General features: G+C 41.6%; 6 protein-coding genes, 1 long non-coding RNA gene and 1 other non-coding gene across 36 annotated transcripts in view; 5 read left to right on the top strand and 3 right to left on the bottom strand.

Annotated features, from left to right (window-relative positions):
- The window catches only part of SND1 (staphylococcal nuclease and tudor domain containing 1), a 422,592-nt gene extending 365,114 nt beyond the window's left edge, over window positions 1–57,478 (bottom strand). Inside the window, exons 1-9 of the mRNA XM_007089922.2 lie at window positions 57,199–57,478; window positions 28,898–29,047; window positions 22,554–22,674; window positions 17,480–17,558; window positions 14,903–15,063; window positions 14,065–14,156; window positions 13,252–13,410; window positions 11,829–11,935; window positions 9,455–9,545 (exon numbers count right to left, since the gene is read on the bottom strand). Coding sequence (XP_007089984.2) covers window positions 9,455–9,545; window positions 11,829–11,935; window positions 13,252–13,410; window positions 14,065–14,156; window positions 14,903–15,063; window positions 17,480–17,558; window positions 22,554–22,674; window positions 28,898–29,047; window positions 57,199–57,276 — 1,038 coding nt within the window. The 5' untranslated portion in view covers window positions 57,277–57,478. The remainder of the gene's footprint in view (window positions 1–9,454; window positions 9,546–11,828; window positions 11,936–13,251; window positions 13,411–14,064; window positions 14,157–14,902; window positions 15,064–17,479; window positions 17,559–22,553; window positions 22,675–28,897; window positions 29,048–57,198) is intronic.
- LOC122236817 lies at window positions 38,145–38,257 on the top strand. The gene has a single exon (XR_006215064.1). It is a non-coding gene; the product is annotated as a small nucleolar RNA SNORA1 (small nucleolar RNA).
- Window positions 57,479–90,272: 32,794 nt separating the features above from the next.
- On the top strand, window positions 90,273–94,735 carry PAX4 (paired box 4). Its single transcript, XM_042977416.1, is given in 11 exon segments — window positions 90,273–90,324; window positions 90,724–90,854; window positions 91,145–91,360; window positions 91,638–91,713; window positions 92,320–92,445; window positions 92,669–92,751; window positions 93,112–93,181; window positions 93,642–93,697; window positions 93,949–94,087; window positions 94,417–94,430; window positions 94,432–94,735. Coding segments are annotated over 11 exon segments (1,146 nt in total). The 5' UTR covers window positions 90,273–90,311; the 3' UTR covers window positions 94,654–94,735.
- Window positions 94,736–98,179: 3,444 nt separating this feature from the next.
- Window positions 98,180–105,766, bottom strand: FSCN3 (fascin actin-bundling protein 3). 2 transcript variants are annotated; one of them, XM_042971508.1, is made up of 7 exons: window positions 105,472–105,766; window positions 103,722–104,418; window positions 103,286–103,404; window positions 101,570–101,729; window positions 100,928–101,098; window positions 100,395–100,595; window positions 98,180–98,560 (listed from the first exon to the last, which is right to left on the bottom strand). In XM_042971508.1, exons 1-7 carry the CDS (start codon window positions 105,610–105,612, stop codon window positions 98,328–98,330), a joined length of 1,722 nt encoding a protein of 573 aa, XP_042827442.1. In that variant the 5' UTR covers window positions 105,613–105,766; the 3' UTR covers window positions 98,180–98,327. The 2 variants fall into 2 exon arrangements, with proteins under 2 accessions (XP_042827442.1, XP_007089982.1); XM_007089920.3 differs by having other exon boundaries at window positions 98,387–98,560; window positions 100,395–100,600; window positions 105,472–105,763.
- A 1,482-nt stretch (window positions 105,767–107,248) lies between these two features.
- Window positions 107,249–110,616, bottom strand: ARF5 (ADP ribosylation factor 5). Its single transcript, XM_042971522.1, has 6 exons — window positions 110,430–110,616; window positions 109,811–109,891; window positions 109,348–109,457; window positions 108,506–108,577; window positions 107,838–107,963; window positions 107,249–107,735 (listed from the first exon to the last, which is right to left on the bottom strand). The coding sequence occupies exons 1-6, from the start codon at window positions 110,494–110,496 to the stop codon at window positions 107,649–107,651; spliced, it is 543 nt and encodes a 180-aa protein (XP_042827456.1). The 5' UTR covers window positions 110,497–110,616; the 3' UTR covers window positions 107,249–107,648.
- Window positions 110,617–111,833: 1,217 nt separating this feature from the next.
- GCC1 (GRIP and coiled-coil domain containing 1) lies at window positions 111,834–170,338 on the top strand. Of its 26 annotated transcripts, none has more exons than XR_006212380.1 (8): window positions 111,834–111,935; window positions 123,556–123,621; window positions 128,943–129,068; window positions 131,147–131,243; window positions 135,029–135,231; window positions 138,544–138,993; window positions 158,668–158,789; window positions 170,215–170,338. XR_006212380.1 is itself a non-coding variant. In XM_007089918.3 (2 exons), the coding sequence occupies exons 1-2, from the start codon at window positions 114,111–114,113 to the stop codon at window positions 117,414–117,416; spliced, it is 2,328 nt and encodes a 775-aa protein (XP_007089980.2). In that variant the 5' UTR covers window positions 113,463–114,110; the 3' UTR covers window positions 117,417–117,521. The 26 variants fall into 26 exon arrangements, 1 of the variants encoding a protein (XP_007089980.2); XR_006212382.1 differs by having other exon boundaries at window positions 158,668–158,967; XR_006212381.1 differs by lacking the exon at window positions 170,215–170,338 and adding an exon at window positions 164,651–164,906 and having other exon boundaries at window positions 158,668–158,967.
- Window positions 170,339–171,835: 1,497 nt separating this feature from the next.
- Window positions 171,836–209,186, top strand: LOC122234580. The gene is made up of 3 exons (XR_006212420.1): window positions 171,836–171,993; window positions 207,536–207,574; window positions 208,722–209,186. It is a non-coding gene; the product is annotated as an uncharacterized LOC122234580 (long non-coding RNA).
- Window positions 209,187–246,477: 37,291 nt separating this feature from the next.
- ZNF800 (zinc finger protein 800) lies at window positions 246,478–286,504 on the top strand. 3 transcript variants are annotated; one of them, XM_042971403.1, is made up of 6 exons: window positions 246,478–247,175; window positions 247,653–247,771; window positions 253,106–253,201; window positions 261,893–262,036; window positions 264,215–265,907; window positions 285,954–286,504. In XM_042971403.1, coding segments are annotated over exons 2-6 (1,995 nt in total). In that variant the 5' UTR covers window positions 246,478–247,175; window positions 247,653–247,710; the 3' UTR covers window positions 285,955–286,504. The 3 variants fall into 3 exon arrangements, with proteins under 3 accessions (XP_042827337.1, XP_042827326.1, XP_042827321.1); XM_042971392.1 differs by lacking the exon at window positions 285,954–286,504 and adding an exon at window positions 267,152–271,264; XM_042971387.1 differs by lacking the exon at window positions 285,954–286,504 and having other exon boundaries at window positions 264,215–266,422.
- The last annotated feature ends 1,854 nt before the right edge of the window (window positions 286,505–288,358 follow it).

The following is a 288,358-nucleotide window of genomic DNA, read 5'->3' as shown; positions in this document are numbered from 1 at the left end:
CCTATACACACCTACCATACCACACACTCCAGGAGATAACCTAAGGGACAGGTGCAGAAGTCTGCACAAAGTCTCTAGCTGGACTCGAAACACTAGACCTAAACCCAATGTCTCCATTTCTTGAAGTTCCAGCTGTAAAAGGAAAAAATGAGTGGCTTAATGATGATGAGTGTAGGCTAAGGGCTGCCACAAGTCAAGAGAACTGCGGAGTTCTGTCAGGGGCAAGCGACATCCATTCCCATCTCTGGCCTGCTGCCACACTCCCCATCTGCAGAGCCTGTCCACCGTGCTCACTGGGAGGCCAAGAAACTACTGTTCAGCTTCGTAAACCCCTGCAGCATATATAAAATGAGCAAAAAGAGCCAACAGTTTCCTGAGCTTCAGAGATCCTCAGAATAGCTCCCCAAACGCAACTACCAATACTCCCAAAGCTGCCTAAATTATCAGTGCTGGACAAAAATAAAAGGACCATCAGCGCACACTGGGGCTTCTATGGATGCCACCAAGGAATGGCTTTGACGGGGCCACTGAGAATGGGACACCAAATCTGAAATCATGACACTGGGCTGCTTCTCCTACTCCCTACGACTGTATGCTAGGTCTCATCTCCCCAAAGCTAATCATGGAAACACAACTGAAGCAGCACCGGAAGCAACTAAAAGGAAGCGACTAAAAGTACGCCACAACTGTTACAGCAGTGGCCTGGAGCCGTTCCCCAGAAGGGTACAGCTGCCAGCCTGTACCCTTGACAAAATACTAAGCATGACAATGTCTTGATACAAATAATTCCAGGCACCTGAGCATGAGCAAGCAGACTAGTCAATAGTAAATACTTAAAAGGAAACCAGGCATCAGACAGATTCCAACAGATGGGGCACTCTTCAACATGTCCGCCCAGCACTTCTCAAAACTGTCACGGTCATCAAAAGCAAAAGAAGTCCAGGGCACCTGGGTGGCTCAGTTAGTTAAGCATCAGACTTGGGCTCAGGTCATCATCTCACAATTTGGGAGTTTGAGCCCCACGTCGGGCTCTGTGCTTTCAGCACAGAAGCCTGCTTGAAGCTCTCTGCCCCTCCCTCGCTCGCTCTCTCTCTCAAAAATAAATAAACATTTAAAAAAAAAAAAAAAAAAAAAGGCAAGGGAAGTCCGAGAGACTGCCACATCCAAAAGGGGCCTAACAAGACATGACAACTAAATCGAGTGTGCCATGGTAGAGGAGATTCTGGAACAGAAAAACAGAGATTAGAGAAAAACTAAGGAAATCCGACTAAAGTATGGACCTCAGTTGATAATAACATACCAATACCGGTACGCTAACTATAATAACTGCACCATACTCCTGTCAGGGAGCAGAGCAAACTGGGATGAGGGCAGGGGTAATGTGGGAATTCTGCCCCATCTGCTCAATTTTTCTGTGAATCTAAAACTTGTTCTAAAAAATAAAATTTTTTATTTTATTGAATTGAAAAGGCCAGGTAAGTGTTTTTTACAAATCTTTTCTAATTCAATTTTTATTTTCTTATCAGCAAATCAGTTTACTAATGTAAGCTACAAACCAAGTCTTGATCTCTTTTTGGTGCAGAGGTCACCTTCCAAACCAAACCATCCCCAGAACTTCCTCTTCACCTGAAAGCCCTATGGCCGAAGCCCAGGAAATTCTCATCACGTTACCAAATGCAAACATAACAGAAGAGTCTAAATAATGCCAAAAATATTAAAAGGTGTCTTTGCTTAAAAACCATCTCCGAGAGACATGATAGTGAACTCCATTCAGAGCTAGGACCAGAAGCACAGCAAAAAGCTATCAGGGCCACACCAAGTAAGTCCTAGAGTCCACTGTGTGCATCCATGGATAGCTTCAACCTGACCTCCAAAACTGCACATGGCCACAAGTCCAGACAGTTAACTACTTAGAGTAATCTCCCAGATGGAGCCCTAGAGGGCAAGCTCCTTGAAAGCAGGAACCACTTCTCATTCTTCTGCTTCTTCCCAAAGCAGAAGGGCTCTAAGCAATCACTTGGTAAGAGAACTGAGCAAGAGTCCTCTAACCAGGCAGGGCAGTGAGAAGACTCCACCTCCTGAAGACATGCTGTCACTCCCCAGCCCTGCCACCACCCCTGAGTGTTATTCAGGTCTATAAAATCAGCAAGGCCCAAGAATCCAGCAGCAGGGACAGGGAAGCCAAGCCACGTGCTCAGGGGACCATATGGCTACAAACAGCACAGTTCAGCTAAAACGCCACAGGGAAGGCAGGCAGGAAACTGGCAAGCCACGACAGGCACAAAAGTCTCAAGCAGGCTCAGCTAATCGCTGTGAAGTGAACACGCTTCTCTGCTAACCTGGAGAGACAAGGAGAGCCCTCGCTTGCATTTCCTTCCTTAAAAAGTGACACAGTTTAAGCAGAGGATGGAACACATTCTTTCAGTAGACACCATGTATCAAGACAATACTTTGTTGAGTTTCAAGTTTCTCAGAAGTGAGACTCTTGGCCAGCACATCTCATCTACAGTATCAGTTTCCAAAATCACCTACAGGACCTGAGAGGCACCCAGTTCAAGAGTTCAGGTTACCTTTTGCAGGCTTTTCAGGCTATTTAGCTGCTCCCTATACAATTAACTTCTAGGGGACAGGGCAGGCGACTGCGAAAGAGAGAACCACGATTTGTTCAGGCCTTACAGTCACATGAGCCTCAGAGAAGTATCCTTTAGCAAAAACTTGTAGGACGGTCAGAGTGTTTGTGAAGTCCCAGGGCACCTTAGGACACCTCTAGGTTCTCTTGAAAAAGTAGCACAGTATTAACAGACATTTTAAATCAGGTATATGACTACAAAACCGCTGGATTCTAGGTTATGAAAAGAATTGCAGATCACTTTTTTTCCTACTGGCTATAAGGTAGTATCCCGTGCTCTACAACAGAGGATGGCAAACTATGGCCCAAGGGCCATCTAGCCCACTGCCTGCTGTTGAACATAAAGTTTTATTAGAACATAAACAGGCCCATTCACTTACATACTACTGTCTCTAGTCTCTTTTCTCGCTATGGTAGCAAAGTCGCATAGCTTCAACAGAGACTACATGGCCCACCAAATGTAAAATATTTACTATATGGTCCTTTAAGAAAAAACTGGTCAACCTATGTTCTACAACATATTAGAAAATGAACACACATAGGGAAATACATGGTTAACATTCCTGGAAAACTATTTGGCAAATATGCTGGAAAACATTCTTATGGAAATAATTGCCATTTACATAGAGATTTATTCCGTTTTCTAAATAATGGAAAAATTATACACTATATGAATATCGACCTATTGGGGACTGGTTACATAAATTATGCAGGCTCACAATGGAACATTATGAACAAACTAAAGCAAGCTCAAACATTTACTTTGGCGCCCTCCCTAAATACCTTTAAACAAAAATAAAGGGATTTTGTTGTTGTTGTTGGCCCTAAGTCCAATAGGACAAATATAATGGGAGAAAAGACTATGGCAACAAAACACTGGAAGCTAGAAAGCAGATGGATGAGTGGTAACAGACTTCACAGATTCACAAAAGCTAAATCCTGAGCCAGTGATAAGAAAACATAATAGCCAACCTGATTTATACTGCAGACTTCCCCCACCCACCAAGACAAAGAAACTGTCAAATCAGGAATCTCAAGTAGAGATGAAAATGGGACCAAAACCTAGACTTGGTTTATGTAAGAAGCACCTGGATTTTAAGATATATACCATAATTCCCATATATAGGTTCACTAATTTTAACCCAGTGTTTGAGACCTCATTCTTAAATAAGAAAGATAACCAAAGATCGCCAGGCATCTAAGGAAAGCCTCTAATATGAAAAATAAGAGACCAAAATAACCAAAGAGAATTAAAAACAACATGGAAAATATAGACTATGCAAGGAAATTTTTCAAAAAATTATGATTCTTCAGAAAGTTAATAGAAGATATTTTATCTCTGGAAGAAGTGATATTACTATTAAAAAATAACAAGATAGACACATAAATCAACAGAATGGAATAAAGAGCCCCAAAATAAATTCATGCTTATGTGATCAATTAATCTACAACAAAGGAAAAAAGAATATACAATAAAGATGGTCTCTTCAGTAAACAGTGTTGGAAAAACTGGTCAGCTACATGCAAAAAGAATGAAACTAAACCACTTCCTTACACTACACACAAAAATAAACTCAAAATAGATTAAAGACCTAAATGGAAGACCTGAAACCATAAAAGTCTAAAACACACACACACATACACACACACACACACACACACACACACACACACACACACACACACAGTAATCTCTTGGACATCAACCTTAGCAGTATTTTTCTCTGGATCTGTCTCCTCAGGCATGGGAAACAAAAGCAAAACAAACTATTAGGACTACATCAAGTTAAAAAGCTTTTTACATAGCAAAGGAAATCATCAAGAAAATGAAAAGGCAAACTACCAAATAAGAGAAGGTATCTGCAAATAAAATATCTGATAAGGGATTAATATCCAAAATATATAAAGAACTCCATAGAATTCAACACCAAAAAATAATACAATTTAAAAATGGGCAGAGGACTTGAACAACATTTCTCCAAAGAAGACATACAGATGGCCAACAGACACATGAAAAGATGCCCAACATCACTCATCACCAGGAAAATGCCAATCAGAACTACAATGAGATATTACCTCACACCTGTCAGAATGGCTAGTATCAAAAAGACAAGGGGGGTGGGGCGCCTGGATGGCTCAGTCGGTTGAGCGTCCGACTTCAGCTCAGGTCCTGATCTCACAGTCTGTGAGTTCGGCTCTGTGCTGACAGCTCAGAGCCTGGAGCCTGCTTCGGATTCTGTCTCCCTCTCTCTCTGCCCCTCCCCCGCTCATGCTCTGTCTGTCTCTCTCTCTCTCTTTCTCTCTCTGTCACAAATAAGTAAACATTAAAAAAAAAAGGCAAGAAATAACAAATGTTGGAGAGGATGCAGAGGAAAGGGAACCCTCGTGCATTAGTGGTGGGAATGTAAATTGGTGCCGCCACAGTGGAAAACAGTATGGCGGGTCCTCAAAAAAAAAAAAAATCAAAACTAGAAATACCATACAACCCAGTAATTCCATGTCTGGCTATTTACTCAAAGAAAATAAAAACACTAATTTGAAAAGATATATGCGCTCCTGCTTATTGCAGCTTTATAACAGCCAAGATATAGAAGCAACCTAAGTGCCCACTGATAGATGAATGGATAAACATGTGAGATATATATATATATACTATATATATGATGTGGAATATTACTGCACCATAAAAAGGAGTGAAATCTGGCCATTCACAACAACAGGAATGGATCTAGAGGGTATCATGCTAAATGAAACAGTTAGAAAAATACAAGTACAATATGATTTCGCTTTTTAGATTGAATCTAAAAAAACAAACAAACAAAAAAACACAAGTGAACAAGCAAACAATCAAGACAGAAACAGACTCATAAATACAGAGAACAAGTTGGTGGTTGCCAGAGGGTAATGTAAGGGAAAGTAAGGGAAATGGTAAAGGCAAAATAGGTGAAAAGGATTAAGAGGTACAAACTTGAGGTTATAAAAGAAATAAATAATGAGGATAGAAAGTACAGCATAGGAAATATAGTCAATAATGTTGTAATAACTTCATATGATGATGGATGGTAACTACTCTTATCACAGTAAGCACTGATGTATACAACTGTTGAATCACTATGTTATATACCTGATACTAATATAATACTGTATGCCAACTACATTTCAATAAAAATGAGAGCCATTCAGAGAAGCAAAGACCAGAAAGGTCTTAAAATACAGTATCATAAAGAAAACATTTGGTAGCAGGGCTAAAAGGTAAATACGAAGAAATTTAGGAAGAACAAAAGACAAAGATGAAAACAGGAGGCAAAAATTAGAAGACCAGTCAACAAAGTCAAAAATCCAAACAGGAGTACTAGAAAATAGCAGAGAAGCTAGTTGGAAATCAACAACAAAATAGTTAAAGTTCCCAGACCAGACACAAAGAGCTAAAACTAAAAAGAATACGCTCACACATGGATAAAACAGTGCACCACTGAGAAATTTGAGGATAAAAAAGCAAGTGCTAAGACCTTGCGGAAAGAAAAACCAAATCATCTGAGGAGGAGAAATCAGAATGGTTTCAGAGGCAAATGGTGAAGACATCCAAAGATGACAGCTCCAGAACAGTGAGAAGAAGAACAAAAGAACTAGTCTAGATTGGTATAGGTCACAAGGTTCCTGGAAAATATAATTGAAAAAGATAAAATTAACAGGCTGAATCAATGTCTTTAGAGAAGATTTAGGTAGAGTCTAGGGGTTGAATTAATAAGTTCATTAAAAAAATAAACTTTTAAAATTATTAAATCCAGGGCAAACAAAAAGTTCTGCAGAAAATGAAAAGTAGCCACAATATGCTATAGGGCTCAGTAGTTATTAGCATTTGCAAAGTAAACATTGAACCAGAATTAGAATATAGTCCTATTGCAAGGATTAAGGAAAAATACATGCACACCCATGTGAATCCTCATCTTCCACGGTATGAAGGAAAAGGGTTGTGCCTAAAACTGAAAAATTAAGAAGGCAACATAAACATTTTATTCAAAAATATGGACTAGCCAAGAACTGAAAATGGCTGCCTCAAGAAAAAGGAAAACAGACTAGTACATTTCTTAATAAGCCCACAGAGTTCTTTAAACTTTTATGCATTAAAAATAAAAGTATAAAAACTTAAAAATTATATACGAAAGAATATAGCTCAGTACTACTCAAAAGTGGTTGCCAGCCTGCAATGAGAGTAGGAGCTTGTACCAGAACATAAATCAACCACATCACTGAGAACATTGCTGGTATTTTTTCTGTAGCAAGCTTTTCTTGATGAAAGAAGCAATGCCTTGATTTACATTCTGGCTCAAGCGCCTTATATCCTATCAAGGCACTACGAATAGGACTGGGAAAGATCAAGGGTCAGCACACTTTTCTGTACAGGGCCAGATATCAAATATTTTTGGCGTTGCAGACGATTCTGGTCTCTGTCACAACTACTCACCTCTGCCACTGTATTACAAAAACAGCTACAGACAACATGGAAATGGACAGACATGGTATGTTCCAATGTATTCATGTCCCTGAAATTTAAATTTCATATAATTTTCATGTGCCACAAAACATTTTTTTCGACGTAAAATCCACCCATACTTCACAGACCATACAAAAACAAGTGGAGGGCCAGGCTTGGCCCATGGGCCATCATCTGTCAACCGCTGGGATAAACAGTATAATCAACTTAAAAAAAAAAGTCTGTGTGATAGTAGTTTCATCTAGTATGAGTGTTTTTCCTTCTCCTTTTCATGCTTTCTATTTAAAAAAATAATAATAATGCTGAAGAATTTCTAAAACTCAAGAAGTTTTGAAACCATTTACCTACCTACCTACCTACATTTCTCTCTACTCTAGAAGCAGGCCTATATCCAAATGACCTAAATTTATATTAAAGATACTTACAGGAGAATGGCTATTCCCCTTAACCCTCAGATGGTTTTTAGAGGCAATTTCCTCTACTCAGCATTTTAACAAATGAAACTTCATTGTAACGAAGAAAGCCTCACTCTGTTTTAAAACAAAACATATATACATATCCTGGGATCCTAGATTAAAACAAATAAACAAACAAACAAAAACAAAAAATAAAACAAAAAAAACAACCAGGAGAAAATGTGCCAGCTCTTCTCTAGTTACCAATAAAGTCATATTTAAGAAAAATACAAAGCTACTGACTCAATCATCTACTCTTTCAAATTTCTTTTTTCAGCAATGCATTAGTTCCTTGACCAGAAAAGGCCTAAAACCTTGCAAAATTTTCTGGGTTTCTCTTATAAACTCAGTTTCTTTTTTGTTTTTTAATGTCTATTTATTTTTGAGAGACAGAGAGACAGAACACGAGCAGGGGAGGGACAGAGAGACAAGGAGACACAGAATCCAAAGCAGGCTCCAGACTCTGAGCTGTCGGCACAGAGCCTGACGTGGGGCTCGAACTCACGAACCATGAGATCATGACCTGAGCCAAAGTCGGACGCTTAACCGACTGAGCCACCCAGGCACCCCTCTATAAACTCAGTTTCAACTGAAGACGGTCTAGCAGGGACAGTACAAGATACGGGGACCCTCCTAAGCCTCATCTATATCACAAATATCAGACCCTCTCAGAGTGATGATGGTGAAAAACAGAAGACATGCCTCCCTTGCTGAGTGAATGATCGCCCTTTCACCGTGTAGCTACAGTCTTAGAACAGATGACAGGAAACATAAGCAAAACCAAGTAAGTTCCAATTAGGTAGAACAGCCATGTCCAAGTTTCCAAGCTAGTGCGGTCCTCACACAGAAAGGAAGCAGGGGTTCATTCTGGTCTGTACCAAGACTTGGAAGATGCATGGGGGAGTATCCAACCAGGAACTTTTCCCTAAATAGGATAAAAGACCTAATTATGGTCAGGTCTCAAAGACCCAATTATGGTTAACCTGACAGCTGCCTGGAGACCACCTACGACAAGAAGGAAGGAAGCCACTTGAGCACTCTGTGACTTATTGCTTTGGGCATCATAAAAAAGAAAGTGAAGAAATTCAGCCAATTCCTCAGAGACTGTTAAAATTTGACCATTCGAAGAGAAACCAGTCCTGGATTTTTTAGGCTGACAGCGCCACCTAGTGGTATTCCATCTTCAACTCATTTGGGACAGCCACCTCTCAGCAGGTATAGATATGTTAATTAACTTCTTTTAGTTCAGGAAAACAAAGCTTAAAAGCATCTCTTGCCAAAAGTAAAAACAGATTGGAAAACATGACAGCACTTTGGTAAAGTGAGGAAAACAGGTCTACCGCTCACGGTACCAAAGCCAGCAATGAAGAAAACACTCAGCACTGCTGATGCACCCAAACAATCTACTGAGTAGCACTAGTTCCTGTCAAAGGAATCCATCCCAGGACACTTCAGGAGAGCTCTCTGGAAAAAAACATCACGTGAGAAAAAACTCAAAACCACGAGAGTCCCAAAACAGAAAGAAGAGAAACCTGAGGTCACACATACTTTGACATGGGAACTCTAAGAGAAAGCCATTTGCTAGGCAAATAGAAGCCCTACAATATGAGCGATCTTTCAAGGTGGCAACGTCCACAACTTTAACTCATGAACTCCTAATGAAGTTACGCAAATTTATGACAAGTTCTTATGGTTTCTAATTCCCCTGCAATAAACACATGGATGTACACAACCCTTACACACACAATCCACACACCACTGGCTTGCCTTAAAACAGAAATGCTTCCAGGCCTGGCTTGATGGTTCAGAGATCACTGTATTGTCACTAGCCTGACCATGTCCACTATGCATCTCAAGACGCTGAGAATGACTCACCTTGGCAACAAACTGCTTGTCCTTTTGGTCCAAATTAGCAGTAGGAGCCACATAGTCTCTCCATATTCTCAGCCTGCGTTCCTTGGCAAACCTGGCAACAAAAACAAGGATGCACATCATTCAGACAGAATAGGTCAGCAAATGGAACCCGCCATCACCATGGGAGCAAAGAGTACAGCATCCTTCTCTAACTCAGAGACACGACACCCAAGGGAAAGGCCACCGGTCAAACCAGAACAGAGTATGAAAGCAACAAGAAGTGTACCGCAACTGGCATCCAAGACATACACGCCCCTGGCTGGCTGACCGGGATCTAGGTGTGCAGCCTTTCTAGCCCGGACAGTGCAAGTCCACCTTGAATCAGCTCTTTAGCTTATCCAGCATCTCCTCAGTGACTAGTAAATGCCACGCACTGGAATGACAAACACAGAGCAACTGCTCTCAAGTGGGAAGAACACCCACATCCAAACAAACAAATGTATTTTTTTAAAAAGCATAGGCCTGCTCAATTTCCATTTGAATTTAAAAAAAGACTATCAGCTAACCAAATCACCTTTGTAGTACATCTGAAGAGTAAGAAAAGGGATAAAAAGCCACTAGGAGTTCACTGACAAAAGTGCAAAAACTTGTTGGCAAAAATCTGTTTCATGGTACTAAAACCATCAGGCATTTTTTTCAGTCAGGCTAAGAGAGGGAAATGGAATATGTGCAAAAATTTTTTAAAGCCAATGAGCAGCTAGATTTACAAATAAGCTTTTTGTGTTTTGTAATTACAAGTCTTTACAAATAAACGGATACAGGTCAAAGGGAAAGGAATGATTATTTCTGAAAACAGTACTGCCACTTTTTAAAAGAAGCACTAAAAGGAGAAAAAGACAAAGTAGCATGTAGTAGCTGTAAAATACATAAAATACTTTGATAGAGATTTAACAATGCAAGCAAGTCAAATACAGCATGCAAAACAGCAGGCAAGTAATCACATATTATTGAGATATGATTTGCATTCCTTAGTCTAAACCTGCTTTTTAATGATGTGCCCTCCTAAAAATCCATAAAATCTACAGATGTTATAAAACATGTAGATACTACTGCCATTGTACTCACTTTCTTCAAAGAGAGGCAGGAACTTAATGCAAAAAAAAATTATCAACGAAAATTATATTTAGAATAATGGATTTACAGGGTTTTCTGAAAACAAAAAAAAAATTCTGAGCATCACAGAATAATCAGAGGTATTTGGAAAGCTGTATTTGTAAGAGTATTTTATCTTTTGAATTTAGCTGTGGAACATAAAGACTAAAAAAATTTTATAGAACCATGGTGTTTTTAAATCAGATACGCCATATCTAATGGCCCAGATTATAATCTACTTTTATAAAAAGTTACAAGTATTTCTGCTTATAGGCAAAGAAGGATATGAAAGATCCAAGGGAAGAAAATTATGGTCATACAATTCATGTTCTTGTGTATCTCTGAGCGGTGTACCTCAAAGGCCAAAAATGTAAAGTCATCCAGACCATTATAATTCTGTGGTTCTGAAACAAGCCATACAACATACCTTGAGAGTGAATCATTGTCATCAGTGGTTGGTGGTGTTCTGCTTAAATGCACCCTGGGAGATGGTGGCCAGGACTTTCCCCAAATATCATCTCTATTCACCTACTCTTGCTACCTGCTTCATGGTCTTCCATTTACCCTGTCAAGTGAATGAAATTCACCTACTCCCAGAAATTCTTGACCTCAATACTTGAAACAGCCACCTAATCTTTGGAATATCGACTACTGTTTTCCTGGAAATAAGTTTCTTCTACATCTGCTTTAACCATGAGGCACCAAGCTGAAAACATGACAACAGTATCTCATGGTTGCATTAGCATTTTTAATTGACACGTGCTTCAATAAATGAGGGCATGAGGCTTCATAACAACACTGAACGGTCCTGTTTTAGGACCCACAGGCTCTATGTTTCCATCATACCCCTGGCTCCAGCCTGCCTGTTAGGTAGCAGCCAGTAAGTGACTGCATCATCTTCAAACGAGCCTCAAGCTATTTCATTCCAAATGCCTAAAATCCAGAATTTAAGTGAGATGCTTGGACAAAAAGTGACCCAAAAACATAAAAGCAGCAAATCTGGTGAAGAACAATTTCTAAGTGAAAATCTAGGCCCTCAATGTACAGCAGAGAATCAGACAACTAAAGACTTATAAGTAAACCACTCCTCTGTAAGATCCTACCCTTTTGTGGAATTTCCTTAATCCGTTACTGAAATGTAACAAATACTGACATAGATAGGGGAGAAAAGACCACTAGATTTCTTTCCCTAAAAATCCTAAATAAGATCCCTGGGCTAGAAGGCTTCCCTAACAGACCTTACCTCTCAGCTGCCCTCAGCTTTTCTGCTCCCCGAGTATAAACTGCAATCGACCAATCCACACAGCGTGCAAAACCTTCCTTCAGGAGGAGCTCTGTGATGTTGCCATTCTGAAAAACAAGGCACATGAGAAGGCAGGCATAAGAGAATCCATTTCTCTAGACTTCTGAAATTAACAGCCACAATTTATACTGCGGTTCACTGAAGAAGGAAGGAAGGAAGGAAGGAAGGAAGGAAGGAAGGAAGGAAGGAAGGAAAGGAGAGGGTAGAGTTTCTCTCATTAGGAAACCAGCCCCAAGATGAGACACCCCACTCTGCGGCTTCTCCTAACAGCCTTGGCTTCCCATCCCCACAACACCTAACACAGTAACTCTCACTTAACAGGAGTAAGATAAATGTTAATGGCATTGAATGGAATTGACGTTTCAATAGCTCTTCTTGTGGGCAGAGGAGGATGTTAATCTTTAGTAGAGATTACACCTCATTATTTCCTTCCCTAAGATCAGCACTTACTCCCCTTTTCATAAGGAGAGAGCTGAAGAACAGGCTGAGGAAAGGAGTAACTTCAGCTGCATTTTGCCCAATGAATTACAACTCCCATTCTACTGTGCCACAGAGCCATCTGGTAGGGCCCCGGCAGACAGCGAGTACTCCAGAAGAAACAGACATGACCCTGGCACACTCCAAACCAAGTGTCCCAGCCTTCCACAACGGCCATCATGAAAGAATTCTCCAGCCAAAGAATAAGAGTAACAGGAGTTTATTCTGTACTGGACATAGGGAACAATAATGAAAATGCATTTACACTTGGGTGTTATAAACCAAGGTCATTTCCTTTCCGGGAGAAATCTACCTACCAAAGTCTATGCCCAGGTAGAACGGATAATCACAACTAAAATAACATAAAGAACCTATTTCCGACTCAAAAGCAGAGTCAGGAGGTAACTGGATTAGGCCTGGGGTACACAAAGTAATTTTTCCATAGAAAGGATTCCTCATCATAGTTCTACCAATACTTTAAAAAGCTACCTTCTAGACCTACATATAAACCTCAGCAATCCTATTCCACACGTTTCAGTGCCACTTCTCACCTGTGTGGCAGCCTCGCAACTTTCTCTTCTCAACATCAAGGACCAACACTTGAGGAAATGTCAAGAGCTCCTCTTCTTACGAACTCAAAAGTTGAGATCCACTTTCTAAAAGTGAGTAGTAGTTCAGCAGATTTGTCCAACTCTATCAGCTAACTAATATCTCCCTAGAAAATGTCTCAAAAATCAGATGATGATCCTGCCAAGATCTTTAAATGGCTCTTAAATACAGAGAAAAAGAAGAGAAGCAAACCACAGGCCATCAAACACCAAATGCACACCCCACGCCCCCACCCCCATCCAACCCCACACAGCCCAGTCTGCATGGGCACACTCACTGGATGAAGGATGGTACCCAGGATGTTTTGGTTGTGGCAGCTCTCCAGAATGATCTGAACATCTCTCTGAAGTAGTCGAGACTCGGTGAAAAATTTGGCCTCTGCAGCAAAAGGCTCTGGTGTTTCACTGCCATCTGCCTCCCGTCGAAAAGTTGGGCACTAAAGCAAAGGTAAAGTAGGTGGGTAGTACAGCCTAAATGTGAGTGCCAGGCACTCTCACCCCACACCAAACCAGCCAAAGCCACAAACTCCACAAAGCTAAACCAGGTAAGGTCTCAAATCAGGCCTTGTAACCCCTTTTTTAAAACATATTGGTAAAAGTGACTAGAAATAGATCTTCTCAGACTTCTTGGTAAGGCAAATAAACTCAGGTCACTATCATGAGGAAATTTTAAATTATAGTTGAAAATGACCCCTTGCCAAGAAAAGATTCATCAATGCCTAGGTTTTAAATTCCTGATTTTTTAAAAATCAAAAATGGATACCCCACATTGAGACAAACCATTCTCAGCAAACATCAGAACCTCCCGTCTCTCTGGGTCTCAACAACCTCTCCACACAGCCCACTCCAAACAGACACTGAGTACTTTAAAATAGTTTTTTAAAAAATCTTTAAAATAATTTTCTAATCTTATTTGATCTAATGAGAACAGTCCCACTGCAAAGCTTACAGTATACAGTACTCTAGTCAATGTTAATGGCCCATACTAGGAAGAGTCAATAAGTCCAAAATCCCAGAGTAGAAGAATCCACCTGTCACTGAACGCTTCTACAAACCCTATATCCACCCCATAGCCCAGTGTATGGTCTGACCTTGATCCCTGACAGCATGACCGTAACCAGGTAGTAATCTGGGAGGAGCAGGGCCCTGACCACACTGCCGTCCCGCACATGCTCGATGATAGCTGTGTGACAGAAAAAATAGCTTAAGTCATTAGCAAAAGTCATGCCAGGAATGAACAATACCCAACCAAGCTGCATTTAACACGGTTCATCTCCCCAAAACCCTCAGAAAGCCTCCCTCTGAGGAGTGACAAAGCACTGGGAGATCACAAGTGTGCACACAACAGACTCTTCTACAAACTACTCCTGGGAATACAGATTAGACTGACTTCTCCATCTTCTGAACTTCCTGGGATCTCATGGCTCATCCCTGAGCTTTGTTATCCGTAAGCTAGAATGCTTATCTGAGTACCAGGTGCCAGCAAAAAAATAATGGGTCAGATCTGTTAATAATTTTACTCAGTCTGTAGTTAACCGGGTCTCAAACCTGGGCCAAGAACTATAGCGCGCGCGTGTGTGTGTGTGTGTGTGTGTGTGTGTGTGTGTGTGTGTGTGTTTACATCTTTACAGAATATACATTTCAGGGAAGTTATTTAAGCAGCATCTTTTAGAAAACAGGAAGATCCCCAATGTGGAAAATTACCAGCAATTTACTACCCTGCACCAGCAAAGGACTAACTTCTGTCAAAATATACCTGATGTAACCTATGTAAACTGCATTCCAGTTACCTTCCAATATACCATGGTGTTGTTGCACTCTTAACAATTCCTTTAGATACCAAGTAAAATAGTTTTGGTAAACCTCAAGAAACTTGAGAGCAAACAGAAATCACCCTGCATCATGTCGGTCTTTTCCCACTAGCCTCACCATTGACAGGCTTCTGATGGTGCGAGTCCACAAAGTGCCTTGGGTTCTCAATGGTGTACTTGAGGTCCCGAATAGTATGTGAACCGTTCCCCTCACTCCACATCCCTTTCTTAGCTGCCTTTGCTTGTTCCTCACATTCCGAAAGCCGGTTCTGCTCAGGACTAGGACGTGAAAAATAAACATGTGTGGGTTAGTGAGTTCACAACAAGAAGGAAAAAAAATCAGGCTCTTCTTTGAACTCTTTCTTCAGCATCTGCTCCCCTTGAAGATACCAAAGCACTCGTTTCAGATCTATGGCTGCAGACCCAAGCCTATAACCAGAAAATCACCATGAGTGCAATTTCCGGATTCCAGACTTGTTCCCTCAAACAACAGATTCGCTCGTAAGAGCATTTAATGAGAAGATACAAAGAACACACATCTCGGTACTGCCACCATCAGTGATTACAAGAGAACAAGTTGGTGGCTCACAGGGAAGCCACTCCAGGGGGTACAGCTTCATTTAACCATCCCAGAATCAGGAACTGGAATCCAGGCAGAGCTCAGCAGGACACAGCACAAAGAAAGGGACTAACAATCATCATCCTTACTGCTCTTGTCTACAGAACAGGGCTGGGGAATGCAGAGCAAATACTGTTATTATAGATGTCACCCCAAAACTACTTACACATTCAATAAGACCAGCTCAGCAAAAACAGTTTGAATAACCTCCATTTTGAAAATGGAAGACTCCTTCTTCATGAAGCAAGAAACCAAATATATAGGAGAACAGCCAGAAAGCCAAAAGATAGACCAAAAAATAAAGTGCATGCTCTCGCTAGCTCGGTTGCGCGTGTGCACGTGCGCGCTCTCTCTCTCTCTCTCTCTCTCTCTCTCTCTCTCTCACACACACACACACACACACGCACACACACACACACACACACACACGAGATAAAGGAAACTGTGAACTGCAGGGCCTTTCCACAATCTCAATACCTTAATGGTGACATTAATGGCTGTATGCATAAATTCAGTCTCCCACGATGAGCAGTAGGGATACCGGAACAGGGATCCCTGACCTACAATTTCTCAAGCCAGAAGTCTTCAGTACTGTTGTATACCCCTTCCCCCCAAAAAGGACAGTCACATCGTTGGGGACCCAAGATTGCAAACAGAATTCAATAAAAAATGTACTTCAGAGATAGAAAGAAGCAAACATAGAAACCGAGAAAAGGAGAATTTAAGTAAAGACAGCTTCAGAGAAAAAAAGATTGGGACTCCAGGGGAGATTTCTTTGTTGAGATGGTACAATATAGGTATGGGCTTCTGAAAAATTTTTCATTCTAGTTGCAAACTGGATTCCTAAAAACTACTGCCAACAATAATCATGCCAACAGTCCTTAAGATATAACTTCAGCATGCTTCCAAACACCACCTATGACAAATGTTTTTATTCATTAAATTCCCACATGCTCACTCCCCAAGTACAGGCTCCAGCAAATGTTTTTCTGCAGTTAAAAAGGACCCTCAGAAGTGTATGGTGAAAGGGCTGGCCCCAAAGTTTATGAAGGCAGGAAGAATGCAAAAAGTACATTCTTGCCTTTGCTCATTCCCATCACTGGTACAGTTCATGCAAATATTTACCTAAGGCCTTTTATGCACCAACAACAGTCACATATAATATATCAAGGACTTAACGATTTAAACAGCATCTTTAACCTCCAAATTACTGATGTAACATATCACTTTTCAGAGACTAAAGTGTTAATTAAAGCCAGCTGCAATCCATCCTACTGCAAGCCAATACTGGTGAACTTGAACACGATACATGTACTATAAAGCTTACATAACTAACACTCATTTCCATTAAGTTCACACTGCCATTAGCTAAACAAATACAGTTTTACCTATTACTTAACCATCTACAGATCTACGGACCAAAACAGACTTATAAGGCTTTGGAAAGAGACAGATTTTCCCTGATTTTAAAAACAGAACCATTGAGCCCTTATCAGTTACCCTCGCTTCTTCTACGCAGCAGCTTTTGCTCTGAATTCTATTTATTCACTTCACTTTATTTTTTATTGCACTTACTTCTTGTGCATGCTATATTGTATATTTATTTGTTTATTGGGTTATTGTCTGTCTCCCCATTAAAATGTTAGCAGAAGCTATCTCTGTTCATGGCTATACTCTCAGTGCCCAGAACACAGCCTGGCACATAGTAAGTGCTCAATAAATCTTTTGGGATGGATGGATAAATACTCTGTAACTGAAGGTCAGTGGTATAAGACATAGCCTATTGGCTCTTATGAATATAAAGAATGGAAGTCTCTTGTCTCAAAGCCTACTTTTAAAGGTGTTATACATGTCAAATGCCACTAATGAATACTGAGTTACTTCCTGGCTCAGAATAATCCACATTGGGGCAGGAATGTACCAAAAAGCAGGAGAGCACCAGAAGTTACCCACTGTATGCCAGGGGATAGGAAAGAAAATGCAGCAAGCCACTGTAGAGCTGACTACCCACCCCACTTGAGTAACCCCAGCTCTCACAATGGAATAGAAGGGGACAGAAGAGTAATGAACACTTACTTATTAGCTCTCATGCCTTCTCTCCGGGTGGCCAAACCCTCCGCAACCAGAGACTCTGCAATGTTTTCCCCATTGGTGTCTGAGGAAAAAGGGAATTAAACACAAGATTCAAATCTCCCTCCAGCAGCAGCAGAGCTCAAATGGAACCACTTTAACCCTTAGCTCTTCAAGGAGAATGATGTTGCCAGAGAATTGGACAAGGCAGCAATACAGTGTTGGGTTTTTCAGAAAACCTCTTCTCCTAAAATGTCTACTCTCAAAGACCCAAAGGTCTATAAATCTTCTTAGGACTTTGTTTCCAATTTTCCTGTGTATCTCCCAGGCAAAAGGCAATCTTGGGGACTGAAGGAAAACAAGGCATATACGGCAGCCCAGGAGAGTATAAAGAACGCTGACCTAAGCAGCAGAGGTCTGGGGCAGAATACAAATTCTGCCACTTACTAGCTTAGACAAGGTCTCTCGGTATCTTAATTTATTCATCTATAAATAGGGAAGAGTACCTGCCACGTGGCTTTTTGTGAGAATTAAACCACAATGTCTGTAAATCTCTTAGCACAGCACTCAGCACAACAGCAGGAATTAAAAACAAATCAAATGAGTCGTCACACCTGTACAATCATATGGCTTCGTTTAGGAATGTCTATCACGTTTTACACAGAAAGTCCAATTCCTCCCAGGATGTCCTATTATCTGCTCCAAGAGGACACCAAGACAAGCTACACCGTTTGTCAAAGACTTTCTCCTGCTCTGGGAGACACGGGGGCAGAGGTAACGTCTAGGTTTCTAATCTGTCATACAGCAGCAGGCAAGAAAAATGAAGTTAAACTTAAAACCCAATCTGATTAGGTTCTACCTGGGCACCTGAAACATTAATTGCATTTCCATGCTATTGAAAAAGGTTTCAGACTGTGTATTCCCTTAAATCTCTGCTTGTCAGACAAAGTGATAAAGGAACTGCCACATAAAAATCTTTAATATGGCAGAGAACAAAGGTCCCAGATAAACAAACACAGGAGTCTAGCTGATAGGTAATGTCAGCACAGAATAAAATTCTATTTAGATTTATATTCGATACACTATATATCAACTTCTGTAAGCACTAACAATATACACACCGCCCCCAAACCCAGCCTAAATGCCTTGCCATTAGCATTGCCCAAATTTCTACAGAATCAAATTAAACCTCTTTTCCTACCAAGGAAAGTTCAGATGAATGATATTTCTACAAGGAATTCTCAGGTTCTGGAGCGCTTAGGTGACTCAGGCAGTCAAGCATCTGATCTCACAATTGAGATCAAACCCTGCCATTAGGCTCTGTGATGCACCTGGACCCTGCTTAAGATTCTCTTTCTCCTTCTCCCTCTGCCCCTCCACCCGCCCCCCTCAAAAAAAAAAAGAATTCTCAGCTTCTGAGGCTGAGCACGGATCATAAGAACCTTTCCACTGAGGTTACTGTTGAAGCCAGACACAGACACACAGAACTATCTGACATTAGCAAGTATTACACTGGTTATTTCAAAGCAACAAGAATCCCAAAGAGCGAAAAGTCAAAAGGAAGGGTTTTTAAGGGTTTAACAATTAAAGGAAAAGTTGAGGGGTGCCTGGGTGGCTTAGTCAGTTAAGTGTCCAACTCTCAGTTTCCACACAGGCCACGATCTCATGGTTCATGAGATCAAGCACCACGTTGGGCTCCAGGCTGACGGCACGAACCTACTTGAGATTCTCTCTCCCTCTCTCTCTACCCTTCCCCCCAATCACGCACACACACTCTCTCTCAAAATAAATAAACTTTAAAAAAAAAAAAAAAAGAAAAAGTTGAGCAGTAAGGTGCCAAGAGGTCAGAGGGGTGGAAAGCATGAGAAAGCCCAGGTACAAACAAGATGTGTGGTCATAAAGCCAGCCAATTAGCTGCACACCCAACAGCTTTCAGTTTCCTGGCACAGAGCACGATGAAACGGCTGTTGGCTGACCCACTTCTAAAAAGTGAGTTCTGACTGCTCCTTCAAAAGAGAGAAAAATACATTTCCCTGGGCTGAACTCCCAAAGGAAGCAACAAAACATGGTGGATAGAATACTGAAATGGGGAATTTGTAGGCCAAGGATCTGACTTTTGCTTATTACTTATCAAATTATAAAACTGATCAAGTCACAATTGGGACGATATTCTGAGCAAGTGGACTGTATTTTCTCCAAATGTCAGAGGACTAATCTTTTTTTTTTCCCCAGTAAGTTCTAAATCAACCACAAATTCCCAAATTCTACCATTCTTCCACGACGTAAAAAGAAGTGAGTAGGGTGCCTGGCTGGCTCAGTTGGTTGAGGGTCCAACTCTGGATTTTGGCTCAGGTCATGAGCCCAGGGTTGTGGGATCGAGTCCTATGTTGGGCTGTGCACAAGCATGCAGCCTGCTTAAGATTCTCTCCCTCCCTCCCTCCCTTCCTCTGCCACTCCTTCAAGCATGCACAGCACAAACACACTCTTGAAATTAAAAATAAAAAGTAAAACTTAAAAAATTAAAAAGGAGGGGCGCCTGGGTGGCTCAGTTGGTTAAGCATCCAACTTTAGCTCAGGTCATGATCTCAAGGTTCATGGGTTCCAGCCCCGCATCAAGCTCTGGGTTGACAGCTCAGTCCCTGGATCCTGCTTCAGATTCTGGGTCTCCCTCTCTCTCTGCCCCTCCTCTGCTCACACACTCTCTCTTTCTCAAAAATAAATAAAAACATTTAAGAAAATCAAAATAAATAAATAAACATTAAAAAAATTTAAAGGGAGAAACCATGAAATAGGATACACATAAGGATACTAATTATCTAAGCCACTGTTCCTTTCATTACAAATGGCATTGAGATTTCATTACATTTCATTACAAATGGCATTGAGATAAAAGAGTTAAGTGAAAATATTAAACTTTAAGTCATTTAAACCTTTAAAACTGAAAGATGTAAGTAATTCCAAACATTCTTTCGGTATATATTTATTGATCACCTCCCATGTACCAGGTTTTATTTTAAAAACCCAGTTTATAATTTGGGTCAGTTTTAAAAATAAACTTTCTAAAAACAAAGACTTTAAATGTCAATTTCCCTCAACATAAATACTTAGGCCATTTTAGCTGAAGGCTGAGTTTACTTAAAAGAACTCTTAAAGGTGGTCCCTACAGAAATTACCTATGCCTGACATTTTCGGTAGTTTCAGTGAGGTCTCTGGCAGGGCGACAGAAGACTGACCAGCTGTTGTGGAATTGCAATTTTTTAGGTGATAAAATCCTTGAGTGATTGCATTTTGAAGACCGTGCACTTCTGTCTTCCGTTCTTTCTAACTGGTAGCCATCCAACAATAACGCTTAAGTGTTTTATATCCTACTATGTTATTTGAATTTTGGGTAAAAAGCAAATTTGTATCTTTCTGAAAAGATGACTAATTCTACAGTTTCCCATGCAATCGAGAAGCAGGTAGCCATCTGTCTGAGAGGGTGAAAAGGGGGTTTGTCTGCTGGGTAAATCAAACAAGACAACTCCATGGTCATCCCTAACTCACTTTTCTAAGACCTCTACGCTTAGAATCTTAAGAGGATGCTGTTAGCCATGCCACATACCCTGTTTACTTATTTCCAACTACTTGCTACCCAAGTCAAAAGATTATCTAAAGCAGCTCAGTAGGAAGGTTACTACATCAAGGAATCACAGAATTGGGGAGCCTCGGTGGCTCAGTTGGTTGGGCGTCCAACTTTGGCTCAGATCATGCTCTCACAGTTCATGGTTCGAGCCTTGTGTCGGGCTCTGTGCTGACAGCTCAGAGCCTGGAGCCTGCTTCCAATTCTGTGTCTCCCTCTCTCTGGCCCTCCCCCACTCACGGTCTGTGTCACTCTCTCTCTCAAACATAAATAAACAATAAAAAAAAATTAAAGAAAAAAAAAGAATCACAGAACTTAATCAAAGATTATAAAAAAACAAAACAAAACAAAACCCTATCTGCTCCCAAAGTAACTCCCAAAATGGCTGCTTTATGGAGAATATCCTACCAATCAATCCTTTCTATGTCCGATTTCTGTCCAAACTCCATTCCACAATCATACTCTCCTCTCCCTCTACCTAATCCAAAAAAGATCAGAACACCTAATGTCCAATGAGCCATCTGGCCCAGTGAAACAATAGGTATATGTGCGCCCACGCACATACGCTGAGTACATACTCTGCTGTTTTGCATATACTATCTGGTTTACAACTGTTTTACATATACTATCTCTTTCAACTCTCTCAATAGCTTACAGATGAAACGAGAACTTACAAAGGTTAAGATTTAAGTAAGGGTACACGGTAACTGAAGCCAGAATTCTTTTTTTTTTTTTTTAATGTTTATTTATTTTTTAGAGAGACAGAGTGTGAGCAGGGGAGGGGCAGAGAGAGAGGAACACACAGAATCCAAAGCAGGCTCCAGGCTCTGAACTGCCTGCCGGCAAAGAGCCCGACGTGGGGCTCGAACCCTCAAACTGCGATATCATGACCTGAGCTGAAGTCAGATGCTTAACCGACTGAGCCACCCAGGCACCCCAAAAGAAGCCAGAATTCTAACCCACATCTACAAAACTCCAAAGCCTGTGTTCTTTCCATTTCATTACAAACCAAGTGGCTTGCAAAATCCCACAAGCCCCAAACAACTCTTCCTTTCTTAAAAAGCCCCAGGAGAAGAAAAGCCACAAGACAGATAAAGGAAATAGAAGATGCAATAGGAAATCTATAGGAATTCAATTAGCACTATGACCTAGAAGCACAGAGCCACGGAGTTCCACAGGCTGATGGCTAATATAAGGAAGAATGCTATGGTGTAGTACACACATTTAAACCAGGCCAGGAAAGCAGACACAGGAGTAAACAAGGAGCAGGAATCGGGAGCGATCCCCTGCACCTTTGCACCATGACCTCTGGTACTCAAAGGACTTCAATTACACCTACAGCCAACTGTCCTAGAACTCCCGCCACCAGAACTCACACTGGCCTTCCACCAGATAAAATCAGATCTTTGGAGAAACTTTAGACACAGATAGAAAGGAGTCCTTTTCTCCTTGCTAACTCACCTTTTCCAAGGTAGATCATGCCATACTCTCGCCCCTGGGGAGTCTTGTTTTCTATTGTGAAACAGACTTCCTTCCCAATCAGCTTCTTCCGAAGGAACTCTCGGGCAGGAAATGCCCAGGGCTGAAAGACAAAACAAACGTGTCACGTAAGAACTGCCTAGTTCCCGACTATAATCAGCATTCAAGCAACTTCATTCCTTCAATACCCTGGCCCTATGCTAAGCCCTGAGGGGAATATAAAAATGAAATGCACACAACACAGATTGCACACTCAGGGGGCTCATAAAAAAGGAGAATCTAGCAGTTGACTTAACTAGCACAGGCCCTGAAAACAGGCCTCACAGCTTCCCAGATATTGACAGTAGTACTTTCTCCTCCACCACTTTCTATTCACATCTATAGTGTACTTCATGAATAATAATTGCCAATAATTTTACAGCACTTGCCATGAGCCAGCCACTACTCTAAATGCTTTATATTTATCAGCCCACTCCTGAATGGGAAGTCCAGGCTCCAGGAACTCACCTAGTCAAAGGGAAAACATAAAGAACAACTACCTCCATTTGTTTGTCTCTTTCCAGTTTGCGAAGTGCTTTCACAAATTATTAAACTAGCCTGAAAGCAGCTCAAGGCACTGTCAGAGTAAGTGCAAGGTTCTAGTGCTCCTATTTCCCAGAGTGAGTATCCTGCTCAAGAAACAGCTTTGCTGGCGCACCTGGGTGGTTCGGTCGGTTAAGCATCCGACTTCGGCTCAGATCATGATCCCACAGTACGTGGTTTCGGGCCCCATGTTGGGCTCTGTGCTGACGGCTCAGAGCCTGGAGCCTGCTTCAGATTCTGTGTCTCCCTCTCTTTCTGACCCTCCCCCGTTCATGCTCTGTCTCTATCTCTCTAAAATAAACATTAAAAAAACTTAAAAAAAAAAAAAAAAAAAAAAAAAGAAAGAGCCTTGCTTATACCCAATCCCCCTACCTTTTTTAAGAACAACAGAGTTGAGAAGGGCAAGATCTATTCTCCCCAAAATGTCTCCTTTTCCTGCTGTAGTCTGAGGCTGTGCCCATGGGACCCAGGTCCCACAACCTTAGGGAAGACACCAGTAACACGTCCTGGTAAGGGGTCATCTTGACAACTGTGGTTCTTTCCTGTCACCCATCTAAGGCTCTGACACAGGAGGTGAGCCACATATCCACATAATGCCAAGGAGTCTCCATGTGACCTCCAGATCCCCACCCCATCACTTCTAGGATGGTACAAAGGGAGATGTCTCCTCTGAAGCAGTCCTGTGTCAGCAGCCACCTGCACTTGAATTTACAGTCTAGACCTAGCTCAGTGCCCCCAAGTTCCCTCAGAACAGAAATGAGGAAGGAGGGCATATGAGTTCAAGGAATATATGATCTGCAGGAGCTCACGTGCAGGAAAAATGCAAAGTACAAAAAGGAAAAGTATATACAACATGCGTACGCTGCCTGTTACAATCACCTGGAGCCACAGGGCTGGGGCTACACATAGTAAAGGCAAACAGTACATCACTGGCCTGGGAAGGAAGCCTCTGCTAACCTTTTCAGGCCATTAAGATTATTCCATGGAGTTATCCAACAAGCTTTTCTAAAAGAAAACGCCCATATGACTTCCCAGAAACCAGAAGTCAATCAAAAGATGGCAGTTCACCAACCCGCCGGACTGGTGTTCACAAAACTAGTACTGTTGTATAACATCAGTTCTGAACGCTTCTAGGAAGAACTGATCCTGTGTAAGTGCTCTCAGAGACAGAAAAACAAGCTTATCCTCACTCATCTAACGCTCTCTCCTCAAAGCACCCAAGAGCAAAAGAGCCAATTACTCAATGGTCATAGTAAGTTCACCGCATTTTCATGTCCCATCTCTACCCCCTTAAAATGAAAACAGCCACCTGTCACCAAAAAGAGTCTAATAATTGAAAAATGAGCCCAATTATCAGCCACATCACAAAAACAGTACTGAATAAACTAGCACAGCGTCCTCCATTTTTATTACCTTAGTGATCCACTTAAAAAAACATCCTCAGCTACAGGTCTGATGTTCAGGATTCAGTTTTGAGTAGCACGCTAATAAATATCTAAAATTCAGTAATACATGTTTTGCCTAAAACTTGGATAAGCTCTGACAAAACAAGTAATCTTAAAGGAACTTGATTAAAAACTCATTTATCACGGGTCAGTTCACAAGGAACTATGTAGCACCTATGAGGAAACCTCCAATTTCTACCAACTAAACAAAATTACTAACAGATTTTAAGACTTGCTGAAGGAGCACCCTTTTCTTAGGACCTCATGTTTTACAGTTGGTCAGTCACTAGGCAATAAGAGAAAGCCATACTCTAGGTCTTGGAAAGGACATATACTTAATCCTATAGGAAAACGAATTTAATTTCTGTAATCTTGCTTTCTTAAACCAGCCTTCTCAAGTTGTGTTCCATCTAGGGTTGGGCAAATTCACTAACTGCACAAGACTAGCTATGAAGAGAGGCAACTGAGGGACCCATGAGAGCTACTGATCAAACCACTCCTCACAAGGGCAACAGAGCATTCCAGGACAAATCTTTGTGCAAGTGTCCATACGGAGGACAGCCTGCAGACGGCTGTCTGCTAGAGAGGGCTATCCCAACACAGCCTCCCAGAACAACTCTAGGAACAAGAATGGGAAAGTTGCCCAAAGCATTTATCAAGGAAGCTCCAGAATGGCCTAATAGGAAGAACAGCTGTGGTCCTTTCACGATGTCTCAGAGCTCAATCTAAGAAGCAAATGGCTAGTAAGTAGTTGAGACTCAAAATTCCCTGTTTCCTTTAGAATGCCCAACGGCTGGCAATCTAGCAGCTTGCACTCTGCTCCCTGCCTCAAGCAAGGTCTGAGGTCTACCACGATGAAATGAGTTTTTTAATTCCCATCTTTTCTTCGAACCAGATGGACTGCTGAATTACTGTGAGAGTGTAAATCCTTAAAACTAGCTACTTTTGGCCATGGCCCAGTGCTCAATACGTCTTGTCCCACCTTCTTATCACCCCACCCACTGTGCCACATGTGTATGTAACTAATCCCTCAAGGCCCCACGACCCTACCACCCTAATTCTCAAAAGGCCCACTGAAAGCAGGACTGTTAACACTCATTTCTGTATTTCTCCTGAAACCAACACAGAGCTTCACACATAACAGAACTCAATAAATCTGTGGGAAATAAGTATGTAATTCCCACAATGCCCATCAATGCAGTATCTAGGCTGCCTAGAGTAGCTAGGCAACACTGGAGATTAGCCTGCAACAGGGCAGAGAGGCCTGGGAACATACAGTGGAGCCGCTTTTACTGCCACACGGCTTGGGAGAGCTGAGCCTCTCTGAAAGAAGATACGATGAGGGAAGTATGATGTGGGAAGGCAGAGAATAAGCAACTAAATGATATTTGGGACAGTGATACAAAGGGAAGCAAATGAGCAATACCATCCTGGACTCTACCTGAATGTGAAAAAAATGGACAACCTGCTCCAAAACAGCAAAAAGCCAGAAAGAAAGGGTACTGCCACATTCCACAATCCACTGATCCCCCAAAGGAAACGCTCAGGTTTTTTACCCTCATTGTTCACATGTTGATTCACTGTGTATCAGTTTTGTGTTGGGCACTGACTGGGCACAAGAAGAGAGATGAGAGATAAGGTCCTTCCCCTAGACGAACTTACAGTGTTGCAGAGAAAGACATATAAGCAAGGAATGAATGTGAGAATAATATCTAGCAAGGGAATAAATGAAACTTTGTTTCAAAAAGATCTGGGAGCATATAGAGAAAGGGTTAGAGGGGAGGAGACTGAAGGCAGAAGCACCATTATTTCAGCATACCGAGCACACTATCAGAGTGAAACAAAGAACAATAGGAGTAGTAATGAAGTTTCAAGGATGGAGAAGAGAGATCTTAAAGGAGGCAGACTCTCTAGGTCTTGATAAAGGCCTGGATGTCACAAGGCAAGGGGACAGCAAGGGAAATCAGGTTTCTGATTTGGGTTATCAGTGGGCATCACTGGTCCCTTGAGCCGGAGCAGCTTCAAAAGCACAGTAAGGGGAGAAAACCAGATCACAGCAGGGAAAAGAGAGACTAGATTATCAGGACAGAGAAGAAGTGACTGTGGCTAAGAAAGGGTGAAATCTGTAGCCATCAAATACTTCATGTCTCAGGGACCTTTTAAGAGTTACCAGGAGAAACTTAGTGAGACAGGGTTGCTCTGAAAGAGGGGGAAGAAAAAAAAAAAAAAAAAGCACCACACTGTATAAATACATGAAGCTATAATAAGGGCTGGGATCAGATCACGGAGTATTCTCTCAGCTAGAAGAGTTCCTGTAAGATTTTATTGTACTGTTACATAGGATACAGTTAAAATATTTTAGAACAAGTTCCAACTGGCCTTGTGTTTCTCTGCCCTAGATTCCCATCCACGAAACAGGAAATTAAAACCCAACCCTTCTTTCTTAGAGACTACATTGCTTCTTTCTTCTGGGGCAATGAACTTGATCAGCCCTAGCCAGCCAGGGTCAACTCTTCTCCTCACAGGAGCACTCAAGCTGTTACACAACACACAACTGAAAGGTAAAGAACTATTGAAAATGCTGGTCAAGAAAAGCACTTATAGCATGCAAAATTTGAAAAGTGCTATGAGAGAATTAATCTTCAGGGATTAAGTCTAACAGTACTAGGAGTATTTATAACAAATTAACAAATAGCAGTAGAGAGTACAAGTAACATTCATCAAGTACATTATAGACATGTGCTAAGTGCTTCACATGATCTTGTTTAAGTCTCCCAAACAATGTCTACACTATCACTATTCCCAACAGTTGTGGTCACTGACGGAGGACCAATGAAAAAGAATTTCTTTGATCTACTTTGTCATTATCCCAAGAATCTAACTGGATTACTGTTGACAGCAGAACTATGGGCAAGTTGTCTCTATCACTATTTTCTATAATATTGCTTCACTATTGTAATTCAAACAAAATGCCCCTTTTATTATAGATTCTTTAAAACACATGTTTTCCTTAAACAGAAGATCCACCATGAACCGCCTTTTTTTCTTTACTTCCACGTCAGGAAACAGCAGAGGAAAGCTGAGCTACCAAACTTGCCCAACATCATCAAGTTGGGGAAAGGACAAGTAATTAGAACCCAGAAATTTCACTTCTAATGATAGCCAAAGCACTACTTAAGAAGAGACAAGAACTGAGGTTTCAAAGTATAGGAGCCAAGAAGACTAGACCATACCAAATTTGGACTCACAGCAGCTACTAGGAGATGGAAGAACTCAAGGAGTTCAAGGTAGACCACAGACAGAGGTAGAGTGATAGGGCAAAGGAGGGGAAGGCAGGACAAGCTCGTAAGTCTCTCAAATCGCCATAACACAATGGTTCTTGATTACTGAGCCCTAAGCTACCTTGAGAAACCAATTAAAAACTCCCTCCCTTGGGGCACCTGGGTGGCTCAGTGGGTTAAGCGTCCAACTTCAGCTCAGGTCATGATCTCACGGTTCATGGGTTTGAGCCCCACCTCGGGCTCTATGCTGACAGCTCAGAGCCTGGAGCCTGCTTCGGATTCTTTGTCTCCCCCTCTCTCTACTCCTCCCCCACTCACGCCCTGTCTCTCTCACTCAACAATGAATGTTAAAAAATAAAAAATAAATCAAAAAACTCCCTCAACAATGCATGTTTACACAAAACTTTGCAAACAATTTCAAGGGGTTCACAGATCGATCCAAGATTAGGAATCTGTAATAAAGCACAGGCATTCAATACACTCCCATTTATGGAAGTGAGAATGTCTGCTTGGACAGGCGATAATGTATCTCTGGAAGGAGACACAAGACACTAATGACATCAGTAGTCCCTGGAGAGAACTGGATTTTTCACTCCATATCCTTCTGAATTTTGAACGTGAATGAAGAATTCAAACACAAATTAATAAAAGAACGCTGCCATAACCAACGGCAGCCTCCAATGGCTGAGAGACTACCTAGGAAATAGTCCAACCTATGTCCCAAGAGAAGGAGTGACAATGCCGACAAGCGTGCAGAGGTGGGAAGCCTATGGGAAAAGGCGGAAAAGGCGGAAAAGGCAGAAAAGGCAGGAGAGACAGGCTGGGCCAGGGATTCACTGCTAGCGGTGTTGAGTGTGTGAACTCTGCCAGCCACACAGGTGCGTCCAGAGTCATCGTTCCTGTGACACAAAAATACTCAAAATACACAGGAAAACAAAGAGTACAAATGTGCATCAGTCAAAGACATTAGGCTAGAACCCGGGTCCACAGCCTCAGGGAAGCCTCTGGAAGCACCCACCTCATCCGGTGTATCTTTTGCATCAGGCTGTGTGGCAGCTGCCCGGCGGGCAAGATTTCCAGCTCGAATGTTGCTAAGGTTGATCTGCCTCTCAGGAGGAGGCCCTCCACGGGGCTGTCCGCGGACAATGATAGCACACCCTGAGAGGACCTACGGAGGGGGAGAAAAAGAGAAAATTAGTGGTCCAGAGGTAATCTCACCATAATGTAAGGTGTTCCCTCACCGTATCCCCAACATACTTGGCACCCTGGAGGCATTCAAATAAACGAATGGGATTGTTCTTAATTTCATTATGAGAAACACCCACAGGAAATGTTGGGCTACATACTGAAATGACAGACCCAGAAATAGTAGTAGGAATTAAACAAACAACAGAAAAGTCATAAAAGAAATAGACTGTTCAGGATAAAGGGCATGTGAGACATGGAGATGAAGGACCTCTGAAATTTCATGCCAGCAAGCACCACCACCCATGCTCTTTTCAATTATTAAGAAGTTAATGTCTCCACCCACACATCCCGTTTAGGAGGGAAGCAAGCAACGGAAGGCCTAAGAAAAGGGGAAGCTGAAGGAAGAAGCCCCTACACTCCACCCACAAGAGGCCAAGTACACCCAATGCTACACGTCCCTTGCGGACAGCACTCAGTCTAGGCCAAGAGAGACACACAAAGTGATCCAGAAAATCCACGCTCTCTAGGATTAAAACCTTCTAGCTCTGAGAGGCACCTTATAGCTCCCAAGCACAGTAGCTCCTTTTATCTCTCTAATCAAAGGCATCAGGCATAGAACCCACTTGCAAAAGAGCTCTGAAGCTCACTAGGATTTAACTTAAAATATCTGCAGGGGAGAAGGGAGGATCTCAAGTGGGAGAACAGAAGAAAAGGCGTATAGAAAAAAATGACAAACGTCACCCAAGCTATTCAAGTTGTCTTTGCTCAGCAAGGCACAATTTAATGAACAGATGGACTGGAGCACTGGCTTCACTAGATCTAAAAGACTCCCAATCTCACGCTTCAGAACAAGGAATAGGTGCTGAAAAATTAGTGATAGGCTGGCGAGATCTGCCAACATAGAGCCCTTCGGTACACAGCACCGCAGAGTTCTCCGTGAAGGAACGATGCTTGGAAAGGAAGCCACCCCTATGTACATTTGCTTAGCTGACATTTCTCCCTCACCTCTCCACTTTAATTAATTCTTTAAATTATGAAACATTAATATAAATACAGAAGCACATTTAAGCACCTATGTACACTTAAAAAAATGAGCAAACTGAATAACCACCACCCAAGTGAAGAACTAGAACATGCTAGAACCTAAGCTCCCTTCTGTGCCCCACTCTACTTGTAGCCCCTTCCCCGCCGCCATTATGACCACCCCTCCCTTACTTTCCTGTACAGTTTTACCATCTAGGTATACATCTCTACACAATGTAGCTTCATTTTTCCTATTTCCGAACTCTCTATAAAGTGAGTCTACTGCGTGTGCCCATATGTCACTTGCTTCTTTTGCCCTTTGTTTTTTGTTTCTGTTTTGGGTTTTTGTTGATGTTGTTTTGGTGAAACTCATACATGTTGATGTAAAACACCTGTTTATTCACTTTCATGGCTATATATTTCATTGTATGAATAGAACATATTTATCCAATCTACTACCTTCTTACAGAAACTCTGTCCAACAAATATACACATTCCAATTAAAAAAAAATAGCGTTCTGATGAATGCCTCAGTATCACCAATACCTGAAGCACATACCTTGGTCTAAATGGCTCTTCCTTGGCTATACCAGGACACATATAATAAATGATGGTCTTCTTTATATATGGCAAGTCCTGCTCTTCATTTATATCCTTTCTGATCAAGTGTCACCAGTCACCAGCAATTAAACTCTATAGCTTCCAACCAGACAGCCTTTCTAACTGCCTCTCCTGAGAACCCATGCCCTGGGCATCATCCCTGGGAACTGACACCCTAAAAAAGACAAGCTCTCAAAGTGAAGCCAGGAAAGAACAGGTATCCTAAAGCCCAGGATGTCTGGGGTTCCTGAAATGAGAAGCACCAAAGGAAGTAAAGGAAAAGAGTCTGCATCTGATTCATTTATAGTCAATTCGTCATAATCAGGAGAATAGCACACTGCAGAGTACCTGTACTTGAAATCACTGACGCACAAATTCCAAATGGGGCTGAGGAGAGCCAAACTACATCCAGCATACAAACCAGAGCATCTGTCCCCAATGCCTGCACCTCAGTTTTAGTCAACTTTTCACAAAAAGTAATAAAGTACTCCCAGGAGACCTAGTGCTTCTCAGTAAGCCCAGCTGGAAAAGCTAAGGCCCACGTATAAGAAAACCCACGTTGGTTGATCAAGGTTAAACCCTGATGAGTGAGCAATGACCCACGCCAGGAAAAAAAAAAAAAAGTCCTGATTTCTCAAGTCTGACCAAAAAGCAAACAAAATAAAAAAATAAAAAAAATAAACCAACAAAACAAAACACACACCACACTGAAAAGCTCAAGAACAGAATGATGAGAAGAACCCTCCTTTGTCCCCTAAATATCAGAAAGGAGCTATCTCTAATGCCTCTACTGAATAACCTAGGTCCCTGGGAGACAATAGGTCTATAACTATTACCCTGGCAAACAACTTGTGCATAGGAATTCTGCAAAACTTCCTTTGTACCTCTTCCCCTCTCCCTGAATGCTATTCTGAAGACTGCTGTCAGAACATCTCTGCATTATTGCACCAAATATGCCATTCAGACAACAGTCAATGCTTGGATTAATATTAGAGAGAGAAGACTTCTACTTTACAGGTTGCTTGACACCTTTTATACTACTGAGTATACAAATTCAAGCAGCAGGCACCAATTCAACCTCCTAAGCAACAAGAATAGATATTCATCGTGGGAGACACTGCCATTCCTATCCCCCCAGGAGGAAAAGGCTGACACGTGTACATCTCTCCAGTGAAACTTGCTCCCCCTCATTTAGGCATGGCCTTGGTAGAAAAGTAGGAAAAGACCATCTGCAGACCATTAAGAAAGAAGAGACCTATCTATAAGAGAGGAACTAGTTTCCTTCCTACTATTTATAGAACTGAAATAGTTCAACACACACTACACCTCCTTCTTGCTATCTCCATTTCTCCTTCTAAGAATTGTTAAACTCCTTTCACCTGCCTCATTTGCCAATAGTCTTTACTCAACTTCTTCCTCAATAAAAATATATTAATGGCCTTCTCTTATCCAACGTTCTTCACCAAATAAAGCCAAGGAGAAGTAGCTCCATTGGAAAAAAATTTAAAAAGACCAAGGTTTATACATCAAATTTAAACTGTATCTCCTATAGCACCAAAACAAGTCATTTTTTCCTCTGTGAAAGACCTGACATCTAAGCGGATTAATTTTTTAAATTTTATTCATTGACTGATTCATTTATTCATTGATTAATTCAATGCAAATATGAGTGCCTACTATGTGCCAGGTATCGTTCCAGGCTAGTGGCATACTCAGTGAAATATAACAGACCAAAAAATCTTCTCTTAGAGAGCGGACATCCTAGTAGGGGGAGACAAACAATAAACATAACAAGTAAATAAAATACATTGTTAGTTTATCAGAATTTTAATTTCAGAAGAATAAGGTTAAGATTGAGAGGAAACTGTCACGGATAATTGTTCTGCCAAAGCTGTACTGATTCACGTTGCAAACTTTCATGGATGCAGTAATTATCCTTAATTGCTAATTTATAGGGCATAGAAAGCAAGTCATATGGTAACTGCTTTATCCAATTATATTAATAAAATGACATATTCTAGAAAAATGATCTTAGCCCTACCTGATACAGCAGGAGGTTTGTGAAAACAGCTGTCACAATGAATCAGTTTGATTGAGATAATGGATTAGACATTTCTCGGCTCTGCCAATAAAGGCTGCAAAGGGACGTGGTGTGATTCAGAGGACCCGGCTTCAGGGCATAAGTTGGACGGTGACAAAGGCTGAGACAAGCCAGCTGAGAAGGAAAATGGGAACTCAAACTGTTCACACCCACATACAGGTTTATTGGGAGAGTTACCTAAAGTCAAACACTTTATGGGCAGCCACTAACATGTTGCCCAGCAACAGAACACATTAAATCTTCACTAGACCCTGACAATTTGGCGCACATAAGTCTTAAACCCCCAGACCACAGACATGAGGAAGACAGAAAACTTATAGAAAACCCTAGTCATGCTACACTTAGCATGTATACTTGTTAAGAAGGTGATGGTACAGAAATCCATTTAAGTATATCAGTAAAGCCAGTATTTTTTCCATAGTACCAAGAATAAAAATCATCTTGGCCTGAGAATGGAATCTTATTAGCTGAGAACATCTCATTAAGCTCTGCAAGAAGAACTAGCTTAACATATGTATCTGCCTGTTAAGATTCAAGAGAAATATCTTAGCAACACCTCCCAATATGAAGACCTAATATAAAGAATAAGGGCAGCCACCTGATGAACACTAACATGTTCCCAAAAGGCCTGAAATAAACCCTGATGTTTACAGCCAAATGACTTTCAAAAAGGGTGCCAAGATAATTCAGTGGGAAAAGAATCTTTTCAACAAAAATGGGCTAGAAAACTGAATATCCACATACAAAATAATGAAGTTGGACCTCTACTTCATACCACATACAAAACTTAGCTCAGAAAGTATCCAACTTTAAGAGTTAAACTATAAAACTCTTAGAAGAAAATGCAGGTATAAATCTTCATGACCTTGGATTTGGTAATGATTTCTAAGATAAGACACCATCTTACAAAGCACAAGTAACCAAAAACAAGATAAAATGGCCGTCAAAATTAAAACACAGTGACTCAGGGGTGCCTCGGTGGCTCAGTCCATTAAGCGCCCAGGGTCAAGATCCCAGGGTCATGGAATCAAGCCCCGCAATGAGCTCTGTGCAGAGCATGATGAACCTGCTTGAGATATTCTTTCTCTCTCTCTCTCTCTCCTGACTCACTCACTCACTCTCTCTTTCTCTCTCTCTCTCTCCCCCCCTCCCAATACCCCTCTCCACCGCTGGCATGCTCTTTAAAAAAAAAACACAAACAGTGACTCAGGGACACTATAGACAGTGAAAAGACAATATTTACAAAACATATCTGATAGGGGTCTAGTACCTAGAGTAAGGAAATACTGTAACTCAATTTAAAAAACGACGCAATTGGGGCGCCTGCCTGGGTGGCTCAGTCAGCTAAGCATCCAACTTCGGCTCAGGTCATGATCTCGCAGTCCGTGGGTTCGAGCCTCGCGTCGGGTTCTGTGCTGACAGCTCAGAGCCTGGAGCCTGTTTCAGATTCTGTGTCTCCCTCTTTCTCTGACCCTCCCCTGTTCATGCTCTCTCTCTCTCTCTGTCTCAAAAATAAATAAACATTAAAAAAAAATTGTTTTTAATAAATAAAAAAAATAAATAAATAACAACGCAATTAAAAATGGGAAAGGGGTGCCTGGGTGGCTCAGTCGGTTAAGTGTAGGACTCTAGATTTCAGCTCATGTCATGATCTCACAGTTCATGAGAGCCCCACATCAGGCTCCATGCAGAGCCTGCTTGGAGTTCTCTCTCTCCCTCTTTCTGCCCCTCCCCTGCTCACACTCTCTCAAACTTTAAAAAAAGTGGGGAAAAGATAGGAATACGTTTACCTAAAGAAGATTTACAAATGGCCAGTAAGTACATGGAAATGCAAATCTAAGCCACAATGACATATCACTTCACAGCCACTAGGAAAGCTATAAGCAATAAGTGAGACCATAGTAAGTGTTGGCAAGGATGTGGACAAATTAGATCCCTCATACATTGTTGGTGATGCAGTCATTTTGGAAAACAGCCTGGCAGTGCCTTAAAAGTTTAACAAAGCATTAGCACAGGACCCAGCAATTCCACTCCTAGGTATATACCCAAGAAAATAAAGTATGTCCACACAAAAACTTGTACACAAATGTTCATTACAATGTTATTCATAATAGCCAAGAAGAGTGGAAAATAACCCAAATGTTCATCACGTGATGAACGGATAAATAAAATGTGGCCTATCCATAAAATGGAATATTACTCAGAAATAAGAAGTGAAGTACTGATTGATACTGCAACATGAATGAACCTTGAAAATATTACAATAAGTGAAAGAAGCCCGACGGAAACAGCTACACCCTTAATGATTTCATTTCTAAGAAATGTCCAGAATAGGCAAACCCATAGGCAGAAAGTAGATTGGTGGTTCCCAAAGACTGGAGGGAGGGGAGCAGATGGGTTTAGGGTTTCTTTCTCTTTTCAGTACTGATGAAAATGTTCTAGAATTAGACAATGGTGAACGTTGTATAAATACAGGAAAAGCCACTGAATTGTATGCTTTAAAAGGGTGAATTTTATGGTATGTGAATTTATTTCTAAAGAAAAAACTTTTTTAACATCCAACATGGAAGTACAAAAACTTGAGGATATAAAACATATACTTTGCTACAGAGGATTGCCATATCTAGCAGGAAGGTTAGGTGCTCAGCTGAACAACCCTAACAAAAAAATGTTTTAAAAAAGGCAGTTGACTCAGTAGCAAAAGCCAGCCATGGTGACTCACCAAATGGAGGGCCACTGTAAACTTTCCAGTCCTCTAGAAATAACAAGGTAGAAGTGACAGGAAGGAAGCAGGACTTCAGCAAAATCTACAAAGCTCAAAAATGATGAAAATGGCTGAAAACAATAGAAGCTTTTTCTGAGAAACCACACAGCAATAAGAATGCACTCCTTTCCCTCTGTGGCACAGAAAGAAGAACGAGGAAAGTCACTGGGCTGAAAGATCCACAGTGCCATCTGGAAGCATGCAACTGCCACAACCCAGGTTGCACGTGCAGGGGCTATATGTCAGAGTGACAGAGAAGCAGGCCAGGGACCCTTCCCTGGACAAGAAATCTTCTTTACCTGAAAATACCATCAGGGGATCAAGAAGAAGCTGTTGTGGATGGGGTAGGAAAGCTTTTATTAAATACATTTTCATGAAGCAAAAAACTATTAAAAAAAAAAAAAAACAGGATTAAAGTAAGAGTAACTGAAGAGAAACTAAATTGTGGAAAATTTCGGAAAAAGTATATCAGGAAAAAACTTCTTGGCAGCCAGCACCATTGCCTCCACAAGAAGAATCATCTCTTGAAAATTAAAAAGTCATTGAGACAAAGAGCAAGCAATCCCAAAAGAACATAAGCTGTGTGGTCTGGGAGGTCTTTCCCAGAATACTCGCCAACACAGCCAGCTTCTTCTTTCTTTTTCTGGCAACAGCAAGAGGCAAACCTAAATTAGAGGGCCAGCAATCAAACACAATGAACTGGAAGCCCCTGGACTCATGGCAGGCCATTTCAGTTGCTGCAGGCGCACCAGCTCATCCAGCAGAGATGAGTGTAAGTGAGCAGCTGCTCCGGGGGCCAGCTATACCACAAGGTCCTCAGTTTGAAATCTGGGGACTTTACATCTCAGAGGGACCAGAAGGGTCATCTACAGAGAGAGGGCCACTAAGAGAAGATCTCATCCAGGCCCTTGTATTTTAGAGGTGAAAATCTGCAGCAAAACAAGTAAAATGACTTTTGCTTACAATAAAGTATTGACGGCCGAGCAAGGACTAGACATAAAGTCCCCCAATCCTGATGTTCCACCATGCTGCATGTAGAAACAAGCTTTTGGGCGGGGGGGGGGGGGGGGGGGGGGGGGGGGGGGGGGGGGCTGACGTGTATTAAAACAGTATCTGAAGTTACCTACTGGTTAGATCGTTTGCCCAAGTAAAATCTCCATTTTTATGTGTCAGCAGAGCAGGTGTCGAAGACTAAGCAAGTAAAGCTTCCATGAGCTTACTGCTCCAAATCAAACCAACACTTGTTAAATACCACCATATGCAACGCAAGCAGAGACTTAAGAGTCTAATATTACAAAAGAACACCCAAAAAAGAAGCACAAAGGAAGAAAACTCCAGAATGATAAAAACAGGATTGGCAAACTACAGCCCACTGGCCAAATCCATCCCACTGCCTGCTTTTGTACAACCCAAGAGCTAAAAATGGTTTTTACATTTTTAAATGGCTGGGGGAAAAAAAAATCAAAAGGGTATTATGTAACATATGAAAAGAGTATGAAATTCAAATTTCAGTGTCCATAAATAAAGTTTTATTGGAACATGGCCAAGATCATTTATTTACATAATTGTCTATGGCTGCTTTCACACTGGAACAGCAGAGTTGAGTAGCTTCAACAGAGACCGTATGGCCTGCAAAGCCTAAAATATTTACTACCTGGCCCTTTACAGAGTCACTTTGCCAACCTCTTATATATTATGACATGACAAGGAAAGGAGATAAAAACTAGTGTTATGGAAGTCTAAATAGCAAGTGCACAGCAAAAATAAATTCAGGACTACCACTTCAAGTTATACAAACTGCTCCTTTTTGAAATCGGAGAAGAACAGAGGTATATGACAATAAGAATTTAGTTTCAGAATCAAAGCAGTGTCAGTGGTTAATTGGCTCTATCAGCCTCAGTTTCCTCATTTACAAATGTTCACAAAACATGTAAGAATACCCACGAGAGTTGTTACGAAACCTAAACGAGAATAAAAGCACTTGAGCACAGAGGCTGGTCAAAAGACCCAATACATAACGCCAATATCGTTATAAGAAATGGCTCAAGGGGCACCTGAATGGCTCATTCAGTTAAGTGGCAGACTCTTGATTTCGGCTCAGGTCATGATCTTGTGGCTCGTGAGATGGAGCCCCATACTGGGCTCCACGCTGACAGCTGACAACACGCAGAGCGCCTGCTTCTGATTATCTCTCTCCCTCTCTCTCTCTCTGCTCTTCCCCCACTTGTGCCCACTCACTCTCAAAATAAACAAACAAAAAAGAGGGGAGCCTGGGTGGCTCAGTCAGTTAAGCATCAGACTCTTGATTTTGGCTCAGGTCATGATCTCACGGTTCATGGGTTGGGAGCCCACGTTGGGCTCTGCGCTGACAGTGAAGAGCCTGCTTGGGATTCTCTCTCTGCTCCTCCTGTGCATGCTCTCCCTCTCTCTCAAAATAAATAAACTTTTAAAAACATTTAAAAAAAAAAAAAGAAGAAGAAAACAGCTCAGACTGTAGTCACAAGTAAAGACTGTAAGAGTATGTACAATAGAAAAAGGTGGACATTTCCTCCAGGAGTATAAAAGAAGGTATCAAAATCATGGAAATTCTCCCACAACTGAATTCAGTCAAAAAGGATTAAATAGTGGCTACACTGAGACACAGGAGATGCTTCCATGACAGCAAGTTTATTGAAGTGGTGACAATGAGACCTGTAACACTTTCTGCTAGGCTCATGAAGCAGAGTGGAAGTAACAAAACTTTTCAATACCAGAAGGAACTAAAGAATAATAATTTTAGATCATTTGCCAAAATAGCAATCAATGTACTTCCTACAATTTTACTTCTAGGACCATAAGGTAAAGGAACTGGATCACAAAGATTACAGGTGGGGAATATCTGAAGAACGTCCATATGCAAGTGGAGATCAAAGAAGCCGAACTGAAAGAACCCTGGGCTGACAGTGACAACCATGGATTGATTCTTTTCAAAAGGGCTATTTTGAAGATTATGATTCTGACTTTGGAGGAACTGCAGGGGTTGGCACTGGAAGGAACCACATGTAAAATTCCTTAAGTAATAATTTATTGACTTAAAGAAGTGAACAAGTCTGTGCTCAAAAACTTCCAATGTTATTACTATTAAATTCGTATTATTTATATGTTAAAAAAAGGATTAAATAACCCATAATCTACCTTCCTCATTTGCCAGCTAAGATACCCCCTCCCTAGAGAGGTAAATGTTATGTGTTTGTCAGAACTTTTGTCCTCAAAGGTAATGTTAAGTATCATATCCTAAGTCTGCACTGAACTTCATCCCTGACAAAGAGTGGTGGCGATCAAAGCCTCAGGTGACCATGAACTCTGAAATCAGTCTTGAGTCTGAAAACAAATTCAAGTAAAAATCATTCCAAGCACTGTGATGTTCCCTTCTGTATAAATGAGGGCAATACTACGACCACCGTCTTCTCTGGATTGTGAGGATGACTAAGTGAGATGCCTCACGGCACCTGACTCCTAGCAGGTACTCAGTAACATTAAGGGCACATTGGTCTCCCTTCCCTTCCCTTTCCCTTCCCTTTCCCTTCCCTTTCCCTTCCCTTCCCTTCCCTTCCCTTCCTATCCTCCACCCCTCTGCATCCTCACAACCATGCTCTGAGGAAGCAGAGCAGGCACCATTCTCCTCACTTTCTGAGGAAACTGTGGCACTTATACGATGGCATCAGAGCTAGGACACACGTCTTCCCAGCACACTTCCAATAAACCCCAAATACTAAATATATGTGAAATGGGAGTCAAAAATTGGTGGCAGAGGGCAAAATAGGTGAAGAGAGTCAAAAGGTACAAACTTCTAATTATAAGACAAAGTAAGTCGTGGAGATGCAATGCACAGCATGGCAACTACTGTATTGCATATTTGAAAGGTGCAAAGAGAGCTTAAAAGATCTCATCACAAGAAAAAAAAATCTGTAACTATGTACGGTGACAGATTCTAACTAGCCTTATTGTGAACATTTTATATATCCAACTGTTATGCCGTACAACCGAAACTAATATATATACTAATATATAGCTTACATAAAACACCAAGGTTGTAACTTCTGCACAAATAAAGCCTCACCATCAAGGAACTGACTCAATCTCCAGGAAGCCTGTACCAGGATGTACCCAGGATGATGGTCCTCTGCAGAGCCAAGTTCTCACTACTCAATGCTGAGCCCCGCTGTTGTCAAGGATCCAGAGATCGAGACACAGTTATGCAGAAATAAGAGAACTCAGGAAGAACTGTATGTCAGGCAAATGTGTCATTTCAGAGAAATCCATTTCAGTTGTCAAAAGAAAATCTCAAAGTGGGCAACAGTCACGTGCGAAAATTACCAAAGAAAGAAGCAAAAATTGACTTCAGAACATAAAAGATTATCACTTAACGGATTTTGACCCCTCTACCAAATGCTTAAGGTCAAGTACTCACACTATATTAAAGATGAAAAATTACTGTAGTGAGCAGGGCTTTTTGTTGGAGATTTTGCTGTTTAAATTTATTTTTTCTTATTTTTATTTTGAGGGAGAGAAAGAGAGTGCGCAAGCACGGAAGGGGCAGAGGGAGAGAGAAACCCAAGCAGGCTGCACACTCAGCACACAGCCCAACATGGGGCTCGATCCCACAAACCGTGAGATCATGACCTGAGCTGAAATCAAGAGTCAGACGCTAAACCAACTGAGCCACCCAGGCACCCCTAAAATGCTTTGGAATCACAGAATTGAAACCTTCTCTAAGCACACAGTTCAAAAAGGCTATCACACCCAAAAAGGATCTTGGGTTTTAAAGAGAGTCCCTCTTTCTTCCTATGCTAGTTATCTGGTGGGAATTTTAAAAATTTACATATGTGGTCTAATTAGGTTTTATAGTCAGGAAAGCCAGAAGCTCCTCAACGTCTCTAAAGTTTTAAGGAAAAACTGATGGAAGTTCAGTTACAATAATTAAGAACATTCTGTAAGAGAGGAGAGCACCATCCACATTTTTGGTTTCAGTGAAGCCTTGGAATCTTGGTTGTAATCTCTTTACCTCTCGGAGTTGGCCTTATCATCATAGAGGAATGGGATTATCAAAAACAATGCCTGAGTCCCCCCTCTCTAATCTACAAGGAGTGGTTTTGGGAGATGCCAAAAGAAATTCTGTTAATTTGCAAGACACAGGATTTTCTTTTGTTCTTAACCAAATTCTGTAATTTCCTCCTCCCGTTCTCCATACCTTTGCCCTTCTCCACAATGTGGATTGTCCACATCAAAATGTAGAGTAGTATTTTCAGCCAGCATGTGGAGGGGACAGGAAGAAGAGTCTCTACTGCTAATCAACTATAGCTTGAAAGCACTGAACAGTTATGTCACTGCAGCCACCATGGCTACAGACTAGAGAGAAAAATGACTCAGTTGAGTCCCATCATCTTTCAATTGAAACAAAAGAATAAAAAAGGCAGAAGTGAGAAGGGTGCACAGAAAGCCTCTGAAAAAAATTACAGGCCAGAAATCACGGGAGAGCCTGTTAGAAATGCAGACACACCAATTCCACCCAGGACCTACAGAAGCAGAACCTGCATTTCAATAAGATCCTTGAGTGATGGGTATGCACAATAAAGTTATTAATTCCCTGCCTCTTTATCCCCACCCTAACTCCCTGGCTTAGAAACATGTTCTCTAGCAAATTCAGCTTAAACTATCTCCACAAAGAGGCCTTCCAAATCCCCGAACTGGGTCAGAAAGCCTTGCTACGTGTGCTCTCTGACTACACCATACTTCTACTCATGGAATTTATCTCAACACTAAATAGTATAGTTGTTTAGTACTGGCTTTCCTCTCTAAGCTACGAGATCTATAACGGCAAGGACCAGGTCTATGTTACTCACCCTGATAGCCCCGAGCCCAAAACAAGACCAGAGACAAAGTCAGCATTCAATAAGTATTTTTTGAACAAATGAATGGCCCTACTGTGTAAAAAGCACAGTGCCAGATTCTGGAGAGAAGGGACAAGAACAATCAAGACATGGTCCTTGTCCTTAAACAACTCCTAGCTTAGTGGATTTTTGCCAGAGCTAACGAGAGCCAGGATCTCAAGAGCACGTGCCACACGCACAGCTGTTTTCCTATTTCTCTGCCAAATGACAACAGGTAGCCCAAATGTTCTCCAAGGCCTTCCACCCACCCCCTTGGCATGATCCACAGGCAGGCATGGCCTCACCCAGTCCGCTTCATCCCGTATTCTCCACTGCCGGAGTTCAGTCCCTTGTCCAGCCTTCTCTCTGCCCTCTATAACGCAGCTCCAAGTCCTCAGCATCGTTCCATTCTCCCCTAGGAAGCCTGTGCTGCTGCTGAGAACATTTTCCTCAGCACCCCCTTCCCTCAGCAATCCTCTTATTACGTGATGTCGAATTTCCCTTGTTACCTCTTTCAAGAATGTCTTACCTGACTCCTTTCTAACCACTCAATTGATTGTTTCCTGTGAGCTGTCAAGTCTACTCGATTCAACAGAAACCACTCAAACCTATATCCCAGACCACACTGGAGAATCTCCCAATTAACTGTTCAATATTCAATTGCCTTCCCACTTTCCTCAGTCATTTCCCATATCCCCCAAAGGGACACTAAGCAAATGCAGTAATTTCATCTATGCTTATATTCTCCATGATTCTTATATTTATTCTTATTTAACAGACAAGCATCTCTCGGTAGATTTACACCCCAAAGTCTATATCCAAATACCTAAGGTAACAAAAACATATTTGAATTCCTTAACTGGTAGCAACGAAAGTAACACTATTTCCTTTTAATCATCAGAGAAGCAACTCACAGAGAAACGTAAGCAGACAGGAAAAGAACACACCATGACAGGGACGGAAGTGCTGAGAGAAGGCACCGGCAAGCTTAGGCCACCATCAAGCCAGCTCACAGCTGCTCACAGCTGTTGGCAACAGGCTCATAATCCACCCCCCCACCCTTTCCCACCCTCCCCCCACCACCACCAGATCCCAGTTGGAGTCCAACGCAGCCACTAAAAACATCAAATTCTAGACTCTAGGACTCTGATGAAGCACTGTATTATAGATGTGTTCCTGTGCGGGTCATGGGCAGGGTTAACAATTCCAAGGCCTGTGCCTTCTGAATGTTTTCCACATCCCAACCTGTAACAGTGACTACCAAACAATGATGGACAGGAGCCCTAATCCAAAGATTTGGTTGGGGACTATCAGAAATTTTAAAGCACTAAAAGCACTTTCAAAAGTTACTGATTTGTGGGGGCGCCTGGGTGGCTCAGTCGGCTGAGCATCCCAACTTCGGCTCAGGTCATGATCTCACGCTTCGTGGGTTTGAGCCCCGCGTCGGGCTCTGTGTTGACAGTTCAGAGCCTGGAACCTGCTTCAGATTCTGTGTCTCCCTCTCTCTGCCCTTCCTCCACTTGCGCTCTGTTTCTTTCTCTCTCAAAAATAAATAAACATTAAAAAAAAATTTTTTAAGTTACAGATTTGTACTTTTTCTTAAACATTTCAAAATATACACTTCTAGGGTATCTGGCCTCAGCCTATCTTACGGGTTTCAATAACTGATGCAGTTTTTCTGTTTCCATATATTTCATATACATGCCCACTCTGCATTTCAGAACTATTGCATACGGATAGTCATATAAGAGGAGGGTTGAAGATCATATGCCTCTTGAACTTCTGTGTGTTCACCACAGGTAGTGGAGGCAACTCCCCAAAGACACAGGCTTCTTCTCTTAAGGAAACCCAAGAAAAAGTTGTTCCTGATCGCAAACAAGACCTCCCCTCCTCTGCGCAGTAACTGAGAGGTGAACCAGCAGTGGCCAAGGTAGGGTGGAGAAGCCTGGGAGTGCATTCCAGGAGCTACTCGGTTACTGGATCCATCCAGCCCTCATCCCCACTCTGACTCCTTCCTCCTCAGGACCAATGCTCAGAGGAAGGAGGGAAGTACCCCCATGATTCCTGATCCAGGGAGGCAGCGGCCAGAGGGCAGCTCCCGTGGCTGCCATCCCTGACTTCTCACAGCACTGCTGGCATAGTGGCCCTGAGTACAATAGGTCACATCATAGTCCAATGATAAGGAGGGTTAAGAGGGCTGACACTAGAAACAGCTAAATGAAAGCACACCAGAGATCCCGAAATACCCAAGAGAAATGAAGATTAGTACCTTGAGTATTTCTCAGGCTTGTTTCCACGAAGTCCTATGCATTTTTCCTCAGAATGAACTTACAGCAATAGGGATGCCAGCTTATAAAGCAGAATACTCAGCACTATTCAGAGTGAATCATCTCTAAAGGACATCTAATACGTTTATTTTGATTTATATGCAGGACTGACTGCAGAACTTAGGATGCACTTCAATTTCTATGCTACCCATGAAAAACATTAATTTTCCCATTTTATTTTCCAGATTTGTTTGGAAACTTTTCCTATTTGAAACGTTCATGGTCAATTTTAGATGTCAAAATAAAGTACAAATCACAAATCTACCATAAACATTTCAGAGTCCTTTATTGCTAAATTAATGCACCATCCCAGGATTCTTATAATTAAAATCCTAGGAAAACTATGATGGGGGATTAAAAATGGAAGTCTCCTATCATCGAACACACCTGGAGATCACCCTACTACCTGCTGGTGGCCCAGCCTAGCCCCTCCATCCTCCAGCACAAGGCACAGATTTGCATACCTCCTCAAGAAGCTAAATAGAAGGTATCTAGCCTATCTGGAAGTTCCTTGCATTATCTTCACTGCAGGTACTGCCCTCCATTTTTATTAAAAACATCCAGAATATTCTACATATCCTATGCTAACCATAAAGTCCAGCTCTCTGATTCCCCTCACCTTTGGGGGAGCACACTCTCTAATGAATAACAAAATAAATACAGTTCTTTAACATATAAAGCATAGAAATTTCAAATCCAAGTTTACGGACAGCTCACAGACACAGAGCATCTTTACTTTCAGCAGTACCATCAACCACTTTCAAAAACCAATTTTCTAAGTTCTTGTCCCTCAGATAATCTAAGTCCCAAGCTTCTTATTGTCCCTACATTGGCTTTCAGCTTCTCCTGTTGACAATCAAAGAAACGCATTTTCTACCACACAAGAGACAGAAGAGATACTCTCATCAAGAGCACTGATAAGGGAACACTTAAGAATTAAATGGAAACCAAGCAGTCGAGCCAACAGCCCTATAGCTGCTTGGCCACGTAAAGGAAAGTTATTCCTCCAGAGCTAGAATCTGATGACTGACACTGGGGCAGGGCAGGGCTTACCCAGGCAGGAGCTGGGCCTGTGCCCCACAGAGAGCCTGCGGGAGGTCTCAGGAGATTCTAAAGCTCTCACAAGAGAGGAGTTTAACAAGATAACTGGGCTTTAAAGTAATAGAGGCAACCTCCTGGCCTCTGGGCTGTGAAAGGGCTCACCTGCCAGGAGTAATAACACAAGCAATTACTGCACACAGAATAATAGATCTCAGCAGGATTCCAGGACCCAGGCACTCCAGAGTCCCCCCTTCCACAGAGGGAAGGAAAGGGAGGGAGGGAAAGAATGCACCACTTTTCATGAAGACCTTGGAGAGTCCTATTAGGTAAGCAGATAAATTACACTTGGCATAGTAATTCACTGTTTTGGGTTGTTACCAAAAATAAAAATGCCCCTGGTATTAAAGGCTATAAAACAATGGATTTCCCCTCTCCTGGAACAGAATTCATAAAGTTTAAAAGTTCACTAACCTCCCATCCCAGAGACTAGGAACAAAGACTCAGAGCCTCGCTTCTTGTTCCTTTCTCTACTACAAACTTCCAGCAACGCTTAGTCACTTTAGGCAAGTTGCCTTAACCTTACACATTGCATCCAGATTACTCACAGCTGCTTTCAAGACCATCTGAGTATTCCCACCTGTACTTAGCCATTTCTCCTGCCTTTCATCTCACCCATTTTATTCCTCTGCCTCTGTCAAGACCTGTCACTTTCATCACCTTCCCAGAAAAGATTTTTAAAACAAATGGATATGAAAATATGACATTTGATTTTCCAATGTGTCCATTCTCCAAAAAACATCAATACTTAAATTCACAAGTTCCCCTTTCCACCATAAAACAAAGCTACCTACACCTCTATTTAACAGCAACATTTTAATAAGACTGACAACTAAAATTTCATCAGACCAAAGCTTTACCCGGACCAAAGCACATAACCTGAGGTCTCAAGCCTAGGCTGCCTACTCTCCATTAAAGGCTTTCCTTAGCCATGAGACCCTCCCCTCAGCCATCCTAGTTGCTAGATGTACAGAAACACCTACCTTCTGTTTATTTAGGTCTCTGTGAACTTTGTGACCCCACACTCTCCCAGATTTGACTGTTCTTACTAAGCCCAGTAAACATCCATTTCATCACTGGAATCACATACTCTGAAGTGAAAAGAGGCGTTACTGATAATTATGCCAAGACAACAGGTGTGAACAGCAAGAGCCCAGGCAGACTGGGATGGAAGCTGCCCTGTCATTACAAAGGTGCCAAGGCCAGGTAAAGGAGCTGTTCCTTGCAAATAACTAATTTATGTTCCTGCTGGGAGACTGGAGGTTTAGGGAACTGGCATAGAGAACCAAAAAACCCCCAAACAAATTTGGATTATTTGGTTCCCCTTGGGGATAAAGAAAATAGAAAATGTTTTACATCGCAGTGAAAAACTGCTATATATACCAGAATTTAATATTTACACACACATAAGAACTGTCCCCTTTCCAATTCTCCTTCAGTCATTCCTATTAAATGAAGAAGAAAGTTCCAGTCTGGTGGCAAGAAGCCTTTAGCACATCTTCATCACTTGTTAAACTTTCTTCATAGCCTTCTGCAAAACACCATACCAAGCTAGAATTTAATAACACTTTGTTTTCATTGTGCATTTTTTAAGGTACTTTCTAGTTATGGCAAGTAACACTGGTTTCCCATTGTCAACAGTGATATTAAGTTTGCTTTAAAAATAATATTTCAGGGGTGCCTGGGTGGCTCAGTGATTTGAGCATCCGACTTCAGCTCAGGTCCTGATCTCACGGTTTCTGAGTTCGAGCCCTGCATCACACTCTGCTGTCAGAGCAGAACCCACTTCAGATCCTCTGTCTCTGTCTCTCTCAATCTCTGCACCTCCCCGCCTTGTGCTCTCTCTCTCTCTCTCTCTCTCAAAAATAAACATTAAAAAGTTTCTTTAATAAAATAATACTCCACTTTTTAGAATAGTTGATTGCCAAAAGATTTTCAAACGAAATAGAAGCAGAGGCAGTGTTCCCATGCCAAAACCATGGTAGGAATACACACACATCTGAAGCCCAGCAAACCTGAGGTAACCCATAACACCAAGGTTGGGATCAGCACTTGACTGAGAGGCTGCCAACACTAACTCCCCTGGTTCAGTCTCTCCAAACAACTCTAAAAATGGCAGTTTCCCCATACAGGATGTGGTCATGCTTACCACCACCTCCCATCCCCACCTTCTCATCCGAGAAGAAAAAGGAGGAAAAGCTGTGTACCAGGCCATAGGAAAGTCAAACCTCCCACATGACCTTGCCTCTCACCTCCTCATGTCATCTGTAGCTCAGTAGCTGCACACTTCCTTAGTCATGGAGCTCTCTAGAACCCAGAGAAAGCAGATGAGGCCAAAGGTCAAAGAGCCTACTCTCCTTTAAATGCCAGGACCTTGGGATGCTTGCATAGCTCAGTCGGTTAAGCATCCGACTTCGGTTGAGGTCATGATCTCGTGGTTCATGAGTTTGAGCCCCGCATCAGGCTCTGTGCTGACAGCTCAGAGCCTGGAGCCTGCTTCCCATTCTGTGCCTCCCTCTCTCTCTGCCCCTCCCCCACTTACACTCTGTGTCTCTCTCTCTCTCAAAAATAAATAAACATTTAAATAAATAAATAAACACCAGGACCTTGAAACAATTGAAGGTCTTCAAGCAAGTAAAAAGGAGTTATTTAATGATCCCCAGGTGGTTAAGCCCTGCCCTCTGCCAAAGAGATAAAATGGTTTTCAAGGATACCCTGGAGAAACAGGACTACCAAACATGCAGTGATTAATGAATAATAAGATATTAAGCTGTATTTTGCCCTAAATTTTATCTAAGATGGTATTTGTAAGAAATAAACAGGTTAAGTTTAAGTAAAGCCCCCCTACAACTACCAAAACCATTAACTGATATTAAAGCGTACCAGCAACTGCACTTCCAGGAATGTATCTTACAGAAATGCCAATAACAAGAACACAAAGATGTAAAAACAACATTCAGTCAGTGTAGCAATGTTTAGAATCATGAAAAACTTAAAACATACATCAGCAAAAAAGTGGGTAAGTAAATACACCCAAATGATGGAATACTCTGCAACCATTAAAGAATGAGGTAGGATCTATAATGAGATATAATAGATAGCCATGACAATTTTTTTTTAAGTTGCAGGAAACATATATTATCACCCCATTTCTGTTTCTTAAAAAGAGGGAGCATGTATTACATTTCTGCATGAAAAGTTTGGAAACACATTTTCTTAGGGGAATGAGAATGAATGACAGAAAACCGAGAAGGTCAGAGGGAGATTTTTATATTTAATTTACATACTTCTACGCTATTTGAAATCTTATGAGCAGGTTTTAAGTCCAAAACTTAAATACTGGTAATTATTAAATAATTAATGCTAGTTGGCATTCACCTGAACATTCTGAAGGAATTCAGGGATGAACTAAGAAACTGCTGCTCAAAACAAGGAAAAGCCACAAAGGGAATTGTAGATGTAACCCTTAATCATAAGGACTTCAAAGACTTGAGAATTATAAAGAAAATTTTATTTCCATATTAGACAAACAAGTGGAATAAAAAGTAAAAACTGAGACCACCAAAGAGGTCATTTGGGGTTTTACTGATGTTGTTAACAATGGGGCTTATAAACAAGAAACAGGATAGAGACAAACCAGAAGGCCTAAGTGTGTGGCTCCCAAGGATTACAAAAGCAGAAAGTGAGCAGCACAGAATCATGTTTGTAGAGGACACTAAAGACTTCCAGAGTAATAATGTGCCAAGTTATTGGCGCCAAATTATAGGAAGATCCTAGGAACCTAAGCAAATAAAAGGAAAAGTGGCAGATGAGTGTTAAAATGAGCATATGGCCTAAATCAGGCATAGAAAACAACAACTTCTCAGCTGTCAGTTATGACCCAAGAATATGATCTCGGAGTCACTGTAAACGGACCCCTGAGGATATCAGCCTAATACTGAAGTACAGATTAAAAGCAATGCAAAGTGTCCTGGCAGCCATCAAGATAAGTGCTAAAAAGAAAGCGAAACTAGTATCCTCCCCTCATTAAATTCTGATGTACCCGCCCCCCACACACTATGTTCCTTCTGTCATTTGTGTCCTGCCCCTTCAACTACATACAGAAAAGGAGTTAAACAAGATCAGTGGGTCTCAAATGCCAGTCCCCAGATCCAACCAAAAAACGACTCTTTCAGAAACACTTAGGAGAGGCTTTTAAAAAAAACAGATTCCCAGGCCACACTCAGAGAGATTCTATTTCTGTGCCTCTGAAAGGCCCTTCTAGGTGGTCCTGAAGCATGGATCTGTTCAGGAAATCACTGGGAGGCTTCTCTCTAAATCTACTCTCAGAAAGGATTTAAGAAAGCGTACAATAAAAAATAAATTCAAAAGAAAAGAAACCATGTGAGGAACTACCAAGAACAGATTATGATTCCTATACTTGCACATTAAACAAAGTGGAAAAGATCTGCAAAAGACAATTAGGATCACCTCCAGGAAGAAGTTTCAGCCTTGAAGTGTGAAAAAGCTAAGAACCCTACCAAGCCCCCCGAGATTCCTCCAATTAAGAGCAGGGCCAGAATAAACTCTCCCCATGAGCTACAGGTTCCCAGGGTGCCCTCCTCATCTCTACCCTTCTCAATTCAAGACTTATAGCCCCAGGAGAATGTCAGGGTGTTCCAATGCAGAGGTGAGACTGTGTGATTAAAACCCACCGCTGGCATGTTTCTCTAGGTCCCCAACAAGCACTCCCACTAGTCTATCCTGATATCACTACTGAAGCCAGGAACCTCCCTAGCTCATTTCTATCCACCTTCAACCCGGTCCACTATCCAATCACTTAGTCTAATTCAAATTTTAACTCTCGTCTTCCACACTACAAAAACCACATTACCACATTTCATATTTCATAATCTACTGTCTCAAAAAAAAAGAAAAAAAAAAACAAGCAACAGGAACAGAAAACATGTTTCATGCAGAATAAGCAGCAACTCAGAGTGAAGCCTACCATAAGGTAGATTTCTCAGTTTGGGTTCATCATGCCTAAAAGACATGCATTGTAAGGTTTCTTATACAATCACAGCCTTTGGGACTGTTGGGAGCTTAGAGACAACAGGTTTACCACTTCGTTTAAAAAAGAAAGAGTCTGAGGGGCACCCAAGCGGCTCAGTCAGTTAAGCATCTGACTCTTGATTTCAGCTCAGGTAACGGATCTCAGTTTGTGGTTTGAGCCCTGCGCGAGGCTCTGCACTGACAGCACAGAGCCTACTTGGGATCCTCTCTCCCCCTCTCTGCCCCTTACCCGCTTGCTCGCTCTCGCTCTCTCTTTTGAAATAAATAAGCTAGGAAGGAAAGGAGGGAGGAAGGGAGGGAGACTGAGAGGTGAAATGTCTTACCCCACATCACCCAAGTGGAGAATAGCAGCATCTGGGCTAGAACTTGTATCCCCTGAATCCTAGGCCAACGATCTCTCTTCTCTGCCAGGTTGCTTCCCAGAGACAATGTTAAGAAATTAGTTAATAAATTAATGTTAATAAATTCATATTAATGTTAATAAATTAATAAAGTTTATTAACTTTAAGCACAGATTCTCCAGTCTCCTCAATTCCTCCCCTTACACAGGAGGTTGGTGTTACAAGCCCATCCCAAGGAGACTACTTCCCACACAGAGAGAACCCAAAGCACCTCAAAATGTGTTAAGGCATAAAGAGAGGAGATGATGCCTTAAATCACTCGTCATAAGCTTGTAAACGGAGACAATGTGCCAAGTCCAGTTTATATCACTGACTGAACATCTCAAAAATGACATGTGAAAATGTCACCTAAATTTTCATATGATGTTCACCTAGAAGTTGTTTTCCTTCCTAATTTTGAAAAAATGCCAACAGAAACCACTGTTTTTTTCCCCAAACATCAGAGCGAAGTGTAAAAAACATTAGTGTATCATATTGAGTCTCACTGAAAGTGAAATCCCACAACACTCCATCTGCATCAAATGTTCACAACCTGTGATTCTGCATTAATTTGTGCTGTAAAAACAAAAAGCATATGTCAGTCTCCCAAGAGAGGAATTAGCAACAGAAACTGGGTGTCTATCCATTTCCCAACAAGAAATAAGAGGAAAAGCTACATTAAGCCCCTTAAGAGTTGAATCCCTTCATTCCTTGTCCTGAATAAGACAAAGAATTTCCTACAATATTTACTAGCTATGCTGTTCCTGGGAGAAATGAAATAAAATAAATCCAAAGACCAGATTCCAAAGAATATCTACTGCACCCCCTGCTAGAACCACACCTGTCAGCTAGACCGCTAACCCACTGGAAAGTGGGTACACAGAAGGCCTTGGAACCTTCACTCATTTCCCAAATTTCACCCTCCAAGTAAACTGAGGCATAGACTCCACCAAATCATTTGCCCATTTAGGGGTGCCTGGGTGGCTCAGTCGGTTAAGCATCCGACTTCAGCTCAGGTCATGATCTCACAGTTCATGGGTTCAAGCCCCGCATCAGGCTCTGTGCTGACAGCTTGCTCAGAGCCTGGAGCCTGCTTCGGATTCTGTGTCTCCTTCTCTCTCTGCCCCCTCCCCTGCTCATGCTTTGTCTTACTCTGTTTCTCAAAAATAAATAAATGTAAAAAAAAAAATTTTTTTTAAATCATTTGCCCATTTATTACCAGCACCGATCACCACCAAACCTTAGGAGTCTTCCCTCATGATAATAAGCCACACTGTGCATGAGCTAGTTCCTTTCTGACCATTAGTTTGAGCTCTGAAGCACGCTACTCTGTGCTTCACCATCACTGTTCCTTACAGCTTGCTAGGTTAAAAGTGGTGCCAGAGGGGGGCAACTAGGTGGCTCAGTCGGTTAAATGTACGACTTCAGCTCGACTTCTTAGTTTGTGAGTTCGAGCCCTGCATTGGGCTCTGTGCTGACAGCTCAGAGCCTGCAGCCTGTTTCAGATTCTGTCTCTGATTCTCTCTGCCTCTCCCCCACTTGTGCTCTCTCTGTCTCTAAGATAAATAAACATTAAAAAAAAATTTTTTTAAAAAGTACTGCCGGAGGCCAGAGCAGACTATTCCATGTAGCAATAAAATGCTAACAGAAATATAAACAAGGACAAGTTCTGCATGCTATTTAACTCTCATTGAGCCTGCTCTTGGCATTTATCTTTTCAGCTAAGTACCTTTCGTTGAAAGATGGTAACCTTAGGAATACACAGGACTGGCTGACCGGAAGTCAAAAAAGCTTAGTCTTGGCCCCTTAAGAGACATGACTATGACCAACAGCAATTTTTTTTTTTTATCAGTTCTCCACTGTTTACATGTATTTAGTGAAGTTAATGTCAGATACTGATCTCACCAAGGTACCAGAACAACCACCTGCGCTGTTTTTGCCTTCTATCACCTTAAAACACAAATGAATAGCTCACGTTAAACCCATACCACTTATGTGGCACCCTGAACTTGAAGAAATTAAAGAGATACTACAAAAATACTGAAGATAAACATCCATGGGGACCCTACAGCTTTTGCACTTGCTGTTCTCTCTACCAAGAACACCCTTCTCCTACGGTTGATTCTTTGTTGTCCATCAGATCTCAGCACAAATGCTGACGAACAGCATTTTTTTAACCTTTCCTAAACACCTTATCTAACGGAGCCACTCCTTCTCTTAGTCCCAACCACCCCGTCCCATTCCCCTACCTGAAATCACTCTCTCATAATATCGTGCATTTCTTGTTTACTTGTTTATTGTCTGTCTCCTTCATAAACCATAAGGGCAGGAATCTGGTCTCCTTTTTACTACTGTTTCTCCAAAACCCACACAAAGCTAGATGCACAATTTGTTCAAGAAAGAAAGGAAGTATGATTGCTCATCATTCTGTACCATTAGTTAGTACATGGCAGCAGCCACTGTTAGCATGACTAGAGCCAGCTGGATGCTTCCTTTTCATACAGAAAAAAAATGACAGAAAACATTTAAGATACAGTAAAAACTTAGTACTCTTTTACTCGCAATCTTGATTGGAAGCCACCATGCTCACCTGCTGAGATGTGGGCAATTTTAAGACTATAGGGGGGCGCCTGGGTGGCGCAGTCGGTTAAGCGTCCGACTTCAGCCAGGTCACGATCTCGCGGTCCGTGAGTTCGAGCCCCGCGTCAGGCTCTGGGCTGATGGCTCGGAGCCTGGAGCCTGTTTCCGATTCTGTGTCTCCCTCTCTCTCTGCCCCTCCCCCGTTCATGCTCTGTCTCTCTCTGTCCCAAAAATAAATAAAAAACGTTGAAAAAAAAATTAAAAAAATAAAAAATAAAAAAGACTATAGGGAAAAGCCTGCCTTCCTATTCTACCTAGTTCTTTGCAAATGGCTCTACTAAAATATTATTCAGCCACCTTGTCCCTTTGAGTAGCAGAATAAGACTATTTTAAGTAGCTTAGGAAAGATGTGTTTTTTTTTTTCTTTCAGTCTGCATGAGCTAAGTGCACGTAGGAAGGAGCAGATCAACGGACTACTACTTTTGTCCCCACTACACTCTGGAAAGACACATACTTCTTAGTTCAGAAACCTAAGATCTAAATTACAGACAGCATTTCCTACAAGCTGTACACTGGAGAAATTTCCACTAAGCTACTCACCAGGAAGCCTACCTCCCACTTTAGAACAACCTGGCAGCACAATTCCCATTGAAGGAGGAAACTTGTGGCCATCTTCTCCTTTGGATGACCCTCTGCCTTAGTCGTCCAGTGAGAATCTTGGTTCTTAGCACAAAACCAAAGACTGGCAGAGGGATTCCTTTCTCCTTAGGCAATTACATGCGGTGGGGTGAAATGCACTGAGCTTTCGCACTGTCCTCTCTCTGGCCTTTTACACCATAAGCAGGTGCAGATATGCTGCTTCCATAGCCACTTCTGCTAAGCACACAGCTTCAAGAACCATGGCAGACTCACTCTGCTGTCCTGAAAGCAATCCATGTGCTCCTGCTTGGAAAGACACACAAACACAAGTTAGATGGGGAAATTAGGGTGAAAAGACATAGAAAAGGACTCTAACCTCAAAACAGAAAGGAAATCAGGTGCATAAAACCAGAGAAAACAGCCATCTCTAATAGCTGCTAAGTGTGGTGACCAAATTCTATACTAAGTACCCCAAGACTTCTCTCAACCTCATCCATTTAACATGTGCTGAAAATAATCTGCTGAGATAACAGAAAGTCTAGCATATCAAAGAAATCCAGAGTTAGAATCTTTCAGGATTTTGAGAAAACAGTATCTGACTTGACAAAGACATTTACTTTTCCAGGTTATATTTTGTCTGCCCACACACCTGCCAGTCTCATCCCAACTCAAGAAATATAAATCCACCTTCAGTTTTTCCATCATCCTGCCTTTTCAGTAACAGAACAGCTCCAAAATGCTTGTGTCAACTTACTGCCCACTTCCTCCTTAAACACATTCCAGAACCAACTCTGTTTCTGTCCCCTTGCTCCCACTCTCAGAGCAGACAGAGCCTCTACCTTCGCCATCGTTTTTAAAAACTGGTCAAATGCAAAGATTTTTTTTTACAACTTGATTCCCAAGTTCATTCTTCTTTAACCTTAAAAAAGTAACAAAGGACTTACTAGAAACTTGCACCTTCCGTGGCCCTATAATCCGAGTTTTGCCCCCTCAAACAGAGGAAGGACTTTTCCTCTTCACTGCAGCAAAGCTCATCCCTAGACCATTTCAGACCTGCAACTCGGCCCGAGTGCAGACACATGTGGAGGGCTCACCCTGAAAAGCACACCTCTGGTTAGTCAGTGTTCCGGTTTCCAGCCTTCTCCCAGTGGCAGTAACTACTATTTTCCAATTCTTCAAACTATTATTTCCTTCTCACTTTCCTGTCACAGAGCTCCATCTTCCTTTCTGGACTTCTTACAAAGCAGTTCCTAGTACCACTGGAAATGATGACTCTCCAGGAAAATAAAACTTTGCTTAGCAGAAGAGCTTCACACAGAGCAATTTTCCAGTGGTCGATTTTTCATTCCAGAGAAGGCTTCTACACCTGGCATAAATCGGCCAGTCACTCTGCAGTTCATCCAGCTTCCCTCCCCTAATCCCTACTTCAACTCACCCACCCATCCCTGCAGTTTGGTCACAGAAAAAAAAAACAAAAAAAAAACAGCAGTATAGACTACTCAATGGCTGAATTTTAAAAGCTTCCTCCCAAATAAATAAATAAACAAAAATAAAAGCTTCCTCCCAGATTCAAATGTGTCTTCCACACTACTCTCCTAAGCACATAATGAAGCCTCTGACCACAATAACAGCTCGAGGATAAGGCAAGGAGTAACATCTAATCTTTCCTTAACTTGATTACAGTCAGCTTCACTTTCCTGCAATTTTGTGGTCATACATCACTGGCCCCACCCTCCACATTATAAAGTCTTGCCCTGGAGGCAGAAGCAGCATAGCATGTCAAACAGTACATGCTTTGGTAGACAGGCCTGGGTTCAAGTCTCATCTCTGCCTCTTATTACCAATAAAAAGTGCCTGTCCTTGTGTGAACTAGTCTTTCTAAACCTCAGATTACACATCTGTAAAATGCAGCCAAAAATGCTATCTACTTGTTAGGTGTTACAAATGAAATAATATAAACACGACACTCAGCACAAGATGTGACCCTTAATAAACAAGTGATGTTGATATTCAGTATCCATGGGGGTAATCTGTCAGGCATGGTCACCTCATAGAATCCAGACACCCTGGAAGCCTCTAGCATTGGTAGAAACAAAAACGTGTTCAGCCTCATTCCCACGCCACAGATGAGAGGGACCTTTAAGAAAAGTTCAAGCCTTAGCAAAGGAAAACACTCAGATCCACTCAATGCTGCCAATCGCACCACCAGACAGCCAAGCAATGCTGTGTCCTTATGGTGAAGGGAAAGATCAGTGCAAATGAAAAAGCTAATTTAAAAGGATCTACTCATGGGTCAGATCAATATTTCAAAGAAGGGAAAATATGTGAACCTTGGAAATTCCCTTCTCAATCAGTTTCTAATAAATTCTGACTCTCCAATTATGTATAAAGGGGGAAACAATACTGAAAACCTTGGAAATTTCAACTGGTGGCAGAATATCACCCAGGAAATGAACACATGAGAATCAGGCTGGGGAGAAAAATCTCAAAATCTAATTTTTACACACACACACACACAACACGCAAGCTAAAGAACATTTTAACCCTGACAATGAGCCAAGAAAACAAAATGTTTTTTAAACTTCCTGCAACTACAAAAAACTGTGGAGCTTTGGGTGAAAATGTCACAAAGAATATCTGTTGTTCCAGAAGGAAGTCAGTATTGAAGTCTGAAATGAAATCTATTAGTCTGTGGTCATCACAAATGGAAAATCTGTTAACCAAGAAATGTCAAGTTCCTGGATTTAGGAGCATTTGGGAGAGAAAAGAGGAGACAAGTGATAATAAGAATTTATACTACAAAATTATCATGGAGTTGGCGGTAAATTTTTAAAAATGAGCCTTGCAGGGTTTTAAATTCAAAATTCAAGAATTTAGAGAGTGAGGGTATATAAAAATCAGGCAGAATCAAGTGTTACCGCGGTGGACTGGGAATCCGAACACTTGGGGCTCTGGTCCTGGCCCTAATCCAAGCCACCACCATGCGATGACCTTAGGCAAGTCACTGCCCTCTTCAAACCAGTCTCCTTAGGCGTAAGAGGTGGAGGAACAATAATGATCTCTAAGATTTCTACTGGCCTAACATTTAAGGGTCAAAGGGAGAGGGAACACAAATACTAAAAGCTCTTGGGACTGCACACTTGACACCAGAGGTGGAGAGAAAAAGACGGAATATGAGGGCCAAAGAGCCAGAAAACTTGGGAGTTAAGTGAGCGTCGGTGGAAACTGAAAATCTTCAAGATGGCCAAGCGCTTAGTTTCAGAGAAGAGCGGATGTCAGGATCTCGAAAAGCTGCAAACTGCTCAGCAGATGTCAAAACAAACAGAAGAACGGGGGGATGGGAGGGCAGATATCAATTTATTATCTCCGTTAATCAATTAAGTAATCGATCTGTCCTAGTAAACAGCAGATCTGAGTGCCGCGACCACGGAAATCACTGTGACCCCTGATGCCAGGGTGTCCGGGAAGCAAAGTACCAAGGGGAGACCGTGTCGGGTTCCGTCTAGGAAGGGAATTCCGAGAATGGGTGAAAAGTGAGAAAAGGGGTAGAGGAAGGGATCTAGGAGACCACGCAGACTGGCGGAAGGGGAAGAAGAGCCAGTGCCAAAACCCGCCCGGAGGCGGGCGGTGGGGTCAGTGTCCGGGTCCCCGCTCTCACCATCTTGACGATGCCCCGCTGCACGGTGGGGACCGCGGGTCCCCCGGAGGTGCCGCCGCTCTGCGCGGAGGAGGCCATGTGTAGAGACAGAAAGGCAGCAAGTAAGGCGGTGGGCCGGCTTGGAGGTGTCAATGTGGGTGTCGGTGTTGGTGGGAGGCCGCCGCGGCAGGGAGCTGGCAGGCGACGGGTTTCGGGCAATGGACGGCACGGACGCGGCAGGCGCTCACAAGAGCAGCAGCGGGACTGAGAGCGAAAGAGGGGACGCGTTCTCCGCCGCCGCCACACGTTCTACTCCCCGCGCAAGCGTGCCAGAGCGCCACCGCCCTCCAGCCAATTAGCACCCAGAGCCCGCCGGACCTCAAGCCAATAGGCACCCTGCTCCCGGAGCCCCGCCCCTTAGTCCCAAAACGGGTGGCAAGCTCCAGGAAGCGCTGAAAGAGCTGATTTGCGGTGACGGGTTATGTATGAGGCGGGACTTCCGGGGCAGCCGTAGTAGGTAGTGTCGGGAGGTGTAGTGGGAAGGAAAGGACACGTCAGCATCTGGCCGCGGGGCGCGGGGGGCCATGGGAGCACCGGGGGCGGGGACAGCCTCTCCTTCCAGTCTAGTCCCGCCCATTGCGCCCCGCCCCGCGGGCCAGCGGGGAGCCCACGTGTACTGCTGAGTTCCAGGAGGGCGCACCCGGATTGGGGACCGCGGTTTGGGGAATCCGGAGCCAAGGAGGCGACGATCTGAACAATCTCCGTACAGGCTGCACACCTAATTCCGACATTTTACGTCAGCTAAAAGTGTGGGGAGGACTTGGAAAAGTCTGAGCATCGTTAAATCTGCGGATGCTGGCGTTGACGGAACGCGGCCAGGCACCCTTCCTGTAGTTGGGAGTGTATCTCTCTCGTGTTTGTGTCGCAGGTGTCGGCACTTGCAAGGTTCTCGATTAATGTTGGGGGAGGGGGGGAGGATAGATCTCTCTTAGGCGGTGATGTGCCCTGTGCACGGGAGAGAATGGCCCTCGTTTTCGGGCTCTTCTCAGCTTCGCCAATGAAGGTTAGGGAAAGCCATGGTACAAGCTCTCCCTGGGCCTAGAGGAGGCAGTCCCCTCGATCGCTTGTGAAGATCCATGCCGGTTCCAACCACCTGATCCCATCCCTTAACCTGGCCCTAGTCTCTTCTGAATAAAGAGATTGGGGGAGAGGCGTGCGGAGCAAGGACATACAAATGTTTAAGTGAATGTTTAAAGGCAACTAATAATCCGTCAAGTGCTCACTACGTGGAGCCAAGGACCTTATGCTGTTTAATCTTAATCTTCAAACCTGGCTCCGCATTGAGGATACCACTTCACCTGTAGCTCTTTTGAGAAGAGGTTGTCTATACTTCCACACTTCACATATCCCAGTGGGGCCACCAATCTTCCTAGATCCTTAGTGCTGCCCTTTCCATACCATTAACTTGCTACCCTCTCCAGAAAAACAACAACTTTGTGAAGGCTCATTCCACCAGATTTATACCACTCTTACCTCATTAAGGTTCTTGTCTTCTCTGCCTTAACTGCCACCTTGTCATTCGTTGAAATCAACACCTGGCGCACGCTTCTCCACCCGGGGATCCTGAATGATTTCAACATTTATGAGCCTGACTTGTCCAATACCCTGGCCTCTCAGCTCCTTTACCTCATCATCAGTGAACTTCACCTCTGTACACCCCGTTTAGCCACCCTGTTCAGTACAGATAAAGTATGGCAATTGTTCCATAGCTGAAATTGTGAACTCCAAGATACCCCATTCTCTGATCATAATTGCTGTCCTTTCTACTTTCTCACTTACTTACTTCTCTTACACCTTGTCTTATCTATTGCTGCATAACAATTTACCCCAAAACTTAGGTATTAAACAATGATCATTTATAATCTCTGCGTGGCTTAGCTGAATACCTTTGCCTCGAGGTCTTTCACAAGGCGGTAATCAAGGTATCATCGGGAGTTGGGTTCTCATGCAGGTCTGTTAGCTGACAGAGGCTCTACTTCCAAATTCATTCACATGGTCATTGGCAGGATTCAGTTCCTCAAGAGCATTGGACTGAGGGCCTCAGTTCCTTGTTAGTGGGCCTCTCCATAGGGCAGCTCACCTGGTAGCTAGTTTCTATCAGAGCAGGCAAGTGAGAGAGCAAGAGAAGACAAGCAAGCCAGAGTCTTTTTGAACCTAATCTCAGAAGTAACATCCCATCGCTTTTGCTGCTTTTGCTGTATGCTGTTCCTTAGAAAAGTCATTTGGTTCAGCCTACTCTCAAGGGGAGAGGATTATCCAGGGGCATAAATACTAGGAGGCAGGATCACTGGGGATCATCTTAGAGGCTGCCGATCACACACTGTTACTTAATTTTACATAGAATTCAAAGTCCCTGAACCTGTCTATCTTTGTAATCTGTTCCCTTTTGCTTTCTCCTGGATCTTTGGTTAGACTCTTGTCATTTTGCTCTCTCTTCTCAGTGTCCTCATCTCTAATTCCCATTGTCTTCCATCCGACCTACCTGTCACAACTCCAATTCTAGATCCTTCTGCCTTCTCCAAACCTACCACTTAGCTACAGAAAACACACAAATGCGCACATTGGTGCCACAGTGAATTCAGGGGCCCTCCCACATTGCCTGGAGTTCTTCTGTTTCCTCAGTCACTTTGGTCGCTAGGTCTGGTTGCTGCGGTTGTTCAGTTTATTTTTTGAGAGCAGTTTTAGGTTTAAAGCAGTAGTAAGGGAAAGGTAGAGATTTCCCATATGCTCCCAGACCATACACATGCATAGCCTCCGCCATTATCAATACCCCTCACCGGAGTGGTGCACTTTCTATGGTTGATGAACCTATGCTGACACATAACAATCACCCAGAGGACATAATTTACATTAGGGTTCACTCTTGATGTACATTCTGTGGGTTTGGACAAATGTATAATGACATATGGACTTTTATGATGTCATGCAGAGTAGTTTCACTGCCCTAAAAATCAGTGAGTCTGGAGGGAGAGGGAGGTTGCAAATATATATATATTAAAAAATAAAGGGGCGCCTGGGTGGCTCAGTCGGTTGAGCGCCGACTTCGGCTCAGGTCACGATCTCGCGGTCCGTGAGTTCGAGCCCCGCATCGGGCCCCTGTGCTGACAGCTCAGAGCCCGGAGCCTGTTTCAATTCTGTGTCTCCCTCTCTCTGACCCTACCCCATTCATGCTCTGTCTCTCTCTGTCTCAAAAATAAATAAACGTTAAAAAAAAAAATTTTTTTTTAAAAAAAAAAATAAAATAAAATAAAATAAGGGGCACCTGGGTGGCTCAGTCAGTTAAGCGTCCGACTCTCGATTTTGGCTCAGGTCATGATCTCACAGTTCATGAGATTGAGCCCCACGTCGAGCTCTGTGCTGACAGTGCAGAGCCTGCTTGGGATTCTCTGAAAGTAAATAAATGAACTTAAAAATAAAATAAATAGCAGTGAGTCTGTTTTAAACCTTCTCTATTTCCCTCTTAACTCCAACTCCACTGGCTCCCGCACTCTCAGATAGTGATAGGCCTTCTACTTGAGAGAGAATAAAAGCCATCAAGAACTGCCTCCATTTCCCACACCAAATCTGAAACCTTACCTTTTTTCTCCTCCCTCTCCTTCTTCCTCATTACAAAGAAAAACGTCCCCCTACTGCTTAGGCTAACCCCTCTATCTATGTTCTGGATCCACCCCCCCTCCACCTTGTCAAGAACTCTCTTAATAGATAATTCTTTCTCCTGTTTTTACAGCTTCTCAGTTTATCTGGATTCTTCTTATTAGCATTTAAATATTCTCCCAATTTCTTGCATAGTGAAAATAATTAAATAAATCTTCCCTTTCTCCACGTCCCTCTTTCGATAGCTCTCCTCCTCCCTTCACAGACAAACCCTCTCTGTGAAATTCTTTGTTGCTTTCTATATCCTCACCCTGCATTCAATTGTCAGCACACTGGCACTCTGACTATTGCTCTTATCAATTTACTGAAACTGTTCTCTCCAAGGTCAATACTGACCTCCTCCTTCTCGCACCTCACACCTCCTCCGTAACATGTGACACTATTTGCTCCTCCAAATGCCTTTTTCCTTCCCACATTCCTTGTATTCCTCCCATCTATCTAGCTGCTCCTCCTCATCGCCATTGTGAATGATTTCTTTTGCTTCTACTTAATACTGATGTTCCTCTGGGTTCTTCTCAAAGCGTCTTCCTTTCTCATTTGAAACATTCCTGGGGCACCTGGGTGGCTTAGTTGGTTGAGCATCCAACTTCAGCTCAGGCCGTGACCTCATGGTTCGTGAGTTCAAGCCCTGCGTCAGGCTCTGGGCAGACAGCTCTGGACAGATTTATGTCTCCCTCTCCAACTGCCCGCCCCCCCCCTTTCAAAAATAAATAATCATTGAAACATTCTTCCTAAGACATCTTAGCCACTCCCCTGGCTGCATGCTAAGGATTCCTAAATATAGGTATATAGCTCCTGTCTAAATCTCTTTCTTCAGCTGCAGATCCTATGTTCAATAATAATAACCTAGCACCTTGGGAATTCAAATTCAACATGTCTCACAAGAAACTCATTATCTTTCCTCTCAAACCTGCTCTTCCCTAGTACGTGTCACAGCCCCAATAATGACACCAGAAGTTACCCAGTTGCAAACCAGAAATCTGGAGATCATCAGTGACACCTCCCCTTTCTCATTCCTCACTTCCTAGTCAACCTCTGAAATGTTAGATCCACAGCGGCACAGTCAAGCACACAGGCCCCAGAAACTGACCACCTGGGTTCACATCCCAACATTGTATAACCCTGAGTAAGTTATATGTATCTCTGTTCGATGGCTGTCTCCTCTGTCAAATAAAGATGATAATAGGACCTTCTTCCTAGGGTTGTTCTGGTCTTGAAGATTATATGAATTAGTAAATGTTAAACACATAGAACACTGTCTGGATCATCTCTGTGTTAAACTTTTATGATGATTATTTAATATATCCTATTGCTTAAACTTGGCTTATTTTTACCTGAACTACTACTGCACCAGGCTTATCCTAGAGATCCCCGATGCCAGTCTTCCCTACCTATACCCCATCCATTCTTGCTATGGTAGTCAAAGTGGCATTTCTAAAATGCAGATCTGCTCATTTCTCTTCTCCTTGATTCCCTCATGTGATTTATTCACCCCAGATCTCCTGTCACAGCTCTACCCTTCAAACAGCTAACAGACCAAGTGAACTTGGTTTTGGTCTTTCAAGGAAACACTTGTCTCCAGGCCTTTGCACATACTTTTGTGTCTGCCTGGATCGCTCTTTCCACCCCTTTGTCCTCCTCTCCACCCTTCTCACTCCACGTGACTACCACCTCCATATCCTTCAACTTCCTACTTGGAAACCATTCTCCCCTTTCTCCCCTGAAAGGCATTGAGAAGATGACAGGTTTAGTTCTCTTGCCTCCTATTTTTGGTTTATCAAAGCACTTATCAGATTGGAACGTAATTGTCTCTTTGCCCTCTAAAATGTCATCAGACTCAGTCTGATTTATTGACAGTGGAATCCCCAGCCCAATGTCTGGGAATTCAACATAGCTGGTCGGCCAATATTTGTTAATAAATGAATGAGACCAAAGTATTATCATGTTGATTTTACCTATAAGGAGCTAGAGCCTCATGGAGGATGTTTGTTGAAGGTCACAGAGCAAGTAAGTGGCAGAGAAGGGATTTGACACCAGTTCTTGTGACTCTAAAGCTCATGCTCACTTTGCCTTTACAGGAAGGAAAGAGACTTTGAACTTCCTTAGAAGTAGATTCTGGTCACTTCTGTGCCTGGGCAGCATTAGACCAGAGGCAGTGGGTGAACGCAGTACCGAGCAGGTGTAGAGGTGAGAAATCCTCACCTTCTCTCAAGAAAGTTGATAGAGCAGCATTTGCTGTTTTAGAAACATGGTAGAGATTGAATCTCTGGTTTCCCCTAGTGTCATATAGTGAGGCTCCTGGTCCTAATGGTGCACCCCAACCCCTTGCTTGGAACTAAGCCTGGGGCACCTGAGCCACCTCTCTCAGTCATGTAGCAGCTCCTTGAAAAAGGATCAAAAGTCAGATGCAAGCAGATGGGGTAAAAGGCCAGAGTACAAACTTCCTTCCGTCTAAAAGCCCCCATTTCCACCTCCCCGCAGAAACACCTGCTGTAAGATGTCTCTAGGTGGCCCTGGCCCCAGACAGGGGTCAGGCATTTTATATCATGGCTGCTCTGAATGTATTTTATTTTTTAAAGGATCTAGTATGTTTGTGAATTTTGTGTATACTGGCAAGATTTTGAAAAGGTATTTAATTTTGTAATGTTTACCAATGATTTATTTACAAGCTATTCACTCAAGTAAGTGGAGCCACTTGCAAAAAAGAGAGAAAGAGACTTTGAAATCCTTAAAGGTAACTCCTGTGTGGTGCACGCGGCACACACACACACACACACACACACACACACACACACAGAGTCTAGAGACAGACAAGACTCATTTAAACAAACAAACAAAACACCCTGCTTCCTGTATTCCTTCGAGAGCAAATTTAGGAAATATATCCTGGTAGTAATATTAGCCAAAATATATTAAGCACTAAACATAAGCACCAGACTTTATACTAGGGGAGGGGAAATAAATAAATAAATAAATAAATAAATAAATAAATGACAACAGACTTTGTGCTAAATGCTTTTATCTAGGACACCTAGTTGGCTCAGTCGGTTAAACATCCAACTTCGGCTCAGGTCACGATCTCTCAGTTCGTGGGTCCAAGCCCCGCATCAGGCTCTGTGCTGACAGATCAGAGCCTAGAGCCTGCATTGGACTCTGTGTCTCTCTCTCTGCCCCCACCCCTTCCTCTGTCTCTCTCTGTCTCTCAAAAATAAATAAACATTGAAAAAATTTTAAAAATAAATAAATGCTTTTATCTGCCTCACATGTTTTAATCTGTAGACCAGCCCTTTGAAATGGATATGATCAATCTCTTTCTACAAAGGACATAATGCTTAGAAAAGGTAAGCAGCCAACTTTAGGTCAATAACAAATAAGGGATGGATCAAAATTTGAACCCAGAACTTTCTGACCATAGTCTGCTGTTAACTATGTAACCAACCGACTTCTAAGGTGACCAAGCATGCCCTCCTCCTGCACTTGTAGGATCTGGAGGCTGGGCAAAGAAGGAGTTTTCAACTCTCCAGTAACCTTCCTTGAGGGAAACAGGAGAAATCTCAGCACTAGAGTAACCCTGCCTCCATTCTCCCTGATGCACCTCCAACTTCAACCCATCATCCACACTGTTACCTGGTATTCTTTCAAAACGCAAATCCCAGTGGCGCTTGGGTGGCTCAGTATCTGTGTTAAGTGTCCGACTTCAGGTCAGGTCATGATCTCGCAGTTCATGAGTTCAAACCTCAAGTTTGAGCCCCGTGTTGGGTTCTGTGCTGACAGCTCAGAGTCTGGAGCCTGCTTCAGATTCTTTGTCTCCCTCCCTCTCTGCCCCTCCCCTGCTTGTGCTCTCTCTCTCAAAAATAAACATTAAAAATGAAAAATAAATGAAATAAAATGCAAATCCCAGTGACACAGAAACCCTCCTCAACACTGCAGTGGCTCCCTTTCTGTTTCAGGGTACTTTCAACCCCACAGCATAGCACATGAGGCCCTTACAATCTGGCCCTGATCTGCTTTTCTTCCTTCTCTTCCTTCTCTTCCTTTTCTCCGCCTCTTTGTTTTGTATGTTTATTGTGGAAGGAATTGTGTCTCCCCCAGATTCATACGTTGAAGCCTAAACCCCTGGTGTGACTGAATTTGGAGACAGGGACTTTATGGAAGGAATTAATGTTAAGTGAAGTCGAAAGAATAAGGCCCTCATCTCATAGGATTCGTGTCCTTTTAAGAAGAAAAAGAGACTAGAGGCCCCGGGGTAGCCCAGTGGGTTAAGTGTCTGACTTTAGCCCAGGTCATGATCTCATGGTTTGTGAGTTCAAGCCCTGCGTCGGGCTTTGTGCTTGGAGCCCGGAGACTGCTTCAGATTCTGTGTCTCCCCCTCTCTCTCTGCCCCTCCCCCACTCATATGCACACGCTCTCTCTCTCAAAAATAAATAAACGTTAAAAAAAAAAAAGAGGAAGAAGAGGAAGAGACCAGATCTCTTTCTTTCTCCCTGCAGGCGCACAGAGGAAAGACCATTGGAGGGCACAGGGAGAAGATGGCCGTCTGCAAGCCAGAAGGAGACTTCTCACCAGACAACTCTGACACCTTAATCTTGGACTTCTAGCCTCCAGAGTTATGAGAACATGTATCTGGTTTTTAAGCCACCCATTTTGTAGTATGTTGTTATGGCAGTCCAAACTGACCGGTACAAAGTTTCACTGTATGTTTACTTAAAAGAAAAGCCTCCAAACCCAAGTTGTCCAGATCAGCCCTGATCAGAAGAACTTTCTGCGATGATGGAAATATTCTGTATATGCTCTGCCCAACACAGTAGTCACCAGCTACACGTGGCTAATGAGCACTTGAAATTCAGCCAGTGCAGGGGCACCTGGGTGGCTCAGTCGGTTGAGCGTCTGACTTCAGCTCAGGTCATGATCTCACAATTTGAGCTCAAGCCCCACATCGGGCTGCGTGCTGACAACTCAGAGCCTGGAGCCTGCTTCACATTCTGTGCCTCCCTCTCTCTGCCCCTCCCCCCGCTCACACTCCGTCTCTGTCTCTCTCTCAAAAATAAACATTAAAAAAAAAAGAAAGAAAGAGGGGCGCCTGGGTGGCGCAGTCGGTTAAGCGTCCGACTTCAGCCAGGTCACGATCTCGCGGTCCGTGAGTTCGAGCCCCGCGTCAGGCTCTGGGCTGATGGCTCGGAGCCTGGAGCCTGTTTCTGATTCTGTGTCTCCCTCTCTCTCTGCCCCTCCCCCGTTCATGCTCTGTCTCTCTCTGTCCCAAAAATAAATAAAAAACGTTGAAAAAAAAATTTAAAAAAAAAAAAAAAAAGAAAGAAAGAAAGAAATTCAGCTAACGCAACTGAGGAGCTGAGTTTTTATTGTTATTTAAGTTCAATTAATTTAAGTTTAAATAACTCCATGAGGCTAGTGACTAATGTATTATTACACTGCACTAGTGTAGGTGATTGACCTTGAATCTTGATTACACTTGAATATCTGATGCCATAATTTTCTATATAAGTTTTTAAATTAAGTGATTTCTATATTCCTTGTGTAGTCCAAACATGATTAAAATGCTTAAGGCACCCTTAAAAAAAAAAAACTTAAGAAACAACAAAATAAGTTTATAACATTAAAAGTAGAACTTAAATCCTGTTTGAAAAAAGGAAGAAAGAAAGAAAGAAAGAAAGAAAGAAAGAGAAATTATCCTGTGCTTGAGACTTAGACATTATTTCTCAAACTTTACAAACCTTAGGACAAAATTCCTATCAACTTAAGAAAGATCATGTGCGCTTCCCAATTTGCCCTGTCTATATAGTGAGTCAATGTCAAGGATTTCAAAAGATGTAATACACATTTATGCAACTATATTAATTCTTTGGGCAAAAGTTACAAAATTTCAGTTAGTGCATGAACTTTGTACCCTGTTTTGTTGTCATGTAATGGCAAGACCAACCTTAATTCCATTTTCCCAAATGCCATTAATCAACGCCTCTGGGTTCTCAGCAGCCTTAGATAATTGTATGTTGATTTTTCTCCTGCTACAGCCATCATTTTAACCACTGTTGAGTTTTGTCACCTTGGACCTCCCTGCCCTACTCAAACCTCTAAGAAAAAAAGCATAAGGACCGTCCCAGAGGGGCCATCTTTATCACAGAGCAGCTTGCTGCTCTGAATCTGTCTCCTCCCTGCAACCTGAGATGGTCAAGCAGGGATGGAACCCAAGGATTCCTCTTCTCTGTCCTCAAGTCCTGGAGTCTCTGGCTAGCCAACTCAAGAGTTAGGAACATTCGAGCAAGTCATAGCAAACTAGAGGAACCATAGATTAAGCGTATACTTTTTTCTTTCACAGATCAAGAGGTTGGAGGTTATTTGTTTAGAGGCTCAACCATCTCAGGGTGGTATCTTTGTAATCCTGTTAGCTTTCCCCTTGTGGTTGCAAAATAGCTGCTTCAGGTCCAGACACTGTGAGAAGAAGGCAAGAAAGAGGAAAAAGACCAGTACAAAAATACCTGCCCATTTTTATCAGGAAAGCAAAAGTCTTCCCAAAGTCTCTGGCCTAGGCTTCACGTTGCTCCAGGGGAGGCTGAGAAGGCCCTTAGATTGACAATGGAGAAGGATTCCAGAATGGATGCTGGGGCAGGCCCGAGCACTGGACATCTTCTTTGCTTCTGGCCCTGGTCTGCCCTCCCTAGAACTCTGGCCTATTTCTTTTTTTTTTTTTTTAATTTTTTAATTTTTATTAAGAGAGTGAGAGGCGGGGAGGGGCAGAGAGAGACACACACACAGAATCCGAAGCAGGCTGCAGGCTCTGAGCTGTCAGCACAGAGCCCGATGCAGGGCTCGAACTCACAAACCATGAGATCATGACCTGACCTGAGTCGGATGCTTAACTGACTGAACCACCCAGACGCCCCTGGCCTATTTCTAAGCCCCATTTCCTTCCTCAAGGAAGAATATTGTCCCTTCATGCTTTCCAGACTAAAAAAGCCAAAAGCAGAAAGCCTGTCTTTCATCTCTGCAGTCTCTGGACTGTAACCTCCTCTATGAAAGGCCCTGCCTCTGTGGAGGGGAGGGAATGCGGACTTCCTCCACTTGTCCACCTTCTCTGCCTATGGAAAAGCCTTCTAGTCACTAAGCCAGAACCACGTGTTGCACTGCCCTCTGTTGCTCACCGTGGCCACAGCGGCTCTAGCAGCACTAGAAAACTCAGTCTAAATATACCCAATTCCCTCCACTTGGATTGCCCTTCCATTCGGTGCAGACACAGCTTTTCCTATAAAATCTTCTGTGACACCTGCAATTAGAAATGACTTCTACCTCCCCTGTATCCCTAGACCCCTCGGGTCATACCTTTCCAATTTGTGTACTATACTCTTCCTGTGTCACAGTTATTTGTGCAACGGTTGTACTGGCCAGTGAGCCTTTTGATAACAGGCTCCTCTGCATCTTGTTAGTTTTTGTGTTCCCTACAGACCTGGCACAGCCTTGTAAAGAATAAGCACTCTTAGGGGCGCCTGGGTGGCTCAGTCGGTTGAGCGTCCGACTTCAGCTCAGGTCATGATCTCACGGTCCATGAGTTCAAGCCCTGCGTCAGGCTCTGTGCTGACCACTCAGAGCCTGGAGCCTATTTCAGATTCTGTGTCTCCCTCTCTCTCTGACCCTCCCCCATTTATGCTCTGTCTCTCTCTGTCTCAAAAATAAATAAATGTTAAAAAAAAAATTAAAAAAAAAAAGAATAAGCACTCTTATTTAGTGAGTGTAGTGAGTGTATTTTGAATTAAATGGAAGTATTCAGTCTGTATGAATGACTGAGATACCTTATTTACCTTCTCTTTTCTTCCCATATTTCATCACATAGTTTTTTGTGTTTTCTTTTTTTTTTAAGTTTGCATTATGCCACTTTGCTTTAAAAAAAAAACTTTTTTTGAAAGTTTTTTTAATTAATTAATTTATTTATTAAAAAAATTTTTTAATGTTTATTATTTTTGAAAGAGAGAGAGAGAGAGAGACAGAGAGCAAGCAGGGAAGAAGCAGAGAGAGTGGGAGACACAGAATTGGAAGCAGGCTCCAGGCTCTGAGCTGTCAGCACAGAGCCCGATGAGGGGCTTGAACTCACAGACCACAAGATCATGACCTGAGCTGCAGTCGGCCGCCCAACCAACTGAGCCACCCAGGCGCCCCTTTTTTTAAATTTATTTTTGAGATGGGGTGCCTGGGTGGCTCAGTCGGTTAAGCGTCCGACTTCAGCTCAGGTCATGATCTCGCGGTTCATGAGTTCGAGCCCCGCATCAGGCTCTGTGCTGACAGCTCGGAGCCTGGAGCCTGCTTTGGATTCTGTGTCTCCCTCTCTCTCTGCCCCTCCTCTGCTTTCTCTCTCTCTCTCTGTCTCTATCTCTGTCTCTCAAATATGAACATTTAAAATAAATAAATAAATAAAATTTATTTTTGAGAGACAGCACGAACAGGGGTGGGGCAGAGAGAGAGAGAGACAGAGGATCCAAAGCAGGCTTTGTGCTGACAGCAGCGAGCCCGGTGTGGGGCTCAAACCCACAAACCATGAGATCATGACCTGCACTGAAGTCGGAAGCTCAACCGACTGAGCCACCCAGGTGCCCCTTTTTGTGTTTGCTAGAAATCGAAATTGAGAATGTTGGGATGTTTAAGGTGGAAGTTGGGGACTATAGTGGGGGGTATTATCAGTGGACAAGTCCAGACACAAGGCAGTTCAACTGAGGTGTGAATCTGATTTAACTCCTGCCAGCAATCGTCTGTGTCTCCACCTCTTCTTGAACCCTGGCAACCACATATACCTTAACTTTAGTTTTCCCTCTGCTTAGGCAGGGTTGGCCAGCTGCAGAAGCAAAAGAAACAACAATTATTCAGTGACTTAAATAATACAGAGGTGTAATTCTCTCTCACATAGCAGCCCAGCCGCACAGTCACCCAAAGGCCCCGGCTGGTTGCAGCTCTTCTGTCCATTAACAGGGACTCTAACAGAACTGTCCTTTAAAGTCAAGAGCAAAGGAAGAGGGATTATGTAATGATGCAGAAACATTTTGTGGAAGAGAAGAAGGACAATGAGGTGGTCACGTTGGATGTTCTCAATCTTCTACACAAAGTCAGGAGAACTTGGGAGACAGCAGACAGGATGCGTTCCTGTGGAAGCAGTGACTCCGGGATTGATGAGGAGACCCTTTCCAGGGAGGTCTGTGGCCTGGAATAGCCAGCAGTCCCCACCAGGACAGCCAGTGTCAACGGCCAGAGCTGAGGGGCCAGAATGACAAAGAGGCCCCACTTGCAAGAGATTGGGATCTAGGGGAGAGATGATGGTGCGGAATGTAGGGGAAACATGAGGACTTGGGAACTGGGCACTGGGCTTGGGGAACAGAGACAGGGCAACTGGAATGTGGGGGGTTTGGAGCTGCCAGAGTTAAGTGACCAGAGTCCAGGCAGGCTTGTCATCTGATGAGGGTGAAAGAGCAGGGGTGGAGCTAAGGCAAGAGGCCAGGGTTCAGGTGGCAGCTTGAAGGGGCTCGAACTTCAGGACGATCCATGCATTTTTTTTTTTTTTTTCAGGTATTCTGTTCGGGATTTCTCCCAGCTTAATTCACTCGAAAGAAAGCTATTTCAAGTCAAATAGTACAGTCACATTCCACAAAATTCCACAGGGAGATTTTGATGTCAGAAAAATCACCTCACTTTCCTCTTCACCCAAGTCTTTGTTTCATGCATCCGAGAGTGGCATAAATTCCAATAAGAAATGATTTTATGAAAAGGCAAGATAATTCTAAAATTATACTACACCCTGTTGTTCAGTGGAGAGCAGTTAATAGAGTTTGCTCTCTTAAGAGTACTTCAGAGGACAGGATGTTGCTTTATGCTGCAATTGAGACAGGCTAAACAACCATAGAGTTATGTGATGTTTACATTCCTTTTTTTTTTTTCCCCTCTCTCTCTTTTTCAGTGCAAGCCCTTTGAGCAGTTTCCCTCTGCCTGGAGCTCTTTCCCTGCAACAAGGAAGAAAAGGGACAAAATCTCTGCCTTCTGGGAGCTTACATTCTAATATTAGAAAATTGGGATGGGATAATTATGATGGCTGAACTTTAAATTTGGATGAGAGGTATTTGCAACAAAGGCAAAAATTAAAAAAGACACATTAAGGTTATATGTGTCTCACTCTCTGACTAAAGGAAGCATATTATTTTGTGGGAAGAGACAAACTTTTCCCTTGACATTGCATTCTAGAAAGTTTTCATTACATGACTCGTATCTAAAGAGCAATCAATGAGTAATATAATGGGTGATGTTTTTAGCAGAGTTTTGAAAGAAATGCAGAAATGTGGCTCTTTCTTATAAAAAGTTCACATAAAACCTAAAGAAATACTATTGGTTAGTAATTCAGCAAGAGTTTGAAAGGAAGCTGCAATCATTATAAAGGAAAAAAAATATGCTTGAAAAAAGAGGGCAAAATATCCAACTCCAGGTACTGACAGTCAAGCAAAACATGTAAGAAAGGGAAAACAAGACCTATAATATTCTAAGTGGGTCGAGTGTGGAGAATAATGCTAAATCATTCACCGGCACGTACCATTTTGCTAGGGGAAGGTATATGGAGAGGCTGTATAATTGGATTCCCTAAACCTGACGTGACCCTGAACTTTCACTAAACTCTCCCAATGTCATTTTAAATGGGTTTGGAGTGTATGGAGAATAATCTGGAAGATGTATAAGAGCCTTCTAAAATTGCTTAAGACGTTTAACTTGGCAGTTCCACTTTGGGAAATCCCAAGGAAAAAAAATGTTCCAGGTCAGGGTGGGAGGAGTCCAAATCAAGTATTCTGACAAAGGGGTAGAGAGTAAGGGCGCTGGGATGTGATTGCCAGAGTATGAACTGTTTGCGAAACTTGTACTTTGCAAAATGTCTAAGTTGCTTAACCTCTTCAAGTCTCAGTTTCCTCATCTGTAAAATAGGAATAAAAATAGAACCTGTCTCATTAGGTTGTTGTGATGTTAAATGAGACAATGAATAAAAAGTTCTACTTACAGTGCCTGGGATCTAGGGAGCTCTTAATAAGTTTGGTAAAAGTGATGACGATGATGATGATCTTGAAAATTTTAAGTCACTACAGCCCCAAAGATATGAAAATAGTTAAGAAAATATGTGGTATGTAAACACAATGAAATACTAGGTAGCTATTAAAATGACATGCGTGTAAACTATCTGCATAGTGCCCAGGACATGAAAGAGTTCTACATATTGATTATAACGAGACAAGAAGACATACCTACATTAAAAATAACCCAACAGGGGCACCTGGGGGGGCTCAGTTGGTTAAGCATCTGACTTTGGCTTAGATCATGATCTCACTGTTTGTGAGTCCAGGTCCTGCATCCGGCTCTGTGCTGACAGCTCAGAGCTTGGAGGCTGCCTCGGATTCTGTGTCTCCCTCTCTCTGCCCCTCCCCCACTTGTTTTCTCTCTCTCTCTCTCTCTCTCTCTCTCTCTCTCTCTCTCAAAAATAAACATTAAAATATATATATATATTAAAATAACCCAAAATAATTTTTAAAAATTTTTTTAACATTTATTTTTATTTTTGAGAGAGACAGAACACGGACAAGGGAGGGGTGGAGAGAGGGAGAGACACAGAATCCAAAGCAGGCTCCAGGCTCTGAGCTGTCAGCACAGAGCCCGATGCAGTGCTTGAACCCACAAACCATGAGATCATGACTTAAGCTGAAGTTGGACGCTCAACCGACTGAGCCACCCAGGCACCCCCTCAACAGAATTTTTAATAGAGTTTAATGATGTGTCAGTTTTCTGGCTATTGTTTCTAATGTTCATAATGAATTCTTTTTCAAATAAACCTAGTTCTCAGTGCCAAGAGATTCATTTCTTATTTTGAAAGAATCACATATAATTATAGAAATCACTTTCTTATTTTATTGTGAAATGTAAGACACAGGGAAGTCCCCCAAACAAAAATGTACAACTTAATGATTTATCACAAAGTGAACGCCAGTGTAATTAATTACCTACCACCCAAGCTGAGAAAATGACAGCAGCATCCCCAGAACCCTCTCTCCTAATTATTGCTCTCTCTGAGCATGGATCGCAAAACACCGTAATTTTGCTCGTGTTTTTACAAATTTATAACTGAAATTAAACAATATGCATTCCTTTGTGTGGCTTTTTTCACTCAACATTACGTTTGTGGGATTCATCCCTGTCCTTTCATGTAGCTGGGGTTTGTTCATCTTCATTGTCATATGGTGTGCCATTGTAACAAATACACCACAATCTATCTATCCATTCTACTGTTGACGGACATTTGGCTTATGGCAGATTGTATTTTCCAAAGGATGGCCACAGACGTATCTCTCAACATACGCGGTCCTTTTACAGTGACCTTGACATTCCTCCCAGTAAGAGGTGGAATCTATGTCCCCTCCCTTGGAATCTGGGTGAGCCTTTACTCTGCCTCTGCTCATAGACTACAGCAAAACTGATTTCTTAAGTCACTTCATAAAATATGCCCTGTATGTCCTCCACCTTGCTCTTTTGGGATCCTTGTACTCAGAACATAGCTACCATGCTGTGAGAAAGCACAGAGAAGCTGCATTCAGGTGTTTTGGTCCCTAGCCCCAGCTGAATTCCTGTCAATAGCTGGCATCAACAGCCAGAACAGGGATGACTCAAGCCCCTCACCACTGAGTCACAGCCTCTGAGCCTCGCAGCAGAAGCCACGGACATTACAGAGCTGAGACAAGCAATCTTCTTTAGGTCCTTTCTTTCTGAACTCCGGACTTACAGAATCCATAAGTGTAACAAAATGGTGGGAGTTTTATGCCTCTAAGTTTGGATTGTTTGAAAACACAGAAACAGTGTCTAGAACAGTATTGTATATAATTCTTAGATATTATAAACAAAAATTCATGCACATGAATTTCTTTGGGGGAGTAAGAGGGGGCCATAGGTTGTGAATATCTTTAACCCTGGTGAATAATGCCAAACTTTTTCCAAAGTGGTTGTACCAAGTTAGACTTCCACGACAGTATCTCATTATTGTCTTAATTTGCATTTCCCTAATTTCTAATGGGGGCTGGCATTTTAAATTATGTATATTTGGCATTTGTCATGAAGATATTCTCCTGTATTCCAGGAGCTTTTTATTTTACCAATCACATCCATAGCAACAATTCTAGAGGTACTGTGAATCATTTCATTTGTCTCCCTTCAGTGCATCTTTTGGGATTGTAGCCATTTACATGCTATCCTAATCCAAAATGAGATAGGAGGGTGAGAGATTTAACCTTGGGAAAATTCTCCTGCTCCCAGAGCTTAGAAATTCATAATTGTAAACCAACAGATAAAATACAAATCTTAAAAGAGTAAACTCTTTATTCTTCGAGTACCCTAGTCCAACTTAATCATTTGGGACCCAAACTCTAACAAGAGGTTAGCAAATCACTCTGTTCTCCCCGTCTCAGACCTCTGCTCCAAACCAAGTTCTACTTGAACCTGTGGCTTTCAACCTTTCTCACTGTGATAGCCAAACAAACATAAATGTTTCCACTCCCATCTAGAGCTTATGGGCAGGACAAGGCCACTAACTCTCCTGAACTCTGGATTCTCAGATTTAGGGGCAAATGCGAGGATGTCAGTTCATTTTAACTGTAACTTTAGACACTTTACATCTGAATGTTTGAGTTCCCCTGGAAAGATTAAGGTGGCTTCTCTTCCCAGGAATTATTATCCATGGGATTCCAGTGAGGTTAGATCTCCAGGCTGCTCTTCTCTAAGATGTGGGACAAACTTCTTCTTCCTAGCTATGACAGACCAGTGGGAAAATCTTTCACTTACCCTAATGTTTACTGCTGCCCAGACACCCCTAATCATTCATTTCCCTTCCTTCCTCTCTTCCTCTCATTCCTCTTTCTTCTTGCTTATGATTCCTTCACCTTCCTAAATGACTTTGTCTTTTTCCCCAAACTAAAAACAAACACATTGTAATCAGACACCCCCAATACAAAAAGTCCACCCCCAAGCTTTTTTCTCTTAAGACTTTCAACCTAAAATATAAGAACTTTTTTAGGGCCAGGAAATGCAAGAGACAGAAAAAGAATCAAAACATAGTGGGAGCAGGGGCGCCTGGGTGGCTCAGTTGGTTAAGTGTCCTCCTCTTGGTTTCGGCTCAGATCATGATCTCACCGTTTCATGGGTTCAAGCCCCATGTCAGGCTCTGTGCTGACCGTGCAGAGTCTGCTTGAGATTCTCTCTCTCTCCCTCTCTCTCTCTGCCCCTCCTGCACTCCTGGTGTCTCTGTCTCTCTCAAAATAAATAAATAAACTAAAAAAAAAATTATAAAAAAAAGAAAAAACCATAGTGGGAGCATAATAAATGCTAAGAGAAAAGGGTTGTAATTGGTTAGGAGGTTAGGAAGCAGGTGGTACTGAAGAGTTTTTCTCCAACAAGGCAATGTTGAAGTGTTTGGGTGCTCACAGAGGACCTCACCTCCCTCCCACCCCCAGCCTCTGTTGGGAGAGCATTTTTAAAAGTCAGCACTCCTCTGGGGGGTGCCGGTTTATAATGCTATAGAAAAGCCCAGAAATTCAGCCCTGATCACTCATTCAGACAGTGTTGTGGCCACTCTGCAGGACTCAGTTGCACCAGCCCTGCCTACTGGCCAGCACAATCCAGAGTACACCATGGAAAAAGAGCAAATTGCTTCTCCCCAGTGGCAGAATGATTGATAGTTACACCTTTCTAGCTTTTAGCTCAGCATCCACCCAGATGAGGGAGAATGAATAGGAGTGAGCCCCATGTGATTGTAAACCATCAGCCTAGAAAAACCGTAGAAGACTCTTTCCCACTTGAGCTGTTTGTTTAGCCTGATTTTGTATGACATCACTTTAGTATGCCTGCGTAACCCACATGTTCATCATTTTTGGTAACAAAGAAGCTTCTTGTTGCCTTCTGTTGGTGCTTCTGTAAATTACAAACACTACCTTTTATTCAGTCTCTACAATGTAGGAGGCATAGTACTAGGTATTTTGAATATATTATATTATCTCCTGAAATTGCTAAAATAATCCCATGGGGGAATGTTTCCATTGTAAAGACAATAACATTGAGGCTCAGGACAGGTTTCCAAGTCAGCTCCGTTTGACTACTAAATTCAAGATCTTAATCCTTCTATCAGCTAATCTATTCACGAAGCATTGTTTTGGAAGCCTTAGGAGTCCATCCCACCCCACCCAAAGGTTGAAGTCTTTGTCAAAGACTTCCATTTAATAACATTCACCTTATTTATCTGCCCATTTGTTTCTTACTTCACAAGGCTTCCTGCTTATCTTTTATTTTCCCCATCAAATGATCCTTTTTATTTCAGTCCTAGAAAAAAAATGCTGGTGAGGTGAGTCATTGTTGCCAGCCGCTGTGGCAATTCTCTGTGCTCCTCCTACAGAAACTTATCTAGCTCCTTGGGAAATTTTTTTCCATTTTCTCCAACTTGATTGTCCTTTTTCTGCCAAAGAATTTTCTGTTCCTACACAGCGAGATTAGAGGGAATCTCCTCTAAATTCCCTCTTGGGTTCAGGCAGAGCTGACAATATCTGAGAAGGTTTGGAACTCCTGGGAATGATTTTTAAGGAGGAGATTTGCTTTAGTAGTCCTTGCTTGTTCCAGCTCTATCCCCACATCCAGGGCTTTTGCCCCCTCTTGATGGCCAAATACTCCCCTCTGGCTGCCCAGCAAAGCCTTGTTGGCAGGGCGTGCCCAGTGCTTAGCTCACGTCCTCTTTCTCCATCCCAAGTCACATATTCCAGATGTCATAGGATGGTCAAGGTGTTTGCAGGATGCAGTCAGTTAACTGGAGGACTTTTTATCAGATGGACCCTGGATGGCTCCTGATCTCCTCCTTACCTTAGGTCCTTCCTGGCCTAATTATCTCTCTCCAGGCCTCAGTGCTCAGAGGTTACCTTAGGAAAGGTTCTGATTGAAACAATGGAATCGGTCTTGCTATGGGTTGAACTGTGTCCCCCACAAAATTCATGTGATGAAGCCCTTGCCCCCAGTACCTTAGAATGTGACTGTACGTGGAGGCAGGGTCATTGTAGATGTAATTAGTTTCATTAAAATTAGGTCATCCCGGAGTATGGTAGGCCCCTAATCCAATATGACAGGTGTCCTAATGAAAAATGCCTTGCGAGGAGATAGATACACGGGAAGAACACCATGTGAACACGGGAGTTATGCAGCCACAAGCCAATGAACTACCAGAAGCTTGGAGAAAGACCTAAGACAGGTCCTGCCCCAGAGCCACAGAGGCAGCGTGGCCCTGCTGACACCTTGATGTCAGACTTCTAGCCTCCAGAACTATGAGACGATAAATTTATGTTGTTTAAGCCTCCCGGTTTGTGGTATTTTGTTACAGTCTCTGGCCTTGTCTTCTCTCTCAGCTGGGGTTCTCCCAGTACTCAAGATATATGAACTCAGACCTATAAGGGCATTGGCTCTTGTTTCATACACTGACATCTTTACAGACTTGCTTTGTTTTTACCCATTATCTTCATAAACTGACACCTCCATTCTTCCTCAAGCCTCCACCAACAATCCCCAAAACAGCTTTAAGTTTTTGACACCAAGGTAATGAGGAGGAGGGAACATGGAAGCACGTTCAAGAGCTTCCTTCTCAAAAACGTCACGCCAAACGAAATGAGCCAGACATAAAAGGACAAATATTGCATGATCCCACTTACACGTGGTGCCCAGAATAGGCAAATTCATGGAGAGAAAGTAGTGTGGAGCTCCAAGGCTTGGGGGAGGGAGGAATGCAGAATTACTATTTAATGGGTGCAGAATTTAGGATGATGAAAAGTTCTGGAAATGGAGAGTGATGATACGACATTGTGAATGGGCTTAATGCCACTGAACTGCACACTTACACACATTTAAGAAATGGTTAAAGTGGTAAGCTTTATGTCGTGTATATTTTCATGCGATGGAAAAAAAAAATCACCAGAGGTAAAATCAACATTTTTACTGATCCTACATAATTACAATTTTCTTTTCTGAGTTACCAAGATTAATACCTTTGGGCATTTATATTAGATAATTTGGCTGATATTTGTACTGGTTGTTTTAAAATAAATTCCCTGCTTTCTTTTGAAAAAAAAAAAATGAGGGGGGAATTCTATTCTCAAACCTGCTTCCTCTAACAGTGACGATAATACCCCAAAGATTTTACTCTGTTGGGTTCCAGAGTCTGTCTTTTCAATTCCATCCCTGGAGGCAGAAAGACACGTGATGCAAGATGCGGGGAGTAGATCTGGGAGAAAGTGGGGTTGGAGGGGACCTGGTGCTTCAGGGCGCTCGCAGCGGCCAAGTCTTTCCCAAGTGTGTATCTTCTTTGACCCTTCTGACCTACGGCTGACTCCCCTGACAGTCACTCTGCTCAGGCTTTCAGGTGAGATGGGATCTTTCTGGGTCACCCATAGCTACTGTCAGGCTGTCCGCACCAAACGCAGAGCGCTGGGCAGGCTGCAGGGGGAGCCCGCCTGCAGACACAGAGGGCCGCCTCCTCCATCTGCCAGGCTCCCAAGTGACTGATCTCAGCGGGTCAAGCAGCAATACCCAGCTTTCTCTCCAACCACCGTTTGGTTGGAACAATTATTATTATACATTGAATTATAAAAAAATATAATGAAAACTAAGAGACAGAAAGAACTCAAGGTGCCAGGTGACTGAAGAGAAAGCGGCATAGTGGGTGGAGTAAATCAGGGCTGCAGTGGGCGCTCTACATGCTGGGGAGTGGGAGAAGGAAAGCAAACTAGAGAATAAACAGAGGCTTCCCCTAAGCATTAGTGCTGCATGTCTTCCAGGAAAAAAAGAAGGTGGGGGGGGGGGGATGTGTTGCAATGCAGGGAAGGCTAAAATCATTGATTCCAGATAGTGGAGACTTGAAAGTGAGGGCAGTTTGATGTAGAACCAAGAGTGAGTGGACCCGAGGACCAGAAAGGAGGTACCAGGTGAGCTGAGGATGGTGGCAAAGGGGATGCCGGGTGGGCTGACAATGAAACCTGGGACCATGGACCATCCAGAGTCTGGTTATTGTGTCTGATGGTGCCAAGCCAGAGACAATAATGAGACTTTCTTTACAACCACCTGTCTTTACATAGCTTGATCTCTGGATAGGGTAGTGACTTCTGTTGGCCCGAGCAGGTGTTGCTTGGGAGGTCTTTGGAGGCACATTAAAGATTAAGAGCTCTTGGGGCGCCTGGGTGGCTCAGTCGGTTAAGCGTCCGACTTCGGCTCAGGTCATGATCTCACAGTTCGTGAGTTCGAGCCCCGCGTCGGGCTCTGTGCTGACGGCTCGGAGCCTGGAGCCTGTTTCGGATTCTGTATCTCCCTTTCTCTCTGCCCCTCCCCTGCTCATGTTCTGTCTCTCTCTGTCTCAAAAATAAATAAACATTAAAAAAAAAAAAAAAGATTAAGAGCTCTGGATTTCTGGGACAGAGGTAAGATCCTTATCCTTAGGGAGGGAGTTTTCTCCCCATTGCCTTTGGTCTTGCAAAGCAGTGGAAAGTTACCCAAGTGGGAGCACTGAGCTGTCTCACGTAGGACTTGTTACAGATCTAGTTTCAGTGATGGCTAGATTAAAGTAACACAGTCCCCTCTCACTCTGTCCTAGGCCCGACCAAGCACCCACAACCTTCAGAAAACATACAAGCAAAGACCTTGGATCACTGATGACTTTTGTTCCTCACCCCCTCCCTTTCAAAAATGCAAAACTTTTAGTGTATTTCAAAGGCAGCAGAAAGATAGCCACTCAACTACCTCCCAGTAAGGTAACTCTAGGTCAGAGAAGGAATTTCATACAATAGGCTTCATGCGCCCAGAGATCAGGAGGGTCAACTGAAGAAGCATATAGGCAGAAATGACAGGAATGCAGAGTAAGGGCAACAAGTGGGGGGCGGGGGGCACTAGGAATTTCCTAGACTAGAACTACTGAACTCAGTCAACAGATAATGGTATTACTTATTGGCATACAACAGTAGTGGTAATAACAGTAATAACAATAATAATATAATACTCATATAGAATGTTCTTTATGTATATTAACTTATATAATACAACAGTCCTACAAGGTAGGTACTACCATAATCCCATTTTAAAGATGTGGAAACTGAAGCACAGAGATTTTTAAGATGTAAGCCAAAAAAAAAGACACGTTCCAAGAGGGCTAGGATTAGTATTTTTCTTTTTTAATTTTTTTTTAAAGTTTATTTCTTTATTTTGAGAGAGAGAGCACGCGCGATTGAGGGAGGGGCAGAGAGAGGGGTAGCCAGAGAATCCCAAGCAGGCTCTGCACTGTCAGTGCAGAGCCCAACACAGGGCTCGATCCCACTACCCATGAGGTCAAGTCCTGAGCCGACATCAAGAGTCGGATAATAAACCTACTGAGCCACCCAGGCTCCCCTATATTCTTAATTTAATTTAATTTAATTTAATTTAATTTAAATTTTAATTCCAGTATAGTTAACATACAGTGTTTTATTAGTTTCAGAAGCACAATATAGTGATTCAATAATTCCATACATAACCCAGTGCTCATCACAAGTGTACTTCTTTTTTCTTTTATTTCATTTAAAGTGTGTTTACTTATTTTGAGAGAGAGAGCGTGTGGGGCAGCATGGGAGGGGAGGGGCAGAGAGAGAATCCGAAGCAGACTTGAACTGGGGGCTTGAACTAATCATGAACCATGAGATCATGATCTGAGCTGAAATCAAGAATCAAAAGCTTAACTGCTTAACCGACTGAGCCACCCAGGCACCCTGACAAGTACATTACTTAATCCCCCATCATCTGTTTCACCCACCCCCCTTTCTCTCTGGTAACCATAAGTTTGTTCTCTGTAGTCTGTTTCTTGGCTTGTTTCTCTCTCTCTCTCTTTCTCTTATTTTCTTTTCCCTTGCTCATTTGTTTTGTTTCTTAAATTCCACATATGAGTGAAATCACATGGTAAGCGTCTTTCTCTGACTATTCCCTGCCACTATCCCCAGTGTCTGGCACATAGTAGGTGTTCAATAATCATTTGTTAAATTAACAGTGAATTGGTCCAAGATCATGCCGTTAACATAGCAGGGATAGGATAGGAATTGAGGTTTGATGGATATAAAGGTCCCACTGTTAATTACTGAGTCGAACTGCCCTGGATGCACTTACAGGAGACGAGCTTTGTGTGTCTCTTTCAGCCTGAGTTACATCCGCTTGTTACAGACTATAGTTACTCTAACTACACAGACTATAGTTACTGTAACTATAGTTACAGACTATGCCTTCATTCTCAAAGTTGGCTATCTGAGGGAACACCTCCTAACTCAATGTAGGAGACCAACATTAATTACCCTAATACCCAAGGAGATAAAGACATAAAAGAAAGGAAAACTGAAGACCAATATGTCTTATTAACATATCCTCAACAAAATATCAGCAAACTGAACCCAGTAATGTATAAAAAGAATTGTACACCGTGACCAAGTGGATTTATTCCAGGTATGCAAAGCTGGTTCAACATTTTAAAGATTAATCAATATGATCCACCACATCAGTAGGCTAAAGAATAAAAAAAGTTGTACCAACTGACGTAGAAAAAGCATTTAACAAAATCCATTCATGATAAAAACTCTCAGGAAACTAGGATTACAGAGAAACTACTTCAACCTGATAAAGAATATCCACACAATCTACAGCTTAGGTTCATCAGTTGTAACAAATGGGGGATACTGAAAATAGGGGAGGCTATGCCTTGTGGAGGGTAGGGGGTCTGCAGGAAATTCCTGTGCCTTCCTCTTAATTTTGCTGTGAACTTAAAACTGCTCTAAAAAAAATGAAGTCTATAAGTATGGTGATATCTTTTTAGATACAACATCTAAAATACGATCCACAAAAGAAATAATTGATAAACTGGATTTTATTACAATTGAAAATAAAATTTTCAATTTTATTGTCAACAACATCGCAAATTTTGACAATGTCAAAAAATTAGAAGATAAGCCACAAACTGTTAGAAAATATTTGCCAAAGACACATCTGATAAGGGACCATTATCCAAAATATCCAAAGAACACTTAAAACTCAACGATAAGAGACAATCTGATGAAAAAATGGGCCAAAGACCTTAACAGACCCCCCCCCCCAACCAAAAAATATACACAGACGGCAAATAAGCATATGACAAGATAATGCACATCACAGGTCATCAGGGAAATGCAAATTAAAACAATAATGAGATACCACAACACAGAATTGCCAAACTCTGGACCACTGACAACACCAAACGTTAGAAAAGACGCAGAGCAACAAAAACTCGGTCATTGTTGGTGGGATGCAAAATGGTACAGCCACTTCGGAAGGTAGTTTGGCAGTTACTTACAAAACTACTCTTACTCTATGGTCCAGCAATTGTGCTCCTTGTTATTTACCAAAAGGAGCTAAAAGTTTACGTCCACAAAAAACCCTGCACATAGATGTTTGTAGCAGCTTCAGTCATAATTGCCAAATCTTGAAAGCAAGCAAGATGTCCTTCAATAGGTGAATGGAGAGAGAAACTGTGGTATATATAGACAGTGGAATATTATTCAGCACTAAAAAGAAATAAGCTATCAAGCGGTGAAAAGACATGGTGGAAACTTAAATGCATATTGCTAAGTTAAAGAAGCCAGTCTGAAAAGGCTATATACTGCATGGCTCCCTTACACGGCATTCTAGAAAAGGCAAAACTATAGTGATAGTAAAAAGATCAGTGGTTGCCAGGGGCTTGGGGGCAGGGAGGAGGGTTGAATAGGTGGAGCACTGAGGATTTCTCAGGGTGGTGAAACTACTCTGTACAATAACTATACTTGTGGATACATAACAGTATGCATTTATCACATACTATAGGACTTTCTAGCACAAAGAGTGAACCTTAATGTATGCAAACTTTTAAAAAATGATGTAGAAGTCAGGGGCTCCTAAGACGAAATCCAGAATGTGACAAAATAATCTAACTGTATTGCATATGTGTGGAACAGCTTCAGTGAAGGGAGTGGGGGAAAAGGTGCTGATTTAAGTATCTTTGGAAATGAGTGGAGTCTGTAAGACGAACAGAAAGTAAGTTGTACATCAATATTATGCAAGAGTTCACAGAAACTAGGAGGGGAGGATCCATGTAATAATGGATCAGAGCTGGAGACATCACATTTAGTTAAACGCGTGTAGTTTAATATAGATTCAAATGGTTACATATAGAACTATTTATAGACATGCCTATAGACACTGGTTAGTCCACGCACATCCATTTCTCTGCTCTGTCACCTGAGAGAACCTCGAAACACTGACACCCCAATAGCAGCAAACGTTATCTAGTACCAGATCTTTATTTCTCACACCATTCTTCAACAAAAGGTCCCAGGATTCCCGGAGAAATGGCTGAGTCTAGCCCTGGGGCAGGAAATATACAAGATAAGCCTGGGTCCTCTTCCAGCACCAAAAAGTAAGGAAACACACACACAGGCTCGAGATAAAAACCAAACTCCACAATAATGGGGCTATGCCAAAGGGATACAGGGGTCAAACTGAAAGAGCTCCTAATGGCCAAAGTGGGAACAATTTGAGCAACAAAATAAAGTAGTACGCTGGATTATAATGCAAAGAATAAAATAATTATCCACAAATCCATATTGATATAAAGAAATTATTGAATAAATAAATGAGAGGGAAGAGAGAAATCTCCTGGGCAGCAGAAATCCCAACGATTTATGTGGATACTCCACCCTTGAGCTGAAAACATAACTCCCCCCCTCACGTGTGAGGACTTTCTTCAGAAAAGCACTATACGGAAAGGAGGCACATGAGTAACTTCAGTGGAGACACCTGACAAACGCTACCTCAGCCAGGTGATCAAGGTCAACATCAAGAGAGATCCGTCATTTGACAGCATGTACCCTTTTTTAAAAAATTTATTTTGGGGGGGGGGGAGAGAGACAGAGCACAAGCAGAGGAGGGGGAGGAGGGGGAGGGGGGAGGGGCAGAGAGAGGAAGACACAGAATCTGAAGCATGCTCCAGGCTCTGAGCTGTCAGTACAGAGCCCGACGCGGGGCTTGAACCCACAAACTGCAAGATCATGACCTGAGCCAAAGTCGGAAGCTTAACCGACTGAGCCACCCGGGAGTCCCTGACAACATGTACCCTTACCATAATGTGATGAGAATGGCACTTACCTTTTCTGGTCTTCCTCAAAACTCATAACCCCAGTGTAACCATTAGGAAAACATTAGGGACTCCTGGGTAGTCCAGTTCAGCTCAGGTCATGATCCCAGAGTCCTGGGGTGGAGCCCGCAACAGGCTCTGCGCTGAACAAAGGCTGCTTGGGAATTTCGAGTGCGCGCGTGCGCGCTCTCTCTCGCTCTGCACTCCTGCCTCTCTCCCCCTCTCCCCAACTTGCACACACCCATGTGCACACCCTCTCTCTCTCTCAAAAAAAAAAAAAAAAAAAAAGAAAGAAATCAGACAAATCCCAATGGAAGGAAGTTGTACAAAATTTTCAAAGTTACCAAAAACAAGAAAAGAAACAGAAATTGTCACAGCCAAGAGAAGCCCAAGGATACATGGCAGGTAAATGTAAAGTGGGGTCCTGGATGGCTCCCGGAAAGGGGAAAACTTGAGGAAATCTGAATACAGAATAGGTTTTAGCTAATAATAACATATCAATGTTGGTTTATTAGTTACCACAAATATACAATATTAATGTAAGATATTAATAATCAGGGAACCTGGGTGTGAGGTATATGAGGACTCTCTGTATTATCTTTGAAAGCTCTCTGTAAATCTGGCACTGCTCTAAAAACATAAAGGTTATCAAGTGTACTTAAAACCCTGGACTGCTATTCTGCCTTCCCAGATCCCCTACCCCTTGCAACCTGGCGGGGGGAGGGGGGGGTGAGGAGGGAAGCTTTGGGGAGCATGGAGCTGCCGGTCTCCTGGGAACAGACTGGATTTCACGTTACTGGGTGGGTGTGAAGGCCCAGCCCGAGCGCAGCGCCTTCCCCAGGGCTAGTGCCCTTCCCCACTGGCAGGGCTGGTGCGCATGCGGACCCGAACACGCACTCCACAGGCTGCGCGCAGAGCATTGTCTGAGCGCCCCGGTCGGCTAGGGTCTGAGGCGCGCGCAGTGCTGGTCCCGGTGGCTCTGGGCTGGGCTCTTCCTCGCCTGCCTTTCACGTCCCCGTGGGTTTCCTTGCCTGGCCTCCCTAGGCACTTGGTTCTAACGTTTGAACTCTCCGGCTCTCTCCAGTGGAGTGCAGATTCCCCACCCTACCCAGCGAAGCCCAGTCCTGAGAGAAACATGGGGAAGGGTTGAGCTCAGAAGCTAGGGGCTCATGGTAAAAAGGAGGTTGGGCAAGGGGGGCATTTTCTGTGCCCCAGTTCAAAGTTGGGAGGACGGGCTTTTCACTGCCTCCCAGGCGCATTGGGAGGGAGGGAGCCAGATAGTCAGCGTTCTAGAAACTGAGCGAAAAAGAGCAGGGTCTGGGTGGGGAGAGCAGGATGACTACATCAAGTTTTGAGGGTGAGGAGGGGTTGCAAATTCAATGTCAAGCCTAGGAATATCCAGAGCACTTGAAGATTCCCCATGTTTTTGTAGCAAGGAAACTAGTGACCTTAAACCAGGAGGCAGGCGCTCCCAGAGAGGGATTTTGGAGAGGTGGCGGTTAACAGTGCGCTCTGGAAAGCTGAGGGTTGGTATGAGATGGTGCTTGCTGGAGAGAGGGAAGATGCGAGACAGAACCCCACAGCCTACTAACAGATGCCACAGAGAGGGGTGGAAACAGCCTGGAATTGGTGTTACCTCCCCCCGTGAGTGCCAGAAACCCCCGGTGAGGCGTCAGACCAAAGCCACCCGCCCCGGACTCCGCACTGGCTGCGCCCTGCCCTCTCCAGCTTTACGCACGAGCCTGTCTTGTCTTCTGGCCCCTTGAGGAGGGCAGGGGACTTCCTGCCACCTCTCCTGAGGACAGATCTTTTCCCACAGCCACTGGGCTTTATACTCGGAGGTCCTGAGGGCAGAAGAAGCCAGCAGTTGGGGCTCTGCATCAGGGTGAGGGACAGGCTGGAATGGCCACGGGTGGCCTGGAGAGGGGCGCACAGCCTGGCTGGCGGGTGGCAAGACCTCTGAGTTAATGTATAATTTCGAGCAGATGGCGGGGGCTGGTAGCAGCCTGGGCCTAGCTAATGAGGGACAATTAGCCCCAAACCTGGTGGGGGAGGTTGAGAGAGTCAGACGGTGAGGGCAGATATTTGCTCCTCAAACAGTCTGGTGCGCTGGGCAGAGGGCTGAGTGGCTGAGCCTTTGGGCAGGCTAGGCCCCCCTGCCAGGGCCCTTCCTCTCTTTTCCCTCCCCTCATCATCTCTGGGTCGAAAGACTCTGTTTGTTCAGACCCAAGAGCGTGTTGTAAAGGTGGGGGGGGGGGAGAGGGTAGTTTATGGGGGAAATCGCTGCCACCACCATCTGCCAGGGCTTGTCCCTTCTCCCCCTGATACCCCTATCTCCACCCTCATGCAGCTGTCTATGAGAATAGCGGGTCAGGACTTGCGCCCCCAGATCAGGGGCAGATGTGGGGGGAAGGGATGAGGCAGAAAAGGAGGACTAAGGGCAGGACTTCCATGGGACCCTCTCTCACCCAGGCATGGCTGAGTAGAGTGAGCAGCCGACCCAGCTGCCCAGAGATTGAATGGGCTCTATGGGCACTAGAGTATGTGCTGTCCTACCCACGATGCAAAAGCCACGTGCTACAGTCTCCCCCCATGGCCAGGGGCTCTAGGCCAGCCTGAGGGTGCTGAAGGAGGCTGGAAGAGGAGGGGAGTACAAATGGGGGTAAGACAGAAAATCCATTTCTGTGACACATTTGGCCCTGTTTTGAGAACAAGTGTTCTCAATCCAAGGATCAAGCTGAATGTACAACAACCCACCCCATTCCTCCCCCAAACCAGAGCACTGGCCAGCGAAATCCATTCTTCCACCCTCTGGGGCTACTCTTATTGCCCTACACCCTACTTACTTTCAGCCTGACTTCTGAGAGGGTTTCACAGAATCCAAGGTATGGAATGGACCCAAAGGACTTCCCATGTTGATTCCTTCATGAAGGATCTGCCCAAAACCATGGTGACCATGAAGCTTCCATCGCTAGGGCTGTGTTTCTTTCACCTGCAGCATCCCACTCCAGAAGAACCACCTAGCCAACTACTGGTTTCCCCCACCCCAACAGTGATCCAGATAACCTTTGGTGTCCTCTGTGGAAACAGGAGTGTCATTTATAACATAGAGTTTAATAGCACCAAATCCCTAGTAGAATGGAGCCTGCTAACATCTAGAGATGGAGAGAATAAAAACCAAGCTGCATTCCTCCTCGTAAACACCCCACCTACATCCTAACTACCCTTAGAGGCTCATTACCATCACCACTGTTGCCAGGGTTCTAGAGTCGAGGGTCCCCCTATTTCTAGGCAAAAATTCACCCTTGGTGTCACCTCAGTCAAGGAGCCAATTGGAGCATTGGTGAAGATGCTCTGTGGAGAGAGCTGGTGCTGTGTGACACGTGCTTTTCTACATGTACCATCGTTCTCTCGGAGAGTTAGAGGTCAACTTGGCCAGTATTCGGTATCAGTCTATATACCCATTTATCTTTGCTAGTAATACACACAAGACCCAGGAGTTGATCCCAAACCCCTGGCGTGTGCATTCTGGCTGGGAAGCTGTCTGTGGTTCTGGAAGTCCCCCTTGGGCTTCTGTGCATTCCAAGCCTTGAGGATATAGTCTGAAATTCCCCCATCTCCATATTCTCCATTCCCTTCAGGAGTACTGGCCCCTGAGTGGGTGCACTCTGGGTCCAGGGGGGCCTGCATGGAAGATGGCTCTGTACCTGCTTTATGGTGGCAGGTAGACACAAGGTGGGCTCTGAGGACTTCCCATGGAAGGACAGAATGGGTCAGTGGCTATGGTTTGCTCTGCCTCGGGGCCGGTGTCTGTCAGCCCCATGCACACCTCCCTCCTCCTCTCTCCTCTGCTCATGGCCTGTGACATCACTGGCTGCTCCCAGAAGGCCGCCCTCTGTTCCTGAGCACGGGCTCTCTGTAGCTCTGGACCCCCTGGCAGGACTGAAGCAGGAGCAGAGTGGAGGCTGTTACTAGGACCAGACCACCATCACCCCTGGAACCTGCAGGGGTCTCAGGAGGCCAGCATAGGAGACTGAGACCCTCCCACTGAAGCACCCACCTCATTGCCTCCACACAGGTAGCTCACCTACAGCTCATTGTCTGCTCTGCCTCCCATGCTGTCTCCATGTCTTTGTGTGACCAAGCCAACTTCTCTCCCCTTCTGTCTTTGCAGCCTAGCGCCTTCCTGCCTCTCCAACTCCTACCCTGCTTTTCCAACTTGCGAGTACCAGGTCTTTTACCAGACAAGTTATTATGAGTGCTGGGAAGGAGTGGGTGGCTGTTGGGAAAGGGGTTTCTGTTTGTGAATTTTACATTTGGAGATGATTTGTTTGGATGTGGAACCTGAGTCCCCACTCCTCCTCTGAGCTCTGGTCACTTAGAGGGCACACAGTCATTTCAAAGTCTTGGCTGATATCCTGAGCTCCCATATCCCACTGCCCCGACAGAGCCCTTTGCATTCTTGACTCTCCTCTCTGCATTGCTTAGCCGGCAATCGCACCTATGGGAAGCAGGGTTGGGGGCAGAGAAAGAGCCCCACGATGAGGAGTTGGAAATGTTGTCTTCTGGTGAGGGACTGGCTTCTAACTAACCCTCCTTGAGTTTTGTTCCCTGGGTGGTCCCTGATTTGTGGGAATGCCGATCCGTGCCTCGGCTTTCTTTTTGGAAAGATCTCTGCCTTCTTTCCTGACTTTCTGGAAAGATGAGAGCTCAAAGGGGAATGTGTCTGGAGAGGAGTGAGTAAAAGCCAATTCAGCCACCGAGTTGAAAAGCGGCTCCGGATGCCATAATCTGTGAGTTCCCTGTTTCCCCCCTGCGCTTCTCTCCTCTTCCCGGCTGCACTGTAATCTCTTGGAGGGCAAAACCCTTGTTCCTTTCTTTTCACTCCCTTCATCCTGAACAACCAGCAATGTGCTGATGGTTAATACTTTATTCAGCAAATAATTGCAGATTAGTTAACTGAGCCAAGATGGCATAGTTATTACAGGAAAGTTCTATGCACAAGCTATTTCCTGGGGTGACCTCTAGCCCTGCCAGGGTTCCAGGCATGAAAAGAGGTGGTTTCAACTCCTGTTACTTGCTGAGGAAAGCAAGAGAGACAAAGCGTCCCTTGCTGCTCAGAGACTCTCCTGTCCTCACAATGTATTGTGTCACCATGCAGCTCTCTCCTATTCCTCGCTCTCTGCCTTCAACATGCTTTCCATAAGTGTTAGTTCAACGAGTGAATGTCTGATCCCAAGGAATTTGTCTCTGAGAGTGAAGCTCCTTCTCTGTGAGATCTAGAACTCTCCAGAGTTAATGAGAACAACAACCTCAGCAGGTTAGAAGATGCCAAGAGATGTGTCTTCTGAGAGAAGCCAGGAGTTCATGCTTGTTCATCAATACTTCCAGTGGGTGGAACCAGAACCTCGATTCCCCAGGGCCGGGGGAGGGGTGGGGTGGGGGGTGGGGGGGAGGACGGAGCCCCTGTGTTTCCCCAGAGGTCCCTGGAGAGTACAAAAAAAGTCAGGAGCAAGACCTCCCAGGGGAAGTTTTCTGAGGAAAGCTTTCTGGTTGGTGGTTTGGAGAAACTAACCTTAATAGCTTCCTGATAGTGAAGGCAGAGTCTTGAACCTGGTCTCTAACCTCAGACCAAGGCAATGGGGATCTTTGGTCACTGATTGCCCTCTTCTGGCTGGGCAGAATATTCTAAGGTTTGGGTTTTGACCCTATTGAGACTGAACTTAGGAGGCCCAAGTGCTGAGAAGGCTTTTGAGGGATCAGAGACAACAGGTGTCCATTTGCAAAAGGGAAAGGCATGAGCGTTTGGGAGCATAATCCTTTTCCACCTCCCTGGATTCTTATAATGAATGTGTGAGAAGTGAGAACCCTCTCACCCTCCAGGCCCTTATCAGGTCATCCAGAAAGATCCAGTCCTCTGCTGGCCCTGTGATGTATTAGTTCATCACAGAAGGGCATAAGTAAAGAGAATTTGGATTTTCTCAGCCAACCTTCTGGCAAATTTTAGAAACATGGCCCTCTATCACAAAACACTACGACCCAAGACGGTTCTGAGCAAGAAATTTCACCCAAATAACCTCAATCATTGTAGACCGAGCTCCAAGACCAAAGAAGGAGCTCCCAGGAGGAACCCCTCTCCCCAGTCTTCCCAGTTCCTGCCCTTCTGTGAGAAGTGTCAGCCTGGAACATGCCACAGGATGGTAAGACACCTGGGAGAAGTGGGAAGAACAGGTTGGTGCAAGGAGGGAAGGTATATCTCAGGGCCCTGCTTTCATCCACATGGTTTCCATGCCCTTGGCCAGTGTTCTGGGGGAGTTTGGTTCAGTCACTCCCTCTCTGGCCCACCCTGCTTCCCTTAGATCAGTGGGGTCAGTGCAAATGGCCCCAAAGTAAAGACTCAACTATGAGCCACCTCCCAAAGAAAGTGAGAGCTGGGGGACCCTGGGAGCAGAAGGGGAGCAGTCCCCTGGGGAGAGGACTTTCTGTGTGGTGGGAAACCAGACTTGAGGGGCCTGAGTAACCCTCCCCAAGAGGGTCCTCCTTGCCACAGGTGGGCCAGGGAGAGGGGAGATGTGTGGATGCCTCCTTCTCATGCCCAGGGACCAGCAGTGTGAATCAGCTGGGGGGGCTTTTTGTGAATGGCCGGCCCCTGCCCCTGGACACCCGGCAGCAGATTGTGCGGCTGGCAGTCAGCGGGATGCGGCCCTGCGACATCTCACGGAGCCTTAAGGTAGTATGCTTTACCAGGTGATGGGGACAAGAAGCAGGAACAAAGCACCCTCTTAAGGCAAGTCTGAGGCTGTTGCAGACTCTGAGGGCTTTCGAGGCTTGGGCTACTTCCTAGAAGACCCTCTTGGGGCCTGGGATGGGGAGCTTCAGGCTCCCAAAGGTGAGGCTGAATTCTTAACTCTGCAGCCTGGTCCAGTAAGTCTCACTTTGCCTTGGAGCCTCCTGCTGCCCTAGGGACACTCACCCTCTGCCCATCATGCCTTACCTGTCCTTGCTTCTTATCTGACCCAGGTATCTAATGGCTGTGTGAGCAAGATCCTAGCGCGTTACTACCGCACAGGTGTCTTGGAGCCCAAGGGGATTGGGGGAAGCAAACCCCGACTGGCCACACCCCCTGTGGTGGCTCGAATTGCCCAGCTGAAGGGTGAGCGCCCTGCCCTCTTTGCCTGGGAGATCCAACGCCAGCTCTGTGCTGAAGGGCTTTGCACCCAGGACAAGACTCCCAGTGTAAGTGCCCTCCCCTCCCTGTACCAAGGCTGGTGAACAGGCCGTCTGGGGAGAAGATCCCTTCTTACTTGGCAATGAGGCCATTCCAGCCTGGCAGGACAGGGTTGCTGGGCCCCCTTCTGTAAAGTGGGAGTGGCGAGATAGGAGAGAAGAGAGGAGGCTTCCCTGGGAAAGATGTGTGGGCCAGGACGGAGGAGAGAAAGGCTACCGGGGAAACATCCTCAGGATATAACCCTGGGTCTGTGCACCCCCCCCCCCAACACCCTGACACCCCCAGGTCTCCTCCATCAACCGAGTCCTGCGGGCACTACAGGAGGACCACCGACTGCCCTGGGCACAGCTCAGGTCACCAGGTGAGTCTTGGAGCTGTAAACGTAAGCATTTTACAGGGATGATCAGAGCAAACATAAGCATCTTACAGTTGGCAAAGCCCTTTCTTGTTCTTTCTTGGATCACCCTCACTGACAACAAGACAATAAGGAGGGCCTGGCAAGGAGTATTGCTCTCTCCTGGCAGAAAATAACTGAAGCTTAGAGAAGAGAAATGGCTTACCCAAGGTTACCGGCTAGTTGTTGGCAGGTCCTGTGACAGAACTCAGGTCCTCTGGCCCCTAGGTTCACAGGATCTGCCAAGGAAGAGGCAGGGCTGGACCTCCCACACCCTCCCTATGCCTCATGCACAGCCTCTCAGAGTGCTCTTCACATTCTGTGGAATCATGCAAACCTGGGCCAACCTTGCTGCTGTTTCCCCAAACACGAAGCATGCACTCAACCATGGCATTGGGAGTGCCTCCCACTAAGTGCCCCTTTAGTAACCTCCAAGAAACTGTGAATGCCCTATGAGCATGGCTCTGCTCTTATATCCATGTTGTCCCTTATCCATAGCCCCAGGGCCTTGGGAACCCCATCTGATGAGAAGAAACATCACAAACCGCTACAAGCCACTGTCCCCCTTTACAGATGTTTTGACTCCAGTTCCTCACACTCCCCGCAGTGGCTGTGAGGTTCCTCGGGGTCCCCACCCAGGGACTGGCCACCGGAATCGGACCATCTTCTCCCCAGGCCAAGCTGAGGCTCTGGAGAAAGGTGCCAGGGCTGGGGCAGACAGCAGGTGAAAGGGTGCTTGGTGTGACACAGGCAACGGCCCTGTGGCCTGTGGGCAAAGGCTGAGAAGTGGAGGCTGTGGGTGGCCTTACCTTAAGGAGGAGGGTAGTTTAGGGTCATAGCAGGTGGGAATGGGGCCTGAGGGGGAGATCCATGCCTTGCTCCTCTCCCTGTGACCTTACTACTTGAGCCTCGATCTCTGCAGAGTTCCAGCGTGGGCAGTATCCTGATTCGGTGGCCCGTGGAAAGCTGGCCGCTGCCACCTCTCTGCCTGAGGACACGGTGAGGGTGAGTGAACTCTGCCACACAAGATGCACAAAACGCAAGAACAAAGACTCTGTGCTGAGGTGGTTTTGGGTTCTGGTGAGGGGCAGATGGTGGGGAAAAGGTGGAAAGAGATTCGTTTGTAGAAAAAAGTCAGACACAAGACCCTCCTTGTTCTCCTTCTGCCGATTCCTCTCTTCTCTTCCCCACTCCAAGCCTTTGAAGTGAGGAGGGGGACAGAGAACAAAGGCCAGAGCAGGGAGGAGGGACATCAGGTCTGAGGAAGGGTCTGTGCTCTGGGTCCAGACCAGAAACATGTGATGAGAGCAGTAGGTGCCAGGTAGCGAAGGGCACAGCCAGATACACCGTTCTGCTCTCCTTCAGGTCTGGTTTTCCAACCGAAGAGCCAAATGGCGCCGACAAGAGAAGCTCAAGTGGGAAATGCAGATTCCAGGTAAATTTCCTGCACATCCATCCTTCCATCCACTCATCTACCCACCCATCCTTCCATGAATCCATGCATGCATGGATCTATCCATGCATCCATCCACTCACCTATCCATCTATCCACCCACCCACCTGTCTGTCCCTCCACTATCCATCCATCCACCATCCATCCATCCATCCACTAAACATTTACTTGGCATCTTCCACGTGCCAGATTCTGTGTTAGATGCTCAGCATTCAGAGTCTCTGCTCTTTAGGTCTGCACTGCCCCGTTTACCATCCCTGACATTTAATCCTTCTTCCCCAGTCTCCCAAGGGCCTGCCTTGGGGAGGAAGGCAGTTTAGGGTTATAGCATCCATCTCCTCCCATCCCTGCCAGAAGTTGCCACCTTTCTTAGAACCTCCCCGCTACTCCCCGCTCCCCAAACCTATTCCTCCTTCTGAGTGGATCTACTCTCACCTTGTAGGTGCTTCCCATGTACCAGCTGTGCCCAATGCCTCCCCTGGGATCATCTCTGCACAGGTATCCAGGAAGAGAGGGGAGTTTGTGAACGGGGAAGACAAGGGCTCACTGCTTCTCCCAATTCCTGACTGCTCCTGGTTCCTACAATTCACATTTCAGAAAGCACCATGCTCACAGTCTACTATGTGAATGGTGCCCTCTAGAGTTGTGCAGGAGACAGTTGGAGGCATGGGAGCAGCCTTGGGGCCCCAGTTCTGCTAAATAGGAGGCATCACTGACAACTGAGGGTCTCCTCTTGCTTTTCATGGCAGCCCCCTGGGAGTGTGTCTTCAGCAGTCCTGCCTGCCCTGGAATCCTTGGGGCCCTCCTGCTATCAGCTGTGCTGGGGGACAGCACCAGACAGGTGTCTGAGTGACAACCCACCCCAAGCCTCTCTCAAACCCTGCTGGGGTAAGAATCCACAGGCCAGGCCTCACTCCTGCGGGGTGTGGGGAAGGCTTACTCCTTGACCCACAAGAGGGCATGGATCTCCAGTTGGGGTCACCAAGGGAACCTTGATACAGCTTTCTTCATTCCTTCCATGGCCTACAAGGTTGGATGCTAACACCCGCTGAGTCTATATTTCCACTGACAGATGTAGAAGGAAAAGGGGGTTGGATTGGGATGTGAGTGTATATATCCAGGGTAGAGAGCTGATATCTGTCCCTCTCCCCACCAGTGACTTTGAGGGGTGGGGTGACAGCAACAAACCCAAACTCACCCTCTCTTTGTCTCTGCAGGCCACCTGCCTCCTGCAGCTGAGCTCCCTGGATTCAGTAGTGCTTTGCCATTCCTACCCTTCCTTCCACTGCCTCCGTGGCCAGTGTTGGTGCCCCTGCAGCCTTGCTCTGATCCAGCTCCCCACCCCTGCAAGGCCTGGAATGAAGGAGGAGGGCCAGAGTGGAAAGGAGCTGGGGTGGAGAGGATCTAATATCATCCTGCCCAAGCAGATTACTGGTTCCTCTTCCTTCCTGTGACTCTTTCTCCTCATCTGTGGACCCGGTCTGGTCCTGTCTCGCTGCCCCTTCTATGCGGCACCTGTTTGGAGGGGCTGGGAAAGTCATGCCCACTCACACTGGCCTTAAATGGCCTCTAGTTGGCAGGAATAAAGCATTTTTTTAATTAGCAGTACTTCCTGTTTGTGTTTTTCCCGTGAACATTCTACTCCCACCCCTACTTTTAACAATGATATAGTTTGCTCTATATCTAGCTAGCTAGCTAGCTGTCTTGTATCTTCCTATCTTCCAATCTATCTATCTGTATGATCTCTTTATGTATGTAACTATGTATGTATCTAGCTGCCATCTATTTAATTTATCTATATGTTTATGGAACTATCTACCCAATCTGTCTAATCTATATATTCATCTACCTGGGTGTATATCTACATATGTATGTAGATATGTATCTATATTAGTGTGGACACTCATGCACTCATATTGTGCCCACACACACACTGATAGTACATCATGGCATGTCACTTTTAAGTCCCAACAGGTATCTCCAAAAATAAGGGACTTTTACATAACTACAATATACAGTAATTCCTTAATCTAAGGAAATAGACATTACTTCCTTAATTGCATGTGTATTTTTTGCAAAGCAGCAGAGTGGAAATGCCATTTTTCATACTCTGTCCCTTTATACACACCCCTGGGGCACGTTTGCTTGCAACTTCTTGGCAGTAAGTTTCACATCTTCTCAGTTTTGTCTCTCTGGAAAAAAAAAAAAAAATCTGGCTCCCCCTGGGAAGCCTTGGTATGTAGAGAAAGAGGGGGAATATGGGGAGAATGGGGTAAAGAATGGGATATTTTGAAGAATAATATCCAAATTCTTTCCCTTTTGAAGAGCAGGGGCATGGACTGATAATGGCTGATGGCACAAAGCGGGATAAAAGGAGTGGGGGCACATTTGTTTTCTCTCATCTGGGAGTGCTACTCATCCAGAAGTTATCTTCATCAAACACTCTAGGGCTGTGCTCTGCAATAAGTAGCCACCAACCACATGTGACTATTTTAATGTGACTAAAATTAAGTAAAATGCTGGGGCACCTGGGTGGCTCAGTTGGTTAAGCAACTGACTTCGGCTCAGGCCATGATCTCATGGTTTGCTAATCTGAAGCCCTGGGTTGGGCTCTGTGCTGACAGCTGAGAGCCTGCAGCCTGCTTCAGATTCTGTGTCTCCCTCTCTCTCTCTGCCTCTCCCCCGCTTGCTCTCTCTCTTTGTCTCTCTCTCTCAAAAACAAAACATTTCAAAAATTTGTGTAAAATGAACACCCCAACTCCTCATTCCCACTAGCTACATATCAAATGCCCAAAGGTCACATGCATCTCCTGGCTGCCATATCAGACAGTAAACATTACAGAACATTTCCATCAGCACAAAACGTTCTACGGGACGGCACAGCTCTAGAATGAAATTCCAAGGGTGACGGAGCATACCCTGCCTCTGCCCTGCTGACAGACGGCCTAGGTAAATGGGTAAGGTTTTGTGGGAAGACAATCTGCACGGCACAGTCTGCGAACAAGCTATTCATTCAACTACAGGACTGATGTCAGCAATGGAGGGAGCTGTCAGCTGAGGCCCCATGGCCAAGCACGATCAAGCGGAGGATGGATGGCCACCTGGGGGAATGGGGCCTAAGAGACTATGAGTGGGGGGGGTGTGTGCCTCCGTGCACATGCATACCCATGCATCCGAGTTTGTACATGCGTTTATGGAACGATGAGGAAGAGATCCTGCCTTAAATGACCCTCAAGGTCCTATCTCTCTGAAGAGTGTATTCCACTCCATATCTTTGGCCTGTTCTCTGGGAAAGAAATGCCCTAGTCTCTAGCGTTCTCAAGCTTCACTTATTATATTAAAATTTTTACAAAATTCTTTTATATCTCTTGAGGAGAAACATACTTACAAAACCTGAGGTCATTTTCCTCTGTGCAGATGGAACCTCTCTCATGTTGTGGTTTTAGCTTCTTTTCTCAACAGATTTAAAAACCAGGCACTCATTATAGTGTGGTGCACTTCCCCCAAAGTGGGGGTCAGGCATCACTGTTGGTATTTGAGAACATTTTAGGAGGCATGTAGACACTGCTTTAAATAAGAGTGAGTCAGATGGGGCGCCTGGGTGGCTCAGTCGGTTGGGCGTCCAACTTCAGCTCAGGTCACGATCTCGTGGTCCGTGAGTTCGAGCCCAGCGTCGGGCTCTGGGCTGATGGCTCAGAGCCTGGAGCCTGCTTCTGATTCTGTGTCTCCCTCTCTCTCTGCCCCTCCCCCGTTCATGCTCTGTCTCTGTCTGTCTCAAAAATAAATAAACGTTAAAAAAAATTTAAATAATAGTGAGTCAGAAATGAGAAAATTATTCACCTTTCAACTCCCTTTCAATTCAATTTGATTGCATCAAACAGAAGCTTTCATTTTGGTCCTAGTATTTAGTGCCTCTATAACAGTTGTTAATCTTTTTGTTTTTAATGTTTATCTTTGAGAGAGCGAGACAGACAGAGCATGAGCAGGGGAGGAGCAGAGAGAGAGGGAGACACAGAATCTGAAACAGGTTCCAGGCTCTGAGCTGTTGCACAGAGCCCGTGAGATCATGACCTGGGCCAAAGCCGGATGCTCAACTGACTGAGCCACCCAGGCGCCCTGCCCAGCCCCCCCCTTTTTTTTTTTTAACAGAGGGAAAGGGAAACACAGGTTCTGAGCCTTGGACAGGGGAGGGAAATCTAACTAGGATTTGATAATCATTTTGTTTGTATTTATTTATTTATTTATTTATTTATATTTGTGCGAGAGAGAGAAAGAGAGAGCATGAGCAGGGGAGGGGCAGAGATAGGAGGAGAGAGAGAGAGAGAGAGAGAGAGAGAGAGAGAGAATCCCAAGCAGGCTCTGTGCCCACAGCACAGAGCCCAATACAGGGTTTGATCTCACGAACTGTGAGACCATGACCTGAGCCAAAGAGTCAGATGCTTAACTGACTGAGCCACTCAGGTGGCCCTGATTGTATTTATTTTTAAGGTCACTTTCTATTTATGGCAAGTGATTCTGGTCTTCCATTTTATGACAGTGATTAAAATATTCCTTTCTAAATAAAAGTACTTAAGAGTCTATGTCAATAAAGATATTGATAGAGCATATGGTAGGCAGATGAAGGCCAAAGTTATACAGACAGTACAAGAATGATGGTCATTTTGGAAACTCTGTTTTGATGGAAAGAGTAGTGGACATTACAGGCCATTCTAGTTGAGGAAATTGAGTCAGAAACCCCAGTCGTGGGACCTTGGGCAAATCACTTCAGCTCCCTGTAAAAGGTGGGCAGTGATGGGGAAAGTACCTGTCTTGCCCAACTGATGAGATCAAAGGTAATGATAAGGTGGGATAATTGGTAAACCTCCCGGGTGGTGCTGAGGGAGTGTGCTATACCAGCCTAAGGTGTTATTACCATTGCCCTGTGCCCATAGGATTAGTAATCATTCTTTCAAAACCAAAAGGACAGCTAATCATATCTGGATTCTTAATCCTTCAGGGCAAAACTGGCTTCTTATGGAATCACTGGAAAAAGTCTAGCGATTCTGGTGGGAATGGGAAAGATCATTGTAAGAACTGGTTACCGTTTGGTGCCGCCTCTTCTGGATAGAACTTGGAGTGGTCTGGGGCCTCAGTCTCCACCCATATCCAGACCCCTATTCTGTACTGAGTCAGATGCACACCAGGGTCTTGGGGGTGGCCTTTTGTGATGTATTGTCACTCGAAACAGGTGTTTTGCTAAACTGGGTAGGGAAAGTTCTGTAACAGATATTCTCATGGATTTGGACTCTGGGGTTCCTCTTGTGTTTAGCGTAGTAGTTTTTCCTGGAGGATTTGGATTTCTGTAGGTAGCATCCCATTGACCTGGGAAGGGAAGAGGAAATAGAAAGCTTCAGTCAGTCATTTGCTGAGCTTAGGCTTTTAAGAAAAATCTGGTAAGACCATCTGTGAAAAGAGACAATAAAATGATTTGTTCCATTCTTGATGAGGGATCACATAGATGCATGTGAAGTTAATTGATAGGAAAAGACAGTAAAACTTATTTTTTAAATCATATTAATGGCATAAAAATAGCATCAGAGTTCAAAGGGATACTAAATTCAACAGAAAAGATTTACTAAGAATTCAACAGGATTGGGGAAGACTTCTGATAGAGTAGAATGCGCTAGGTGCCAGGCTGTTTACTGAGCATTTTATAATCATTATCTCACATAACACAACAATCCCAGGAGATAGATATTATATTCCCATTTTATCCACAAGGAATAGGCTTTGTGAGGTTCATTTTTCCAGGGTCAAACAACAAGTTAACTGATAAAAATCTAATTTTATCAGAACCCAGTTCTGAGTCCAAAAATGAGCTCTTAACCACTATGATACACTGTCTATTGGAATGTCAGGCTGGGAGGAGCCTGAGAAATTTAGTTAAATCAAAACCCTTCACGTAATAGGTAAGAAAACAAGCCCAGTGTGATTTCATCCAGTTTGGCCATAGTAAAGGGTTTGTGTAGAAAACTGGTAGAAAATGGAAGAAGGGAGTGAACATACATTAAGGGTCTATATCTAGATTCATATTGTCACTTGACCGTCATACCACCCTATGAAGTAGATATTATTCTCACTTTACAGATAAGGAAACCAAGGCCTAGAAATGTTAAAGCAATTTCCCTAAAGTTCCAGGTTTATATGATACCAAAACCAAAGTTCTTCTTCCTACAACATCCTCATAACTTTCCAAGTCGAGAAAGCGAGGTCAGCTGTGAAGAAACGGGGCTAAGGGCAGTGAGGCGTCCTGAAGAGGTGTGAACAGGGAAGGATGGATTGGAGGCAGCACCTTAGGAAAGCAAACTTGGTGTGGAGAGGAGATTGAATAGGATGGACCTGAGGCAGGGGAGTGCTGCTGGGGCGGGGGGTTACTGCGGTGAAGGCTTTTGGTGACAAGCCTGGAACCAAAGGTACCAAAGGTAGTTAAGAAAGAGTAAGCCCTCAAGAGGCATAGTTAAGGGAGTACCCAAGAATTTTCAGGGTTTGGTAAAGGGAATGAACGGGAGGAAGGAGACATGGTGCTGGGGTCTTGATCCAGAAGCATTGGAGAGGGCAGCCATGCCCTAGATGGCCATGGGGAGGGCAGGAAGGATCATCTTTGGAGGGGAGGGTGAGTCGGCTGATTTTGAGGGGATAGCAAGACAAAGTCAAGTCAAGTGCCCATCAGGAAGTTGGAAAGAGATGAAGTTAGAGTTCGGGAGGAGGGTCAAAGCTGCAGATGAATATTTGGGAGCCATTAGCACTCCAGGGATCCAAGGGTGTAGGGACAGAAAGTGCATGGGGTAGAAAGCATACCCTCAGAGTTACCTGTCTCCCCGAAACATGGGACAAAACTGCATCTTAACAAAGAAAGATAAACACACACGAGTACACCCAATTTTGTCCCCTGCAAGTTTGCTTGCACACTCGTGTCAGTGTGGCATAATAGTGAGAAATCTAGATCTGATTGCCCCTCCTTTCTCTAGCAAGGCTGGGTTTAGAAGCCCTAAGAGGAAAGGCACATATCTGGAACAAATGTCTGGCATTGATCAAGTTGTGGGACAGACGTCAGCCCAGAGGAGGTGTTTTGCTCTCCCTCTCACCCACCTCCCTTCCTTTCTTGCCCCTCAGTTCCTGCTCCCCCATCTCCAGGTCCTTGCCCATTTTGTCTTACCTAAAATTCCCAAATACACTCTTTGGTAATCTCCTCGCTGTCTGCCAACAGGGTGCCGCTTCGGTCGGATCGCATGTAGAAGCCATTGGGTGCCAGGACTGTGAGCAAGTTGCTCCCATGAAGCTCTATACAGAAGTTGAGCGCGAACTTTCCCCAAGGGCGAAAGGTGCCAAAGGACGTTATTGACCAGAAGGATCCACCCTGTGCTGAGGAGGGAAGAGCTCAGGTCAGTGCCCTATTCAGGACAAAGTTCTCCAACAGTACAGCCTCAGGAGGCTCCTGGGAAGCATGCCAACCCTCCCTGACTACCCTACCCTGCCTGTGTTGGCAGGTCCCCCTACGGAAACACAGGAGGGCTGGGTTTTGTTCTGCCGACCCATTCTCGGGGGGGGGGGGTCTTGAAGTGTGAAAACAAACAGAAACTCTGTTTCTCCTTTTATGGTGAGTAGGGTCTGAGCAGCAGGCCCTGAAGTCTGAGTTGGGGCCAAGGCAGGGCTAGACTCTGACCCCAGGGATGAAGAGGAGCTCCTCACCCTGGAAGTGGTAGATGCCTTGGCGGCAAGGCAGCAGGTGAATGCAGTCAGGCTGATCCATATTGCACTTCATCAGGTCGTGCTCTGATGAGGTGCCCACATACCCATAACGACCTCGCAATACGAGGAAGGGACGGTTAGCTAATCGAATCCCAAATTCCTCATTTGGGCCTAAAAGAAACAGAAAGGAGTTATCTGGATGAGCTGCTTCTAGATGCCTTCACCGATAGAAGCAGGAAGAGGGGCCCTAATTGTAAGGTGTTGTCAATACTTTAACAATTTTTGAACACCTACTATGTGCTGGGTTGTATGCTAGGTGCTTATGAAATGTTTGTGAAAGCACTTGTGGAACCTGAGAAATGTTGATGTTCTTCCTTCCTTTGAGATGTATGAGACTATTTAATCCTCACGATAATCCTGTGAGGCAGGCAGGTTGGATATCACTTCCATTGATAATGGAGCCAATGAAACTGAGGCTCCAAGAGGTGGTTTGCCCAAGCGATGACAAAAAATCAGTGACTCAGCAAATATACAGACCCAAATCTTCTGGCTCCAACTCCAGTGCTCTTTCTGTCATATCTCAGCTCCCTCTGAAAGCATCTCTGACTTGGAATAACCTGGCAGGAAGGCTGTTGTGCTTACCTGGAATGGTGGCTTTGGCCATCAGCAGGCCATTGTCTATGATGCCCAAGAAGCGTCCATTGGGAGCCTGCAGGATAATCCTGCCGCAGTTCCAGTGCATGTAGAAGAAGGTGCCAGGCTCCATTGGGTGCCCATTAGCTACCACTGTCCTGTGGTGCCTCTGGAGAGATGATAGGGAGCAGAGAGGGGAAACAAGGACTGAAAATCTCAGCTTTCTTCCCAGCGTTTCTATTCCTAGACCCTTTCCCACGTACCACCCACTAGCTTTCTTCATTCTCCCTACCCTGGGAGGGTATGCTTTATGCTTTCCCATCCTTTTTGGAAAACGTATTGTGGCCTTAGCTCTCCCACTTCCCCAGTTTGCTATTTCCCAGAGCCCATTATTAAAAAGGGACCTGGATATCCATATGGAGAGAAATAGTCCTCAGCCCAGACTCCAAAATCATTTCAAAATGGATCATAGACATAAAAATGAAAGCCAAACAATGAAATGTCTACAAGAAGACACGGGAAATTCTTTGCAACTTTGGGACAGGCAGTGATTTATTGGGATGAAAACTCACTAACCATTTATAAAATGGAGAAATTGGTACCTCATCAAAATTAAAAACTTGCTGCTCAAAAGACACTTGTAAGCAAATGAAAAGGCAAGCCACAGATTGGGAGGAAACACAACACATATATTTGGCAAAGAACTTGACTTCAGAACATAGAAAGAACTCTCAAAACTCAATAATAAGATAAACAACCCAGTGACAGATGGGCAAAAGATGTGAACAGACACCTCACAGAGAAGATCTACAAATGGCCAGTAAGCACATGAAAAGATACTCAACATTATTAATTATAAGGGAGATGCAAATTAAAGCCACAGTAAGATGTCACGACATACCTACTAGAGTGGCTAAAATTAAAAAGACAGACATCACGATGAGGATGTGGAGTGATTAGAACCCTCATACATTACTGGCAAGAATGTAAAATTGTATACTCACTTTCGAACACTAACATTTTCTTAAAAATATAAATGCACGTTGATCACGTGACCCAACATTTCGACTGCTAGGTACTTGCCTTAAGATAACTAAAAATACAGGCCCACAAAAAAACTTGTACACAGATGTTCATAGTAACTTTATTCATAATAGCCCACACTGGAAACAACTCAAGGGTTCATCGACAAGCAAATGGATAAGCAAATTACGTTTGTGTTTATGAGTACTAGTATGGAACACTACTCAGCAATAAAAAGGAACAAACCAGTGGTACACAGATCATGAATCTCACAAACGTTATGCTGATGGAAGAATACATACTGCAACCCCATGCGATTCCATTTATATGAAATTCTAGAATAGACAAATCTAATCTATAGTGACAGAATACATAAAAGGGAAAAGAGGGAATTTCTGTGGAGATAGAAATATTCTCTAACTTGTGATTGTGGCATACTTGCATAGGTATATATATATTTGTCAAAACTTATTGTATGCTTAAAAGTGGTACATTCTATTGTAAATAAATTCTGCCTCAAAAAAGTAAATTTTTTTTAAGAGGCCCTATTGGATAAAATTGGGCCCATTGGTTGAAAATTGATATGGGCCTCCATTGTTCACTTCAGCATCTAGTCACTTGCCTTGAAGAAGGAGAAAGTACGTCTAGAATGAGAGAACTCAGGGATCAAGGGTTCTCTTGCTCAGAAGGCCAAGGTCTTACCTGGGCTAGGTAGCAGCCATTTGCTGCACGAAGCTGCAGGGTGAGGCTCTCGTTGTCACATTCAAACTGGAACAAGGACATTGGGGTTACGTGCTCAGAGGCAGCATATACCTCAACATCTGCAGAGAAAGAATACGTCAGAGGGAGAGTCTGGTCTCACCCTCAGTGTCAGCCCCTCCTCCACGATTTATGGCTGGGGTTCCCTCTGTTTGCCCCCCTCAGCTTTCATCCCCTTCTGGACCATAGGAGCTTGGAAAGACCCAGGCTACTTTCCCCTAAAGCCCATGACCCTGGCCTTATCACCCTGCTCCATGGCACAAGAGATCTTCTTGGGATCCCAGCACATTCAAAAATCTTTGCTGATCCCAAACATATTTTTCTCTTTTCAGCAGCCAGCTCTCCCTCCCTCCACAGCAGTGTTGAACCCAGCACTTGCCATAGATGATGGAGAGGAACTTCCGAGTCTTTGACCTGAGGCTGACCCACGTCGGACAGCGCTGTAGGATGAACCACTCCTCACCCCTATGGGGACTGGAGCCCAGGCCCAGGAGCAGACGTGTGCCCTGTGGATACAATATGCCTCCTTCTCCATCGCTCAGTGCCACGAGCCCTCCAGGCCGCACTTGCATGTGAAAAGCTGTCTGTGATGAGGGTTGGGGGGCCAGCCGGTCTAAGTGGGACAAGAAGAAGTGTGTTGAGGTCTCCAGGTGGTAGCATCCATCTTGGAAATGCAACAGGAAGCCACATTCCTCCAGGCAGGGCACTGGCGCATCCACCCAGACGCGGCCCGTGGTAGTGTCAGCCCGGGCATAGCAGTGGTTAATGGGGCTGTAGAGGATCACGTGGACATGCAGAGCTGGCCGGGGGGTCCACATGTGGTAAGCCGAGAGGACCCTGGAGTTGCAGAACACATCTTCACCATCAGACTCCAGATAACGACCACTAATAATGCACTGGAGAGTCCACTTGCCATTGCGGTGGAAACGCAGTAGGAAGCATCCATGGTGGCTGGTCCTTGGCCGGCCATAGGATAGACTGCCATCTGCCTCGCATAGGAGGTAGAGGCCCTGAAAGCTCCTTAGTCGTACAACAGCCTGTGCGTCGTGTTGATTGCTCACCAAGATCTCCCAGGTCTAGAGGCATTGGGAGGAAGAAGGAAATCAGTACTGCCACATGACTAGGCCAGGGAGCCCTACCACCATCACCCCTGGCATCACTCCAGAACCTTCCTTGGGACCAACCACCTTCTCCTCCCCGTCAGCCTCCTTGTGGTCAGCTCTTACACCCTCTCATCCAACAGTAATCAAAAGATTTCAGGGGGCCTCTATTCCTGGAATCAGAGCGCTTCTCAAGATTCCAAGAGAAACTCTAAATGCTTACTTCTTCCAGGTACCAGAAGGTAAACTTCCCTCTCTCTTACTTGGTGACTTCCTTCAATACCTAATTTTCCAAGAAGTGTTTTGGTTTCAATGTTACTTTCCTCTTCCTCACTGTTGCCCCTGGAAAGCACACTAGCCACACTCCCATCCCCAAAGCCCACCTCGCCAGCATGGCAGGAGAAGAGCAAGACCTCTTACAGGTGGGTCCAGGCTCCAGGGATAAGGATGGGAACACACACAGTTGAGATGCAATTGTCTGGTTCAGCTGTGATCAACCCTGTTCTAAACAAGGACCTTGCTACCGCCTCACTCTGTTGTACTGTTGCAGGGCTGCCTATACCCCTTTCTAAAATGAGCTCTCCTAGGCTTGTAGAGTACCCCATCCCTGAACTACAACCAGAACAGAATCATAGGCCTTGCCGTCACTCCACTTGTCCAACTTCCCTTGGACGCCCACAATTTTGCCTTCCAGCCTGGGCTGTTATGTCGCCTCTTTGTGATGACACAACCACTCTGTATTGGGATGGAAGGAAGAGAGCAGCCAGGGAAGACTAGGAAGGAAGGGCTAACGCTTTGTCTCTCGGAACAGGTTTAGAGAGGGGGAGACGGAGCAGTGGAGACCTGTGACCAAAAGCCTGGGGTAGGAGGCTCTCAGCCTGACAATGTCAAAGGCTGGGAAGATGATTAGGCTGAGAGTGTACCCCTGCCACCACCGCGTGTGCGCACACAGACACATGGACACACGCACACGCTCACAAGAGCTTGGCCATTGGGAAAAATGGCTCCAGTACAGGTTTGCTTTGTTACCTGTCTCCGGCCCAAACCCCTCGCAGTAGCAGTGACTATATTCTTATACGTCTCATAAGTGAGGTAGGATCCTGCCCAGCTGATGAGCCCAACCCTTAGCTCCTCAGGCTTGGGGCTTTGCGTCCACTCCACGTCATCCATGGGGCCGGCACCACACGTGATGACTCTGTCCGGCCCAGCCTTCCCCCCAGTGGTGCAGTTCCACAGGCCATAGGGCCTAGAATCAGGCCTGTAGTACCCACCAGAAGACGTTCCCAGAGGGAACTTCTCAGGCAGAGGCTGGGCTAGGGCCCAGCGCCTCTGTGACCCGGGAGCATTGTGACTGTGAGGGCTGCCTCTTATCCATAGTGGGGAAAGGGCACTGGCACAGCAGTGTCAATCTACAGCCCAGAGGAAGTGGGTCTAGGGCCTTGGGCATTAACCTCCTCACATGACTCCAGGCACCGAGGTCGGCTGAACAAAGACTGGGCATCAGAACTTTGGCCTGTACCAGTGATAGCCCATGACTACAGGCAAGTCCTTCTCCTTCTTCATGTCTGTTCCCCATTTTAATGGCGGGGTAAAAACCAACCTCTTTCCACCCTCCGAAATGAGTTCTGCTTGGCTCCCTTGGGACTCAAGTGTTTTTAAAGTTCAAGATATCCAAGAAAAATCGATTAACTTTTACAGCCCTTGGGAGGATGAGGCCAAAATGTCCCAGAAGGTGCTTTTCAGGAAGTGTGAGGAAACCCTAGACAGATAACCAGCAAGGATCATATTACTCATATTAATCAGAAAGGGCTGGCTTAGAGCAGGGTAAGGAAAATGCCCTAGGTGGGGAGAGCACTGGGCATCTTCCTCATAATCCCCAGCCGCACTGCTGCTGGGCAGCCAGCGAGTGCTGGCCCTCAGGATATGAGCCCTTGCCCTCAAAGGGTCTCTGTTGGCCAACGGCCATTTCCTCTGTAGGAAAAGCCCCTACAGGGCTCATTTCCTACAAAGCTCACGGAGAAAATCAGTGAAGAACATGGAGGAATTGACAACATCAAAGGAGAAAGGCAAGAGGAAATAATGGTGGTGATGGTGGTTTTTGCTTAAGCTTTGCTGGGATTCAAAGAACGGGCAGAGTAAACCACACTTGGAAAATAGCCCACACTCCTGGTTCCATTCATATGCTTTCTTATTCCCCGTGGTGGGAGTAGGGGAGTAGAGGGCAGGGTTGTCTTCCCAGGTAGAAAGAGTTCCAGTGCAAGGTGAGGAACTGTAATTTGCAAGGCCCTACCAATGTTTTACAGAAGAAGGCTAATAGACTACGGGTGACAGAATCACCTGGGTAATCTTTAAGATGCATATTCTTGGGCTTCACACTGGTCCTGATGAATCATATTTTCTAAAGGTTATCTCGGGACCCTCTTTTTAATAAATATCCCCTCCCCCTGAATTTTAATGTGCACAGTAACCATGAAGAGCCACTGCTCTAAGTAGCTAGGAGATGGAGAGGAACAGGAAGTGTGTGATTTACAGAACCATGAGGTAGAGCCTGTTATCCTCAGCAAAGGCCCCCTGGAATTGGGGAGTGGAATTTCTTCCACTGGAACCCCCGAAGTACTGTATCCTCAAGAACAAGGAGGGAGAGGCTGAGCTAGGGGAAGGCAGCGATGTGTGTGTGCGCGCTGGGGGGAAGGGGTTGGCTGTGCAGCCTTAGCGTTGTGAGCCTCCCCCTGTCATATTGTCCCTTTGTACCCAACAACCCAGCCTCCCCCCAAACCCCGGCTTCTAGGCTACAGACAACACTGTGTACAAACCACAGCAAATTTATTACTCAATATCCAGTGCCACATCATAGCACCACCCGGAGCCCTCACCTTCCCTCCCCATCTGGCCCCAAGGGTACACCCAAAATGGAAAAAACAAAAGTAAACCCAGATCCCTGCTCCTCCTCTGGAAAAAGGGGCCTTAGCCCTGGAGGTCCCTTCCACAGGCTCCAGCAGGCAGGAGAGTGGACCCCTCCGTGCCCGGAGAGCGAGGCTCCAGGCTCCAACGACAGAGAGAACATGCAGGCAGGAGCAGGAGCAGAGGCCTGTGTCTGTGGGAGAGGAGGAGTGGGAGGGAAGGGCACTGCCTGAGGAGTCCGGGAATCTGGTCATCCCGGGATGCACGCGGGAGCTTCCGGGCAGCAGGGGCCGGCCCCTGGTTTGCTAGCGCTTCGACAGCTCATGGGACAGCCAGTCCAGCCCATCATACAGGCCTGTGCCTTGGGTGGCACAGGTGGCCTGGACGTACCACTGTGGGGAGAAGGAAAGAAAGGTCAGTAGCAGGGAAGACAAGGGGATGCCTTTCCTCCTGGCCCCAGCCTGTGGCTCCCCTGGGAGAGGCAGGACCCTCACCGTGCGGCTGCGCAAGTGCTGCAGCCCCAGCTTGTCGGTCAGCTCGCTCACGGGCATGGCATTAGGCATGTCCTGCTTGTTGGCAAACACCAGCAGCACCGCATCCCGCAGCTCGTCTTCCTGCAGCTGAGAGAGACGAAGGGGATGGAATCTGGAGCCCTAGCAGGGTCTCCAGGCTTCCTCCTCCCTGCTGTGGAGGGAGCCCCCCCTTCTACCTTCCAGCATATTTGTGGGGAAGAATGTAATATTGTGCAGTCTGCTGCTGAACACAAGACGCAGACTCATAAATCAGCTTGAGGCCATCTGGCCCGAAGTCCAGAGCCTTTTTCTAATGACTTGCCCTAGTCCAAGTGACAACATTTCCAAATGGAAAACCAAGAATGAAGAATGTAAGATGAAGTTTCTCTCCACGACATATAATCCTCCTTTCCCTGCCAACTTCTCAGAGGCGAAGCCATAAGAAATCAGTTTCCTGACAAGGAAAAAGTCAGTCCTATACTTTTCACCTGACTCAAATTCAAAACAGGGTGAGATACTCCTTGTGTCGGTGTCACAAAGAGAAACATGTTCAAGGCCTGTGAGGCATTTCCTGACTTTCACACTGGCACAGAGATGTCAGAGCTCTGCCTCCAAACCAGGGCTCAGTTCCCAGTGCTCTAGGGGCTCACCATCTTCTGGAGCTCATCAGCAGATTCCTGGACCCGCTCTCGGTCATTACTGTCCACTACGAAGATGAGGCCCTGGGTGGGAAGGAAGAAAGAAAGGGCGAGCAATTACTCCCACCTGGGACATACCCTAGTCTGGCTTTCTTCTTCCCATCTTTGTGTCCAAACCCTTCTCATCTAAACTTTCACAAGGCTCTGCAAACATCCTGGCACAAACTGGAGACACCCTGCCCGGGATACAGCCTCTGCCCTCAGGCAAGCAGTGTGGCTAGGAGAGGTGCAAGGGAACAGGGAAAGACTTGTTGAGACTTAAATGAGGCAGCATGAGGGCGCCTGGCTGTTTCGGTCGGTAGTATGTGTGACTCTTGATCCTGGAGTTGAGTTGAAGCCCCACACTGGGGGTAAAGCTTACTTAAAAAAATAAAATAAAATAAAATAAATAGGGGCACCAGGGTAGCTTAGTTAGTTAAATGTCCACTCTTGATTTCTGCTCAGGTCATGATCTCACCGCTCCTGAGTTTGAGCCCCTTGTCTGGCTCTGCACTGACAGCACGGGTCCTGCTTGGGATTCTCTCTCTCAAAATAAATAAATAAACTTAAAAAAAAAAAAAAAGTAAATAAGACAGGATGGACCCAGAACCCTGCTTGTCAGGAGAGTGTAGGGTGGCTAAGTCTCAGAAGACTAATAATGCCAGTTCTGAAGGACGAGTAGAGGCAAGCCTACAAACACAGATAGAAGGAGGTGAAGGGTTTTTTTCCTGGCTTGGGGGCCCAGCCTAGGCCAACATCTCAGTCTTTGCAGTCCTAACACCTTTTCTCGTGGGGTTGGAGAGCCCCATCCCCACCTGAGTGTTCTGGAAGTAGTGTCGCCACAGAGGCCGAATCTTGTCCTGGCCTCCCACGTCCCAGACTGTGAAACAAATGTTCTTGTATTCCACTGTTTCCACATTGAAGCCTGGAGATAATTGGAAAAAAAAAAAAAAAATGAAAACAAAGTCCTGAAAGAAAGGAACTCACTAAATCTATGTAGAGTCATCAGAGACCTAAAACCAGGAAACGATCAAGTCTGCTGGGAACAGAACCCCAGAGGACCTGCAGTCCACAGACCAGGCGGGGCTAGGTCGCATTCACCCAGCCTCCGCACTATCCAGCAAGTAAAGGTAACTGTGACCCACTTCTCAGGTAGCCGTGTCTAGTGTCAGGGTCAGCCCCTGCACAGAGATAAGGGCCTCAGGCAGAATCGCGAGCAGACCCAGAGAAGGCCTGCCGCCAGCCTCCCGCTCCTCCCGGCCTCGCCTCAGAACTCACCTATGGTGGGGATGGTGGTGACAATCTCCCCCAACTTCAGTTTGTAAAGGATTGTGGTCTTGCCAGCTGCATCCAAGCCAACTGCAAAGGAGAGGGGCAGAGGGCTGGAGACGGGAGCGAGGGAGCCCTCTAGAGACCAGGGAAGGGGAGAGGCCAGGACAGCCGATGGAGACGGGGGCGGAGAGCCCCTGCGCCTGCAGGTGCGCGCTGTTATCTGCCTTCGAGGCCTTGAGGGCGGTCTGATGGTGAACACCAACTCCAGCCCCAAAGCGGGCGAGGGGCTGAAGAGGGCTAGTGGGTAAAGGGCATAAGAGGAGGGCCACGCTCCTTTTAAAAGTCGTCTCCAAGGGCGGAATCCTCCCTTCTTACCAGCCGGGCTGGGGCGTAGGGAGCTTCACCCCACCCAGGCCCGCAGCTCCCAAGCTCAGGCCCCGGGGTCGGCGCTGCAGACCGCGAGCCGCCCGAGAACAGTGACCCCGGCGGGGGGTGGGGGTGGTTAGGAGGTGGGTGACTCAGGGTCAGAGACCAGGCTGAGCCGGGATCGGAGGGATGCGGGGGCGGGAGGACTCCGCGGGGGCCGACGCTCCGGTCCGGGCCGCGCGCGCTTGATCTGCCTCACCCATGAGGATCCGCATCTGCTTCTTCCCGAAGATCCGCGAAAAGAGCGCGGACACGGTGAGGCCCATGGCGGGGCCGGGGGAGGGGGTGCGGGCACGGACGCGGGGTGCGGGCTGGAACCGGCCGGCTGCTGGGGGATGGGGCGCAGCAGCAGAAGGAGGAGGCTCCGCCGCCGCCTCCGCGCGTCCCGGCCCGCCCTACGTCATCGCGGGCCCGCCCCCGCCAGGGCCCCGCCCCCTCCCCGCCCCTTCCCCACCCCCAGGCTACCTCTCCGGCAAATTCTGAAGCTAAGCGAGTCCCCGCATCCTTGCTGAATCCGGCGCCGGCTTTAAAGAGTGAAGGGTCTGGGTCTCTCCGTTTCAAGAGCGCTGGCAGGTCTATGGCTGCTTCACCGGCAGCCCGAGCGGGGTCGAGGAAAGTCTACAGTGCTCCACACGGCCCCCGACCCCTAGCTTAACTGGCCGGCCTTTCGGCTTTGGTTTGTCGCGTCCAGCCCACCCTGCGCTCCGGTGTAGCTTTTGCGAACTAGCATTATCGACTGTATGCACCACCCTCCGAGGGGAGCGGAAGGTCGATGCAAGTATCTTACTCCTCTATTTGGCCCTCTCAGCGCCCAGAGAGAGGCTTTGAGCGTGGCAGGTGGTTCAAGTGACCCTAGAATCTCGAGAGGAGTGCGCCGGAGGTGGAAAAAGAAGGTGCCCTAGTGCTAGCTGGACTTCTTGGTTTTCCAATCAGCAGAACCTTCTCCTACGTGCTGGAGAACTCCACCTTCGCCTCCATGGTTCCAGACACAACACCTTTCAGTTGATCCACGCAGCTTTTCTGAAGCTTCTTTACTTTCCCACAGACCTGAGAATCCGGATTTTTAATGCACACCTATCCAGGATTTTATGAGACTCTTGTGGCCCTAGACTCCAAGAGCTTCAGAAGTAATTTCCCCACTCAGCAACAGAGGGGAAATAGCAGGAAAGGAATTTAAGTTTCTTCTATGAGAGAGGCTGGGTCAGTGCCTGGCACATAATACATGCTTAGCAAATATGATACTTGCTGGTTTGAACGGACTAAAAGGATGCTCACTGGAGCAAGGACAAGCGATTTGAAACCGGATTGCCAGTTGGCTTCTGGAATCAATTGCTTATGAACTGGACATGGTGAGGTGAGCTGAGAATCAGAAAACCTTCATTAATTCACCTATTCAACAAATATTGAATGCCTACTATGTACCATTGTTCATGTCTCAGTTCAAATCTCACCCCCCCCCCGCCCCCCTTTTGAGGGTTTGGCTTCAACAATCCTCATAACTTGTTATTTTCTGTAAAAGGAGACCAATATCTGCCCTATCTCATGAGGTGATGGTGAATATTAAAATTATGAGACTATCTGAATGTTCTGTATGTTTCAGGTGGATGTTATCTGGGCCACTAAGAAATTGGGTCTGAAAATACCTCCAGGGTCTGTCCCAAACTGACCTGAAAAGTCTGTAAAGAGAATACACTTTGGGCACCAGGTAGGAGTGAGTCTAAGACTTTCCTTTACTCTTTAGCCATATACTTGCATTCCTAAGAAGGCTTTTTACAAGGTTGAAGAGTGCATTTAAAAGAGTTCCAATATAATAACACAACTAGAACTGACTGAGTCAGGTCAGTTTTACATCTTGAACTTACTTATTTATTTATGAGGGGGTAGGGGCAGAGAGAGAATCCCAAGAAGGCTCTGCATTGTCAGCACAGAGACTGATGCAGAGCTTGATCTCACCAATGGTGAGATCTCGACCGGAGCTGAAATCAGGAATCAGATGATTAGCCGACTGAGGCACCCCAATCTTTAGCTCTTTTAATTAGACTCTTTTTCTCCATCCCTGTTGTCATTGCCCTATTTCACTATCATCTCTTCCTCAGGACAGAAATAGCCTCCTTACCAGTCTCCTGCCCCTTGGTATCTTTACCCCGTCATACAAATCTTGATGATGCTACTCAATATTAAAATCCTTTAGTGTCTTAGCACTCAAGATAAAAATTGAAATGCCTTGGGGTACCTGGGTGGCTCAGTCGGTTGAGTGTCTGACTTCGGCTCAGGTAATGATCTCAGAGTTTGTGGGTGCGAGGCCCATGTGTGGCTCTGCTCTGACAGCTTAGAGCCTGGAGCCTGCTTCAGATTCTGTGTCTCCGTCTGCCTCTTTGTCCCTCCACTACTTGTTCTCTCTCTTTCTCTCAAAAAGTAAATAAACATTAAAAAAATTAAAACAAATTAAAAAATGCCTTAATTTAGGTACCTATCTATTGGGCCAGCCTCATCTATTGCCACCTCCTTCACCCTAAGCTACGGCCATGAAGTGATTCTCAATGCTTCCTGGGTGAGCCAGGCTCTCTGATGCCCTAGGAGTCCTTGCAATCATTTTCCTCTGCCTGGAATGCTTGTTTCCCTCATCTTTAGTTAGATCACTACACATGCTTCAACAACCCAAGTATTTTTCCTGAGAACCTTCTCTTCTTACTCTAGACAGGCCTCCCTCCTAACTCCCATACCACTTTGAATAAACCCAAACATAGTCATGAGAGCAGGACTTGTGTTTGCACCTCGGGTTTTTCATTAGATGGGGGATCCGTGAGGGCAGAACCTTGTCTCTCCATGGTAATCACCAGGAGCAGCGCTTGGCATGTTGAGAGTTGGACAGATATAGATAGAATTCCTAGCTGTGTGACCTTGGGCATGTTATTTAGCCTCTGTGTCTCATGTTTGCACCCACTGAGCAGAACAATTGTGAGGGCTAAATACTAAAACTCTTGCGAAGGTCCTGAAATATACTTGGCACATAGGACGGAGGTCTTGGCTATAGGGTGCCGTCTACATGCATTTGTTGAATCAACACAACAGAACTCAGGAAGGGTGCTAATAATTATACTAGATGCCTAGGAGTTGCCAAAACTGTCCCGTCAAGGGTTGAAGTTTTCATGTTCTAAAAGGGAGTCTTAATTGTTGATCTTTAGAGACAAAGGTGCTGAGCCGCAAATGCGGGGCCGCGTCGCTCATCCGGGTGTTTGGTAAGGACTTAGTGCCATGTTGCCCACTCTCTCTCGCTCATCGTAACCCTAGGGTACTCCACCAAACCATAATCACTCCCGAGTTTTTGACTTCGCGGGCCCTGCGTTCAAAGCGCAGCTACGCTCTGAACCGGCTCTCTCCCACTCCCCCGGCGAGATAGCCCCACCCACCTCGCGCCCGCTGGGGGCGGAACCTGATGCGTCGCGGTGTCGTCACTTCCAGCGGACCCGGAAGCGTCGTTCTCGGGCAGCTCTACTTAGGAAGTCTTGATGGGGTTACGTTCGGTTTAAACTCTTGGCCGATCGTGGGCTGAGGGCCGTCTGGGACTGCTGTGACCCGGGCAGGCAAGGAGCTCGGAGCAGCCTCTGAGACAGTACAGGCGAGCCCTCGCCGTGTGCTGCTCTCGTCCCGGCGTCGCCCCGCCTCTAAGGTAGGACCCGCCCCCGCCCTCGGTGCCTGGGACCTGGCGGGCGCTTCTGCTAGGCTGCACCGTACCCGGCATCCGGTCTCGGACAGCTAGGAGGAGCGGGCGTGCGGCTGTGGGGACAAGTCTCTTTTTGTAGTTTACTGTCCCCGCCAGGGTCTTCGCGACCCTCTTCTGAGCTGCCAGAACGCTGACGTCGAGTAACCCGTTCTGAGCATGGAGAAGTTTGGGATGAATTTCGGGGGCGGACCGAGCAAGAAGGACTTGTTGGAAACCATTGAGACGCAGAAGAAGCAGCTTCTCCAGTACCAGGCACGTCTCAAGGATGTGGTCCGTGCCTATAAAAGCTTACTGAAAGAGAAGGAGGCTCTAGAGGCCAGCATTAAGGTGCTGTCGGTATCCCATGAGGCAGATGTGGGCCTCACAGGTGTCCAGCCTCCAGGCCTCACTTTTCCTGACTCTGTAGATGACCGATGCTCCACTCACAGCGAGGATAGCACCGGGACCGCCACCAGCTTGGATACTGCGGCCAGTCTCACCAGCACCAAGGGTGAGTTTGGGGTAGAGGATGACAGACTGGCTCGTGGACCACCACCTCCAAAGTCTGAAGAGGCCAACGGGTCGGAGAGTGGCGTCAGCAGTAGCAGTGGGGATGGACCGTCTGGGGGTGGGGAAGTGGACAAACGACTGCACCAGCTGAAGACTCAGTTGGCTACTTTGACCAGCTCTTTGGCTACAGTCACCCAGGAGAAGTCTCGCATGGAAGCGTCTTACCTGGCAGACAAGAAGAAGATGAAACAGGACTTAGAGGATGCCAGTAAAAAGGCAGAGGAGGAGAGGGGCCGTCTGGAGGGAGAATTGAAGGGGCTGCAGGACCAGATCGCAGAAACCAAAGCGCGGCTTATCACCCAGCAGCATGATCGGGCCCAAGAGCAGAGTGATCATGCCTTGATGCTTCGTGAGCTCCAGAAACTGCTGCAGGAGGAGAGGACCCAGCGCCAGGACTTGGAGCTTCGGCTAGAAGAGACCCGAGAAGCCCTGGCGGGGCGGGCATATGCAGCTGGTCAGATGGAAGGGTTCGAACTGCAGACCAAGCAGCTGACCCGTGAGGTGGAGGACTTGAAAGGTGAGCTGCAGGCTCTTCGAGATGAGAAGAATCGGCCTGACCCTCGGCTGCAGGAGCTTCAGGAAGAGGCCGCCTTCCTGAAGAGCCATTTCCAGGCTCAGTTGCAGCAGGAAATGAGGAAGGTAATTATTGCTCCAAACATTAGTCAGTTAGCCTGGAGTGGAAAATATTAGGGTATTTTTCTCTTTGGTAATTAGAACCAAGGGGCTGTGCTGTCAGGTTTTGATGCCATTCAGAAGGTTCCACCTTGAGCCCTGGGACATCTGTTCTGTGTGGTGTTGACGGTGTCCACAGAATGTGCTTCCAACAGGATGTGGGGTTTCTCAGTGTAGGCTGGTTTGGAGCCAGACACCTCTGAACCTCTGGGCATTGGCGTCTTACCAGCCCTGCTCTGTGAAGCAGTGTCGTGGCAGCCACGCAGTGAAAGGTAGTGTGTATACCATAGGTATATGCCTATATTTAGATAGGCCGTGGTGTATGCCTATAGGGAGGGGGGCGGGGGGGGCGGGGCAAAAGGAATTTTTGCAGAAGTCACCTCTTGTAATTGCTTCCGGTCAATTTGCCTGTTCTGGAAAGGTGTGCCATTTTACAGTGCTCCTTTCAGTGTGGAGAGAGAGAGAGAGATCCAACTGCGTTTTGAACTGCGGGAATATTGGGACAGGAAAAGAATGTCCTGTGATTTCTTAGTGGGATCTGGGGAAGCAGATGATAAACAAAAGTCACACACTTCATGTGCGAGCTTGGTGTATGATGGGGGAAAGTGGAGGCGCTAAAGCAGAACAACAGCAGATACACAGAGGTTCTTAATACTGTTCGGTTTACTGTTGGGATGAGCACTGGGTGTTGTATGGAAACCAATTTGACAACAAATTATATTACAAAAATGCCGTTTGGTAGAATGTATCTCTGGCAGCAGAACCCAGGCAGGTTATAGGAACTTTGGTTAGCTTCTGCATCAACAGAAAAATCCCCGGTTCCCATTCTTGCCAGGCCATTCCCATCCTATGACCCTCTTGCTCCCTTCTCTTGCTTTCTCAAAGATTGCCGTAGGGCTTTGTGACTTTTCTGGATGCGTTTCCATCTGCTCCGTTGTTTTCCAGACAGCCCTTGCAGAAGATCAACTACGCCAGCAATCTCAGGTGGAAGAACAGAGGGTGGCGGCCCTGGAGAATCAAATATCCGAGGTGTCGGAACTGCTGGGCACCTATGAGAAAGCCAAGCAGAAGGACCAGCTGGCCATCCAGAAGCTAAAGGAGCGCATTCTGCAGCTGGACCTGGAGAACAAGACCCTGGCTCTGGCAGCCTCCAGCCGGTCCCCTCTCGACGGCCATGGAGAGGAGTCCAGTCTGGACGTCAATGTCCTGAAGGATAAGATGGAGAAGCTGAAGAGGCTGCTGCAGGTTGCAGCCAGGAAAAGCCAGGTGACCCTGGATGTGGAGAAGCTCTGTGACCTGGAGATAATGCCCAGCTCAGAGGCTGCCGACGGGGAGAAGGCCTCTGTGCTCTACTACCAACAGGAGCTGAAACAGCTGAAGGAGGAGTTCGAGAGGTACAAGATGAGGGCCCAGGTCGTCCTCAAGAGCAAGAACACCAAAGACGGTAATCTGGCCAAGGAGCTGGAGGAAGCCCAGGAACAGCTTGCGGAACTGAAGGAGAAGTATATCTCCCTGCGGCTGTCCTGCGAGGAGCTCGAGCGCCAGCACCAGCAGGAGGCTGAGGACTGGAAGCAGGAGCTGGCCCGGCTGCAGCACCTCCACCGGCAGGAGCTGGAGCGCAGCCAGCTGGACTTCCGGGACCGCACGCTGAAGCTGGAGGAGGAGCTGCACAAGCAGCGGGACCGGGCCCTGGCCGTGCTGGCCGAGAAGGACTTGGAGCTGGAGCAGCTGCGCTCTGTGGCCTTGTCCTGCGGGCTTCCAGGGCGCAGGAGCCCCGTGGGTGGCGGGGGGCCCGGGGACCCGGCTGACGCGTCTTCCCCAGACAGCCTGACCCAGGCGCTGCAGCTGGCTGCGGCCAGTGAGCCCACTTTCTTCCTGTATGCCGAGCAGTTGGCCCGCAAGGAGGTGGAGATCACATCGCTGAGGAAGCAGAGACACAGGCTGGAGGTCGAGGTGCATCAGCTGCAGGACCGGCTGCTGGAGGAGGGGGAGCGCCATCGCGAGGAGGTTGGAGCGCTGCAGAGCCACATCGAGAAGAATATCCGGGACCAGAGTAGGGAGGGAGCCAACCTGGAGTACCTCAAAAACATCATCTACCGCTTCCTGACCTTGCCTGACACCCTGGGCCGCCAGCAGACGCTCACGGCCATCCTGACTATCTTGCATTTCAGTCCAGAGGAGAAACAAGTGATAATGCGTCTCCCAACCAGTGGTAGCTGGTGGCCTTCTGGCAAGAGATGATGCCATTTTCACTGACTCCTCAAATTTCTGTGCCTCTTACGTGGGAAGGGACAGACTGGTTTCTACCGCCTCTTCTCTTACATTATCGTTTTTTTCTTCACTGTGTATTGAAATGGGAGAGTCTTAATTGTGGGACGGGATTTTTCTGCCAAATGCCATTAATGCCACATTATCCTGGGGCCCTAGAGATACTGGAAGAGTCCCAACATCTTGGGGTGGTGTGTTTGTGAGGGGAAGAGGGGGAGAGAGATGAAGGTTGAGAAGTGCCAAAGTTGGGGAAGTGGTGAGAATCTTTTAAAATAAGACTTTTTGTTTGAGTATTATGCTCCTAGCGCAGAACCAGGAGTAAATGTGACTCCAAAGGGAGTTCAGTTATTTCTAAACACTCTCGGGACCAGCCGTTTACTCCCCATCTCGTCACAATCTGAGTCTGGTCCACCACTGCCCCAATTTTCTGGGGACGTAAATCCAGGCTGGAGAGGGATCAAGAAGTTTCAGATAGTGGCAGATTGTCCACTATTATCCACACATTCTTCAGTCCTGGAACTGGGAGGCTTGGTCTACTTGGGACTGGATAACGACCTAATCTGGACAAAACACATCACTGTGACCATCCTGTAGGGGGCGCTGAGCACCACTTCGGTCTTCGGGATTTCCTGAGTAGCCTGCTTTTGGCCTGGGTAGGGATATGTTAGGTCTCTCACATTTGACCCTGCCTTAACCTGTCTGCCTAAGAGTGGGCTGAGATGAATGACTTTGCTGTCTTTTCCTCAGCGTTGAACTTTGATTAAGAAAAAAACCCGAGCTTCTTATGAGAGTGGTCAGATTGGGAAACTCTGACCCTGTCTGGATACAAAGAAATAGCTCAGAGATTTACAACCTCGCCCCTCCCCAGCTGTTTCTGCCCTTATAGGACAGGGAAGAGGAGGGGGATTTGCTGATTCCAGAAGATTGCTGTGACTCTCACAGGAAAGGGTGGAAATTCAGCCAAGGGCCTGGAGTAAATTCATTCTGGCTAAATCTCCATGTCCCTGCAGCCAGGGTGTTCATGGGTTATTGTCACCAGGGTATTTTGCCTTTAGGGGTTAATATAGTTACAGTACACAATCCTTGTCTTTCCTACATGCGTCACTATAATTTTCCCTCCTTCCTGCAATTTTTTATATTTGGTCTTGTGTAAGTAGGTTTATTCTGCACTTCAGGAAAGGGGGCTTCAGGCATCTGGAAAGGGGGAACTCAGAAAAGTTGGGTTCAAACAGTATCAGTTCCCCTATTTTTTCCTTTCCCCATCTTCTCTTGCTGGTTATAGAGATCTTTGGACCCCAAAGACCGGTGCTTTGCCACTGACTGGACTAATGTATATCCTTCTGTTATGTCATCATAGAGATCTGCTTTGTGAGGGTTTGGGATGCAGGAGACTTTGATGAAATGTTCTCATTGGGAGGCTGGGTGACCTGCACTATCTATAAATAGCAGACTTAATGAAACAGATGCGATGTGTCCAAGTGATAAACTGTGGAATCATTAAATCTGAACAGCCCGACCTGTGTGCTTTCTTAATGGTATACACACACACACACACACACACACACACACACAGAGTGAATGTAAATAGTGAATGAAAAGGATGGAAATAACATGTCTCCATGCTTTACCTCAATTACAAAACAAATTTTTTAGCCTGGAATTACGGGTATTTGTGTGTAAGCAGCCACACTGGAAAAAGCTTTCTCATGGGTTTAGTGGGCAGGCTTAAAACTTCCATAATTGCTGCTTGAAACTTTTTAGAGTTAATCCGTTTATTGAACGCTTTATTATGCTTCAAGTTAGGGTTCATGGTATCCTGGGAACGTTTCTCAGGATTGCAAGCTAAAGTAAATCATCATCGTCATCTTTTAACTGATCCCCTTAAATGTAGCTTATATTCTGATTCCTCTCTCTGGTGGTTTTGGACAGCATAGAAAGATCCATAGTCCCAGCTGCTTTCCCAGGACTAGTAATTCCGGGGCTTTTGACTTTTGAGTAGATACCACATGGGGAAAGAAGCAAGTCAAGTTTTGATTAATGATTAAAAAATAATTTTTTAATGTTTATTCATTTTTGAGAGACAGAGCACAGTAGTGTGGGTCAGAGAGAGAGGATCTGGAGATCCTCTGAAGAGAATCTGAAGCAAGGTCCAGGCTCTGAGCTGTCAGCACAGAGCCTGATGCAAGGCTCGAACTCACGAACCGTGAGATCAGGACCTGAGCTGAAGTCGGACGCTTAACCAACTGAGCCACCCAGGCGCCCCTCTGATTAATAATTTTTAAAGTATTAATATTCATAAGCCTGTGAATGCTCCCAACTGAAATGGATAAAGCTTGCTCCCTTCCTACCCTTAAGAAGTTCATTGTCTTCCCACATTTTCCTCCCAAATATGTTTTCCAATTACTTGACTGGTTTTCTGGTGCTAGATACTCTAAGGAAAGGGAGAGAGAAAAAGAACTGAGATCAGATACAGAGAAAAATGAGTTTTCTCTTGGTCTCAGTTCCAGAATATCAGTGCATGAGGTGTGTCAATAAAGTAAGGAGACAACCTTACTTTCATTTATTATCACACAAATCAGGAGGATTGCTGAGAATAGATGCAGGGAGAAGGGCAGGAAGGCAAGCTGATGATTCTAAGGCTTTCTGCTTTCCTTTTTTTTCCTCTTGTTCGGTACCTCCTCTCTGGGAAAAAAATCGCCATATAATCACGCCCTGGATGTAAGTCCCCCTCTCTTACCCAGTACTCTAAGGGTCTTGGCCTTGTCTTGAGAAGCTGCCACTATAGGGTTGTGTTTGCTCACTCTCGCCAACTGCCAGCACCACGTCGAGCCATTCACCCCTGTTACGCCACACACGTGTTGTTATCCTCCATTTTACAGATCAGGAGAGTGGCTGAGATGTTAAATTTGTCCAAGACAATGTAAATGGTGGATGCCTGAACCAGGTCAGGTTACCCAATGCCTATTTAATCTGGGTGTGTTCCTGTCTTCTCAGGACTTGGGAGGGTCAAGGCCTGTCTCCACAGATGACTACTAGGGATGGAGAGACTGACCTCTAGGTTGAACTGGGCTGGTTCAAATGGAGAGAGAATCTCCAGCTATAAATTGCAGCCAAGAAAATTTGCTATGCTGTAGAATTAAACAGGCAACATTGGTTCTTTATAAAAAGCCCTAAAAGCTTCCCTGTTCCCCAGGTTCTAGATGACAGATAATATTTAGGACCCAAAGCACTCTAACAAAGCAAAAGGAGGGCTGAGTACCAGCTGTTGCCCTGGTGGGTTCCAACTATAGCCTCTTGTAAAGCTGGGGACACAGCTTGGGTAATTAAAAATAGAGCCCTAACGAATGGGTCACTTTACCTCATCTTCAATCCCCTTTGCCTCCTCTCTGTTTTCGGGGGCCTTGCTAGGCAGCCTTACCTCAGGCTGATGGTTTTGGAGCAAAGAACTAGGTTCACACATTCTGGGTGGAAGTCTCAATCCAATCTCCTGCCGGTTCTGTGACCTTAATAAATTAATCTTCCTGAACTTAATTTTCTTAACATGGGGATAATAATACCTTTTCAGGGTTTTTTCCTCATCTTAGAGAAAAATTAAGTAAGTAACGAACCAGCATAGTACGTACCCAAAACAAAGTAGGTTCTAAACCGTGTTAGATTCTTTTTTCCCAAGAGTATTTAGGTGGCAGAATGGAAGTTAGACTGAGCTCTCTGGATTTGAGTCTAGTGATTCTTAGCCACAAATGTTGCTGTAAGCAAAAAGAAATAACAATGGCCTTTTGTGGAGTGCCTGCTATGAAGCAGACTGCTAGCATTTTCCTACATTACTTTACTTAATTATCACCACAATCTTGTGAAGCATATCTATTTTGCAAATGAGGGCATGGAGACTTGGCAAAATAAAATGAATTGCCAAAGGCCCAGGGCTAGTAATGACAGACTCAGGATTTAAACACGTGTGGCCCGGTCTCTATCTGTTCTGTGTCCCAGCAGAGGGCAACGGGGAAATACTGGAAATGTGTGGCTCGCTGAGAAATTTAGGGGGCTGTGTTTCTGGAGGCAGGGGAGAAGGGTCACCCTCTCTGCACTGGCAAGTGACTGTCTTCTAATTTCTTAGAAGCCTCATTCTAGCCCCGCAGCGGAGCCCTTTCACCCCGAAAATCATGAAATGGGCTCGTGTGTTACAACTCAGTTTTATGTGAGTTTGGGTAGTGACGGCCTGTTTTTCCTGGGACCCTGATCTCCTGGATAACCCAAATGTCGAAGGTTCTGACAACCCACAGTGCAGGGAGCCCCAAAAAGCAAAAGCCACCAAGAGGCTAATGACCCACCTAACGTGGCAAACTCTGTCTTTTCACTTAAAAAATTTTTTTATGTTTATTCATTTTTGAAAGACAGAGACAGAGCACAAGCAGGGGTGGGTCAGAGAGAGAGGGGGACACAGAATCCGAAGCAGGCTCTAGGCTCTGAGCTGTCAACACAAGTCCTGACGTGGGGCTTGAACTCACAAACGGTGAGATCATGACCTGAGCCGAAGCCGGATGCTCAACCGCTCAACCGACTGAGCCACCCAGGCGCCCCTCTGTCTTTTCACTTTAGCAGGTAGACCTTCTCTGGTTCCCTGTACATTTGTCTGTCTCTATAGGCTCTGGACAAGGGACCAAATGTTCCCTTTCATGTTTGAGAGTATGACTCTGAAGACTGACACCACTTCATACAAATGTTACTTTTTAAAAATGTTTTATTTGTTTTTGAGAGAGAATGAGAGAGAGCGAGGATGAGTGGGGGAGGGTCAGAGAGAGAAGGAGACAGAGGATCTAAAGTGGGCTCCACGCTGACAGCAGAGAGAGCGTTATGCGGGGCTCCAACTCACACCCTGAGATCATGACCTGAGCTGAAGTCAGACTTTCAACCGACTGAGCCACCCAGGAGCCCCTATACAAATACTACTTTTTATTAAAAACATTTTTTTAAAGTTTATTTATTTTTGAGAGAAAGACAGATTCAAAGTGCAAGCAGGGGAAGGGCAGAGAGAGAGGGAGACACAGAATCTGAAGCAGGCTCCAGGCTCTGAGCTGTCAGCACAAGAGCCCAACACAGGACTCAAACCCATGAATAGTGGGATCATGACCTGAGCCAAAGTCGGCTGCTTAACTGAGTGAGCCACCCAGATGCCCCTACAAACATTACTTTTCAAATGTAGATTACACATACATTTTTTTTATTAACCGGGGGTGTGCTGTCCACTCTCAAAATATTTTGGAGGTTAGTATTTAGAGTAAAGCCCATTGTCTTTCTAGCACCCTGGGACTCAAATTCTTTGAAAGAGTAAGCTAGGAAAGGCTGAGGACGACTCCTGAAAGAGATAAAAACAGCATGCCGATTCTGTGGTCACCTGTCTTTGGGACCCTGGGGCCTTTGCAACTCACTGTTTTTAATCTGTTAGAGAAGAAGCAATGCATTTACATAGTTTTTCAGTTATTCTAATGATCAAACCAAGCAATGCGTTGCAAGTTCTTGGAAAAGCATAAAGTACTATAAATTGCAGTTAATATTAATGTCTGACATTTTTTACACTAGATAACACAATGCAATGATAAATTAACTACATGTGGGTGAAGTGTCACCCACCCCCCAGCCTGGCTCCCCCATCCCACTGTCTCCCTAAGAAATATAGTCATATTCTCAAAAGGATGAAGTGGGGGAAAATATTAATATAAGTACTGATTTGCTACTGTTGCCATAACAAATTACTGCAAACTTAGGGACTTCAAAATAACACAAATTATTATTTACCAGTTCTGGAGGTCACAAGTCTGAGAGGTGTCTCCCTGAAGTAAAATCAAGGTGTCCACAGGCCTCCGTCCCATTCTGGAGGCTCAAGGGAGAATCTGTTTCCTTGCCTCTTCCAGCTTCTAGAGCCTGCCTGTATCCCTTTTCTCATGGTCCCCTTTTTCCATCTTCAAAGCCAGTGATGTTACATTTCTCTGTGCCTTTCTCCCATAGTCTCTTCTGCCTCTTCTACTCTTGATTGGTCTTGTGATTGCATTAGGCCCATTGGAATAACCAGGATGGTCTCCCTATTTTAATTCCCCTTTGCCATGTAACCTAACAGGCTCTGGAAATTAGAACATGAACATCTGTGGGGGGACAGTATTCTGCCGACCACAGTACATATTTGGTAAGTATTTTATCTGAAAATAATTTTAGCAAAAGCAAAAGTGGAAAATCCAAACTCTCTCTAACTTCTTGGTAATAAAGCCTTCCAGGACTACTGGATAATTCCTAGTGATATTCTTTTTCATGGGAAACCAGCAACACCTAGTGTCTCTCCGAATAAATTTCAACAGAAAACATAAAGCTTCCTGTAATTAAAAATAGACTAGAAGGTACAGCTCAGTGACTGGTGGTGGAGAAAGGAAATTCTCATGACTTCATAGAGGGGAAAAGCTGGTGATTCTCTTTTCTATCTGTTCTTTAGACCTAGTTGTGAGCCCCCACATCCATGCATACATCCAGAAGTATTTAAATTAATTCTGTTTGGGGCATGGCACAATATTGGGTTCTGTGATTGATGGAGGAAGATAAGAACACGATCCCCATCCTCAAATTGCTTCCAGTCTTATTGGGTAGACAAGCCACACGCTGGCAATAAAAGCATATATATGTACTCATTTACTCATAGATATGTACCCACTAGAGAATTAATGGCCAAGGGTACCAGTTATAATTAGGTTTAGTTGTACATATATCAAAACCCGAAAGAACACTGGCTTAAATCCCGGAGAAATTCACTTTCTGTTCTGGTGAAATAGTTGGTATAGTCACTGGCATCACCCTGAAAAGTTAAACATAGAGTCACCACAGGACCCAGCAGTTGCACAGCTAAATACACATCCAAGAGAATTGAAAACACACTTCCATACAAAAACTTTTACACTAATGCCTATTAACACATATAATAGCCAGAAAGTGGAAATGACACAAAGGTCCACCAACTGACAAATAGGTAAACAAAATGCGATCTCTCTATACAATGGAATATTATTCAAGCATAAAAAGGAATGAAGTACTGATACATGCCACAATGTGGAAGAACCTGGAAAACATTATGCTCACTGGAAGAATCCAAACACAGAAGGCCACATAGTGTATGATTCTATTTATATGAAATGTCCAGAACAGGTAAATCCATAGAGACAGAAAACAGATTAGTGGTTGCCAGCGGCTGGGGAGTAGGAAGGGAAGAAGGGAAGTGACCGCTAGTGAGCAAAGGGTTGATTTGGGGGGTGATGAAAATGTTCTGGAATTAGTGGTGATGGTCGAATAGCTTTCTGCATATGCTAAAAGCCCTAACCACCATTGAATTGTACACTTTAAGTGGGTGAATTGTTTGGTATGTGAATTATATCTCAATAAAGTTACTAAAAGCATGCTAGGAGGATCAAGGAGGCAAAAATGGGTGAGGAATAATTAGAGGACATGGAGAAGAGATTAGAAAATACCTCCTGTTGGCTGTTTGCTCCCCTCCCCCCAGCTCCTTCTCCAGGCCTTAGAGTGGTTGCCCTTTCTTTCCCATGTATTGGGCCTCCTTCCTCTCCTCCTACCCAACTACAAACAGCAGAATGTTCACTGGGTGAGGCTGACGTGGCCCCAGACAGGGAGAGAGATGGCATTTCTGATCCCTATGGATGGAGAATGTGTTGATGGAAACAGAATGGAATAGGGTTCATGCCCCCTGCTACTGATGGTGTCCCCACATGGGAGGCACTTCTGGTTCAAGAGAACAAGGGTCCTTGGGAGTCTCTGGCCCTGATGGGACAGGGGAGGGGCTCTGTGAGCTTGATACATCCCTGTGGCCCACTGTGCAGTTTGCTCATCTGTTTGGAGGATGAAGAATCTTAGGGCTGCCTGTGTCCCTAATCTCCATGGGGGATGTGAACTAGCAGTGCCCGTCCCCCGCTCCCCTGGCTGGCCTTGCTCTGGGCCCTCAGGCTATTCGTCCTCCCTCCAGTCCCCACTTATAGAGTAGAACATACGTTCTGACACCTCCTTCACAGACATGTGGCTTTATTATTGATCTGTCTCCTGTTAGTCTTGTGCTGTACAAACCAAGTACCCTCCCTTACTCTCTCCCTTCCTTCCTTCCTCTCTCTCTCCCTTCTTCTTTCTTTCTTTCTTTCTTTCTTTCTTTCTTTCTTTCTTTCTTTCTTTCTTTCTTTCTCTTTTTCTTTTTTTGGAGTTGTCACACAAATGAAACTTTATTTGTGGCAAATAAGGAGATCACAGAGAATAACTTCCAAAGCCATGACTCCTTAAGTACTGTTTCTGACACCACTCTAAGGGTTATTTCACTCTAATAGACATAGATTGGATTAAGTATAGATTGGATTAAGCTCCGTGCGTTAACCTCGAGTGACTCACGTCTGCCTCTGTGAACTTTGTCCCCATATTCATGGCTTCCGGGGGTCTAAGTAGGGTGGAGATGCATGAACTTTGAGTCTGAGGTGGAGAAACCACCTTAAAGGATAGAGTCCCAGGTGTCGCAGCCAGGAGAAGTGTAAAGAGACATGAGGACTAAATGTAACATGGTATCTAGGATGGGATCCTGCGATGGAAAAATGACCTTAGTTAAAAATTAAGAAAATATGAATAAAGTGTGGACTTTGGTTGATAATAATATATTGATATTGTGTATTAATTGAGACAAATGTGCCATACTAATGTAAGATGTTCATCACAGGGAAAACAAGTTTGAGGTATATGGAAACTCTCTGTATTATCTTTGAAAATTTTCTATAAATCTAAAATGATTCTAAAATTAAAACTTCATTAACCCCCCCCCCCCCCATACAGTGTCCTGATCTCCATCAGAGCATTTAGCTCTGGACTAGACAGACCATTTTATTTTATTTTGTTTTATTTTATTTTTTATTTATTTTTTAAATGTTTTTATTTATTTTTGAGAGAGAGAGACAGAGAGACAGAGCACAAGCGAGGGAGGGGCAGAGAGACAGACATAGAGAGGGAGACACAGAATCTGAAGCAAGTTCCAGGCCCTGAGCTGTCAGCACAGAACCCAATGTGGGGCTCGAACCCATGAATTGCGAGATCATGACCTGAGCCGAGGTCAGATGCTCGACTGACTGAGCCACCCAGGTGCCCCTAGCCAGACCATTTTAAAGGAAGCGTGCCATCCCATGTGCCTTCTTTTTTGAATCTATTTTTTAAGGATCTTTAAAATTATTTTTAAGTAATTGCTGCACCCAACATGGGGCTTGAACTCACAACCCCGAGATCAAGAGTCACAAGCTTCTTCAACTGAGCCAGCCAGACGCCCTCCATATGCCTTCTTTAAAGGGTAGTTCTCTATACTACTTGTATCATCAGTGCAGCCTGGAAAAGATCCATTTATCCACGTATAAAGGACAGGGTTTTAAAGTCCTGGGTGAGTGGATAGGAAGATGAGCAGAGGTGCACGTTCTGGTCCCAGGGTGAATGAGGCCTCAAAGGACAGTGAGTGACTGTGGTAACCCTGGGCCATGTCCAAATGGCTGTTAGGAAAGAACTGACCCATGAAGACACATCTCAGGGCACTGAGGTAAATTTTGCATCCATGGCAGGGCCAAAGGTCAGGAGCTGAAGTGCAGCCGGGCTCTGTGCCAAACTCATGAGCACAGTCTGAGAATGAGCAGGGGCTGAGGGGTATGTGTAAGCCACGTAACTGGGTCATTCAGAAGTGGGTTCAGAAGCTCTGGTTCCCAGGCTTCCGATTTGGGTGCACAATGGGCCAGCACACTTCTCATGACAAACCGTTAAAGATAGATAGCCTGGCTGACAAAATGCCTCTGTCCACTCCTCTAGGGGACACTGCTGAGAGAAAAGAGAGATTGAAGAGGTGGAGGGAGGGGAGAGAAACAACTTGGCAGCCTGTCCTACTCTTTAAGCAATGCCTGGTTTTCCTAGGGAGGTGCTTATATATTCAGTGTGATGGGCTGAATAGTGTCTCTCAAATTCACATCTACTTGGAACCTCAGAATGTGACCTTAGTTGGAAATAGGGTCTTTGCAGATATAATTATTTAAGATGAGGTCATTCTGGGTTCAAGTGGACCCTAACCCAATGACTTTTGTCCTTATAAGAGGAGACACACAGACACAGGGAAGAAGGCCATGTGAAATCGGAGGCAGAGTATGGAGTGATACGGCCGGAAGCCAGGGAACAGCATGGATTGCCAGGAGCCACCAGAAGGCAGGAAGAGGGAGTATGGCACTGTTGACACCTTGATTTGGGACTTGTAGGCTCCAGAATTGAGAGAGACTACATTTATGTTGTTTTAGGCTACCTAGTTTGTGGTTCTCTGTTATGGCGGCCTGAGGAAATCGGTACACCTGATGGGGATGATGATGGGAAGGTGTGCAGCACCAGCTATACTTGGAAGGCCTGAGGCTGTGGTGATGCCTGGTCCCTGGCAGATCCAAAGTCTGGAGCTGGAGCCTCATAATTGTGAGCCCCAACATGGTCCCCAAATTAATGAGAAATTCGTATGGGTGATAATGTGGGTTACCCTTGCCTTCTACCCACCCCTTCCCCCACAGCGAAGGCTTGCCCATGTGGGGTTTCCTTGTGAAATCTTTATGTAAATTCCTCCTGCAGAGTTTTCCCAGTGGTTCTATGGGATGTGACCACAATTTCTTCTCTAGGAGTTACCTGTCCTGCACCTTCAAGCAGAGATGCCTCTCTTTTAGGCTCCTTGGTCTGCTTGACCATTGTGGCCTCTGACCGCACTATGGTCATAGTGTGGCCACAGTCTCTGACACTATGAACCATCCCTTCCCAAAACTTCTCTCCTAGGTAGCAACACCTCTGTCTTCTTTCTCCTATGACTTCCTCTCTTCTTACCTCTGTGACTTAGTTGTCTTCCCCACTCACTAGAAAATGTTGCTGTTGACTTGAGTTCTGTATTTGAACTTCTCTCATTACTTCACAACTCTCTTGGGGAACCATCCAGTTTCCTAGCTTTAATTGCCACCACCATGTGACCCCTAACCCCGTGTTCTAGTTCTGGACCCTTCCTTGAGCTTCAACTTCATATACCCAATGCAGGGTTTCTGTCTGGTGGTACCAGTCACTTGTGACTCAGTGGGTTCTACAAGCCGTATTGATGTGTCTCTTCCCTCACCTAGAACCACAGACTCCCCTCTGGTGAGATGAAGAATTCATAAAGAGTTTTCAGTGAAGACTTAAAAGATAGATGTTGAACAGTTTTGAAGGAAGTGAACACACACACACACACACACACACACACACACACACACACACCACAGTTGGTACCAGGGTAAGAATTACCCAATCAATAGACTGTCAAAACTTGTCTATACTCACTTTTATTATGATGCAAGAGGATTTTAGGACACAAAATACACATTTAAGGAAACCATAGGCTAAAGTATAATACATTTAATAGCTCCTTCCAGCCACGTTGTTCTCTCCCCTTTCCAGATCTTAGCCCTAAGAGGCCACTCTTCCTGGTAACCTGGTATTGTCTTCAAGCCAGGCTGAGCCCTTTGAAGTCTCTTAAGTGGATGGAAAAGTACTTTTTCCCTGTCTCCATCCTCCTTTGTGCAGGTGAGTTCTGCCCTTCTTCTCTGAAATGATGTCTTTCTGGCCTTGTTCTGGTACACCCAGCAGGCTGATGAACCTAGACCTCCTGTGTGAGCCATGGTCCTGAGCCTTTAGACTGTCACACTTCTCTCTGTACCCTGTCACCGCTTGCATTAACTGCCTTTGGTCAGAGTCCAGGTCAGCTAATACCTCTATGAAATCATAAGAAATATCAAAATTCTGTAATGGTCCAAGGGCCATTAAAAAAAACTTTAAAGGGTTTGTGAATCCAGAAATGGCCTGGGGAGTTGTGAGATGGGATGAGAACCCACATAATAAGGTTTATTTCCAAAGGTGGTATAAAGTTATCCAAGTCCAGCATCCCATTGATAAAGATGATAAAATCCTGACTCTAGAGGCCGAGAAATATATAGGTGAAGATGTTTGAATGGATAATGCTGGCCATTCCCTTGGTATATGAATGCACAGTTTGTTTTTGAGACATCCGCAATGATTAGAAATGTGCCCCTGAGCTGCTCTGGGCTCAGCTATGGCACACATGTCTTAATTAGGTGGGTTTTGACTCATCATTATTTAGGTACCTATTTTTCCTTAACAGGGTGCTTTCCTTGTTTTATGCAATTAGAAGGAGGAAGCTCACAAAAGTCATCACATTACAGAAGAGATATGACAGAAAAGATCATTAATTCTATCTCACTGTACAAATCCCAGCAGTAATTAGGGACTTACATAAACAGCACCGCTTAAATTATTTAGTTGACAATTGCTAATAACAACTCCAGCTGTGTGGTGGTGCATTTTATTCTTCATAAAAGCAAAAGTGATTAGCTCGCTATATAATCTAATCATTGGAAAAATGTAATTCCCATAGCAACATCTGTTATTACTGCCTCGTAAAAGGGCAGGCAGAATTTTGACACATCCAATTGTACTGCAGCCTGAAAATCAAAGTAAATGCTTCCTCCACTAGAGGGCTGGTACCCATGCTGTCCTGGGGAGCCGCCCCCCCAACCCCGACCCCCTGCCCCAGGGGCGGCAGGCAGTGTGGACAGAGTGGGGCAGAACCTAATTTTCAGCAATTTCTTACTTTTTATTACCTGGATGAATTCTAAGAATAAATGCCTGCAGCAGCTAATTCTTTTGAGACAACAGTAGTTCTAGAAAGATGATTGAAGCTCACATGAGAGATTTGGGGGCGGATTTTTAAACTTACAATCACAAACAATTCAATTTAAATATTTATCGGGCTCCTTGGCTGTGTGAGGATGTGGGCCAGCTGCTAATTACCACGCAGGGAGACACCTGGTGTCAAGGAGCTTCTTTCTTACTTGGGCCATTAGTAACTGATGTTTCCAGATCTCCGGGGCAACTGGTCACCTGCTAGAAGCTGGGTGTGGTCATGTCCCTTCAATAGGTCAAAACCTATAGAAACTCTTGTATGATTCCTTCACTTCCCTATCTCCCGGCCAACAAGTGGCCAGCGAGTTTTCTTTTTAACTGGATCAAATCTAGCCCATCTTGTTACAGAAAGTGAGACTTCCTGCCACACCGGCTGGTGGACAATCAATGAGAGCACAGATACAAAGGCACAGCGGTTGGATTGTAATACGCCTTGGTGAAGGCGTTTTTCTTCCCCCCTCTTCCCTTTTAAAATCTCATGAAAAATGGGAATTCTTACTTCTCAAAAGAGAGCTGAATTCATGTGTATTTTTACTACAGCAATGTCTAGAAATGTTTATATGAGAGATTTCTTTTTTTTTTAATTTTTTTTTCAATGTTTATTCATTTTTGAGACAGAGAGAGACAGAGTATGAGTGGGGGAGGGGCAGAGAGAGAGGGAGACACAGGATTGGAAGCAGGCTCCAGGCTCTGAGCCATCAGCCCAGAGCCCGACACTCACGAACCGTGAGATCGTGACCTGAGCCAAAGTCAGACGCTCAACCGACTGAGCCACCCAGGCGCCCCCTATGAGAGATTTCTTCATTTGAGGTCTGGGTAATGGCTGGCATGATTTTACAGTTACAATATGTGGTAGAGTCTGCTGATTGTCTTCCAATATTTATTCTCTTCTTCTCCCTTAGCAATAGCACCTCAGTATCGAAGTGGGCATGTTGTGCCTCAAGATCAAAGACATTTGCTAAGGTCCATTGCAGCTATGCAAGACCATGTGACTACTACGTAAGGAAATGTTGAAATAAAGTACTGTTTGGGATTGCTGTGAAACTCTTTCTTTTTAATTTTGTTTTTGTTTTTGAGAAAGAGAGTCGAGTGGAAGAGGGGCAGAGAGATGGAGACACAGGATCTGAAGCAGGCTTCAGGCTCTGAGCTGTCAGCACAGAGCCCAATGCAGGGCTTGAACCCATGTACCATGAGATCATGACCAGAGCCAAAGTCGGACACTTAACTGACTGAGCCACTGAGCCACCCAGCCACCCCGAAGGCTCTTTTTAAAGGGAAGAAGTACCCCTGTCTTTTCCTTTGTTCTATTCTGCTGCCTGGAAAAGCTATTCAGTGGCTAAAGCTCTAGCAGCCCTCTTAGACCATGAGGAGGAGGGCCCCACACTAGGGATGGTGGAGAGTGAGCTGGAAAGCACCCTGGGTCTTTTGTTACTTACTGGAGTGTCATGTATGTAATGGATTGTCTACTTTTTTTTTTTTTTTTTTTTTTTTTTGTAGAGAGAGAGAGCATAAAAGAGAGGGATAGAGGGGGAGAGAGGTAATCTTAAGCAGGCTCCATGCTCATTGTGGAGCCCAGCATGGGACTCGATCCCACCGTCCTGGGATCATGATCTGAGCTGAAATCAAGAGTTGGATGCTCAACTGACTGAGCTACCCAGGTACCCCTGTAGTGTCTACCTCTAGATTTCTTCTAGATGGAAGAAAAATAAATTCCTAATTTGCGTAAGCTACTGTTTTTAAAATTTTAATTGATGCATTTGGTCATTTTAAAATTGTGGTCAAAAAGTGAAATATATTTCTCATCTTAACCATTTTTAAATGTATATTTCAGTAGTGTTCACTATCTGCACACAAACCACTGTTGTTTTGGCTTTTGTTTATATGAAGCCAAACCTAACCCTAACTAAAACACAATAGAAGTTCTTTAACTGATCTCCAATTAACTATCTTGTTAAATGAAGGGCTCTCTCTACTTGTCCATCATGTGAAGGCTCCTGGCTACTATATGCTCTAGGATAGTGCATCTCAATGTTTTTTTATTTTTGAAAGAGAGAGAGAGTGAGTGTGAGTGGGGGAGGAACAGAGAGAGAGGTGGACACAGGATCCGAAGCAGGCTCCAAGCTTTGAGCTGTCAGCACAGAGCTCGAACTCACGAACTATGAGATCATGACCTGAACCAAAGTCGACCGACTGAGCCACCCAGGCGCCCCTAGGACAGTGCTTCTCAAACCTGCCTGTACTCAGAACTGATTACCGAGCTCCACTCCCAGAGTTTCTGATTCAGTTGGTTTGGGATGGCCTGAGACTTTTGCATTTCTTAGTTTTTTTTTTTTTTTTAACATTTATTTATTTTTGAGAGACAGAGAGAGAGAGCAGGGGAGGAGCAGAAAGAGGGAGGCGCACAATCCAAAGTAGGCTCCAGGCTCTGAGCTGTTAGCACTGAGCCCAAAGCGGGGCTTAAACCCACGAACCTCGAGATCGTGACCTGAGCCGAAGTGGGATGCTTAACCAAATGAGCCACCCAGGCACCTGCGAGAATTTTGCATTTCTAACTGGTTCCCAGGTGACACTGATGCTATTGGTCTGGGGACACTACAGTCTTCTGTCCTTGTAGGGAGAGCTGAATGTTGCCAGGAATCACTTAGGTACATCCTGAAACCTGTGTATGTATTGTATTTTTGATTGTCTTTTCAATTGTAACGATGTCAATTTGTTTATACGGAATGTACTTGTGATTACAATTTAATTAAATATCACATCAACCTATGAAAAAGTAGTTGGAAAAAACGATTGTTACTATGAAGCCAAGCTGAATGTTTTTGGAGGGACTTAATATAGGTGCTCACTAAAATAATGTTTGGTTTGGTGGGGCAACTGTTGAGACGAGAAAAAAAAGTCTGTAAAAATTTAGAGGAATTATGCATTTAAGCTGCTTTAACAGGGTCTTTAAATTATTGTTTTACTTTAAATAAACTAGGGATGGTGGAGGCTATGAGTTGTAAATGATGTGCGTGGTTGTGATTTAGTCAATAAAAACAAAATAGAACTTCAGTCTCTGGTTCCAGTCTTTAAAGAGACAAAAACCTTTGGAGAAATTGCAAACGAATGCATGCTCAAACATTTTAAATTGAAATAACATTTTAAATTAAAACTGAATGTTTAAATTAAAATAAATATTTAAAGTATGTTCCCTCCTTGCTTTTTGAGTGAACCGATTGTCTTAGCCTGAGTTACCCAGAAGGCAGAGCTTGTGGAAATGGCTTATGTGCTATTACTTTAATCAGGAATGCAATCCAAGCAGGATGAAGAAAAGGGGAGTGAGGCAAGGAAAGAGGGAGAGCCAATATGAAAATGCTAAGCTGAAGTGGCCCACGCTTACAATCAAGTGTGACCGATTTCTTGATCTTATGGGACTATTTTCTGAGACACTATATACATGGCTGCTTTTTAGGACAGTATGTCTAGTGAAAAGAGGGAGAAGAATTTACTTGCTACTTCCCACCTCCCATTGGTTAAAAGTTTGCTCCATGGAGTATTAACTTTCTTATACTCCCATTTAGACATGTATGGGCACTAGGGCTGACTTCTTGGGCATGTGACCAATATACAGAGCCCCAAGCTCAGGAGGGGGCTGACTCCTGGGGTTTAATGTTCTGTATTACTGTCTTGAAATTCTTTTTTTTTTTTAATGTTTATTATTTTTTGAGAGAGAGTGAGAGCGAGCGTGAGTGGGGAAGGGGCAGAGAGAGAGAAGGAGACACAGAATCCGAAGCAGGCTCCAGGCTCTGAGCTGTCAGCACAGAGCCCTAAGTGGGGCCCGAACCCTCATACCATGAGACCATAACCTGAGCTGAAGTCGGAAGCTCAAATGACTGAGCCACCCAGGTGCCTCATTGAAATTCTGAATAATTTTATCTCTGAATGTGTGTTTTGTAAGAGAATTTGAGAGACAATGAAGCCTGTGCTTGGGGACTTGGGATTCCTGCTCACAAGATGTCCTGGCTCTCCTCTTTCCCTGATTCCCTGGGATGGGTTCTCAGCAACCTTCTTCCCACCCCTGCCGCTGCCCTCTGCCCCATGGCTTGACACTATCTATTAGCCTGAATGTGTCAGAGTGATGAGGCATATGGTGAGATAGTGGAGTCCATAGTCATGTGTCCCTTGTTATACTTTCTCTTTTATCAAGTGGGTCCCTTGGACCAAGGCAATGTTATATGTGATATAATGTCAATAGAATAGGCATTTGTAAACCCTGGATGGTGGTGTTCCTCATCTAACATAGAAGGTGATGTAAATGTAATTCCATGAGGAATAGTGGTACGTTAATAAATATTTCAGGGCCAGTCTCTGCTGTTGGCAGATTGAGCATTCAGCAGTGGTACGAGCTACATCAGCCTTGGTGAGAAGTAATTGCGAGTGACTCTTTCTCGGGGTTGTATGAACCCCACGTTGGGTGTAGAGATTACTTAAAATCTTTTTTTAATGTTTATTTATTTTTGACAGAGAGAGAGACAGAGTGCAAGCAGGGGAGGGTTGGAGAGAGAGGGAGACAGAGAGTCTGGAGCAGGCTCCAGGCTCTGAGCTAGCAGCACAGAGCCTGACGCGGGGCTTGAACTCATGAACCATGAGATCACGACCTGAGCCGAAGTCAGATGCTTAACCGACTGAGCCACCCAGGTGCCCCAAGATTACTTAAAATCTTTTTTTTCAAAAAAAATTAATGATTTCTCAACCTTGTGAGGTCATTTTCTGACAGGCTTTGCTTTGCTGTGTTTTGTTTTCAGGTCAGTTCATATAGAGTCTGATGGAAGGAAGAATTGATCTGTCAGCTGCCATTTTGCCTCAGTCAAAAACTTGCCCCATTGGGCATTAATTTCCTCGCACTTCCCAATTGTACATATGCGGGCAATGTATATACATGTGGGCAGATCTTTCCTCCAGGAAAACCTGGAGGCGGAAGTGAGAGAAGTGGGGCGTGGGCACAAAGGTAGGTACTGTCAGATTGCGGCAGCTGGGCCTGGAACAAGTGACCAAAATCCCTGGATTCGGGTAGACCAAGAGTGCCGAAGCAAAACACAAAAGGAGTGTTTGATTTATTAACCAACTACAAATCCCAGATGAAATTGGGTTGGGGAGCTTCTGCTACATTTATCTGTGAGATGAAGGGTCTTAATCAGAATAATTGACTATTGATGGTCATTTACCCTATCCCAGGGACTTGCAGATCTCACGGCAGCCGTGACCTTTCCCTGCACCTCCTAACTCATGTGTCCAACTGCCTAGTTGATCTTGGCCACATACACATTTAATACGGCATTTCAAACTTAAAGTTGCCACACCAGAACTCGTAATTCCTGCCACCCCACTAGACTTGCTTCTCCTTCAAGCAGTTGCTCAACACACTTGTTCCTCTCTTTCCGTCAGCGACCTCTCCCGTGACTCATCTCCATTTGCTCCGGCAACAGGTCTTCCAAGGCATATCTTGAATATGCTCACTTCACCACTACTTCCCAGTTGAAGCCGTTTTTACCTTTACTTGTATTATTGAAACAACCTCCCTTCTACACTTGCTCCGTCCGTTCTTCACAGAGCAGGAATACTTTCTAAAAATGGAACACAGATCATGTCAGTACCCTGCTTAAAACTCTCTGATTATGCTCCCTCCTATAATTAGCATAAAATCCAATCTTGTACGTGGTCTGGCTCCTGCCTCTCTCCCTGACTATCTCATACCACTCACTTCCTCCACCACTGCATTCCAGCCACCCTGGCTTTCTTTCTGCCCGTAGCTCTTCCCTCTGCCCAGAGGGCTTTCCTCCCTGAGCTGTGCATGGCTAGTTCTTCTGAAGAGTCCATCAACGCAGTGTGGCCTACCCGGTTCCTGTCCCACACCCTATGCTGATATAATTTTTGTTTATTTGCTCTCTCTTGCTGACCTCCATTAGAGTGTGAGGAGTGGAGAGCTTATTCTTTTTCACTCTTTTTTTTTGTTTGTTTTATTTTATTTAAAAAATTCTTTTTTTAGTGTTTATTTTTTTTGAGAGAGAGATAGAGTGTGAGTGGGAGAGGTGCAGAGAGAGAGAGGGAGACACAGAATCTGAAGCGGACTCTGGGCTCCGAGCTGTCAGCACAGAGCCCGACACGGGGCTCGAACCCACAAGCCATGAGATCATGGCCTGAGCCGAAGTCGGCTGCTCAACCGACTGAGCCACCCAGGCGCCCCTCACTCTTTTTTTTTTTTTTTTAATGTTTTGGGGTCCCTGGGTGGCTCAGTTGGTTAAGCGTCCGACTTTGGCTTGCGTCATGATCTCGTGGTTTGTGAGTTTGAGCCCCGCGTCGGGCTCTGTGCTGACAGCTCGGAGCCTGGAGTCCGCTTCAGGTTCTGTGTCTCCCTCTCTCTCTGCCCCTCCCCTGCTCATGCTCTTTCTCTGTCTCTCAATAATAAGTAAACATTAAAATTTTTTAAAATGTTTTAAGTTTATTTATTTAATTTGAGAGAGACAGAGACAACATGAGTGGGGGAGGCGGAGAGAGAGAGAGAGAGAGAGAGAGAGAGAGAGAGAGAGAATCCCAAGCAGGCACCATGCTCAGCGTGAAGGCCAATGCGGACTCAATCCCACAACTGCGAGACCACAACTTAGGCTGAAATGAAGAGCTACCCAGGCGTCCACCCCCCCCCCCCCCACTTTTTTTAAGTAGGCTTCATGCCCAGCACGGAGCCCAGTGCCAGGCTTGAACTCACAACCCTGAGATCAAGACCTGAGCTGAGATTGAGACTCAGAGGCTTAACCGACTGATCTGCCCAGGCACCTCAGTAATTTTTTTTAAGTGGCATCCTGTTTTTCATTTGACTGAAGAAAACCTAGAAACTGTTTCTAGAGGACTAACAGCTTGGGCCCCATGGCCAGATAGGTCAAATAGGCTTCCCTATGGACAATTCGAACTGGGGATCAGTTGTGCAGGCAACTGCCAGAAGCTCTGTGACTAATTTCAAATGGACCTCCCTGAAGTTAATTCTTATGCATAGCCTAGGGATGACCAGAGCCTTTAGGAGGCTGAGACGAAATCTTTCAAGCCCCAACCTATGCCAGTGAAGCTATTCTGTTACCTAGATAGCACATGAGAAACTCATTTTAGACCCATTGTAATTAGTGTTGTCTGCGTTTTCCATAGGAATGCGCTCATCACTCTTTGATATTATTTCTGGGATGGCCCTTGGAAATCATCTAGTTTAGCCTTATTTCATGGATGAGAAAAGTAAGATCTAGAGAGGGAAAGCAACTAAGCTAAGGTCATTTCGTTAGTCAGAGGCAGAGCCAGGACCAGAATTAGATCTCTTAACAGAGAGTGGAAGCTTTTACAATATACCCTGACACTTGTTCCTTTATTCTCCTGGCCTTCTAAAAAAATGGCCTCAAGGGATTTACCTTAAACAATGTCCTTGTGAGTCCTGATGGGATCACCTTGGGTCTCTGAACACTGGCAGTGGTGGTAATCTGGGAGGTGCTGATCTTCCTTTCTTATTTTGCTTGGACAATTCTTGACTCATTATCAAACACATCTTTACCACCAAGGGAAGTATGTATTGTGTATTCATTTAGGGCAGCGAGACCTACAAAAAGTCACAGAAACATTCCTATTCCAACTAGTTAACAGGCTACTGAAATTTACCAGAAAGAAATTACTGTGGGTGTATTTTTTCACAGTGATTCATTCAATTTGTCTCATCACGAATCAAATAGATACAGTGGTCCTTCCTCTGTTAAGTTTAGGTTGCAGAGTTTCAGAAAGTTTATCCAGATCTCAAAAATCCAGAACTGTTTTTTTTTTTTTTTTTTTTTTGGTACTGTATTGCTGTAGTTAAATTCCCCACCAGGGAGCTCATTCCCCACCAGGGAATGAGTTTGAATAATTTGTTTTGAAGATTTGGGAGGAAAATAGAAGGTTTTCCTTCACAGAAAACAACTCGATTCTATATTCTCTTTCCTGTATATGTATTCACCATTTACTTCTTTCTGTTTGCCTGATTTCAGGTATGGGAGGAGGAAAAACATCCAAATTTGCAGTTTTCTATCCATATTTGTTTCCTCCAGATAATTTTCAGGAGGATGAGGATTTGGTTGCTGGGGGTGGTGAACACCTCTGAGCAAACTGAGTAACTTAATAGCCCTGTGCATTTCTAGCTGAGCATGCGACCAGGAAGTTCAGGACTGCTGTTTTATGGTTGGAGCCTCTTGGTAAGCTTCCTAAACATTTTATGAGATGTGATTACAGCAGCACGATGTTCTTTTGTTTCCAGGGTGGGTTTGGGGAAACAGCAGACAACTCAGGACTTTTGAGTTTGTCCCTCCCGGAGCAAAAGCTTGAACCGACACAACCGGCTGAAATCCTCCCTGGTTCCTCCCTCCTGCAAACGACTTTGATATTTATTGCAGCTGCCTGTGTTTGCAGCGCTCTCCCGGCTCTGCTCCGTCCCAGAAGAGGCACCGGCACGTCTCGCTGCCCGCGTCCTGTAGCCCTACCTCTGTGCAGCCCTTCCCTCCCCAGTAAAATGTTCTCAGGGCACAAAAGCCGCCGCTGAAGGGAAGGAACAGCTTCGGGCCGAGAGGGAGGGAGCTGGCCGGCTGCACCATCTGCAGTGGAAAACGGACGCCGCTCACCCCGCCTAGGAAACTAATGGAGCGTCCCTAAGAGACCCAAACTCCAGCTTGGCTCACCCCAGCTTTCTCCCCCACCTCCAGACCCCCAGGTGAGACAGCCCCGTCAGCCTGCCTGTGGAAGGGCGCTTGCAGCCAGCTTCTGATCCCGGAATTCGACCGGAATCTTGAGCAGGTTTTGTTTTGTGAAAAGAAATGTTGTCATCACCGGTTTTTTTCCCCCTTTGTTTTCCAGCATTTTCTTTTCTTGTGGTAACTTAAAACATTTCCTCTGGGGATGGGGTGAGAAGAGTCGGACATAAATGTTTGCCAGTGCAAAGTCCTTTGGCTGAATGTGGTGTCTGCGACTTCAGAAAAGCCTCCTACTAACCGGGTTACCCAGGCAAGGCTTCGAACTGCCTCCGAAGAATGGTGGCCGAAAGCCAGGGGTACGAATGTGATGCTGCGGTTTGTGGGGGTCTGTTTCAGCATTTATATTTAAATATCTTTCCCTCTAAGAATTTTTAATTGGCGATTTCGCCTTGAGGTGCTCCAGTAAATCAGAGAAGGAGCCAAACCTAGTTATTTCGCTTCGTAACCAAGCTTTATTTTCAGGGCTTTCTTTCCCCTGCGGTTCTTGCCCCGAAGCGATCTGTAAAGCGAACCCACTCTGATACAGTTTGAAAAGTGCATTTTGTACTTGGCTCTTTCTTTGATCGAATTAATCTGGGCTTTTTTGTAGTTCTAAATGAGGCCTATGGGCTGACAATGTAGCTGTTTAAAGGGGATTTTAGGGGATAATAGCCAATGCAAATAGTGCCATGAGAATGGCAACTTGCTTTTGCACTTTCAATCACATAATAACAGCAAAGAAAGCTTTTAAAATGAATTGAAATTTTGTGGCATGCCATCTGGGATTATTTGGGGAAACAGTTCTGAATACTGCAGTTGGGCAAAAGAATGGTGGTTCGGTCTGCTCTTAAGCTGACATGTTTCAGATGGCAACCTTATGCTAACTGGTGCAAAGTTGGCTAGCATTTTTTTTTTTTATTTTATTATTTTCTTTCTCTCGGATTATCTGCAAAAATTCTCTTTGATTGCTGGTATTTGGGTCTGAAAAACTTTTCTATTGTTGAAGAATTCAATTCAACCCCTTGCAGCTGCTGATCCCCTCATTGTTCCACTCGTTATGTGTACGCGTCTCAGATGAATGTAGCCAAGCCTTTTAGCGCCTTAATAGGTGTCTACATAAAGGTCATTTATTCTGCCGTACTTGTTTTAACAAAAGTTTATACACAAACAACAACCACAGCTAAAACATTCACATTAATCAATTTCCTCCTGATGCAGAATGCAAAATCTGCCTCAGGCCACGGTGCGGGCATGAAAATTGTTTTCTGTGTATGATGTTGTAAAGCAGAAAGCAGTTTAAGCAATTTCATCGAGGGCAGAGCATAATTATTTCAACACAATCTCTGGCCGAGAGCACCCATTCTGTGCTTCTGTGTGTGTGTGTAGCTATGGTCAGGTGACACTGTAGGCAGAGAGGTGCTTCGCCTGGAATTGAGGCTTTAGCTTTTCCCTTGATGTTCACCCTGATTTGGGGGCTGTTCTCTGTGAGCTTCAGCTATCGTCTCCGCAGGGAAGGACACAGAGGTGATACTAGAATCTGGGGGAAATTGCACAAAGTTATCTAGAATTTGCAAAAAAAAAAAAAATTATGTCCTCACAGGTGTAAGTCCTCCTGCTACACAAAAGAAAAGACAGGCACCTCTTTCCATCTGCAAACCCCACAGCGGGCTGCTTTCAGGATGAAGCAAATGATGAAAATAATGGCTTCCCACCGTAAAACGCTGGTAGGATGCCCGTAGGCTGACCAACTTCTAGTTGGGGAATTATTAGAGAGGGTTTCTAAGGGATCTTGGTGAGTGTGTGTGTGTGTTTGGGGGGGGGGGATTGCCCAGCACAGTGGACGTCACGTGGGAATTATAAAACTCTGGCCACGTGGGGGAGGGAGTGAGGAGGCCCACCCACCCTGCCTCCCTGAGCAAACCTTAAAGAGCTTGCCTCTCTCTCAGCAGGGTAATTCATGGACAGGGCCACATTCTTTGATCCATCTCAGGATGGTACTTAGTAACTGATCACAGCCCTAAATTCACTCCGACCCATAAACAAGTACACTGTTCAGTATGTACAGATAGTTCTCTGCTGTGTCAGTTTACCTGGTCAAGGTTTAGACTTGGTGAGTTAAGGATTCAAGTCCTTAGATGCTTTGGGGGTTTTGTAAAAGTCAAAAAGCTCTGAGATTTGGCCTCCGGGTGTGACTCCACCCCTTCCCTCAGCCTCTCCTGAGGGTCTCTTCCCTTCATATGCTCTCCCAGCGGCTGGAGTGCAGCCAGCTGGTTCTCTCCCACAGGGACTTCTCAGCCTGGTGGGTGCTTCTCAGACTTTAAGGAGCTGCTGCGAATGACCTGGGGTCTTGTTAAAAAGCACATTGTGTTTCTGTTACTCTGAGATGGGGCCTGAAAATCTGCATTTCTAACAACTTCCTGGTGACACTGACACAGCCTAATTATCCATCTGTAAAAATGCCCATTGAGGCAGTCAGGGATTTCTTGACTTTTCAACTTTTTGGGAGATTGGGAAAGGCTTGGAGACAGTCTAGTTTTAGGGAGGCTTATCCTACAGTTTATCTTGCACCTCATTTGGTCCTTCAGTTACAAGCAGGAGAGACAAAGTAAATGATATTTGGGCCCAGTCTTTGATCACTTCTATATTATTTGCTCATTTAAAAAACTTACCGAATGTATATCGGATGCCTGCTATATGCAGGCATTGTGCTGGGTGCTGTGGGTGCTCTCATCCATGTCCACAAGCAGTTCACACCCCTGGAGCCTGCAGCAAAGGGTCTCACCCCAGCTGCACACTGGAATCACTTCGGGAGTTTTTGTGGCTAATATTGACTGAGCCCCACTCCCACTTGGAGAGAAGCACATTTAACTGGTCTGGGACGGGGCTCAGTCATCCGCATTTTTGAAGTGCTTTTCGGGGGAAATCTAGTGTGCCCAGGACTGGGCATCCTTGGCCCAAAGTGTTGAACGGGATGAACCAGAAGGATGTGGGTGGGAGCCACCTCAAGTACAGGCTCCAAAGTGAGGGGAGGACAGTGGGATGGCCGTGCAAGGTAAGGGGACCTCTCTTTCCCTGCCAGCCTGCCTTTTCTGAAAAATCTTGCCCATCGTCGTGAGAGAGGAAATGGCAAGGTTATCATGTGTGCCCTTCAGAACCTTGTGGCATCACAGCTACTCATGCGTCAGTGATATCATGTCTTGATTCTCAGGCCCAGGATGGGTGTCTCTCTGGCACTGGTCCCTCCACTCTCAGCTGAGGCTGTGTCGGTGCAAAAGAGGGGCAGGACTCCATCGGCTCTTGTTTGAGGGACCAACTGTCCCAGTTTGTCCAAGACCGAGGGGTTTCCTAGGATGTGGGACTTTTGGTGCTAAACCCAAGAAAGTCCTGGATAAACCCGGGCGAGCTGGCGGTCACCTTAGTCCTAGTGTCCCGACTCCTGCTGCAGGGTTGTCAAGCTTGACACATAAGGCATGAATCATGGAAAGAAAACTTGACAAATTGGACCTCACTAAATGAAACACGCTTGCTTTGTGAAAGACTATGTGAAGAAGTTGAAAAGATAAGCTACAGACTGAGAGACAATATTTGCAACCAAATATTTGATAGAAGACTATTAGCATCTAGAATAAAGAATTGTCGAGATCCAATAGTAAAAACCAAACAGTGCAATTAGAAAATGGGCAAAAGACATGGACAGACATTTCACCGAAGAGGATATACAGATGGCACATAAGCACATGACAGCATGTTCAACATCACTAGTCACTGGAGATATGCAAATTCAAACCACAGTGAGGTATATGCCTATCAGAATTGGCTATAATGAAAAATGACGACGCCACCAAATGCTGGTGAGGGTGTGGAGCAAATGGACCACTCATATGTTGTGTGTGGGAATGTAAAATGGTACAGCCACCCCGGAAGACAGTTTGGAAATTTCTTATAAGATGAAACACGCATCTACCATATACCCACGCAATTGCACTCTTGAACATTTATCCCAGAGAAATGAAAACTTATGTTCACACAAAAAGCTGTTCACAAATGTTCATAACAGCTTTATTTGTAATAGCTAAACATTGGAAACAACTCAGAGATCCTTCAACAAGTGCATGGAGAGCCAGTGATCGCATTTCAGTAGATAAAGTCTCCTAAAACATTTCTTTTGGGGAAAGAAAATAAAAGGAGGCGAAAATGTTGGGAACTCCTAGTTCAGTGCTTGCCAGGTCTGGATATGTGACTTTGGGGTTCTACGTTCAGAGGGTAGTCAACCTGTGTGGTGAGTTGAGAAGAACCCTCTGAGGGGCTGGGTAAGAAGCAGAAAAAGAGGACACAATGAACTGGAAAAAAAAGAATACGAAAGCCAAGTTGTAAGTAAGAATACGCATATCGAGGATATTTAGTTTAAAAAAAAAAGAGAGAGACTATATCTAGGATATAGCTGATGCAAGGTCAACTTGATATTCTTCTAGGTCTGTAGCCCTATAGTTTAGGGATAACAAATGTTCATAATAATGATTGGATCAGGAAGTGCTTTCTGACTTGGCAAAACTGCTTTATAAGTGTTATTATGGGTAGATACAGTAGCATCACAATTTTCTGCAATGTGGTAATCATGGAGGGTCTTGTCATGGCATCTCTTAGTTGATTAAGGTTTGCTGATCCAGATCATGGTCTTTCCCATCGCTTGGATGTTCAGGAATTGAAGGCATCTGGACAAAAGAGAACTCATGAGTGCTTCCTTACATTGCTAATAGAAGGGCTTATTCATTGGTTCAGATCACCAGGTTGGATTTGGGGGCCCAAGCATCCAGAAGTACCAAGCCAAGGGGCTTACTTGTGTTTTTCATGCTAAAATAGCGCCCTCCTGGACCCCTCACCTCTGGTACCGTAGACATAATGACAACTGACTCCTATGTAGTACTTACTTCCCCTGCACCAGACGTTGCCGTTAAGTATTTTACTCATGTTAACTCATTTAATTTGCCTTACAAGCCTGTGAGATAGGTACTATTTCTATTTCCATTTTACTAATAAGTTAACTGAGTCACAGAGAAGTTAAACTGCCCAGGGTCATGCAGCTTAGCAGAACCAAAGTTCAAACCCAGTTCATCTGGCTCTGGAGTTCATTCCCTTTCAAAACGAATATGCAAATACACAGGTTTTGTGGTAGGTCTATTTGAATGCCAAATATTTTTATTTTAATATACCTTAAATGTTCTAGAATTTGTTTTGGTTCCCTTTTCTTTTCTTTTAAAATATTTAATTATTTTTGAGAGAGCTTGCACATGCACATGAGTGGGGGAGGAGGAGAGAGAGAGGGAGACACAGAATCGGAAGCAGGCTCCAGGCTCTGAGCTGTCAGTGCAGAGCCCAGCTTGGGGCTTGAACCCATGAATTGTGGGATCATGACCTGAGCCGAAGTTGGACACTTAACTGACTGAGCCACTCAGGTGCCTTTTTCAGAATCAGTTTATCTATTAAGAGTCTATATCATTGGGGCGCCTGGGTGGCTCAGTCGGTTAAGCGTCCGACTTCGGCTCAGGTCACGATCTCACGGTCCGTGGGTTCGAGCCCCGCGTCAGGCTCTGGGCTGATGGCTCAGAGCCTGGAGCCTGCTTCCGATTCTGTGTCTCCCTCTCTCTCTGCCCCTCCCCAGTTCATGCTCTGTCTCTCTCTGTCCCCAAAATAAATAAACGTTAAAAAAGAGTCTATATCACAAAGCCCACGGACTTAAACGCAATATTCCAATCTGACAAAGTGGTAACCCATGGTAGGTTGCATTATTTGTGGAGTCTCACAAATGGCAAAACAAGATCAAGAGCAATAACATTATTCTAAATGTCATTGTGCGTGTCACCTGTTTTGATGAGGCCTGCATAATTTAACAGTTACTGGTGCTATGGAATAATTGGTTGGATGGTATCATTTTCACTTATTTAAAATTATGATTCAAAATTTTGATTTGTATTCATGGATTGTTATTTTCCCCGTGGGCACCTTTGAAGGCGAAGGACAGCTTGCTGTAGAAGCCCTGGTATGTTTTAAAGGGATTATCTCAAGTGTATATCTGCCCCTCCCCCTCTCCCATGTTGGCAAATCTACCGCAGATGGGCTGACCTATGAACATCAGGATGTTTTTTATTCTATGATACGTTCACAGGCTTGGAGGGATTTGAATGGCTCTAGATTTAATCAACAGGCTGCTGTTTCTTAGTGTAGCACATATTCCTTCAAAAACGAAATGAGACCATGTTATCTTGCAGCCAGGTCTAAGGGATTTTTCTTGCAGGAGTTTGTTGTTGTTGGTACTGTCCTTTAGTATTGCTCCTCTTTCTTTTTTCGAGAAAGATCAGTGGCTGCACTAAGGATAGCTTACATGATTTCCCCCTTTCTTCACTCTCAGACTGCTGGGCTAGCTCAGTAGGGGAGGTAATGGTTGGTAATTAACTTTTAGATAAATTACTGCTTGAGGCAAAGGGAAGACACCTTGAGAGTTAGAAGTCAGTCCATCAAAGGCAGTCACTGGAGACATCCCTGTAATTTTGTCATTTTGCCAATGATGGCAATAATGTTTGCTTGACAATCTAATAGCATCTCAAGCACCCAGGCATCCAAATTAGTAGGAAAAAAACCCATGCCATCATCTAAGCATCTTCTCTCTGACTCAGAACATAAGGGACAGAGAGAACAGTGTCACCATGGCTTAACATAAGACTTAAACTTGTACACCCATCGATTGGGTGACCCGCCAGAGCAATCTTCAGTATGATAAGAAAGTCATGGCCCAGTATCTAGCCGGACTCTGGAAATTCTACTTTATCTGAGCCATCAGGCAACTGGCAAAAGATGGAAAGAAGCATCAAGTACACACGGTTGTCATGGCAGTATTTGGACAGAATGACAAGAGGACTTCAGCTTTTTCTTATAATTTTAACCTTTATGCCAAGTCAATTTAAGTCAAAATTCTGTCTTTGTTACTATTTTCCTCCTCATTTAGTTTTCACTTGGTTAGTTCTTTAGAACTACAGTTTATAATTATGCATGCTAAAAAGGACAAGTTCTATTGACGAAACAAACCACTTTTCCTATATAGTCCCTCTTTTTTGCCTCAGACTTCACTGAATTATGAAAACCTTCTCAACTATTTGAAGTGGTGTTACTATTTTTATTATATATACTACTTAAATTGTAATCCTATTGATATCTCAGAGACTTTTAGAACTGGAATGAGGGGCGTGTGGGTGGCTCAGTCAGTTAAGTATCTGACTGTGGCTCAGGTCATGATCTCAAGGTTTGTAGGTTCAAGCCCTGCATCGGGCTCTGTGCAGTGTGGAGCCTGTTTGGGATTCTCTCTCCCTCTTCCCACTCCCTGTCCCTCTCCCCCTCTTCCTCCCTCCCTCACACTTTCTCTCTCTCTCAAAAATAAATAAACTTAAGAAGAAAAAAAGAGCTGGAGCACCTGGAAGGCTCCATCGTTAAGCATCTGACTTCTGCTCAGGTCATGATTTCACAGTTTGTCACTGTTCTCGTTCGAGTCCCACATGGGGCAAGCTCAAGCTCCCCTCCGAGTGAGCCTGAGCCCTGCTTGCAGTAAACCAAGCCCCACTTTGGGTGAGCCCTGCTTCTCTCTCACTCTCTTTCTCTCTCTTTCTCTCTCTCTTTCTGCCCCTGGTTCACTTGCACCCCCCCCTCTCTCTCTCAAAAAAAAAAAAAAGAAAAAGACTAGAATGAGCCTTTGAACCAATAATAGCCATGGTTGCAGAGTAGAGTACTTAGTCCCTGTCAGCGATGCCAATCAATGTATGTTTCATTCTCTACAATCTGTGGGGTGAGTATGAATGATCCCCATTTTACAGTGAGGATCAATGAGGCCTGGCAAGGTTAAAAAACACGACCAAAGTCTGCCATCTGGTAGGGCTGGGAGGAAAAGAGTAACTGCTCTGACTCCTGTGTGTGTACTCTTAATGTCCAGGTTCTAACTCTGGGTGACTACCTTAGAAAAGAAAACTGAAGTCAGGAGAAGTTAATTTAGCTCAAGTAACATCAACGAATGGCTGATTTTCTGAATTAACTAAGTGAAGAAAAAAAAAGGGGAAGGCCAGGTGAAGAACCTGGTGTTCTGGAATGGAATTCTATCCCTTTTAGGTCTTAGACACTTCCTCTTCCCCATCTCTGCAAACTTCTTCACAGATCAGAACACAGAGCACATTCTATCAATAAGCACTTATAAGGAAATAGCAGCTTGTTGAGATATAATTTACATATCATAATGTTCAGCCTTTAAAAATAGACAATTCAGTGGTTTTTAGTATATTCACAGAGTTGTGGAGCCATTACCAACCACTGGCAACCACTGATCTGCTCTCTGTCCTGATGGATTTGCCTGTCTGTACATTTTAACTAAATGGAATAATTCAGTATGTGGCCTTTTGTGTCTGGCTTCTTTCACTTGGCATGATATTTTCAAGGTTCTTCCATGTTGTAGTATGAATTAGTTGCCTTTTAATGGCTGAATAATATTCCATTGTATGAATATACTACATTTTGTTTATTCATTTATCAATCAGTGGACATTTGGGTTATTTTATTTTTTATTTTTTTTTTGGTTATTGTGAATAATACTGCTATGAACATTCACGTATGAGTTTTTGTGTGGATGTATGTTTTCATGTTTTGGGGGTATTCTAGGAGTGGAATTCCTGGGTCATACGGTAACTCTCACGTTTAATTTGTTGAGGAACTGCTAAACTGTTTTCGAAAGTGGCTGCACGGGGCGCCTGGGTGGCTCAGTCGGTTAAGCGTCCGACATCGGCTCAGGTCATGATCTCACGGTCCGTGAGTTCGAGCCCCATGTCTGGCTCTGTGCTGACAGCTCAGAGCCTGGAGCCTGCTTCCGATTCTGTGTCTCCCTCTCTCTCTGACCCTCCCCCGTTCATGCTCTGTCTCTCTGTGTCTCAAAAATAAATAAACATTAAAAAGAAAAAAAAAAAAAGAAAGTGGCTGCACTATTTTACATTCCCACCAACACCGAGGGCTTCGGTTTTTCCGCGTCCTGCCCATACTCGTTATCATCTATCTTTTTGATTATAGTCAACCAAGTGGGTGTGAAGTGGTATCTCATAATGGTTTTTGGTTTGTATTTCCTTAATGACTAACGATGTTGAACGTCTTTTAATGTGCTTATTGGCCATCTTTGTATCATCTTTGGAGAAATAGCTGTTCACATCGTTTGCCCATTTTTAATTGTGTTGAGTTCTTTATATATTCTGGATAGTAGACCCTTATCAGATATATAATTTGCAAATATTTCACCCATTCTGTGGGTTGTCTTTTTGCTTTCTTGATGGTGTCCTCCAAAGCACAAAGTTTTTAATATTGATGAATTACAATTTATCTGTTTTTTCTTAAAATTTTTTTTTAACTTTTATTCATTTTTAAGAGACAGAGAGAGACAGAGCACAAGTGGGGGAGGGCAGAGAGAGAGGGAGACAGAATCTGAAGCAGGCGCCAGGCTCCGAGCTGTCGGCACAGAGCGTGACGCGGGGCTCGAACCCACCAACCGTGAGATCATGACCTGAGCCAAAGTCGGACGCTCAACCTACTGAGCCACCCAGGTGCCCCTATCTATTTTTTCTTGTATCACTTGTGCTTTTTGCGTTGTATCTAAGAAGCCATTTCCTAATCCAAGGTCACAAAAATTTACGCCTGTATTTCCCTCGAAGTGAAATATATACTTTTAGTTCTTATAGTAAGAACTAAAACCTTAGGTTTATAATCCATTTTGGTTTTTTATACATAGTATGAGGTAATAAGCATTTTTTTAAAAATTCTTTTTTAATGTTTATTTATTTTTGAGAGAGAAACAGAGGATGAGCAGGGGAGGGGCAGAGAGAGAGAGGGAGACATAGAATCTGAAGCAGGCTCCAGGCTCTGTCAGCACAGAGCCCGACGCAGGGCTCAAACTCACAAACCATGAGATCATGACCTAAGCCGAAGTCAGACGCTTAACTGACTGAGCCACCTAGGCGCCCCGAGGTAATAAGCATTTTTGATGCAAGTTTATGGGAGTTAATCAAGTTGGCAGATAACATTTTGATTATTAAACTGATGTGTATTAAAGCCATATAGTCCATTACTTGAAATTATGTTAATCTATTAATGTGATTGTGAAGAAATATTAGAATTTTGGCTTCAAATTTAAAATTGATTCTAGCCGTGTCTTTTCTAACTTTAATTTTCTTGAAACTAATCATGGTAAAATGTTCTATGATTCTTTGATTCCTACCTGTTAAGCCACTATACTGGGGATGGGAAATAATTTTCTGTTAAGGGACTTCTAACAGAAAAAAAAAAAAAGGCAATTCATTGAGCCATAGGAGTAAAACATAACTTTATTATTAGAAAGTACTATGTAAGCACTAAAGAATAAGTATTTAGGGGCACCTGGGTGGCTCAGTCAGTTAAGCTTCCGACTTCAGCTCAGGTCATGATCTCATGGTTTGTCGGTTTGAGCCTCGTGTAAGGCTCTGTGCTGACAGCTCAGAGCCTGGAGCCTGCTTTGGGTTCTGTGTCTCCCTCTCCCTCTGCCCCTCCCCTGCTCATTCTCTCTCTCTCTCTCTCTTTCTCTCTCTCTTTCTCCCTCTTTCAAAAATAAACAAAAAAAGAAGTATTTAAGCACGCTATAGTTCTATATGTTGGCCAACTGCTGAGGAAGAGAAAAAGGAGCGCCGGGATTGGGAAGGAAGGATGAGGGAAAATGAATTCAGGAGAGAGACGAATAGTCAGGAAAGCCATATGGAGACGGCAGTTCATATGGAGTGAGGGGGACTGTGGCAGGGTGCAGAAGACCCGCCTAGATGAATGACACTCACCTGAACATGTGAAAATTCTTGTGCTGTTAAAATACAAAGAAAAACAGAATAAAAGAGGAAAGGAGGAGACTGGAGTAAACATAGAAATTTATCACAGCACTGAAGAGAAAAGCAGGTTTCATGAAGTAATAAGCATTTTGAGAGACTGGGATTAAGTCATTTTAAAGGGGGTGTGTGTGTTCCCTTTATATAATCAAAAAAATGAAAGCCCATCTTGGTACCCTCACCCTGGGTAGGATGACATTAGGTTAGAAGCCCCCCAGCTTCACAAACCACATCTTTTCTCTTGGCCGCGTCTGTCTCCTCAATCACAGCTAGCCCCGGTGTGGAAGATGGAATTTCTTCTAGTGAGTTCACAGGCATCATTGTTGTGTATTATTCTGCTTATTTAATATATTTCACACAGCCTCAGCACACCGGCCACTTATTAGAACCATATATAAATGACTTGTTTTTTTTTTGTTTGTTTGTTTTTGTTTTTGTTTTTGTTTTTTTTGCTTTCAAGGAACTCATAGCTGTAATACAGGTCGGTAGGCAACAGATTCTGGGTCTTCGATATAACATTAGACATATAACATTGTTATTGCCAACTTTAATTCAGACTGTGAGCCACTAGAATTCAGTTGTACTGAACTGACACGAGCTCCAGGCTCTGTACCTTGATAAAAAGGTTTGAAATGATTAAAACAAAATGTTGATAAATAGCCAACAGTGTGAGACTCTATCAGCGTGTGTGACAAGTTTTTAATTTAAGAACATTACATGCTTTTGTATTAAGTCCTTCAATAATATTAATTTTCAAGAACATTAAATTCTGTCTAGTGTACTGAAGCTGGTAATTATAATGCATAAAAATAGCTGAATAACCAGGGTAGTGCCAATTACTCTGTCACTCATAAGTAATCAATTATTTTTGTGCAGCATAACATATATGGTGGCTGCACAGAGTGATAAGGTACAGCTCATAAATGAAAAATGATTTTTCAGATGCACGGTGAGGCACGCCTGAAAGCTTTAACAACTGTATTTGAGGGCTAGGGTATGTCTCTTTGAAGGGCGCTAAACTGAAAAGTTTGGAGGGATTTTGGTCCTAGGCTGGCCCATGTGTCAGCCTACTGGGAGTTATGATAGATGCACACCTCCCATGTGTGTAAGATGACCCACGTCACTTGACCGACCACATGTCCGACGTTGATGTGTAGACTGTGTGAGGAGCGGAGCATATGAACTGGGTGGATTACGGTGGTGGTAATGGTGTCTGTATGATGACCAGGCTTCGCATCGCCAGGATTCTCCTGTCACTTCCCAGCAGCCACCCTATGAAGATAGGAGTCTTCTCTGAGGCTGATCACCCCTGGTGCTTCTTCTCGAGCTATGTTCTGGCATGCCCACCAGACCCCTCATCTTTTGGAAGGCCTCACCAGTGAGCCGTCCAGGTATCTCTGGTATAGCTCCCTTCCTCAGTTACGGGCTCCCTCAAGAAAGGAAGCTCAGGAAGAAGTTGATAAAATTCAGAAACAGCAAGAAAACAACTTGTGTGTACTGTGGGCCAGACACTGGTTTAATAGACATTAAATTGTAACTTTTACTATTAATTGTTATTAATGACAACTATGCATTGGACCTAATAGCTTATTTCATACTCTAACAATCTATTTCCCCTTTATGGAAAACTACATAGTCACAAAGGAGGTAACGGAGAGATGCTTTTCTTTGTAAATGCTGTGTTTCCTTTTAGATTTATGTAGAATTTAGTTTTATGTAGAATTTACGTAGGATTTATTAAAATCCCTCTAATTCAAGTATGGGGGAAAAAAAAGGTTTGGATCCAGAGGCATCCCAGAAGATGCTACGTAGAGTATGTATGATACAAAGCAAATTATTGGATTCAGTGGGTGGCGTTTATCGAGCATTTGCTGAGGAGCTCTGTGTGTAAGAGTGAACCTCAATTCTTCCCCCAGGAGTGTGTAAGGTAGCACAGGAGATGGGACAGAATACATGCCACACACACACGAGGAATTTATTGCAAATGCAAGGGGAGGTCTAAGACAAGGTACATAATGCAATGGGATAGATAAATGTTAGCATGATCATTCCCAGTGAAGTTACAGAAAAATTCACAGAAGCTGAGCTCTAAGCGACTTGAGAGGAAAGGGCCTTGGTAGGAAGGAATGGGATGTGAGGACTAGAAGGAGGGCTCAAGTCGAACCTTGGTGAGTGTGTGTGTGTGTGTGTGTGTGTGTGTGTGTGTGTGTGTGTGTGTTGGGGTAAAAGGGAAAGGGGCATGAGGTAATAGAAACCAAGAGTGTGGGCTAGGGAGAGATTGGGAAGAAAGGATCCTAGTCAGTTTTACTGCATACCAGGTGCTGTGCTCCTGATGGGGATACGCTGAACAAGCAGAGCCAGCCTCTGCCTTCATGGAGCTTGTACTAAGCAAGAGAGGCATGCAGACCAAGGCTAAAGGCACAGATCAGCTGAGAGTCACCTGCTGTAACGTGGGGGAGAAATGATGGGGCCCTGAACTAGTTAGTGTCAGAGAGTACTTTTCAGGCTATAAAGCCCAGAACTCTCAGTGGCTCGATACAACAAAAGTTCGTTTCAAGTGGTATCACAGCCCAATATGAGTATCCCTGGTAGACAGCGTTCTAAGTGCTCATTCAGAGTCCTAGGTTCCTTCTATCTTGTGGTCCCATCATCTTCCAAGACCCAAGAGTCCACTCCATTCTGCTGGTAGGTGAGGAAAGAGCCTTGGGAATGTATATCTGCTTTGTAAATACTAAGTAGTACAAGTAACATCGGCTTATATTCCATGCGCAACAATTAATCGTATGCTCTCTTCCCTATCCCCGGATACTAGGGGCTAGAAAATATAGTTTCCATGTGGATAGGTGACAATTCCATGCTACAGAGGAGGAAGGAGCACACATCTTAAGTGTTAGACTGTGGTGTCTGCTATAGTTGGGTTGGTGAGACATGAATGAAATAAAGAGTAAACCAGGAGCTGGAATCAACAGGTGAATTAATTAAGCTTCTGTGATTGATTGGATATTGCTATCTGAGGGACAGGTAAAGCTGTGGATGACCCCAAGGTTTTTGGCTTGGGTAGCGAAGTCAGCGATCAGAGATATAAGGAACAGAGGAGAGGGAGCAGTTTGTGGGGGAGAGGGGAAAGAATAGGGATTTGATTTTGGATATGTAGAGTTTCAGGTGCCGGGGGATAGCCAAGTGAAGATGATCCATTGTGGACTATGTGGATTACATGGGTCTGGAGTTTAGGGGAGAGGTCTAGGCTGGAGACGGGATGTGGGAGTCATCAGTACATAGATGGTAATCGGCGTCGTGGAAGAGGAAGAGTGTCTTGTTGTCTCTATCTAGGTGAGAGGCAGTGGGAGGGGGTCAGGCCTCCTGCCACGGGAAGGGGTAAGGAATGTTGTGGGGGAGAAGGGAGAGGAGGCAACCACGACACCACGAAACCATGCCCAGCTGCAGTTGAGGGGCTGGAAGGAGAGTGCTGCATTTGGTAGATATGGGGGAGTTGGAATGGCGTGTTGATTCAGAAGGGGAGACAAAGCTCAGTTTTTATGGTAAAGCTATAGATATTGATACAGATGCTGATTGATACTGATGAAATCACAGCATTAAATAAGGGGCTTTGGAGGTAATCCCTCTTACTCTTAGTCTTTGAAACCTCAGGAGATACAGAAGAGGAAAGATCAAGGTGTTCTTCTAGTATGCAATATTAAACCATGTGCTTAGATACAGTTCCCTAGACACCACATGTTAGAAGGCCTCTGGAGGCCTGGCGAGGGAGTCTTTGTGGATTCTCATAGTTCAGTGGGCAGAGGAAGAAAAAGAGGAGTGCGGGATCCTGGGGAAAAGAACACAGTGGAGAATGGGGTCAAGAAAGGAGGAAAGAGCAGTTAACATGGTGAATAACAGGAAGCATTCGTGTGGGGGGACATGCTGATGTGTCAATAAACATGTTTGTGTCATCTTCCTCATGACATACATTTCAAAATTGTATCAGTAAAAGGACAGTCCCCTCATTTTTGTAGCTTATGTTTGGATTAGCGCGTATGCTGCATACACGAATGTCTGCTTGGTTTTAGAAAAGAATTAAAATGACATAAAGTCTTGTGTCATGAGAGAGTTGAAGGCTAACACGAGAAACTGTGAACACAAGTTTGCAGTCTATTGGGAATGAAGCACGTAACATACCTTAAATGGCCGAGGACCCTGAAAAGATTTGGTTTAGAAGCTGTTCTGTGGCTGCAGGGAAAGGAAGGACTAGATGATCCAGTACACTTATAGCCAACAGATGTCAGTGTTGTGATGTGATACACAGCCGAGTTTGGGAGCCTTCTCTCGCGCTGCACTTAAGGCTCTGATTCAATGTATGAATAATGTTAGCTCCCTCTCCCCTTTAAAAAATGCCAGCAAAAGTACATGATAATGAAAGCTTTTCTATGTACAGAGAACTGCTTCTCACACCCATTTATCTGATCGTGAGCATGGACAAGAGCTGATGGCATTTCATTGCATCTCTTGCAACAAATGGTAGAATGATAGCATTTAGGCAAAGCTATCTGATAATGAATGTCTTAGAATGGACAGGGAAAATAGTCAATGGTGAGGAATATATTGGCTAAATGTTAGCACATATCTTTTTTTTTTTTTTTTTTTTTTTTACAGTCACTGGCTCTGAAGAGTGCCATATTTATTCTTTCTCCAGGCTCCGTTGTATCCTCTGAAAAATTATGTTCATTTAAAAGATGCAGGAGCTCTGCAGTGTGCTCATCCTTCTCGTTTCATGTCTAGGTGTCTCGGAGGCTGGGGCCCAGTTGCTTTGTGGGGTGTCTGCAACTCTGAGAGGGCTCAGCAGTTGATTCCTTCTTGTTCTTTGGAGAGCCTGCTACTGTGACCAAAAGCATTTGTTAGAGGCTGAACAGAGCTGTGTGTCTCACCAGGCTGCTGGTTTTTAGACCGTTACCCAAAGCAGTGGCTTGGATATCAAACTTTTAGATCGAATGGGGATGAGCTTGCAGACTGAAGTCTAACTTCTGTTTCTCTGTGGATAGGACAGAGTTGCTGATATGTAAGCAACTGTCTGGTGGAAGCACAGGTAAGACGGAATGACACAGGGGTCAAGGTCAGGGGGAGAGAAGCTGTACTTCCAACGCTTGTAGCTGCCTTGCTATCCTGTATTCTTAAGTCTAGCCAGGGATTTGGCCTTCCTTGTTACCTGGCTTCCTAGATAAGACAAACTGCTCTTTTTTTTTTTTTTAATTTATTTTCAGAGAGACAGAGACAGTGCAAGTAGGGGAGGGTCAGAGAGAGAGGGAGAAAGAGAGAGAACCCCAAGCAGGCTCCGCGCTGCCAGCACAGAGCCGATGTGGGGCATAAACCCACGAACCGTGAGATCAGGACCTGAGCCGAAATCAAAAGTTGGATGCTTAATCGACTGAGCCACCCCGGCACCCCAAGACCAACTGCTCTTTTGAACAACATTGTATTTGAAAGGAAAGAAACTTCGACTCTACTGGTACTGGAGAAAATAATGCTGGTTTCCAGGACTTAAGTTTATCTAGTTACAGTGTAGAGATAGTACTGACTGCTCAGCCGTTGGGAGGTGTGATGTTGTAGTTTATAATAATAAATGTAGTATATTTGGTCTCGTTCCTGTTTTGGCACAGAGCTCCTAAAACCCTCAGAATTTCCTAGGTGCTGAGGGCCATACAGGGGTCTTTTTTGATGCAAATGAGGCAATTTTTGGAAAGCTTCTAAGGACGGGGGCTGGCACCAGGGAAGCTAACTATGTGATTAGAGGGTTGGAACTTCTTGCCCCTCCTGACCTCTGGGGTAGGGAGAGGGGCTTGAGATTGAGTTTTATCAGTTGCTACGTAATGAAGCCTCCATAAAAAACAAAAAGGTTCAGAGGACTTCCAGGATGGTGAGTTTGGGGAGATTGGGGAGAGTAGTATGCCTGGAAGGTACCTCCCCCCCCCCCCCCCCCCCCCCCGCCTGGCACCTTGCCCTGCATCTCTTCCATCTGGCTGTTCCTGAGTTTTATCCTTCTATAGTAAGTTGGTAATCTAGTGAGTAAATGGGTTTCCTGAGTTCTGTGAGTTGCTCTAATTAGTCAAATCTAAGGAAGGGTCTCGGGAACCTCAGATTTATAGCCGGTCAGTCAGAAGTACAGTAACAACCTGGAATGTGATTTGAATCTGAAGTACAAGGAGGGGGGTGTGGAGACCTCCAGTCTCTAGTGGTTTGGTCAGAAACCAGGTAACAATCTGGGCTTGCTACCCAGATGGGGTGTGTGAAGTTGGGGGGTATGTGTGTCTTGTGGGACTGTGCCCTCATGGAATCTGATGCTATCTAGGGATGGATAGTGTCAGAATTGCTTTTTAAATTACATTAAATTAAATTAAATATATTTTTTAATTCTTATTTTTTAATGTTTACTTTTGAGACAGACAGAGACAGAGCATGAGCAGGGGAGGGGCAGAGAGAGAGGGAGGCACAGAATCCAAAGCAAGCTCCAGGCTCTGAGCTGTCAGCACAGAGCCCAACATGGGGCACCAACTCATGAACCGGGAGATCATGACCTGAGCCGAAGTTGGACACTTAACTGACTGAGCCACCCAGGTGCCCCAATAGTGTCAGAATTGAGTTGAATTCATGGACACCCAATTGGTGTCCCAAGAATTGCTTGTTGGTATGGAAGACTCCTGCCCCTACCTGGCCCTCACCACATTGCAGTTGGGTCCAGGAACCTAAAAAGAGAAGGATTTGCACATGGTAGTGGTTGAACATGATGACCTGTAAAATTGCTTCATGTAGTAGGAGGATTCAAACTTAGAGCGTAAGGAAGCGAATTCTATCAGCACACAAGGTGGATGCTGATGACACATAGTGCATTCTGAGATATTTGACTGGATATGGTACATTTACATCGTGTCATTTTCACTGTTCCTGGTTGAAGCTAACTTAGAAACCAGAAATATGGTAGCCGGATGCTGAGGATAGATCTTTAACTTACAATCGCACATATCTGGCACCAGGAATTGTGCTGGGATGATACTAGAAAGCCTAGCAACTTGCCAGAAGTTGTGGAAGAAGTGCCCAAATTCTGATTATGACTCAGAAAGCAGGGGTGCTTGGGTGACTCAGGCAGTTACCCGTCCAACTTTGGCTCAGGTCATGATCTCATGGTTTGTGGGTTCGAGCCCCGCATCGGGCTCTGTGCTGACAGATCAGGAGCCTGTTTCAGATTCTGCGTCTCCCTCTTTCTCTGCCCCCAACCTGCTCACACTCTGTCTCTCTCTAAAAAATAAATAAACATTAAAAAATTAAAAACAAACAAAGTTTGTTTTCATGCTCTTGGAGACCTTCCTTCATTGTTGTCCTAAGAAGTTACTTAATATTTTTATAGAGTTATCTAGTCATGGATGAAGTGGATAGTATTTGAAAACTGGTTGGAAATAGGAGATAAAAAAAAAAAAGTGGAGTTTCTGGCTTGGTCAATAGAGAGGAGAGAGAAGCCATTGACAAAGAACATAGAGTAGGTCCTGGATATAAAGTGCTGATAAGGCGCTGGAGGGAGAAACAAAGAAAGCTTTAAGACTCTGTCCCAAACCTTGCTGCATGTAAGAGCCATTCAAGCTGCTGACATACTTAATTATAATATTTATTGACTCATAATATTTTTAAAAATTCACTCCCATTTATTTCTACCTTCAAAGTTGCATTCTTTTAATATCCAGAACACACAAAGAAGTCCTACAACTCAACAAAAACCAAATAACCCGATTAAAAAGTACGCAAAGTGCTTGAAAAGGCATTTCTCCAAAGATGACATACAGACGACCAACAAACATGAAAAGATGCAGTACATCACTAGTCATAAGAGAAATACAAATACCATGGTGAGATATCACCTCATGCCCATTGGGGTGGCTGCTCTCAAAAAACCAGAAAAAAGCAAGTGTGGGCGACCATATACAGTGTTGGTGGGATTGTAAAATGGTGCAACCACTATGGAAAACAGTATAACAGGTCCTCAAAAATTTTTAAATCAAACTACCACATGATCCAGCAATCTCACTTTTGGGTATATATCCAAAAGAATTTTAAGCAGAAAAAAAAAAAAAAAGAATTCAAGGAAGGGTCTCAAGGACATGTATTTACACGTTCACAGTGGCATTATGCACAATAGCCAAGAGATGGAAGCAATCTAAATGTTCATCGATGGGTAAATGGATAAAGAAAATGTACCATGGATAGGGAATATTATCCTATCATTTGGCCTTAAAAAGGAAGGAGTGACATGGATGAAGCTTGAGGACATTATGTTAAGCGAAATAAGCCAGTCACAAAAAGACATTTACCTTGTGATTTTACTTACGATGTGTCTAACGTAGTCAAACTCATAGAAACAGAAAGTAAAATGGTGGTTGCCAGGGGCTGGGGGAAAGGGAAACAGGGAATTTTTTTTTCTTTAATGGGTATTGAGTTTTAGTTTTGCAAGATGAGAAGTTCTGGATATCTATTGCACAAAAAAGTGAATGTGGTTAACGCTACTCAACTGTACACTCAAAAATGATTCAAGTGGTAAATTTTATGAAACCTATTTTTTTACCCCAATTTTTTAAAGTTACAACTTTTTGCCTTTTCTGTCATTACAAACCTAAGCCATCTCTTCTACGTTCCAAAAAAAAAAAAAAAAAAAAAATCAGGCTACAAACAAAACATGGAAACACAATCTGTTACTATTTACAGGTACCCTGAATTCAGTTTAATCAAAGAGATGAGTTTGTGTCACAGGACTGTGGGAGCGTGGACATCAAGAGAGAAACAGAGCAAAGTGGCTTTTTCGTACAGAGCATAAAGAGATTTCCAGAGTAAGTCATTCAGCTGCCAACAAAGGGCGCCATTCATATCATCACAAGAATGGATACTCCCTCATATGGCATGGCCTTCACCGTAGTTTCTCCCCTTCGGTTTGTGAATCCCATCTGTGTGTGGCCATAGTCACCCTGATGGTGATAAAACAGCAGGAATAATGTGTGTCCTGGAATAGTAAGTAATATTTATTGAGCATTTTCTCTGTATAAGGTTCTAGGTCAAGTCTTTATATGCACATGTGAACTCATTCAATTGTCATGATGACCCTTTTAGGTTAGTATTACTTTTCATTCCATTTCTCAGTGGAGGAACCTGGGTCATGGAGAACTTAAGCACACATAAATCATAAATTTATGTGAAACTTGGGTTTGACCCAGATAATTGTATTTTAAAGACTGAAGCTTTAGCCACCATGCTACTTGTGGTAGAAGATAGGAAGGGTTTATTAGAGTAGGGCATGCTGAAATGTATACATGGCAAAAATAAAAGCAAATATTTAGAGTAGTGAATCATATCTGACTTAAAGGTAGTTTTCTTCTATGACTGAAAAAATTATGTACCAATATGTAACTATTTGTAATAGTTATAAGAGTACTTCTACTACTCTTATAACTACTCTATAACCAAATACTCTTAGCATTTGGTTGTGTGAGGGACGTAAAACTCCTGTTAAAGAGGAAGATACTATTTTAGTATGCTGAGAGTAAAGAATGCCTTTTTTTAATTGAACATTTATTGAGATAATTTGAGATTCCCATGAGTTGCAAGAAATAATGCAGAGAAATCCCACGTACCATGTACTCACTTTCCCCCAATGGTAGCCTCTTGCAAAACTATAGTACAGTATCATAACCCAGATATTCAGATTTTCCCCATTTTTTTTTAAGTTTATTTATTTTGAGAGAGAGAAAGAGGGAGGAGCAGAGAGAGAGGAGAGAGAATCTCAAGCAGGCTCCGTGCTGTCAGTGCAGAGCCTGACAGGGGGCTCCAACTCACTAACCTTGAAATCATGACCTGAGCCAAAATCAAGAGTCGACGCTTAACCGCCTGAGACCCTCAGATGCCCCTGCTCATTTTCTAAAGGATTGTTACTTTTTTTTTTTAACTGTTGAATTCAGAGAATTCTTTATATTTTTTAGATCTTAGTCTTTTGTGGGACATGTGGTTTGCAAACATTTTCTTCCCATTTGTAGCTTGCTTTTCATCCTCTTCACAGTCTTTTGCAAAGCAAAAGTCCTCAATCTGATGAGGTCCAATTTATCGAGTTTTCCTTTAATGGATTATGCTTTTTGGGTCAAGTCTAAGAACTTTTTGCCTGTTCCGAGACCCAAAGTTTTTGTGTATATTTTTTTGTTTCTAATTATAGTTTTATGTTTTCCATTTAAAGCCATGATCCATTTTGAGTTAATTTGTTTAGAAGGAGTAAATGCTTTTAATAGAAAAAATTGGGTGATATGTGCTGATTTTAGTTTTTTGGCTCCTGAAGATTGTACTCATGGTATCACTTATTTAGTAAGACTGTCAATGGATGTGAAAATAGACATTGTCTTTGCAGATAAACTGTGCAGGTTTTAACAGCAAAACAAATGTAAAATGTTTCTGATTCCCCTGGGCAGAGCTCTGGGCTCTTTTTCATGTGAACATCAAAAAAAGAAAGAAAGAAAGAAAGAAAGAAAGAAAGAAGAAAGAAATTAATTCCTTACTTCGATTAAAAAAATAATAAAAGACATTACCTCAGAAGAGAATTAAACTGGAGCTTCAAGGGAAAAAGAAAAAAAAAGAATACCTGAATTTGTAGTTCTTTTGAAGAAAGATAATGAAAACAGATTCTATGACATCTTTCTTGCTCAATTTATTTGTTGTGGGCTTGAGTAATTTTAACTGATGCCTTATACAGAAAAGAGCTCTGTGAACTGGTTTAATGCTCTTGGTATTAGCTATTTCATTACATCTTCTTCTAGTTTCAGAAGCACGAAGTGCCTTTTTCAGGGCTAAGTTTCTAATTAAGTTCCATATTATATTGTTGGACTATGGCTGGGGAGTACTGCTGAGGCAAGGAAGAGAGTGAATTTTGGAAAGCAGTTAGGGAGATATTTGTAAAAGGTAAAGAGCAGCATTCTGAAGGATGGGACAGAAACAAGGATTGTTGGTATTATTGCTAAATGGTAATAAGAGGCCCATGGAGGGCCTTTCTCTCTATCCTAGATTATATACTGAAGAAGTAAATGTAAAATTGTATCTCCCTCTGAAATATTCAGAAACGTTCACTCTCATCAATTCAGATACATTTTTGTTCTGGTAATTTTATATTACAAATTTCATGATGGATTTCATACTCTGCATATGGCAGGAACAAATTCAACAGAATATATGTACTTTGAGTTTCCAAAAGTCAATATGGAAAGTGAAGTGGCTTTTGTAATAACTCTAGCGACTGGATTGGTAGAGATAATTATGGAGTGATTCTATCCTTGCCCCTTGAAGATAGATTCCACTGAAATCAATGAAATTACGTGCATGGATCAAAGATAGGATGTTGATTAATTTTCACATGTCAAATTAAATCAGCTCACGAACTAGTTGCTACATGTGCTGGAAGAGAGATTTTAAAATATAATCAGATGTTTATATACTTTTGCAAAAATTATTAGTTTTAAAGAATATATGTTATACATGTTATTTGGTTGTCAAAAATACGATCAAATAATATGAATGTTCTTGCTGCACACGTATCTTGGAAATGATGAATGCATAATTTCAAGGACCCCTTGGTGATATATCTGGTCTCCACAATTGTAGCTTGATTGTAGATCATCAAATGAAGGGAATAAGGCTCCAAAAATAAAAATGGCACTGTTATAATTAGTTTTTCTTCTTTCAAAGCAAAGACAGAAGCGAATATTCTAATGGAAAGTGGAAAACTTTGGTCTTTTTGGGCTAACAGCGTAGCGTGTCTTCTCTACCCACTTGTGGGCTCCACACGTGTGCTTGTTCTTCATTCTCAGCGTCTGACTGGCCATGGACATGTCACATGACATGCGTGCTCCTGCCTCCCATGATAGCTCCCTAATGCCCAATGGCCAGATCACAGCTTCTAAAATATCCTATTTAAGGCTTGGATCTAGAATTAAAAGGGCCCAGTGTAAAAATACATGTGTCAGGCTAATTACTTGAACAGAATCCTTGCTTTTTGTCTCTTTGGCTCACCTGCTCATGTTTTCTGACCTTGCCTCATTCTTTTTGGCTTATGGACAATTCTATGATATGTGTACCTTTATTTAGTCTTTGAATAGCTTATGCAAACATTGGTGAAATGGGACTGCATTCCTGTCCAATGATTGAGTGTGATACATGCTTACGTTAGCCTGAAAGGGCCCCTCTTGCAGCCCATACACTTTCATGGCTTTACTTGGCCATATGGTTGAGGGCTGAGTTTGCTTTCTTCAGTCCCTCCATGCAGAAGTAATAGCTCCCTTATGTGAATTTCCTCAGTACTCCATCTGATTCTTCTGATTCTGAGAATTTCCAACTCTTTGCCTTGATATAATTACCTATGCACCAGTCATATCTCTCAATAAGCTGGGAGCCTCTGGAGGGCTCAGGATGTGTCATGGCTACCTTCACTTTTGTGGTTTCACATGGCCTCTGGTTGGGGCCTGAGCAGACCAGGCACAGGATAAAAGTGTGCGGGTTGTGTCAATGTTTTGCACGTATTCTGAAGTCTGAGTGAGGCATATTCATGATATTTAAGCTGAGCTATATATGCTGTAACACTTACTGACAAAGCTTTTGTTGGTCTGGATTATAGCTTTTGAACCAGTGGGTCTGGTGTCCTTATGACCAAATTTCCTGCATTTATGTCTTCAAAAGGAGAAGTAGCTATCTCTTCTCTTTGTTCCCTGTTTTTATCTCCTAGGACATGAAGCATGCTTATGCATGCATTTCTTGCTAATCACTACTTTGTGACTAATCATCAGGGACCTTAAATGTAGAAGAAAATATGTAAAATTCATGACCTGAATTTGTTTTTAGGGAGCCACTGAGATATTTTCCTGAAAAAAGAAAATCACAGTCTTAATCCTTTCATTATTAATATTAGATTATCTTTAGAACATGTTATATAGTAAGCATGAAGAAACAACATGATATTTTTACAGAGGTATTTATCTTACATGAAAGAATGCTTCCAGTTTTCATGCAGAAGTACTGTATACGTCCAAAGTACAATTATTATTATTTTATGTTTTTAATTATTATTAAAAGTGGCTCTATAAAGCCAGGAAGATATATGTTTTCCAAGAAAACAGGACACAAATTTGGTTTTACTAGTCATACCTAGTGGAAAGTCATAAATTTTCTTCCAAGAATAAAATAGAATTGCAAGTGGGTGTTTAAAAAATGCATTAAAATGGCAATGTGCACATAATTTAAATGAGCCAAGAGCTGCTAATTATTCTGGCATGTATTCAGTTACTTTTGTACTATTTCTCCTCTAATGTAAACAAAAGAAATCCTCTTAATTGTCAAAAACAGCTTTTAGTAGAGGTTGCTTTTTTCTGTTGTTTTTTTTTTCCTATTCTTTTTGTACAGTTTGCACATTTAAGAACTAGTCACAAAGTGTGATTATTTAGAATATTTTTTTTACAAAGACTGTCCTATCACTTATATTTTTCGGCTCTTAAAATCAAATTAAGGAGCTAATTAAGCTATTCATTTACTAGAGCGGAAAATAATTATGCAATGTGTATCTGGAGGAATAAATAGCCTCATGTGCATCCAAATGAGGTAAAAGCGGGTTGAGACTTGGTCATGTAACGGGGTACATGGAGTGCGTTGCCTAATGAAGAAGGCAGGTCCTTTACTATAGTATACTTGATCATTATTTTCCAGAAATGACATTGATTTGTGGCTGTGACTACACTCTTCTTCACAGCTCAGGACCTTCAGTGTATGATTAAATGCTGCAGTTTTATTTTTAAGGCATTTTATCATGCATTTACAACATTTAAATGAGTTACTTAAGTTTATTAGAATATGCTTCTGCTTCCTCCAGTTTGGTGAACTAAATACTCAGCTAGTTCCTGGATAAAACATACTTACTGATGAGTAACAGAATGTTGGGCCAAAATTCTTCCCCCTGAGTTTTGACTGAAGCGCCAATATGATAGATACCAAAGAGAGAACATTCTGAGAACCGTGTCGATGAGGCAGTAGATTAAGGACATGCAAAGGTCACTGCATGGGAGAGGAAAGGATCAGTGGGGAGGATATCTTTGGAGAAAACCGTGCGATAAATCCCACAGCTTCTCCCCACACAGAGGGAGATATTCCTTCTTCATCTCAGGTCCAGGGAGACTTCCATGGCACCATCTGCAGAGCTTTGATATATGTGGGCTGGAGTCTGATTCTGGTGTCAAATCTAGAGGACAAGAGAAGGGCTGATCAACCACCCTGTGGCAGACATCGGGAGGGATTGGCTTTGAATTTTTTTTTTTTTTTTTTGAAAAAGCTGTCTTTATGGATTCAGAGACAAGATACGATATGTGGGCACTTGGGTGAAAAAGCCAGTGTGGTTTCTCTTAGAGCCTACCATCTGCAATGGGTGAGAAGATATCAGAAGATAGAGGCTGGTTATATACCACTGGTGTACAAAGACTAAGGGCAGGGTTGGGAGGGATTATGAATGGCCACTAAGGTTATTAAGGCACCCATTTGGGGCTAGACATTGTGAGAGAAAGCTGTCCATTGATATAGTAAGCTCTGAAGAGCTCATTAATCCTCAACTCATGAGGGTATCAATTCAAGTAAGAATATTTGTCCCATGTCTCTTTGCCATCCTCCTGCTTTGACCCTGAAGACATCAACACATCAGCTCGGGAGAAGGAAGAGGAAGGAAGAGAAGAGAAGCCGAAGGCAGTGAATTAGGGAAGAAGCCAATCAGCCTGTCTTTCTCATTGTGGGCTTTCAGCTTGAAGCAGGAGGGAGCTGGGAGAGGAGGAGATTTACTGCTAAATCAAGCCCATAGTTATAATTATTATACAGAATTGGGCATTCTAGTTTCTGAATCAAGACTGTTTTTCTTCCAGGCGTAGGGAAACATTACCCCTGCTAAATAAAGCCTAATGGAACAGTGAGAGGCAAAAATAAAGTTGTGTTTTGATTACATTATGATGTACATGTGCTTGAGTAACATCGTGATTTCAAATGCAGCGCTGTTTGTAGGAAATGAGGGAAATATCTAACAGTGTAGAAAAAAGAATCGTTTGTTGAAATTTGAGTAACAGATGCAGTGAGCAGTAAGGAAATGCAATCAGGAGACTAAGCCTTGTGCCCAATGAAGGTGAGTGAATGGAACATGAGACTCTTATTTTATTTTATTTTTAAAAATATGTTTGTTTATTTTTGAGAGAGAGAGAGAGAGAAGGAGAGAGAGAGTGCACCTGCGAGTTGGGGGAGTGGCAGAGAGAGGAGAGAGAGAATCCAAAGCATAGGACCATGGGACCATGACCTGAGCTGAAATCAAGAGCTGGACTGTTAACCAACGTGAGCCACCCAGGTGCCCCGAGACTTCTATTTTAGTTTAGACCCTGGAAGGGAGATAAGGCAGCTCCAGGTCTAGTGCTCCGTGACCCCCAGCAAAAGCAAGGGAAAACCTGCTCTGGAGGAGGGTGACCTCAGTTGGCGCTCGAGATTCCTATAGATTAATATCTACCAAATATAAACTCACAGTCAAAGATCACCAAAATGACAGAAGAGAAAGCCTCTGTCTCACCATGAGAAGAGTCAACAGAAACAATAAACGAAGGATTTAGAGTCCTAATAAATTCAGACTTCAGAATTATGAGATCTAAAATATCAAATGATTGTATATGAAACGTTTAAGGAAATAACCGGGTATCTCACAGAAATGAGAGAGCAATAAGGAACTATTCACAGGAAGCGGGAAGATTTGAAAAGAAACCAAAAAACAAATTTCAAAATGGGAAAATATAATTGTTAAGTTTTGAAAAATTAATGAGTTGGTTAAACAGCAAATCAAACGATTGAAGAGATAATCATTGATAGATGGATTGAAAGAAATTACCTAGAATGCAGCACAGAAAGACATGGTGATGGAAGGTATGAGAGTTTATCACCAATAGGCCCTCAACGAATGAACTGCTAAAGCAAACATTTTTGTTTGTTTTAATGTTTGTTTATTTTTGAGATAGAGCGTGCCGGTGGGGGAGGGGCAAAGAAGGGGGGGGGGGCAGAGGATCCGAAGCGGCTCCATGCTGATAGCAGTGAGCCCAATGTGGGGCTTGAACTCACAAACTGCAAGATCATGACCAGAGCCAAAAGTCAGACACTCAACGGACTGAGCCGCCCAGGGACCCCCTAAAGCAAACACTTTGGTCTCAAAATTCCTTTACATTCTTAAAAATTATTGACGACCCCAAAGATCTTTTGTGTACGTGGGTTATATCTATTTGTATTTATCATATTAGAAGTTAAAATTGAAATGAAAATTTATTTTTTAAAAAAGCCCATTTGATGTTAACGTAAATTACTTAATAAAGAGTAACTTATTTTCATACACAAAAACATTAGGGAGAAATTGTTTTACATTTTTGACAATCTTTATTGTCTGGGTAATTAGAAGACAGCTAGATTCTCATATCTGCTTCTGCGCTCATTCTGTTGCTGTATGTTGTTTTGGTTAAAATATATGAAGAAAATCTGTCCTCGTACATATGTGTAGATGCAAAAGGGAGAAGTATTTTAATAGCCTTTTCAGATAATGGAGGATATTATTCTTGGTATTATACCAAAATTCAACAAATGGCAGTTTCCTAATGGTTAGTTGCCATGTGGAATTTGAAAGCCATATCAATAAACGTGTTGCATTTTGTTACATTAAAGTTTATTTGCCTATCTTCAACTTTAGATGGATCTTTCACCTATGTATGATTTTGTCACATCATGGACTGGTAATTTGGAAAATACTGGTTCGTTGAGTAATGCAGGACTTCCAAACATTGATATGAAAGTCACATCCATTAATAACATCTGCGCGGATCTTATTAGAAAAGCCCATGTATTGAGAAGCTGTCAAGTTCATGGTGGGAAATATAAGTTTTCTAAAATTCTAATTTTCCTTGAAAACTTGAATTTTGTCATTGGCAACAAATTCTGTCAGTTGTTTTCCTTGAGGTAACAGGCTTAGTTCATTCAATTTTAAGAAAATGTCTGCCAATTATCCAAGTCTGAATAGCCATAGTTCATCTGTCAGTCATTCTTTTAAGTAAAGATGGTGCTCCATGAAAAAAGTGGTTACGTCAGCTTGCAACTCAATCGCACAAGTGTTTTCCTTGAGACAACCATCATACTTCGGTATTCAGCAGAAGTGCTTTTTGTACTTCCCATTTGGTCACAGAGAATATTAAAAAGACATTGTGTAAGGGCCAAGATTTAAAAAAATTAATATGTTTTTTTTCTGCTTCACCAAGTATACCGTTAAGGGAACTAGCATTTCAGAAAATTTACTATGAGTGGGTGACAGAGAAGAACACGATTCCTTGCATAGTTTGGTCCACTGCCTTGATTTGTGCTAAGGTACCAACAATTTTACCCACGATTGCTTTCGCACCATTAAGGTGTGTGTCAATGCAGTGAATAAGACATATAACACCTTACTATTGTTATGAAAGTAGTTTGACCTTGTTGGACTCCTCCTAAGAGGGTCTTGGAACCATAAAGCACACTTTGAGACTGCTAGTCCAAAGGAATGCGAAGAATCTCCAGAAGTGAGGTCTGAAATAGAAGAAGGTCTAGTGAACAAAGAAACTGGGAATCTAACAAATCTTATGTGTATAAAATAATAATGTCTTATTTGTTGGGGATTAAAACATTAGAGTTAAATTAGATGGGATGGTGGCATGTAGACTGGAAGAGGTGACCATAGCATGTGAATTGGGAAGGGTGTTCAAGGGAGGGTTAGGGCACTGAATAGCTTTAGAATCTAACTTAAATATGAAGGAAACGTTTTAAGAATGGGGAATACCCAATTAAACATTATGGATTGCATGTATGCATTTATTTTCACTCCCTTCCCCAAATCACAAGCATGGCAACAAATGGATATTTTTAAAAGATAGAAGTCCGTAGACCCAAGTGAGGAGACAATGGCAGCCAAATGTAGAAAGCTCATTTAGGAAAGCAGGTGGATGAGTGATAATTGTCTCAGACAGCCTGGGAAAGCTAACTCCCAAGCTGCGTGAGGAGTCAGCAGAGACAATGAAAAATGATTTAGATTCCTAAGAACTTCAGATTTAGAATTACCAGATGCAGAATATAAATTAATTATGTACAAAATTGCTTAAAGAAATAACATATGCACTCGCATAAAAAAAGGAAGGCAACAAGACACTCTCAGAAGTGCAATGTGTACCTGGAAGAAATAAATGGCATCATGTGCATCCAGATGGAGAAAGCTGAGGAGCGACCTGTTGAGGAATGCTCCGATAGCTCCGGTGTCACCAGGCGGGTCCTGGAAGTGGGGGGAGGTGAGGCTATCAAAGGAGAAGTGGACGAAAGATTTTCCACCGAGTGGCTGGCCTTCCAGCTTCCTTCTCTACCTGAAGATTTCCTGTGGGTAGGATGATTCATGACTTCTGGGCTGGCAAGGGGCAGACTCAGCTGTGAGTGGGGTATGGTTAAACTTATAAATACTGAAGGGTAGGTACTGAGTGTGTGCAAAACAGCCATCCCTATCTCAAATTCAAATAGCTATGTTGTGCAGATTGAGGGATGGTGTTTGTGCGTGTGTGGTAGCTTGTAAGAGGAGATGGGGTATGTGTGAAAGTGTGTTAAATCTTTGTTTTCCAGAATGGGAAGGCAATAGACAATGCCTAAAACAGAAAAATCAAGAAGTAGCAATGCTAGCATGTTACGTAGAGACATGGACATAAACAGTACAAGATTCATTGAAAACATTGGAAGTATTTACCTCTGGGGATCAGGAAATGAGGCTGCGTTTGACTCAAAAAATTATTTGCCTCTAAGCTATGTCTACACGTATCTTTGATAAAAATAAGAATGAAATTTTAAAATTATAAAGGTAACTACTGGGGTGCCTGGGTGACTCAGTCAGTTAAGCGTCTGACTCTTTGTGTTGGCTCAGCTCATGATCTCAGGGCTTGTGAGCTAGAGCCCAGCGTCAGGCTCTGCGTTGACAGCATGGATCCTGTCTGGGATTCTCTCTCTTTCTGTGTCTCTCTGCCCCTCCCCTGCTTGCTTGCACAGGCTCTCTCTCTCGCAAAATAAATAAACATTAAAATGATTTTTAAAAAGGCAGCTACTAAAAGAATAGAAACAAATTTTATAATTTCAAACTCATCAGAAGGAAGCAAGCAGAAAAAGTAATCTAAATAAGTAGTTAAAATCTTCCCAGAAAAGATACCAGGCCCAGATATTTTTTTATCAAACTTTAATGAATAAATTATTGCAGCCTTATACTAATGCTTCTAGAATATAGAAAAAGAGACAATACCTCCCTACTCATTCTGTGAACCTTATGTAAACTTAACACCCAAATTTGGCAATTATAGTACAAAAAGGAAAATTATTGGCCAGTCTCATTCTTGAACATTGGTGTAAAAATTCTAAAAATTAATGTTCAAATATTTATAAATGCCATTCATTATACCAAGAGATTAAATGAGAAAAAAATCCAATAGATGCAGAAAATTTTTTTGACCAATTCCAAATCTATGATTTTTAAAAAGAAATCTGAATATTGGAGGACATTCCCTTAATATTGAAGCTGAATATTGGGGGACATTCCCTTAATCAGATAAAGGGCATTAAACAAACAAACAAAAAAACCCAGCACCGTACAGTGAACATTATTCTTAATGATGAAATCTTGGAAGCATTCTTTTTAAGATCCAGAAAAGGCAAGAGCACCCACTATTGTCAGTTTTCATTAACATTTTATTGGATTTATAGTAAGGCAAGAAATAATTAAGAAGCAGATTAGTCATTATTTGCAGATAATATGATTCTCTACCCAGCAAGTTAAAAGAATCTATAGGCTTCTTAAAGAATTAGTAAGAAGGTGGTTGGATATCATGTTATTACATAAACTATTTGCCATCAACAAGTAGAAAATGTAACAGGAGGAAGAATATCTCATTTATGATAGCAATAAAAAATGGTACTTATGAATAAATCTACCAAAAGGTGTACATAATCTTCATGAAGTAAAATTTAAAACTTTATAGAAAGATATTAAAGAAGATCTAAATAAATGGAGAACTATACTGTGTTGATTTGGTAGAAGATTTAATATCTTGGACCATTGATTCTTTCCAAATTAATGTGTAAAGTCAGTGCAATTCCAATTAAAATATCAGTAGGGATTTTTTTCTTTTTTGGTAGAACGTGGAAAAGCTGACTGCAAAATTTACATGGAAGGGCCATAAACCAAAAATAGAGCCACAATACTCCTGAAGAACAGGAAGAAGAGAAACTTGACCTACCAGATGTCAGGAACGCTTATAAAGCTACGGTACAATTACAATTATTTCAAAAGTAGCTAACCCAGAGTTAGTACTCAATAAATGTTAGTTATTATTACTACTATATGGTTTCCACATTTTAATATTTACATTCTTTGTGGTAAACATTTGCAAGGATTGTTTCTTTCCCTTATGAGGGGCATTTCAAAACGTAGGCCTTAGAAAAATTTTAAACGCTTTCTAAGGCCTGGGTTATAGCTGTACTCCAAATTACGTGGCTCCCGTTATGGAACTGAGTTCTCTATTTCCTTTGCCTCTCCTGCCAGCTTCCTCTCCTTCTTTGAGTCTGAATGGAAATGTAAGGTGTCGGGACAATGTCTATCTAAAATGGAGTAAGGAGGTAAGAAGCAGTATCCAGATGCTTGTAACAAAAAAATGAAAGGGGTAAACTTGTAAAGAGGCTTACTTAGTGGACAAGGCAACGGTTGGTCAAAAGTGGTAAACTGGTGAATGAAAGCCATTCATTCATTCATTCATTCATTCATTCATTCATTCAAGAAAACTCTGTTACCTGTGTATGAAACACCGTGTCTGGCGTGGATATAAAGATGCATTAGACAGATCCCTGTGCATGAGCACTCACAGACTAGCTGGCAAGACATGCCTGAAAAATACTAAGATACAGTATGCCGACTACTAGAGCACGGTCGATACCAAACAGAGTTCTGTCAGAGCAATGAGGCTGCAGGACGAACTACAGAAAGTAGAAGCAGTTTTCTCGAAGGAAGTATCACTCATACTTGATCTTGGTATCTGTGTTGTTGAGGAGGGAGATGGCAGAGGCATGTACCATAGGGCTAAACATGCAGAGTTTTCCAATATGTTGAAGCAGTATCAACTTCTATACCGTAAGAGCTATGGAGATTTTATAAAGGATGTTCATACCACGCAGTTTACTGTTTGTGAACTTTAAACTCTCGCCTTCTTTCTTCCTACCTCTTGTTTGAGGAATTAATAGCCAAATTACCCCAAACTGGGCAGTAGTGGGGAGGAGGCAGAGAACCAGGATCCTGAGTTAACAGCCTGGCTCTACAGAGTGTGGAGTAAAGGAGAATTCAGTGTTTCAGCTTCTTTGATTGGCATGGAAATGTTTAGAGAGCGAAGTAATTTTGAAGTTCTGTGGTTCTACCTGGGATTTAGTGTGAGGCTTCTTTCTTAAACTGTATGGTCCTAGTAAATGTTGAGGCCTAGCCGAAAATCAGTACAAGTTTTATCAGTGACCTTTTGCGAATCCTGCTCTGGTTGGCATAGTTGTTTCATCTGACCACACACTCAACAGAGTGGAGCTCTGAGATGGAGCAGGAGGGTGACACGGTGACAATTAGCACTGCTCCTAAAGAAGCCTTATGACTGAGGATAGAACTCTAAAATGGGAATAAACTCTGTTTTGAGAAGGGGCTGCTCTTACAGAGAATGTTACATGACCCCGGAAGTGTAGGAAATGGGCTCTGGGCAAGAAAAAAGTGCCTCCAGCAGAGGCATTGTTCTTAGAACCAAAATTTTGAGAGCATAATAGAGGAAATCTCTCCATCAGCTGTCAGATTCCTTAAGTTCCAGAATCTTTCCTTAAGACAAACACCTTCCACCTGGAATGAAGGATGCCACAGGCCCCATCAAAATCGAAGAGATGGACAGGATGGTAAGCGTGAGGTGTTCAGAGGTTCATCTGAGTTTCCCCACAGGTGTCACTGACAAAGTGCACAGGTCTCTATAGTTCAAGGGTTCCTGCCTGGAGGGTACAGTGGGTACGAAGCTTCGTTGTATTTGAGATTCCTACACTTGGGAAGCAGTTGCTTGGGGAGCTATGGCTGAGTTCAGGCTGAGATAATGTTTGTTTCAAAACCTGGGATAGCTTTTAACGTTAATTGAATTTCTTAGAGTTAAAGGGAGAAACACAAACCATATGGAAATAAGTGGGAAAATTTAATGGCAAGAGCTATAAACATGCAGATAAATCTTCCTGAAGTCATTGTAGTAGTTTATAATTTCTTCTTACGTCCCCTGTGAAGTCCTACAGTGCCCCTCAACCTTTTTCCCACATCACTAACTTTGAAGCTCCCCCAAGGGTATGACCATGGTCATAGAAGCACTGTTGGTTTGCCACCACTTTTGCTGCCTTGGGGAACTCATCATACATGATTTACGTGCTAGCTTATATGGATAAATTGTATTTCTACACCTCCTGCCCTAGTATCTTCTATTTTTGCAGACCAAGGATTCGGGATCTCTAAAGTACATTTCTCTGTGTGGAACATTCTGTTAATAATAACAGAATGTAATAAACATTACGTTGCCTTTTTTTTTAAATCAATGTAAATGATATCAACAGATTCCCAGTGCTTTAAAATCACTACATTGTGGTACTTTGAATGGACTATATGTCTTCCTGATAATTCTTCATCTGGAATTGTACTGCCTACTACTGTAGCCCCTAGCTATATGTGGCTATTTAAACTTACATGAATTAAAATGACTAGAATTAAAACTTCAGTTTGGCAGTCACACTCGCCACATTTCAAGTGTTCAATAGCCACATGTGGCTAGTGCCTACTGAATTGGATAGGACAGATGTAAAACATTTCTGTCATTGGACAAAATTGGACAGTGCTGATCTAGGACATTTCTTGTATTTTTCTTGAGCTTTTACTGTTCTCTACCAGCTAACCCAGGCAACACCCACGGTGTGCCTAGACTTTTACAACAGACATCTTACGGTCTTCTCTCTCCAGTTTCTCAGTCCTTCCAATGTCCTTCCATGACATCATCCTGAATCTGAGGGTCACACCTGGGTCTTGTCATCACCCAGAATCACTGCCTCTGACACTTAAATCTAAGAACTAAGAACTAGTTTTGAGTTGCTTTGCTATCTGATACCACCGTGTCTGTTCTTCAGTTACACTGAGACCTCCAGTTCCTGGACCCCTCTTTATTTTCATTTGACTCCCTTTCTTTTTTTTTTTTTTTAAATTTTTTAAAATGTATGAAATTTATTGTCAGATTGGTTCCATACAACACCCAGTGCTCATCCCAACAGGTGCCCTCCTCGATACCCATCACCCACCCTCCCCTCCCTCCCAGCCCCCATCAGCCCTCAGTTTGTTCTCAGTTTTTAAGAGTCTTATGCTTTGGCTCTCTCCCTCTCTAACCTCTTTTTTTTTTTTTTTTCCTTCTCCTCCCCCACGGGTTTCTGTTAAGTTTCTCAGGATCCACATAAGAGTGAAACCATATGGTATCTGTCTTTCTCTGTATGGCTTATTTCACTTAGCATCACACTCTCCAGTTCCATCCACGTTGCTACAAAGGGCCATATTTCATTCTTTCTCATTGCCACGTAGTACTCCATTGTGTATATAAACCACGATTTCTTTATCCATTCATCAGTTGATGGACATTTAGGCTCTTTCCATAATTTGGCTATTGTTGAGAGTGCTGCTATAAACATTGGGGTACAAGTGCCCCTATGCATCAGTACTCCTGTATCCCTTGGGTAAATTCCTAGCAGTGCTATTGCTGGGTCATAGGGTAGGTCTATTTTTAATTTTCTGAGGAACCTCCACACTGCTTTCCAGAGTGGCTGCACCAGTTTGCATTCCCACCAACAGTGCAAGAGGGTTCCCGTTTCTCCACATCCTTGCCAGCATCTATAGTCTCCTGATTTGTTCATTTTGGCCACTCTGACTGGCGTGAGGTGATATCTGTGTGTGGTTTTGATTTGTATTTCCCTGATGAGGAGCGACATTGAGCATCTTTTCATGTGCCTGTTGGCCATCCGGATGTCTTCTTTAGAGAAGTGTCTATTCATGTTTTCTGGCCATTTCTTCCCTGGATTATTTGTTTTTCAGGTGTGGAGTTTGGTGAGCTCTTTATAGATTTTGGATACTAGCCCTTTGTCCGATATGTCATTTGCAAATATCTTTTCCCATTCCGTTGGTTGCCTTTTAGTTTTGTTGATTGTTTCCTTTGCTGTGCAGAAGCTTTTTATCTTCATGAGGTCCCAATAGTTCATTTTTGCTTTTAATTCCCTTGCCTTTGAGGATGTGTCAAGTAAGAAATTGCTACGGCTGAGGTCAGAGAGGTCTTTTCCTGTTTTTTTCCTCTAGGGTTTTGATGGTTTCCTGTCTCACATTCAGGTCCTTTATCCATTCTGAGTTTATTTTGTGAATGGTGTGAGAAAGTGGTCTAGTTTCAACCTTCTGCATGTTGCTGCCCAGTTCTCCCAGCACCATTTGTTAAAGAGACTGTCTTTTTTCCATTGGATATTCTTTCCTGCTTTGTCAAAGATGAGTTGGCCATACTTTCGTGGGTCTAGTTCTAGGGTTTCTATTCTATTCCATTGGTCTATGTGTCTGTTTTTGTGCCAATACCTTGCTGTCTTGATGATTACAGCTTTGTAGTAGAGGCTAAAGTCTGGGATTGTGATGCCTCCTGCTTTGATCTTCTTCTTCTTCAAAATTACTTTGGCTATTCGGGGCTTTGTGTGGTTCCATATGAATTTTAGAACTGCTTGTTCTAGCTTTGAGAAGAATGCTGGTGCAATTTTGATTGGGATTGCATTGAATGTGTAGATAGCTTTGGGTAGTATTGACATTTTGACAATATTTATTCTTCCAACCCATGAAAACGGAAATGTTTTTCCATTTCTTTATATCTTCTTCAATTTCCTTCATAAGCTTTCTATAGTTTTCAGCATACAGATCTTTTACATCTTTCGTTAGATTTATTCCTAGGTATTTTATGCTTCTTGGTGCAATTGTGAATGGGATCAGTTTCTTTGTCTTTCTGTTGCTTCATTATTAGTGTATAAGAATGCAACTGATTTCTGTACATTGATTTTGTATCCTGCAACTTTGCTGAATTCATGTATCAGTGTTATAGCAGACTTTTGGTGGAGTCTATTGGGTTCTCCATGTATAATATCATGTCATCTGCAAAAAGCGAAAGCTTGACTTCATCTTTGCCAATTTTAATGCCTTTGATTTCCTTTTGTTGTCTGATTGCCGATGCTAGAACTTCCAACAGTATGTTAAACAACAGCGGTGAGAGTGGACATCCCTGTCGGGTTCCTGATCTCAGGGAAAAAACTCTCAGTTTTTCCCCATTGAGGATGATGTTAGCTGTGGAGTTTTCATAAATGGCTTTTATGATGTTTAAGTATGTTCCTTCTATCCCAACTTTCTCGAGGGTTTTTATTAAGAAAGGATGCTGAATTTTGTCAAATGCTTTTTCTGTATCGATTGACAGGATCATATGGTTCTTATCTTTGCTTTTATTAATGTGATGTGTCACATTGATTGATTGGCAAATGTTGAACCAGCCCTGCATCCCAGGAATGAATCCAACGTGATCATGGTGAATAATTCTTTTTATATGCTGTTGAATTCTATTTGCTAGTATCTTATTGAGAATTTTTGCATCCATATTCATCAGGGATATTGGCCTGTAGTTCTCTTTTTTTTACTGGGTCTCTGTCTGGTTTAGGAATCAAAGTAATACTGGCTTCATAGAATGAGTCTGGAAGTTTTCCTTCTCTTTCTATTTTTTGGAATAGCTTGAGAAGGATAGGTATTATCTCTGCTTTAAACATCTGGTAGAACTCCCCTGGGAAGCCATCTGGTCCTGGACTCTTATTTGTTGGGAGATTTTTGATAACCGATTCAATTTCTTCACTGGTTATGGGTCTGTTCAAGCTTTCTGTTTCCTCCTGATTGAGTTTTGGAAGTGTGTGGGTGTTTAGGAATTTGTGCATTTCTTCCAGGTTGTCCAGTTTGTTGGCATATAATTTTTCATAGTATTCCCTGTATCTCTGAGGGATTGGTTGTAATAATTCCATTTTCATTCATGATTTTATCTATTTGGGTCATCTCCCTTTTCTTTTTGAGAAGCCTGGCTAGAGGTTTGTCAATTTTGTTTATTTTTTCAAAAAACCAACTCTTGGTTTCCTTGATCTGCTCTACAGTTTTTTTAGATTCTATATTGTTTATTCCTGCTCTAATCTTTATTATTTCTCTTCTTCTGCTGGGTTTAGGCTGTCTTTGCTGTTCTGCTTCTATTTCCTTTAGGTGTGCTGTTAGATTTTGTATTTGGGATTTTTCTTGTTTCTTGAGATTGGCCTGGATTGCAATGTATTTTCCTCTCAGGACTGCCTTCGCTGCATCCCAAAGCGTTTGGATTGTTGTATTTTCATTTTCGTTTGTTTCCATATATTTTTAAATTTCTTCCCTAATTGCCTGGTTGACCCATTCATTCTTTAGTAGGGTGTTCTTTAACCTCCATGCTTTTGGAGGTTTTCCAGACTTTTTCCTGTGGTTGATTTCAAGCTTCATAGCATTGTGGTCTGAAAGTATGCATGGTATGATTTCAATTCTTGTATACTTATGAAGGGCTGTTTTGTGACCCAGTATGTGATCTATCTTGGAGAATGTTCCATGTGCACTCGAGAAGAAAGTATATTCTGTTGCTTTGGGATGCAGACTTCTAAATATATCTGTCAAGTCCATCTGATCCAATGTATCGTTTAGGACCCTTGTTTCTTTATTGACCGTTTGTCTAGATGATCTATCCATTTCTGTAAGTGGAGTGTTAAAGTCCCCTGCAATTACCACATTCTTATCAATAAGGTTGCTTATGTTTGTGAGTAATTGTTTTATATATTTGGGGGCTCCCGTATTCGGTGCATAGGCATTTATAATTGTTAGCTCTTCCTGATGGATAGACCCTGTGTTTATTATATAATGCCCTTCTTCATCTCTTGTTACAGCCTTTAATTTAAAGTCTAGTTTTTCTGATATAAGTATGGCTACTCCAGCTTTCTTTTGACTTCCAGTGGCATGATAAATAGCTCTTCATCCCCTCACTCTGAATCTGAAGGTGTCCTCAGGTCTAAAATGAGTCTCTTGTAGACAGAAAATAGATGGGTCTTGTTTTTTTATCCATTCTGATACCCTATGTCTTTTGGTTGGCGCATTTAGTCCATTTACATTCAGTGTTATTATAGAAAAATATGGGTTTAGAGTCATTGTGATGTCCGTAGGTTTCATGCTTGTAGCAATGTCTCTGGTACTCTGGGGGATCTCACAGGATCCCCCTTAGGATCTTTTGTAGGGCTGGTTTAGTGGTGATGAATTCCTTCAGTTTTTGTTTGGGAAGACCTTTATCTCTCCTTCTATTTTAAATGACAGACTTGCTCGATAAAGGATTCTCAGCTGCATAATTTTTCTGTTCATCACATTGAAGATCTCTTGCCATTCCTTTCTGACCTGCCAAGTTTCAGTAGAGAGATCAGTCACGAGTCTCCCTTTATATGTTAGAGCATGTTTATTTCTAGCTGCTTTCAAAATTTTCTCTTTATCCTTGTATTTTGCCAGTTTCACTATGATATGTCGTGCAGAAGATCGATTCAAGTTACGTCTGAAGGGAGTTCTCTGTGCCTCTTGGATTTCAATGCCTTTTTCCTTCCCCAGATCAGGGAAGTTCTCAGCTATGATTTCTTCAAGTACACCTTCAGCACCTTTCCCTCTCTCTTCCTCCTCTGGAATACCAATTATGGGTATATTATTTCTCTTTAGTGCATCACTTAGTTCTCTATTTTTCCCCTCATACTCCTGGATTTTTTTTATCTTTTTCTCAGCTTCTTCTTTTTCCATAATTTTATCTTCTAGTTCACCTATTCTGTCCTCTGCCTCTTCAATTCTAGCCGTGGTTGTCTCCATTTTATTTTGCAGCTCATTGATAGCATTTTTTAGCTCCTCCTGGCTGTTCCTTAGTCCCTTGATCTCTGTAGTAATAGATTCTCTGCTGTCCTGTATACTGTTTTCAAGCCCAGTGATTAATTTTATGACTATTATTCTAAATTCACGTTCTGTTATATTGTTTAAATCCTTTTTGATCAGTTCATTAGCTGTCGTTATTTCCTGGAGATTCTTTTGAGGGGAATTCTTCCGTTTCATCATTTTGGAGAGTCCCTGGAGTGGTGCGGAACTGTGGGGCACTGCCCCTGTGCTGTCTTGAATAACTTGCGTTGGTGGGCGGGGCTGCAGTCAGACCTGATGTCTGCCCCCAGCCCACTGCTGGGGCCACAGTCAGACTGGTGTGTGCCTTCTCTTCCCCTCTCCTAGGGGCGGAATTCACTGTGGGGTGGCGTGGCCCGTCTGGGCTACTTGCACACTGCCAGGCTTGTGGTGCTGGGGATTTGGCGTATTAGCTGGGGTGGATTGGTAAGGTGCATGGAGGCGGGAGGGGCAAGCTCAGCTGGCTTTTCCTTCGGTGATCTACTTCAGGAGGGGCCCTGAGGCACCGGGAGTGAGTCAGACCCACCTCCGGAGGGATGGGTCCGTAAAACACAGCATTGGGTGTTGGCGGTTCCCTTTGGGATTTTGGCTGTGGGACGGGTGAGGGAGATGGCTCTGGTGAGCACCTTTGTTCCCCGCCAAGCTAATCTCTGTCATCTGGGGCTCAACAACTCTCCCTCCCGTTGTCCTCCAGCCCTCCCGTTCTCCATGCAGAGCTGTTAGCTTATAACCTTCCAGATGTTAAGTCCCGCTCGCTGTCCGAACACACTCCATCCAGCCCCTCTGCTTTTGCCAGCTAGACTCCGGGGCTCTGCTTTGCCGGTGGGCTGCCCCTCTGCCCCGGTTCCCTCCCGCCAGTCTGTGTAGCGTGCACTGCCTCTCCACCCTTCCTACCCTTTTCGGTGGGCCTCTTGTCTACCCTCTTCTGTGGGCCTCTTGTCTACACTTGGCTCCAGAGAATCCGTTCTGCTAGTCTTCTGGTGGTTTTCTGGGTTATTTAGGCAGGTGTGGGTGGAATCTAAGTGATCAGCAGGACGCGGTGAGCCCAGTGTCCACTTAGGCAGCCATCTTCCTCTTTTTTTTTTAAATTTTTAAAATGTTTATTTATTTTTGAAGGTGAGTGGGTAAGTGGGGGGGGGGGGGCAGAGAGAAGGAGACAGAGAATCAGAGGCAGGCTCCAGACTCTGAGCTGTCAGCACAGACCCCGACATGGGGTTTCATGAACCATGAGATCACGACTTGAGCCGAAGTCAGATGCCCAAACGACTGAGCCACCCAGGTGCCCCAACTTGTCTGTCTTTCTTAGCCACCCTAGTGTCCATCTTCACATGCTCCTCTTGCCATTATCCTAGACTCTACAAATGCTTATCCTTCTAATATATCCTCCTTAACTTCTCTGCCCCCTATCAGGTAAGTGGAGCAGGAAAACTGACAAAATTATACACAACTGAAGTCGGTTAGGTGCACTCAACTAGTGTTTTTCCAATTGAGTCACAACCCACTGATGAACTCAGTCTAGGGGGTTTTGGGGGGTGTTTGTTTTTTAGGTTAAATAGGATGGAGTAGAAAGCATTCATCTCAGAAAGGAAGCATAAATATTGTTTCACGAATCTTTTGTGTTAGTTATATATACACACACACGTATGTATTGGGCCATAATATAAAATGTATTTCTTTTTTAAAAAATATTTATTTTGAGAGAGAGAGAGAGAGTGAGCAGGGGAGGGGCAGAGAGAGAGGGAAAGAGAGAATCCCAGGCAAGCTCCGCACTGTCAGTACAGAGCCCGATGAGGGACTCGTTCTCACAAACCATGAGATCATGACCTGAGCTGAAACCAAGAGTTGGATGCTTAACTGACTGAGCCACCCAGGCACCCCTGTTGAGTTTTTTGTCTTAACGTATCTTAACACACTTTCTATCTCAGTATATACACGTCCACATAATTCTTTAAATTGCTCTATAATTTTACATAGGATAGGCTTAATTTCCCTTTCTCCTACTATTGTGCATTTAGATTCTTTTCAGATTTTGGCCATTACAGAGAATACTGCTGTAAAAAGCTTTCTACATATATTGGATCATAACTGAGAGTGTATTTCTGTTGGATAGATACTTAAAAGTGGAATTGCTGGTCAAAAAGTATATGCATCTAAAATTTCAATACATACTGCCAAATTGTCTTCCAAATAACTGTAGCCAACTTATATTTCCATACAGACCTTTTCCTGATACTCTTACACACGAACATTGAATGTTTAACATTTGCAAATCTGATTGTAAAAAGCATCCAATTTTTGCTTTTATTTGCATTCTTTTGATCATTAGTAATCCCAATCATCTTTTCACAAGTTTAGTGTGAAAAGTTTTGGTGAAATACTTGTTTTATCCTTGCCTTTTTTTTTTTTTTGAAGTTCATTTATTTATTTTGAGAGAGAGAGCGAGAGCGGGTGAGGGGCAGAGAGAGATGGAGAGAGAGAGAATCCCAAGCAGGCTCTGCACTGTCAGGACAGAGCCAGACATGGAGCTCAAACTCATGAACTGTGAGATCATGACCTGAGCTGAAACCAGGAGTCAGACTTTTAACCGACTTGAGCCACCAAGGTGGTCTATCCTTGTCTGTTTTTAAATTGTGTTGTCTTATTCTTACTGATTTGTAGGAGCTCTTAAAAATATTTTCTCCCAGTCTGTTGCTTTTTCTTATCTTTTAAAAGGTACCTTGTTTTATCTAAAAGTTTAAATTTTGTATATGGTGAAATGGTCAATATATAGCCTTTGGGTCTGGTAAAAAAAACTTTTCACTCCAAGATTATATTAAAAGGGTCTTGTATTTTCTTAGGACACTTTTATAGTTTTGTTTTTACACTTAGCTCTTTAATCCATGTGGAATTTATTTTTGTGCAACACAGGAAGTAGGAATCTAATTTTGTTTCCAAATGGTTAGCTATTTGTGCCAATGCCATTTGATGTAAAATGCTGCCTTTATCATGACAGAAAGTATAAATATGTGTCTGCTTCTAGATTCCCTCTGTGTCCTCTGTTGACTATACCACATGTTTTAATCATTAAAGCTTTATGTTTTGAAACCTGGTATGGTAAATGCTCCCTTGTTGTTCTTTTTTAAATGTATTCTTATATATTTTTCTCTGCCAGGTGAACTTCATAATAAGCTTATAAATCCCATAAAGAACCATGCTTGGATCTTTTTTTTTTTTTCCATGCTTGAATCTTGATTGAGATTATATTTTTATATTAATTGGATAGTTTTACAATTTTGAATTTTTTCATCCTGAAATATGGTATATTTCATTTACTCAGGTCTTCTTTAGGGTATCTTTCAGGTAAATTTTATTTTTACTTACAAGAGTATTATGCATTTCTCATGAGGGTTGTTCCTGAATATTTCAAACCTTTGCTATTTCTGTGAATGAATTTTTTTTCGTTTAATGTTTATTTTTGAGAGAGAAACAGAGCATAAGCAGGGGAGGGGCAGAGAGAGAGGGAGACACAGAATTTGAAGTAGGCTCCCGGCTCTGAACTGTCAGCATAGAGCCCAACATGGGGCTCGAACCCAGAACCCAAGAACCGCGTGATCATGACCTGAGCTGAAGTCGGATGCTTAACCGACTGAGCCACTCAGGAGCCCAGATGTTTTTTCCTTACATTTTCTAATTGATTATTGCTGGAATGAAGGACATTTATATATATTTTTTGTATTGATATTGTGCTTAGCCAGCTTAATGAACTTCTATTAATTATTTATATATTAGGAGCACCTGGGTGAATCAGTCGGCTGAGTGCTCAGTGCCTGGAGCCTGCTTCGAATTTTTGTGTCTCCCTCTCTCTTTGCCCCTCCCCCACTCATGCTCTCCCTCTGTCTCTGTCTCTCTCTCTCTCAGAAAAAAAATAAAAAAATTATTTATATATTAATATTTTTTCAGTAAATGCTAATGAACTTTCTAGCTTGACAGTGACATCATCTCCAAATAATGATTGTCTAATTTCTTCCTTTGAGATCTTCCCACTTATTTCCTTTTTCTTAAAAACTTTCTTAAAAACCTACACTGGCTAGGATGTTGTGGTAGCACTTTTGTTTGTTTCCCAGCATCCCTTTCTCCTAACCACATCTCGATTGATTGATTATTTGTTTTTGTGGAATTACCTCTCCCCCATTGTGGGCAGTCATGGAAGAATGGTAAATCCAGGGACCCTACGTTCCCATGATGGAAGTAAAAGAAGCCCTTGGATATTTTTTCATTAGGTCATTCCCATTAGATGCCCTGCATAGTCAAGGGGCAAGTCCATGACCGAAGCTTAGCCAATTAGACTTACTATTCCTAGGACTTTGGCTCTTGAAGAAATTGAACCATATGTAAGTAAGCAAGAAAAACTGCAATTCATTGATTCCAGAGACCAAAGAATTCCTGTCTGTTTCTGAACTAGGTTCTCCAGTCTTCTGGTTGAGGCTGTGAACTTTCTACAAGCTTTCCAGTAAATCCATCCTCCCTTTGGATCAAATTAGTCTGAATTGGTTTCTGTTGCTTGGAACCCAGAAACTTTAGTCTGATACATTTTCTTGGTCTTATCTTTAATTAGAGTACCTTTAACAGTTCACCATCTAAAATAATTTGCATGTTTCTGATGGTTAACTTCTATCTAGAAAAAGGAAGTTTCTTTCCATTCCTACCTCATAAAAGGTTTTCTGAAATCTAAAATGGGATTTTTGCTTCAAAAAGACTGCTCTCTTCTATCAAATGCATTTTTTAGATGTATCAAAATGGAGAAAATCCTGATATTTTCTCCTTTGTCAGTGAGATTTCCTAACATTGACTTATCCTTGCATTCCTACAACAAGCCTTATTTGTGTTATACACACACACACACACACACACACACACACACACACTGCTGTATTTGATTTACTAGTATTTGGTTTAGGATTTTTGCACCTGTATTTTTGAATAATATTGTCAATAACTGTCTTATTTAATGTGTAATTTTTGTCTAATTTTGATGACACAGTTATGTTTATTTTGTAAAATAAAGTGGGAAAACTTTCTACCTTTTCTATGATAATCTGGAATTGTTTGCCTAAAGTAGAATCATTTGGGTGCCTGGGTGGTTCAGTCAGGTAAGCGTCCAACTCTTTATCTCAGCTCAGGTCATGATCTCACAGTTTGTGGGACTGAGCCCCCTTTTGGGCTCTCTGCTGACAGCAAGGAGCCTGCTTGAGACTCTCTCTCTCCCTCTCCCTGCTTCTCCCCCACCCCTCTCTCAAAAACAAAACAAAACAAAACAAAACAAAACATTTTTTTTTCCTTAATTTTTTCTAGAACTCACTTGTAAAACCATCTAGATCTTCTTGATGCCTTCTCAGGGATAGATTTTTTAAATTACATTTCTCTTTTCTCCAGTGGTTGTTGGTCTCCTTGTGTTTTCTATCTTCTCTTGACTCAATTATACTAAAAAAAAATACCCACTTAATCTAGGTTTTCAATTTGTTGATAATAACCTGTATGTAATATTATTTTAAAAATAAGAACTTTCTATTGTTATGTTCCCCCCTTTTTTTTTGTCCTAAAAGGACAAAAGGACTTTTTTTTTGTCCTAAAAGGACAAAAGGACTTTTTTTTGGTCCTTTTTTTTTGGTGTGTGTCCTTTCTCTCTCCTTAATCAGGCATGATAAAAGTTTGTCTACCTCACTGATCTTTTCAAATATTAAGTCTATCCTATTTTTCTTTTCCATTTTGTTAATATTTGCATTCGTCTTCATTAATTGTTTTTTTCTACTTTCTTTGGGCTTATTTTGCTTTTGAGTTGTTAAGTTTCACGGGAGACCAAGCCTGATTTCTCTATAAAAGCTGAAAACATCAGTCTTTCTTGTCACTTGGACACAGGCACATGATCTGGGCTCTAAATAAAGCCAAGCTACCTACCTGAGTGTTTGAATTGGCAGCCAGCAAGGCACAGAAGTGGTTGTGGTGGCATTTGCAGCAAGATCAAGTTCTTGGGATCAGGCTGTCAGGGTCAGTGGTGCCAGATGCAGCTGCTGGCACCTGGTGGTCGCAGTAGCCTTGTCCTGTGCAGACTAGTCTGGTGACCTACGGTGGGCATTGTCCTAACTGTGCGCCTCTAAGCTTGGTTCTACTGCTAAGCCAGTGTTTCTGTGAGCTAATCTGTGTCCTTTAATTAATTCATTTTCTGCCTTAGTCAGCCAGAGTTGGTTTCTATTGTTTCCACATAAGAATCTTGACTCAATACGTGCTTTCATTGTTATTGCTTTCAAATAAATCATGTTTCTAAACAACATTTTAGTTTCCTCTTTATCATAGGAATTATTTAGAAGGATGTTTAAAATATTTCCCAGTTCCAGGGCACCTGGGTAGCTCAGTCAGTTAAGCATACTAGTTTAGCTCAAGTCATGATCTCATGGTTTGTGAGTTTGAGCCCCACGTCAGCCTCTGCGCTTACAGCTTGGAGCCTGGAGCCTGTTTCAGATTCTGTGTTTCCCTCTCTCTCTCTTTCTCTCTCTCTCTGCCCCTCCCCTTCTTGTTCTCTCTCTCACTCTTTCTCTCTTTCAAGAAAATAAAGAAGCATTTAAAATATTTCCCACTTGATAAATATTTTTGTTCTTTGTTGTTAATTTCTCTTTTTCTTGTGATATGGTCAGTTAATATGGCTTGTATGATTATCTTTTAAAAATTTTTTTTAATGTTTATTTTTGACAGGGGGAGAGAGAGACAGAGAGAGAGTGAGGAAGGGAGAGGGAAAGAGGGAGACACAGAATCTGAAGCAGGCCCTAGGCTCTGAGCTGTCAACACAGAGCCCGATGCAGGGCTCGAACTCACAAACCATGAGATCATGACCTGAGCCGAAGTCAGATGCTTAACCGACTGAGCCACGCAGATGCCCCTATGATTTTTTATTTTTGAAATTTGTTGAAAGTTTACCTGTGATCTAATATATGTCACATTTCCTTACCATCCAATAGTATATTTTTCATTTGTAAGTAGGAAGTTTCCTCTCTGAATGTAGCCATTCAAGGATTCGTCAATTTTACCTTATATTTCTGAGAGTCTTCATAATCAATTATATCTTCTTTAGTATAAAATATTCTTTTTGTTTCATTTACTATTTTTCTTTTTTAGTCTTGAATCCCATTTTGTTTAATATTAATATTACTACATTTGCTATTTTTTTCTTACCAATTGTATTTTCCATACTTCTACTTAAAAATTTTCTTCATAATTCCTTTCCTTCCATCTTTCCTTCTCTTATTCCCTCCTTCCTTCTTCCTTACCTCCTTCTTGCCTTCCTTCCTCCCTGTCTCCCTCATTCCCTTTCCTTCCCTCCTTCCTTCTTTTTCTACTACTTCTTTCTTTCCTTCCTTCCTTCCTTCCTTCCTTCCTTCCTTCCTTCCTTCCTTCCTTCCTTTTTCCTCTACCCAATCTGCAAATCTCTGTCTTTTAAAAGGGGAATTTAACATATTTGTGTTTATTATGATTATAGATATGGTTGATTATAGCCCTACTACTTTATCTTATATTTATCATTATCTCTCGACTTTTTGTTTTCCTTTCGGGTCTTTTGCTGGATTTATTACCTTTTCTTCATTTAATTTTTATTTCTCTTTTCCTGATCATTCTCCTTTAAGTTTTTATCCCAGATATTTAAAATTAAAATTTGCCTTCAGATTTTAGAGCAGCGCTGTCTAATAGAAATTAATGTGGTGATGGAAATGTTCTATATTCTGTAGAGAAGACTGCTTTCTGTATTACGGCATAGTAATCACTAGCTGCATGTGGCTGTTGAGTACTTGAAATGTGGCTAGTGCAATTGAGGACCTGAAGTTTTCATTTTCATTTTAATTAATGCAATTAATTTTAAGAAATTCAAATCAATGCAAATTTCAACAACCACATGTAACCAGTGAGTGCCATTATATTAGTTTGCTACAACTGCCATAACAAAATACCGCAGACTGGTGTCTTAAACAACAGACACTTATTTTCTCAAAGTTCTAGAGGCTAGAAATTCAAGATCAAGGTGTTGGCAGGCTCCATTTCTCCTGAGGCCTCTCTCCTTGGCTTACAGATGGCTGTCTTCTTGCTATGACCTCACCTGGTCTTCCCTCTGTGTACATGAGTCCCTGGTGTCTCTCTGTGCATCTACCTGTCCTCTTCTTATAAGGACACCATCAGATCGGATTAGGGGGCCACCCTGACTGCCTCATTTTAACTTAATCACCCCCTTAAATGCCCTATCTCTAAATACAGTTGCATTCTGAAGTGCTGAGGGTTAGGGCTTCAACTTATAAATTTTACAGGGACACAGTTCAGCCCATAACAACCATATTGGAGGGTGCAGGCCCAAAGTTAATCTGTACTTTTTTTGCACCCCAGATACACAGCTACTCACCTTAGGATACTTTGATTTTTCTCCTCTTCATCCAGTCCCACCATCTGCTATATGGTAATCATCTAGAATTCTACTTCCAATTTTTTCTTGCTTTCTGCATTAAGAATTGTTAGAATTAACTAGAAATTTTACATATTTCTTTATCATTTTTTCTTATATACCATGCATTTCTCTTTCTTAAGCTCATTTATCTTGTTGCTATAATATTGCTCTTGAGTAATTCTCTCAGTGTACTTTGAGGGCCAGGTATAGGATTCTAAGTTCAAAATTAATTTCTCTTAATTTGAAGCTATTGTTTAAACTGCTGGTATCTCACTCAGATCCCCTTTAGCAGGCTAGGGCAGATCCCCTTTAGCAGGCCCTCAACCACTGTGAGCATTGGTTACTAACAGTTCACTCCTGCCCACCGTTGCATGAACTGTTCTTTATTCAATGACCACTAACCACCTCCCCCCCCTTTTTTTTTTTGACCGCTAACCCTTTTGGTAAATTACTCACCACTACTCCTGGGGGAGCCTCCAGCCAATTATTGCCTGATAGGGGAGTATAAAAGGCTTTTAATATTGCCTCAAGGTGGGACCAATTCTGGGGACTGTTCATGCTTCAGGGCTTTCCAAGGGGTCAAGCTGAAGCCAGACTCCTGCTGACATATCTTAGTTTAGTTCCTTCCCCAGCCCTATTCTGTTTCTCTTATTCTCTCTCTCCTTCTAGCACTCCCTTAATACATCATGTGCACCCAAACCCCTGTTTCAGGCTGGGCTTCTAGGGAACCTGATCTAAGATACACTGTCTCAATATTTTCTATTCTCCCATGCCCTCATTCTTAGCCCAGGACCCAATGTCAATTAGACCTTCAGAAAATGTTCACTGAATGAAAAAATGGAATCATCTTCCTTGGGCAGCATGTTGATTATAGTACACTTTCTTTCTAAGTGTAATTTCTGATCATGAAATTAAAATTCCTGATTTTGGCATAAAGCCTATTTCACTGGCTTATACACATTAAGCCCACCTGCCTTTATTTATTAGTCTACTCTGATTTTTTGTTTTTACTGATTTTATGATCCCAAACATTATTTAATTTTTACATCTGAATTATATATAGTACTACATTGCTTGTACATTGTGTTATGTGTCTTATTTCCTCAGCTGGAACACAATTTTATGGATTTTATGTTTCTCTGAATTGCTTAGGACCAAGCAGCTTGCTAGATACATAGTGCTCAATTAATAATTGTACAATGTTTATGTAACAGTTTAGTTTAAAGGGATTGTATTTGAACACAAATTTTCTCTTAGAAAGTGCTTCTTTTTTCTTTATTACTCTTGGATCATTTAATCCCTGTTTGAAAACTCTATTTCCATAGTAGCAGATTGTCATAAAAGAAAGATTATCATAAAAGAAAGAAAAGTGTGGTCTTTACTTCGAATGGCCAGAAAGAGAAGCATGGGAAGGAAAGTGCAAAATTATAAATAAAATGAATGAATCAAGCAGAGGGAAATAGTGCAAAGAATGACAAATCATTTCTAACACTGTTAATGGTATTACTGTACTTCAAGATGATTAAACTAGCCAGCAGCATCCAGAAGCTCAAACATTAGTAATGTGATAAACTTTAGAAGCTGAAGGCAAAAAGCATTAGGCCAGTCCCGGGGGTCCTTCCTGGCTTCAAAGCAGTGCCCTCTATTTGATCAGTGAGGGCAATAGTATAGAACCTACGCTCTGTAATGATTTACAGTATCATCAAGTTCCCAATAAGCCTGTATTTAAGACTTGCCCGAGGTGACTTTGTCTTTAATTTGCAAAAAGTGGTCGATATCCAAGTAGTGACAAACCGAATCTGGCCCACAAATGAGAGAGAAAAATAATGTGACACAAAACAAACTTCTTTTTGGAGAACCTAAAGAGAGTTCATGACAACCTTCGGTGACTGGAATTGGGTGGGTATTTCTTTGGCTTTACGTGGCAAGATATTTTAAAATACACTTAGTGGTTGTTGCTGTCAACCAGACTTTCCTTGCCATTGAGGATGCTCGCCTCTTCTTGCAGTGGAGAATTTGGGGTTGAACAAAGGACCGCCAGAGAGGTGTCAGAAGTTGAGGGGCTCCTGGCTGGCTCAGTCAGTAAAGCATGCAACTCTTGATCTTGGGGTTGTGAGTTCGAGCCCCATGTTGGGTGTAGAGATTACTTAAAAATAAAATCTTACAAAAACATTCAGAAATAGCCAAAGTAAAACTAATGAATCACTGAAGTAGTAATCAGTAAAAGTTTATTGAGCACACACTAGTAAGACAGTTTGTAAACTGGAAGGACTCAAACCAAGGCACAAAATAAGGCTCAGGGGTGTAATGTTATAAAGCAGCTCGTGTAATGAGAAAGCACTGACTATTCTTCATAGTAATTATTATATTGGTTATAATATAAGAATTCTCTCAGATGATAGGGAACTGGTCAGTGGTTACCTAATATCAACCTTGCAGTTTAGGTTTTGCATATGATTATCAGAGGCATAAGCAAGAAACCACCCAGGTCAAATTAGTCTTGCAAAATAAGCTAAATTAAACTTTGTATGACTAAACTGGTTTGGTCTGCTCAGGGAATTTTCAAAGATTCTCTCTGTTTGTTTTTTATTTTAACAAATGAGATTACACCTAAAGCTGAAAACTGACCCAGTCTTGGGGGTGCAAAAATTCAGATAAATGTCTAAACATGGATTTCTGTTTATTAGCTTGGGATTCATTAGGCTTCTTCAGCGGAGGAGAGATGTCCCATCATTTCTGAAAAATTCTTAATCATCAATCCAAATATTTTTTCCTATTCTTTTTCTCTCTTGTCCTTAAAATTTTTTTTTAATGTTTATTTATTTTTGAGAGAGAGAGAGAAAGAGAGAGAGCACAAGCAGGGGAGGGGCAGAGAAAGAGGGAGACACGGAATCTGAAGCAGGCTCCAGGCTCTGAGCTGTTAGCACAGAGCCCAACATGGGGCTCAAACTCAAGAACCATGAGATCATGACCTGAGCTGAAGTAGGACACATAACCAACTGAGCCACCCAGGCACCCCTCTCTTATCCTTTTAGAGCTCTGGTTTGGCATAATCTTTTGGTCTCTTTTTTGTAATTTCTATCAAGATCTCTCTATGTTACCTTCTGGATGATTGTTTCTGTCTTCCTGTTTCACACTTCAGCTTTTTTAGCCTATTAAAATTAAATTTTTTTTAGTTGTAGAAGCTGTATTTTAGTCTATATGCTGCAAAAGTGAGCACTACGTATATATTTTTTGTTTATTTAAAAATAGGCTTCATCATTTCTATGATGTCTTTCTTTTTCCTCATATTTTAAACCATTCTTAAATTTATTTAGATACAAAGCCTTTTAGACTTTTTTTTCAGGTCTTTTCTGTTGGCTTTTGCACATGGTACTGGTTTTTTCCTCTGTGTTTTATGTAGTTTTGGGAGAAGGGTTTTTTTTTTTTTTTTTTTAATAGCGTGACCTCATGTTTTTTGGAAACTTATTTGCATAAACTCTTTGAAACTGTGATAAATCTAATACTCCAGAGAGGATTTGAATTTGTTTCTGTCAGGAACCTGGAGGAACTACCAGCCCAGGACAACTCTAAATTGACTTTATAGCTTGTGATTTATTGGACCTCCCAGGTAGTGTGAATGTGGCCTATAAAACTGCATGAAGGCTGGCTGTGGTTAAGAAATTTTAGGGAAGAGTCCCACCCTCTCTGAGACTAAATTTCTGGATAGGTGATATTGTTTTCAGTTCTGTGAGTGCCAGAATTATTTCCTAGGTCACTCTTACACTGGGGGTGAGGCCCTTGGCAGTCTTGGCTTTATGAAAGGGGATCTCCTATTAAACCACCCATGTTGTGTGAATCCTGGGCTTTGTGGCCTTTATTCTGTGGCTTTACTGGACTGGGAAAAACAAGGAGCATGTTCATTCAGTTTGGCAAATGCCCCCCAAGCCAAAACTAGCTTCATTTCTCTGATTACCCCTCTCGGTTCCTACTTTCACTGAATTCCCCATATACTCAATAGCCAGGTAATTTATTTTATTGTATTTTATCTTGTATTTTGTTTTCTGCAGGAAGGTCAGGTAGGGTACTCTTTTAACCAGAATTGCTAGAAATAAAGCCCAGATATCAATTTGATATTATGTTGGGGGAAAACTTTCCTAATACTGAATAACTAGAAGAGCATTTGATGACCCCAGAATGAAACACATGACAGTGCTTTTTATAAGTATAGCTAGCAATAATATTATAATGACATACATAAAATAGTGAAGTGGTATTTGATAAGGGTTTTTTTTTTCAGTTTATTTATCTTGAGAGAGAGAGGGCATGCACGCGACCGTGCATGTGCTCAGGGGAGGGGCAGAGAGAGAGAAAGAGAGAGAGAGAGGAGAGAGAATCCCAAGCAGGCTGTGCACTGGCAGCACAGAGCCTGATGTAGGGCTTGAACCCACAAATCGTGAGGTCATGATCTGAGCTGAAATCAAGAGTCAGGTGCTCAACAAGCCACCCAGGTGCCAGATCAGGATTTTAATGCAAACATGTATATTTGATTTTATCATTTAATACTTCACTTGTGTTAATGATTGTGTAATAGAGCTAGGGTTTTATGGGGGTGAAATACTGTATTTTCCTGCCTTCCACTCTTCAAAGACCTTCTAATATCCTGAATGCTGGCCTGGCAATGAAGGCTCTTCAAAATGACAAGAGCTCATTTGCTTCATTTTTCCCTTGCTCCCTTTGTAGAGGGTGATACTCTCCACACCCAGACTTCACTGTTAGTAGCCCCTGACTGTGTTCTTCACCATTAGTAGCCCCTGACTGTGTTCTTTGCTTTGCTACCTCAAAGCCTTTGCATTTGTCCTGCCTCCTCTTCCCACCCATGCCTTGATTATTTTTGCAAAGAATATGGTTTTGGGGAAATAATGCATCTTTTCTACCTCTATTTCTGCTCTGAGGTTTATTTAGAAAGCATCCTTCTGAAGCCTCATCCTGACAAGACAAGATGGGATCTCTTTCTTTACCACCCAGAGCCTTTTAAACCTGTCTTCAAGCTCTTCTATTCTGGCTTGCATTATCATTTTGATTTTTTCTTACCCTCTCTGTTAGAGTAAGCTTCTTGGATGCGGAGACTTATTCGTAAGTGTGTGTTCCCCTCCAGATGCCAAAAACAGTGTCCAGAACATGTGGTGTAGGTACAAGAAAAGCACCAGATGTAATATAATCAAAACCCATCTATTTAATGGGATGAAATAGACTGGCTTGAGCACAGAGCACTCTTCTTTCAGTGTCAGTGCGTGTGAAATTATGAAAGGCGATAATAAGATGATATGGGAAAAAAGTGTGGCTTGTATGTAAGCAGGATTTGGAGCCCTTGTACTATGCAGAAGAAAGAGAATCATTATTCAGGAGGTAGGTGGAAAAAATGATTGATTTATTATCATTGACCTTGTGCATAAGTCTTTGTAAGCGGATCCAAGTTAAATTTTGCAGGATTATTGTCAAGAATGAGAATTAGAGGAATTCTTCTAGGATATAATTAAGCGTGGGCTAAATGCAAATTGCCTAGTGTGAAGTCACCCAAGGCTAGCTTAAATTTAACATGACAGTTTTTCAAAATATTATTTTCTTATGTGAGGACCCCAGAATAAGCACAATCATTTTTTGTGAGCAGCGTATCTTTATTTCTGCTCCCTGTTAGGTCTTTTGTGTTTTCAGATGCCTCTGCCTTCATGTGAGACATCACCGCAGCCTCGTGGCTGGCTGGTGGGATCGCTGCCTTTTCATACCCTTCACCAGATACAAAGCCCTTTGTAGCCACACGGCACTTTGAACTTTTTCAAAGCATAGTTACACCTTTTATGCCTGCAACTCTGTGAAGTAGGAAGCAGGAGTTTCACGACCCACCTTTTACTGAACAATGAGCCACAGAGAGGTTGAATGATGGCTTAAAGCAGTGGTGCTTCCTCACCAGCCTACTCTGCTTTCCTTCCTTCAGTGAAATTGTGTGGGCACACGAGCTCTCCTGGAACAAACACAAGCTGGGTTGTGTAGGCTACTTGACACACCTGTGTGATTGCTTGCTCTGCTGCATAAACAGAGGGCTGCAGGAAGATGGATGTGTTCTGAGAAAGCTTGTTTATGAGTTCAACATGTGTCATCTACACTGACGTGTGAACCCTGTGGGTGAGCCAATTTTCATAATGACTTCACATCATCATGCTAAGAGTTGACAATGATTTGGAAATTGGTTCACTTAATTTATGCCAGATACTTTCTTACTGTTTTATCACTATAGGCAAAATAACATTCAGATGGGAGAATTTTCATTTTGAAATTAACTTTTGGGCTCCCAAGCCAAACACTCATAAGACTGGTTAACCTGTCTTCTGGTAATAGCAAAATAAGCCCATCTCTAGCCAAGAAGCAGGGAATTCTTCCAAATCATTTGTTTCACCTGGAACTAAATCCATGAATTACCCCAGTGGGCATGATGGCGTTATTTAAGAATTTACAGAAGAAGTGAATGAACTTATTCATATCTCCTCACTCTTTTAGTAATTCCTCTACAGACTTCTCAAAAGGCAAGTTTTTTTTTTCTTAATACATTTATCATGGCTTTATTTACCCCAACATTTCCATTTAAAAATTTTATTCAGTTTTGTGGCACATTTTCACAGTTTTGCCATTTAAACCCATTTCATTCTTCAGGTTTGCATTAAAGAATTTATATAACTGTAGTGTTCTCTATGAATAAGAACTTTGACTCCAAAATCTGTTTTTCACTAATATATTTCTTCTAATCCTTAAGTGATTCTTATTGTTTTCCTCCAGACCAGATAAGTTGATTTCTCTCTTCTCCATTATGATCACCTATGTCAGTACTGTAGACCAGAATATTCATTTTGCGTGTGAGGTAGGTCTCGCCTTTTAATGTTTCCACTAGCTGTCTTCAAGTAGCTCCCTTAAAATAAGTCCCGGCCTTAGTTTTTTGCAGAATGAAAGTGACAAAGTAAGATCACCAGCAGGCCAAGAGAGAGAGCTGATGGACTCTTATCCTCAATAAAGGGATGCTGGAGGTTGGGGACTAGGTTGGCAAAATGCAGTCTGGGGAGGACTGGGGTCATCGAAGACCCTTTACTAGTTGAATGGAGGTTGTATGGATTCAGCCTAGCGTGCAGAGGTGCTGAACTTGGGGAAAGACTGAAGTTCTAGATCCTCTTCTGCTGCTTTGTAGCTCTAATATCTTGGATAAATTACCCAATCTCTCTGAACTTCATATTCCTAATTTATAAAATAAGAATAACGGTTGGGGTGCCTGGGTGGCTCAGTCGGTTAAGCGTCCGACTTCAGCTCAGGTCACGATCTCACGGTTCGTGAGTTCCGGCCCTGCGTCGGGCTCTGGGCTGATGATGGCCCAGAGCCTGGAGCCTGCTTCTGATTCTGTGTCCCCCTCTCTCTCTGACCCTCCCCTGTTCATGCTTTGTCTCTCTCTATCTCAAAAATAAATAAACGTTAAAAAAAAATTTTTTAAAGAATAATGGTAATATCTCCTAGGGTCAGTCATCTATTGCTAGGTAACAAACTGACCCAAAACTTGATGGCTTAAAACATGATAATTTATTTGCTCACAATTTGATCTGGGTTCAGCTGGGCAGTTCTTCTGTTGGTTTTTTGGGGTCACTAATGCAGGTACAATGATATGGGGGTTTGACTGGAGCTGGATGACCCCACACAGCTACCCCCTCACATGGAGGTCAGCTGGGACTCTCAGCAGAGTGCCTCCATTCTCTATGTGGCTGCTTCAACAGCAGAGCCTGGGTTTCTTACATGGCAATGGCAGTAATTCCAAGAAGGCAAGTCTCAATGTGCAAGGGCTTACCAAGTCACATGGCTAAGCCCAGGGTCAATGAGAGAGGGAACTATGCCACAATGTGGAGGCTCTATGTAGGATGATTTAGGTAACAGTCTATACATTCTTTCAGTAAAATGTGGTGATCCATGGAAAATGATTTTTTTAAGTGTTATATCAGCGTACATTCTATGTGGTGTGTATGTGCACGTATGAGTGGAGATGGTGGTGGGGAGGAGATAGGAAAACTTTAATAGATATTGAACTCACAGTCCTGAAAATAATTATTTAGTTTTATCTTTGACCTCCATTATTAAATTAAAAATATTTAATTAAGGTGGGCTTAGAGGTGTAGCATGCTGGAACCTGGGTAAAGTGATCAGTATGTGAAGCTTAAGAGAAATGGATTTAGCCACAGAGGATTAAAGACTCTGTGTTTCCAAAATATATCAGATTTATGGATGAGTTGGTCATTCATCGGAACCTGAATGTTCATTCTAACTGAGTTTAACTTGAAAGTCAGAAGGGTAGTAGTCAGGTGGAGAGTCAATGAGAGCTCTCCACATATCCTGACTGTGTATAGAGATTGTGGAGATGAAGATTCGTTTGAGACAGACTGGTGGGAACTAGGAAAGCACCATCCTTACAAGTAGAGGGAATTAGGGAAAGGACAGGGGACTTAAGGAAGAAGAAACCAAGAGAAATGCCTGCTTCTCTGGATACACAAAACTATATGGGTAGGGAAGGCAAATGGCATATGAATTTGGGGGTACTGTGACTTAGGGCAGGATCAGACAGGAGCTTAGAGTTTCCATATCATAAGTGTCCTTAATGGTAGCCCTTAAGTAATCTTGGGATGAAGAGGGAGGATGTGGAAGCTCAACAACCATCCTGAGCCACTGGGTCCCAGGTATAAAGGCAGGGGTGACAGTGGGGTTGAGTCTTTTAAATTTTCTAAGTCAGGACAAGCTCAGAAACTGGTGAAAGTGGCTGGCATCAGTGGGCTCGGGGGAGAAGTTTTGGAAGGCTGACCCTGTATGATAGAGGGTCTCAGGAATTTCCTTGTTAGAAGTGCACATCCCTGGGGCGCCTGGGTGGCTCAGTCGGTTAAGTGGCCGGCTTCGCCCAGGTCATGATCTCACGGTCCGTGAGTTCGAGCCCCGCGTCGGGCTCTGTGCTGACAGCTCAGAGCCTGGAGCTTGTTTCAGATTCTGTGTCTCCCTCTCTCTGACCCTCCCCCGTTCATGCTTTGTCTCTCTCTGTCTCAAAAATAAATAAACGCTAAAAAAAAAAAAATAAAAAAAAAAATAAAAGTGCACATCCCTGAACTCATCCCAGAGGTTGTGACCCAGTACATCTGGTGTGGTGCCCAGGAATTTGCATTTTCAGGAAACAGCTTGGTGCTGATGATCTAATCTGTATTGTCCAATATGGTACACATGTGGCTATTTAAATTTAAATTAGTTAAAATTAAATGAAATAAAAATTTGATTACTCATCTACTAGCCATGTTTCAAGTGCCCGGTAGCCACATATAATGGCTACTACATCGAAAGATGCAGGAGTAGAACATTATCACCATTACAAAAAATTCTATTGGATTGTGCCGGTTAAGCCATCTACTCTATGCATCCTTTTCTTCGGACCACAGCTAGTTCTGCCAAACCTTCCCGGGTTTGTGCCTTGTGCCACATCCATAACCACATCTCTTCCCAGAGGAGCAAACCTAGCATGCATGACATTTCAGGACCATGGACAACGACATACAGGTCCATCCCTCCCCTCACATAGGTTTTGTCACTCTGTACTTAAGTGTAAACAGTAGAGAAGCTATCAATGGCAGTCTAAAGTAAGGAATCCAAGGCAGCAAGCCAGGTTGACAAGAGACTTTGACTCATACTGAAAACTTCAGTCTATAATCCCATAGCTCAATGGTAGTGATTTTGGCTTCTGGCCACATCAGTTTTTCTTAAAGAGAAATAAGGGGAAGGAGCCTTGAGCTGCTATTTAGAATGTATCACTAACAAGCACCATACATATTGATGTAGGGCAGAAAGTAAGAGATGAGCATGGAAGATTCAAGCAGGATTAAATTCTGGGCTGCCACTTACTTGTGGTGCCGCCATGGGAATGTTACTTAACCTCTCCAGTCCTCAGTTTTTCAATCTGTAAAATGGCTATAATAATATTAATGTTATTAAATAATAAAATGCATTTAATATACCTAGTGTAAGTACTAGGTATATAGTAGGCATTCAATAAGTATTAGTTTTATTTCCCTTGTTGGTAAATTGAGCTTTATACTCCCTAACATGGCAAGCTACAACTTATGGTACAGGGTCTCTACTCTCTGGTTGTGGTATCAAAATTTAGGGACAGAGATGACTTGATAGGCCATCTTTTAAAAATCTGTCCCCAGGTAGGGTCTAGTAGATCTATGTGCTTCAAGTACCCAGAAAACTGCAATATGGAAAAGATCACAATCTTATTATTTATCGGAGCTAGTAAGTTTTGTTAATGCAATCCTTTTCAAAATGTCAAAGTGTAGTGTGCCCTCATCTATTTGGGAACATAAATAAATGGTCATATCATTTCCCAAAGATCTCTCTCTTACGTAGGATCAGGTGATTTAAACTCCTCAAATAGAGATCAGTTTGAAATTATGCTTTGATACTATTTTTATTTTTAACTTTATTGAGTATAATTGACACAATTGCAAGACATTTAAAGTGTACAACGTGATGATTTCATATACATGTGCATCTAGTTAACTAACTTCTGGTTAATTAACACATCTGTCACCTCACATATTTATACCCCCTAGCTTTTTGGGTGAGAACATATAATTTCTCTCTTAGCAAATTTCAGTTATACAAAACAGTGTTATCCACTATAATCACCATGCTATACATTAAATCCTCTTATGGATCTTATTTACCTTGTAACTGAAAGTTTGTATCCTTTTACCAACATCTCCCTATTTTCCCCACCCTCTCCCCAGCCCCTGGCAACCTCTTTTCTACTTCTTATTTCCATGAGTTCACTTCTTTTTTTTCTCTTTAAATTTCACATGTAAGCAATGCCATGAAAGATTTGTTTTACTGTCTGACTTATTCCATCAGCGTAATGTCCTCCAGGTTCATCCATATTGTCACAAATGACAAGATTTCCTACTTTTTTGAGGCTGAATAATATTCCAGTGTGTGTGTGTGTGTGTGTGTGTGCGCGCGCGCGTGGGTGGGTGTACACACACTAGGTTTTCTTGATCCAGTCATCCATTGATGGACATTTACATTGATTCTATACCTTGGCTATTGTGAATAATGTTGTAGTAAACATGAGAGTACAGATATCTCTTTGAGATAATAGTTTCATTTCATTTGGATATATACCCAGAGGTGAGATTGTTGGATCATATGGTAGTTCTATTTTTAATTCCTTGAGAAAATCCATGCTATTTTCCACAATGGCTGTACCATTTACATTCCTGCCAGCAGTACACAAAGATTCCTTTTTCTCCACATCCTCATTGGAATTTGTTATCTTTTCTTAAAATTTATTTTAATTTATTTTTATTTTTTATAAGAGCCATCCTAACAAGTGTGATATCTCATTGTGGTCTTTATTTGCATTTCCCTGATTATTAGAGAAGTTGTGGACCTGTTGGGTCAGTTGTATGTCTTCTTTGGAAAAATGTCTATTGAATTTCCTTGTCCATTTTTAATGTAGGTTAGTTGTTTTGATTTTTTGCTATTGAGTTATATGAATTCCTTATATATTTTGGATATTAACCGCATCAAATATGTGGTTTGCAAATATTTTCTCCTATTTCATATGTCGCCTTTTCATTTTGTTGATGGTTTCTTTTGTTGAACAGACATTTTTAGTTTGATGTATTCCCACTTGTTTGCTTCTGCTTTTGGTGTGAAATCCAAAAAATCATTGCGAAGACCAGTTGTCAAGGTCTCTATGTTTTCTTCTAGGAATTTTACAATTTCAGATTGTATGTTCAAGTCTTTAATACATTTTGACTTGAAATTTGCATATGGCATAAGATAGAGGCCTGGTTTTATTCATTTGCATGTAGCTATCCAGTTTTTCCAACACCATTTATTAAGGAGACTATCCTTTCCCTATTGAATATTTTTGACTCCTCTGTCATAAGTAGACTGACCATTTATGCATAGGTTTATTTCTGGGCTCTATATTCTGTCCAACTGATATGCGTGTCTGTTTTAAATGTCAGTGTCATACATTTTTGATACTATAGCTTTGAAATGTAGCTTGAAATCAGGAAATGTACTGTTTCCATCTTTGTTCTTCTTTTTTCAAGGTTGCTTTGGCTTGAAATCATGCTTTGATTCCCAATGGATATAATAATATCTTCATTGGATATTTCTTTTCCAATTAATTGTAAACAGTAATATTTAGAAGTGCCTGCTCGTCCAGGACATTTATCTTTATCAACCTTTGGATAATGTAAAGGTTAAGTATCTATATAATTCATAATGAATCTATGTTCTAGTTAAGTTTCAAATAACAGAAAAACACATGTTTAGAGTAGAACCTTTTTTAATGATGGTATTTTAGTGACATGTCAAACATGGAATTGTCCATGCCATAGAAGGCACTGCTGTGTTAAAGTTACTGTAATCCAAAGGCCCTATTTTAACTAACATGAGTATAGGAATGAATAGTAGCATGGAAGCAGTGGGACACTTAGATTCCAATCCCCATCTTGCCGTTTACCAGTAATGCAGTGCTGAACCACTTGCTTGGTTTCTCCAAGACTCACTGTCCTCCTGTATGGAATGGAGATAATAAGACTCTGCATATAAGTTGTAAGGATTAGAGATAATATACAGTGCTCAGCATGAAAATGGTAAAATTGAGTTTATATTACTTATATTTACTCTTGTCCAGGAAAGATTTAGGGGTCATAGTATTGTATTAATAATGATCATGAGTGTTACCAGGAAATCCTATTAATATTATTAAAAGCAAACATGAACCAACACTATATAATGTTGATTTCATTCTTTGCCTTGCAGATAGTTATTTTAAGCATATGTATTAGAAGGTCACATGATTCTGGAATGTATTACTCATAAATTTAGAAAGAAATGGAATATGTGAAACTACCAAATTAAAAAAAAATTTTTAATGTTTTATTTATTTTTGAGAGAGACAGACCATAAGCGGGGAAGGGGCAGGGAGAGAGGGGGACAGAAGATCCAAAGCGGGCCCTGAGCTGATAGGCTGACAGCAATGAGCCGGGTGTGGGGCTCAAACCCATGAACCGCAAGATCATGACCTGAGCTGAAGTTAGGCGCTCAACCAACTGAGCCACCCAGGTGCCCCTCCAACTACCAGTTTTTAAAAATATATTGTTATAAAATTTCACAACTGGCGAAAAATACTTCCCTTTCAAATTGCCCTCAAAGTGTTGTTTTTCATACCGGATGCATAACTTACTGTCTCATTTTAATCTGGTAAAAAATGTGCCCTCCAGAGAATTAATTTTAATTTACTTTTTTTTTGACCTAATATGTTACCTATTAAAATAGCTAGGAGTAAACCTTGGCTTTGACATGAGAGGAAAAAAGATTATAATTTGAAGTTTTTTTCTTTAGTTACTTGGACATTAACTTATTGTTAAAGGAAAGAAAAAACCCTAAGAAGTCTTTCTGCTTTGGATGTATGCCAACAAATAGAACTAAAATATATTTCACTTGGATTTTTCTAATTATTGTATTTATTCCTTTGTGACAGTGGAAACATTTGAAAATTTAAAAGTACTGTTTTCTTCCCTAATGATGTCATCTTTCCACACTGAAGCAGTAAAATTTTTCTTTGTCTTTCATTACATCTACTTCAATATCAAGGTACAAACACATTTTTGCTGTTCTTTGTGCATAATAAATTTAGACAAATTTGCTCATAATAGAAACTATGGTTACCTTTTCTATACAGCAATGATGAGCCTTTTGTTCCTAAGAAAATATTTCATAGTGGCATGTGGTGGTGATTTTTTGAAAATTACTTTGTTGCGATATGATTGACATGCTGTACATATTTAACACATATAACTTGGTGAGTTTGGAGATATGTATATGCCTATGAAACAATCACCAGAATCTATGCCATAAACATATCTATCACCTCCAAAAGTTTTCTCCTACCCTAATTATTATTATTATTATTTGTTGTTGTAAAAACGCTTAACATAGACCTACTCTTTTAGAAAAATTTAAAATACACAATACGGTTTTGTTAATAATAGGAATTATGCTGTATAGTTGATCTGTGGTGGTGACACATATTTGCACCCTAATGAGGTAGAAATAATAATGTTTTTTCACAGAGATTCGTTAGAAAGGCAAACACCTCTCTTCATATAACAGATTTTCAAACACTTATTAGAGCCAGTTACCCAGGTATACTGATAGACTACAGAGTTAGCTGGGGTGGTGTGGGGGCAGGGACATCAATCAGGTTAGCTCACCCTGCCCAGTCATGCTGGGATGGGTGATGGGAAAGCCATCAATGGAAAACTGCAGTGTGGCAAATTAGCTGCAGGTACTGAAATGTGCTAGGAGGGCAACTGATAACGGTTAGTTGTGTAAAGGAAGCATTTTTAGTTAAAAGGAAACTAACAAAATGAACTCTCATCCAGGCTGAGAGGTAGAACTTTGCCATATTCCAAACGCCCCCTCTGTGTTCCTGTCAGATCATATTCCTGTTCCTCCTGGCTGAATTTTATACGATACTGTCTTATTTCATTACAATTTTACCCCTTGGATGCATTTTAATAAACATAATGTTCAGTGTTTTCTGCTTGCTATAAATGGAATCATACTTAGGTATTCATCTGTAACTTGTTCCTTTTCCTCAGGTTTAGATTTTTGAGATTCATCCGTGTTGATACGTGTTATTCTAGGTCATTCGTTTTCACCAGTGTATGTTATTGTAGTATATGAAAACACGACCCCTTAGCTCTCTGTTTTACTATTGATTGTTATTTGTGTTGTTTCTTGTTGTTGTGTTATTACTAACAGTGAGGTTATAAATATGCTTGTATATGTCTCCTGTACACGTGCATGAGTTTCTCTAGGGAATTTAACTAGGGGTAGGAATATTAGGTCACAGACTATATGCTTTCAAATAATATTTTGCAGATTGGCTGTAATAACTGTACCAACGAACAATCCCACCAGCTCTCTATGAGAGTTTGTGTTGTTTCACTTCTTTGCCGACACTTGTTATTTCTCTACCACATTTGTAATGTGACTGTAGGCTTTAGAGCTATAGTGAACTGGGGTTCAAACCCTAACGATAGCTTGTGACCTGGGGCTAACATTATCAGCTGGTAGAGTTCTTGTAATGATGAAGTGTGTCTTTACACTGGGAATAATCATTGTTATTGCTAATATCGTATAGTCCTTGTGATAAGCTTTAAGACTTTTTAAGAAAATTAAGTTGAAAAGATTCATTCTCTATCATATGTTATTTAGAACCATCCTAACTTCCTTTCTAATAAAGTCACTTAATGAATGCATATAGAATAAGATGCATGCGTATTTTACATATACTCACCCACATATGGACAAACTGAGAAAAAAAAAACACTTCCATATGTGACTGAGAATATTCTGTTGGTCTGGCTAAGTATGTATGTGGTATGTGTAACCATTTATCTTTCTTATTGTATAAACATTTAGTCCAGGAAAAATTCCTTTCTGGCTTTCTTTAAAGGCAGACAGGAATATTTTTCTGTTCCTGATGGTTTTCTGAGGACATCTGTGATAGATTAAAAATTGTCTCAAATTCTTGGACATTCCTTCCATTGAGAGATCCATTTCTCTGCATTTGAATCAAGGCTGGCCTGGATTGCCTTGATCAATAGAACACAACAGAAGTGATACAATACCAGTTCTGGGCCTGTTCTAAGAGCTCTGACAGCTTTCTCCTTTGTCTCTTGGAGTCCTGATCATAAATCAGCCGTTTGTTAAGTAGTCTAACTACCCTGTTAGAGAAAACACATGGAGAGGTCCTGAGATTACATAGTGAGGGAGAGGAACTCAACTGAACCCTGCCATCTGCAACACCATCAAGACATTGGGCTTGTAAGGGAAGTCACCTGGGACCCTCTAGCCTAGCCCAGCCACCCGCTGAATAGCACGAGTGACCCCAATGATACCACACGGAACAGAAGAATCACCTAGCCTTGCTGTTCCCAAATTTCTGACCCACCACATCATAAAATAGAATAAAATGGATGCTGTGTTAAGCTACTGAGTTTTTTTTTTTTTTTTTAATTTTTTTTTTCAACGTTTTTTATTTATTTTGGGGACAGAGAGAGACAGAGCATGAACGGGGGAGGGGCAGAGAGAGAGGGAGACACAGAATCGGAAACAGGCCCCAGGCTCCGAGCCATCAGCCCAGAGCCTGATGCGGGGCTCGAACTCACGGACCGCAAGATCGTGACCTGGCTGAAGTCGGACGCTTAACCGACTGCGCCACCCAGGCGCCCCAGCTACTGAGTTTTGAGGTAGTTTGTTACACAGCAGGAAATAACTGGAAGAGCAGCTTTTCAAGGCTGGTGGCTGGGGTGGTGGAAGCTGCATTATTCTGCTTCTGGCTAAAATGTTTTCACATGTTTGACTGTAGAAATGGAGAGTCTTTCTGTTTATCAAGGACCAGGAGCCATTGTGGCAGTGACTCATGGGTTTTCATCAAATCTTGAAAAACTAAGAACTGCAGTATTTGGCAACATGGATGATTTGGCCAATTCTGTCTGGGAAGTAATATCAATACATAGATTGCAAAAACGTAGGTGACTTGCATGGTGTCTCAAATGTTTAGTCTGAGAATGTTTAGGATTTGTCTCTTAGATATCTTCCTTTACCTTAATTACATTTTATTATTTACTAGTTAAACCCTGCATAATCATCTTCATGTGCTTGACTAAAACATTTTTATAAAGTGTATGTCCTTTTATTTGAACTTAATCTATTATCTTTTAGGCTTAAGTGGCATCCTCTGGTTCTAGCATGCTAAGATTTAGTGAAAAGGCCCCAATTACACTATGTCTGCCTCTGAATTTATAACCTTCAAGTCTCCAATATTTTCTTTTGCTCTCTTGTTTTCATTGACTTTCCTTGAGTTTCTAATAAAATAATTAATTACCCTTCTCTGGATTTTTTTTTGAATTTCCAATAGTATTTTTTTTTTTTTTTTTGGCAATTAATATATAGGATGGAATAATTTGTCTTCTGTCCTCTGTCTGATCCTAGCATTCTGTTGGCTTTGTAATTTAACTGCCTGTTGGGATAATATGGTGAAACTCTGCCTTCCCACTGATTATAGATATTCCCCAAATTATTTCTCATTGGTAGAAGTCCTGGAAGTTCACCTAGCCTTTTCTTTTCCTCTCCCCTGGGGATTGAGCCCTGTCTTACACTCTCAGTTCCTAAACTCACCATCCAATCAAATCAAATCTTCTAGAGAGGCTCTTGGCATAGAATGGATGAGCACCCTTGGTGATTCTGCCATATCTTTGCCTTGACTTGAAAATAACACTTTAAAGAATGTATTTTCAACTTCTTATGGACTATGTAGCATAATCCAGGATGACTCCAGGTCAAGTTCACCTATGTTAAGATAGACTTTTTTTTACTTAGGAAACTTAAAAAAAACCCAAACACCTCTTTATTATGGAAATGTTTAAATATACACACAATAAAGAGAATAGAAAAGTAAATCTCTTGTACTCCTCACTCAGCTTCAACAATTATCAACACATGTCCAATCTTGTTCCCTCTATATTCCTAATCCACACTCACTTCTTAACTTCTCCCCACCCCACTGGATTATTTTAAAGCAAATCCCAGATATCCTATCACTTCATTGTAGACTTTAGTATTTGCTTCTAAAAGATAAAGAATTCTTTTTTTTTTTTAATTTTTTTTAAATTTATTTATTTTTGAGACAGAGAGAGACAGAGCATGAACGGGGGAGGGGCAGAGAGAGAGGGAGACACAGAATCGGAAGCAGGCTCCAGGCTCTGAGCCATCAGCCCAGAGCCCGATGCGGGGCTCGAACTCACGGACCGCGAGATCGTGACCTGAGTTGAAGTCCGACGCTTAACCGACTGAGCCACCCAGGCGCCCCAGAATTCTTTTTTTTTAAAAACCATAATACCATTATCATGTCTTCAATAGATATCAAGGTTTCAGGAAACAAAGTATCCCAGGAAAATAACTTGAGCCCATATAATATTATTAATGTGTGTTTGAATTGCTTGTCTTAAAATGCATTATCTATCCTATTTATACAGTATGAAATCATCGAACAATTCATCTTCATTCACTTAGCATGCATTATTAAAAGACATTTAAGGGTCATCTATAAACTTTGGTTCCTATACAATCGCCTTCTTTATATTAGCATTGAATAAGATCGATTTGAATACTAATCTCTGGGGAAAGAAACCCTCTTGTTGACACATCTCCTCCCAGGGAAAGGTGTGCTCAATATTCACCCCTTTGTCTACCATCTGTATGAGACAAATTCCTCATCCACATCAAGATATTTCTTTCAGCCCCGATTTTTAAAAATGAAAAGAAACTATTATTAAATAGTGTTTTATTCAAAGAGTTTGAATCGGTTTTGTTGAGGTATAATTTACATACAATAAAACTCACTTATCTTAAGTGAATTCAGTGAATTAAACTGGATTTTCAGTTTTGAAAAATGTATACAATCCTGTAACAGACACCACAATGAAGATGTAGAACAATGACATCATCCCAAATGGTTCCCATATGTCTCCACCAATACTCTACCACTTGGCCCATGGCAATGACCAAACTGCTTTCTATCACTACAGTATGCCTTTTTTGGAATTCATATAGGATGGAATCTTTTGCATCTGGCTTCTTTCACTTAGCATAATACTTTTGCAACTCATTGCCTGTATCAGTAGTTTGTTCTTTTTGTTGTATGTTATTCTGTCATGCAAAGATGCCAACATTTATCTGTTCACCAGGTGATGGATGTTTGGATTGCTTCCAGTTTGGGCTATATGAATAGGAGATCATGTTTGTGTAGATCTGTGTTTTCATTTCTCTTTGGTAAATACCTAAGAGTGGAAGTGCTGGGTCATATGGTAAGTGCATGTTGAACTTTATTAACAAACTACCAAATTGTTTTCCATAGTGGCTGAACCAGTTTGCATTTCCACCAGAAAAGTATGAAAGTTCCACTTTCTCTACATCCTCTAGAGCTGTCAATATTTAATTTTAGCCATTGTAGGGATTGTGTGGTAGTATCTTGTGATTTCCCTAATTACTAATGACCTTGAACATCTTTTCATGTACCTATTTGCTATTCATGTATCCTCTTTTCTGGACTTTCTGTTTTGGGTCTTTTGCTCATTTTTAAAATCGGGTTATCCATCTTCCTATTGTTGAATCATAAGGGTCCTTTATATTCTGGACACAATACTTATCAGGTATAAGTATTAATATTTTCTCCAGGCCTGTGGCTTACCATTTCATTTTCTTAACACTGATTTCTGAAGAGTGAAAGTTTTACATTTTGATGAAGTCTAATTTGTCATTTTTTTCTTTTAGAATTTATGTTTTTATATCCTATAAAAATTATTTGCCCAACCTAAGCGGAGATTTTTCTCTGTGTTTTCTTCTAGAATTCTTATAGTTTTAGCTTTTATATTTAGGTCTGTGACCCATTGTGAGTTACTTTTGTGTATGCTGTAAGGTAAAGGTTAAGGTTCATTTTTATTTTTGCATATGGATATCTGGTTTTTACAGCACTCTTTTTGAAAAGGTTATCATTTCCTTACTTAATTGTCTTGGCACCTTTGGTGCAGATCAATTCACAATATATGTATGAGTCAATTTCTGGACTTTTTTGTTTCATTGTCAATTGTTACATTTATCCACATTTTCTATATTGCCATTCTGTATGTCTGTCTTTGTTTTTAAATTTTGTAATTTTTTTAAACATTTATTTATTTTTGAGAGACAGAGAAAGAGCACGATCAGGGGAGGGGCAGAGAAAGAGAGGGAGACACAGAATCTGAAGTAGGCTCCAGGCTCTGAGCTGTCAGCACAGAGCCCGATGCGAGGCTTGAATGCACCAACCATGAGATCATGACCTAAGCCGAAGTCAGATGCTTAGCTAACTGAGCCACCCAGACTCCCCTAGTACTATTTCTTCTAGAATCGATCTGAAAAAAATAGAGATGTCAAAAATGGTATAAAAATGTTTATTTCAGCATTTATGGTAGCAAACTGGAAAAAAAGCTATATACTTAATGATAGGGGAATGATTAAATAACTAGTGATATATTGGTTCGATGAAATATTGGATAATCATTAAAAATGTAAATTTTAGAGACTATAAGACCACAGGATAGATAATTGAAAATGCCAGAATCACCTTATTTTTCTCTCTTTTTAAAGAGAGAAAAGTAGAGAGAGCAGGGGAGGGGCAGAGAGAGAGAGAGAGAGAGAGAGAGAGAGAGAGAGAGAGAATCCCAGGCAGACTCCATGCTGTCAGCACAGAGCCTGATGTGGGGCTTGATCTTATGAACCGTGAGATCATGACCTGATCAAGAGTCAGATGCTCAACCACTGAGCCACCCAGGCACCCCTCCCAAATCACCTTCTGGTAACATTGAACCAAGTTACATTTATCAGTCATATTTGAGAGTATCCAACTTTAGTCTTGCTACAACGAGTAATTTGAAAAAACACAATGTGGTATAATCCTAACTGTGTGTGAAATATGGAATTATATAATAAAGCCAATTTGGATGGCAAAAGTGGTATCTTGTTTTGATTTATAATTCTTTGATTGCTAGCAACACTGAATATTTGTTCATCTGTGTAGACTAGTTGTGTAGGCTAACAGTTTTGTGAATTGATTTTCTCTTTGAATGGAATTTGGGTAAATTCTATCAGTTTGATTTGTTGAGAAGGCATCTAGTTAGTGAGCTTTTTGTTCTTTTATTAAGAAATCTATTTATTGTACTACAGTGTGGTTTGCGAAGCATACTTTAAAGTATTTAAATATTCTTTAGGTTTCGTGGGGAAAAATTCACATCAAAGTGATTTGAATAGTAAGTATTCATGATTCTTTTCTCATATTTCTTTGCTGTTTAAAAAGCTTATTATTAGGTAGGTGTAACTTGTGTTGTTAATTTTGCTTATTGTTTTAGATATTTTAAAATATGTATTTTTTTGCATATTTAACTGCTCTGCTCTTTCTGTGTTTGGAAGCATCTGCTTCTGTAACTTTTGATATTAAAGTTTCTATTTGAGAAATAAAAATAAAACTAATAAGCCAGGGCCAAAAGAAAATTGTTAAGTGTATAACTAAGAAATGAAAAGCATTCACCATCTGTCACTAAATTGCTTTTCTAAAATATAATGCCAAGATGTAGAAACGTACTAAGTCACTGTGTTCAAACAAGTGCAAAGAGTTTGTATGGGAGTGAGTATGACATGTTTGGAAGGCAGGAGAGATGGCTCAAAGGGAGTGTGTTGGTATTGAAGAAAGGTGGGAAAAAGCTGGGGGACAAGGTGGGACCAGATAATAGGAACCCTAGATGCCATGCTGAGAAGTTTGAAATTCTTTCTGTAGATAATTGGGAGCAATAAAGGATACAAGTTTAGAAAAGTGACATAATGAAAATAATATAAAAAAAATTTTGTCTAATGTGTAACACGGTGACTATAGTTGATAACTGTACATTTAACACTATATTGTATTGTATAAATTGAAATTTGCTAAAGGAATAGAACTTAAATGTTCATGCTAAAAAAAAAAAAGGTAAATATATGAGGTGATGGATGTGCTAATTAACTCAATGGGGGAAATCCTTTCATAATGTATACATGTATCAAATAATCATGTTGTATACTTTAAATATCTTATAGTTTTATTTGTAAATTATACCTCAATAAAAAGAAGAAAGAAAAAATTGTTAAAAATTTAATGTTTATTTATTTATTTTGAGAGAGAGAGAGCGAAAGAGAGAATCCCAAGCAGGCTTCACACTGTCAACACGGAGCCTGACACAGGGCTTGATGTCATGAACTGTGAGATCATGACTTGAGCCAAAATCTAGGGTTGGACGCTTAACCAACTGAGGCACCCAAGGCACCCTTAAAAAATTTGAATTGTAATGGTAGTCTTGAACCTATTCAGAGCCAGACTGTGAAGGGTCCTTACTTTAGTATCTGAGATGGTCCTTCTCTCTCCAGGCCACTTCTGTTTGCTCCAACGAATTTGACCAAAGTAAACAGAATGCTTCCAATCAGCACTCATTTAAGCAAAAGGAGACTTAATTATTTTAATGAGAATGGTATATGTTACAGCCAAAAATATTATAGAGGCCAGCAAAGATGGGTTCTAGTTTGTGGTGGCTTCAGTGGATTTTCCGTGTCTGAGCCTTCATCCCGCCGTGCTCACCACAGCTGCATGACTCTTGATGGACTGTCATCTGCTCTCAGTGTTCATCCAAAGAAGACCTGAAAAAAACAAAACAAAACCAAAAACAAGACGTGGAAGTGTTCCGATGGTGTGGTGATGAGAGCCCTTACCCTGGTGACTCTTGGTTTCTTTGGATCATTATAAGTTAACTTCTGTAGGACTAAATGACTCTCTCTTAAAATAATAAAAGAATTCAACCATGTGTGTAATGTTTGTCCTTTGGGCATTAGGGAAAGGTATAGGATGGGTATTCTATTGCTACGCCGATTAGCAACTCCTCTGTAAATGGGAGGGCGTTAGTCAAGATTAAAGACTAGAAGGGAGGTAGGTGATCCTGCTGTTTGTGCTTAGCTGAGTGTCCCCTAATATTTCACTGGGCTGACAGCCAGGGTCATTTCTGTGGTTTCAAAAGGCCATACTGGAACAAGATGTGGGGTATGTTCCCAGAAAGATTAAAATTTGAGTGTATGTGAATGTTGTACATTCATTCATTCAACAAATATTTATTTTTAAAAATTTATTTATTTATTTTGGGAGAAACTGTGTGTGATGAGTAGGGGAGGAGCAGAGAGGGAGAGAGAGAATCCCAAGTGGGCTCCATGCATCAGCCCTGATGTGGGGCTCAAACTCATGAACCATGAGATCATGACCTGAGCCGAAGTCCAGAGCCACATGCTTAACCGACGGAGCCACTCAGGCACCCCAGTTCAACAAATATTAAGGGTATACTATGTACTGGGTACTGTTTTAGGTGTTGGGATTACAGCATTTATCAAAACAGATGAAAATCACTGCTATTAAAAGCCTATATTCCAGCCTTGTATAGAACCACCAGTATATAAGATTGATTAAGAGGAAAAAGAGAGGGGCGCCTGGGTGGCTCAGTCGGTTAAACGTCCGACTTCAACTCAGGTCACGATCTCACGGTCCGTGAGTTCGAGCCCCGCGTCGGGCTCTGGGCTGATGGCTCAGAGCCTGGAGCCTGCTTCGGATTCTGTGTCTCCCTCTCTCTCTGCCCCTCCCCCGTTCATGCTCTGTCTCTCTCTGTCTCAAAAATAAATAAACGTTAAAAAAAATTTAAAAAAAAAAGAGAGAAAAAAGAAACCAGTGGGTAAGAAAACTCTTGTGCTTTTAATGAACACCATTAAGAAGGGAAAAAATGACCCACAGAATGGGAGAGGACATTTGCAAATCATATGTCTGATATCATATATCTAGCGTAAAGAATATATAAGAAACTCAATAAGACAAACACCCCAGTTTAAAAATGAGCAAAGGAATTCAGTAAACATTTTCTCAGAGAAGATCCACAAATGGCCTTCTGGCACAGGAAAAGATGCTCAATGTCAGTAGCCATTGGGGAAATGCAAATCAAAACCACAATGAGATAACTACTTTATACCCACTAGGAGGATTAAAATCAAAGAGAGATAATAACAAGTGTTGGTGAGGATGTAGAGAAACTGGAACCCTCATATATTGCTGGTGGGAATGTAAAATGGCACAGCTGCTATGGGAAATAGTCTGGCAGTTTCTCAAAAGATTAAACACAGAATAACATGACTTCCTTCCAGCAATTCCACTCCTAAGTATATCCCCAAGAGAAATGAAAATGTACATCTGTACAGAAACTTGTACACAAATGTCTATTCATAATGTCCAAAAGTAGAAATAACCAAATGCCTGTTAACTGATGAATGGATCAATAAAATGTGATAAATCTATAAAATGGAATTTTTTGGCAATAAAAAGGAATGAAGTACTGATATGTAGATGAACCTTGAAACCATTATGCTAAGAAGTCAGACACAGAAGGGCATATATTGTATGATTATATTTGTGTGAAAATTGCCCATTTCTAGAATAGGCGAATCCTAGAGACAAAAAGTATATTAGTGGTTGCCTGGGGCTGAGGGGAGAGGGCCTGTTGTTGGGGAGAAATGGAAATGACTGCTAATGGGTTCAGGGGTTCTTTTGGGGGTGATGAAAATGTCCAAAAATTGCGACGTTTGTACAACACCCATGAATGTACTAAAAACTACTGAGTTGTGCAATTTACATAGCTAAATTGTGTTTATGTCAATAAAGAAGAGGGTTAGAAAGGGTAGTGGGCGAATGTGTCTGTCTCAGCCCTGGGTTACTGGCAGCTACAAAAACGAAACAGTTCTGGAAAGGAAGTTCCCATCCTGTTTGATTAGTGGGCATGGCAGCTCTGTGTCAGACCTGCTGGGTTTTACCAGCAGCCCTAAGACCTAAGATCTGTCCTCCACTTCCCTAAGATAGCTCCGGCTTGGTAGTCTGGACACGGCCATTTGTGGGAAACACTGATCTTACTCCTACCCCAGATTAGATGGCTCAGTTCCCTGCTGCAGCCTGGGAAATCCTTCTCACTGAGGGTCAGGGGCCACGAGAGGGCCACGGTGGAGAGGGGTTAGAGACAGGCTGGTGGCTATGGAGGGGAGCAGAGAAGAATGCATCCAGTTTTCTTTTGAGGGAGGACAGCATTTGAGAGAGAGGAGATAATCTTTGGCATCTTGTGCAGAATAAGCAAAATTATAAGTTTGTTTTCAAAAGCCAAACTCAAAATATTGTATGCTTTTCAAGTGATATAAACCTCATGTTGCTTTTCAAGTCGCTTCCAAATTCATGTACTTAAATCACTTTATATATGTTGTGAAAATTACAGTGATTCAAGAGACATCCCGAATTATTATGTGGGAGAATGTTAATAGACACGATCAGAAGACAAAAACAGAAATGGAAGTAATTCAAAATGGTTTGATATTCTGAATGAAACCAGTATCGATTAGGGATGAAAAAATTTTAATGCAGTTGGCTTCAAATGGTAACAGAGCATATGGGCTCTCAGTTGTTATCCATTGAAAGGGATGAAAAAACACACCGACTTCAGTGAGCATGGAGGTAGTCCTTACGACATTCCAGCAGAGGTTCCTTATCAAGCTGCACCTGTGGTGCAATTCACGCTTCTGTTGCTGGTGGCCGACTGGCTCAGCGCGACACTGTTTTGCCCGCAGCATCAGAGTTCTCGTCTCTTCCTATGTTGAAGTTAGATGATTTGACTAGGCTGCTAGCACTTGTGCGATGGGTTTTTCTTAAAATATTTTCACCAGCAGAGGGGCACCTGGATGGCTCAGACGGTTAGGTGTCCCGCTCTTGATTTCCGCTCAGGTCATGATCTCACGGTTGGTGAGTTCGATCTTCACACTGGATTCACTCTCTCTCCCTCTACTCCCTCTCCCCCTGCTCATGTTCTCTTTGTCTCTAAAATAAATAAATAAATAAATAGATAGATAGATAGATAAGTATTTTATTTTATTTTATTTTTTTTATTTTTTTTTTTAATTTTTTAAAATTTTTTTTTTCAACGTTTTTTATTTATTTTTGGGACAGAGAGAGACAGAGCATGAACGGGGGAGGGTCAGAGAGAGAGGGAGACACAGAATCGGAAACAGGCTCCAGGCTCCGAGCCATCAGCCCAGAGCCTGACGCGGGGCTCGAACTCACGGACCGCGAGATCGTGACCTGGCTGAAGTCGGACGCTTAACCGACTGCGCCACCCAGGCGCCCCGATAAGTAAGTATTTTAATCAGCATGAATTCTGTAGTCAGTCCAACTCCCAGCATTTGCCTCTGCGTGGTAGGCCAGTAATGCCCAAACTTTGCTGCACATTGATTCTCTTGATGATCTCTAAATATGCTGATGCATGGCTCCTACTCCCAGATATTTTGGTTTAAGAGGTATGGTATACAACCTGATCATTGAGATTTCAAAAATTCCCCAGATGGTCCTCTGCAGCAAAATTTGGGCACGACGGTACTGTACTATTATTTAAAGACTCCACGTAAGCCACTCCCAGACCAAAAGGGAAGAGCATTAACCCTGGCAAGTCACTGTATACGGAGAATAAGACTGTTATATTATGCAGTAGCATGTAAAGGCAAGTAGTAAGAGATGTTCCAGTGACACAGTAAGAAGTAAATACTTCTTACTACAATTTTTTTTTTTTTTTCAGTTCTTAATTTTATTTAACGCCGTTATTCTTAGCTCCGGGCTAAATGCTTTCTCTTGCTTCTTGGCATTAATAGCTTTTACGTATTTTTGTAACCTTATCTCTTTATTCTGTCATCTCGTGGCAGGTTCTGCATATTTAATTTAATTTCTTGGTCTTTTTGATGAATGGATCCCTGAAGGCTCCTATTTATATGCTTTGCTAGCCATACTGTTCACAGGTTTCTTTCTTGTGTGCCCAGCTTGAACGTGACATGGGACTGGATGGTCTCAGCGAGCAGGGAGGAAAGGCAGTCTTCTGCCTCCGTACCCAGTCCAAATCAGCACTGACATGGTTTTCACTCACGTCACTGGAAACCAAATCTCTAATTTGTTTCCCATTATCATTCCAAGGGCTCTCCCGTTTCTCCACTGCTGTTCCTCCTTGCCATTTATTGCTTTCCAGGCTTCTCTATGATTGAATAACTATGCAGAAAAGAATTCCCCCGGAGGTATTAGATTGAATTTTTTCTCAAGATTAAAAAAAATGTCCTGTTTATTAATGAATTGTACGGGCAGTTTGTATCTGGGTTGGCCTGTTTTTGCAACCCTCCCTCTTGCTTTGCCAAGATACTATTTGAAATATGACTTAATATGCCTTGAACTTCCTTTTGGAAACTATTAATATATTAAATAACGTCAGAACCAAAGTAACAATAGACCAACATCCCTGTTGCCTTAAATGGGTAGGCTTTTTATTTTTTTCACTCACAGTTCTACCTAATGTCTGTATTTCTTTTACTCACTTTTTCTGGTTATAAAAATAATATGTAATCATATGAAAAAAAATTGAAATTACAGAATAATATTTTTTAAATTGAGACAGAAATCACTTATAGTTATATTGACATAATTACTGCCAATATTTTGGTGTATTTATTCTTAACCTTTCTCCTATATACATTTTTCAAATTTTTATGAGGAAATTTTTAAATATATAAAAAAATGGAAACACCAGCGCAAGGAACACTTATCTATCTATACATATACCTACAACCTAGATTTGACTGTTTTTAGAATTTTGTAATAAAATATTCATATCCCTCCATTTTTTCCCCCTGTGTAATTGGCAAGAGTAATTATGGTATGAAATTTTGGTTCTTTTGAATATCATCTTTTCATCTTAATAGTTTGCGCATCCTCTGAGATTCTTGCCTGAATAAATGATTTCATTCGGGATTGCAAAATGGTGTTTTCTAATTCTGTTCCCTCTACATTTATTAGCTGGAATTATTTTGTAAAGAGCAGCTTTTCTTCACAAACTTTGGTTCCTCCTAAAAAGGCAGGGCAAATGCTTACTAATTTCCCTTTATTTACTAATTTTCAGAGTAAACAATTAGTGTGATATTTCATAGTTGTATTATAAGCCATGAAGCTGAGATCCTAATGCATCTATGGTTTCTAGCCTTCTTTTTAGTTACTATGCTAGTTTATTGGAGTTAGCATTTTCCTGTACTTAAAATGATTTGTCAATATCTCCTTTAACGGCTACATATAATTTTTCTGTATAGTTGGATCAAAGTTCTTTCCTATTAAGTAGAGTGTCTCCAGTTATTCATGGTCACCAGAAATGTTTTTGCAATATTTTGTGCCTAGATTTTTGCTTAACTTTTGGATTATTTCTGTAGGATAGAGTCTATTTTCTTAAAACCCAGATTAAGCATGTAGCTATGAAGAACTGGCTCACATGTATAATGGGCCTTTGTTAAAAGCTGGTTTCCCCCTTTAAGACCTAATGCTCATCAGTGCTGTAGTTTCCCCCAGGATTCCTTGTGTTTTGTTTCACTTGCCATGTGTATGTTCTCTTTCTAAATGATTCATAAGCCCTCTGAGGTCAGGTATTGTGTTTTCTTTCTCTGTGTATCCCTAGCATCGTGCATTATGTTTAACTCACCATAGACACTGAAGAAATCTTCGTTGATTAATGATGGTGATTTTTTTTTCTTTTTTTGCCATATTGTGGTAAATTTAGTAGCCTTAGCGTCGCTAGAGCTGGCTGTGACTTTGAAGGCTTCTGTCTGATGGAAGGCTCACTCACATAGGTCTATCCTCCTATTGAAATTGTTTTGTGGAGGCCTGGGTGGCTCAGTCGGTTAAGTGTCTGACTCTTGATTTTTGGCTCAGGTCATGATTTCACAGTTTGGTTTGTGAGATCGAGATGTCTGTCAGGCTCCCTGCTGAGGGCACAGAGCCTGCTTGGGATTCTCTCTCTCCCTCTCCCTCTCCCTCTCCCTCTCTGCCCCTCCCCTGCGTGTGTGCATGCCCTCTCTCTCTCTTTAGATAAATAAATAAATAAAAAATAATTTCGTGTATGAAGTACAGGATTGGCAAAGGTGATGCTATTGTGTTTCCTAAATTACTCCTATGTCCTAGATAATATATTGTAACGTTGGTGCTGACGATTGTTTATGATAACACAAAATTGACTACATCTTCTGCAGTATGCTGCTGAGAGCTCCTAGGTGTGGACCAATTAGTGAGCAATGTGGCTGGATGTCCCTCTCCATAGTGTGGCAGTATCTTCTCCTGGGAAGATTTCATTGACAGATGAGTCTGCATAGAAGGGGGGAGCAATTATCTTCAGACAGCCAAGTTAAAGGAGATAAAAGCTTTATTACCTGCCTTGTTATTATTTACTTGGTATCGCTAGACATCAGTGATGCCCCCCAAACGACTACTTTTTAATGACTGATTTTTATGAAATGATTGTTTATCAGTGGTAAAACTTTCTCTTTGAGGATCCTTTGGTTTTAGTTCAATTAGGTTAAAGTTGATATTTAGATCAACATTATTACTTATAACCTATTTAAATAATCTGTCTTTGTTGTACTTCACATATATTCTCTTTTTAAAAAATTCACAATTTTTTTTTTTTTTTTAGTTTGAAACATTTTATATTTAGGAATGTCTAGACCTGAAAGTATGACATGTTTTTTAGAGTAACATTGGCAGATGGACAGAATTATTCTCTATGAGAAAATTATATCTCTGTTGTATAGACCATAAAGTTTTAAAATGCATGATTATATTTTCCTTTTTCATTGTTTTGAAATGAGAGAGAATTTCTTTTTTTAAAATTTTTTTAGTGTTTATTTTTGAGAAAGAGAGAGACAGTGCTAGTGGGGAGGGACAGAGAGAGGAAGAGACACAGAATCTGAAGCAGGCTCGAGGCTCTGAGCTGTCAACACAGGGCCTGATGCGGGGCTCAAACCCGTGAATTGTGATATCATGACCTGAGATGAAGTCAAAAGCTCAACCAACTGAGCCACCGGGTGCCCCTGTAATGAGACAGAATTTCTTAAATAGACTGTATCTATAGTGAGGACAGGAATCATGTCTTACTAATAAAATTGAATCTCTAGAGCCCAGTGTAGCACATCCTAGATGCTCAATAAATTTTTCTTAAAAAAATTTTTTTAAAATGTTTATTTATTTTTGAGAGAGAGAGAGAGAGAGAGAGCGAGTCGGGGAAGGGCAGAGAGAGAGGGAGACACAGAATCCGAAGCAGGCTCTAGGCTCTGAGCTGTCAGCACAGAGCCCGATGAGGGGCTCGAACCCACAAACCATGAGATCGTGACCTGAGGCGAAGCCAGACGCCTAACTGACAGAGCCACCCAGGCACCCCTCAATACATTTTTCTTGAGTCGAAGAATGAATTTGTCTCTGTTGCTGTCATTGGTGCCTAATCAAAGAACAAATAAAGTAGCTCCTCTATTCTCTGAACAACCTAAAATCCTTTGTGGTTCTTAGAATAAATGATGAGCGATAGGTGATGGGGACTGAGGAATGCAGTTGTGATGAGCATGGGGTGGTGTATGTAAGTATTGAGTCACTGGATTGTGCATCTGAAACTAATATTGCACCATTTGTTGACTAGCTGGAATGTATTTATTTTATTTTATTAAAAATTTTTTTTTAACATTTATTCATTTTTGAAAGACAGAGACAGAGTGCGAATGGGGAAGGGGCAGAGAGAGAGGGAGACACAGAATTCGAAGCAGGTTCCAGACTCCAAGCTGTCAGCATGGAGCCAGATGCGGGGCTTGAACCGCAAGATCATGACCTGAGCCGAAGCTGGTCCCCCAACCGAGTCACCCAGGTGCCCCTGACTAACTGGAATTTAAATAAAAACTAAAAAAGTGTAAAGTTATAATTAGAAGAGCATAAACAAATAGAATAGATGGTAGTAATGCTTTCTTTTAAGTTAAAATGAAGTACTCTAATCTCTGTCTTTTGGGCCAAAGTAGATATTGCCATTTTTTTTTTTTTAAGGAGTTTTACACAACACATACACACATCATGGAAAAATACATCAAAATTAATTAAACTGCAGTATTTTCGATGCTTTATAAACATTAGCCCCATTCATTATCATAATATCCTTATAAAACAAATATTATCATCTTCTGCAAATAGGTGGTTAAATTGAAGGACCGTGTCTGCAGTGAATATGCTGAGTCATTTAGTGTCCTAAGAGTTTTCTTGTTCTTATATTAGGTACACAGAATCCATCTGTAGTTTTGATGAAATGCTATTTTCCATTATTAATTATGGTTAGTACAAATACTTTTTTTAATTCCGGGAACTATCAAACTTAAAAAAAAGAGGGAGAATAGGAGGTAGATGAAATATCCTCTACTGGACAAAGATTATAATTAGCAAAGCCAAAAATGCAGTGAAGTAAGAGAAACTAACCACTAAATTGCGATCCCTAGTATATTTGTACTTACCACCAACCACCTTGTTGATGTTACATATCAAATATTAGTGACCTAGAACTATGACTTCTGTTCCCCTCTCTAGTTACCCTAAGACTCAGCTCTCCCTGTATACCTGTTTGACTTGTCAAACTCCAAAAGGTGGCTCTGGAACTGTGCCTTTCATCCATTTCACATAGTCCATCTTCCTTAACTGACTTACTTCCAATACTCCATTTATCCCCGTGAAACCAAGTGACCCGATATATACCTAAATGCACACCTGCATAGCCATCCAGCTGTCTTTATCCCTGTTTATCCCCAAAATGGTTTGACAGAAGAATGTACCAATGGTTTCTGGAGGGAAACTATATAGGTTGGACAGATGGTTCAAGTGCTAGATCAGATTTTGTTTCCTTCTAGGATTTTTTTTTTTTTTTTTACCACTAGCCTCCAACCACCCCACTCTGGAAACTCTTTCAGGACAGAAACTCCTCCTAGGCCTAGTTTAAAACCTCCCCAACCAAGCCATCTGGAAAAAGATTGTGAGCTGAAAAAAAAGATAAGGAGTATGTAGGGGGAAAGGTGTATATGTGGCAGACAGACTGTGACAAGGACAAGTTCTAGGCTCAATTCTGAAGACAAATTGTAATTCTTTGAATTACACTTTTTCCATTCCCTTCTTTAGTTACTTCATGCTACCTGGGGCACTTGCGTCAGGAGAGAAAACAATAAAAGTAATTACTCTAAAATTTTATGGTCTCACTATGATATCATTTCTTTTTATATAATATTATTTCTTTTTTATAGCCTCTGTGATGTAGTTAATAGTACTTACATTTTACAGCTGAAAAAAGTGGAGTTCAAAGCAGTTAAGTGATTCATAGAATCAGTAAATGGCGGAAATTGGACTTAATCCAGGGCTTTTGATGCTAACTAAACCACAGTGCAAAGACAATAAATAGCACTGTATATGGGAAATGACAAAAATGAACATAAGAAAAGAGGCCATATTTAAGATTTCAAAAAGTTAGCCTAACAACATTACAGACTCATTATTTGGTTAGGAGATTGTCGAGAAATGAAATGCCAAACTTTCTTCTAGCTCACTAGATTGGTACAAGTCAACCCTGTAAAAGGTTGTGCTTCATTGATTTTAGAAATGACAACTACTGCAGTAATAAGAATGGAGGCCCATAAAATTCACAGGAAGTACCTAAAGGAAATCTAAATGAAAAACATTTAAAAATGGAAACAATAGATCTATGTTAAGGAAAACACATCTTGAAGAATCAGAGTGAGGAAAATAAAAGAATTTCAATCTCAGTTGCTGCAAGAGTAAGTAACTAAAGTATGGCTCCCTTCTCATTACAGCATAACTCCTAATCAACCAAACTGCCATCAAAAGCCCATGGAACTGAGGACCATTAAGTATGATGAGGAGATACATACAATGCCTCCATGTATTATGAAAAGAGTCCTCTATATATTCCAAAGCATATTCTTTACTTAGTGTAAAAAACATTTTGGGGCGCCTGGGTGGCTCAGTCGGTTGAGCGTCCAACTTCAGCTCAGGTCATGATCTCGCGGTCGGTGAGTTCAAGCCCCGCTCTGTGCTGACAACTCAGAGCCTGGAGCCTGTTTCAGATTCTGTGTCTCCCTCTCTCTCTGACCCTCTCCCATTCATGCTCTGTCTCTCCCTGTCTCAAAAACAAATAAACGTTAAAAAAAAAAATAAAACATTTTGCCATCTTAAAAAACCCTATTACAATTAAAATAAATCTTTCTGGACTGCTTCCCTAGAATATTTCCTAATTTCCATGTGATGCATTCAGTCCATCTGTGACTTGTTAGAAGGAAAAGATGAAAAACAATGGGAAAAAAAGTCTCTGTTCAATCCTGTTCATTGAAAATGCTTTCTATGTCAATTTATTAAAGAAAAAAATTTGTACCTGTCAAGAGTCAGAGGCTTAACTGACTTAGCCACCCTGGCGCCCCTTATCTTAATATTTTAAAGAAAAAATATTAAAACTAAAATATAAGGACAAGAATAAAATACATTTATAATAATTCTGCCCAGAACTAACTACTGTTAACATTTTGGCATATTACTTATTTCGATTTCAAAATGCTAAATGGAATAGGTTATGCTTCAAAACGATTATTTTCATAGAAATGGCACTTTTTAAAAACAGAATATAAGGTCAAAACTTTGAAAAAAATTGAAGTGCCAATTATTTGTAATTACATAATTGCTCAATTAGGATTGTTCTCTCTCAATGCTCACAGACTCTTGGTATTGAAAGGTACCCAAAAGACCAAAATACAGGAATCACTTCAATAGGTGGTATTGAATCTTTGACAGAAGATGATTTAATAATTGGCTTGGGTCATTCTGACAACCTTCCCCTTTAAATCATTTTACTTATTAAAGAGTTTGGATTCAGTATTTAAAGACTCTTTCAAAATTGAAGCAAATATTTGTTATAGAGCAGAGCTAAAACATAGGTGTGCATCAGAATCACCTGGAGGGCTTACTAAAACCCAGATTGCAGAGTTTCTCATTCAGTCTGGGGCTTGGATGTTGCATTTCTAACAAGTCCTCATCCCATGTGGTGCTAGTGCTGCTTCCCTGGGGATCACGCTTTGAGAATCACTGATATAGGGCATACTTATGTAAATGAAGCTTAGGGGGCACCTGGGTGGCTCAGTCAGTTAAGCCTCCGACTTTTGATTTTGGCTGGGGTCATGGTCTCCGGGTTTGTGAATTTGAGCACCGCCCCCTCTTGGGCTCCTCACTGACATCTTAGGATCCTGTTTGGGATTCTGTCTCCCTCTCTCTCTGCCCCTCCCCCACTTGCGCGCTCGCTCTCTCTCAAAATAAATAAAAATAAACTTAAATGCATAAATAAGTAAATAAATGTAGCTTAGAAGAGGCAACTTCTCCTAACACTGCAAAAAATAGTTTCGGGCGTACAATTAACACGTTCCATTTCACACCATGGAGGTGAGCGGTAGGTTTTATTTAGGGGTTTTAAAATGAAATTTAAAAACTGATTTTAATGAGGATGCAGGAACAAACTCGAATATAAAGTAAGGGTTCAGTTTAATGCTGTATAGGTATGAGAGGAAAAAAAAAACCCCACAATTCATTCAAAAGAAAACCTCCCAAATCCCAGAATTTCCTACTTCGGTGCAGGTTGTCCATAAAAGCATGGAGGGTGTATGCCAGTTTACGAATCAGTATGTAGGGTGAACACTTCTGTTTCTCATGTGCTAAACTCCTGCTCTTTGAATTTTCCTCTCCAAACCCTAAACCTTATCAGCGTGAAACTCTTTCCCTTCTCTTCCCTGTGATCAGTATCTGACCACTCTCACAGATACTCCTAGTCCAGAAGACTAATACATTTTCTGCTTTATAAAATATCTGCAGAGCACAAGACAAGAATGAGTTTCAGGGAGTCTCAGACCTTTGCCAGACAACCATGCACCAATGCACTACCTCTATAAAACTTTGTATTTCTTTTTTTTTTTAATGTTTTTATTTTTGAGAGAAAGAGAGAGAGAGAGAGAGAGAGAACGTGAGTGGGGGAGGGGCAGAGAGAGAGAGGGAAACAACAGAATATGAGGCAGGCTCTGAGCTGTCAGCACAGAGTCTGATGTGGGGCTGGAACCCATGAACCGTGAGATCATGACCTGGGCTGAAGTCACTTAACTGACTGAGCCACCCAGGTACCCCAAAACTTTGTATTTCAAATTGTCATTAATGAATGTCTTTATGGCCGTTGAGGCAGGATACTGGTCTGGGGATGAAGTGACCTCCATTCCAGCTCTAGTCCTGCTGTGATTCAGTTGTTAACTTGAGGCAAATTGCTTAACTCCTTCCGTGTAGCGTTTAAGAGTTCATGACTTTGGTGCCAAACAGACCTGGGTTTGAATCCCAGTTTCTGGTACTAACTGGCTTTGGGAATCTGTAAAATGGGGATAATAACAACTAACAAATATGAAGGGCAGGGTATCGACATTAGAATATATATATATACACTCCTCACAGTGCACACAGTAGGCGCTCAATACTGCTCATTACTATTACCATCCATAAAATGGTAGGGCTGGATTGGATAATGGATGCTTGGGCACCTTTCACCCCTACGATGCAATAATTTTAGCCTGAAATATATCGTTGAAAAATAATTATGGCTGTATTAGTCTTGCCATGGCTGCCATAACAAAGAATGACAGACTAGCTGGCTTAAATGACAGAAATGTATTTTCTCACAGTTGTGGAGGCTGCAAGTCCAAGTCAAAGTGTCAGCAGGGTTGGCTCCTTCTGAGGCCTTTCTCTTTGGTGCATAGATGGCTGCCTTCTTCCTAAGAAGGTCTTCACGTCGTTTTTTTTCTCTGTGTATATATTTGTGTCCAAATTTCCTCTTCTTATATGGAAACCAGTCATGTTGAATTAGGGTCCACCCTAATGACCTCAGTTTAACATAATTACCTCTTCAAAGACCCTGTCTCCAAATACAGTCACCTTCTGAGGTATGGAGTTGAGGGCTTGAACATATGCATTTTAAGGGGACCCAATTTAGCCCATAGCAATGGCTAAGCAAGGAATGTGGGTTGTGGTTTTTTTTTTTTTTTTTTTTTTCCCTACTGGGGTTGATGAAGAATTAGGAGTTTTATTTTTGCTTTGGTGTGTCGTTTTATGGTGAGCCTTTGGCTAGCCAAAACCAAAACACAAAAGAAACCCAAACGCCATGACCACCACCAGCACGATGTAGAGGAAAGCAGTGGCATTAATAATGTATTCTGTATTATGTTTTACACTTTACAAAATATTTTTAATACGTATGTTGAAGTAGTCTAAACTGTGGTGACGAATGGACTCGAGCCTGGGCTCAGTGCAACAGAAGTTTATTCCTCTCGCCTCTAATAGCCCTGGGCCGCTGTTGAGGTCAGCGTGTGACTCTCCTCCACGTTGTCCGAGAGACTCCTTTCATCTGTGATTCTGTTCTCCCCTAGCAGTGTTTTTGTTTTTGTTTTTTTTAAGTCAGGTTTATTTAGATGTAATTTAACATATAGTGAAATTCTACCCCCATGTCCTTTTTTTTTTTTTTTTTTTTTTTTAAAGTAGGCTTCACATCCAGCACAGAGCCCAATACAGGCTTTGAACTCATGACCCTGAGATCAAGACCTGAGCTGAGATCAAGAGTCAGATGCTTAACCGACTCAGCCACCCAGGTGCCCCTGAAATTCTCCCTTTTTTCGGTGTGCAGTTCAAATAGTTTCTATGAACATATACAGCTGTATAGCCGTCATCAGCTTTGAGATCTAGAACGTCACCAGCTCTCCAAAAAGTACCCATGTAGCCCTTTGTAGTCAATCTCCTTTCCTCCCCCACTGATTTCTGTCCCTATAAATTTGCCTTTTCCAGAATGACATGTAGATGGGATCACATAGTAAATAGGCTTTTATGTCCAGATTTTTTTCACCTTGGCATAATCCGGGGTCTTAGGCTTTTTGTGTCATGGGCTGCTTCGGCAGTCTGGTTGAGCCTCTAAACTTCCTTCTTGGAATAATGTTTACAAATGCATAGAATAAAATATTTACGATTACATAATGAAAATTATGTTGAAATGTAGTTATTTAAGTTTTAAAAGAGCTAATTTGTGATATAGTATTATAGGTACTTTTTTTTTTAATTTTTTTTTCAACGTTTTTTATTTATTTTTGGGACAGAGAGAGACAGAGCATGAACGGGGGAGGGGCAGAGAGAGAGGGAGACACAGAATCGGAAACAGGCTCCAGGCTCCGAGCCATCAGCCCAGAGCCGACGCGGGGCTTGAACTCACGGACCGCGAGATCGTGACCTGGCTGAAGTCGGATGCTTAACCGACTGCGCCACCCAGGCGCCCCAATACTTTTTATGAATTCCTTAAATAATAAGATCTAGACATGAGTCTAATAACTACTATAACATCAAAGTAGTGATGAACACACACTGTATTTTGAGATATCTCCAACAATTGTCATGAAATATGACAATATTGCTGATTTTTATTGGTGAAAGAGTCAGATGTTGGTCCTGGTGATGTGCTTTCTTGTTGCCTTCATTACTAATGACAGGAAAAAAATAATGCAAGGAAATGCAGCGTTTCAAATAGAGGTTAGTGGAAATAAAGGTTTAAAGATTTTTCTCATTTGTATCACAGACTCTCTGAATTCTATCCATAGACCCTTTGGGGCTCCATGTACCCCAGGCTAAGAATTCCTATTTCTAGGGCCTCCTCATCACTTACAACCAGCCTATAGAATGGGAAGGGAATAGAGAAGTAGTTGAGGGAGATGTTTCTGGGCCTGGCCTGGCAGTGGCATATGTCATTTCTGCTCACATTTTGTCACAGAGAACTTAGTCATATGGCTCCACCTATCTGCAAGAAAGACAAGAAACATAGTCTAGCTGTGTACCCAAGGATGAAGTGAAGGGATTTTGGTGGCTGGCTTGTCGTCTGTCAGGCTAACTTATTTAATTTAACCCTTATAGGATACCACCTTACATGATAACATCATAAATGATAAAAGCATGCTTTTGAAAAGTTTAATGATAACATAATTTAGTTAGTAAGTTAGAAACTCAGGAAAAAAATCTGGATCTTCTTGTTCCAAATCCTAAACTGTTTGTGCTATGTCTTGGTGTCCTTATGACGCCATGGGATTGAAGCATCACTCCAAAGATCTATGTGCATGAAAATATCGCCTCCTTTTCTAGGGTGCCACTGTGCTTGGGGCTTCATGCTATGTGGCTACTGTCTTGAAACTCAATAATTTTATCTTTGAATTGGTGTTTTGTAGGTGAGGTCTGATGGGACAGTGGAGCACTCACTGGGGTTTTGGAGCCTTGGTTCACATGCAGTGCCACCTGCCACCCCCTCCCTTAGGTTCTTGGCTACCTGCTCTCTGCCCCCTGGGACCTGGGCCCACCTTGCCTCTTCCTCCCCACTCTTGCCCCAAGATCATTACTATCCTCTGCCTGGTCCAGCAACCAGGCAGCCTCAGCAGAAAGGGGGAAACCTGCATTCTCTTGTTCCCTTCTGCCCCTGGGAGCGGCCTGGGTACAGGTGCAGGTGGGGCAGAGTCAGGTGCATGTCCTTGTGGTGTCTCGAGTGGCGGCACCCCAGCATCTTTGGCAGGTGCATTGGAGGGACCGTCCCTCTTGAACAGGCACTGAGTGTGTACTGTTGTGGAAGTTATAATCTTTTGGGGGTTGCTTGTCCTCTTTGTTTTGGGGCACTGGTTCCAAGCCCCTTCATTTTCATTTTGCACTGGACCTTGCAAATGATGTAGCTATTCCTGTGTGGGGATCCCAGTGAAAGGCACTATGCTGAATTATACAACAGAGGCATCTGCCATTGTGTCAGAAGTTTTTTGTTTCTTGTTTTTTTTTTTTTAATCCAACACAGATTTACCTAGAAGGGATGGAAGGATCCTTTATCAGTCTCCCACAACCACATTACCATGGATCAAGTTCATTAATTTTGCAAATTATGATCAAAGATCAAAGCTTAGAAACTGATCTTGAGGAAACCCAGAACTGGAAGATTTCTGCAGGTAAATGCCATGATAATAAACCCTGACAGGTAGTCGCAGGATGGGCCAAACAGCAAGGTTGGCAGGCTCAGGCAAAGTGTCTACAGGACTCCAGAGGATCTGGGCCAAGAAAGGCAAAAAAGAGACAGGGAAGTATGTGAGGCGGGCTGTGCAAGGGGAAGAAGCAGGACAAGGAAGAGAAGGGAAGAGCCAAAAGGCAATTCTCCTTTACTGCATAATTTTGCTTGGTCTGGGGTTTGCTTTGAAGACTCTTAATCTTGAGGAAAATGGCAGCAGGAAGCTGAGGTGTATGTCAGCAGTGTTTATATGCTCAAATCTAAAAGTAGCAATTTCTTGACACTTTGAAGTTTGGCTGGTAATTTTGCACATTCTTCCAAGATGAGTAGTTGTATCTCTATTGCTATTATATAGTCTCTCACAAAAAAACATTCACAGTGACTTATGGACGCTTACAATTGTCCAAGACTTTTGTTATTTTTCTTCCTTAGTATCAAGAAGAAAAATGAGCAGGAGGACTAGAAATTGAAACTAGAAGTCGTGGTTGCCACATCACTATTCAAAACCACTCTTTTACTTCCTTTCCCACAACCATAATTTCACAGACAAAGCATTACTGCTTCAAGCAAGAAGGTAAATGCTATGAGTTGAATTGTATCCTCTCGCCTCCAAATTTATGTGTTAAAGTCCTAACCCCCAGTACCTCAGAATGTGGCCTTATTTGGACATAGGGTTGTTGCAGAGTGATTGGTTAAGATGAAGTCATACTGGAATAGGGTTGATCCTTACTCCAATAGAACTGGTGTCCTTATACAAAGGGGAAATTTGGGCACAGATACGGGTACACTAGGAGAGCATCATGTGAACATTATTAGGCTTTCACAAGACAAAGAACTATCAGAAATTAGGAGAGAGGCCTGGAACAGATCCTTTCCTCATGTCTTCAAAGGAAGTGTGGTCCTGCCAACACCTTGATCTTGTACGTGGAGCCTCCAGAAATAGGAGACAATAAATATCTTTTGTTTAAACCACTCTGTGGTTACTTTACATGGCAGCCTTAGAAAACTAATACAGTAAGCAAAAGGATTGCTGAATCTGTGCAATAAGAAGTCATATTTCATAGAGATTCTCCATTTTAGGGGCACCTGGGTGCTCAGTCCACTGAGTGTTTAGCTCTTAATATTGACTCAGGTCACGATCTCAGGATCGTGGGATCAAGCCCTGTGTAGGGCGCTGTACTGACAGCTCAGAGCATGCTTGGGATTCTCTCTCTCCATTTCTCTTTGCCCCTCCCCAGCCTCCAAATAAATAAATACACATTAAAAAAAGATTCTCCATTTTATTAATTACTGGTGAAACAAGAAGAAACAGAAAGCATGTATTACCAAGATACACAGAGTAAACTAAAAATTGCAATCAAGTAATCAGCCAGCAAATGACCCCCAAAACCCTAAATTGTTTTATTTTAGTTATAATCCTTAATGAATCACAGAATCTTCTGTCTGAAAGGGACAAAGAAATCCATCCTTGGTTCTTCTCTTTGTTTATTACCAATAGGAACAGATGTATTTTTTCTTATTGAATGTTTCCCATGCAAAGATTATGATCCTTCTCAGGAATCTTTTTCTTGGCCATCTTGATGTAGGTATTCCATCCCATACAGTTTATATCTACAGGAGGTAGATATAAATAATGTGAGTCAGTTGATGACTCTTTCCTCCTCTCTGGTCTGGAATGACAATAACCATATTGGTGGCTGGATCTACAATACGATGTTCATTAAATAATTCACATGTCACCAATGTGACTCTTATTGCTGTAATACTATGTGATAATTATAGGTGATGTCTTGAGATTGGGCCTAATTCAACTTTGTCAAATTATATATTTAACATAAAATGGGAGGATTCAGATTGAGAAAGCAAGAATGCATAAAGCCTCCATATTTTCCAGTTCATGCAGCAGCAACTGCACTCCAATTCTAAGACCTGCCTGCCTTTATTAGCTAGAAACTGTAGAGACCCAGTCCACAGCTAAGTACCTATGCGGCTTGGAGATGGTCAGTACATAAAGTTAGAATATAAAGGAATTAGATTCGGGGTGCCCGGGTGGTTCGGTCGGTTGTCAGACTCTTGATATGGGCTCAGGTCATGATCCCGGATTGAGCCCTGCTTTGAGCCCTCAGGCTCCCTGCTGGGCATGGAGCTTGCTTAAGATCCTCTCTCTCTCTTCCTCTGCCCCTCTCCCTTGTTCTTGTTCTCTCTCTCTCTCTAAATAAATAAATGAATAAATGAATAAATAAATAAATAAATAAATAAATGGATTAGATTCTTAAGATTACTAAGCCACTCCCCAATTGTATGTTTCATGTCTTTGTAAATTATACTATTTTATGCTGAGCCCTGCTTTGAGCCCTCCGGCTCCCTGCTGGGCATGGAGCTTGCTTAAGATCCTCTCTCTCTCTTCCTCTGCCCCTCTCCCTTGTTCTTGTTCTCTCTCTCTCAAAATAAATAAATAAATAAATAAATAAATAAATAAATAAATAAATAAATAAATAGATTAGATTCTTAAGATTACTAAGCCACTCCCCAATTGTATGTTTCATGTCTTTGTAAATTATACTATTTTATGCTGTTAATCCCTTAAGGTCCCAGATGACTCTTAGTGACAAAGGATGAATATAATGATACCTTGTCCCCTGGGGGAACATGGGGGAATATCAGCCATGTCTTCACTAGATTTCAGAGAAAACCAGAAAGGGTTTTATGTTTCTCTTGAGTCAGTACATGAGCCTCTCACAGTCCATTATCTACACTATCAGCTGTAGTTTATAAAACCCAAACATGACTATGTTACCTTCTACCCTGCTTAAAACGTTTGTAGTTAGCAATCATTAAAATACCAATTTTAATTTGGCCTTTAAGTCATGAGTTTATCATCTACGTTAGAAGGTAAGCTTTGAGGCTTACTGCCCTGGGATGAGAAAGAAGTTTCCTGACTCTTTAACTCTTGAAACCAGGCTTGGGCTAGAGATGATTATCTAAATTTCTGTAGTGTGTAAAGAACCAAGCTTACTAATTTGAGATCACAGAGTGTGCCAAAGTGTAGAGAGGCTAACCCATCCTCCTATGATAGGATAACCAGCCCATGAAGCTTGCTGTCCTATGGTGGATGAAGGTTTGGTGTAGAGCAGTGGTTCTCAACCTTCTCAGATCCAGTGTCCCATTTTCGTAACTAATGTTTTATAATGCTTCCCTTATCATCCTGAAATGAAAGGCATAGATAATGTAAATTATCTCCACATAGAATTCCAAAAAATCAATATAATAACCTAAGCCTAATATAAAGGAGAAATAAAGGGAAAGTAATTTATTATAAAATAATAAGTTTTTCTAGCCTAGACATGTCTAGACCAGAAGACATAATGAGGGGGTCATATGCTTGAATCTTGTTACAGTGAAAAAGTTTGAATTTAAGAGAAGTAAAAAACTCTTCTGTATAAGAAATACAAGAAAATGAAAGGACAGAAATACAAGTGGAAATGAAAAATAAAAACCAGAATTAGGATATGTAATACCAAGAGACACTTAATTATATATGATAAGAGAAAGGGAAATAACCGTAATTGAAGTGTGGATAATAGCCAAGACAAATTATAGATAGTTGAAATGGAGAAAATGAGGAAATAAGATATTGGTACAAATGAATTTGGTTTTATTTCTTATACAATGTAAAATAATTCCCTTTATTATGACATCAGTGATCAAGTGTCACGCACACACAAAACCTATCTCCTGCCTTAAAATTCCTCTGCATCCCATCTCTGGTCTTTAAAAAGACCCTGGATACTATATTCTTAGGCAAAGAGGAAGAAGGCAGATTGAAAAACAATACCGTATCAGAAGAAGGTTGTTTGACAGGCTTCTGGGAACAGAGTCAAAGTAAGATTAAAAAACAACAGGCTGTTACAAATTACAGTACCTAATTTTAATATGTAATTTTCACAGCACAGGCAATGGTGTGTTATATAACATTTAAAAAGTTAGAAATGATGTGAAATATTTTTAAAAACTTATTATTAACATGTGGTGAGATCCTTGTGTTTCAAACTCTGTTAAAAGGAGTCTCAAACTCCCTCGGGTACATATTTGCATGTCATAGGAACAAACGGAGACTGATATAGAAAAGCATGTTACACCAGTAATTCAAATACCATGAGGGCACTGCCACTGGTGATATGTTCTGAAATAATGAAGAAATCTTGCTAAACTTCCAAACAAAACAAGGTATAAGCAACACTCAATTTACATAGTAGTTGCATTTCTTGAATTCACTGTATATTAAAATCATGAAAAAATACTTCATGATTACAGCTGACTGTTGAACAATGTAGATTCTTTTGGAATATACATATGCATATAAGCAGATTCTTTTTGACAAATACAGTACAGTACTGTAAATGTATTTTCTCTTCTTCATGATTTTCTTAATATTTTTTGTTCTCTAGCTTACTTTATTGTAAGAATAAAGTATATAATACATTTAACATACAGAGTATGTGTTAATTGACAGTTTATGATTGGTAAGACTTCCCATCGACCATATGCTATTAATAGTCACATTTGGGGGGAGTGAAAAGTTATACGTGGATTTTCAACTGCGCTGTCAGCACCTAGCCCTAACCCTTGTGTTGTTCAAGGGTCAAGGGTATATGTAAACTGGAATTCGATTCTAGGCTCAGATAATAAGCAATTTTTCCACCTTTCTGTAAGCCTAGTGGGTTGTTAAAACATCAGGCATATTTCTCCAGAGAAGATATACAAATGGCCAATAAACACACGAAAAGATGTTCAACATCATTAGCTATATTTGGGAAATACAAATCAAAACCACAATGAGATAGTACTTCATATTAACTAGAATGGTTATAATACAGACAGACAATAACAAGGATTAGCAAGGATATGGAGAAATTGAAAACTTCATCCACTGCTGGCAAGAATGTAAAATGGTGCAGTTACTTTGAAAAATAGTCTGCATTTCCTCAAAAAGCTAAACAGTTACCTTGTGACCCAGTAACTACACTCCTAGGCATATACCCAAGAGAAATGAAAACATATCTCCACAAAAACATGTCTATGAATGTTCCAGCAGCACTATTTATACTAGTCAAAAGTGGAAAAAAAACCCTAAGTGTTCGTCAACTGATGAATGGATAAATAAAATGTGACATATTCATACGATAGAATATTATTTGGCAATCAAAAACTTGAAGTACTAATACGTGTTACAACAGGGGTGAACCTTGAAAACATTACACTAAGTGAAAGAAGTCAGACACAAAGGATCAAATATTATATATGGCCAATTATACAACATATTCAGGATAGGCAAATCCATACAGAGGGGACGTAGATTTATGGTTGCCTAGGGATAGGGGGTTGAGGTGAAATGGGGGGTCATTGCTAATGGCCACAGGATTTCTTTTGGGGGTAATGAAATGTTCTAAGATTGTAGTGATAGTTGCATAACTTTGTAAATATACTAAAAGAATTGAATAATACTTTGTGAGTTTTATCTCAGTAAAGCTGTCATTAAAAAAATGTCAGACTGGGGACACCTGGGTGGCTCAGCGGTTAAGCATTGGACTTGTGATTTCGGCTCAGGTCATGATCTCACAGTTCATGAAATTGAGCCCTGCATCGGGTTCTGTTCTGACAGCCCAGAGCCTGCTTGGGGTTTCTCTCTCCTTTCCCTCTGCCTCTCTGTCTCTCTTTCCCCACCCCCCCCCCCCCGTCTGTCTGTCTGTCTCTCTCTCAAAATAAATAAATAAATAAATAAACGTTAAAAAGAAATGTCAGATGGAATGCTGCACCGAGTGTCCTAAGCACTGTGAGACGTCTGGTATCTTCTATACTGTTCTACTAAATGCTAGTTGCAGCTGCCAATCATTGTGACAACGAATAATACCTCCACAGAGTTCCAAACATCCCCTCTAGAGAGTCACTAACTGTGGAAGAAGCAAAAATAAAGTCTACCCATGTTGGTGGACTAGATGGGTAAAGCAGAAATGAGGGTGTGAAGATAATTGGACAAATCCTCTTTATTCTGAGTTCCCGAAACGCTGGAGAGGAGATCACACATGATACCCTTCTCCTGGCCTCATCCATTTTGGGCAGGTATGTTCAATAAACTGGGAGGAACAACAGGAGTGGACAGGTTATTCATCCACTCATTGTTTGGGATCCTGGCAGGAAGCTGCAGCACAGGGCAGTCCTGCATCCACTTGGGGGAGTACACACCATAGTTAAAGGATGCTGTGGTGTGTTTAGTCAGAGAGGTTTAGTTTGCATTCCTGGTTCTCCCTCAGTTCCATGTGGCCTGGATGCTGAGTTTAGAGCTGGCAGGCCTGTTATGGACAGTCTGCCAGAGGCTGGACAGAATATGTGGCAAACATACAGCTTGATCCCAGGAGAGGCTGGGCAGGGACTGAGGGGGGCACTACTGGGGCTCTGGCTATGCAGAGTGAAGAACAGTCCAGATGTTCATCTACTACAGATGTTAACAGTGAGCATTAAGAAGACATCCATATGACCCAGCAATTCCACTCTATGGTATATATCCAAGAGATATGAAAATAACAGGGCACCTGGGTGGCTCAGTTGGTTGGGCGTCCAACTCCAGCTCGGGTCATGATCTCACGGTTCGTGGGTTCGAGCCCTGTGCCCTGCATTGGGTTCTGTGCTGACAGCTCAGAGCCTGGAGCCTGCTTCAAATTCTGTGTTTCCCTCTCTCCCTGCACCTCCCTCACTGGTGCTCTGTCTCTCTCAAAATAAATAAACATTAAAAAAAAAGAAAAGAATATGCCCACACAAAAACTTGTACGCAAATTGTTCATGGCAACATTTAATCGTAATAGCCCAAAATGGAAACAACCCAAAGTCCATCAACTGATGAGTAGATAAATAAAATATGGTGTATCCATACAATAGAATATTATTTAGCAATCAAAGGAAATGAAGTACTGATACATGCTACATGAATAAATCTTGAAAACATAATGCCAAGTGAAAGAAGCCACACATAAAAGACCACATACTATATGATTCCATTTATGTGGGTGTCCAGAAGAGACATATCCATAGAGACAAGAAGTAGATGAGTGGTTGCCCTAGACTGTGGGGAGACAGGAATAGGGAGTTACTAATAGGTACAGGATTTCTTTTTGGTCAGTGAAAAGGGTATGAATTACATAGTGGTGATAGTTGCACAATTCTACAAGTATACTAAAACTGGGTTTCACCACTGAATTGTTCATTTTAAAAGGGGAGTTTTATTATATCAATTATATAATGTCTGATATCTCAGTTTCATTATATGTACATGTAAACACGTACAACATAATGACAATACATTCTGTGTGCGTGTTTGAATGTAATGATTAGATCTCTAACCTTGACTACACATGCGGACGCTTTTTCTTTGCTCTGAAGATAAAGGACCTGTACACATGGCCTGCAAAGGTCTTTCCATCCTTATGCCACACCACGTCCACTGTGCAAAGTCACACTCGGCATCCTTCTTCCATAAGAACTTTGCACTTGCCAGGCCCTCTTTCATCCTCACTTCATTCTGGATAATTCCATGTCACTTCCTTTTTGCAAGCCTTCCCTGACCTCCCTGACAAGGTCAAATCTCACTATTATATTCTCTCATGGCACCATGTGTCTTATTATACCACTTACATTATGCACATTATATTTGCATTGTCATGAGTGATTTTTGGGTTAATAGCTCTCTCTTCAATAAGTCTGTAAACTCCTTGAGGGCTAGTACAATCATGTCTGGTTTTGCTTCCCCCCCATACACCCTGGAGCAGCATCTGACACACCATGCCTGATCTATTTATAGAGATCAATACATATTCATTGAATGAGTTAATAACTCCCTTTCTCTCTAGTCCCTTTTATGCCGCTTCTGAGTTTATTTCCACTTCTGCCCACGTGTTCATTTAGTCAAAAATGTCCATTGAGTGCCTACTGTGTGCCAGACTGTATATGGTTGCCTGTGACTAACGAAATGATGACTAGTTTAATCAGTTGTGACTGTAAAGGTAGGAGTCCATTTACCTACAAAAGATTCTGAATAGGCCTCACGGATACAGGAATTCATTTGCTCGTAGCATGACTATACCGACAGCGCCAGTGGAGGGTTTTGTAGACTTTTCCTTCAGAGTTTTCAATATATTATTCTTGGTAATGTCAGTCACCTAAATCGCATAGTCTTGACTGTTTTTTTCTAGCTCCTAACCTAGTCCTGCTACCAACATCCACCTCATCTGCAAATTTAATTTTGTAGCGAATTGAACTATTGGAGTATGTAAGAACCAGGCACACTAACTACAAAAGTTTCTATCCTATCTGAAAACTGCAAAAAGTCAGCTACTTGACTGTCATGAATGATTTTGATTATTCAAGTAATTGTATTCTCTTAATGAATCATATTCTATGCATTTTTTAAATTTATTTGATAAATAAATCATAGCAAATGACATTCTTATATACTATGTATATCTGTACTAGCTCCGTAAGTATAAGTAGTGATGTATTTTTGGTAGAGGTATGGTTCCTCAGTGTTGACAATTATGAGTTTTCTGCTGAATGCTTACTAGAAGGAATTTTTTTCCTTTTAAAGTTGTTTTAGCATCTTTAATCAGAAAGTAAATTAATGAAAGCATGTGCATGGAAACAGTAGATTTCATATAATCTGGGGGAGATAGCGATTGTACAACTGTAAATTCCATGAGGGTCAGGTCACGGTTTTTGTTTCAGCTCATCGTGATATCTTCCCATTCCTAGGACTGTTACTGGAATAAAGCAAGTCCTCACTAAACACTGTTACATGAGTGAATCAAAATACTCTAACTCAATAGTTGATATTTTTAGAGGATGAAGTAATGAAATTTTGCCTAGTCAGCAAACACTTCAAGTACATATGGGGGATGGAAGAGGAATTATGTCTGTCCCATATACTCATCCTTGCTGGGTATGAAAGGCTCAGGAAGGCCAATTTCTTTTCTTTTCTTTTTTTTTAAGTTTATTTGTTTGGAGAGAGAGAAAGAGTGAACACGAACTAGGGAGGGACAGAGAAAGAGGGAGAGAGAGAATCCCAAACAGGCTCTACATTGTCAGCAGAGCCTGATAAAGGGCTCAAACTCACCGAGCTGTGAGATCATGCCCTGAGCTGAAATCAAGAGTCAGATGCTTAAAAGACCGAGCCCCCTGGGTGCCCCAGGAAGGCCAATTTCAGTGCAATTGAATAAAGTGGAATGTATTATCTCAGGAGGTGGTAAATTCCCTGTTACTCAGAAATGTTCAAACTTTAGCTGGGCCTTTGATAGGAATATTGTAAGGGAGATGCAAGTTTTAGACGGAAGGTTAGAGCTTAAAAAGATGACTTTGAAGGTATTTCCAACCCTGACATTGTGCAAAGATGATTGGTAATTGAGCCAAATCTTTATTCCTCTAACCTCATATAGTACAAAATACAGTAAATTTGAACAAACTTTTCTCACATGAGCCATGTAATAATAAATCAGACTTATATTCTCTTGCTTCTCCTAATTCAAAGTTAGAATATATATTTTACTCACTGGTTTCTTTCATAAACGGAGACACAAACCAACAACCTACCTATTAAAGCCAATTACTTTTCCTTTCTCCTCACCACCTCTTTACATTTTTTTCTTGGATCCCCCCCACCCCCCAATTTTTAACACAAGGATGATGTAGGGATGAACAAATAGACTACAAAATATTTTCTGTAGACTCTTTTTTAGTACTCAGAGGACATGAGGTCTTTGTTTTCTTTCAGTGACATCCTAAGACACAGTTAGATGAGATACAAATATCTCAGATGTTTTCCAAATAAAATATAGCACTGAAGTTGAAGAGTCTTTGGACATTCACAAGTGGTTGGCTTGTGCATTATTTGCATCTTCACTCATCTGGCTAGGTGCCATGTTTAAAATGACCTTCCTATGACCAGAAAGACCACAATTTAAAAAAGGAAGGATTTTGGGGTTCCTTGGTGGCTCAGTCGGTTAAGCATCCAACTTCAGCTCAGGTCATGATCTCACTGTTCACACGTCTGGTGCTGTGCTCACAGCTCAGAGCCTGGAGCCTGCTTCAGATTCTGTGTCTCCCTCTCTCTCTGTCCCTTCCCCACTTGTGCTCCCGCTCTCTCTCTCAAAAATAAATAAACATTAAAAAATAAAAAATAAAAAAGGAGGGACTTCAATGAGATCTTCTCTCACATTACTGTATAACTGTTCTCAGTTTCACAAGTGCTGAAGAAAAGAGAACTAACATTAATGGGGGATTTTTCAATTTTCTATAGCAATTGTTCCTTTTTAAAAAAAATTTCTGAGAAATGCAAAGCGAGTTTATTCCAATAAATGAAACTGTCATTCCTGACTGTGTTGGCACATTGTCTCTTCTAGCAATAAGATGTTTAGAAAGACGCTGAATTTGACCCACTTTTTTTTTCCTTCAAAGGCATTTCTTTGAGAAAAGAGAGTGACAGTAGATTTAGATACTCCCCCACAAAGTACTAAGAAGAAAGTGTCATTCTGTGGCATTGAAAACAGTGATATTAACTCCAGCATGTAGGTGTCATGAGCTGATTTAGTCCTGCCTGGCAACACAGGTCTTACCGAGAATCTTGCCCCTCTGGATCCTGTGGTGCTTTCTCCTAAATAGAAGCTACTCTGCTTGAGTGGAGGGAGTAATTTCTCAAGGCTCTTTTCCAAAATTCTTACCAATCTAACTTTTTCTTACTCCATATATGACAATTACAATACTGAAATTGCTTTATGAACAGTCTGTTCTGATGACTCGAAAGAAGAAACATTCAGCAAGCTTCCTGACTATATAAAATACCATCTACTTTCATATGCTCTAATTTTAGAGATTTCTCATATTCAAGGTATACAACTTTCATCTGAAAAAATTAGAAAGTTTGGGGCGCCTGGGTGGCTTAGTTGGTTAACTGTCCAACTGCGGCTCAGGTCGTGATCTCACGGTCCATGAGTTCGAGACCCGCTCTGCGCTGACAGCTCAGAGCCTGGAGCCTGCTTCGGATTCTGTGTCTCCCTCTCTCTCTGCTCTTCCCCTGCTCATGCTCTGTCTCTCAAAAATAAATAAACTTTAAAAAAAATAGAAAGTTGGAATGGGAAAATTAATGTTAATTTAAGATATGAATGATCGTTTTGCAGAAATTATTTTAGAAATTATTTAACATCTTGGATAAATATAAGTTCAGAGGGGCGCCTGGGTGGCTTGGTCGGTTGGGTGTCCGACTTCAGCTCAGGTCATGATCTCACGGTCCGTGAGTTCAAGCCCCGCGTCGGGCTCTGTGCTGACAGCTCAGAGCCTGGAGCCTGTTTCAGATTCTGTGTCTCCCTCTCTCTCTGCCCCTCCCCTGTTCATGCTCTGTCTCTCTCTGTCTCAAAAAGAAATAAACGTCAAAAAAAAAAATTAAAAAAAAATATATAAGTTCAGAAACCAACCATTTACTAAAAGTGTTTCACTGAAATAGTATTTTGTTGTAGGTTACAGTCTGATTGATAGTAGTTTATGTATTCAGCTGGAATTAAGACCTGAGACATATGTATGGATTTTTAACTTTTGACTCAGTTTCTATAAGCCAAAAGCGTACATTTTTCCTGATACTCTGTCATTAGAGAAGATTTTGGATTTGGTAGTTCCAATCAATACGCTAATGAAGTGAGAGTTACATAAAGAAGTTAACTTCATTCTGTTCTACAGTCTTGAACTACAGCCTTATTTACTCAGTCTTGCAAATAAACCCCTTTGGCCATAAGGAGGAGCAGTTGGGAGAATGAATGAAAAACTCACAATGCCTTTTTAATGATGTAATATCAAGTGCAAAACTCTTCAATGACTATTTAAATAGAATCATAAAACATTTACAATTTAGAATTTAGAATGCATTACCTTGCAAATACATAGCAATAGATGATCTATTAGCCAGCTATCCTTAAGGAATAGGTTTTGGAAACATCACATTTACTTGGGAAAAAACCAACACATTATTATTATTTTTTAAAGTGTATTTTGAGAGAGAGAGAGAGAGAGTAAGAGAGTGTGAACGAGTGGGGAAGGGACAGAGAGAGAGGAAGAGAGAATCTGTGCTGTCACCACAGAGCCTGATGTGGGGCTCAAACTCAGGAACTGTGAGATGAGGACTGGAGCCAAAATAGAGTCCGACGCTTAACCACCTGAGCCACCCAGGCACCCCCAAACCAACACATTATTATTCATCCTCTATAATGCTCTCTTCTCTGATTCAAGTGAGTTGAAAAACTGTTGCTGCAAATGCTCCCTTGCCTTGTCCCCCTGTTGTGTATGACACCTTATAATTCCAGGGTTTCAATCATCTCTTCTGTGCTTGTCTTATGTGATTATTATGAAATAATATACTTTTCTACATGTTATCATTTAGATTGGGAATCTCAAGGCGCCTGGGTGGCTCAGTCGGCTAAGCGTCCGACTTCAGCTCAGGTCACGATCTCACCGTTCGTGGGTTCGAGCCCCGCGTCGGGCTCGGTGCTGACAGCTCAGAGCCTGGAGCCTGTTTCGGATTCTGTGTCTCCCTCTCTCTCTGACCCTCCCCCGTTCATGCTCTGTCTCTCTCTGTCTCAAAAATAAATAAACGTTAAAAAAAATTAGATTGGTAACCTCAATAATTAGACTAGAAACTGCAAGAGGATAAAAACGTCCTAAATTATTCATGGATGCATTCATAGGACCTAGTGTATAGGCACTAAGTAAGTTTTGACTACAGGGAAGAAAACTTGTCTTACTATATATTCTCAGTTTGGCAGGATGTTTGAAATATAACAGATACTCAGTAAATGTTGGTTGAATGGATTTTCCAATAATAAATTAGTACACAGGATAATTATAAACTTTTTTTTTCAACTTCATATAACGTAAGAGTAAACCAGAAAAACAGTTTCCAGTTACACAATTGATTATTAGTTTGTAATTATAAGATTAGAAATAAAGATTCAATTCAATTAACTTTTATTCTCTTACTTTTGATAATTTCTAAAACCTACATAGAATTCTCAAGAATACTGGTTAAAAGGAGTCTCTATAATAAAACCATTGCTATATCTTCACAAATTACTTATTCATAACAAAAATAGAACTGTATAGTGGAGAAACTGAACGACCACTTAAACCAGTGGTGAAGATTAATATCAAACAGATATCACATGCTTCTGGTTGTGATACGCAGGAGAAAGACACCACATCCCTTATGTTGTATTCCATTCAAAATATATAAAACCTTAATCTAATCATGAAGAAACATCAGACAATCCCCAACTGACTCTTTCTATAAAACAACTGGCCTATATTCATCAAAATGTGGTTGTCATGAAAGACAAAGACTGAAGAATGGTTCCAGGTTGAAGGGAAGTAAAGAGATAGAACTAAATGCAGTATGTGGTTTTGGATTGGGTTTCATATTGGAGCAAATAAAAAAGATTCACAAAAGGCATTATCAGGATAACTGACATAGTTATAATAATATAACAATATAATATAAATATCATATATAGTAATAACTATAGATGTAATAAAAGTATAGTTGTCCCTTGAGCAACTCAGGAGTTAGGGGTGCTGACCCCCACTTACCCCTCACAGTTAAAAATCCACATATAACTTTTGGCTCCCCCAAAACATTACTCGTTGCATGTTGACCAGAAGACTTATCAATAGCGTAAGCCATCAATTAACACGTTTTGAGTGTCATCTGTATTACATACTCTATTCTTACAATAAAATAAGCTAGCGAAAAGAAAATGTTAAGAAAATCATGAGGGAAAATACATATATAGTACTATATTGTGTTATTGAAAAAAGTCATGTATAAGTGGACCCATGAGTGGACCCATTCAAACCTGTATTGCTCAAGGGTCAGCTTTATTGTATCAAATCATGAGTGTGTGTGTGTGTGTGTGTGTGTGTGTGTGTGTGTGTGTTTTCAGTAGGCTGTATGCCCAACATAGAGCTCTGACTCATGACCCCGAGATCAAGAGTCGTATGCTCCACTGACTAAACCAGCCAGGCTCCCCAAATCATGTTTAATCAGATCAAATCAAATCAAATTTAAATAAAATCAAATTTATCATGTTAAATTTCCTAAATTTGATAACTGTACTGTGGTTATGTAAGATAATATCCTTCATTTTAGAAAATACACCCCGAAGTAATAAGGGATGTGAAGGGGCATGATGTAGGCAACCTACTCTTGGATGGCTCAAAAATCAAATATGTGCATAGAGAAAGAGAAAGAAAACAAATATGAGAAAATATTAAAAATCGATGAACTTTGTATTCTTGCAATTTGTGCCTAAATTTGAAATTATTTCAAAATTAAAACTAAAAAAAATCTAAACATAACAGCCACCACCCCTCAAAAAAACAAAAACAAAGTCATGAATGGTTTTACATGATGAATGGTTAATAGTTTCAAGTATCAATATGCTACATATTCTACAGCATTAGTACACAGTATACAATAGGAGTTCCTTTAATTGTCCTTGTATGATTGTTCTCTACATTGGAAATGAGTGTCCTTTTAGGCCAAGGGCCTTACTAAACCAAACTCCTAAAATTGATTTTCCCCACTAATTTTTTCTTATTGTATTTATTGCTAATCCAATCACTCAAGCGCATCCAGTAACTTTTAATGGTTGCTTATCATGTGACAGTAGTGTGCTAGATGATGGCAAAACAAAGAAGAGTAAGTTATGGTCTGTGTTCTTGATGAATTCTAAATGATGTGAGAATCAGATATTTAATCAGAATGGTGTACCACAGGAGAAGTAATGTGGAGCAATTATTTATCTGTGGAAACTGGTTTCATGGAAGGAATGACATCCGAAGTGGGTCTTGAAGGAGGAGTAAGAGTTTTCTAGATGGAGAGAAAACATATTTCCAGGCATAAGGAGTAGCATGTGCAAAGGCACAAAACCAGTCCAATAATCGTTTCTAATTTCTGATTTCTAAGTGTAGTTCACAGGCATTGAAACCTAGGTCAGCTACTTTAACAAATATTTTTATTGCGAAATATTATACACATTCACAAAAATGCATGAAACTATCAGCTTACTGAATTATTATAAAGCAAATATATATGTAATGATCATTGAGGTAAACATCTATAAAATGGCCAGTAACGCCCAAATTGGTACCCTTTGCCAACCTTCTCCTTCCCCCCAAAGGTAAATACTATTATTTAAAATTTTTTTTTAATGTATATATATTTTTGAGAGAGAGAAACAGAGTGTAAGTGGGTGAGGGGCAGAGAGAGAGGGAGACACAGAATCCGAAGCAGGTTCGAGGCTCTGAGTTGTCAGGGCAGAGCCCAGTGCGGGGCTCGAGCTCAAGAACTGCAAGATCATGACCTGAGCTGAAGTTGGACCCTTAACCAACTGAGCCACTCAGGTGCCCTATACTATTCTATTATTTTAATAGTTGCTTTAACAAATGGATGTGTGCACACAACTGACACCTCTATCATCTCCCTCTAAAATTCCCTTGTGTCCTTCACTCCTTCCCCACCCAGTTTAACTACTTTTTGCTTTGTTGATTTCTGAAAAGGGTGAGAAATACAGTGTGTTTAGAGCATAAAGTTATGAAGTTGTGGGCGGGCCAGGTATAATAACGAGTATTTATTATTATTATATCTGTACTGTATTCCCGATCCTGCTGGGTGCTTTATTCATTAACTGATTTCTCACTACACTAAAAATAGCATACGCCTGAGGAAACTGAGGCTCAAAAGAGGTTCTCACTAGCCTACAGACACAAAACCCATGAGTGATGGGTAAGGCTAACTAAAATCCAGATTTTTTTGACCCCAAAGTGCATGCAGTTTTCATGTTCCTTGTTAAGATTTGACTCCTTGTAGAAAATTGGCAGTCAATGGGGATTTTAAATTGGAGAGTAGTACTAGATTTGTTTGGACCACAATTCTGTTGATAGTGTGGAATAATTGAGGGAGAGAGAGATGACCAGTAGGGAGACCATGGCGGTAGTTATTGCAATGGTTCAGAGATGAGGTTTTAGACTAGAGAATTGGTGGTGCATATGGAGATAGGAAACTGTATTTGCTTGACCTTTCTGAGGTATAACCAATTGTTTATGGTGCTGGGTTAGACATTGGGAATAAGCAAGATAAGAAACCTGTATACAAGTAACTTTCATTACTTTGTATTTGTGCATGTGATCTTCTTTATGACTCCAAGGCTTCTGTGTTGAGAGCCTAAATGGATAGGATGTTGATTAAAATTTGGAAGAGGAAGAGCAGTTTGGTGAGAAGTTCGGTTTTGGTCTTGTTAATTTTGAGATGCTGGGGGGAAATTCAGATGGTCTGTCTCCTGGGTAGTTAGAAATAGAGTTTAGAGAGGCTCCAGGGACAGGTCTGACCTGGAGAGAAAATTTTAGTAATAATTAGGATATATGTAACTTGAAGCATAGGACCTGGACTCATACCTATATTTAAATCTTGGCTCAGACACTATCTGTTTCTCTTTATGTAAAATGGGATAATATCTAACCCAGGATCTTTGTTAAGGATTCAGTGAAAAACTAGAAAGCACTTAGCACATTGTCTGAGTTCAAAAAGTGACAAAATTGTCATTAGCTATTATTATTAGATTACAACACAGACTTATAAACAAACTCCATTATAACAAAAAGCAGTTTTTAAAAGTGGGATTCACTTAAATGCTATCAGAAACGCATTTGAATGGCAGACTTGTTTGTCAAGGATGGTTTGGTGCCCACGAGGCAGCATGGTGCATGCATTATGTCACCTGGCTAGCGAGACCTAAATGTGCATTAGTGCCAGGAATGAAAGATACAAGTCCATGTCAGAGACTTTCTGGTAGGCGACTTATCTCCAGGGCAGCAACCCAGGTATAACCTACTCCTTCCTCTCCTTAAAATAAACATCTTAGGAAAAGCATTATCTTCTTTTTTCATATTATGTTGCTGGCTCAACACTTAGGTGTTAAATTCTATATAGTTGATAATCAATTGTTTAATATTCCTCCCTCCAAATCAATTTTTCCATGACTTTTTTTAAACTTAGTCTCTATTTTGGCTCAAAATTTGATTTGTACCTAATTATGAACTTACTTGTATTGTAAAATGACACATCATTAGGAAAGCTAGCAAAATTTGGACCAGAGTAAAGGTTCTATAGGAACCATAATTGCTCTTACTTGGTGTTAGGTTTTTATGCTGTGATTTAGTGGGATGTTTGAAACAGATGGAAAAACCTTTGAAAAAGTAACAAAATGATCAAAAAAGAAGTCCACTTAGAAAAGTTGAGGAATCATCAAAGTTTATCTACACAGGGCCACCAAATTGGCCCACCTAAAGAATACATTTGATTACTGTCTCCTTGTTTTGCTATTCTTTGTTTTTTTAAATGTTTATTTTTGAGAGAGAGAGACAAAGGGGCAGAGAGAGAAGGAATCACAGAATCTGAAGCAGGCTCCAGGCTCTGAGCTGTCAGCACAGAGCCTGACGCGGGGGCTCGAACTCACGGACCGCGAAATCATGACCTGAGGCGAAGTCAGACACTTAACCGACTGAGCCACCCAGGTACCCCTTGTGTTGCTATTCTTAAAGGAATGATACAGCATTAAAAAAATTCAGCAGCTTTAGCCAGTATCATTCTTGAAATGATCTGTGAGTGTATACAAAGATCATCACAATAATTCTCCCATTCCTATATGCATGTCCTTTTGAAAGGGGACTTTGCTGTTCTTCCCATCAAGAGGGGACTCTCTGCTGTCCTTTTGATCTACTTTGACTAATAGAATGTGGTAGAAGTGAGATCATGTAACTTCTGCAAGAGGTCTTATAGCTTCCTGTTTGTACCTGCCTGACATGCTGCCTAGATATGAAGAAGCCCAGGCTAATCTTGAGGAAGAAAGGCTAGGGGGTAAGTACAGACAATAGTCAATACCAACAACCAGTCAGGAGTGTGCCCAGTTAAGATGCCAGATGACTATATGCATGATCCCAGACAAGGCCAGTCGAAATCACTGATCTATAGAATTGAGAGTACATAAAATGGTTTTAAAGAACTATTTCTCGGGTGGTTTCTTATGCAGTAATAATGTGTACGTGTGTGTGTGTGTGTGTGTGTGTGTGTGTGTGTGGATTTACGGTAGAATTTTCCTGCCTTGAAGATGAGACAATAATTTTAAACCATAAAATGGTCTTGGGTTAATCATTGGGATGTACTTCCAGACTTTAGAGATCAAAAAGTTCCTTAAAGCTGTAATAATGTGTCATGTAGGTTGTTGCAGTGAACAAGGAAAGGGGAAGACAGATACTTTTTCAGGGATGATTTGTGCAGAGTCGTTTTAGAGGTAGGATGATAATTCTAGATGTCCAAAGTCTAAGCTCTAGAGCCCTGTGAAATTTCAATTAAATTCTTGTGATTTAGCAACTCCATTTCCACTTCATAAACTTGTACATAGCATTTTAATACATTTCACAACTGACAGGATCTACTGGCTCATCTTTCACATACAGTGTGATCCAAAAATGGCTATGATGTGGAGGGGCGCCTGGGTGGCTCAGTCAGTTAAACGTCCAACTCTTGATTTCAGCTCAGGTCATGATCTCATGGTTTATCAGTTTGAGCCCCACACCAGGCTCTGCACTGACCTCATGGAGCCTGCCTAGGATTCGCTGCTCCCTCTCTCTCTGCCACTCCCCGCTTGCTCTCTTGGGAATAAACATTAAAAAAAAAAAATGGCTATGATATAGTGTAGACAACACAGAATAGGCAATACAGCATAAAGGCTAAGGTCATGAATTTCAGAGCCATACTGCTTGGGTTCAAATGCTGGCTCAGTTGTCTGTCAGCTGTATGTTTTTGCCTCGGTTTCCCTACCTGTAGAATGAAAGGATAACAAATCTCATTGAATTGTTGATAGGATTAAATGAGTTATTCTTGAGCTTAATACACTAATTAATAAATGTCGGATACTAGTATTGTTACAGAAGGCTCTGTTACTCTGTTACCTTCAGCAAATCAGTTAATCTCTGTTTTCTCACTTACAAAATAAGGTTTACAAGATAATTTCCATGGTTTCTTTTTATATTTAAAATTCTATAATTCAGTGTTCAATCTTTTACCCAGTGTTCAATATTTTACCCACACAAACATTCCAATCATGTCTATAATTCTAATTTCTCAAAAATTGCTTAAAATTTATTCTATTAGCTGGGGCGCCTGGGTGGCTCAGTCGGTTGAGCACCGACTTCGGCTCAGGTCACGATCTCGCGGTCCGTGAGTTCGAGCCCCGCATCGGGCCCCTGTGCTGACAGCTCAGAGCCCCGGAGCCTGTTTCAGATTCTGTGTCTCCCTCTCTCTGACCCTCCCCCATTCATGCTCTGTCTGTCTCAAAAATAAATAAACGTTAAAAAAAAATTAAAAAATAAAATTTATTCTATTAGCAAGCAGTTTTGGGAACCCTCTAGTACCAGGGTTACCCTGTAGGTTACTCAGGAAGCTAACCATTCTTTACTCATATGTGGGCAGCAAACATTTAGAACTCACATATCTGAAGCAGTGACTTTTCAGGTTTATGGCAACTTAAAATTGTATATTCATTTTTTAACTTGTGCTAAGTGTGCTTATAAAAGTAGGAAAAGATCCTCTGAAAATGAAAATATTTCACCTTAAATTTTACCAAAGAACTCCAATGTTAAAAATTACTGTTCAGGTGTCACATTTTTTTCGATACGCTTAAGTATACTGGATACAATTAAATATTACACAAAAGGATTTTTATTGGCTGCATAACAAACACCGTCACATGGACGTACCATAATTTCTTTTACATATAAGTTGTGGCATTACATTTTAGTTTGACGTTGTGTGATGCTTCTTGACAATGGCACAGAAAAAAATGATCCAACATAACACTCATGTGACTGGTGTGTAAATGTCCAGTACCTGGAATTCCTTTAAAAAGGTGGATCGCTTTCCTTCCTTTTCCTGTCACCCCTATAATCAAGCTGCTACAATCGCTCAAGACCTATGCAGATGCTCCGTTCAGTATTTTTACAATAAGTTTATCAATTAATTACTGGACCGACCACAAACTTCCCTAACTTCCCTATGCATTTTGAAAACATTTCAGCCACAGTTTGCTCTTCCAAAATACACACTGAGCCTACCTACTGCTAAACTGCTCTTTCAGGACCCAGCAAACCGACAATGTCGGCGCGAGGAGCTAACAATGCGAATGGGCTTTTTTCTCCCTTCAAATTTCCCGACCGTCGGTGGACACGTATTTGCTAGGAGAACCAGAATTCCGTTCTGGGCGGTGAGGAGGCAGCCTCTCCGGCCCCAAGAGGCGGCCACACGGGTTTGCGGAATTTGACAGACGACCTCGATCTTCGGGGATTTTCCGAGCAGGACGCGGGCGCCGAAGAGGAGGGAAAGTGCATACTGCCCATGTGACGCACCTTCGCCTTCAGGTCCCAGAAGCGCAGTGCCGCTGCAGTCCATGCCTATCCTCCACCACTAGTTTTCCTCCCCAAGACCTGATGAAAACCACCGAGTTCTGGGAGGCACGCTTCGAAAATTGTTGGGTTTTTTTTTTTTTTTTTAAATCGACTTTTACCATTTTATAAGTGTGCTGACAATCTTTTCGGAGTCACCACTACTTACGGCTCACCCATTTGCCAACCTTTCCCTACAGTTCATTCCCGTGCTTTTCCAACCCTCCCAGGTTTCGTTCCACTCAAAGGAGAAAAGCGAGAGCAACAGTTTGGTCGCCCATCAGCCCGTCCGTCTCCCGGGCACAAAACGACCCGGGGCTTCGGCTCTCCGTCGGTCCGCAGGAGGACGCGCGTACGAGGGGCCGGCCCGGGACGCCGGTCGCGGCCCGAGGGCCACCGGCCAAGGTTCCCTCGCCTGGCCCGGCCGCGGCGCGTAGCCTCCCCACAGGCCCGGGCGCCCGGCCGGGCGCATGCGCGCGGCGCTCCCGGGCGTGCCGGCCACACTCCCCCCACCCACTCGGAGAGCTTGTCACTTCCTGCCCTCGCCCCATCTCCGTCCGGGGTCAGTCAGTCGCTCCCTGTCGCTGCGAGAGTCTCTGCTTCCCCCTTCCTACCCGCTCCGCGGCGGTAGCTCAGGCTCTTCGGGGAGGGGGAGACGGAGAGAGAGAGAGAGACTGACTTAATAAAGTTTCCTGAAACAACAACTACTACCAAAAAAGGCCCAAGGTGGGGGGGACCCCCATTCTTCCCCGCCCTCTCCAAAAGCCTGAGGGACCGTTGCAGGTGGAGCGGCGCTGGGGGGAGCCGGGCTCCGGCGGCAGCCGTTGCCCCGGCGAGGGGCGCCCAGGTCCTGCCCGCCGTGGTTCCGGCTCCTTCGGTGGCGGCTGCGGCTTCTGTGGGGCGGTTCCTCCTGTCAACTGCCTGCGCCGCGCGCCACCCGCCCGCCCAGCTCCACAGCGCGGAGGGACGCCGTGAGCCGCCGCCTCCGTCGCCGTCGCCTCGGGCCGCGGAGGGACGTGGTGAGCTGTGGCGCTTCCGCGTCAGCGCCGGCGGGGACTCTTTGGGAGCGCGTCGGGCCCGAACCCCGGTTCCCTTCGCGTGGTCCGCCGAGGCTGCGCCAGGTGGGGCCCGAAGCCGCCTCCCACGCCAGGCTGTCCCCGCGGCTGCCCGGCCTGCCTTCCTTCCTTCCGCCTGCCCGCCGGCCCGCCCTAGGAGTTAAGTAAGTTGGGCGCACTTGGTTATGGGGACGGGGGCCCCGCCGGAGAGACCCCAACGCACGTGCGTGGCGGGAGAGCGCGGCGAGGGCCGGCCTCCGGCGGGAGTCGCACCTCGGCCGCCCCTGTCGCCGCGCCCGCCGCCCCGCGGGCCCCGGCGCCGGCCGTGCCCGCCGCGCTCCGCGCCTCCGTCTCCGCGCGCGCCCGCCCGGGCCGGCGAGGCCGCTGCCGCCCGCGCAGCCGGCCAGGCCCTCGCCTTGCGCTGCGCGCCCCGGGCTGCGTTTCCGGGTAGGGCGGTGAACCTGTGCGGGAGTTTGGGCTGGAGAAGCCTTCGTGCATGTTTCTTTTTCAGCTCTAGAGGAAGGTGCGGGTCCGTGGAGGGAAAACGGAGCGCGCGGGTGGAGGGAACGTATTTGGAAAATAGAACCAGAGCCCCCCCAGGAAGTTCAGGGTGAGTGACGGGTTTGTGCTTCTTTCAACAGCCAAGCCGCAATGAAGAGCTTCTTACAGTGAAAGGAAAGTAGGTCTCGCCCACTGAAAATGCCTTTAAGGGACAAATACTGTCAGACTGACCACCATCATCACGGATGCTGTGAACCAGGTATACTCCTTTCTTCTCCAGTCACTTTGCCCTCCGTCAGGGTCACTTTGCCTTGTGTTTCCTTCCTGCCCGAGAAGTCATTTCTAAGGAAGCAGGCTATAATTTTCCCCAGCATAAAACTAGTTATGAAACCAAAAGCTTGTACAAACAAGAGGTTTCCCCTGCTTGATCCCTTAAAAAAAGTACTGCAAGTGTCACCTTAAATCTTTTCCACAAGATCAATCACTCAGTCCCTTTTCCTGCTTTCAAGGCAGCCTGCAGTTAGTAGTATACCCCCTTGCCCTTTGAATGTTTAAAACTGAAGAGAAAGGAGAAAATAGGTAATAGAATGCTAGCATTTGTCTTCGTGAAAGTGGATTCATTTAAACTTTTGAAAGTTAAAGTTTCTCATGCGTTTTTATCAGGGAATAGCGGTTAGAGCCAAAAAATGAGTTTAGTTTGGGCTAAAAAGTTTGTTAAACTCAACTTGTTGGAAGAATCCGCTCTTTGCTCACTGCAACCTTTAAAAATTTTTTTGGACAGAACACAGTGTATGGCAGAATAAAAAAAGCTGATTTTTTTAGGTAGAATACATAAGTGTTTTTACTTAAGGATCCGTAAGGATAGTGTACTCAGTGGAACTGTTTTTAGTTGGATTTATGGAATGAAAAAGTTCCTTTTTTGAGTCTCATGAAGAATATTAGAAAACTTTGATAAATGGAGCATATGAACTGTTAAGTTTTTCTAGTTGTTAGAAGTTTGATGTGTTTTGTCACAAACATATAGAGGTACAACTTACAAGGGAATCATTGAATACATATGTGACCAGACCAGACAGAGGCTCTTCTAGTTTAAAGGCAGGTGTTTATCATTATTTTTGACCTAAAAGGTATTAGAACTTTTTACACTTGTGCTTGTTTTTTGTTGGAGTATTTTAACCACTCTAGTGTACTTGGTCCTATATCACAGTAGACTTCATTTCAAGTAGTGAACTTTTTTGACTAATGGGAAAAAAATGGTAGTGGTAAAGAGGAAGAACTCCCATTTTCAGAAAACTTTGGTACACATGAGAATAAAATTTGCTGTGACCCATCCCCCCCACTGGCTGGCTGGAAATCAGTAATAACTTACTTCTGCTAATAAAATAGTCCCAGGATGGGACCCAGTTTCTGTTCAACTGTCCCTTACCTATGTAATTTTCGGCACCCCTCCATACTGCATATTTTGTGTGTCATTTATGTTTTACTAAATATTGGAGTTTGCTAGTTTTGAAGTAGAAGGCTGTGAATGCCTTTTATAATTGTGTTCTACTGACCTTTTATTCTAGTTTTGGGGTTTTTTTTTGTTTTTGTTTTTTGTGGTTTTTTTTTTTTTTTTTTTGAAAACATTTCAAGTCATTTAAGTTGAATTAGTTAATGAAATCATTTTGTTAAAGCTTCTTATTTAGGAAGAAGTTTATGTGTTTATTTTGTTTCTTTATTTCTTTGACAAGTTATTATTGAGCACCTGTTAGGTGCTAGGTACTGTCCAAGGCAATGGGGATGTAAGTGGCGAACAAAACAGATAAGGTCATTCCCTTACAGAACTTTTGAGTGGGAAGAGATGGAGATAAAGTAAATAAGATAATTTGTGGCTGTACCTTATTTAGTGTATTCTGATAATTAAAGTTTCCTAGAGACTTCAGTGTCTTTTTAAAGATGTTTTTCACAGTTGAACTTTTTAATATGTATTGGAACCTCTTTGCTTTTTCTCCCTCATTAACAAATCATCTAAGTTGCATTAATTTTAAAAGTTAAACTTTCTTCTGTGAGAAACTTTTTCAGTGACCAGGTCAAAAGTAGTTAGTGTCTCTTTGCTTTCTTAGCTAGAATTAAACACTTTCCAAAGACTACTTTGGTGGAAAGCTAAAAGTTTGTTAACCTATAGAGTAGTTAATTGTCATTATTTCAGAGGAAGTTATGTGCTGAGTGGGAGGATATTTCCAGTACCAAGAGGAATATGTTATGATGTGCTAGTTTTTGAAAGAAGATGCCTTCTGAAGGCACACCAAGATAATATGGTGTTTGAGAAATTCTTCTAATGGCCAATTACCAGAGGTCTGTTCTCTTGAATTATGAATGGGGGGGTGGGGGAGGGTTCCTGGATGGGAGCACTGTGTTCCTGAGGAGGCCTTGAGAGGATGGTCAATTCGTAGTGAAGGGTGGTGTTATAAGCCTGTCAGTGTGTGTGAAGTACTTTTTTAGTTATGTTTTAAGACTGTTCCTGACAGAAATTTTCAAACATTCAGAAGTAGAGAGAATGGTATAAGGAACCTGATATAACCGACACACAACTCCCATCAGTTATTAACACATGGACAATATCTTTTCGTCCTGTATTCTCCCCTTCTCCGCAGTTCCCTTCTCCACCCTCCAGCTACTTCCCTGTGCTCTATTGTTTGTAAGTAAATGCCAGATGAAAGATCTTTTAAAGCACTCGTTTTAAGCTAGGAGAGACTGTTGCAAAAGTAGGTATTTGATTCTGGGAAATGTGTTCTTGGAAGGATGTAAAGACAGATGTTAACTTCTGAGTGTTTGGGTGTTTTGATTGGAGGGTGATGATGGTTTTTTTCCTAATGGTCATGTAAACTGATCTTGGGAGGGATGATGGGATATATGAAAGGAAACTTCTATAAAGTACTAATATATAAATTTTTTTAGGGTTGAGAGTGTATTTTCAAGTGAAGAAGTTTTTTGTTTGTTTTGTTTTGTTTTTTTTACAATGGGAACTACACAGATCTGTATATTAAGTGGATGTATCTGTGGATAAGTAAGCTAACCCTGGGGTTCTTACACACATGTTGATGTGTCTCGTGGTAGCAGTGTTCTGAAGGTGATTAGGTAACAAAATTTTGCTCTGGCTTTGAAATCAGATGTTGTCATGTGGAAGTGGAAGATGATGTATTATAGAAAGTTTTCTGGAGCATTTTTAAATGAGGAAAGGGGACTCTCAGGACGAGTTATCATTTCTTCCCCTTATCCCTTCCTTATTCATTACTGTTTTTTTATTGTCCCTTTCCAGATTTCTTGTCACTTATAGAGCCAAGCCTTGATGCTTTTGATTCTTTACAATTATAAAATTTTTACCCTCTTTTTGTAGTTAACTACTGTTTTTTTGTAAACTTTTGTCACATATTATAATGTACCAATAGTGAAAAGAGATTCATCTAATCCCAATAAATGGTATCATCGATTTATTTACAAACTTCTGCTCTTGTATCTTTAAGGGGTTGAATTCTCCTTCTCTTAGATTTTGGAGACAATTTTTCAGTTTTTTGTGTCAGAAAGCAGTTGATTTGTACATGCTGATGTTGGTCGTGGTGGTGGTGATAGAACATTTATTGAGCACTTACTATAACATAGGCTTTGTTTTAACCAGTTAACTAGTTTACTTGCATTAACTCATTTAATCCTCGTAAAACCCTGTGATTTGGGTACTTTTATTATCCCCATTTTAGAGATGAAAAAGAGATCAGAGAGTTTAATTTGCCTTAGTTGTATCTAATAAATGTCAGAAAAAAAAATTCGGTGCAGTAAGTCCAAGTCTAGAGTCTTTATATTCTTAATCACTGCAGGTAGTACCAATATCAGTGTTCTCAGAGTGAATTGTGGGTGTGTGCATGTTATTCATTTAAAATACTCCTAGAGTATCTCTTAAAATTGGGAAAGTTGTACTTAATAAAATCACTTAGTCCTGAGACATAGTCCCTCCCGTTTGGTGACCACTGAGCACCAGACTTGAAGACTTAAAGAGAATCTAAGGCTGTGTGTATATACAGAGCACAGCAAGCTTTAGCCCCCTTATCAGAAAGCTAAATGCTGTCCAAGACCAGGTCCTGAAGCAGTAGCAGCACACATCATTGTTTTCCCTCTTTTTTTTTTAAATTTTTTTTTTTCAACGTTTTTTATTTATTTTTGGGACAGAGAGAGACAGAGCATGAACAGGGGAGGGGCAGAGAGAGAGGGAGACACAGAATCGGAAACAGGCTCCAGGCTCCGAGCCATCAGCCCAGAGCCTGACGCGGGGCTCGAACTCACGGACCGCGAGATCGTGACCTGGCTGAAGTCGGACGCTTAACCGACTGCGCCACCCAGGCGCCCCTCATTGTTTTCCCTCTTAATTTTCCCACAGACTGGACGATCCTGGGTTTAAGATGGTAATAGTTGAGTAGAACATTATAACATACTGAAAAAAGAATTAATTAAAGTGGCTGGTTTTTTGTGCCACAATCATGTCTTTATTTGGTATCTGATGGGAAAACTCAGTTTTCCTTCGCAGTTACTTTTTATCATAATCTAATTTATTACATAATTACACTGTGAGCCTGAGAATTTTGGAAGAGACCTTTGTATATGAAAATGAAAAAATTTATTTTTAAAGTGGAAATATTATTTTTACTCATTATAGAAATGTGTTTTTTCTAGCATGCACTCTTCTAAAAGCCCAGGCAGGCTCTGAAGCACTAGTGAAGTATGAGACAGAAAGTGAAAATCACCCCTGTAAAACCCGCCGACAGAACCCTTGTTTTGTTGGTATCCCACCAGACTTTTTGTGTTTATATTAACGTCTGTACATACACACATGTATGTTAAATTTCTTTCTGTATTTATTGAAATACACATTAATATGAGTGAGATCATATTCCACAACCTGTTTTTGTTGCTTAATCTATTACTGACATTCTTTGTTGTTAGTATACGTAGATCTAGCTCATGCTTTCTAACAGCCATGAAGGATTCCATTGTAGGGATATTTCATAGTTTATTTAGTCTGGTTCCTGTTGAGAGACTTTTAAATTTGAATTTTTTTCTGAATTATTTACAGCGCTACAGAGTGCTGCAGTGAACATTTTTGAACATCTATCATTGTGCACTTCACTAGTTCTTTCCTTAGGCAGTGGTTTTTGAGTTTTGCTCTCATAATTGCCTGTACAGTTGTACTAGATTGTCCAGAGGGTTTTGGAATGGTTTATGAGATGTGGCTAGGCCATGATTGCCCTAGAATTTTGGTTAAATACAGTAGTTCTTCTTCAAGGGGAATAAAAAGGCAGACATGACAAATAGGTACTAAGTAATACCAAAATAGTAAATCTTTGTGTTTGAAGCCTTACATAGCTTTAATTTAGCCTTGAATTGAGGGTAATTTTATTTTTTCCCATTATTTCATTTTGCCTTACAAAGATGCTGGTGAAATATATACGAACAAGTGTGATTATCGTTAACATGATTGTAGCAAACCATTGTTTTACTTTAATAGTAAATGATTTAAATAACCCTTTTTTGTGGGGATTGGGGTGGGTGTTTGTCTTCCATGTAGTTTATATCCTGGAACCTGGAGATGCTCCTTTGTTACAGCAACCACTACAGACATCCAAATCTGGTATTCAGCAAATAATTGAGTGCTTTCGATCAGGTATGAATGTTTTAGGATGTATTTTTCAATCTTCACATAGTAGTTAAAAACTACCTAGAAATCCTTAGAATTAATTTTTTTTAAATATTAAAATGTATACATTGGTTTTATAGAATACTTTTAATTGCCATATTTTAAAAAAGTGGGTGAATATTGACTTGATCTAGATTCTTTTTCAGTACTATGTATTATATATTCATATGGAAATAAGCTTGTTTATTATGGTTTAAAGAAATACATGTGGTATTTTTATTGGTAAAGTGCCTCTTAATGATTTATTTTTATTTTTTGGCATATTCTTTATAAACTCTCAAAGGTGAATTCTACTGGGTCTTTAAAAGCATTGGCAGAGTAGACTATTCACAGCGTCTGAGATGTCACTTATTTTAGGTTAATTACTTTCTCATCACTCTTTATGTGACTCCCCTTCTTTGGCCTAACCCTGGAGTTTCAGTATCTTAACTAGAGCACAAGATAGGAAAAATACTTATTCCAGCCCTGGGATCTTCGGATACAAGTGTTTAGCTTTTCTTTCTATTAGATTATTATTATAGTATTTGCATGTATAATAAGGGTACTTGTGTGGGTGCAATCCAGTGCTTTAAAATAGTTGTTGCTTACTACATATGCATAAGTGAGAACTGTCAGAACTGTGTTATCAGTAAGATCTTAGGTTGCTTTGATTCTTATAATCCACTTATCCACCTTTTGTAGATTTGGCTTCTTTGACGTCGTAGACTGTTGAGTTAGATATAAATAAGCAAACACACATGATTGATGGGACACCTAACTGATGGAAACTTAGAAGATTAGAATATCTTTTGTTATTATTCTAAAGCTTACTATTTTAATGAAAAATTTCTAAGATTCAAAGGAAAAGATAATTTATATGTAATAACTTGTTTTGTGTTAATAAATTCTTTGAGGTGCTTGTTTTTAAGTCATTGTAAAGAGAAGTGGCATCTATTTGCTTTATTTTAGGATCTAAGAAATAGATTGTTCCTTAATCTAAAATAAAAAAGGTTTTCTGACTTTATAATATCTATTTCTTGGACTTTTCATCTATAGTCCTCATGGCATTGCTTTTATTTATATTTAATTTAGTTAAGTATTGAGTGTATACACATGCCTTGCTCATGTTGGATGCTGGTAAACCTATTTAGGTTTACCTAAATAGGTGGTAAACCTACTCAAAGATGTTTTTTGTTTTTTTTTTACTTTTGATAGTTGCCCTTCATTAACAGAAGTAACTGATAAGTCAGATTTTCCTTTAGTAAAGACAACTACAATTTTACTTATTAGGAGCCGTATTTATAATATATTTCTGGCGTAACAGGAGAATGGTTAGTTTTTGTAGTATAAGAGTTTTTGTTAGCTACTTTTAATAGAGAAATAATTCCTTTTGCGCTTTCTCCTGGAAATGAAGATAATAGCTTTTCACATTTAGTTATATTCTTTGCTGTAGGTTTTTAAAATCCAGAATTTACAGAGAAAGACAAATCCCATATGATTTCAGTAATATGTGGAATTAAAGAAACAAAACAGATGAACTGTGGGGGGCCAGGGAAGAGAAGAGAGGGAAACAAACCACAAGAGGTTCTTAATGATAGAGAACAAACTGAGGGTCGATGAAAGGAGGTGAGTAGGAGGTTGGCTAGATGGGTGATGGGTACTAAGGGCACTTGTTGTGATGAGTGCTGGGTATTGAATTCAAGTGATGAATCACCGAATTCTACTCCTGAAACCAATATTGCACTCTATGTTAGGTAAATAAAATTTAAATAAAATTTAAAAATCCAGAATTTGAAATTAATAAGGTTATTTTATACTACTTCAATTTATTATAGTCTTATTTGATTAAGTAAGAATTGGTTCATTCATAAATGCTTTGTCTTGTAAAATATCCCTTTCCAAGAAGATCCTGTTTAGAATCTGTGTTTAACTGTGGAAGGTAAATATTTAAAAATGAAATTGTTTTCTTTTGCACTGTGGTCATCTCTGTTTTCTGTGTTTGCTATTTCTTTACAATCAGAGCTAAAGGAAAGGGTCCATGAAATGGGTAAAATGTTTTTTTTTAAATGTCCCCAGCAGATTTGCCTTCTGAGTTATGTTTTATTTAGGCAAATTTTGAAAGTACTATAAATTTAAAGTACCCACTAATTTAAATTAGAAGTGATTTAGAAATATGCTTAGCGATACAAAGAAACTAACTTTGTATTTAAAAAAAGAGATTTTTTTTACTTCGTTAACGCGTCTCAGTACTAAGCAATTTTAATTTCCTCAAGATCGTAATCTCTCACATATCTGTGTAATCTAAAATCTACTAAGATAGCTCTTTAGCACTGAAGTATCCAGGTCCTGGCTGACTGAAACTTGGGGTGGATAGAATGGAAGCTTGGCCTGCATGACTTAGGGACCAAGATCCATTCTCACCCTGTAAGTTCCTCCTGGTTCCATTCTACTCCCAACCACACCTTCAGTGACTCATTTCTTTCTAGGCTCTTTCCTTTACAGCTGGGTCACACACATTGCATTTAAAGAACCATCTGAAGTCCATGCTTTTGCTCTTGTTAACCTATAGAAACTAAATCAGGTTGGGTATTAGTAATGTCTTAGGATATCTAGCTTAATCTTTAAGCTCAGTTAGTTGTCTTCAGCTACTGTATCATCTCTAAGTGACTCACCTTCTTCAGCCTACACTGGACTGTCTGTGATCTGATATGAATTCCTACCCAAGCTGGAAGTTCATAAAAGGCTGAGGAAGGAGTTCTCTCATTTTTCAAGTCCACAGCCCCCTGTGTGCTATACTGACTGCTTGATCAGGTTTGACTTGTTCTCTTTGCCTCACACTTCAGTTTTTGCTTTGGACTGTTTTGCTGGCTTTAAGTTATCCTTCTTGACCTCTAATATCTCTTTATTTCTGGCTGCTTCACTTGTAAATTAATTTGAGTAGATTTTTTTTTTTTTTTTGGAATTAAGTAATATTCCTGTATTGGAGTAAATAATGTTACTGGATTAAGTCATAAATGCCTGTGGTTTAAAAAAATAATGAAGTACAAAAGGATATAAAAAATATAAAAATGAGTCTCTTTGCTCAGGCAACCACTGCTACATGGTTTGTGTGTTTTCTTCCAAGGTTGTCTATACATATAGCCCTCATACCCCGCCCCCCCCCCCCCCCGCCCCGTATGAGTAATAGCTGACTCTGCGCCCTGTTAACGTATTTTTGCTTTAACAGTACATTTCACTGTTGTTTGACATCTGTTCGTAGAGAGATGCCTTATTATTTTAGGCTGCCTATTTTGCTCCAGACTATAGATTTTCTACTCTGAAATCCCTAATGGTTGGGTGACTTTGAGACATACTGTTTGCTCTGAATCCTTGGCTTCCGGTACTGCCTTGACTGGGCCCTGCCTTTTGCCCGAGTGCTGCCTTAGCTGTGTTGGTTCTTCTAGGATCAATCTGTGTGACTTGGCATCCTCAAATTTCCTCCTTTCTATTAACACTTTTAGCTTCCTTCCTTCCTGATCCCTCTCCCCAAACTGAAGCAGAATTTTAAGTAACAGCAACAACAACAAAAAGATGTACTTGCATGAGACGTTTATTAAAATTGATTTAATTGAGCTTAATAGTCTTTTTTAGTCTCTCAGCCTTCTGCTAGAGGCAAAGGAGCTATTGAATATCCTAAGGGTAGAAACAGAAAAATGGAGAGAAAAGACAATGATAATTATTTAGTTTGGTATTCAAAACTGGTCTTTAATATGAAGTTGATACCTTTTTTTGAATCCTTATAATATATAATATTGAAAAAAGCGGTAATATATAATATCGTAGAAAAAAGATTCTGCCTATAGAATACAGTACTGTGCAAGGAAGGGCATCTTTTCGGAATCTTAGGGAGGAGTAAATTGTAGTGAAAAATGAGAATTAGCTTTTGTGATATTTGCTATTGCCATTATCATCTTAAGTTTAGGTTTGGTCATTTAACTTCTTAGAAGAGTTTATTTTGTTTTGTTTTTGTACTATTTAAAGCAACATTACTTGTATTTAGTGTAAGCTGTGACTGGATGGTGATGCCTCCCTCAGTCCTGACTCTGCAAACAAAAACTTAGCTTGGAAGTATGATTTATCATAGATACATAAGAGAGTGCCATGGATTTTGTTTTTGTTTTTTGGTTGTTACATGACAACTGTAGGAAATTTAAAATCAGACTAGATATTTTTTTGGATGAATAAGAAAGGTGTAGATTTATTTGTTTGATTTGTTGTTCTTACATTCTTCTTCAAAGCATATCATCTGGGGCTGTGTTCCTAGGAGAGCAGTCATTTATATTAGTTTGGAAATTTCTTAAGGGCACAGATCAGATCCTTCACTTCTGTGTTTCCAGTGAATAGCATTGTGACCTGATATTTAATAGGTGTTCAGTAAATGTTTGTTATACTAAACTAAAAGATTCACCAAGTAGGCACTAGAATAATTTTATTCTACTTATGAATTTACTGTAGTGTGTGGCAGTGTTCCATAATTAACCTAGTAATTTTTTTTAACCAGCTGGTTTTAAGATAATAATTAAAATTTTCTTAAGTTTTCCCTGTTTTTTACCTTCAAGAACTTTTGTTAAGAGAAGATCAGCTAGAAATTTCCTTTGTATACCGGCCTTGAAAATCAGTTTTGACACAAATTATGGATTTGCTTGCAGTGTTGAGATGATACTGTGTTTAAACAGTCATGCTAAAAATGAGCTCATGTGTGAATCATCAATAAAGCAAACAGTATACCACTTAAAAATAATTATTGCTACAATTTAGGGACGCCTGGTGGCTCAGTTGGTTGAGTGTCCAGCTCTTGATTTTGGCTCAGCTCATGGTCTCACAGATTGTGCCCTGCATCAGGCTCTGCGCTGACAGTGCCCAGCCTGCTTGGGATTCTCTCTGTCCCTCTATCTGCTCCTCCTCCACGTGCGTGCATATGCACGCATGCTCTCTCTCACAAAATAAATACATAAACATTTAAAAATCCATTATTGCCACAATTTAAAATGGTCATTGACCAACATATTCATATATTAAGAAAAAAATGAAAGCTTATCTTTCTAGCACAGAAGAGTTATAATGAATATCACATCATGTAAGGTGACTGCAGTCTACCCTACTGTAGAACTGAATACCGATTTCCTTTGAAAAAATCTTGTAAACATTTTTCTCAGAACATACAGAATATTTGACATTAAGGAATAGCACATGACTAAATCCTTGATGAGGTTTAAGTAATTTTTATGAGCACCTATTATGAGAATCTGAAATATTCACTAATTAGCTAATTTCTAGGCATCAAAAACTTACCCTTTGGAGGGCTGGTTTTTTGGAAAGATACTGATTAATGATCTATGTAAGCAGTAAATAGTGCATCCTAAGATAGTTTTAAAACCTGAGGCAAGAAAAAGTTATTAATATCGGAAAAGGAATAATTAGGAGTAAGATACCCTGGCTCTTTCTGAATCAAGAGCTGTGGAAGAACTTTATGTTGCTGTTTAGATGACCATGTCTGTTGTTGTCTCAGGTGGTAGAAAGTTTTAGCTATTGACAGAGGCAGAGTTGATTGGCTGTGCCTAATTGTTAGTGAGCAAAGCAATAAGAAAATAGTAGCTGATTAGACCATTAAGACCGCATGGGAAAAACAACAAAACCTTAAATGGCAACTGCTAACTTAGGGAAAAACTTCTGTTGTCTGTATTTATGGAATGGGTGACCTCTTATTTTTCTCATTTGTAAAATGTATAAGTTGAATTAGAAACTCTTTGAGGTCTAGGGGCGCCTGGGTGGCTCAGTCAGTTGAGCGTCTGACTTTGGCTCAGGTCATGACCTCACGTTCATGGTGAAGTTCAAGCCCTGCAGGTTCTGTGCCTACAGCTCAGAGCCTGGAGCCTGCTTTGGATTCCTTGTCTCCCTCTCTCTTTGCCCCTCCCCTGCTCATGCTCTGTCTCTCAAAAACTAAAATGAAACATTAAAAAAAAATCTTTGAAGTCTCTTGACTTCCCAGTCAACTTTACAATAGGCTAAAAGAAAGTTTAATTTATAGAGAAGGTTTTCTTTAACATAGAGTTCTCCAACATGTCATTTGACAAACATCAGTCACGCATGGTTCTGAGGGCTGGGAATACAGTGGGAAGAATAAAGATACCTTCTCTTTCCTCTTTGAGCTTCCACTTTAATGGGAGTACAGAAAAATAATTACAAGAAAGTGGAATAATATAGTATAGATGTACAGTGTGCTATGGGAGTAGGGGTGAAGAATTCTTAAAAAACAGGAGCGATCAGAAGGCTTCCTGGAGGAAACAACTAACTTGGAATTTGAAGGATTGCTGGAAGTGAGCCAGACCAGGGAAATGGGAGATTGTTATAGGCAGAGAGAAAAACCTAGGTGAAGGCCTGAAAAGTGAGAGAGCGAGAAATTGGTGAGCCTGTGGCTCTGAAAGAAATTTGATGTACCTGGATCAACACGACATGCTTGTGTCTGTGCATGTGCATGTTGATGTGTGTGTGCATGTATGTGTGTAGGTAGGGTGGGGTGGGGTGGGGGGAGCATTTGTGAATGAGTATTAAGATTGATTGGTTCAGGTTAGAGCTAGAGACTTGTTTTAGGGGGATGTTTATTGGGAACAGATATACACTCTACTGAATATAACTAGCTCTATAACTAGGACTAAATAAGAATCTATACGTAGATATAGACTTTTTTATGGTTGAGAGAATCTTACAGACAAAGTGAGAGCTCTGATTTAAGGATGCAGTCTTATATTTTTAGCAGTAACTTTTTTATGTATAACCTCATACTTTCTATTTAAATCTTCAACTGAATTCTTACGTTAAACCTAGTTCAGGTTATTTTTGCATTGCTCTTCAATCTTTTTTGACTATCTTTAAAGGCAGAATTGAATCTTTAGTATGGGTCTAGCAGGTAATTTAATTTAGAATTGAAGTGTGCAAAAACTTTCTATGTTTTCTTTTTACTTTACTACACTTAACCGTACTTGGGAATTATAGGTAGATCAAGTAGAGAGGTTTATCTAAAATATTTTTATCATTAGTCTACCTCTCATAGTTTGTCACTTAGGAGATTATGAACTAAATATGTTAGCAGTCTATTGTCAATATATTTTGTAATGTGAAGTGGAATAAAATGTGTGTGTGTATGAGTACTTTTATATAAAGAATATACTCAAGCTGTCCTCTGAATCTTTTTAAATTTGTGTTTTCTGATTTTGTGGTAATATGGTTTAGTGCAGTAAACATTGATTTGAATTTGAGAAATGGTGGAAATAATTTCATTATATATATATTTTTTTCCAGTAGAAACCCAGATGTGTAATTTAATTTTTCTGGGATTTAGGTTCATATTTTCTTTCATGATTCTGTAAGATACATTTGGTTTGGTTTGTTCATTTTACAAGGTGGATAGTAAAGTGTGTTTGCTCTTTAGTAGTCCCAGAGCTTAACAGAATGTCAAGTGCTTGCTGAGTGATAGAACACTTTATACCTAGATAGTCTTAAAGTTGTTTTTCAAGACACTTTTGTTTTTTCCTCTTTAGTTTAAGTCAATATCATTATCATCTTTTTTATTTGAGGAAATTAAAGGCTAATTAATTAGTAAAGCACTGCAGATCAATTTTGTCAATTTACCTGTGGCAAAACCTTGTAGGAAATAATGACAAAAGATCTTCTGTTTGTGTTTTATTCCTGGCGGATATTTTTACTTTAAAGATTAGATGCTTGTTGCCATTTATTTTTTTTTCTTGCCTTTTGACCTTCTGTCATAATGCTTAGATTCCCTAGATCTGTGGCATTTCTTCAACTTATCTTTATTGAGCATTGTGAGAGCTGAACACTTTAGTTGTAAATAAGACAGGTTTGGTTTTGGCTGCTTTGGTGTTTATAATCTAGTGGGGAAGACAGGCTTTAAGTTAGTTTAAAGTGTAGAACTATCAGTATTTAATTAATTGCACTTGAAGTGAGTTTTTGAGGGAGAAAGAATTTGAATAAATGTATAGTGGTCTCAACAGGCCTAAGCAAAATTCATGTTATGGATAAGGATTCTGTACTCTCACACTCAATGGCCAGAATTCCATATTGGCGTAGAACCTGAAGTAATTTGAGTTTTAAAAAAATCACAGGCAGTCTTGGGACACAGTTCTGACTTTCTTTAAGGAATCAGGGGAAAATGTATTACAGAACTCCATCTTCATTTCACTGCAGAAGAGAGCTGTAGGAACCAGCCAGATACTTTGGCAGGGAGTAAAGGGGTAGGGGAGGAAGGGGCATGTTTAATTCTTCTTTCCCATTCCAGATCTATTGAATCAGAATCTCTGGAGGTGGGTCATGTACATCTTTATTCCCAGGTCATTGTGATGATCAACCAGATGTTGGAGTGACTGTTGGGATATCCTAAGAATTGATTGGCTGCTGAATTAGAAAAAGAATATCAGTTTTAGCTGTCATAATATTCAAATGATGATGCGATTTTGCTTAAAATTTAGTTTATAACTTAGTTCCGAATACACTATGGTAGAAGTTGGCAATGTCTGTATTTTATTTTCAAAGAGTAGTTGCACTTTGGATTGTCAACAGTGGTTGCCAAGTTAAAAGTGCGTGTTAAAGTTATCTTTTGTGTTTTCTTTTTTTTTTTTCCTTCAGGAACTAAACAACTTAAGCATATTTTATTAAAAGACGTGGACACTATTTTTGAATGTAAATTATGCCGCAGTCTCTTCAGAGGATTACCAAATTTAATTACCCATAAAAAATTCTACTGCCCACCAAGTCTCCAGATGGATGACAGTAAGTTTTATTCATATATTCAGTTATGCATTTTATAGTTAGTTAAGTATTCATATACTGTAGCTGTATGTTTGTGTTAAAATGGTATTGATAATTTAATGATGGAGAATAAAATTAAACACTCGACTTAATGTTTTATTCATTTTCTTAGATAGGTACTTTCATATGAGCGCTTTTTGCTTCGGTTTTTCTAAAGATATAGGAGGTTCGATTTATGAGTATATTTATTTGTATTAAAATACTGGGTATTGTTTTTGAATGTTTATGTAGACCAGATAGTATATATTCAGGATTTTTCTAAGTTAAAATATGAGTGCTTTGAGGGACTATTGATATTTTTCACTTTCACTTCTTTAACAACGTTTTACATATGACTGTTAATTTACTAAGATTACTGTTAAGTAAATGAGGCTAGAAATAGGGCAAAGAATGAGTAAATGAGTTGATTTCTTGGGGATGGTGAAGAGCATTAAAAAATATTAATCATTCCATTTTTTTCTGGGTCTTGGTTTGAAGATTAGTTTTGTTCTCAGTTAAATTTATTTATAGATCAGTCATTTTATCAGAAATTAGATTGTCTTATAGGCTAACTTGAGATCTGAAGTAGCTTTATGTGACAGAGGCAGGTTGAGGCTAATAATGTCTTTGTGGAGCCACATGTTTGTTGGATTAAGTATACCGACCATGTACGATTAAGTACGCAGTATACATAATGGTATTATTTTCTTGCTATAAAGAACTGGTACAAATTCCTTAAAATATTTTATTAAGTAATAGGTTACATTCATTATGTCTTGTTCAGGAGTTTAACTCTTTGCGGACTTACAAATTTATAGAATTTGTTTTCTCGGTTTGATACTATAGTTGCATTATAGATTTTGTGTACTTTTCAATTTAACTTTTTTGGGATAGGAATGAAATGAAAACTCCAAATATCTAAAGTACCACTTTAATTACTAGCATGAAGTTGATATAAAGTATATTATAGCACATAATTGAAACAAAAATTCCTCTATTTGGAAATTTTTCTTACCACTGTTATATCTTGCTATACTTGTTTTTAATCATTGAGATATAAATGAAAAGGCAGTCTATGGGGATAAGTTTTAAACCTGACCTTTTAATAATTGAAGTACTAGTAGAAAATTAGTTATTTCTGATAGTTATTCTTTGCAATTTTTTAGTGTAGAGTTGACTTTTAGATATATAGATAAATGGATTTGTTGGATTATTGTGTACTTCTCTTGGCAATACTCACTCTAGAAATACTTCTGTGAAAGTGTTATCCTTCCTGTAGACACTTCTTTATCCATTTTAATTAGGAAGATCACTAGAAGAGCAATAGTGAATCATTTCTTGATTTCTAAATGGATAGCCAGATTTGATGCTGTATTTGTGGCCAAATTTTAGAGTTGTGTGTGGAAACATAACTAGTGTTAGATAGTTCTGGGATATATAATAGGAATATTTGGTTTCCCATAAGGGATGTAATTATTGTACAAATAAAACTAGCTCTGTTTTTTGAGTAAAAATCTATAGTTTTTAATCAGTTGCTTTAATGGTATTGTGTCATGTTAAGAAAACATTGAATAGGACTGAGTTTAGCACTTCTATACATGTCATTCATATTTATATCCTACAGATTTTTCTTTTCCAGTTCTATCAGATGTCTATACAAGTAGACTAGATTATTTATTATGGATTAAGTTAATAGGACTGCTGTTATGTTTCCTAAAAAAAGAATCACTTTTATATAGAATAGTACATTCTTCATGATGTTTTATCCATCTTGGGTTGTAAGAACTTTGATGTGCCTTTGCGAGCCTAAAAATTTTAGACTAAAAATTTGAAATACTGTTTTTATTGTTTAGGACACTCGTGTATTTGTATTAAGGGCACTTAGAAGTGGAAGTAGCTCTTCAGATTGCATTTATTCCTTAACATTTGTGTGCCATGATGAGATTTTAAATTAATTTCAGTTTAATTAATACTAATTTTTGTAAAACTACATTAAATGTATAAATTATAAAATACAGAAAAGTAGATAATGCTCATAAAAAAATACAAACCAGTAATGTAATAAGTTTTAAGGTAGAAGTTCATAATACAACTTTAAATATTAGAGAGCTAGAGCAGGCTAATTATTTCAGATTAAAATGTTGTTTTTTTTCTTAACAGACCTTCCTGATGTAAATGATAAACAAAGTCAAGCCATAAACGATCTCCTAGAAGCCATATATCCAAGTGTGGACAAGCGAGAATATATTATTAAGCTAGAACCCATAGAAACTAATCAAAATGCAGTGTTTCAGTATATTTCAAGGACTGATAATCCTACTGAAGTCACAGAGTCAAGCAGTACTCCTGAACAAACCGAAGTTCAAATACAGGAAACTAGCACTGAACAGTCTAAAACAGTACCAGTTATAGATACAGAGGTGGAAACTGTAGAGCCCCCTCCTGTTGAGATTGTTGCAGATGAAGTTGCACCTACATCTGATGAGCAACCTCAGGAATCACAGGCTGACTTGGAAACTTCTGACAATTCTGATTTTGGTCACCAGTTGATATGTTGTCTTTGTAGAAAAGAATTCAATTCCAGACGAGGCGTTCGTCGTCACATTCGAAAAGTACACAAGAAAAAGATGGAAGAACTAAAAAAGTACATTGAAACACGAAAGAATCCAAACCAGTCCTCTAAAGGACGCAGTAAGAATGTTCTAGTTCCATTAAGTAGGAGTTGTCCAGTATGTTGTAAATCATTTGCTACAAAAGCGAATGTAAGGAGGCATTTTGATGAAGTTCATAGAGGACTAAGGAGGGATTCAATTACTCCTGATATAGCAACAAAGCCTGGGCAACCTTTGTTCCTGGATTCTGTTTCTCCTAAAAAATCTTTTAAGACTCGAAAACAAAAGTCGTCTTCAAAGGCTGAATACAATTTAACTGCATGCAAATGCCTCCTTTGCAAGAGGAAATATAGTTCACAAATAATGCTTAAAAGACATATGCAAATTGTCCACAAGATAACTCTTTCTGGAACAAACTCTAAAAGAGAGAAAGGCCCTAATAATACTGCCAGCAGTTCAGAAATAAAAGTTAAAGTTGAACCAGCAGATTCTGTAGAATCTTCACCCCCTTCCATTACCCATTCTCCACAGAATGAATTAAAGGGAACAAATCATTCAAATGAAAAAAAGAACACACCGGCAGCACAGAAAAATAAAGTTAAACAAGACTCTGAAAGCCCTAAATCAACTAGTCCGTCTGCTGCAGGTGGCCAGCAGAAAACCAGGAAACCAAAACTTTCAGCTGGCTTTGACTTTAAGCAACTTTACTGTAAACTTTGTAAACGTCAGTTTACTTCCAAACAGAACTTGACTAAACACATTGAGTTGCACACAGATGGGAATAACATTTATGTTAAATTCTACAAGTGTCCTCTTTGCACTTATGAAACTCGTCGGAAGCGTGATGTGATACGACATATAACTGTGGTTCATAAAAAGTCATCCCGCTATCTTGGGAAAATAACAGCCAGTTTAGAGATCAGAGCTATAAAGAAGCCCATTGATTTTGTTCTAAATAAAGTGGCAAAAAGAGGCCCTTCGAGGGATGAGGCAAAACATAGTGATTCAAAACATGATGGCACTTCTAACTCTCCTAGTAAAAAGTATGAAGTAGCTGACGTTGGTATTGAAGTAAAAGTCACAAAAAACTTTTCTCTTCACAGATGCAATAAATGTGGAAAGGCATTTGCCAAAAAGACTTATCTTGAACATCATAAGAAAACTCATAAGGCAAATGCTTCCAATTCACCTGAAGGAAACAAAACCAAAGGCCGAAGTACAAGATCTAAGGCTCTTGTCTGGTGAGGAACAGTTACAGAGTTTTGCTTTTTTCCCCCCATCGAACTAAAAAAAATCATTTGACCATAATTTATAGCTGGTTCCATTTTAATACATGTTTGCTTCCATATATCTTATGGCATTGGGAACTGCAAGAGTAATGTGCATATTGCATTTACCTCTTCAGTGACCTTTATTCCAGTGGCTTGGGAACAAAAGTTAACTTCAGAACTTATCTTCCACAGGACAATGCATTATAGTTCTAGGTAGATGGCACAGGGTCAGTGCTTTCCTCTCACTGTTGTAAAATATATACGTTTATATTGGCTTATGTTTACAATAGAAGTCTTCTGTTTAACTAACTTTGCACAGGTTTAATTTGATTTAGTGACTTAGTCTACTAATGAATACATTGTAGGAAAAGTTAAATATATTAGAATGAATTTGTGAAGGCGATAATTATAGGAAAAAAGTCTTTTGAGGCACTGTAATTATTGTAAAAATTAATCTGTGACGGCTAAATAAAGTGCTGCACTAAGAAAAAGAAAATCCCCAAATTGGATTTAGAACAATTACATTTATTATTTATGTTTAACATAGTGCTTCCAGTCAAAGGGGGGAACTTGATAAACAAAAGTTTGGATTTTTTTTTTTTTCCTTCTCCTTAGGAGTGTGTGTTAGTTACTGTTTTTAGTTTTGATCTGCGGAAAAAGTGATTATTTAGGTTCAAAATCTTACTTTTCCCTTTTTGTTTAAACAGACTTTTTGTGATCATTTCAACATAGTTAATATTATTAAGTAGGTTTTTTTGTTTTTTTTTTTTTTATCTTTTTTTGTGGTTGTGCGTTGCAAGAAAAGGAAAATCCCTATTGGGAAAAAAGAAAAAAAACTACTTTTTTAGAAGGTTTTGGAATAAATGTAGATTTTTAAAAATGCAATATGAAATAAGGAGTAGACTCCCTCTACTTGTTTTTGCAAGTCTATCTATATTTTTAAAAGTTTACCTTCAGTACCTGTGTCCCCTGTATTAAGGCATTTAATATATTTAATTAGTATTAAATTAGTTTGGGATTCAGGTTCTAAGCAGTATACTTAGTTTGAGTACTGAGTAGGTTAAATGTTGTGATTTGAGTATCACACATGTTTTTATTTGTGTGGAAACTTGAGGTGAAACCATCCTTTAGAAGTGATTTACTGTTGTATAATTTTTAAAACAAGGTTTTATTGGTAAACTCAAAAGTGTTCATTTATTCCCATTTCTCCTCAGATAACTTCAAGTGATGTACGAAAAGGTTTGGAGTTCATTTTTGTGGAAAGACTTTAAATTGGTGTTAGAACCACTAAACGTCTTCAAATGGTACTATGAGAAAAAAAGGAAAAACATTTTCATAAATATTCGACTGTAACTGCTGTTTTCTGACTAAAATAATAACCATCTAACCACTTGTTTCTAAGGCACTGCCTCTTCCAGCACTTTCAAGTAGCTGTGACATTACATATTGTCATCACAGTCCATCAGCTAACCACCCTTGACCTTGTGCATTTGGTCTGCAGTTCCTACAAAAATGTTGCAAATTTTGTTTTCCAAACAATTTGTTGATTAAAGCGATCAACAACCTGAAGAATATATCACCACTGGTGATTTTTAATTGACAGAGACTTTATATCTTAGTGACTTTAGTTTTGTTTCACTTTATTTGGCAAAATTTTCATCTGAATTGTACACATCTATTTCCTAGTGAGTGTATGTTAGGACCAAAAGAGAAATTAGTATCAACATATTATAAATATTTAGCCTACTAAGTATTTGTAATTATTTTTACATTCATTTATTTCTAACTTGTTCTCCAGCACTTAAATGTTTGAAAGTTTCATTCTAAAATATATTCAGCAGAAAGTTCCAGTTCATTTTCGTCCATGGATCATTATTTTTATTTGTCAACATCTGAGGTTTTTATGAAAATTAAACATTCCCCTTTTTTTCTTTAAATTTTATACAAAGCACTTTAATAATAGATGCAACTTAATTTTTCAGTTTCTGTATATTTTTTTTTTAAAGACCACACATTTACTAATGTTAGTATGAAGGTAGTAAATAGCTTACTGATATTTTATGGATGCAGACAATCCATGCACAACCACTTCTTATGATATTAGTTTAATTCTTTAAATATTGCTAAAAAAGGAAGATGGGAGTATAAACCCTGAAGTTTTTTCTCCCAAGTAAAATCTTAAATGACTACTTTAGATGATATTTGATTCCTACTGTAAAATTTGGAAAATAATGAATTCTTGTCCATTTTTGTAATCAAGATTTTAGGAAAAACAGAAGTACATCTATCTTTATGAAATATTGGGCAGGTTTTTGTGTATCAATATTTTGTACTTTTTAGGGAATATTTTATTTTTTAGTAATTTTTGTCAAATTCTAATTTTAAAAGGTACAGCAGAGAACATACCATGTTTTTATATAGGTTCATACCTGTACTTAGGAGGGACCCTGTCCATCTATATACTTCTTGTAAAAATTTTAAAGTGTTGAAGATCCACAAGGTCATAATAAAATGCTTCTATAGCTAGAAAAACATTTACCCTTCCCAGTGCTTTGCACTAAAATATACTGTGAAAGGAAACTAGAAAGACTGTAACTGTTGCTGGAAATGTTCTATATTGAATGTACATGCTCTTGTTGGAAAAATGTACTATATGTGATGGAAATAAACCAGACTCAAAATTATTTCAGCTAAATGTGCTTCAACAAAGGTGCATTGGTTGAAACTTAAATGTTTTATCAAATTTAAATTTATTCAGTGACTATGAGCAGCTACACTTGAATTATACCCTAATAGTTTTATTTTTAAGAATTAGAGTGATAATTTCTCTTTAATTTAAAAACAGATTTACTTTTCCACATATGGAAAACTTGTACTTCTATACCTAACTTTAATGATTAATATCATAATATATTTAGGGAACTAAATGTGTAGGTGGTATTTCATTTATAAACCATCTTCATTAGTTGTACATTATTAAATCTGTATGTTTGACTTTTGCAAGGTGTTATCTTTTATACATTCTTACACACAAGACATCTTCCAAAGATACATTCCAGACTTAAGTACCTACAACCAGTGAAAAGATACGAGTATTCCTAAAAAGTTTGGGGGTAGTTCTTTGCTACAGCCTCTCATCTATATGTCAGCCTATCGTTCTCTACTTTACTTGTTAAATACCGTAGGGAATAAAGAAAAATAGCCTGATGTTGATGGAGGGGAGCCCAATTACTGGAATTCCTTTATTTCAACTCCCCTATTTCCACAATACTATTCATAGTTTGTCTCCACCTATAACTCTAGGCCCACAGAGCAGGAATTTCGAAGGAGGAATTGAGGGTTCCAAGGACTGTCAAAAGGTTTCGTCTGGGTCTTAGAGGAAGAAATAGAACTATGTCAGGATGCGTCTGTCTAAATTAGAATTGCCTAGAGAGATTGGGAATATTTTATCATAGTAGCCAAATCAATGGATCATGGCAGAGAGGAGTTAGAGGCTAAACAAGTTTAGAGAGGTGGAATGAACAAGTAAGAAGTTATTAGATGTTCTTTGTTCTTCCTATTTCTTTCTGGTCTTCATCTTTATTTTTTGGTTTTATTTTGATTCAGGATCTGTCTTCTCAGAGGCTGAGGCTTGAGACTCTTAAGGAGAAGAGTCCTAGGAAATTTGTGGCAGAAGCTTTTCTGCATGCAAATATAAGCAAATATTTGTAGCACTTTTTGTTGTGGGGAGGAGTAGTTAAGCAGGTAAAGAGCCATCAGAAACTGCTTATTTTATATTAAAACCTATCTTTGGCTACCAATTATATCTACCTTTGCTATTATTTGATCAATCAAGAGTTTTCCTGTAGAATTCAACTCCTCGTTTCCTGAGATACATTCCATACGTCGTAAGTGTGGTGGAAGAGGAAAAACAATGAAAAGTATGGCTTGCATTTCAACTTCATAAGTTTGGGTAGTGCAAGTGAGAGCTGGATGAGGTATGGCTGACACTGGGCAGGTGTTTATTAGAACATGGAGATATATACCTTGAATGTATGATAACTTTTTTTTTTTCATGTCTCTGTTTCCCCCTCTTTCCTCCCAACTTCAGGAAGAAAGCCTCCTCTTGAAGAATATATATATTCTTTATTCTTGTAGAATATATAAATTCTTGGCCTACTTTTGTACATATGAGCTGAGTTTTTGGCTTGTATTATTGAAAAGTACTTCACTTTTTTTAGGGATATGTATTTGTTATATTGTTTTATGATCAATAGGCTGTTCTACTCATTTTGCTTGAAAGAGCCCATGGATGCAGTAGCAGGGAGTTTTGTGGTCTTTCTAGGGCTTGAGTTTACCAATAGGTGTTATGGCAAGAAAGTATTGAGATAGACACAAGTGGCTATCATTTCCTATTGTGAAGTTGCAAAAGATGTTTTCAAATAGCATGACCTCTGAAAAAGAAATGCTTCTTAAACTTTAGAAATTAGGTTTCCAGGTTTCCTACAGTGGCCAATGGAAGTATTCTCGATCCTTAGTTAGGAGTTTTAGAAGTTCCTTTTTTTAATGGAATTCATAGATTACCAGGATTATGATTTAGCTGTGACTCTAAGAGTTGATCTGAAGCCGAGCTCTAAGATACGTGTAGCAAAATGTTGGCTGTTGCATTATACAAAATCCTTCTGTACTCTGTGCTATTCTTTCCCTCTTCTCCAACTTTAGAAACCTAAGGATTAGAAAGAAGTAAGGATCAGCAGTCTTAAGAATGGCTGTTGTTTGGTTTCTAAGGAATTAGGCACATGGTATAACGTAGAATAAAACATGTTTCACTTAAACTCACCTGCAATTATTTTGACTTTTCTAACTTTCAAATTCACTCCTGTCTCCTAGAATTTGTTTCTGTACTATTTTACTCTGAGTTCTCTTCTGAATTTCTGGCTTTTCTTTTTCTTTTTTTTTTTTTTTTTTTTTTTGCTTCTCTACCAAGTACCAAGATAGCAAAAATGTTTTTTGAGAAGGTAAGAGGGTGGAAAGTCAGCTCATTTCTTCCTGAATATTTGTCATTCTAAATTTGATTTGTCAGGCTTATTATTTCTTTTCAAACTGATGCTTCTGCATATATTCACCACCATGCACCCCAAGCAGAGGTGAACTTAATGAAGACCATAGTTGTGTCTGGTTGGGAAAATGCCTGAAGTTGGAGGTTTTACTGTTTGTGCCCACTCAGTAGAGTTAATTTGCTTGATTGTTTATATTTGAAGTCAGGGACTATGTCTTGATAATTTTGTTTAGTGCCTAGCACATTTTCATGTATACGCAGGCACTGTGAATAAAAACTTGATATTCAAGTGAGTGGTAGCTTTTTCCATCTCAGAATCGTGCTGTCATATACTTTGAGACTTCGGGTTTTAATTTCATAAACTTTTAATGTTTATTTATTTTTGAGGGAGGGACGGAGAGAGAGAGAGAGAGAGAGAGAGACAGGCAGACAGGCAAAGAGGGAGACAGAGAATCTGAAGCAGGCTCCAGGCTCTGAGCTGTCAGCACAGAGCCTGACGTGGGGCTTGAACTCATGGACTGTGCGATCATGACCTGAGCTGAAGTCGGACGCTTAACCGACTGAGCCACCCAGGTGCCCCATCATTTCATAAGCTTTTATTATTTCAATATTGATTTTACTTATTTTAGAAAATGCTGCCGGTACTAAGATGATAGTTTGTAATAATAAACAGAACTCTTCATATTAGATAACAATAATGAGTATTCATGGAGTGCTGACTGTATGCCAAGTACTCTGCTATCCTTTACGTGCATAATGCCCCTCATCGACCAAGAAGACCCACCAATAAGATCCACCAGTAAGAACTGTTACTTCATTATCTCCATTTTATAGAATTCTGAGTTTCAACGTAGAATTTCAGTGATTTACTTAAGTTCACATAGCTAGGGAATGACAGAATTGAGACTTGACACTAGGTCTTGACTACAAAGCATGTGCTCTTAATCCGTGCGCGTTACATTTGCACATTGTACTGTTTGCAAAGCACATCTACCACATTACCTTATTGGCAGCTTAGTGTAATGATCTGGAGCTAGATGAGTTGGTGAAATTTTTGTATCCACACATTATTTCCTGTGTGGCTTTGTACTAGTTACTTAATCATTCTGTGTCCTAGTTACCTCATCTGTGAAACGGGGATAATATCTACCTTACGGGGTTCTGAGGATAAAATGAAAAATACGTGAAACATTTAAAGTAGTGCTTGGCATGTTACAATAAATGTTGGATATGGTTACCATAAGTGATTTTCATAGCATTGGAAATGTGTAATGTTTTTATTACCACTTAAAGTTTAGATTGAAATGGGTGCATTAGAAGAGAACTTTATTGCTACACATCAGATTTTAACTCTTGCTTTGTGTTTAATTGGGACAATGAAGACAACCGACTGTATTATTATTTGCTGTCAATTTTCTTCTGATCAGTTATTACTAGTTTACCATTCTCATAAATTTTTCACTCATCTTGAAAAAAGGTATTAGGTAGTTTTAAGCACATTCATTTTAAGTTTGGCTTTGTTTTTATGGTTACTCCCCAGAATAATCCATCTGTCTTAAAATTCTTATTAGTATCTGTCCCATCACACAAAAATTTTATTGTTGGTCATGTGCAGAATATTGACATGGAGCTAATATTAATTGATTAACATAGCTGAAACATTTCTGTAAAAGTATATATGCAGTACTATTTGAAAGAAAGCTTCAGTTATGGAATGAGTAGATTCTTCAGGAGAGCATGATTTGGGCTAAGTCAGGAATTTCTTGGGTAAATGTGTCATGAAGAGGTAAGAAGTGGTACTTTCAAAAGTCTTATCCCTGGTAGTCATTAGTGGCAGTACTCCAAATTTCACCGAGGCCCAAGTACTGTTAGATTATCTGCCGAAAGGGTTTACGCACATACCCAATTGTTCCTGCTTTTACTTTTTTAACAATAAGATAATGATTTTAGAAACTTTTGTATTTAGGGACTTGTATAATTTGCAACACCAGAGAACGTTTGTCCCTAGGTTTGGATGAACCTTCGTATTCTGAACTTCAGATCAAGTGCTGGGGTTCCAGCGCCTGTGTTGTATGGCTTCTTAGTGATGCTGGTACTCAAATACTTGTGTCAGGTATCTGGAGCATATTCCTGGCACACAAAACACTGTGATGCGTAAGGCGTAGAATGATAATGCTTGAAAAAATAGCCAAACCAAAATAAACCAAAAAACAAAAACAAAAACAAAACCCTTACTTTGAATGCTTGAGCAATAATAACATGAAGCTATCCGGGTGTCCTGCTTTATATAATCTCAATTAGCACTTTCAGTACAAGAGTGTGTAATGATGTTACGTTGAGAGGAAAAGTTATTACACCAAAATGAACCCTAAGTGCATGGAACTGTTATTACAACTCAGGTTTTGAATATTCGTTTTTAATCTCTGCTATCTGTGGGATTATACTGAAAATAAATTAGCTCTGAGAAATGGAACTGTGGCTTTTAGTCAGACTTTCTAAGTGTGCAAAAATATTTTTTTAAAGAAGTTTGAGACTCTTCTTGCATAGATTGGGCCTTTGGTAAACCTGAACCCCAAAATACCTGTTAGGTGTGACTAGTAGCTTTTATTTTGGATGGAAGGAAAAAGCAAGGAATGCTTTTCTTCTAAGAAAAAAAATAGTGAAGCACTAGGTAGATATTGTATGCACAAGTGATTGAATTATATGAAAAAATACTTTTAGGGAAAGGATTTTTATGTCATTTCCTTGAATTTTTGACATAAGTTGTTAGGGGCTTTTTAGAAAAGCTTCTGTAGGAGAGTGGCTATGTCATTTTCAAGCCTTTTGATCATTGGAGATTGGTTGAATTCCTTGAAATTTAATGTGCTGGGCATTTGCAGATGGTTGAGACTTTCTGAGCTTTGTCCTTTCCTTTGAATGGGCAGGCTTCAAGGTGATAAGATAGTCTAATGAGAGTGTCATAAAGATGGTCAAAAACATACTTAGTGAAATTTATGCATAATTTTCAGTGTATCGTCAAGTTAAACTTTTTCTGAAACATTTTCACATTTTTCCAATTTGCCCTTTCTTTGCTTGTCCATCGTGACTAGTCAACTGTTGTTGCGTATGATTATGAGAGAACAAAATCACTTATTTGCCATAAAATGTGGACATAAACAGATTATTGTACACACAGGAGGAAGAGATGATTTTGTTTCCTGTAGCTCCCTTGGATCTCTTTTTAATCTTTAAGTGCACAATTGTAATGATATAAATTGTTAAATTTAAAGGTTTAAGATACATCTCTGAAGCCCCACCCCCCCCTTTTTAAAAACGGTTAACTAGAGCAAAGTAACAGTGTAACACTGTGTCTTCAAATCACAGATGCTACAAGATGGAACTAAGACCCACAATGCTTAGATTACCACCCACCCAGTTTGCCTTGTCATCTAATTGCAGCTCTGTTGAGTGTATGTGCACTCATATATAAAAATACTGTGCCATGCTTTATTTTATTTTATTTTATTTTATTTTATTTTATTTTATTTTATTTTATTTATTTTATTTTATTTTATTATTTATTTTTGGTTGCAAACAGAGTTTTACTTGGTCTGTAGCTAGTAATGAAAGGCTTATTAGAAAGCTTCATGTGGGAAAATAAGGGAGATTGAAACTGGCTTCACCATATAGATTTCAACTAGGTGTTAACAGAACCTGGAAAAAATCAATGCAGCTGTAGTGACTGGGTATGGTCCTCTTAGCAGCAGCAGTATTCTCTGCTGTTATTGCCCTTCTCAGACTCTGTTTTTACTTTTTATTTTTAAACTAATAACCTTATTCTGTATCTTTTCAATGTGGTTATAACTGCCTCATTACTTCTGCTGCCTGCCTTCTCTGCTTTTCAGCTACTTTCCATATAGCTCGTAAGAAAAAAAATCTGATTAAGTTAGGTTTATTCCCTGTCGGGCAAATCTCCCATGCCAGGTCTTTTCATCGGTTGCTGGCCATAAGTTGCTCTTCATAGATTGGCTGCTTTTGGGATATGTGCTCCCCCATTGCTCCTGTCATTGGTGATCACGGTGGCAGAGTCAGTGGCATAAAACCTATTCCTGAACCCAATAAAAGGAATCTTGGTGGGAATCTTTTAAAAGAGGGATCTGGATAGTTCTGGAATGTAATCTTTCCAGTACACATGATTAGATAGAATTAGATAAAGGGGATTAAGAGTACTCTTCCTGAGGGGCGCCTTGGTGGCTCAGGCACCTGGGTGGCTCAGTCGGTTGAGTGTCCGACTTTGGCTCAGGTCATATCTCGCCGTTCATGAGTGCAAGCCCCATGTCGGGCTCTGTGCTGACAGCTCGGAGCCTGGAACCTGCTTCGGATTCTGTGTCTCCCTCTCTCTGCCCCTTTCCCACTTATGCTCTGTCTGTCTCTCTGTCTCTCGAAGGTGAATAAACGTTTAAAAAAAAAAAAAAGTACTCTTCCCGGGATGAGCACTGAGTAATGAATAGAATTGTTGAATCATACTGTACACCTGAAACTAATATAACACTGTATGTTAATTATACTTCAGTTAAGAAAGTCAGAGTTGGTAGGTACCAGATTTGTGGTGTTAATCTGTCTTGCTCTAAAAAAAAAATAAACTAAAACTAAAAAGGTGATAGAATTAAAAGTAACCTGGGACTTTGAGTGTTCTGTCAGTGCAGCATCAGTCCTTTCCATCCTGAGAAAATGTGGAAAAGAGTTTTCTAATCAGCGTCTGCAGTTCCTTTTCTGAACTGCCTGGTGCTGTTTCCATCTTCAGCTTTGCAGATTCATAGAAGTTTTCACTCTGGAAGAACCATTACATCTCCTGTACCAGCGTATTAGGCCATTCTGTCAATTGCTGCTGCTTTCCACACACCTCCAATTATGCTGTATAGTTTGAGTTGGTGATTTAGTGAACCCTTTAAGTATTGCTTCTGTTTTTCTACTTGTATTTTCCATGTTTGGGTTCACTCTGCAATAGCTGTTTTATATCTTCTCATTCATTCCTTCAATGACACATACCGTTGGTTGAGGGTCCATCATGTGCCTGGTACTATTCCAGTCTTTTGGGGCAACAGAATTGTAACAGTGGTTAAAGCATGGATTTTTAAGAATGATGCAGACCTGAGTTCAAGTCCTGGCTCCTTTACTTGCTAGTTACTTAATCTTTCTAAGCTTGAGTTTTTGTCTGTAAAATGATAATATTAGAAACTACCTTATAGGTAGGTTTGTTGTGGGAATTTATACAAATTTAGTGATATATTGTATTTTATATACTCAGCACAATGCATGGCTCAAGTAAGAGCTCAATAAATATGCATTATTACTGTTGTAGTAATCACTAAAATTATTATCAATTTGCTCTGAAATACTTTCTAGCACTTAGTGTCTGGTTATCTTGCTTTGCCATTTGTGGTTCGTTGCCTTTTTGTTGGCATTAATCCAACCGTTTAATGAAAAGTCAGATGTAACATCCGTGATAAAGCCAAGATACCCAGCAGTTTATTAAGGTAAAACATACTATTTTATGGTCTTTAATCTGCTGCCACTTTTAATAGCACCTTCTGCTGATTGTTAAAGAATTTGTTGAACCTTTCATATAATTTTGCTTCTCTGTGGCTGTTTTATAGAAGCATGTATAGTTTGAGTATAGAAACTCAAAGCAGCTTTTGGTTTTATTCTTTTGTTGTAAACATTAGGCTGTGGGTACATGAACATACTCTGAATTTACAAGCAAGAATTATGTCTTCTGTTTGCATCACCAGTGCCTCACAGTGTAGTTGGCATATAACAGGTGCTTAGAGAATGTTGAAGGAAGGAAGACGGAAGGCAGGAACAGGACATCAGGGATCTTCAGGCTTATCATTAGTCCACAAATATACCTTTGCTTTTAAGCTTCCTTCCCATTACATCATCTTCTGATCTGTATAGTTTCTCTACCTGTGAGCTCCTCTTTGTTTCTGTTACTGCTGGCTTCTGTTGCCTGCCTTCTTTGTGTGAACCTCTTAGCTTCTGCCATTGCTACTCAGTGATGGTGACAGATTCAAACTCATGGCAGTGCTGTATTGACTGTATATGCTGTAAGTAATCCATAATCAATTGCACACTGTATGGATGCACATTTAGGGATTTTTTTGGCTGGTTCTTTTAAAGGTTTACTTTTGTTTAATTCATGTTTATTGAATTCTTTGAAATTCAGCTCACATTTCACTTCCTATTCCATTCCCAGATCTCAACAAAAAGCAGGCAACTAATTGCTGATATTAGTTGTTGATATTGCTGCTTCTGTCATTTGTGTAATCTTAGAAATTGGGATTGATTAGTTATTTTGTTTATGTAATTCTCACATTGCCTACTTTAGAACTTTTGCACTGTCCTTAAGGCCTCCAGCTGTATTTTTGCTCCCTTGGTAAGAAGCAGCTTAGCCTGTATCATGGCAAAAGGTAGAGGCATTTCTTTATGCTCCCCTTCTGCATCACACTTACTTTCTTGTCTTCTATTCCTTCTTTGATTCTTTGCAGAAAGAAGTGTTCTTCTTTTCCAAGTCCAACACTTCTGCCCTTTTTCCCCCAAGACCTTCCTTCAACAACCCTCCTCTCTTTTCCCCTCCCCATCTTCTGTCTTCCTTTCCACAAGCTTCTCCCCCTCAGCCCACAAATATGCTCAAATTCCTTTCAGCCAGAAAGTAAACTTTACCTACATACTACCTTCAATCTAGTTACTGCCATCTGTTCCTGCTTCCTTTCACTGTCAGGCTTCCACGTGCTTTCATACTGCTCTGTTTTAGCACCACTTTCACTATAACTTTGTATGTCCTTGTCTTCCTTCTCCTTTAGACTATAAAGCTCTTAGATATGTGTGTTGATCACCATTGATTCCTCAGGGCCTAGGACAGTTCCTGGTCCATAGTAGGCATTCAGTAAATATTTGTTGAATGAATGAACAATATAGTGCCATGCCTATACCACTCACTTGTGAACCATCTGCAATTTTTTTCTACCCCTACATTTCTATTAAAAGTTCACTTGAAGGACATCAATGCCCACATAAATGCTACATCTGGTGGCTTCTCGCTTTTCATCATTCTTGACCTCTTCATGACCATTAATACTTATAAATTTACTTTTCCCACATTTTTACGGTCACTTATAACTGGGTCACCTTGGGATAATCTCAGCATGGTATTGCGTCAAAAACAAACAAACAAACAAACAAACAAACATCTTTGTTTCCAAAAATCTTTTGAAAATAATGAACCTATTTACTATTTTACAGAAATTTCATAAGGAGATAGAAAGGTACAATTACATAAAGCTTAAATCCTCATACAACTTGGCAGCTTCCTCCAATCTCTCTTCTGTAACATTTCTCCCAAAACATTCTGTGAACTTTCTATCCAAAACCCCTTGACCACTTTTCCCATCTTTATTTTTGTCTAAGAATAACTTTCCAGTTTAAATCACTTTAGCCTCTCAGGTTTTTCCAGTTCTTTTCATACCCATTATCCTGCTCAGGATTCTAAAAGTCTAGGAACATTCTCTTGATTTCATCTGGTTTGCCGTTACTAACTTTGCATGATTTTGCTTAATCTTGAAGCTTTAGATTAGACACTATGTCCTCCAGTGAGTATTTCCCTGACTTCCAAAGTTTGGCTAGGTTTCCCCTGAGTATGTTTGTATAGAACCTCATCAATAACTACATTGAAATGATCTATTTGTGCCTCTTTCTTAGACTATAAGCATCTTAAGGGTAGGGCTCCTATCTTTTCTTTATACCCCTGGCATCTTATAATGCATCTGGAACATGGTGGATGTTGATAAATATTTATTGAACTGATGCTTCTGTGAACTCTGAGCCTTTCTTGCCTTTGGCATTTGTTAGTAGGCCTTTAAATGTGGATCAAACTTTCCTGAGTCCTTTTTCTTTTTTTTATACCGTCTCAGTGATTTCTTTACTTCCAGAGCATCAGTTATCATTTCTGTGAAGATGACCCCAAACCTGTTCTCTAGCCTGGCTGTTCTCCTGATTATAAGACCATTTGATTTCAAAGTTGCATGTCAGACATCTCTATAAAATGTTTCTCCAGTATCTTAAATGCAACAAAAACTCAGTAAACCAAACTTGTTATCTTCCCGTTAAACTTGTTCCTTCTTTATGTGTTCCCTGTGTCAATTCTTCACACTCCTACCCTCCCAGTTGCCTAGACTAATTAGAATCCTAGGAAATACCTGGACTTTTTTTTTTTTTTTTTCTTTCTCTCACACTCTTCACGTAATCAGTGATCAACGCCTGTTCATCTTTCCTGTGACTGTTTTTTACATTTGGCTCTTCCTTGCCATCTCCATCTTTAGTAGTTTAGTTTGGACTCTTATCTCTTACCTACACTATTGTATTAGTCTTGTAACTGACCTCCTCTCTAATCTGTCTTCCATGCTGCTGTCAGAATTACCTTCCTAAAACACAGATGTGCTGTTACTGTATGTTCCTTACTTGACTGATTTATTCATTCTCAGGTGTCAGCTTGTCACTTCTAAAGAAAGACAACCTAAAGTATGCCTCCCTTGTAGTTCTGTTTCATATTCCTTTCCTACTTGTCATCTAATACAGTTTGTAATTATGCTTATATTTGTGCATTGACTTGTTTAATGTCTGTCTTCCCAGTGGAGAAATTTATGTAAGAGACTGAGTGAGGATAGTTATGTAGACACTGTGCCTAGCACAATACTCGGGACATGGTAATGCTTTAAAAATATTTGTTGAATGAGTGGATGAATGATAGCTTATCAGTATAGGCAAATAGGAGATAGCAAAGGCAGAGAAGTTACAGGGTCCTAGAATCTTCTACATCCTCATAGACCTTCGTCTGTAGTTCTAGTTTTTCTGTAATAGTAATGGGCTTCTCCCTTCTGTCTATTGCATTTATTTCCATGAGGATGGGAGTCAACAATTACCCCACACTCACACTAATGCTGATGTGACTGCAGTTGATTTGGGGGCCACTGGGTGGTGGCAGCTAGATTTGTTTACCCGGTATTGATGCATAGGTGGTGCCCTAGGCATGCAGGCAAACAGGTATTTGCTAGGTTGAATTAACCCAGATTCCCTTTTAGCTCCTTGAGTGATGCAAGCCTTTATACCACATGTTAATTAAAGTGTTTATTACTTGTAGGACTAGTTGTATTTGAAATGAGGTGTTTATTTGCCTTTTAAAGATTGAAGATTTCAATTGAACAAACTTTCATTGAATAGAAGCTGAATAAATCATTTGAAAATATTATCTAGGGGTAGGTCAGTAATAATAAGAAAATTAAACTTTTTGTCCACCCTGTGAGGCCTGCCCAGGTTTCAAAAATCAAGGAATTTTATAAGTATTCTTCAGATTTTACTATTTCATAGATTGACCAGCTTCATCCATTCAGTAGGCATATAGAGCTCCTGCCTTGTGTAAGGCGCTGATTTAGGTGCTAGGGTTACAGAGGTAAGAAACAGTTCTTCCTCTTTTTTTTTTTTCTTTCAACATATGAAATTTATTGTCAAAATGGTTTCCATACAACACCCAGTGCTCATCCCAACAGGTGCCCTCCCCAGTACCCATCACCCACCCTCCCCTCCCTCCCACCCCCCATCAACCCTCAGTTTGTTCTCAGTTTTTAAGAGTCTCTCATGCTTTGGCTCTCTCCCACTCTAACCTCTTTTTTTTTTTCCCTTCCCCTCCCCCATGGGTTTCTGTTAAGTTTCTCAGGATCCACATAAGAGTGAAACATATGGTATCTGTCTTTCTCTGTATGGCTTATTTCACTTAGCATCACACTCTCCAGTTCCATCCACGTTGCTACAAAGGGCCATATTTCGTTCTTTCTCATGGCCACGTAGTACTCCATTGTGTATATAAACCACAGTTTCTTTATCCATTCATCAGCTGATGGACATTTAGGCTCTTTCCACAATTTGGCTATTATTGTGAGTGCTGCTATAAACATTGGAGTACAAGTGCCCCTATGCATCAGTACTCCTGTATCCCTTGGGTAAATTCCTAGCAGTGCTATTGCTGGGTCATAGGGTAGGTCTATTTTTAATTTTTTGAGGAACCTCCACACTGTTTTCCAGAGTGGCTGCACCAGTTTGCATTCCCACCAACAGTGCAAGAGGGTTCCCGTTTCTCCACATCCTTGCCAGCATCTATAGTCTCCTGATTTGTTCATTTTGGCGACTCTAACTGGTGTGAGGTGATATCTGAGTGTGGTTTTGATTTGTATTTCCCTGATAAGGAGCGACGTTGAGCATCTTTTCATATGCCTGTTGGCCATCCGGATGTCTTTAGAGAAGTGTCTATTCATGTTTTCTGGCCATTTCTTCACTGGATTATTTGTTTTTCGGGTGTGGAGTTTGGTGAGCTCTTTATAGATTTTGGATACTAGCCCTTTGTCCGATATGTCATTTGCAAATATCTTTTCCCATTCCGTTGGTTGCCTTTTAGTTTTGTTGGTTGTTTCCTTTGCTGTGCAGAAGCTTTTTATCTTCACAAGGTCCAGTAATTCATTTTTGCTTTTAATTCCCTTGCCTTTGGGGATGTGTCGAGTAAGAGATTGCTACGGCTGAGGTCAGAGAGGTCTTTTCCTGCTTTCTCCTCTAGGGTTTTGATGGTTTCCTGTCTCACATTCAGGTCCTTTATCCATTTTGAGTTTATTTTTGTGAATGGTGTGAGAAAGTGGTCTAGTTTCAACCTTCTGCATGTTGCTGTCCAGTTCTCCCAGCACCATTTGTTAAAGAGACTGTCTTTTTTCCATTGGATGTTCTTTCCTGCTTTGTCAAAGATGAGTTGGCCATACGTTTGTGGGCCTAGTTCTGGGGTTTCTATTCTATTCCATTGGTCTATGTGTCTGTTTTTGTGCCACAGTTCTTCCTCTTAAGTATCATAGAAAAGAACAAATTATAAGGATACACAGAAGTGCAATATTAAAGCACACTGAGGAGTTGGGGAAGGCTTTTCATAATTCCTAAATTCATTCTTGAATTGCGTTTTGAAAGAGGCAGAAAAACTTCCAGGTGGGTACAGACACATGAGACCACACGTAGACCAAGGGAAGGAAGATGAGACAGAGTGATGGCCAAGTCAAGAAAGATCTTATGTACCAAGTAAGTAGTTTGAATCAAATTTTCAAGATTAAGGGTAGTTATTGAAGGATTTTCAGCAGGGGTATTTGATAGCATTGAGGAGATTGAATTGGGATAGAGAGTAAGATTTGTGGTGGGGAAATCAAATAGAAACCACTTTTAGAAATCTAAATAGGAAGTGATAAGGGCCTAAATTTAGGTAAGGCAATGAAACTGAGGAGACAGATATGGACACTATAATTATTTCAGAAGTGTAATTTTCCAGGCATTGGAGATGAATAAGGAATGTGACTGCCAGGTTTGGGAATATTGGTTGGGCAGGTGGGTCAGTCCATTCTTCAAAGTAGGAAACATAGGAGGAGGAACATTTTCTGGGGAGAAATGTTGAATTAAAGTTTAGATGTGTTGAGTTTGAGATGCTTATGGGACATCTCACTGGAGATGCTTAGTAGGACTAGGAGATACAGACTGGAGGTCAAGAGAGAGATTTGTCCAGAGACTTGAGATTTATGAGTCATTAGTGCACATATATTTTAAGCCATAGGTTATGAAGAGGTTGCAAAGAAGGATAAATACATTCCGCATATCATACTATTTCTCACATTCTGGTTTAGTGTGTAAGTTAGGTTGGTGCCTTTCTATTTCAGTTTTTCATTTGGGAAATGATGTTTGACTAGCACTGATTCTCTGCTCCAACCGCTACCACTCTCCACTGCCATTTATACAGTCTATAATATAACTTATATTTGATATTACTCTAAGAATTGCTGGGTAATTAAATTGTAACACTATTAGGCAATGTGAACGAATTTAGAGGACTTTAAAAAAATCTGTAAGACCTATTTTAAAAGATTATTTTTAGAAAGGAAATAACCTTCTTAAAATAATAAAACAACCTGTTAGTGTTCTGAGACTGAACAAGGTGTGTTTGTTGAGTTCCATACCTTTCATATGTTCGGGATTTGTTTGTGATTTAGTCCCTGTGCTTCTGATCAAGGCAGAAACTATTTCTGAAAACTAGGAGGAAGCCATGTCACTAAACTAACAGAATCTGACATAATCCATATGATAAACTTAATTTAGTATCCACAGCCAGATTCTAAGGGGGAAAATATGCTATTAAATATTGAACAGATGATTGAAATATATTGATTTTATTTTGCCAAGCTACATTTTTTTGGATGGGTCAATATTTAAGATAACAGTTAAAAGCTAGGTCCTGCATTGTCATATATGTTCCTGTGGCCCTCACTGGTTTCTCCCAATTTCTTTTCACTTCTTTCTGAAGGGAGAACCTAACAATGGAACTTTAGATCTTGCCATTTAGATAGCCGCTAGAATTCTCCGCAAGTGGAGGTTTTTGTCCCTTCAGAACTGACATGGAACAATCTGTTTACCTGGCACGGACCAATGGATGTTGAGGAGAGTGTGTAGAATGAGTTTTAAGAAGTCAGCCCTGCTTGGGGCTGAAAGTAATGACGTTGTACTGTAAACCATTTGAGCTGTCCAACTTTTGATTAACTTTTAAAATCTGCCTTTGAAGGGAAGGATTCCTGGGAGACTTTCTGTGTCAGGTTTTAATAGAGTAAATTTATGGATGAGTTAGGACCCTTAAAAACTAAAATCAATAATAGAAATGCTGACAGACTTGAACTAGAAGAGGACAGCTATAATAAAACAACATTTTATTATAACCTTATAATCTATAGTAAAATGGGGGGGGAACATTTAAAGTTTTCTGTTCTAATGTTTTGAAAATGGTTTCATTTTCTTGTTATTTGAACTTTAATAATGGGCATTAGCATAAACTGAATATCCATGTCACGACAAGGTACATTGCCATAGCATAGAATTATTTTAAAGTGTTTTTTTTTGTAATGTTTATTTTCTTTTTTTGAGAGAGACAGGGTGAGTAGGGGAGGGGCAGAGAGAGAGGGAGACATAGAATCTGAAGCAGACTCCAGGCTCTGAGCTGTCAGCACAGCCTGACGCGGGGCTCGAACCCATGAACCATGAGATCATGACCTGAGCCGAAGTCTGATGCTTAACCGACTGAGCCACCCAGGCGCCCTGTGTAGAATTATTTTAAATCATAAACTTTTAAGACTTGTTTCAAATCTTTTTTTCTAAATAAATTTGTTTCTAAACATTGCTTTTTTTTCAATATACCCATTTTCACCTCAGTAAGTCACTAAAAGATTATTGAATAAAGGTATTTCGGCACTTGAAAGTTTGTAACAAAAATGCAGAGCGGAATAGAATTTTAGAATACATATTGTCTGCACTGAGGACTTCATTTGTTTAATAACCTTTATATTTGTTGATATTCTTTCTTGCCCCGTGCCAACATTTTAGACATTTTGTGTAGAAATTTCTTACAAGATTTATCATGTTACCAAAAACACACCCAGATTCTTTATCCAGAAGATAATGAATACCTTGAAGTTATGCCAAAATTAATATATTAAGTGGTTAAACATTATTCTCTTAGCTTTACTAGATCACTGGGAGATAGAAGGTAGTGTTTTGCTTTGTTTTGTGTTGTTTTGGCATTCCTTCTGATGCAGTAAAATCCACAGCACTTTATTTCATCTGCTAGCCCCAATTCACAGACTTAATCGATAGAAAAGTAAAACTGGCACCTCTTGATTTCCCGGTTTTGTGTATCTTGGGTGGAGCTGACTCCTAAGTGTGTGAAGGTTGTGATAGGAAATGATGCTAGGTACTTGCAAGAAAATACTGGAAGAGGGTTGCCAAACGTTTTCTCATACCTCAGCGCCCTGCCCTATTAAAAGTTGCATCTAGATGCATAGTGATCTTGTATTTAGCCTGTTCAGTCACTTTTGATACAGTGCTAGTGTGTCGTCACTCCTACGTAGTAGGAGTCTGCAGAGAAAATTTGGCAACCCTGATTCTCACGTGTTTGTCAAAGTTACCATTTAAAATCAAAGTATGATTAAAACTAAATTCATCATCCTACTACGAGCGCCGACTTGGTCCATGCTGCCATCATCTTGTTGCTTATCACACAGGGTTCAAAATCCTCTTTCTTTTGTGACTCTGTTCTTGGCAGCTCCAACCCATGGTGACCTCTTCCTTTGATGAACTCACAACATTTACCTTACCACTTATTATTCACTCTCACCCTGTGTGTTACTATGGCATCATTATTTAGAGTGTGCCCCACGATTAGACTCTAAGCCCTTTGAGGCCCAACAGTTTTTCTCTGCAGCATGTGGGATAATGAATGAACGGATCCCCAGGCCTCTTCCTGTTTTCTGTTCTCCAGCTGTCAGTTTGGGTGTCTTTTCTGTCACCTCTTTGTGTCCTACTTTGGTCTAAACCTTCTATTGCTCTCCTCTTGGCTACTCTGGTTCTGTTAGTATCTTGTTTATGAAGATTATCAATGATTTTGGGAGATTCTTGGGCTAACTTTATGGGAATAGGAGGTGATTTTTCAGCTTTTTTTCTTAGGATCCATTTTTAAACTCTACTGCAAAAATTCTACCTTTTTACAATTATTTTTAATATTTGTTCATTTATCAAGTATATTCTAGGAGTCTATATCTTGGAAGCCATAGTTTAGATATATAAAAAAGGAGGATTAACCTGAAAGAAAGAAGAGAAACATTGTTGCCAAACAGAAAGTTTATTCTCAGACTCTCTTGCTTGCTATGTTGCCTTTTTTTTTTTTTTTTTTTATAGCCTCATGGGAACAGAGCAGGCGGAAGTGTAAGTAATTACAATATTGTGTTATATAAGTCACTGCAAAGTAAGGCTTATAGTTATTTTTTTTTTTTAGCCACCTGGCATTTTGTATATGCTGTTTTTTGAGCCATAATTCTGTTGAATTGCAGATGGGGACTCTAGAGATTTAGCATACCCTCATTCTAAAGTGGAAAAAGTTGAGGTAAGTGGTTGCACAAGGTCACATGTGTAGTTAATGAAGAATTCAGGAATAGAGGCCAGCTATCTCTTAAAGATTAGTAGGTAATGACACATACATGTAAAAAAAAAAATAACAAAAAAACGGTACTATGAGGTGTTCTGTGAAAGGTAAGTTTTCTTCCTATCCCATCTCTCATTCTCTACCCCAGAGTCAAATTACCAGTTTCTTGGGCTTTCAAGAGCTGTCCTATGTATATATAACCATATAAATGTATACCTTCCCCTTTATGCAAATGGTAGCATGTTTGTATACACTTTTCTGTACCTTGCTTTTTCCCCCCACTTTTTCACATGGCAGTATGTCTGAATTTTGTGGACACTGGATATTTTTATTCTTTGATCCATGAACTTTCATGTTACTATATTGTCTATCATTTAAACAAATAGTTTTTGTTCATATGAATGGACAAATTATTAAATCATTTTTTGTTTCTAGTATACATTGAGTTTCTTATGTGACCATAATGTAGTATTTCACATTGCTTTCAGAAAGAGATCATGGTTATTGATTTATTTTATGGTATATGTTGAAGTTAAAAGATAAGTGAAATATATATAATAATTATTACTGCTAGTTACCAATAACAGCTAATTAGGAAATTTTCATTTGAAAAAGAAGTGACAGGTACAGTTTTCAGGGAAATGATCTACCTTTAGACTTGTATAAAAATCTTTCTGGTATGTACAAAAATCTTTCTCAGTGCCAGTGAAAGGCAATGATGTTATAAATACCAAACCACAAATGTTTATTTTCTAAATTTTTAAATACCTTTTTTTCCATTTTTTAGAAAGATTTTATTTGTAAGTAGTTTCTATACCCAACATGGGACTCGAGCTCACAACCACAAAATCAAGAGTTGCATGCTTCACCGACTGAGCCAGCCAGGCGCCCCTATTTTCTGAATTTTTAAATCTCCAACCTCATATGCAAATAACAGAAATAATTTTTCATTTGTTTCTCAAAATGGATTGTAACTATATGTGTTAATCTTGATATGACTCATGATCATCTGTATAAAAATGTCTTCTTAATTTTGATCATTCTGGGTTTCTCTTGGCTAACTTATGTATCAGTGCAATTATTGCTTTATTTGTTAGAGATTAATGGGGCCTAAAGAACTCCTTGATTTTAGATCTTTTCAACCAAACCATATCACAAAAGGCAAACCCACTAAAAAAAAATGTGTCCCATGCCAGATGTCCATGATAGGATTTATAGAGGTTAAGTATTTATATTTGGATTTTACTTTAGATAGACAGTAATCCTGCATTCTCCCTAAAGGTGGCAGTACTTCTCAATGCATTGTTTACTGAGTAATTCTGTTTGAAAACAGTATTAATTATAATTCCATTACTGATTGGAAAAAAGTTAATCATACTAAAAGTATATTTTCGTAATACTTTCACAATAGTTAAGATTCAGTAGTAGAACAAATAAGATCGTAGTTTTGAGGTTTATAGCATTAGTGCAGCTTTTGTGTGTATTATCTTCAAACTGGACAGTTCTAATTGCATTCTGACTTTGGAATTCTTGGTGTAAGATTGAGAGCTAAAGTCTTGTCAAAAATTGTGATTAAGTCGTGGTAGAACCTTGCTATATTTCTAGGTCTCTCTTCTATGGAGATACTATCAGGAAACAAAAACTGACAAAACACCCCAAACAAAAACCAGAACCCTTAAATAACTGTGTATTGTGTGAGACATGGGAATTTTTTTTTTTAGTGTTTTTTTTTTTTTTTATTTTAAGAAAGAGCACACACAAGTTGGGGAGGGGCAGAGAGAGAGAGAGAGAGAGAGAGAGAGAGAGAGAGAATTTCAAGCAGGCTTCACACTCAGCCTGCTGCAGGGCTTGATCCCACAACCTTGGGATAATGACCTGAGCCAAAATCAAGAGGGGGATGCTCAACTGACTGAGCCATCCAGGCACCTGGGAAATGTTTTGATATTTATTGTTTGGTATAAATTTATATGTCTAAATTTTACTTGAATTTTTTTTCCTTAGGTGGCTAACTTCTTTTAACAAGTGAAATAAATACTTATTGGTGCTACTAAAAAAAAACAATCTTGGGGCACCTGGGTGGCTCAGTTGGTTGAGCTTCCGACTCCTGATTTTGGCTCAAGTCACGATCCCAGGGTCATGGGATCAAGCCCCATGTCAGGCTCCACACTGAGTGTGGAGCCTGCTTAAGATTCTCTCCCTCTCTCTCTTTCTCTCTCTCTGCCCCTCTCCCTTGCTTGCACTCTCTCTCTCTCTCTGTCTCTAAATCAGTCAATCCTCAATCTTGAGCCTTTTCTGCTGTAAAAACAAAGCTCT

Source organism: Panthera tigris, chromosome A2 (genome assembly GCF_018350195.1).
Source record: "Panthera tigris isolate Pti1 chromosome A2, P.tigris_Pti1_mat1.1, whole genome shotgun sequence".
Classification (NCBI taxonomy): domain Eukaryota; kingdom Metazoa; phylum Chordata; class Mammalia; order Carnivora; family Felidae; genus Panthera; species Panthera tigris.
This window is presented reverse-complemented; position numbering and strand designations above follow the sequence as displayed.

Excerpts from the sequence above, each read along its gene's own strand:
- ZNF800 (XM_042971387.1), top strand. The coding sequence starts at position 247,711 with ATGCCTTTAAGGGACAAATACTGTCAGACTGACCACCATCATCACGGA. Across the intron at positions 247,772-253,105 it reads TCACGGATGCTGTGAACCAG|TTTATATCCTGGAACCTGGA; the intron begins GTATACTCCTTT and ends TCTTCCATGTAG. Across the intron at positions 262,037-264,214 it reads AAGTCTCCAGATGGATGACA|ACCTTCCTGATGTAAATGAT; the intron begins GTAAGTTTTATT and ends TTTTCTTAACAG.
- ARF5 (XM_042971522.1), bottom strand. The coding sequence starts at position 110,496 with ATGGGCCTCACCGTGTCCGCGCTCTTTTCGCGGATCTTCGGGAAGAAG. Across the intron at positions 109,458-109,810 it reads CACCACCATCCCCACCATAG|GCTTCAATGTGGAAACAGTG; the intron begins GTGAGTTCTGAG and ends AATTATCTCCAG. Across the intron at positions 107,736-107,837 it reads AGCACTTGCGCAGCCGCACG|TGGTACGTCCAGGCCACCTG; the intron begins GTGAGGGTCCTG and ends TTCTCCCCACAG.
- GCC1 (XM_007089918.3), top strand. The coding sequence starts at position 114,111 with ATGGAGAAGTTTGGGATGAATTTCGGGGGCGGACCGAGCAAGAAGGAC. Across the intron at positions 115,143-116,120 it reads TGCAGCAGGAAATGAGGAAG|ACAGCCCTTGCAGAAGATCA; the intron begins GTAATTATTGCT and ends GTTGTTTTCCAG.
- FSCN3 (XM_042971508.1), bottom strand. The coding sequence starts at position 105,612 with ATGGATGACGTGGAGTGGACGCAAAGCCCCAAGCCTGAGGAGCTAAGG. Across the intron at positions 104,419-105,471 it reads GGGGTTTGGGCCGGAGACAG|ACCTGGGAGATCTTGGTGAG; the intron begins GTAACAAAGCAA and ends CAATGCCTCTAG. Across the intron at positions 98,561-100,394 it reads AGTGTATTTGGGAATTTTAG|GTCAATGGGATGCTACCTAC; the intron begins GTAAGACAAAAT and ends TTCCCTTCCCAG.